The sequence below is a fragment of the Sparus aurata genome, chromosome 11 (genome assembly GCF_900880675.1).
Source record: "Sparus aurata chromosome 11, fSpaAur1.1, whole genome shotgun sequence".
NCBI lineage: Eukaryota > Metazoa > Chordata > Actinopteri > Spariformes > Sparidae > Sparus > Sparus aurata.
The window spans coordinates 21,356,579-21,641,599 of record NC_044197.1 but is presented as its reverse complement, the minus strand read 5'-3'; the positions used below and the strand labels follow the sequence as shown (position 1 = coordinate 21,641,599).

Genomic DNA, 285,021 nt, shown 5'->3' with positions numbered 1-285,021 from the left:
TACAAAGCTGAGATAGAATTGATCCTTAAAGAATAAGTTACCCCCCAAAATGAAAATTCAGTCTTTATCTACTCACCCCCATACAGATGGAGAGATAGGTAAAGCTTCGTAGCCGACAAAACATATCTGGAGCTTCACTGCAAGACAAAATGGCAGTATTCTCCTAAACTACCGATTAAAACTACATCAAATAAGAGGTACTGCGGCAAAAGTGTGTATAATAAATTCAAAAGGAATTTTAATAGCGGTTACAATTAATTATGACTTTTAAGGCTATAATAAATGTACAGAATTACATAAAAGGCCTGATAAAAAAGGACAGTAAAATGGAACAGCTGTAATACTGAAAGGGAAAAAGTTATTTTCAAGTCAGGCCGGTCAGTTAACAGACAGTGGATAAGAAAACTGCATTTTTATTGTTAAGATTATGGACACATTTACATTTTAGTGCATATACATTTACATACAGCACATGTGGCCCACAGTAAAGGAAAATGGAGAGGTTTCATTAAAATATTCTTTTAACAGAAGAGACGTAGAGTTCATTAAGTGACAGCCATCATTTTGATTTGTTTGTTGAATGCAGCTGAATTCTGATTGCTGCACAAGAAAATAAAAGGATGTTTAAGCAAGATGATATGTGAGGTTTGAGGGCCAAATGGGACCCTTAAATGGTGACACACAGGTGACATGTCACAGAAAGAACATTTTCTCTCCCATAAGTGAGGGCTGTCCGTCATGTTGAAGAGAACAAGACAACAAATATCCAGCAAAGACAGTGGTGTTGGTACAGTTTCCGCTCAGCGAAAAAGGGGCAAAATGTAACAACTTCAGTAAGACAAAATAAATACAGCGATTCATAAATTCCTGTACAGCCAGGAGGAGATTTACGGTGTGGGGTCTGAAGGAAAATGGAGCATAATTACAGTTAAAAAGGCCAAAAGAACGGCAAAGTCGTATTAAGGAGAAGTTTGTAGCATCCATCTTTGACAGCTGACATCCTGGTGGTGGAGGTCCAGTCGGCCCACAAACATTGATCATGATCCAAACAATCTGAGATCAGAGACATTAGGAAGCCAGTTAGAAAACAGATGTTACAGCCTGCTCACCATCACATCCAACCATTACATGTCAACAGCTACATTACTATTAAAAGCATCGAGACGTTTACTCACACGACCATACAAAACATGATGAAGATGTTCCACAGCGCGATGAAGATCCGAAAGTACCGCAGGCTGAGCAGAAATTCTCTGATGTTGTCACCTGAAAGACAGACGCCTCATTAATGTGGTACTTTGATAACTACAGATATCTTAGTCACTCATTTATTCACTTTTTTCTGGCTACCAAGTCTTTGTTTTTCGAAGACACACCTGTTGTTGGTGCACTGGACTCATCTCCAAACCCGTGGGACTCCTTCCTTTTGCTGCTAATCACATACAGGCAATTGTTTATTTCGTGATATCAGGTTTAAATGATCAGTGTTGGCCATAACTGCGACAATGGCATTAATACTCACAGCTTGAAATTCAGCACAGCCCCTGCATTCACCAGTAAGGTCCTAGAGAGAACAGAGACACAAACTGTTTGTTTACAGGTAGCAGTGTTTTGTACCAGCTGTGCTAACGCTAGCTGGTGAGCTGGCATTAGCGCAGAGCTAGCTTGTTATTAAGCTTGGTGCGCGGCTTTCTAACTAACAAGACACTGCTCATTAACACGCACCGAGAGATGATTTCGACTGAAAGAAATGTGCGTACGTAGTGAAATGTGACAGAAACGAGCAAATTACCCGAATATCAACAGATCTCCGATCATTTTGATCACATCACATCAGAGAGACGCCTCACTTCCGTGTTCGTCACGCAATCAGGAATGTGACCAATAGCGTTCCTGACGGCTGCTACTGGGTTTTATTCCCTGTACGCAGACTATCAGGTTCTTCCAGTGACGCTCTGCGCCTCCGACTTTCTCCGCCAATCAATTCGATACATTTGATTTAAATAATAGCAGCAATAGATGGTAATTGATCACGGTCATACGGGTAGGTGCGTGGTTGGGGTGAATGACAGAGGTGCTATACATCAACCAAGAAGTTTTACCTGAAAGACCAAAATTAGGGAATTTTTACAAGTCATTCCCATGCCATACCTGGGCAACGTGCGCCACCTGTAGACAAGAAACGTGATAGCAGCGGCAGGTTTATTCAGATGTATTTGTATTTTTTTTTTTAAATCTTATTTTTTAAAATTTCTATTTCAGTTATTTTGTTTTATTTAATATATATACAAATAAAAAATGTTTTTACTTGCTCAGTATATGCACTTTATCATGTAAATATGTATATACGTCGATTCGATTCTATTTTCTTTCCTTTTTAATTATATTGTCTATTATCTATTGTCTATTTTGCTATTGCTCTTGTTCTTGCAATATTCTGCTGCTGCGACAAACAAATTTCCCCGTCTGCGGGACATTAAAGGATTTCTGATTCTGATTCTGTATGACATCATTGCATCATCTTATAAACACTAAGAGTCTCCAGTACTTGGAGATTTTAGGGTATTGTGTGAAAAATGTTTTACTTTAATTTCCATTTTTGTCTAGATTATTTTGTGCTCTCATGAAATGATTACATAATAATAATAAAACATTCACCCTCTGTTTCATTTTTTAATATGTCATTTTGGATTGTACTTTCGTAAATATAAACAAATATATACATATTTGAATAGTATAGATATATGGTCCCAGAGAGCTGAGTGCTGTTGGCAGAATTGCCAAATAAATAAATAAAACATCAATAGGGTAAAAAAAAATCATTTAATTATGTCAAGTGGACACCTAATAAAACAAGTTTGGGGGATTTTCTTGCTTTTAATTGAATTATTGTCGTATATACTCTTACCTACAGCATCTATATGAGGGTAAAGTCTCAAAATATGGATGTATGGGCTGTGAATGTACACTAGGTAGAAGACAAAGACATGTCTACGATGTCAAACAAGGACGCCCCCCTTCCCATTTCTTCAGTTTCAATGTTGTGGCTGTATGGCCCCCTGGTGGCGGATGGGGTCATTGCTATTATTATTATTCTAAAAAAAAAAAAAAAGAAAAAAAAAATTGAAAAAAATATTAAATTAATGCATTAAATCATATAAAGAATTAATAAAATCGTTTTGCTGTGCGTTAGTGTAGGTCTGGTGTCACCGCGCCTTTAATCACAACATGTGTGCAGCATGCGGGACAATGTAAACAGCCGGTGATATCACCGAATGTGGCCGCGCTGCCTGAGGATTAGAGCCGATCATCTGGCTGTGAGTCAGCCCTGGCGCAGGATCCGATCCGGGAGCTGTTGTTTATGAGCGTCTGAATGAATCTTTGTCCGTTATTAATCCCGGACACTTGTCTCGGATCTCCGCTGCTGCGTTTCCCAGGATCCCCTCTCTTAAACGAATGAATGAATGCAGGAGGACAACCAGCTTTTTTGTTTTCACGTCTCAAGCAGCAGCTGACATGTAAAACCTGTCGTCTGAAAACAAGCGGAGCAGCTGGCACGGAGCGCAGATGCTGCTGCTGCCGAGGAGGATGGTGATGATGATGATGATGATGAAGATGATGCTGAGAGGCTGCTGGAGATGAGCGGTATTAATAGGAAGGCTTGAGTGTCATAGTCCTCTCACTGTCGAGACCGGGGGGCTTGGTGGAGAGTCGGTGGACCGGGTTTTTTGGGGGGGCTTTTTTTCTGATCCAGACTGCAGCAGTTGGACTAAAGAAGAAGAAAACACAGACCGACAAACGGGGGATTCAGTCGTCTACAGAAAAAAGGCAACATGGAGGTGCTTTCAGCTCTTAATTTGGGCGATTTCCCCCAAACTTTCTCCAAACTGGGAATGTTTCCTGTGTTTGATCTCGCTTATTACATCGTGTCCATCCTCTACCTCAAATATGAGCCAGGTGAGTGCGTATCACACTTTCTGTTCCGCTTCTGGCCAGCTTTGTTTTTCACATTAAAAGCATTGTTTACGACCTGATGAATGTGATTATCCACAGTGCTGTACTGCTTGTTATTTAAGGCGCCACCACTCTTCACCGTAACCTGTGTCTAAACGTGCATTTATTCACATCAGCACAAGGAAAAATACATCTAAAATGACACATATCTCACACGCGAATTCAACATTAAACCCTTAAAAAACTTAGAAGCAATTTCTGAGGCGAGAAAGACAGTAAATTGAAAGTGCATGAGGCCAAATCTAATGCTGTTTTTTGTGTGTTTTAACCTCACATTGCTGTAATAACCCTATAGGGACTTTTCTGTTTGCTGTTATCTGTGTAGCGCCCTATCCTTATAAAGCATGACCTGTTACATAAGCTGCAGCAGGAGCACTTTGCAGCTCTGCTTGCTCACTTGCTGTAGGGGAATGTCTGTTGCTGCAGCAGCCTGGCCTCATTCAGGGTAGATTAAACCCACTCAGCTTTGGATAAAACAAAAAAAGAAAGAAAAAAGTCGGATAATTCCAGAGATTGAACACCTTTGAGCAACAGAGCCCGAGCAGGGTGAAACCCGAGAGAAGGCCTGTGCATACCAGAGACTTAGGCAATAAATAGAAGAGCCTGAAATAGACAGTGTGAGTGGGTCTCTGAAGCCCCTCCGCTGCACATGTATTTACACTAAACATGAAATAAGCTGTAGAGCTAACAGCCCAGCGCAACCTTAATGTTCCCGGGAGTGTGTAGCTTTGAAAACATCGCATTCCCCTCAGCCTGAAGAAGAAGTTCACTCTTCACTCAGTCAGTGAAGAAAAGAAACTTCAGAGCTTCACAGATCAACATGTGTGTTTTTTGTTGCCGAACAATGAATCTTTTTAGACAGACAAATACTTCATTGATCCCGAGGGAAACGCAGACATCCAGTCGCTTATACCACACACACAAAACACAAATGCAGAGATATGGTAAGTGGATGAAGAAGAGAAAAGCGTACAATAATTTAAGACGATGAACAGAGTAAAAGGATAAGAAATACACACAGCATTGAAGCGACAGTCACGCTACAGTATGTGCAAACTGAGGTAGTTTAACTGTAAAGGGGCTCAGCAGTGCACATATTGGCGATTAACGTGAGTAAAAGAAGACATTTCCCTCGACAGTGAGGCTCCATGCAGTCAATCCAGGAAAATAGCAGAGCCACTAGAGACCTGAACTTGGCTCGAGTTACTGTTTCGATGTCCTGTGTCTTGACTGGACAGAAAATAAAGGACTTGAGACTCGACCTCGACTTGGAAGTTAAAGACTTGTGACCTGACTTGACTTGAGACATAACAAGTCGAATGACGTGTCTGTAGTCTGTAGTGATGATGGGGAGGAACTTTTTGAACAGTTAGATACATTGTCCTTGTGTTCTCTCCTCATGAAGACTGGATCCTGCTGGTAAGACTGCAGCGCTTTGGGGGGAATAAGTGACTCGACTCGACTTGACGGAGAAGAAGAAATGACTTGGGACTTGCTGGAGACTTGACTCACATGTCTGGATCAACTGATCTGGAAAAAATTTAAAGATTTTATTTGTTTTTGCCATGACATCCATATGATTCTGTTATATATCTACAACTGCCCACATTAGTTTGTCAATTAGGGCCGGTTGTGTGTGAACTGAACTCAGTCTATTTGGTGTCCTGACAGGTGAAATTTCCGTAAGTTTTCTCTCTTAAATAAACTATTAATCTAATCTAGAGTTTACAGTTTGGCCTTAAAGGAAAGTGACACTAATTTTAGGCTGCACATCGAAGACTGTTTGCATGTAGTCTGATTACAACCGCCTCGTGTGATGTCACTTGAGTCAGCCTCATCTGAGTCTTGAGATTACGTGATAAAATAAAATCTTGGGCTATGGAGTCAGAAGGAAACGATCTGTCCAGACCTCCGAAGCTCCTCTTAAACAAATCATCCACCGGCTTGTACAGACAACCGGATTTTTCACGACACGTTAAAAGTCCCTCACTTATGACAAATAAAACAGTGATTATTACATATACATTGTCACATAAAGCCCCTTTAACAATCAGGGCTGTGATAATTTGCCCTTTTGATTGATCACATGCATAAAGTTATCCAATATATAAACAGTCAAGAAGAAACTCTCATATTCCCAGTAGTAGTCAGGGTGAAGGTGATTAGCTCACTCTCCATTTGTTGTATTTTGTATTAAATGAGAAGAAAACACTGACACTTGTATTTCATGTTAACAATCCTCACTTATGTGCGTCCATTACTTCATCAGAGCTCAGGCTCACTGTGACAGCTGACATCATGACTATAACTGCTCACCCGTGTCTTCATATCTCACAATATTTTACAGTCAAATGTCGCACCGCTCCCACATGTGTCTGAGAGGAGAGTCCCCGATTACAGTACATGTTGGAACAGTTGGCGCATGAATGAGTTGGGGGGGGAGGGACGGACAAGTGTTGGGGTCAGAGGTTAAGACAGGCCTGTCCGATGGAGGGCAGGAGAAGCAGTTGAGCAGAATGTATTTATAGGGCGGCATTTCTCAGGATCAGATTGCGCTCAAACTGAGCGCCTGTCGCACCACGACACCCTCACCCACCTGTTGTTGGAGATTTGTGCGGCGGGGCAGCCGCACTCTGTTCACGTCTCCGCTTACCGAGCTCGTTTAATCAAGTGCTGCTCGAAAGTACAAATTTGAGGTGCTTGTGCTTCAAATACATGTTTCATTTTTATTCTAAGTGCCTTTCTTTGTTTTTTTTTTTTTACCTTTAACTCACTACATTTCATAGTGAAACAATAAACTTTTTACTTAACTATATTTATGCTACAGCTGTGGTTTAATTAATGGTTATCAACAGTATGACACCCTCTATTCTTAGACACAAGATTATTATAAGGAAACTCCTCCCCCACAATAAAACACCCTGTAATGAGGTAAAGTTAAGATACTTCATCTCCACTACGGGAACCTGGAAAGACAACAAAATTGCTTTATTTATGCAGCACCTTTCAAACAAACATGCAGCCCAACGCGCCACGCATAATAAAGTCTAATCAACACAGGCCCAAACTAGAACGACACTCATTATTCCTAGAGAAATGTACGAAAATTGTTAGAAAAACGCAGTGTTAGCGTACGTGAGAAACCAAAGAAAAAAATGCTGGATCATTCCCTTCAACCGGATCCTCATCCAAAAGTTAACAGGTACTATTCTGGGCCGTCCTCCATTAAGTGTCATGAAAATGTGTCCAGTAGTTTTTGTGCAAATATGCTGACAAAACCAACCAACGAACAAATGGAAATGGAAACATTACCTCCTTGGCTGAGGTGATACCGAACAATTACAATAACTAAACAAGATGTGAGAGATCAGTAAATAAAAGTCAATTTTTGGGAAAGTCACTTTGTCAGGTTTTTACAGGGCAGTGAGAGACGTCCCAGGATGGCTGATGTTCCAGTACAGAGAGGTGAAAAGGGGACAAGCAGGATAAAATAGGGAAATGAGAACAAGACAGCTTGTAGGACAACAAACAGCCTGGCTGAGAGAGATGCAGTCATTTTTATAAAGTTTCCCGTCCTCTTGCTAGCAGGACGAACATGGACTATACGTGTGAGGCGTGATAGATTCATTGAGACTGAAACCAACCTGCCAAACAGACGGGGGTCATAGATACAAGGCCTGACTTAATTAAACAGTAAGCACCTTGTATATACGTCTTTGACCGATGAATGAATACTGTCAACTCACAAACGCCTGTTGAAGTCCCGAGTCAATATTAGGTCATGATAAAAAAGGTGGATTATCAGGGCGTGAGCTGAAATAGTCGTCTGGGCGTGGACAAAGATACAGCACGAAGACACACAAGGGATCCACTGATAATGACTTCTGAAGCTCATTTCTAACTGCTTTTCTCTGCAGGAACCCGGAGAAAGTTTTGAAAATGAACATTTGTGACTTTATGACTCTTAATAAAGAACATTGCAAACTTCAGAAGTTTCTGTGTAGAAGTTCAGAGGATCAGAGGCATTTCTATCAAAAATAGTTTTGAAATAAATGAACATCAAACATTTACATTTACTAACCAATTTATCAGCTTTATTCATTCATTCATTCATTTTTATTTTCTTTGTTCAAATGATTTACCTTTAATTAATCACATTTTATTAATTGTTCTGTAGTGTTGTGCTACTCGAGACTTGTCATGGTCTCAAGACCACTTTTTAAGGGTCTCGTCTCAGAATCGCCCGCAGTTTTACTTGGTCTCGTCTCAGTGTCGGACAAGGAGGACTCTGGATTTTATTTCAAAGACCCGACAAGACCATGACTGCAGAGATATATCGCTGGATTATAAAACTGTTTGATACCTTCTGTGCTTGTCAATGTTTCTATTGGAAGACAAGAGTCACCCAGAAACAATGATACCTGCACAAAAACAGCACTGCGTCAGGCAGATGGTCACACATGACAGAGGAGGGTTGTTTTGGACTCAGTGAGTAACTGTTTATGATAAATGACTGAAAGCCTAATCAGTGATGCACTGCAGCTTGTTATGGCTGTGAAAACACGAGCATAGAAACTAAGATGTTCAGGTGTTCGTGTTGTCCCTGATGGCTCCTCCTCTGTGTTGCAGGCTCGGTGGAGGTTTCTCGCAGGAGTCCCGTGGCCTCCTGGCTCTGTGCCATGCTCTACTGCTTTGGTAGTTACATCCTGGCAGACATCATGCTTGGAAGCAGCCCCGTCGACTATTTCCAACACAACAGCCACATCCTGCTGGCCTCAGCTGTCTGGTGAGAAAATCCTCAGCAGGATGTTACCCTTCTGTTTGAAGGTCAAATGGATGAAACATCAAATCTAATTTTTTGATTAATGCTTTCTTGTTATTCTTATCAAACTTCGAGGACTGTATGTGGTCAAATGATCTTTTGCCTGCCACTGTTTGGAGGTCCCCACAGAATGTATTTTCTGGCTTTTAAAGGGAAAAGAAACAACTCCTTAAATGATCAGTTCATCCAATTACCCAAAAAACTTTTCCCCCACATATCAGCAGCTGTATTTGAAGGTTTTAAATATCATTCAAAATTACTTTTGAATGCAACATATATTTAGAGAAACAAAGACAAAGACATCTATAGAGGTAACATTTATACCAAAAACTAAAATGAATAAGAAAAATGTCTACAGCAACGATTGTGGAGCATTTCTTATAATTATTATTAACACACACCCTATACCCACATCACCAGAGTAACCGCTATCGGCTGCTTACTGTAGCTGCCATTAGCTAGGTAGCTCAATTAGCCATGCAGTTAGCAGTGTGACGGGGCTGGGTCTAGAATGCTATCTTCAGTTAATATCTTTGCAACAATACATACACGTCATGACATAAATAATTAATATACTAATGGAAACTTTAAGTCATTTCTTCAAATTCTGGTGATTCATTTAGTTTAATTTTGGATGTTTTCAGCTACAGCGCTCACATATTGCACCTTTAAAGATTTAATAAGTCATATTTCTGCACGATTTCCTGGATTATCCCAAAGGTTTCCAATGATGTCAAGAGAAATCTGCAATTTCATTTTCAAGTTAATGACGTATTTCATCTGGTCGCCTGGTGCTAAAACTCCCAGGACAAAGTCAGAGATTAAGGAAGGAAGTTGCCGAACATGACTGAACATAACATGAACAAAACTTTCAGACATGACCTCGGCTGTGGACACTTCAAGCTTAATCACGTAGATAGATTTTCCCTAGAGATGCAGACAACAACCCCTGGAAGTGATTCTATTAATAAATGTGCTACAACTAAATTTAAAAAACACAGTAAACAGAAAAATACGACCAAATATCAATTTGAATCAGTCAGTATCAATCGATTTATTTAATTTTAGGTGACCATCAAAGCAAATTCCTGGTGTTTACCCGTCCCGTCTAACTCTCCACCATGTGTTTCTCTGTCGAACCCAAACTCAGGTACCTCATCTTTTACTGCCCACTGAACCTCTTCTATAAATGTGTGGCTTTCCTGCCTGTCAAGCTGGTGTTGGTCGCCCTGAAGGAGGTCGTCCGCACTCGTAAGATCGCCGCCGGTGTTCACCACGCCCACCACGCCTACCACCACGGCTTCTTCATCATGGTCATCGTTGGATACGTCAAAGGTCAGCGTCTCAATCGCTGAGATTTGCCTTCCATTCACTGCTGTATATGTGTTGACACGCAGAGGTGGGAATTGAGTACATAAGTAGATTTTAAAGGTATCTGTGAGAGCACTTTTTACTTTTACTTTTTTGTAAGAAAATGTGAGGTTTAAAGTTTGAGTCTGCTCAGCAAAAAGAGGAGAGAAAGAAAATATGTGGATTTATGCTTGATCTGTCGTCTTAAAATCCAGCCATTGTTGCACATTTAAATATACATTGTTCGTGCACTTTTCACCTGTACTGTCCAATCATAGAGAACTGTCCATAGAAACATATAAAAAGGGTTGTCCTGGTCTTGCCCCCTACTGTTTCTGCTTCAGTAGTGAAACCCTGCAGGCGCCCATGACTAAAAATGAGAGGAAAGCTGAAGCCAAATAAGAGCAGTCACACGAGACACAGACTTTTTTTGTCCTCATTTTTTTTTCCCTTTGTCTATTTTTATCTGCGCAGGATCTGGAGTGGCTCTCATTTCCAATTTTGAGCAGCTGCTGCGCGGTGTGTGGAGGCCCGAAACCAACGAGATCCTCAACATGTCATTGTAAGTCTGGGTTTCCTGCTGTGGACGAGAAAATACATATAAATCATCATCACTGCCTCCCCAAGTATGTCGTTGTTTCCCACCAAACCCCAGAGAGCAAACTAGGACTTTAAGGAAGCTGCTGTGACTAAGATTTGACAGGAAACACATCCATCCTTTCTGAGAAACAGCAGGTTTGTTTAAGTCACATAGTGAAGAATCTGAAATTGTCTGACTTTGCCGCCCCCTGGTGGTCATATCAAAAAAGACACTGCATTGCACCAGACTTGCATAATGTCAGTCGGATAAAAAGTCTTTTATCCCCCAAAATAAAAGGTTGTGTCTTCTGATAAGCAGAAGATTTACTCAGCCTACAGAGGGACGCTCAGGCTTCGTTCAAAACATTCGACCAAACAATCAAATCAAATGGAAGTGCAAAAATCACAACCGTGTTTTTGGTTTTAATGTTCATCAGTCAGCTCAGATGGTTCGACTCACAGTTTTGTCTTTTGTCTGTGCAGCCCAACCAAAGCCAGTCTGTACGGAGCCATCCTCTTCACCATGCAGGAGGCCCACTGGCTGCCAGTGTCCAAGAGCACCCTCATCCTCGCCTTCACCATCTTCATGGCCACGAGCAAGGTGAGGTCAGCGCTGCTGTGTGAAGCGTTGTTAACAACATTACTTATCTGTCACATGTTAAGAGCAGTTAGTGGCTACGTGTAGGAGAGAAAAGTAAAAGATATAAGTCATATCATTTGGTAAATATGACACTATTGTCTCTATGGAGCCTTGTTTTGTTTGTGTCTTGCGCTCGACGATAATCTGCCCTCATCTCTGATTTGTTGAGTGATTCAAAAAGGTTTTTGCTTTGCTAATCTCCAGCTGTCTCTGCCAGTTAAGAGGAACAGTCGACCAATCAGAGCTTTGAAGGGGGGGATTAGGAATGTCAATATCATTTTCTTGCATAGCGACAGAGAGAACAGATCCACTTTTGTGGCTCAGTTTTTTGATTCAGCAGCTTATAAAAAGTCCACTCTGGGTTCTTTACCCTGTTGGTAGCATCCAACCACACAGCAGCCTTTGGTCATTTCTATGTTTCATGGTACTGAGGTTCATGAAATGCCCCTTTAGTGTCACAGACTCTGATCTCCTCTGGCTGACCCCTCTTTCCTTCAGGTGGTGATGACTGCCCGACACTCTCACGGCTCCCCCTTCGCCCTCATCGAGTCCTGGGTTTGCCACCTGCTTTTCGGCTCCCCTCTGGGTGGATCTGAGGAAGACCACCATCACGCTCCCGCTGCTGCCCCATCTTCACCTCTGAAAAGCAAGGAGGAGCTGAGCGAAGGCTCTCGCAAGAGGAAGGTCAAGAAAGCCGAGTAGGACGTCGCGCTGCTCTGGTGTAAACTGCATCCGACTCGCCCCCATCATGGCCTCCACATGACGGGACTTCCCATTCCTTTCCAGGGAAAGGGGCAGTTCGATGTTTTACCAAATGAGACCCTCTCTATTAGAGTAAATGGTGCTTTCTGCATTTTACACACCATGAGGACTCTGTAAATACCACAGCAAATGTTTCACACTTCAACCCAACCTGGACATTTGAAACCAATTTATTTATGTGTTTGTGAACATCTGTGCTCAACATCTGTGTGGTGATCCACGTGTAGGAGCTGCATGGGCCTCTGTTCCACATCAGTAGTTGTGTTACCGGGTGTCAGTGGTTTCCTTTAAACTGAGTTCAGTTCATAAAGATAATAGAAAACATAAATTCACCTGACTCTCAATCAGAAATCCACATGTGAATAAAGCATTATTGCTGCTTTTTACATTGAGATGAGACGACTTGTCTCTAAATAAAATCAAGAGAAACATTTTGTCTGGATGCTTTTTTATTTTCATCTTCATTTATTGAGCTCTGAAACATTACAACAGCACATCAGCAGCTTTTAGACGTTTAATCAGAGTGAAATAACTGGATAACAAACAAAACGTAAGCTCCTACACATCTCTGCCTTTAAGTAGCTTCTGTGTTTATGTTCAGCTGGTGTGAATAGTATGTGCAGCACTTAACTATTCAGAATCAGACGAATATTCTTACTGAGTGTGAAGCCTCTGTCTCTGAGCTGTAACGCAGCCGTCTGTAGCCATCGCTGGTATATAAACTATTAATCTGAAGCCCTTTTAAGCCATTTTGCAGCTGAGACCAGCTGTCTAACACTAAGCAGTGTTGATGTGTTGCACTTATTCTTTAAAAAAACTCCACCATTCAAGACCTGTTTCAGACCTGGTCCTGGTCCTGGTTCAGGACTCTGGACGCAAGCAGTCAGGACTACATATGTCTCCATAAACCCTCTGTTATGTAACTCTGAGGCTGTTAGGAGGTGAAAGGAAAGGTCTGAGGTCAACATGAGGTCACGTCCTGAGAAACTTGGACGCCCCCTGCCGAGCTCTTGTACAAACAAGACAAACTCTTGTAGCACAAGCAATAAAGCATCACTAATGAACTTAGCAGGAGGTTGTTACACTCGACCTTTGACCTTAACATTCCTCACAGCAGCGCAGGAGATCAGGGAGGCAAAGGATGTGTTGGTTACGTTTGTCGCACTGTTGGAGCTCACAAACAGAAAGCATCTCTGAAGCATCAGTTCAGCGGAGTGAAGGACCCAGTCCAAAGTTTTCATTTATTCCCTTCCGATTCAGTTTTCTGTGTGACATAAACTTTACTGATTTTTGTAAGAAAACTGGGTAATTTCTGCTGAAGACGCAGATGAGAGACGACTAAAAGCCAAGCTCAAGATGATAAATCACAACAAAGAAGTAGTATAGTGAGGATCTAAAAACTGGTCAAACTTTGAACATTTTTACTGACACATTTCCCTGGCGACCAACATTTAAAGGTGCCATTTGTAAGAAAAGTTGATATTTGAGTCTCATTCCCTGTTTGTCAAATAATCCCGCTGCGTCAGTTTTTGACGAGTTTGGAATAAGACTCCGTTTGCATTGAGTACATTACATTAATTCTAATAATTGTTTTCTTAACATGACCTTTACATTTGCCATGTTTCAGCATCATATGTAGGCAACTGCTGTACCATTATAGCCTGTTATTGGAATTGGTGCTTTCATCTGTGATTCAGTCAGAAAGCTATCAAATGTTTGTGCTCTCTATGCTTTGTTTGTATTTCAGAGTGACAGATGATGACGTGTCCTCCGCTGCGCAGGGAATTGTGGGTGAGATAATTTATTTTCATCCTGGTATTATTTTATTAACTGCGTAATGGGAGAAACTAAATCTTTCTCTGGCATACGGAATAATGTGTAGAATGTGTGTCGGAACGTATTTGTGAATTATATTACATGTTGCCACTGCTCTTCCCTGTCACTCAAATACCCGAGACAGCTGTCAATGTGTTGCTTAAACACTCTGAGCGATAAAACACCAAACAACTTATTTTTGTCGTCCACGTAACTCCGTTACACGGAGTTATACGAGCAGGGCTAATGTAGCCTCAAAGCTGCTAGCCTCAAACTTGTAGTTTAAAAGCTAAAATTCCCGCCTTCTACAGGCTTTTGCTCCACACTTTCTATATGCGGTAGTACTCCCCAAGACGTGGATAAAAAGGGTGGTCCAGCCTGGCAGATGGGACCGTCAGTACAAACTCTGTACAAACTCTGTTTGAACTTATTTCAAGTTGTAGTGGACAGTTTCCAGACATGCCAAATGTGTCAGGCTGAATTTTATAATGATGCAAAAAGAGAAAACTATTAATTTTGATTAAAGTATGCAGCTGAAAAAATAAGGAGTCTTGGATTCAAACATAAACATCAAGCTTCAACGATGAGCTGGAATGAGGCGACGAAGGAATACTACGCACAGTGTAAACGATACTTACAGACCGCCTGGAATAAGATCGTTTTCACTGATAAAACAATGAATTTACAGACTTAACATTCCTGAAAACATTAATTTCCTGCTGTTTTAAGATGAGAAGAAAGATCTCGTAGAGATATTTGATTTCTTCCACTTCAGAGTGAGGCGTCCAGGTCTGCAGCTTGACGGCAGAAACGAGCTGCTGGTGTGTTTGTTTTTCCAGAAGAGGCCTAGAGTGAGACGTCCCTCTTTTGGGCAAAGCAGCGAGCGGAGAGAGGAGGTGGTGAGAGCTTATCAAGGTGATCTGGACCAAAAACTTCACTGCCAGGAATGTAACTGACATCTGCTGATGCCATTTACACACACACACACACACACACACACACACACTAGAGTCTAATGCATTTGTAATCATGAAGCAGTAAACTTGGGAATGTTGTAAAATCTGAACTGGATCTGAAGAATATTTACTGATATCATCTAAAAACAACAAAGATAACAAAATGTCAAAAAATGAAATACTCTTAAGTCTTGAGAGGAGCTTAATTGCCTCGTTAACTCACTGTAAAACACACTTCATTCAAACTCAACATAGACAAAAGATAACTCACCAGCACAGGCGCTGGATTGTCTTGGTTGGTTGAAAGTTTCCTTAATTCACAGCGTAAGATGTAAATATTCAGCTGCTGCTGATGTACGACTCTGTGTTGCTTCGCTCCTACTTCACGCCTCTCCTGTCCCTGCCTGCCGTGTCTTGTCACACCCGAAGTAATCCTGGTCAGAGCCTCTGTAAATCACCTCTGTACTGTGTCCCCTGTCGGTCTTGGAGGCTGCGTTCAGTCTCAGTTCGGTTTCCAGCCGTATTCTCTCTCGCATCATGCTGCCAAATCCAGTTGAGCTGAAGCCTATAACACAATCAACCGATCAATAAATTTAAAACTAAAAATACTAAACTGACCACGAACCTCCCACTTTGTCATAAATTAAGGATTATGATATGAACACAAATCAACTCGGCGAAAAAACAAACCATATTGTCTTTTTGGTCCACAATGGAGCAGTATGACAAAAACAGATGTTTTTGCATGTATCATATGCGGGGGTGTTAATGTGTTGAGCAATCAATCCTCTTCCCGGTTCTCGGCCTTCCAGAGGTAGTGGTTTGTAGGGGAGTTTAAGGGGAAAGGACGGGGATGAAAGCCAGGTTGGGGGAGGTGGAGCGGGGTATAAAAGCCAAAGCGAGGGGAGAAAGGAGAACTGAAAGTGGGTCTGCAGGAGGAGCGCTGACTCCGAGCTGAAGGCAGAAGAGAGGACAGCAGCATCTGCAGCACAGATTCAACCATGCTGTGGTTTCTGGTGCTGAGCTGTGCGCTCCACATGGGAGGACACGCTGCAGCAGGACAGAGAGGTGAGAAGAACATGTTTAACATTTATTAAAGACATTATTTTTGGTTTGCCAGAAAAACTTATAAAATAAAGTTGCCACTGGCTTTTGACAACTCCTTAAACAGCTGCATGTGTATTGACTATCAATGTTCAATATATCAGAAATCAGAAATACCTTTATTATTCCCGCAAACAGGGACATTTGTGCGTCTCAACAGCCATGGGACAGTTCAATATAACAATGAACATAGTTAAAATAGTAAATAATAACCAAAATAATATTATAGTTTATATAATACCAGTGATGGAATGCAACTAATTACATTCATTTAAGAACTTGAGGTAGTTTGACTTTACCTGAGTGGTTTCATTTTCTGCCACTATATACTTTCACTGTACTACGCTTTGGAGCCAAATAAATGTAGTGCAGTAAAAGTACAATATTTGCTTCCAAAATGTAGTGGAGTGGAAGCAAAAAGTAGCAGAAAATTGGAAATACTCAAGTAAAAATGCTCAAAATTGCACTTTAAAAGAGTACTTGACTAAATTTTCTTGGTTACTTTCCATCACTGTTGACCAAATTTCGGATCCAATGTCTTCGGATCGTTTAAAAAATACAAAACAAAACAAAACAAAAAACAACTAAAAAATATCAGATCTCATAAATGGACAACGGTGACGGAAAATAACTCAGAATGTTCACCGGAGTATTCTACCTAAGTGCAATTTTGTTTGACTTCTACTTTGCTTGACGGTTTCCCTGTTCTGCTACTTTATACCTCCACTACATTTTGAAGACAAACATTGTACATCATCAGAGCAAAAGTAGCACATTTTAAATTAATGTATTTGATTGCAAATCAGATTTGAGAAACAAAACGATTCCAATAATCAGAAAAATACTGAATATTGGATTTCATTGTCTCCTAATGGAAATAAGTATTTGCCTGATGTTCAGAGTTTGTGTTTTCTGTGCCTGCGCTTGCACACAATGAGGAAAAACAATCAGCGAGCTTTCTGTTGTCTTTACCTTTCTATTAGCAGTGAGAGAGATTTATCTCCTCTATCTTCTCTTTCTTCTGTGGAATCCATTGAGTAAACAGAGTTGCTGCTAATGAGAAGACCACATTTCCTGCGCTTCATGCTCAGGGAGATTTCTGCCCTTGTACGGCTCCTCTGGGGGAAGGGACGGTGTTTGGGGAGGACGATGGGGGTCTTTGGGTCACTTAGGACAAACAGCATGTTACGTCAGGATCCGACCACACCTGAACATCCCAAAGGATCGGATCCTGTGTTGAGACAAGCTTTGTGAATCTGACATCCAGAGAATCTGTAATCTTATTATCATCACAAAAAGAAGTCAAAGCGGCTAACGATAAAAGATGTCGCTCATAAAGGGAATTATCACCCAAATCGGAGCTTCATAGTGAGTTTCAATGCAGCAAACAGCAAACATATACATTTAAGAGACTAGCTGGTGGACATAGTTGGGTATATATTTGATAACTGTCCTGATATGTCAATATTGGGTTCAAAACTGGTTTCTGCTTTCACCAAGGGACCAATCAGACCAGACCAAATCAGATTTAAAATGAGTTTTTTTGGATTTTTATATTTGGTTTGCACAAACGAAGTGATTTATTCTTCGAAGAGAGCTTCAGTGGCTTGCAAACCACCTTTTTATGCCGACAAAAATGTTTTATTTTTCATGTTACCTTATTGTTTCCTCGTTAATCGCACTGCAGATATTTGTTGCTGTCTGGTGTCACCAGAGTTTGGACGGCTTTAGCAAATAAACCAAATTAAAGCAGGTCACTCAAGGGTCAAATAACTACTCTTGGTGCAAATGTGCCCTAACTGTGCTTTGCTTGTGTCAGTTTTACTTGTGTTTCAAAACTACTTAAAGATCTTTTCAACATTTCTGCACTGTCAGACACAGTAGTTTAGTGATTAACAATCTCCATCAAAACCCCAGACAAAGACTTAACTGTACTACACTGTACAAACTCAAAGACGCCCGCAGAGTTTCTTTCCTGTAAGCTTGAAAAATGTATCCGCCAGAAAATCTTGTATCTTTCCGTATCTGGAAAATCAATCATGCGGCTGCAATCAAAACATCTCTGACTCCAGTGAATGCGTGGGCAGTGGAGGATACAAATGAGGCCTGTGGTGACTGAGCAGCCTCAGGTATTAGATTCTGGTATTTGACAGGCAGTGGATCATGTTGTGTGTTGTGCCCCCTCTCTGTATGACCGTATTTTCTGCCCGCTGAGCTTCTGGTCGTGGATGTTCAGCCAACAGGAAGACTGATGTCCTCATCAAGACTACACACTGTTGTTATTATATTATCTTGATCTTTGTCGGTGCCTCTGTTGTGTTTCTGGTCGGCTCTTGATGATGTTATTTTATTTGGAGCAGGTCATATCCTCTCCAAGATTAATTTCTTTATTTGTTATCCAGAACAAAATCTTACTTTTTTTTATTGAATTATTTAAAAATGAAACCAATAGCCACATGAGGATGCAGTTAAAGGCATTGGTGGAAAGTAACAAAGTACATCTACTCTAGTATTGTACTAAAGTACCATTTTGAGATACTTTACTGAAGTGCTTTAATTATCGTCTAATTGATACTTATTCCCTCTAAAGAATATTGTAATTTTTACTACACTACATTTATGTTATACCTTTAGAAACTCTTTACTTTGCAGATTAAGTTATGATTACACAATGTAATCAACCAATAAAATATAATGTATTTTTATCGATATATCAGAGTCCCACCTTCATCAGCTGCAACATTAAAGTAAAACACATGAAAAAAAATCAATAATCACTATACAGCAATATTTTTTTAATTTGAAATGAGCAATTCAGAAAAAAAATATGATAATATCTTTCTACTTTTACCTCAGAAAGATATCTGAATACTTCAAATTAAGATTTGTTAATGAAGTACCAAACAAAATTCAAAAAACAAAACAAAACAAAAATACAAAATCTAAATAAATGGTGAAGGAAAATAAAAGTATGACCTTCATCACATTATGGATTCATAAAGTAAAATCTACCCCCAAGTCCACAGTACAACATTGTATGTGTGGACAGGTTCCCTCGGAAGTTAATCTGCTTGAAATAGACATTGTTGTGTTTTTATCTTTATTAATATAATTTTCTTTTTTCAGATGGAGAAATCATCAGTCAGATTAAAATGACGAACCTTGCACTGGCTGAGATTAAAGAGCTTCTGAAACAACAGGTAAAAAGTTTTTAATATGTTTTTAAAACATATTAAATCAACATTATGTAACTTTTTGACCTTATATTAGAAGCTTTAAAATCAGTAGCCCCATCACTTGTCTCTGCTCTATGTAACTTCAAGGAGAGGGTAAGATCACAGTGTTACATACGTGTTTAGTTTAACATACAAGTTTTCAACACATAACACTGTAATGAAGTAATGAGTTTTGTTTGAAGTTAGCAGAAACTGTACAGAGCTGAATTTGCACTCAGAAACTACAGGGGGCGCAAAATTGCACAAAATGACGTTTTCTACGTATTGTTGCTTTAAACATTTAGACAGCAAACAGGAAGCTAACAGATGATGCTACTGTCTACTTTTGGTGTAAATCCTAATAAGCTTTGGACTGACTGTGTTTTCCAGATAAAAGAGATAGTATTCCTGAAGAACACTGTGATGGAGTGTGAAGCCTGCGGTGAGTCGATCAGCTGAGCAAAACACATTGTTATTTTAATAGTTAAGATTTTCACAACACTTGTACTTTTCAGTTGAATTTGAGGCTTTGGTTTTTGTTGAGATAACTTTGTGCTCAAGATGACAATTTTTTTTGTATTGCTCAGACTGGATCTGTATACAATAATTTTTTGAAACAAGGGAATGATATTTATGTCCGTTGGGAGGTTCATATCATCATATGAAGCAAATATACTACGGAAAACATCAGGGCAGATGAGATGAGATAAATAAATCAGAAGAACAAACTGTGTCAAAAGATGCTTCAATGAGCTGAAAACAGAGGAAAGTTGACCTCCTCTCTCCTCAGGGATGGGAGGAATGCAGCCTCGTCCCTCCTGTGTGCCCAACCCCTGTCACCCAGGAGTGAAGTGCATGGACACCCCTCATGGAATCAAGTGCGGACCCTGCCCCAACGGCATGGAGGGCAACGGTACCCACTGCACTGATGTGGACGAGGTGCGCAGAGATTGGTTTATAGGTTTTGCATAGGTTTGGTTTTAGTTTCATCTAGAGTCTATAGGATGTTTTTTGACTACTGAACCCAAATGAACATTTTGAGACATCCAGCTGCTATTTGTTTGGTGCACTCTCCGAGTGAAGTCTATCTGACTGCAGTCGTTTGGTGACACTGCTATATATATTTGCATGTCATCAGCTGCATATGATAAGAAACCTCAACATTCTGGATAACCTTAGTGGCAGGATGTAAAGATTAAATAACAGATATCCAACAATTGAACCTTGAGGGACCTCACGCATTGTCAGAGACAATGTAGTGTGACATATATCCGCTTTACGCACTGAATGGTGCCAACTGTACAGTATACATCTAAACTTATCTCAACTTTTTCATCCCTAACTAGACTCTAGACTCTGATTTGTGATTTGAGGTTGGAGCTTTACTGCTTACTTTCAGAAGACAGCATAAGTCAGTCTCTTATTTTCATTTTTGGCAGCATTTCAAAATGCGGGAAAAAGGGCCATTGCAACCTCATGTTAGCGTTTGGCTTGCTAATGTTGCTCGCTAAAAGATAAAAAATGTGTTAAACCTATAAACAAAAACAAACAGGAACTATTAACAATATGTACAAAGTGAACTGTGAAAAGTGTTTAACTAAATTACAGATGAAAAAGCACTGAGATCACTACAGATGTATACTGTAGAGCTGGCACAGAAAGCAAAAGGACATGCAGTTCGTAAAGTGGACATAGGTCACACTACATTGTACACGTGGAGAATTAGGGAAAGATGGGAGAGTTTCATCTCTTTCCCGTTTATTGGTTCATATACTTTGGTGACAAATTAACCAGCAAAGCTCTGAGTCCTGACTAAGTGAAACATCTGTGTGGTTGTACAGTGTCTTTAATATTAAAACTTGTTAAATTGTCCTTGATTATCTCCCACATGTCTCAAGACACAGTTGAAAGTAATCATCTAAGTAAACATGTTTTATAATATTTGGATTTGTCTTGTTGTTTGTTTCTGTGTTGTCGTCGTCGTCGGCAGTGTATCGTGAAGCCGTGTCACATGGGTGTGCGCTGCATAAACACCTCCCCGGGTTTCCGCTGTGGTTCCTGTCCTGCTGGATACACCGGCCCTCAGGTCCAGGGCGTCGGACTCGCCTACGCCACCGCCAACAAACAGGTCAGAATCAGAGAAGATCAGCACCTCTTCACTACTCTCAGTTAATACTTCTGCAATTAATATTACAACAGGAGAAGAAAACGTGGGGAATTCAATCTTCATACATCTGTGATAAAACATTCTCATCTCAAGGTTCACTTATTTTTTTCTCATGAGTGAACCTTAAGTGTCAGTTGTACAGAGGTAGAAATGGAGGTCTTCTGTCACTGAAAATTAAAGATTACGACTGCATAAATACTTAAGTCATCTAAAGCATTTGCCAGGTAACCTATCTTACTGAAAGGTTTAGGGTTAACTTATCCCCTTCATGAAACTGTTGACAGTTTTTGATGAAACTTTGGAGAAGAAACTTTCCCCTGTGAACCTCACCATGTCTGTCTTTGCTTCTCACCACCTCATCCTCTCTTTATCCTTCAGCAACACCTCCTCACTCTTTACTGTACATACATAGTATGTCAAACAGTGTGCACCGGTCTGTTTCAGAACCAGCTTAACCCTTAACATACGGCTGGCTTCGCTGTGCTTTGTTTCCGCCTCTTTTTTCAGTCTTTATATCAAAACCTGTTTAAGTTTGGGGATTTTCTTTCTGTTTCTTTGTCCTATCAAGGTCTGCAAAGATATCAATGAATGTAGCACCAGTAATGGAGGCTGTGTGGAGAACTCTGTCTGCATGAACACCCCTGTGAGTATAAACACTATTTAAGAAAAAAATACTGTCTGCTGCTAAAATAGTGTCCTATAGTCCATAAAAAAGACTTTAGCACACTTCAGTTAGCTTTAGAGTTGTCTAAAATGACTCTTATGATGGCTCTGTTTCCTCTGTGTGTCATCAGGGCTCTTTCAGGTGTGGTCCATGTAAGACTGGCTACGTTGGCGATCAGCGACGTGGCTGTAAGCCAGAGAGAGCCTGTGGGAACGGCCAACCCAACCCCTGCCACGCCAGCGCTGAGTGCATCGTCCATCGGGAGGGCAAGATCGAGTGTCAGGTGAATAAATGTAGCTTTCTGCCTCCTGTTCTTTTGCAGCCCAGGAGATTTTTCATGAAAATCTTCATCATCCATTTACTGAAGTTGTGATTGAGCAGTTTTTCTGTAATGAGGAAATCTCCCAACAGGGGACTTGTATGGAAGCATCAAACTGTCATGGGCTGAACTCATTATTTCCTCCATTTTCCCATAATAACATGTTAAATCTATTTCTAAGGATGAAATGATAATTTGTTTGAGAAAATTAGCTTTGTTATCCAGAGATAATGAGATAAAAGAATCCATTATCACAAGAAAATAAAAGGTTTTCCCCTCATAGTTTCATGTTTATTGGATGCAAGCATGCATACACAGCCTCTTGACAAGTGTAGAAACTGATTCAAGATGACCAATTCATAAAAAGTTGGCATGGTTTGCTTTGACACACACAAGACTGTGTATGTATTTGTCCAGTTGTATGAACCTTATGACCTCATTTTCTCATGATCTCATCATCTCAGGAAAACAACTGTGTGATAATGACATAAACTTCATTTTCTTGAGATCTCAAGAAAGTTATCTCGTTAACTTGGTAAACATTTGTTCCCCATGACAATGACACAAATAACTTGTGAAGAAAACTATTAAAATTTAACTTGGAACTAGGAATCATGGGGAAAACAGAGGACATAATCTGTTTGACTCAGTGCTTCCTTGGATTAGAGACAACGGTAGCTGATAAGGGCTAATATGAAGTTGTGTTGTGGTGTGTTTGTTGTGTACTTTCACATCAAAATCTCAGGAAAATAGCTTTTAAAAAGTTCTTCTCCATCAGCAGCTTTTTCTTCTGTAAAATCTACAAAATCAAACTTAATAATGCTCCTACTTACTACCACATTTGTTTTATGTTCCTCTAAAATGAGACATTCAGGTACAGCTAAAAATAAAGGTTTGTACACAGCTGCTAAACAAATCACAAAGTCGTGTAAGTATATTTGACCCAGCTCTGTGAAATACATACCTCTGAGGCAGAATTGTAAAATGTCTGTTTGAGCAATTTAGCTCATGGTACTGTGTGCTACACAAACGGGGCCGATGAAAACAGGCTGTACAGTACATAAAACATTATCCATCCTCACAGTGTGGAGTTGGATGGGCTGGCAACGGCTACCTCTGTGGGCCTGACAGCGACATCGACGGTTTCCCTGATGAGAAACTGGCCTGTCCTGATACAAACTGTAACAAGGTAAGTCTCTTGAATACCATGAAGACATGTTTGCATATTACTGACATAAATCCTTAAAAATAAAAATTCACATAAATGATTTAGTCATCTGCAAAGAATAAAATATTCACAGGTGTTAGAGAGATGTGGTAAAATGTGAACTGTATGCTGTGGTGCTTGTTCAGAAATTGTACCTGTGTTTAGTAGGGATGGTGAGATTCACCGATTCGTATCGGTACATTCGTATGAACATTTACGATGTGGTTGCATCGATGACAGAAGTGTGCATCGGTTAAAAAATCCGGATGAACTCGAGATGTATCGTGTATAAAATCTCTGCATCGATAAAATCCGACTCATATCTATACTTAAAATAAACTAATTTAGAAGTAGGACCAAGTGCTTGTTTCCGTTCTCATCTCCACGCCCGCGATCGGCCAATTCAGCCAGAGTTTCGTCTCACGCGAGTTGGAGGTGGGGTCAGCAGAGCACCAAACAGCAGGCTGGAAATCTGAGCCAATCAGAGACAAAGTCAGCATGGATGAAGAAGAGATCGCCCGTCACTTACAAGTCTGGTGTTTGTGGACACTTCGGCTTTTATAAAGAGATGGTCAGCTTGAGAAATGCCATCTGTAAAATGTGCCGTGCCGCGATTAAACACACAGGGAGCACAACCAATCTAAGCTCTCACCTGAAGCGGCGACATGGCGTTAATGTGACAGAGAGGTCTCCTTCGGCTCCAGTGGTTAGCACCAGCGGAGGTACTGCTAACACAATGTTAGTGTTTGTCTCGCAGCGTGGTTACACTTGAGTTGTCCTCGTACTGAAAACGTGACTTTTCGCATACATGACGTCACTCACCGAGACGCAAAAAAAAAGCCAAAATATCATTTTTTTTCGAAGGAAAGTGACAAAAATAATAGTAAGGCAAAGTGACTTGAATAAGTACTTCAATCTGATTACTAGTTTGGAAATATTAATGCGTTAGATTACTCGTAGTGGTCAGATTAAGGTAACACGTTACTGGCATCACTGATTGTGTAGCTTATGTGCAACATGGAGCTTAAAGATGTAAAGAAAAAAAGGAGGAGGAAAGTTGGAGCTATGGACCCATTTCAAACAAGTCGTGGGCAGTGACAACATGTGTGTCAATCTGTACAACTTTTGCATTCATTCGTATCGTATCGTATCTTATCGGTGGTTGTTTTATATGAATCTTTAATTTATCGTATCGTTGGCAGTGTATATAGATGCATATCGTATCGCAGCAGTGTTGAAGATGCACATCCCTAGTGTTTAGTAGTTAAGGTTAGATTGCCTTAAAACTGTTCCAGACCTGCAATAGAAACAACAATGTGACCATCATGGGTCACCAAAAACTCAAAACTTGCGTTTTTAGTTTGAACGATTTTTGAATTAAAGCATGTTCTCCACAGTAAGAGATAGATTGTAAACCACAAATTCTTACAGTCACTATGTGATATGATATTATTTTTCCCTCTTGTCGTTTACTTTAATAATGAGTATTTCTCCTTTCAGGACAATTGTCTCACTGTGCCCAACTCTGGTCAAGAAGATGCCGACGGTGATGGAATTGGTGACGCCTGTGATGAAGATGCAGATGGGGATGGGATCCTCAACATGCAGGTTCATGCATAAAACATATTGATGGGATATACAAAGATACTTAAAAGCCAGTGGGAATCTACGTTTCTCATTTCACTTTATCAAACTTAAGGACTGAAACAATTTCTGTACAGGACAACTGTGTGCTGGTGCCTAACGTGGACCAGAAGAACACTGATGAGGATGATTTTGGCGATGCGTGCGACAACTGTCGTGCCGTCAAAAACAATGACCAAAAAGACACAGATGTGGATAAATTTGGTGATGAGTGTGATGAAGACATTGATGGGGATGGTCAGTATTCCTTGTGTTTTTAAATGGTTTAACACCAATTTTTATAAAAAACTGCACTGTCATGTGTGTTGATGTTTTGACACGTTTGCTGATGCCCACTTTAATCCCAGGAATCCCCAATCACCTGGATAACTGCAAAAGGGTTCCCAACACTGACCAGAAAGATCGGGATGGAGACAAAGTGGGAGACGCCTGCGACAGCTGTCCTTATGTTAAAAACCCTGAACAGGTCGGGAAGCTCCGTTTGTTTTGGTTACAGACTAATCATCAGCACATCTTGTTAGCTGATTCTTCAAGCAAAAATCTTCGCCTATAGATGACGCATTTGGATTTGAGTTAGTTAGATTGATTATTGTCGTGAGCCTAAGTACATAACGCTTCACCTCTTAAACCAATATCCATGACTTACACACAACATTCAAAGATAAATTTAACAAAAAATAGGGTTTATCATAGATTATTGTAGTTTGGCAGTCAAAAACCTCAACTATTCTGGACCGTGTAAATGAGGTGTGATCAAACTACATTGTTGTGAGCAGCACAGATGAATGATTTTTATTCCATGGCTCTAATTAGTTTTGTGTTAAAACTCTTACTGGCTGTAATTTCATAATTGTCCAATACGCTGTACTATAAATTTCCCATCATTGAGCTTACCATTTATTGGTGCGATACAATACAATTCTTCAGGCTCCCAAACAATAAAATTAGCCTGAAGGACGTAAACCATCATCTCGCATTCCCCTCTTTGTTTTTATACTCGCCACTGTAGTCTATTGGGAATCAGAAGAACCTCTCTGTCCAGAATTTGTCACACAGACGTTGATCAGCTTTACAATGTCATCTTTCTTAGACGGATGTGGACAACGACTTGATTGGAGACCCCTGTGACACCAACAAGGACAGGTATCGTGTGACCTCATCAATTACATTCACTTTTAATTATCTGTATAATAAGGCTGCTGGAAAGCAAAATGTGCACGTGCCAGTGAAAGACTCTCTTTTCCAGTGACGGCGACGGTCACCAAGACTCTCGGGACAACTGTCCAGCCGTTATCAACAGTTCCCAGCTGGACACCGACAAGGACGGCAAAGGAGACGAGTGTGATGATGACGATGACAACGATGGCATCCCGGACCTGCTGCCACCTGGTCCCGATAACTGCCGGCTGATTCCCAACCCTCTGCAGGAGGACACTAACGGTGTGTGATCACCCTCCGTTTTCTTACGCCTAGCAATAAAGAAAAAATTTTCCTCTTACCACAGTCTAAATCTATTTACCCCATCAGGTGATGGTGTTGGTGATATATGTGAGAAGGATTTTGACAACGACACCATCATTGACACCATTGACGTTTGTCCAGAAAACGCTGAGGTCACCCTCACCGACTTCAGGGAGTACCAGACCGTCGTTTTAGATCCGGAGGGAGATGCACAGATTGACCCCAACTGGGTGGTGTTGAACCAGGTTCAATGACATGTTTGTTAGTCTGTGTCCCAAAATACTTAACATCATCTCAGATTAAATTAAATCTTAAATCTACTTTTTTGTTTGTACAGGGAAGAGAGATTGTCCAGACTATGAACAGTGATCCTGGGCTGGCTGTTGGTAAGATCATTGTACCTGCTTTTTAAAGGAATAGTTGGCATAGTTGGCAAAAGTGGCATTGGTTGATTTGCATGAGCTAGATACAAATTAAACAAGTAAATTGCAATCCAAAGAGCACATGCACATTGGATTCACAGCTTCATTTGAACCAAAATAAAACATTCAGTTCCCATCAGTTATACAGTATATTGTACTTTATAACAGCACTTCTGTGACACCTGTCTCTCCACCAGGCTACACCGCCTTCAGCGGTGTAGACTTTGAAGGGACGTTTCATGTGAACACGGTAACGGACGACGACTACGCAGGGTTTATCTTCGGGTACCAGGACAGCTCCAGTTTCTACGTGGTGATGTGGAAGCAGGTGGAACAGATCTACTGGCAGGCAAATCCGTTCAGAGCCGTGGCAGAACCAGGCATCCAACTGAAGGTAGCCTATACGACTACTAATGAAAAAATAATAATGCTTTGATATAATTACATTTGAGATTGTTCAGCTTCAGTGGATAAGGAAGGACTGGTTTACTCAAGGGTGCCTTCAACTGCAAACATGGTTGTTACTGAACTCTGCAGTTACAGATATTACATTTGACACTTTTCTAGTAGATCAGTTTGAAAATATAACGGTACCATAAGGCAATATTCAGTTTTTTCCCCGAAGCATTCCAATATTAGAGAGTTGCGACGACATGCTACCTGACACACTGCAATCAAAGGTTGGTCCAGATTTCTTGTCATTTGTGGTTTTGAAAAGGCCGTCAAGTCGAACACGGGTCCAGGTGAGAACCTGAGGAACGCCCTGTGGCACACCGGCGACACCAGTGAGCAGGTCAAACTGCTGTGGAAAGACGCTCGCAATGTTGGCTGGAAGGACAAGACCTCTTACCGCTGGTTCCTCCAACACCGACCCGCTGACGGCTACATCAGGTACCGACAGAGATGGAGGTCACATTCGTCTCTGTGCCTTTTTAAATTGTACATTTATTGTATTTTTTATTTTTAGAATTTTTTAATTAGCTACATAGAACATTGCCCCGTCGCCTAACTGTTTTGTATCTCGACACCATTGTAAATGGGGATCCGACTTGGTGTTTCGAGGTTAAATTAATGAACAACATGGAAATCTCTGTGCGCTCACTTCTGTCCTGGTCATGTTTAGCCTAGCTCAGCATACAGACAGGACTAGTGTTCCTGTGATAACAGGCTAGTTTGTCTAGTGATCTCTGGAAAACAGAAGGCTGATTCCTCAAGATTACAAATAATTCATCACAACGCTCAGTAGAGTGCATACCTCCGCCAAGGCCCAACAGTCTCCTTTAATTCAATCAAATCTGATCCAATATAAAGCACATTTGAATCTGCTCGATCAAGATTTGAATTTGGATCTGCATCAAACTGTACTAACTCACAGATTACAGCCACCTGAATATGTACATACCATTCACTGAGAAATGAACGAAAAATAAAAAAAAATAAAAATCACTTAATTTTAACGAAAAAAACTCCTGGATCTGTCACTTCATCTGGATCCACACCAAAAGTAAATGGGCTGTATTCTGGGCTGAGACCCATCCTCTATCATGGTTTTTGTGTGATAAGGCTGCGGAGGGTGATAACAGGAAATGTTCCTTTTGTTTTCTCGTGATAGCAGGTTGGTTATCTTGTGATCTTGAGATCACAAAGCTCATTTTTCGCAAGTAACCAAATAATCAACTTGCTATCTCCAGATAACGACACTGAAATATAATTGCAAACATGGCTGTTCTCGACTAGAACCGCTTCTAGATTCTGTATGCACAGACCTACACATCAAGAATCCATTTGCTTCCTTGTGATGTTTTTACCTGCTCTTTGTTTGCCTGCAGAGTTCGTTTCTACGAGGGTCCTCAGATGGTAGCGGACACGGGCGTCATCATAGACGCCACAATGAGAGGAGGCCGACTAGGAGTCTTCTGCTTCTCCCAGGAGAACATCATCTGGGCCAACCTGCGTTATCGCTGCAACGGTCAGTCCAGTTCATGAACGGGCTTATTGTCACTCTGCTTTGGTTTTGCACATTTCACCCCTATTAGTAGTCTCCTTTACAGTCTGAAGCTTATAAATAAAACAAGTCGATATTAATTAAGCATGAGCATATATAGTTGTAAATACAATATGACAATATGAATTTTCCTTTTCCACTGGTTAAACAGTTCTTTCACCTCCTGCTGTTTCCCACTGCAGACACGCTTCCTGAGGACTTTGACACCTACAGAGCCCAGCAGGTCCAGCTGGTGGCCTGATGACAACAAATGAGCTCAGGGAATTCTGGGAACACTTTCCAACGCACAACTGGGATCAGACATAGAATAATCAGCATTATTTCATTCACATTTAACAAAAAAGTAAAAAAAAAAAAAAAATCTCCAACAGACCGCGAAAGGTTTAAACTCCTGACAGTTAATACACAAATTGTTTGAATTTTATTGTTGTTACCAACACAGAAATTCCTGTCATATATGTTTTCCCTATACTGTCTACTGTATATTTACATTACAATGTATAGTTTTGACAGAATTATTGCAAAGATTTTGCTGTCATTAATGAATAAATGTGAATTTTGGTAAATCAGGTGCAGTTACTGGATGCTTTTAAGCTTTGCTAAGTGTGAAGTGACCATTATTAAGTCATAATAAGAGAATATTAGGCCATCAGCATTGATGAAATATTAAATCTAAGAGGTATTTTTAAATTGTAGAGAAATGCAGAGGATTTACCTTCTAGTTTAGTCAAAAAAAGAGCCCGGGAATAATATTTTTTGTCATGCAAAGCTTATCTAAATATATACATAACTGTTCTATAAATGAAATGTATGAATGGTGAAATAAATAATAATGCTGTAGCTACACTACAAATGGTCAAACATTTGATTTTAAGTACCAGACGTGACTTATTTCAAACTCAACAGCTTTTAGTGGAAATCAACATTCTGAACATTACACAAGCATGCACATATCCAAAATAATCTTTTAAATTTTGCATTTGGAAATACAGATTACAAAATAGAAACGATAGCAAAGACAATATACAACAGGATTGAAACACCATGCATGTCCACAGCAACACGCTGTGATGTTGTAAAATGACATCGGACAGTTTTTTTTTTTTTTTTTCTTCTAAGTCAGCATATTCTGCAAATCAAGACTATGTGCAGAGAAAAATCTGTCTTCCACATTCAATTTAATTGACATTTTTCTTTCATCTTATAAACAAATATGGTCACATAAGGAGAATCACATGGCAACAAATAAATAGCTACAGATCTTTTACTACGACTTACAGGACAACAGTGATATAATGCTATTCTCACTATAAGCTTAAGGTGGAACTTAAACTGGTTTTCCAGAGAGAGCTGTAGAGTCGTTTAGAAAACCCCGTATTATTAAAGGGAGATTTTATTCAGACCTAAAACACTCTGGGAACGAGCAGTAAGGGCCGAGCAGGAACTCTTTCCTTTCATCCTGGGACTTAAAGGGAAGAATTCACCACATTTTATGTGGATGTCCAATCAGTGTTGCTGATACATGTAATCAAGTGAAGCCATAAATTCTGCAGTGTGTGACATACTGACCAAGAGCAGAACATCCTCTGCACTTTAGATTGACAGTTGAAATGTAGCTCACTTACAAGCAAGAGGACAACTTCTATTTATGAGTGGACCAGAAGCTAAATCCAAGATGAAACAACTCGTAGTCCTTCATTGACAACAACATAACTGACAACCAAAGAAGAGAGTTTGCAGCATTTGACCCTCCCTAAGTCCTACCCATTTTCACTCTTTGCTCCAATAACAGTTGAGCAAGCTTGGTACCCAACAGAGCCCTTGAGTAGAGATCAATCATGTAATGACTGCAAACTGCCAAACACTGTACTTCTGTCTCTCTGTATTAATACATTTAAATTGCCCCCTTAGAACTTCCTGGAACTATCTGAAGTCGCTGTGAATCACGTGACGATCAGCATTTCGAACATCCGTTTTCTCGACTCTCAAGGGCTCTGGTTCCCAAGTCACACATCACACTGTATATAGCACACTCCCAGGACGAGCGCCAGGCTTTGAAGACAGTTTTCATAGTGGCCAATTACATCGTCACGTGATTCATTGTGGTCCCAAAAGACTTCTTCCAATAAGCTTCTATTGTGAAAGAAGCGTCTATAAAGCGGTGGATACATTTTGTTGAGCATCACTTCCCCTGCGAATGACCCGTTTGACTTTCATTCGATGACCTGTTTTTAAGATGACGTGAATTAGCATTAGCCATTAAAGAGCGAGGATACTCTTGTTCTGTTGTGATGACTTTGCCTCAACTTGTTAATATAACTTAACGTTGTGAACATTCACTTTCATCATGTATGGGGGGCCTCACTGAGCTTCGCTGCCCAGCTCCCAAAAATCTAATAAACATTGCAGCACACAGCTAACCAGAACCGGCACCGCCATGTTTCTTGTTGTCAATCTTGTCCAACCTAGCAACAGTAACTAAGGGGGGGCTCGGCTGTCTCTGTGAATGCATGCTCTGACAACTGACTACATTCACCATCAATACTGATTGGACATTTTGACATAAAGCGTGACAAACTTTCCCTTTAAGAGACACCTTCAAAGCACGGGACTCCTGTTTGAGCTTCACTCGTCCGCCTCTTCAGTTTGCGACATGATTTAGCTTCAGCGCCCTTTAAGAAACGCAGGTCATGCTGACAAGTAATGCGACCGGACGGAGTCTCAGACTGACACAAGCGGACGAGTCAAAACTAAATAGCTTACAAGACGTAGAAAATATATTTTGAGGTGATTCGTTTATCTTGTCTGATTGGGAAATGGAGTTTGGCGTCCAACGTTTCAATGTTTGCGAAGTCAGTGTGAGGTCGCAAAATGTCAATTCATGTTCTACAGAAGCGAACGTTTTCCTGCTGAACCGCGATCAGGCAAACTCTGCTGAACAATGTTGACTTTAACACCTTCATAAATTCCCTTCTGCAATTTGCTAACTTTGATTAGAGTTGTATTAGCTGCCATACTCTCGAATTTCCGCTAGGGTTGCCTTTGTTAGCAAATCTGACACGATGGAAAAGCGCATCGAATACCTTTGTAATGTTATTTAACTTTGAATTATATTCTAACTTGGAGACAGTGCGACAGACCACCGTCTACTAAATGCTTCTACTGTTGCGACTGCAGGTAAACGGAAGCATTTCTTACATTAATCATGTTGAACTGGAGAAGAAATGTTTGACATGTTTTAATTTTTCATATTTCAAACGCGTAACCTGCATTTCAGAGTGTTCATCTAGTGTCACTGTGATAACTTGCTCAAACTCGAAGCGATTTTCGTGTGTGTGGGGGGGGAGAGATGATCGACAAAGAAGTACATTCGGAGTGCCGTTCCTTTCCAACATGAGAGAACAAGCTGCACTGGAGTAAGCCCTTTCTAGTTTTGCATCCCCTAAAATCTTCACTGATAAAAAAAAAAACACAAGACAAGCCAAAATATAGTTCACAAAGGAAAATAGAGAATTCATCTTTTCTTTGACATGAAAATATCTCCAGAGTCTACATCTGGAGCGAAACAGTCAGCATTCACCTCGGGCAGAGCAGTCCCTGCTCAAAGGTCACAAATAAAGTGCGAAGCAACTAGTGGACTAAACATTGCACGAAAACAGAAAAAAAAAATAATAATAATAAAAATAAAAAACAAAAAAAAACAGCATTACACTTTACCCAGTCCAAAACCTGACATGATAGGCAACAGCAACATAGAACAATCATATCTCGTGTCACAGCTCAGTCAAACTCCTGCCCTGCACCGAACGCGGGATGAGATTCAGCTCGATGCGCCTATCATGCCATGCAGTCGACCGTGTCACGCAGAAGCGCCAGAAGATCCAAGCACGCATAATGCAAACGATCAGTGCACGTGCCAAATCCGCAATCCCTGCATTTCTTACTCGAGAAAGTCAACAAAAAGGTTGCGCTGATGGAGGCGAAGGGCCCGGTCGACCGCAGGCTTCTTTTGCGTTGCGAGAATCGACTGTTTAGACTCGTACGCGGTGAGATGCTACAGTAGGAAGTAAGAGAGAAAGAGAGAGAGATGGAACAAGCAACAGTCCAATTCATCAGAGGAGGAGACGGTGAAGAGCAGAGAGAGAGAGAGAGAGAGAGAGACAGAGAGAGAGACTCTGGTCCGACTGTGATGGGACCATAAAACTCCCCAACGTTTGGCAAGAAAACTAGTACGCTGCCACAGAAAATACATTCTCTTATCATTCATGAAGTAGCATTATACAGAGATGGAGGTAACAAAGTCACTGAACAGGAAAACCGAGTTAACTGTTGCACTGGAGAAACCCACACATGCATCCCTTTAGACTTTGTGACAGCGTTATGTTACACAAATCAAACCTGCGGAGCTATAGAAGGCCTTCACGTAGAGGTTCTGACTGTCGTGTTTTAGTCATGCATTTTGTTTCAGCGATAGCGTTTATGTACAAGGTCAGTGTGAAGGACTAGGATTCAGCAGGATGACAGGAAAGCTCAACATCACCGGTGTTACAACAGTGACGTTTGGCTCAAATACATTGCTATTTTTTTTTCTTTTTCAGGAATAAATATACATTTGTTTCAGTGACTTAAAGGAAAAATCCAGCTCGAGATAAATTAAAAAAAATGCTTCTGGTAAAGGGTCATTTCAAGGCCTTTTCTTTTTAGTGGTTTATTTGTCTTCTTCCTATGGATTACTGGCTCATGACAACTGAGATATTTCAAGCAACTGCAGCAGAATGCTCCATTGATCTGAATTATAAAAACAGTGGCGTTTGTTCCTAAAGGGTTGGAGGGAAAGGTTTCTTTATAGACAACAGTCGCACCGGAAGATATGTGAGAGGAATTCTGTGATTTGGAACGTCATTTTTATTCAAAAGTTAAGCTGGATTTTTGTTTCTCCGTCGAGACACTCAGAGCTCAGCGCACGATTTCACTCGTTGATTGTCAAAGCACCACCGCAACACTCGATGACCTGCACTCAAACTAGCCCAGATTATAGTTTATTTTCTTACACGCAAAAAGACAACGGAAAGCTTTGTCTTACATTACAAACTGCTCCATCTTTTGGGACTCTTGTTTTACCGAGACAATCACAATATAACATTTTTAGGGAGGCGTGATATATTTTTGCCAGCATGTTGATATCTTCAAACTACTTCTCTCCGATTGCGGATACCAATATAAGCAAAAACATTTTTAGTACCTAATTGCTTACTGTGATGGGTCAGGCAGATGCAGACGTCCAAAACTTTTCAAAATGTACATAATCACTGGGCAGAATAAGACAACTACTCGGCTGAACTGAACTGTCTATTTTGGGCTGATGCAGATATTTAATTTTCAAGTATTTATTATCAGCTGATACCAAAGATATATATATATATATATACACACCGATATAATTGTGCATCTATAATAGATTTGTCTAATGTTTATAGTTGTCTTTTCAAATGACTCAAAGCTGACTTTATCATCGATGATCTCTACCAGCATCAATAAGAGAAAACAGCCCAGTTGACCATTTACACTGCTTCTTTCTGTATCTCAGACGCTCTTGTTCGTACTTTTTTTTTTTCCTGGCAGTACAAAGCCTCCATAATCACAACACTTCAGAAGAACAAATCCAGCTTAACTCCTGTTTAAAAAAGAAAAAAAAGAAACAGAGGTGGATTTTTCCTTTCAGGGTCGTTATTTTGTCTTATTTGCATAGGAATCACAGATCTGTTGAAGGCAAACAAAACATTTGATGGGAAGATTTACAGCGGACAAATAAACACTGGAACTGAAACAAATCGTACAGCTGTGGAGGTGTGCAGTAAACCAAACGTGATTCCTTTATGGGAGGGGAGGGGAGGGGGGGGGGGGGGGGGGGTTGGAAAATCTTCCCAACAGCGCTTTAGGTGAGTAAATGATTTAGCACGTCTGTACATGAACATTACAATATACCAAACATGATCCCACAGACCTACAAACACCTCTCAGGGAAACTCTGACAAAAGGCCAACGCAGATTGAACTCTGACGATTCAAAATTTGACAATTTGTTGCACATGTTTTGGCAAAAGGGACCGTGTCATGGATGTAGCTGGAGACGATATCAATATGTACATTTTTCAGATGAAAGCTTGTGTAAACATTTTTCGTTTTGAAAAGGTGGCGTAAACAACTCTAGACTCCACTACATCCCTGATTGCTATTGTGACCATTTTTGTTTGGCTTGTGACACTGAACAGATCAGGATCGATCTCTGAGAAAACTGCATACAATAACAAAAATAGAAAATACAATTATATCCTTTCTTAAACCTTTATGTACTTCATCCAGTTTACTTAATGGGGTAAACAAACCTTCTACGATAAAAAATACTCTGAATCTGTTTGCATCTCATCAAAACATCCATTTGGAGGCTTCCATACTGTTAATATCCAACGAACGACTATTAAAATCTGTATATTTTGTATGGTATTTTGTCATTGATGACCTGTGTGGCAAAGCTCAATAGCATTTTTGTAAGAGCTTCCCTGTTAAGGAGCAAAAAGCCTCCCCATAATTGCGCTCCTTCTAAAAACACCTCACACCCGTCCGTTCGATTTTTTTGTTTTGTTTTTAAGCCCCACTTTAAAAACATCAACAATTTGGCTATAAACTGTACCGATACAAAATACAGTACATTGATTTGTCAAACCTTACACAACATAACCACAAATATCACTGACCAAAAGTTAAGTTCCTCTGAAATACAAGAAAATGTTACAATAAGTTACGAAAATACGTTGTCACGTTAGACACTTAAGTAGAACAGTAGAATACTCATGTAAGGCAAAATCAGGTGATTTCACAGTGACGACTTAAAAAGATTTAAGATTTTAGTGTTTAAAAACAGACGGCTTCCTTCACTGAAAAGAAGCTCAGTCTGGATATATATATATATATATATATATATATATATATATATATATATATATATATATATATATATATATATATATATATATATATATATATATATATATATATATATATATATATATATATATATATATATATATACATATATATACATATATATATGCGCTTTTCACTGGCAGAAAATCAATTTGGACGTGTTTTGTCTCGCTTTCTACTTTAATAGAAATACCTGATGATTTTCTCAGAAAAAGTTAATTCAAGTGGCGTAAAACCAACCCATTTCTGGAGCATGCAGCATTTCCTGGAGCTGTGCTAAAAACTAGGATATTTTTGATTTGACTGCTGGGCTGCAGCATGGCAACGTCTACCACGTCCTACGTCAGAAAATGGCACATCGAACACACACAAGAGCAACTATGGGGAGGTTTTGCACTCCTTCATTAACCAAGTAGCTTAACAAACACATATATAAATATGTTAGTAATCAATAAATAGACACAAATTACATCAGTGCAATTTTACACTATGCCTACAGACAGCATTTTGGCATCAAATTTAAATTATGAAATGGAATATAAAATCTTGAACTAAATAAATAAATAGAACATATAAATACATAAAGCATTAACACATACAGTACATGATGAAAAGAACATTTGGTTGTCAAAAATAAAGCTTTGAGTGTTAAATAGAAAGCCGTTACGGCATGATGGGAAAACCGATCATTTGATTGCAGGGTACAAGCAAACCGGCTGTGATGTATTTTTCTTTTTCTGTTGTTTTTTTTTTTTTTAAGCACAGCCGTGTTAATGGGAACGGTTTAGCCCAATGTCCTAGCAGCTTCCTGCTACGAGCAAATATCAACAAAACAAATATTAAAGTGGATATGAAAAGAAAAAAAAAAGTCAAATGTGCGTTTTTTGGAATATAAGTGGCATGTAATGGTACACTGTAAACACAGCAGGCTAGCGAAAGCGCTGAGCGACCAATCTCATTCAAAACGACAGCAAGGCCATTCCCCTGCAAGCCACTGGATGTCTTTTTCCCTGTTGTCTTTTGGTGGCGCATCATTTCAAAGGGCTTCACGGAGTCGAGGGCGAGGTCGGACAGCTGGACAGCCATGCAACGAGGGAGAGGGTTCATCCTGCCCTTTGATTCTCTCCATTCACAAGTTAGTGTGTTTTTTTTCTTCTTGTTCTCAGCCATAGTCAGCTTCTCGCATTACAGCCTGTCCATCCTGAACGTGTCCTCGGTGGCAGGGTCTGCCAGCACCATGTCGGGGTCGTTGAGCATGTGCAGTCCGTCCAGCGTGAGCGGGTCGATCTTCAGCTCATCCAGAGGGAACTGAGAGTCTGCATCGAAGCTGACATCACCGACACCCGCCAGAGAGTTGGTCAGCTCTTTGGAGAGGCTTGGCGGAGACTCCCCTGTGACTGTGATACGTGACATCAGAGAAACAAGTGAGCATATTTATCACGATATGCACAATTGTACATTAGACTACCAGGGCACCTGTAGGGCTATGGCACAGGAGGACAGCCAAAAACTCAGCCGATCTCCCTCTCTTGTTGGACCAGTACCACAAAAATCTCTGTCAGTGTAACTGACATGGTATTATTTCCTGATAATTCAGTGGTTGTCTGGTGTCAGTGAGTTTAAGTCGTGTTTTTCATGTAGACGGGGTGATGCAGCAGATTGTGATAGGTAGTTTCCCTGCTGGTAAACACACCGACTGGCTGTAACAGCTTTAGTGTCTCTGGGCTCATTAGGTGAAGCAGCCCGCCATGCGGACAGCTTGCCTGTTTGTTCCATCTGAGGAGTCCAGAGACACTACACAAGTGGCTCCGGAGGATGAGTGACCCTGACATGAGCAGGAGAGAAGCCTGATAGGCTGGTGTAAAGAGGCCAGAGTGTCACTACAGTCCAAACTCTGACGAAAACAGACATTACCAGAACTACTGTGTGAGTGGGGGTGGACCAAGTGCGGGTCCAGCATAGAGAACACAATCAATGAACCCAACCAATCAGAGGTGGAGTAGGGCGGGTCTTATGAGAACTCAGGTGTCTTCTTAAGCAGTATGCACCCTCTGCTGATTAAACAGAACAATACAACGACAAGGAGAGGGAGCAGAGTGCATTTATACACATCCCCCCCCTTAGATCTACAGACTTAACAAGCAAAATATCCGATGATAGATTTTCACAGTCCCACGATGGCATCACAGCATTTTTTTTTTTTGCGATATCACAAAACTGCGCACATTGTTACATCCCTACTTTCTAGCATTGTATATACTGCAGGGTTCTTGCAGGTTTCAGTAAGTCAAATTTAAGACTTTTTTAAGACGTTTTAAGACCATAAAAATTAAAGACCTTCATGACGAATTACCAAAAAAACAAACTTGTCTTCAAATAGAATATATTTAATTTCATATTAATTAAAAAGCGCACTGCAACTTACAAATGCAAGAAAAAGAATCTCTCTCTCTCCCTCTCCCTCTCTCCCTCTCTCTCTCTCCCTCTCTCCCTCTCCCTCTCCCTCCCTCAGACTGGCAGCTGTCTGGTCTCAAATCCACCTGTGGCGTCCGCTCCTGCCTGCCCCAGCCAGCCCCAACACACACCAGCCTGCCGCCTGCGCAGCCGCGCGAGCGGGGACGGGAACTCTTTAAGACGTCGCGGGAACCCTGATACTGGTTATGTTTGGTACTGATGAATACTTGATACTTTGTTATCTCGAGATGAAATAATTTGGTAATTAGCTAACAAAATTTCAAGCACGTTCTCCACTCCTGTCAAAGCAGTTAAGCTCAATAATATCTGCATATCATTAGCAAAAAACAACTAAACAATAATGTGTACGATGCAGCTAAAAGCCGAGATATGTGGAACTTAACTTGATGTAAACATGCTACAACCAAACGAGTGTAACACCATAAAAGTGTATCTGACGGACGCTGGTGTGGCTACCTGTTAGGATGATGTTGGGGATGTTGCCATGGTTACTGTAGCCAAGCTGCTGCGAGTCCTGTAGGCTGCTCCCGGTGAGGCCCATCATGGCTGCCTGTGTGTAGTTGAGGGTGGAGCACTGGTTGTAAAGGCTGGTGGAGCTGATGGGGCTCTCAATCATGTTGAACTGCTCCAGCTAAAAATGTACAGAGATGTAACCCAGCATGAAGTCAGGGACTGTCTGAGGAAAACATTTCTGTCATTTCTGCGCGCACGTGTGTGTGTGTTCACCTGGTGAGAAAGGGCATTGGTCTGCCTCAATGCCAACTGCTGATCGTAGAAGGAGTCCCCGAATATGCTGCCCACCACAGGGATGTGCTGGAGGAAGAAAAAGAAGCCATAAAAAAGTCAAAGCACATGTAAAGGTAGCAGAAACACTTAGAAGAACCAAAATTAGCCAGAAGGTAAGTTATCCGCGCCCACAAGCAGACATTTCAGCAATGGAATAACAAAAAAACACAAGCAAAACACAAAACCACACAGCTATGGGTCGGAGCGGTGACCAAAGCAAATGGTTCTCATGACGAGGGCTGTGGCAGGTCAGAGTCATGAAAGAGGAAAGGAAAAGGATTATGTTGTAATTCAATTTGGCAGACATCTAATTCATTTTGTCATGACAAAAAAATAAATAGAAATCCAAAAAACTAAGATAGGAAATAACAGTATGGATGTGACGCGGTTGCAGTGATGTGCTGACCGCAGCAGCCCTGTTCACTATGACACAAACAGAGAAAGCAGACTTCTGGTTTTCATCAGCATGACGTGATACACGGATACTTTGGTCCATTACGACTTCTGAGAAAGGAAACTCTTAACCCACGTGGACTCCAGCATGAGCAAACAGCTTCAATTACACAGAAATCATCAACACGTTTCTAAGTTACTGCCTGCTGTATTGGATCTAGAGATGCATATTTTTTGAGCAATTTCTTTCATTGATAGTTTGCGGCCCCAACAATAGATTGGTGGTTTATCGTTTAGAATAAATGAAGTATGTCAGATGTTTTTCCATTCACAAACTGTCAGCCAAAAGCAAGTAGGAGGGCATCACAGGAACTCGATGGTTTCTTTTATTAACTACTTTTTCTAAATGCTTTCCATTTAAAGTGATTACATTCATTTATGTTACACAAAATGTTTTTTGGCAATAAAACTTTCCTCTCATTGAGTATGATGTTTTATCGCAGGCTAAAAATGAAGCAGTTATTTTCTCTGTTTTCATGGAAACAGATTATCTTGAATCTTTTTGGGGAATGGCTTTAAAACAGTTCAGTTAATCAAGACAAATAAAATAATGATATAATTAAATAAATTTTCTCATGCCAGCATTCATACTTTATTGTGATACATCAGATAAGAAAGTTAATGTTATTTCAAACAAGAGACTTTTTGATGTACAGTGGGGCAAAAAAGTATTTAGTCAGCCACCAATTGTGCAAGTTCTCCCACTTAAAAAGATGAGAGAGGCCTGTAATTTTCATCATAGGTACACTTCAACTATGAGAGACAGAATGGGGGGAAATAATCCAGGAAATCACATTGTAGGATTTTTAAAGAATTAATTGGTAAATTCCTCGGTAAAATAAGTATTTGGTCACCTACAAACAAGCAAGATTTCTGGCTCTCACAGACCTGTAACTTCTTTAAGAGGCTCCTCTGTCCTCCTCTCGTTACCTGTATTAATAACACCTGTTTGAACTCGTTATCAGTATAAAAGACACCTGTCCACAACCTCAAACAGTCACACTCCAAACTCCACTATGGCCAAGACCAAAGAGCTGTCAAAGGATACCAGAAACAAAATTGTAGACCTGCACTAGGCTGGGAAAACTGAATCTGCAATAGGTAAGCAGCTTGGTGTGAAGAAATCAACTGTGGGGGCAATTATTAGAAAATGGAAGACATACAAGACCACTGATAATCTCCCTCGATCTGGGGCTCCACACAACATCTCACCCCGTGGGGTCAAAATGATCACAAGAACGGCGAGCAAAAATCCCAGAACCACACGGGGGGACCTAGTGAATGACCTGCAGAGAGCTGGGACCAAAGTAACAAAGGCTACCATCATTAACACACTACGCCGCCAGGGACTCAAATCCTGCAGTGCCAGATGCGTCCCCCTGCTTAAGCCAGTACATGTCCAGACCCGTCTGAAGTTTGCTACAGAGTATTTGGATGATCCAGAAGAGGTTTGGGAGAATGTCATATGGTCAGATAAACCAAAATAGAACTTTTTTGGTAAAAACTCAACTTGTCGTGTTTGGATGAGAAAGAATGCTGAGTTGCATCCAAAGAACACCATACCTACTGTGAAGCATGGGTGTGGAAACATCATGCTTCGGGGCTGTTTTTCTGCAAAAGGACCAGGACGACTGATCCGTGCAAAGGAAAGAATGAATGGGGCCATGTATCGTGAGCTTTTGAGTGAAAACCCCCTTCCATCAGCAAGGGCATTGAAGATGAAACGTTGCTGGGTCTTTCAGCATGACAATGATCCCAAACACACCGCCCGGGCAACGAAGGAGTGGCTTCGTAAGAAGCATTTCAAGGTCCTGGAGTGGCCTAGCCAGTCTCCAGATCTCAACCCCATAGAAAATCTTTGGAGGGAGTTGAAAGTCCGTGTTGCCCAGCGACAGCCCCAAAACATCACTGCACTAGAGGAGATCTGCATGGAGGAATGGGCCAAAATACCAGCAACAGTGTGTGAAAACCTTATGAAGACTTACAGAAAACATTACACCTCTGTCATTGCCAATTAAGGGTATATAACAAAGTATTGCAATGAACTTTTGTTATTGACCAAATACTTATTTTCCACCATAATTTGCAAATAAATTCTTTAAAAATCAATGTGATTTTCTGGATTTTTAAAAATTTATTTATTTTCCCTCATTCTGTCTCTCATAGTTGAGGTATACCTATGATGAAAATTACAGGCCTCTCTCATCTTTTTTTTTTAATTTATTTTTATATTTTTTTGGCCTTTTATGGCTTTATTGATGGTACAGTTGAAGATATGACAGGAAACAGGGGGAGAGAGGGGGGGAGTGACACGCAGCAAAGGGACCTGGGCTGGGAGTCGAACCTGGGTCCGCTGCAGAGCCTCAGCACATGGGACGCGTGCTCTACCAACTGAGCTAAACGGCGCCCCCTCTCATCTTTTTAAGTGGGAGAACTTGCACAATTGGTGGCTGACTAAATATTTTTTTTCCGCACTGTATTTGTGCCATCTCCAATTGTCTACTCGGAACGTCGTTACTTGAGTCATTGACGCAGCAGAGAAGACTTTTTCAGTTTAAGAAAGCCCAGAATTTAGATTTATACTTGACCGGTGTCTTTAAAATCTACTTTCTCCATTTATGATTTCCTTTTTATAGACCATATACTTAGCTCATTCTCATCTTAAAAAGTTCCCTGTAGAGTGTATGACCTCTAGTAGAGCTATGAAATTTTCATTTTTCAGTTTCTGACAAAGTAATTGCTTCTGGCCTTTTTCACATGAAGTGTCCTTGAAAAACACAAAGTTCTCGCAGCTGACTTTGCCTTTCTGCCAAATATTTGACTGAAAACATGATCAAGCCTGATGAGTTTTCCACAGCAGAGAGAGCGATATGTTGTGTTTGTGTATAAATGAATAGCAGATGTAAACGGAGGCAGCATTTAGCTCTAGAGTTCTCTACTCACAAACGACAAAATGTCATTAAAAAATCTGACTGACGATAATTAAGTCTCACAGTAGCCCTAAAGAGGCATGAGCGTTATGCCCATTTGTCAAAAGATGTCCTGTCAAATGGCATCTGTACTCTAGTATGCGAGTAGTCTATTTGGACGCAAGTATTAGTTTAGTCAATTGTGCGGTACAAGCATGAAATGTGATACTATGTGTGCATTTAGGCAGGTTATCTCGAACTCAAACCCACGTTTCCACATTGGTGTTAATTGTGGGCTCTATTCTTAAATAAGATCTTTTTTGGCAAATACTGTATTCAATAATATTTCTATGCAAATAATCAATCATGAAAATGACTTAAAACGTATTGTATAATATTGCTTTTCTGTTATAACCTGAGAGGACATTACTCGTCTGTTTTTCTATTCATGTGAGCTTGAAACAGGAGCAAACAACCAGAGTCCTCTTCATGAAAGTGCAGCTCATTTGCAACAGAAAAGTGTCTGTTTGTTGCATTCTAAAAAGATGTTATAGATATTTTAAGACAACAATCAGTTGGGCCCTCCCATCAGCAAACTATCGGCGCGTTGTCATGCACACAGTGAACATTGACAGGGTGATGAAGAAATGAGTTATGCAGCTGTTGACACCATGAGTGGTTAACTGCTGATACAGAGAATGACAAGCAGCCTATCTCATCTGCAATTAGCTTTGCCCCAGGCGCAAAGCCCTTCCCCAAACAGCAGCTAGCTTGGTGGGTGGGCCCTTACTTGAGGCGAGCCGCCGGGGGAGAAGCCTTGATTGGAGACTGGGGAGGTTGGAGACTGAGTGGCTGGTGAGCCAGTCTGATTGCGGTACTGTTGGAGGGAAGAGGGTTAGCTAGCACTAAGCTTCATGCCTGTCACACACAAATCTCAAAGGAAGGGATGTATGATGAGCCTTCGATCTGGTCATTGGGTTTCATGTGTACAGGACGGAAATATCACCAATTAACACCCAATAAACTGTTGCTGGCTGGTTCGTCTACAATACCGGAAAATGTCATTTTTCTGGACAAGTGACATCTGGCACTACTTGAGTAAAATATTTAAGCACTTGCTGGTTCATAGAGAACAGTCTAAGGTGTATTTCTTATAAGCTTACATCAACCAATTTCTCGCTTTAAATGTGCACACAAATTCAACCAACTACATCCAAAAAAATGCCCTTACCCTCACTAAAAAAAGTGCTAAATAGTGGGAAGATTTTTTTCAATTTTAAAAGAACCTGCAAGCAAAAAACTGAATATATCAAAAGTAATACATTTCAGGCATAATTGTCTGGTAGTACAGAAATGTTCTTCCTAATAAAGTGGGTTATTCTACATAGTGGCTTATCAGTGTCATAGCCAAGTAGTAAGCCAGTGAAAAGATGTGAAGATATTGACTGGGATGTATTCTAGGCAGTTGAAGAACTTTCAGCACAATCAGGTAGAAAAATGGCACTTCAGAATAAGTAAAAGGGTCGCTGTCATGTCACCAAATCAACTGTTATCGCTGTGTCTGCCTTTCTGTTCGCTTACCGAGCTGATGCTGATGCTGGCGGTGGTCTGGCTCTGGCTGTCTGGGGAAGGGCTGCTGGCAGTGGCTGTACCAGGGGAGGCCAGAGTTGGCAAGGTGATGAGCTGGATGCCCTGCGACAGGGCCTGCTGCTGCTTCTGGAGGTCACTGAGCAGCTGAGCCTGGGCCTGGGCCGTCAGCTGGTTGAACAGGGGGTACTGGGCGAGCTGCTGCTCCAGCGTCAGGGTTTCTGTTGTCAAGGCCTGAGAAAAGACGAACACGGACTCTGTTTAGGCTAGTTACCTGTGAAAAAAAGGGGGGTTTGTTTATTAGTCTCTCTTGCATTGGTTAAACAGAGCAGAGCCTTACCTGTGTGATGTTAACAGGTGAGGAGAGGGTGGGTGAAAGTTGCTGCGGAGACTGTTGGAGATGGAGGTCAGAGGTGAGTGTGAGCGGCACCACGGGTGGTTGCCGGCGCTGTGCCGTTACAGTCATGGTTGGCTGAGAGGAAGTGGAGATCCCTAGCGAGGAAAGCAAATAAGACGACACATGAAAGCTCTCCAACTTTCACTTGATGTGCATTTAGTCTCAGTGCTTTCAAACAGTATCATTACCATGGCTGGCAGCACTGATGCCCAGGTGGGTGAGGTTAGTGGTCAGGCTGCCCGTGCTGTTGGACGAGCTGAGGGAGGGGAAGGCCACGGTGTCCTCGGGGTCCAGCGGAGTGGAGAGGGGAGGAGGGAACTGGATGTTGGTCAGATCAGGTAGTGAACCACCGGTGTTGTGTGCCGCTGGGAGCAGGGACGGGTTCAACTCCTGGTCTGGTGATGGGAATATACTAAAAGACAAAATCTTGATCAGGCGAGAGGAAAGCTTCTGTCATATCACCTTGCAGTTGAGTTGTTCCTATGACATAATGTGATCATTAAGTTCCAACCTATCAAACCAGTTTTCAATACTTTCCAAGTGCGGGGAAGCTAAAGGATGGAAGTGGCTAATAAGTGAAACACCTCTCTTTTTTTCTAATCTTTGTTGAGGGTTTTACATGTGCAGTACTGATCAGGCAGCTGGCAAGGATTGGGAAGTGACATAGGTGCCAGTGATGAGGCAACACGGTTTGGTTTTCATCTTTAACCGCGGTCTATCTTTCAAACTCAATGCAGACTGAACGATTTTCGAGCACGGCGTCCTTGACTTCAACCTGTGTCACAGCAAAAGGGGCAAAAATGTTGTGATGTTGTGTGTTCCTGTCACTGCCGATCAGAACTGAAGCCAATAAACTTCCGGGGGCAGAGTCGCTTGACCCAGGACTGGATGCTAATTGTTCACTTTCCCATTGAAGGCTTTGTGGGTTAGATGATGTCGATTTTTAGTCCGGTGTGAAATCTGTCACCATCATAATAACGATTTCCTGTAGGACTTGTTTTTCTGCCCTTCTTTTCCAGTGCACCTAGACCAGCTGTCTTGCCTCTTGCACTTAAAACACGACACATTTGTGTGACTAACAGGCTGCGATACTCCTGTAGTGTTTCACTGTAAATACCACAACCACTACTTATAATAAATTAATATACTAAAATGACTCACTTGATTCCAGGGACATCACATGCCTTGGATGAATCATCCTAATGAGAAAACATTTTCATGAGACACAACTCAGAAGTGCTTCAGATGTATCACAACAATGAGTATATAAGTGTCGCCCTTCCCTTTTCCCAAAAGTACCTTCTTGTCATCCCACAACTGATCCTGCGCATCCTTGTTGTCCGCATTCGACTCTGAATTCTCCGTCCCAGGCACTGTTAGCAGCAGTACTAATTAGTGAAACAGCAAGACACAGTTGCTTGCCATGACAAAATAAATAACAATTCAAATCAGTGCAAGAAATGAGTCATCAATATCCGAGCCAGTCAAGCAGGATATAGTGCTGTGTGCACCAGATTCCTGGGAGTCTAAAAATAGCAAGGCGACCAGCAGACCGACAGACTGAGGGGATGCCAGCCAATGTTGGCTTCATTATATCACAGCCTCACACATAAAAAGACATAATCCATGGATAATCAGTGAGTTATTGATCCTTCTCTCTAGATCATCCTGACTCAGCTCCGTTCCGAGATGTTACTTCTCCACAGTCGACTGAGCACTGCATCACCATGCTGAGGAGGCCCTCTGCCAGGGATCAGTATCCATTTACTCCATAAATATTTCATCAACAGTCTACATCTTCCTTCTTTGTGACATCGACCCTTTTATGTCATTTAAGGTTTGCCGCCTGCATTAGTACACTGCGCATTAATAAATAAAAGTGCCTCTGTGTCTTTGTTACCGGATCTTTCATTACCTCGTTTAGGCTGCAGCTCCTGCGATCCCCCCGCGAACACCTCCTGGGGCTTCGGATTCATGGCGCTCTGGTGTAAGGCAGAGTCCGAATTTGTCCTGTATGTGTTAGAAAGATGAGATGTCAGCAAAACAGCTGCCAAATCCCCAAAACTGGTAGAGAGCCAAATGTATAGCGTTACATCCGTCGGGAATCACATTCAGTAACAGACCTTTATTTGCCTTCCTAAAGCCCAATACACGGCCTTCTTTGTTTTGGCTGAGTTTGGCAACTTTGCACCAAGAGTGAGTCATGTAATTGAATTTATTTGGGTTCACTGTCTTACTCATTGTTTTGGCAAATTTACAAGGGGTGGTGGCTTACCTTCTCCAGCTAGTGTCTGGCGGTGGGGAGAGGTAAACTGAGCTGTAGGGACAGCTGTCAATGTGAATCTAGTTAAGGCTAATAAAGCACAGGGGATGAAAAATAGATCTCAGCTAATCCATAGTTTCAAGCCTGTTGGCTGATTCAACCTAATAGACCCGGTACATAATAAATGACCGCACACAAGTGTTATTAGGATCCAGCTACTTTGAAAAGGGCTTCAGTCAGTGTCTCGTTATTGAATGGCAAGAAACGGTTCTAAGAATAATCTCAACAGCAGTGTAATAATAGAGTCTATTGCTTTGTATGATTCAGTATCAGGCTTACCGTACATGTCGTGAAACAAACAATTTACTGTTCAAAATATGCTGAACAATGCAGTGCTTATTTAGGCTACATATAAGCTGAAGAAACCAGAGTATATGAGTCAGGCAAATCTAAATGCTGTTTTCTTATTCATTTCTTAAAAATGCATCTGCGACATGACTTGTGTATTTAGTGTCATCCCTATGAACATATATCTGCATTTGAATGAAGAATCTGGAGGCAAGGGAATAAGATTTGGATTTTGGAAGCGTTGGTTTCCATTTGTAGTCAGTTTGCTGTCCCAGTAGTATTGGCTAACCTCGTTTTAGCAGTCTTTGGTTGCATGCAAGTAAACAGTTCGTGTGAAGTGCAAAAGAGGCAGATCACACTGGGCGACATGTAGCTGGAACCAATCGGCTAGCTTTCGCTGACGACGTCAACAGTTCATCTCACACCTCATGTTGCAAATGGGGTTGTAAACGATGACCGGTACAGGGAAGACTAAGTTTTGGTCTGGATATCTGTTGGCTACACCAGCACTGACAGTGGCCAAATTGTCGTCAGACGGGTCCAGAGATTGTACTTCGTGACATATGTGCTAATTACAGACTATGTTTCAACTCATAAAAGTGTAAGTTTCTCATGGAAAGCTCTGGCAGTTTGTTGGCTACCGACAGGTAGCTTAGACATCCAAGTACAAATTAGTGCGTCTTTATAGTTTTGTACTTCGGTCTAGAGCATTTAGGGTTCCCAGTCAATTATAGTAACACTCGAGGAGCAGTAAATCAAATGAAAACTTTGTTGACTCTGTTCATATCTACTCAGTGTTACATCTCTAAACAATTAATTACAAGAACAGACTAAGGTGGAGTTGTCAGAATAATGTTCAAGCAGCCTCTTAAGCCTCCAAAGCTACAATGAACGCAGCCAAAACATCCTCAACATAACATGCTTCTGTGACCAAAAAAAGGATATCTGGCGTCCGTGTTTGTCGACTGACAGCAGCCGGCGGTGAGGAGACGTAATGCGGTTCCTGTCACGGTAAACTCGCTCCACCAACCCGTGGTGCCTGGTTGTCCGACTGGTATCCAGCGCCGAGTTCTGGAGTGAACACATCGGGTCAATGAGGCCAGCAAAAACATCATACTTGCACAGCAAAACTAAAATGTCTTAGGATTAATGGTGCAAATGTGTTCATTTCAAAATGAGTCAAGCTATGGGCCCCCCATACTGATGCTCGAGTTGGCAAATGTATTTTAAGATGGAAAGCCATGACAAGCAATGATATAGTTTAGAATTTAGGAACCAAATTACACTGCAGGGTAGAACTGGTACATCTTGTATTACACACTTCTGGCTTCCTTTCGCTCATGAACCATGATGAACCTGGTTGGACTGTGCAGCTCTGACCAGCAGGTCATTTTTCAGCGTTCATAGCATGAACTAAGCCTGCAGACTTTCTTAAATTCTTTTTTAAAAGTGGAATTATCTGTTTTTGAGCCAATCTTTCACCAGTACAACAGATAACTGCAACCTTTGTAGGTCCAATAACATCACAAACAGCTAAGAAAGGTACACCGGTCGAGCACAAACCATTGATTTACCAGCCGAGAGAGGCTAAGGGCTCACCTGAAAAGGCAGGTCAATGTTGCCATTTCCAATCTGATTGACATTGGGCAGTGAGCCTCCATAGTACTGTCCACGATTCTGCCCTAGTTGCAAATACTGGGTCTTCTGTAACTGCAACTGTGCAAAGTAAAATTGCATGAAAGCATGAGTGAATGATTGATCTGATTCACAAAAAAAGTGATGCTAAAAGTGAATGATGCCTGCCAGTCCACAGTGGTGACATGAAAGATGGATGAATCCATTAAGTGACAGATGACACATGATGAGACAGGCAGATTGTCTGCTTCATGAACAATTAGGAGGCAGACGACATCTCTCACAGCAAAGAAAAATCACATCAGCTGACACCTGATGGACAGCTGGTGTAATTAGAGTCTTTACATGTAACGCACCTTGTGATTACATTAGCCACGTGTCTTCACACAAAACCAGTCACAAAACCAATGCATGTTATTACAAAAACACTGTGATGCAAGTCCTCAAAACACTAGGAATGAACATAAGTCAGACTGATGATGATCGGAACAGATGCAATGGATTGATGGCAACAAAAAGAAATCTGGCAGAGACCACAAGACTGACCAATTAATTATATTTCCCTGCAGTAAATGACAGTACAGCTCGGGTTTACACTGATGCAGCGTGTGGGCATCATTTCCGGCAATACAGCCAACAATTAGACCAAATGATTCCTGGCAATAAAACTCTTCCTCTTTTCCTTTTTTTAGGGTTATTATAGCTGAAACGATGTGTTGATTAGTTGATAACCAGAAAATTAATTGGCAACATTTATTTATTTTTTATTTTTTTTACAATTGATTAACTGTTTCAGTCATGTTTCAAGTAAAAACTTGTCGTTGTAATGGGCATTTTTGTTTTTTTCTGATATTTTACAGAGTAAACTTTGGCTGAACTATATCATTTTCATCATCGTTAAATCAATTGATCATTTTACGTTTTTATTGAAGAATGCTTGTCATGATGTCTCAAATCCCACAGTAAAGTCGTGACATTGCTTGTTTTGTCTGTCGGGTAGTCACAAAACCACTTTGTGGACCCACTACTGCTGTAACAAAATAATTTCCCTGTCTGGGATCATTAAAGTAATTCTATCCATCTAACCAAAGTAATGGACATTTTAGGGAATTTCTTTATATGACAGTCAGCTGCCTGAACAATCAATAATCGGTATATGTGTGCGGGAAAAAGTGTTGGCCGCATAATTTTCGCTATTCACCAACAAAATCAGAACAATACTGATGCTACTACATGGCTGAAATGTGATAATGTCAGTTTGTATAGAATGTCTTTTAGTGTCTTTTCAAATCATAACTGACTTGTGTTTTCATTCAATGCATTTCTCATATCAGCACTTCGTTTTTCTATTTCGATGTATTTGATGTAAGTATTTGTAATTCTTAACAAGACGCTTTTATACATTTTTTAGCCCGTTTTAGTTCAACGATCATTCGACTAAGGATTAATTGTTAAAATCCCTAATTCAGAGATATTAATTCATAAACACAACGAAAGAAAAAGCTCATTCTTGGAGACTGATGCCAAAATGTTTGCCACTTTAGAGCAATAACTAACATGACTTCAATAACTAATCAGTTATCAAAACCCTCCATTATTTTCAATCAATTAACTAATCAGCTCTAAACCAAACAGCAGATTAATCGATTATTAACGCTCGTTTTTGAGGTAACTTTTTACAGTGTTGTCAAGTTGTCAAAGTGATCCTGAATTAACGACAACTGAATTAAACTGTTAGAAATGAGAGCCGATAAGAGACATGTGGGATTTTTTTTAGAGCTGAATTTGTTTTTCCATCAGTCCGATGTTTGCTTTCTGTAACATGTGAAACTAGTCAGCTGATGTGCTGCCGAGCTAAAATAACGGGTCTCGTTTAGCTAGTGCTGAATGGGTAAACGAGTTAAAGACGAACACAGCTGGAAGGCTGGTTAACATCTGATTGGCTAGCAAATGCTAACTTAGCCCCCTCAGAAGGTATACCTATTCAGTTTTTAGTTTAAAGCGTCCGACTTGCCGAACATGTTGTTACACGGTGATTAAGCGACATGTCAGACGATTTGTTTGCTAGTGCGATGACAGCAGTGACTCCTCACGGCAGCCTCAGACAGAGCACAGGTGCACATTATTCACATCCTCAGCAGCCTAGCTAAGACACTTAACGCAGCACACGAGCGGCTTGATGTCCCTGACTAGCGCGTCTGACAGGCAGACTGGAAACATCACTCGGCGGTGTTGGACTGATGCAGCTACGGACGACCACATTAACTTTAGCTCACTTAGCATCCCAACGTTCAGATTTATATCCGCAGCGTTCGTTAGCTGCCAAACAGCGATGCAACACAATGTAAACAGCCGCGGCGAGCAGGTCTTACCCGTGCGGCTCTGGTGATGTTCAGGTCTTTCATCACTTCTTCGAACGCAGCAGTCTCCTCCGCCTGTTTCTGATTATGCAAAGCGATTTTTTCGCTAAATTTGCGAGGATTATTAGAGGACGCCATCTTTCCCTCTTCTTCTCAATGGAATGTTACGTTACACACTACGCTAGGGCCTTCTGGTGTCGTCATGACGCACGATCAGCGGCGCGACGTCGGTGTGTGGATGAGCTTGCTTTTTGCTTCAACTGCGGGCAACAACAACCATGGTGAACAGTGATTTTGAACCGAGGCAAGATTATACTTTTAAAAAGAAAAATAGTATTCTTCTAATATTTTATGATACATGTATGCAAATGTTTTGTTGTGAAAACCTACTTGGCAATAACAGTTGAGCAGAACTCCACTAATTTGACACATTTAAGTGTGTTTACTAGTCTTTGAAGAGTACTGTCTATTTGTGAAAAAGCAGTTTAACGGGGACCCCACAGGAAAAAAAAAAGTATTGTAGTGAATGGAGTCAAGAAAATACTTTTCGATCTCGCGTTAATAGTGCCATGAATCACACATATGTTTTTCCATTTAAAAGATACATTTTCAAGTCAAGAAAGTCGCTGTTTGTTGTTATCAAAGTAAAATATCATCTAGTTTTGTGTTAAACCACTCAGTGAACTCCATCGCCTTGCTCAACATACAGTATGTAACCAACACCAATATGGCCGCCAACTGGGCACGGAAAAGGTACTATAGAATATGGAAATCACAATAAAGTTGGTCATATTGACAACTGCAGTTATGTAAAAAGAGAGTCTGTTAGTTCTATGAGCTGCTAATAAACAGGACCGGCTCTACAATTTTTAAGTTACTGGTTTCGGTGACCATTCAACGAGACAGCATCACTAACGCGACTGTTGGCAGTGTGGTCTTTGTAATCTTTTATTTTCTAAGATTCTATTAGTTTTATTAATAAAACTGGGACTTTGTTGACTTAAAATATTATGTTTTAAATTGACAATCTGTGTAATTCATGACAAAAAAATGATTTGTCTTCCTCCATTCACTAAAATACAAAGTTTTTCTGAAATAAGGTCCGCTGGAAGGTGTGTGACTTCAGCACTCTACTAGTCACCAGTGATGTCACTCAATAGCTATATGGCATTGTTGGTAATGTAGGCTCCAGGTTTTGAAAGGAGTCTGGTCTGCATAAAACTCCTTAAACCAATGTTGGACTCATTAAAGATGATTAAAGAATCTTTTTTATTCCAGACATTCTTTTCCTTTTCAAAAACTGGCACCTACATTTCCCATAATGCACTGAGTGACATCACGAGAGGCAATAGAATGGTGTAGCCATGACATATTTTTTGTAGGCTAACCTGAAAAATATCATCGCCCTGGGTCCCTCGACAAAAAGCCTAAGGGGTTTTTTAATTGGATTTTGGAATATCACCAGAAATAAGCTCCGTGACAAACACAAGTTTATGACACTTACACGTTTTGTTCAGCAAGATAATCTTCACAGATCAACACCACTTTTGTGATTTTTTGAACCTAAATTAAATTTCTAGAACTAAAAAGCTAACGTTTTGCTTTAAACAGACTATATTGAGGTCACATTATTTAAACGTCATCATCAGTAAGCATCTTATTACATAATTATTATGCATGTTTCCTGTATATTTATCAGTCTACAAGTTGTAAAGTTAGAGTGAGAATTATTTACAACTACAATTCTGCCTGTAACGACGGGACTGTGTTTGGTGTGATGATGTTTAATGTCCCTGACAACTTCTGTTTTCTCATACAGCCATTTGTTATCAGACACTGCTTTGAAGACATGCGAGTGACTTATTATTAAATTGTGGGGCATTTAATAGTGTATTTTATGTCATAGAACAAAATGTATAAATATCTTAAACTTGTGGAGACCACAGACTTTTTTTCAGGCATATGCACGAAAATCTACTCAAAAACCTTGTAGACTTTGAGATGAGGGAACTGGATGTGCAAAAATGCTAACAAACTTCACCACTCTATTATGGACAGTTAAAAAACAAAATCGAAACAGCAGAACCAGAAAATTACCTTTTGTAATCCAGGCATTCTTCTTTGTTTTCAAAAAGTTGTGCAAAATGTATATAACACTGATCAAGAGAAAGCAATGATTTGAAAAATGTCAGACAGCTGTAAATACTTAATGTTGCCTTTTGAAAAAAACAGCATGTTGAAACTCGTGGCACTGATCAAATTCCTCAGGGACATATTTTATTTAGAGGAGTTAAATAATATAATAATAATAGTGGTTAAGGCACAAACCAGATAACCACAGACCCCTCAGTTCAGTTCTGTTGCACATCAAACCCCTTTTCTCTCCCCTTGTTTCCCTTTTGTCCCTCACATTATCACTGATAAAAGCAACACCTAACTAAACAAATCATTTCAAATTCATTACAGAGTCTGAATGTCTATGCAGGTTCTGGTGTATCTAAAGGCTACGTTTAGGGGATTGCAGGAGCTTCACTTTTCATCCATTAGATAATAATCTAGATGTTAAAGGTAAATGAATCTTATAACAGAAGGTGAGTGGCAATTTGGACAACTATTACTGGATTGTACTTCCGAAAGGTTTATAGCTGAACTTTGACAATTAATACATGTGTAAGAAGAACACTAATTGTCTGAACTGAGATACTGGTTGAAAGCTGGACTCACTCAGAACATAGCCCACACTTTATTTATGAAGCAGAACAAAAAAGACACGAGGTCTGCATGATAAATTGTATGTTAGAGGTAAACATTTGCTTATTGGTCGAAGTTAATGGATTGGTCATAGACAGTCCAGTACCTATGATCTATCATCTCCACTTTACTTTAAATATGAGGTAATTATTGCACTTTATTTATCATTGATGATTTGTGATTCATTATTCGAAAAGTACTCTGATATTTTATTGTCATTCATCACCATGGAGGAGAGGAGGTGGTGTGGCTTGAACATCACTGCTCTGGCCTGCTCTGTCGTCCTCGTGGAGCCGCATTTTTATATATAGTTTATATACATACATACATACATCTGTACATCTATTGCATGTCTGTGTGTCCTAGGAGAGGGATTCCTCCACTGTGACTCTTCCTGTAGTTTATTTTTTATTTATTTATTATTATTATTTTTTTATTTGGTTGGAAATAAGACATTTTATGGCATCAATTTGTTTATTAATTTTGACACACACTTTCATTACTTGAACACATTTTGAAGACCAAATAATTAATTGATCAGATTGATAATAAAATCATTGTCAGTTACAGCCCCAAGGAAATACTAGAGTTCTTATCGAGTGCTGAAGTCACGCCCCTTCTGGTGGACACCATGGGACTGTATATCCTCCTTGAATTTTGCAATGAACTGCACATATGATGTTTATCAATTTAAAAGATAATGTTAAAGTAAGAAAGTCAAAGTTTGTTTGCAAATCCCTAAAAAACTGGCCACATTGATTATTGCAGTTATAAAGCTATAATACAGGAGCAGCTCTACAATGTTTAAATTACAAGTTTTGGTAATTGTTCAACAGGACGTCACTAATGCAACCACTGGCTGTTTAGTCTTTATAATTACATATTTCCACAGTCTGAGTTTTATGACAAACTTTCTCTAGATAAAAAACGATCTTTTAAATTGACAAACATCACATATCTGTAGTTCATGTCACAATTCAGACAGCAACAATACATTATTTTGTCTCTCTCCATTCACTACCATACATATTTCTTCTGAAATAAAGTCCCTGGTAGAGGCGTGACTTCAGTGCTCTATTAGATAAAACTACACAGTAATTCTCCTTTGAAGTGCCTGTGAAGCTGATCAAAACATCAAAATAAAAACATAAAAAGCACCTGAAGGGTATTTTTAAAACATGATACACCTTTAATAAAGGATGCACATAATGATACACAAATGTCTACATTCCCCTTTGACAACGGCAGTTTACTTCATATTGCACTTTAACGAGATATGTGCTTTTACTGGTACAGGTAAAACAATACAGACACACTAAGGCAAACAGGAGACAGTTTTAAAACAGACACTCCTCAGATGGTGACATTTAAAAGGAAGAACAAGAACTTTAAGCCTGCTTCTTCCTTATACACATATTAAGTACATCAGCAGCAGAATCAGATGTCTGACAAATACTGCTTTGAAAAGTGCAGTAATGCATTTAAAATAAAAACACGAGATGGTGTCAAACATGGCAAATGGCCAGTTTAAGCATTTTCAGGGGAGATTAGGTTTTTTGGAGGATTTCAGTAATAGTTTCAACATTATCTGTGCATTAATAAATATTCCCTTAATGTGTGTGAACAAGGTGTAGCACTTCATTAAGATAACGAGCAGCACACACACATCGTTCCAACGGACACGCAAGGATTTATGTAGCTGCCATAAGAGATCCACATGGGTTTGTTATGTTGACTCAGAACACAATTAGTGTGTCAGTGGGGGCGTCAGCTTAGGAAACACAAGGGCAGTCACAATAATAAAAAAATCGTTAACAGCCACATGCTCACTGATTCAAGTTGAATCACAAACACTACTCGTGTCCATTTGTGCCATCATTACTGTGTATTGATTTGTGGTTTGTTAACTGGATGAGATGTACAACATCTTCCGTAAGCTTGGCTGTTCGAATAATAAAATAACAAACAAATTATTAATGGATAAAAAGAAGCAAACAAATAAAAATACAACTTTCACAACTGTACAATCAAAAGGTCTTACATTATAAAAGGTTGAGTCTGTTTACACCTTTGCAAACACAAAAATTATAAACTAAGATTTTGAAGAGACAGTTTTTGCTGTCTGTAACTTAAGCCCTTGACTGGTAAAACTACAACATAAATTAGAGAAGGATCAATACTACATTTTTGGGGCTGCGTCCGATACTGACATTACGGAGTCACAAATTATGATATCGGCCAATATAAATATATATTTTATGGTCCTTCACAACACTGATTAATGTAATGGAAGCGAGATATTTTACAGTGTAACAGTAAACCCCATGTCTAAAATGACATCAGTGCACTGAAACAGTGAACTTATTAAACCAATAATATCTTATTAATATATCGGACAACATATACACTGATATCAATATATATGTTACAGGCCAATATAGCCCAATAATATTGGGCAACAGATGTATTGGTCAGGCTCTACTTCAAGGTGTGTTTTATATTTAGGTAATTATATTCGTCAGGAAGAGAATTAGATCTTTACCAGGCATTTAGGGATTAAAAATCATTGAATCAGAGAATTTCAACAGGAAATAACTCATACTCAACCTGTAAAATTGTGTTGGTCGAATACTTACAATCTGTCATTTAAAAGCTTGAATCAGTATCAAAGAAATGGGACAATATCAATAGTTTGTACATGAAATTAAAAATTGATGAAGGTTTGCCTGTTAAATAAACACGTCTTCCCAAAAACAAGACAAGGATAGAAAATAATACTTCTAAGTCGCTTTTCAGGTCATTTCCTCAAACACACACACACACACACACACAGTCAGTCAGTAGCTTACATAATATTCACACCTTGTGTTGACTCAGTGGTCTGCACAAAGCACAAATGGAATAAAATCTTCACAGTCACAGGTCAGATGGCTAGGGTTGTGTGGTGTTTTGTGGAATTATAATTGGTGTACAAGCGATGCCAGCAAAGGATTCTGGGAAGTGCAAATCCCTCTCCCACTCATCTGTCTCTGTGTTGTACACCTGTACAATGCTTGTGACATTGTTCAGGTGCCAGTTGTAGCCCCCTACAATGTAAATCTTCCTGTCCAGTAGACAGCAGCCGGCCTCGGACTGCCCTGCTCTCATGGGACTGACGGTGGTCCACTGGTCGTTCTCTGGAATGTAATACTCGACAGCAAGCACGTCAAAACAACGGTCCACGTGGTCCATGCGACCGCCCAGAGCATAAACTCGATCCCTGGTGCTGATCATAGCATGCAAAACTCTGGGTTCATTCATTGGAGCTCTGAAGTCCCACTGGTCTGAAGCTGGGTCATAGCAGTGGAGAGTTTTCTTGTCATCCAACGAGACGCCATAACCCCCTGAGATGTACAACTTTTCTCCACAGGGAGCTCCTGCATGACCCCAAATTCTGCGTTTTAATGGTTCAACATTAGTCCACTCGTTCTTCTTTGGGCAGTAACACTCTACAGATGACAAACTACCAGATCGATTTCGCCCTCCTGTGGCGTACAATTGTCCATCCAGCACGTTGAGCTGAAACTGGATACGAGCCTCCTGCAGGGCCTGGATCCGCAGCCACTGGCTCAGATGTGGGTCATAGCGATAACAGCTGTCTACTGCTCCCTCGCCACTGCGGTACTGTAAGTGCTGTCCACCCACTATGTACACAAAGTTATCAAGTACAGCAACACAAGCGTGGCTGCACCCTGCCTCCATCTCCGTCAGCTCTTTGAACTGGCGGGAAGCAATGTCAGGGAGATGGTACACTTTGGTGCTCACTGTGCGGTCGTTGTCAGTGTAGGGCGTCCCGCCAAAGGTGATGAGTGACATGACGTCAGAACGTATTAGTGTCCGGGAAGACTGCATCTCGTGTTGGCGGAAGGGAAGAATCTGGTAATTAAAGGCCTCGAGAAGATACTGGCGGCACAGCACATCCTCCACCATGATGTCCACCGTCTGGACACTGTCCACCAGCTCCGAGGAGCGCATGAGCGGGAAGCGCACATGGCACAGGACACTGCTGGCTTGAGCCCGTCGAGAGTCGTCATACTGGAGCCATCTGATTGCGGCGTGGAAGAGGTCGATCTCGCTACAGTTCTTGAGTTTGTTGCTCTGGAGAAAGAAAACGAGGCGCTCCATGGGGATGTGCAGAAAGTCCTCCTCCTCTGCAATCTGGAGGAAGTGACGGAAGGTGAAGGCATCCACTGATTCTTTGAGGGAAGACAGGCTGAAGGTGGTGGCCATCTGGCCAATGTGCAGGCAGGTCTCCACACTCATTGCTGACTTGAGGAACTCCTCACAGAGCTCCACGACTGGGACCATCTGCAGAAATACAGCTGCCCCAAGAACATCCTGAATACAGTCCAGGTCTAAAGTGACTTCAGCACTATAGGCAAAGTCAATAATGTGTTTTAGCCCACGGGCAGACAAACCCTTCAGCTCAATGGTATCTTGATTAGACTCCCTCATGCCTCCGGTAAACATTGCTCTGTAACACAAGAACAAGCCAGTGAATCACGTGATGTTGTCAGTCTCTTTAAATGAAAGGCATCGATTTACGATTGCATGAATTTAATTTGACTTTCATAAAATAAGTCAGAGCACTTGTAACTGTGATTAATGTTTTGGTTAAAGGTCTGGCGCCCATGGTATGATGAACTGCAAACTACCATTTCATGAGAATAGTGTGCAAAAAAGTATATTTGACCACATTTTTATGTCATTTATTTGTACATTTATCCAATTTCTATTCCATGATTTATCATTTTAAAACGTCCTCACTTTCCATCTATACAAATGTCCTTCCCCTTTTAGTAAATAAGTAAGTTTGGTAAGAGCTCTGTAAATGTAAATTCAATGAAGTACAATGGCTCAGATCAAAGACAAAATGAAAGAAGTGAGTGCATCACTTTGCATTTGGTTTAATATTTCTCACTGCTTTATCTTCCTCTCCCAACCAAATTGTTCTGAAAGTAGTTGATCTGTGACCTGCAGCTTACTAGCAGTGCACTCAGTGTAAATTGCTCTGGGTAAAACTGTCAGCTAAGTGCTTCCAATTTAAAATGTAAATAGCAGTGAGAAGTCTTGTGATTTAGACTAACCTGAAGTAATCACTACAGGCGGCCAGCACAGCTTTGTGGACTTGGAAGCGCTCTTCATTGATGGCCAGCACGACGTCGAGTAGTTGACCCTGAGCCCGCAAGACCGACAAGCCCTGGAGGAGGGTGGCACTGTGACTTGGGGCCGAGAATGTACAGCGCAGGGTGCTATTCTTGTTAGCCATACTGGAAAGAGAAACAAGGCCTTGTCACAGGCAGTGAATCAAGGATCCTACACTTCGCTCAAATAAAACTCACTGTTTTTTTTCCCTGTGCTATTTTTAATATTATGTATACGGCAGGAGGCTCTAGTATTCTGGCAAAGCAGGCTGTAGCTGAAGAATATTAAAATGTGATATAATGTCTGGTGTAGATGCGCACAGGAATACTGTAATGGAAATGTAATCTTATCTGCTACAGTCCGAGGGGGGATGCAGTCTGTAGTGTACAGGGTCTGCGCATTAGTGAGAGTGCATTTTTGCACAGGAAAGAAACAACAGTGCAATTAGAAGTTGACTGATAATGGATTTTTATAAAGGCCACTATAATAAGGATAATAGTTTTAAAGAGGAAAAATACAAAAGCTGACTGTGATAAATGTGCATGCATGCTTGCATGGATGGAGGGGAGGTGGTGAGACAAACAGCCGGGACTCAGTAGTACCACACACAAACAGCAGGCTGCCATCTTGAGAATAAATTAACAACCTGCCTAATTAGAAAACTGGATAACTGGAGAACTGAACCTGTGAGTCATAATAATATGCCTAAATGAATATATGAATCCCTTGGCTTCTAGGGATGGGACAATATATTTGGTAAAAGATCATATAATTTCCATCTTGCGAGATTTATTCTAAAAAATATTAACACGCTCTGGACGGGTTCCCCTAAAAATTTGATTTACACAGGTTACATTTTTACAGATTTTAAGGTGCGATAGTTGCATCCTTCCCTTAAATATTTTATATCCAGAACTACAGAAATACATTATGATGATGACACACATGGACAAGATGCAGTCTGTGCATAATGTAGAATTATTACTGGCAGTTTTCATAATTATCTATACCTTCAAGACCCAGTTTGGGTACAAACTTTGTTACCTTATATAGGGTTAGGGTTGACTTGCACAATTCAACTCATTGACTAATATTATAGGACATGTTTTTTTAGCCAAAACTAACCGATGTCACAAAAGATCTTGGCGAGGAGCTCCAAAAAGAGTGGTCATCTCATATACCGGCCAATATGATGATCTGTCCACAAGAAAGCCACAGAAGTTGTCCCGCTCGCTACATCTCCTGGTTACAGTCGTCTTTCTTTACTGTGGACATTTTGACCATAGAAGGAAAATGCCACAGGTGTAGCTAGTAATATTTAAGATGGCTCTTCAATTGCCACGTGGAATCCAGTCATCATTCATTCATTTAAGTAGAGCCCGACCAATATATTGATTTGGCCTGATATCAGCATATCACAGACAATTCTGATGTTTTTTTTGTTTGTTTGTTTTTTTACTTTAACTTAATACAAAAAGAGCAAGAGCTTGGAGTAATATAGTAACTGAATTCTCAGTGGAGTTTTACAGTTCAACTGATGTCACTTTGGATATTTAAATTTATTGCTAATTTTGCCTTCATTACATGTTTGATATGTGAGGAATTATTAACAAACCTGTACATGCAGTTTACATTCTGCAATTCTTATCGCTGTATATACACTACTTAAAGTAAGTTAAGGATATTGGGATATGGGTGCATATATGCCTGTGCACTGATATGCAATGAAAGTCAAATTAAATGTGTTGCATCTTTTTTGGGAAACAAAATGTAGTGTAGTACATGTGGATATCTGCTGATATAGCTATTTTATAATTATTTATGCCCTTATTTTTGTTTTGCCCCAAAAATCAGTCAGGCTTTACATTTAACTACTTTATTCTAACTACTTTTAATTTTCTGTCACATGTGTACTGTGGAAACAGCCTAATTGTTTTATATCAGGCCTTCAAGCTAAAAAAACAAACAAAAACAACTATCAGTGGTTCTGTTAACAGAGCTGTCATCAGTCAGCGCTGTATCAGACCTCATTCAAAATATGGCACAATTATATAGTCAATTTACAACTTTATTTAGAAAAGTGTTGTTTTGTGGACACAACTTTTAATGTGTTCTGTTGGTTTACTGCTGCAGAGAAGGCCTTGTAATCATTAACAGGGACATTATGTGGGGCAGCTTTACTGCGGCAGCCAACAAGTATTGTAAATACTGACTTAGCGTTTAAATACTGAAAGAAAGCTTTACCAAACCGTCAACATATGTATTAAACTTCACCTGCTACATGACAGCAGACCTAGTACGGTGCGTTTACTTCTCCGAATGGACAATTGTTACACACTGACTTTATTTACACCGCTGCCCATCGATTTTTAAACTCAGAGTCTGTATGCCTGGAGGCCCTGACAACTCCCCGGTGTTTCCTGCAGCCAAGCCGCCACGCCGGGACCTTTCGGCGGACTCGACCTGGGCTGCAGTCCTTAGCCGAGCAGGCTTCCTATTAGATAACACCGAGGGAGCAGCCCAACGCCGTGGTCACCCCGCGTCCTCACCCAGCTTCACTCACCTGCTCTGCGGATGTTTCGAAGCAAAATCCCCTCCATCCGACTCCGCCATCTTCTAGCACAGAGCAACACACATATGGCATTTTCATGAATGTTACCAGAAGGTCAACGGCACGACTGGCCTGTTCATGGTGTGTTAGAGGTACGAGGAGGGCCTGTTGTTTCAGGCACGGACGGAGAGCAGCCGTCTGTCTGGAGCTGCACGGTGTACACGGTGATGATGACCTCTCCCACCGGCTGCTTGTTACACCTCTGTACTCTGTACTGACCGCTCGTGGCCACTGGGAGGCGCCACTGCAACATCTTCAGCTGTGGGCCACTGGTTGCTGTGGTCCTTAAAGGGTAACTCATCCTGACAACTGCAGTTAACTGAAAGGACAATTTGTCAGTGAAGTCTTTATAATTACATATTTTGACACACACACACACACATAAATATATATATATACATATATATATATATATATATACACACACACACACATCAGTGGCGAACCGTGGCCCTGGACCCTGGGCCTTCACTAGGACCATCGGGCCACAATTTGCAATAAACAATCAAACAAAGCAATAAAAATAATAGCCAGAGCCCTACATCTGACATGCAAGGTCAGCATATCCTCCTGAGACCAGAAAGAAAAACATTTTTTTATACATAATTTAATTAATTGGGATGTAATAAACATATCACCAAGATGATTTTCAAAAATGTTATTGATTTATTGTTTATAACCTGTCCCTTGTAGTGGACATCAGGGTCATTCTTTTCCACAAAAAGTACATTACAAGGCACGATTTGGTAATGATAAAATAATGCATTTTCCTTTTAATTCTTTCTCATTTGATGAATATTGGAAACAAATAAACTGCTCTACTGCCTTGCTCTCTTCCTCCTCATCTCCTGACAGCGCAATGTCTTACTCTCCCTAAATAATCTTAAACAAAATCTTTCCTGCCTCCGTTTCCTGAACTATGGAAAATGGTTAGAAATGAGAAGAAGCAAGTCCCACTGTCCCCCACAAAGGACATGGGTTAAAATGTGTATTTTGAGTGGCTTAACATTAACATACACTTCTAATCTTCTATCTTAATATAATATAGTTAAGACTCTCATAAATAAAGATCAACATCCTCAGGATAAACAGAAACAATATTTCTTTATAAATTTGATCACTTAACACCCCATTGTGTGTTACATCACTAGAAAGCCCAGGATGTGCTTTACACAGGACAATAGGACTCAAATAAACAGCATGCATGGTTTTTGAAATAAAGACCTCAGTGTCATGTTAACCACAGTGGACAAAAATTAATTGCCAGGTCTTAAAAAGGTTTCTTTGCCCTAAATGGCTTCACAACACACAAAGGCCATTCAGTAAAACAAGGCACACAAAGCTGGCTGTAAACAAAAAAGTGTTAAAAAAAACAGAATATGTTTTATATTTTAGTAGTCACCTGGAATGGTTTTTAATTAACAGGTGTGTCTTGCCAAGAGTTAATTTGTGTTATTTCTTGCCTTCTTAATGTGTTTGAGACCATCAGTTGTGTTGTGCAGAGGTAGTGTTGGTACTCAGTTCTATACAGTGAACCATTTAGCCATGAATGCATTAAGAAGGCAAGAAATTCCACAAATTACTCGACAAGGCTTACCTGTAAATTGAAAACCATTCCAGGTGACTACCTCTTGAAGCTGACTGAGAGAATACCGAGTGTGCAAAGCTGTCATCAAAGCAAAAGGTGGCTACTTTGAAGAATCTAAAATATAAAACATATTCTGGTTTGTTGAACACTTTATTGTTTACTACATAATTCCATATGTGTTCCTTCATAGTTTTGATGTCTTCAATATTAAACTACAATGTAGAAAATAATAAAAATAAAGAAAAAACATTGAATGAGAAGGTGTGTCCAAACTTTTGACTTGTACTGTATGTTTAGCTGGAATAAAAGTAAAATGTCTAGAATATTCATCTATTCCCTTAAAATATATACCATCTGAACACATCAGTGAAAAGAGTAACTCTCAGTTGTTTATCAGTAGTTTCATCCAGTGGAGGCATCGCTGCAGCTTGTACAAGACATTACTGTTTTATTCTGAAATCAAGTACTCTGTGTGTGTGTGGTGATAAGGTTAAGGGTGCAAATGGGTGGTAGCAGACAGCTGATTGACACCAGTCATGTGTCTGTCATAAACCACATGTAGGGCCCTGAGGTGACACAGAGTCGCAGCAGTAGAGCTCTGTGTTCCGGGCTGTTTGTGGTGCAGCATCACTGGGCCTCCTACCCCACCTGTGTCGGCCTCTTGCTCAACATGTGGCGGCTGAGGTTCTGGTTTGGGCTCAGGCAGCTGTGCGATGTAAATCACAAGGCCGATGTGCAGATCAAACTTTCTTAGAACAGCCCGGTGCTCAGGGATCAGGTCGAACTGCATGATCTCACACAGCAGAGGGTAGTATCTGGACACATGAGCTTTGACCTGAAAGTAGAGGTGAGATGAGACAGAGAGAGAGAGAGTGAGACAAAAAAAACACTTTTAGGCACTTAAATCTCATTTATATCAGTCATTGTCTGTGGGCAGATTGTGGTACAGTCACAGGGGGTCTGAAAGTTAACTGCAATGATGAGTGTCAGAACAATACGAGAAGAGTGTTGCATCTACTTAGAAATCGTATTAGATATCAATGGAGGTAGCTGAATAGGTGCAATTCTCATATACACTTACTACCAATCCGCTACCACTTAAGGGTCAACAGTCGCAGTGATGGTGCAGTGGGATATGAACGTATCACGTTTGTTCCTTACTTGAGCAGTCATCTCTGGCGTTCTGGCGAATCTTGTTTGTGTTCATACGTCAGACTGCTGGTCTCCTGCTTCGACAGGTTGGGCTTCGACTTTCCTTTGAAACCTTGACCACTCACACATACAGATGCACACAGTTACAGTCACAGCCATTTTATTTTTTCTATTATGATACATTATCTCCAAACTGCTTCAAGAAGCAACACAGCCTGAAGAGCTATTCACAGTCTAACTAAGAGTCCATTTCCTTTGACCTGGCAACTGAACACATGCAAAGCAACAAGGTGCAGACAGTGATTTCTTCCCTACCTGCTTTCCACAGTAAGGTCCTCTGCTGGTCTTCAAACATCACATTCAGCCCTCTGGGAAATGCACACACACAAATTCATCCTGCTCGGTACAGCTTATGCCTCTAAGCACAACATGCTTATATTCTGTCAAACTTAAAATGTTAGTAAGAGGTACATGTATATTGAATATTTTGAATATAAAATTTTTTGCTGCTTCAACAAACCAATAATATTCATGGTCTATCTAATTTGATGCACAGTTGTGGCACCTTTACAGTAAGAAATAAATGTATGTATAAAGCAGGGCCTATTATTATTATTATGGTTATTGGAAAAAAATGAAGATCGCTTAAAAATGAAGTCCATCCTGCGATCCTTTTTAACAAAGTGTGCAATGGCTGGGTCATACAGCCCAGCTGGGATGTTTTTGAGCTGCTTTGGTTAAGCAACTCAAATTATTGAATCCCGCGCTGTTAGCCACGGTAGCGGTTGTAACGTTAGCTGCTAGCTTGAAAATGCCTCTGGTAGCTCTTGCTAGATTGCACCAATCCTGGCAAGGCGGGTGATGGTCGACCTTTCCGGACAATTTCAAGTTCATCCTGAAAAGGCAATCTTGAAAATGGAGTTTCAATAAATCCAGTAATCATACAGCTTTCTTCACTACTAACTGCCGCCATTTCATATGCTCTATTTGTCTCCTGTTCGTTCTTCTCCTCACTTTGTCGCTGAAATCTTTCGCGGGTCGCCTTCCTTAAATCAGAGACGTTCTAAAGCCCCTGTACAGACTTTTCATTTAGTGTTGATTTTGGCGGCCCCGCTGGACGAAAGCGGTAGTGTTTTGCCGGAATGAAGACTGCATTTCCCATGAGCTCTAGCGCCCACTGTCGTGAAGACGTTTGTCTGGACGGCGCGTGTAGATTTGTTTTGGATTTTGTTTTTAGCAGCTATCTACAGCGTGCATATGGACGAGGTAATGTGTCTATTTGTATTTCTACTTAATATAATATTACCCGCGACCCGCATGGATAAAGCGGAAGAAAACGAAACGAAACTTAATATAATATGCCGCCGGTGAAACAAAGTAATGCTGCTGTTGCGCTGCAATTTCCCAGCTATATATATTACCCACGGTGCTACAGAGCTAGCGTTACAGCAAAGTCACAGTGATTGTGATGGATGTTTTGTTCTAAGTAAGAAACTGAATCATTTATAATGACAGAGGATATTACCGATGCATCGTTGCATTCGGCTGGGCTAAAGCATACACACAGCTGAAATGGATGCGTGATCTAAGACGTTTGTTGTCGTTTTCACGAGTGTAGTATCTAGAGCTAATCTAGTGGTAACGTTAGCCAGCTTTGTTGTAACAACATAAATTCATGTATTGCTGTAAACTACGCCCCGCATTACATTTCATAAATGAAATAACATTTACAAACCTGTCTAGGAGGAATCGGGCAAATTCTGGATCCGACCCTCCCTTCAAGCAGTGGCGGTTCTAGACCAGTTTTAATAGGGGGGCCAGGTTGGGGCCGGCTTTTTTGTTAGGGGGCACATACAACCCGTAAAAAAGGATAAATCCCTCATTCAGACAAAGCAGTGTTTACAATTTCAGCAATTTTGATTGGGTAGTAAACTGCTGAGACACTTTATTTCTGCCTTTCCCTTCAGAACAAAATCATAGCAAGAAATCTGTCATTGTATTATTAATGCAGACTCACTGTCAGGGGGCCACAGGGGGGTCCAGACTCAGAGTTACGGGGGCACTGGCCCCTGTTGGCCCCCCCCCTAGAACCGCCCCTGCCTTCAAGCCCCGCAACTCTCTCCATCTCTGGAAGGAATCGCCAATGTTTATCCGTGTTTTAGCCCTAGCTCGATCGGATTCCCTCTTGGCCTTTCGTTGGTCTTCGGTTCGAATTCTTTTTCTTTTCTTTGTCTCATTATCAGCCATGACAAAAGTTTTAGCTCGGTTAGCACTGGCTAGCGTAGCAACAAAACAGCTATGCCGTATCCTGAATGTCGTCAGTTCCGGTCTGACTGCCGTAAATCGTTTCGTCAGTGGTCCGACCCGACCAATGCCTTTCAGAGGTATAGAATTAGACTACTTAGAAAAAGCGTATCTTCACGCTGATGGGCTCATTTGCTGTTGTAGGTAACAGAGACACATCAGCAGAAACCAGAGACTTTTCTATATCCAGTTAAAAACTCCGTACAGGGGCTTTAATGCTAGGTATTCGCGAATGCCCGGAAGATGCCGTGAAATGATCCCGCCCCCAACTCAGCGAAATATGATTGGCTAAGACACCTGTCAATGTCAAATTCATGCCACATTCACTTGAATTACACGGGCCTTCGTTGCTGCTACCGAAGGCCCTGCGAGGGGAGTAATTTACCCAGATACCAACAGAAGAAAAATTGTGATTGGTCCATTTCTCGTTCCGTTATTTTAACCCACTGTGTGCCAAGACAAGTGAGTCCAAGTTTGTAATCGCCTAATCTACAAATTATTAATATTATTTTAGTGAATAAAAACAAATAAATAAGTAAATAATATATAATTCAATACATTTATTTGGAGTACACAAAATTATTTCAATATTTTTTCTTGGGCCTTCACTGAATACCTAGAAGGCCCAGAGGGTTCCCCTCTGCTAAAATGTTTTTACATCAAGCAGTGTCACAAAAAACAGAGAATCAGTGTACAAACAGTCGCACTGCACGTTACGTTAATTTACCCTTAACTTTCCCCTTAAGTGCCGAATCGGAAGCTGGCGAATCGGAGGCTAACTTCAGCGTCGTACTGCACCAAGGGGGTAAACGCTCCAGGGTTCGATTCAACCGAATTAAACAAGGCAGGTGTGAAAACGCCCTTAATGTTGTGGCTGATTGCTGTATATTTTATCCATTCAGTTTTCTCCTCTTAAAGTGAAAGTCCCACCAACTGATGACACAACAGTAACTGTCATTTTCCAAACTTCAGCAGAATCACATCAAGCTGGGGACAGCAAAGAGGATCATGGACGAGTACATGAACAGAGTGGTCAACATTAGAAAAGAAAGTAAGATGTACTTTGTCCAGAATAGCTGTGCTCTTTCTTGCATTCTTGTTAAAGCTGCTGATCGAGGCAGAGATGGGGAACAACCTTCTGACTATTATGGATGAGTATTTGAACACCAATGACTCAGAGCTGAACAGCATCTCTGCCTTCCACATTTCTAACAAGATCGGCCCTACCCTAACCCTACAGTAAGACCTATCTGTAGCCAAAAGAAAATGACTGAGAGATAAAGAAGCGATCACAAATCCAGCTGCTGCTTCAGAACCACGGACAGCGCAATGGAGTTATCAATACAGGGCAGTTACTTAATACAGCCACAGATTCTCACTTGCACAAACATCAGTCAGATAAAGAAACAATGAACCAGGCAGACTAGACTAACGTATTGAACTGAACGACCCATCAGCCCCTGCACTCTCCTTCTCTGCAAAGAGAGGATGGCAGGTTAAAAAAGGGGGGAGGGGTACATGCAAATCCGTTACTCCTCCTCCTCTTCACTGCTCCTCTTGCACATGAGATGAGAAGTAACCTCTTAAAAATGAAAGAGCAAGTGATTCGGTGTGAAACTTGTAGAAATGGGAAATGGGAAAAGAATGAGGATGTAAGAGGAGGAGCAGTTGCAGGAGAATGGTCTGTGGTCTCTCAGGACTATGAGAGCTTTATTACCATCAACATGGGCACCATTGTTTATTTTGAGTCAGTACTTGGTGAAGCGTCAAATGTGTATTAAACCAACGCTGAAAATAGTCCCAGACAAATACTGTATAGTCTGTATTCCTTCAAACAAGCGAAAGACAAAAAGTTGCTTGCCGCGGGCGTAAGTGAAAAGACCAATAATATCCTAATATGCTCAAAATAGAGACAACAAAGAGGGTTAAAGTGTACAATATGTCCCTTCTGCCACAAGGGTGCCCTGCAACTTTTGATTCTGCTCTGATCCTGAGCCATTTACAGACGGGAGGAGAGCTCAGACATTACCTTGTAACTTTGGGATTAAGAAGTGTATCTTTCTTTACTCCTGTTTATCAGCCTGACATCCGTTTTCAGGTGTTGGTCCTGCAGGGGAAATGTACTTTACTCCATGCTCGCTAACATGAGCTTAAAGCTAATGTACAGTAAAATCATCAAGCTGTTTGCAGTCGATACCTGAATAAATGATCATATGTGATATGACTCAGGCACAAATGTTCACAGAGGTAATGTTTGAACGTTTTCATCCTGTAAAGTTTAGTCTCTTTCGCCAATTTTCCTATCCAGGAAGTAGGATGACTGGGTGACTAATAATGAAATGACTTAACTTGAGTAAACTTCTCTGGGTTTGAACATTTGGGATGATTTAAGTAAACAACTCAACAAAATACGGTATATAGCAAAGATTTTTAGACATTTAAATGTAGGATTTCTACGAAATATGTCTTCAAAATGTCCTCACCAAATTAAATAGTCCAAACTAAAGTTCAACTGACTGAGATGATGGTGGACATAGAAACACAAGACAGGCGTAGGTGTCTGTGCTGTTACTGTAGTTTCCACAGTCAGTTATTTTTGAATGTCAGCCTGATAGAACAAAGACAGTTGTAGGGAAACTGACTTAAAAAAAAAGAAAGAAATCAACAAAATGACTTCAAAGAAGCCACTTTCGGAATAGCTGTTGTGTCTGCATGCAGTGCGTCGACGCAGCCTCCCCCCACCCCTGACACTCTGTGGTTTACTGCAGCTCATTTAACCTGAGAGACATGAAACTTCTGTGACATTTCTGAGAAAAGACGACTGAGTTACATGAAGGCAGGTCGAATACATGGACTCTCACACGCTAAAGAATGATCTTTCGAGACTTTGCACTAAACCTCATGGAAACTGTGACATGCCGGCGTTCACTACATCTGTGTATCGTCGTGTTTATGTTCCTCATGACACTTGGCACAGGTAAATACAAATTAAACTCCTTTATCTTTTCTCTTTTTACTTAACTTAGGTGATCTTTTGACTAGTGACATTACTGTTAACCTTGATCTGATCGTAACACTACACTGTGAAGAATATCAAAGGTGCAATAAGTGATTCTAGAGAAACGTAGTTGATCAATTCCAGGTCGCTTTGGGTTGGCGGGCCTGCCTGGCCACCAAGCTGCTGTCGCTATTTGACAACCTGTTACATATCGTGCCTTCAGTCAGACATGTGAAAGTGAGAATTCTATTGCAGTAAAAGTAAAACAGCCACAACATGTTGGTTAGCTTATCAGCATCATGTGGTTTCCACCAAGATGGCTATCGCACCGAGTGGCTCTGTGTACCCTTACTTGAAGTGCCTCGATAGTTTTGTCTAGACCGATATTTCACACTTTGGCCTTGTTATCTCAGTTTTGAGCTTGAGTCAAGGTTCAGTGCCTGGATTGATAGACTAAAACTCCTATGTGATTCACAGTAGAGCTAAAATGAAATGAGGAAATACAAAAAAATCTTTATCCATAGGTCACTTCTATAGTAGATCAACAATTACAAAAGGTGAGAGGCTGAAGTAGTTTATTTATGGAACAACTCAGTAAAATACATGTTAAAAGTAATACATTTTTGTTTATTGAAATGTGTTTCCTCTAAGGATCAACATGTGAGGCTCCTTCCACTCTGCAGTGCTTCAGAAGAAGCTCTGTTGAGGTCATTTACGTGTGTGAATGGACGATGAATACGACTGAGAGCGATGTCTCATATGACCTTTACATTGAGTGAGTAGTGTTCAGTGTTTGAGCTGCAATATTTCATGGATTAATTCAATATTTAATGGTGATTATCTTCTCTTTACTATTTTGTGAATGTGTATTGCTGTAACAGATACGAGGCACAAGGGATACTATCAGCCCTATTAGGCCCTGTCCGCACGTACGCAAGTATTCTTTAAACATTTTCTTTTTGACTTTGACCTTTCATACAATCACAAGTGGTAGGGGTGTAAAGATCTACCAATATGAACCAGAAATCGCTTTTTTAAGATTCGAGATACGAGCCATCGATATAAATGTACTAGGAACTGCCCAGTTCTGAAGCTAACAATTGGTTGACTGACGCTTAGCTTTGCTGCTAATTCTGCGCAGAGTCTCCAAATTTGTTGAAGGTCAAAGTTCAGAGCGAGACTCTCTCGTTACTTTAATGAGAGTTAAGTAAGCGCACCACCTCAGTTGCTGTTGGATCTATGCCTGTGAGGGATAAACAAAAACAACATGTGCAACAATGCTGACATGGTTCACAGTGTGCCGACAAGGGAAAACAGCTGGATTTTAAAAGAAAGAAGGAAAACTGGTCGTTTGCAGGGTCTCTAGAACAGTCAGGAAGTTTTGTATGAGATCGTCTTATGAGGGAGCGATGCACATCCCTAATAACTGGCCTGAAAATTTTGGAATTGATTGGCGTATCTGAGTTATGGTACTCTGGGACTGCAGAGCTGTGGAGGGGAACTTTGGTTGTCTATAACCAAAGTGAGAGCTGTGTCGGTATCAAGAGCCGAACTGAGAGCATTTAAGTATCATCACAAGTGATCGGAAAAAGGAGAGTGAGACGTACAGGTGTTTGAGTGCTGCAGGCATTGTGTAACACTGGAGGCGTTGTGCAACACTGGACTGTCGAGGTGAAGAGGAAGCTGAGTTTTCGGGCTCAGCCTTAAAGCTAGGGGTGAAGAGGTCAGACATCTGCAGGGAGCTTGGATTTGGAGGCTAGTTCTTGGCGGTGATGCCGGGCAGACCCAGAACTTGTCAGAGGGATTACATGTCACAACTGATGGGTGGGTGGATGGATTGTATCGTTATTACAGATTGTGTCGTAGCAGGATGGATGTTATATTGTCTGCACTTAGAGACAGACAACTTGACAGTGAAACACAATCATGGGAAAGAGACAAAAAACAGCTGTTGAATGTCTTTTTTGAAAGAAGCATTATCCAGGAGGATTCTGTGAGGTGCAGTCACGTTTCACTGCCTCATCATTTCTGTCCTTGTTTTTTAAAAAAAGTTTCCTCGTTATCAGCCCTGGCTTCCGTAACATTCAGAAAAACAACTAAAATTAAATAAATAAGTCAACAGTAAGTAAAAGTAGTCCATGTATTTTTTGCAACTAAGCAACAAACCACGTATTATACAATCTGCTTCCTGTGTATACTGGCACATGCATGCCAAGCGCAGAAGCTCATCTAGACAGACATCCTCTTTGTATTGTAACCCTGTTCAGAAGAATACTCATGTACGTGTGGACTAGCCCTTAGTGTTCAAATATAGAGATTGTCTCTGAAGTGAACCCCTCAGCCAGGCTGTTGGCTGCCACTGAGACAGTCATTAAAAACTAATGTTGTTTTTCCCAAACATTGTTCTGACCCTCAAGACTTTATTCTCATTTCTAGAGGAGAACCCAAAGTTTCCAAAGATAACCAGTTTTGTAGTAATTGTTGAGTCATGTGTCTAAAATGATGCATAAGGTATCTAGAATATTTGCAGTCTCTCGTTGTTTTTGTTTTACTCATAACAAATGTTTAAGGAAGAGTTGGAACCGCCGTCTCCATGATGAGATGGTCTCAGTTTCTGCTGCCTTCACTTCGCTCATAGCTCTGTGTTTTCATCCGTAGGGAAATTGTCAAAGACTGTCGCCGCGTTAAGGAGACCACATGTTCGATGCATGAGGATGCTCTTATCACAAAGCGTCCAGTTGAAATTTGGGTGGCAGCTCATGTCGGGAACTCCAGCTGCACGTCACCCAGGAGGTCTGTGGAACTACAGCAAAAAGGTACTGGATGCTCCTCTCATTTCACTCAACAACGTGTGAGGTTAAAACACAGCATTGTTCTTTCCGAGCAACAAGTTAACTGAGCACAAATTGACAGCTGGATCAGTTTTGTAGTGTAAAGACACTACAAAAAGTAGAGAAATGTAAAAAAGCATACATAAAATAATTTGCTTTTTCTCAACAGTAAAGCATGACGTACCAAAAGACATCTCTATGTCCTGGTTAAAAAACAACCTCAGTTTGAGTTGGACAGCAGTGGAGGAGTATCCAGCTTTAGCCGAGGTCCGGTTCAGACGTCTTGAGCACCCGACCGATTCCTGGGAGACAGTAAGGCAAATTTCTCTCTTAAAATTTCGAAGGTGTTTTTTTTTTTCTTCACATCAAATTACATTTAAACTTTCATCGCTCTTGCTGTTACAGAGAATGACAAATACCACACATGAGCCCTCTAAATGTGAGTAGTGTCATGTTTCATATTTTTAGAATGTTTTTTTTTTTATTATCCCTGAAAAGTGAATTCAGCCTCGTTCTGTGTTCGCTCTATTCGTCATGTGCTTCTTGGGGATCTATCTCTGAGACACAGTCAAAGGTCAGATCAATGTTTTAGTTTTAGCCTGCTGATTTCGGTTCTCATATTTAGGTTTCTGCCATCCATTTTCTACAAAGCACAATTAGTTTTTTTGGACTGCTGTACTGTATTTGTCATGTGGACACAGAAGTGGCTCACCACTATATAGGGCTCCTATCAAAAGACCAAGACCAGCAGTGTGTTAGTCCACAAAGTCTTATCTGTCAGTGGCCTTCAACTCTAAGCCCTCAGTCCTGTTGAAGATGGTCAATAGTCGGGGAGCCTAAGTCTCAAAAATTGGTTGAACCTGACATGGTCTGCCATACTTTCTATTTGTGTTTTTTCTTTTAACTTTGACCCTTAGAACCAATAATTGGAGGGTCTGCTCTTTTAAGAGTAATTTTTTCAGTGGATGTTAACAACACATGTGTTCTGTGTATCTGGAATCCATTTATTGACAGCCTAACCAACCCACTGAGGAGTTAAGGGAAAAAATCATATTTCACATTTTTCTGATAAAAAATATAGGATACATACACTAAAATGGCCACATTTTTCTTTCGCGATATTTCCGGCAGAGCAGACCCTCCAACTATTGGTTCTTAGGGTCAAAGTTAACAGAAAAAACACAAATAAAAAGTATGGCAGACCATGTCAGGTTCAACCCATTTTATTGAGCTTTTGAGACTTTGGCTCCCCAACTACAAAGAAATAGTTTCATGTAAATGTTAAAAGGATGGGTAGTGTACTCTTTTGGTACAATACCCAATACTGCATTTGCTGAAGACTATTTGTTGCAGTGTCCTACAGGTGTTGCGATATTCCAGTCCATTCTCGCTCCCAACACATCAGATACAGCAGGCTGGTCAATGGCCTCAGACTTTTGACACTGTTGACAATTTGACGCTGTACCCCTCTATCGTCACTTCCTGAAGCGCCTCCCTAGTGGACTCCCAAGTGTAAAGAGCAAGAAAAGTCAGAATTGGGGGGTGCTTGGGGTGGTTACAATTGACTTTCCCTCCGGAGACTGGGGTTCACGTCCCATTTTTTCACATCCCCACAAGGGTGTGATTTGTTATGTAACGTGACCTAATTGACACAAGTTATTTCTCATGAGTGATGGACGTAGGTCACTTGCGTAAGGCTATGTGACGTGAGTTACCGCACTTACCTAAATGTTGTTATTTTAACACAAGTTTGACCTCATCCTTTAGACCCATTACATCACTGTGGCTTTGGTCTTATATATAATTGGAAAAACTAATTGTTGCCAGCTTGATAGCAATAACTGACATGTCAAATTAATTTGATGTCTTTTTTTTCCTTTTTATTTGAACAGGGTCGGTCATTGTTGTGAATCTGTTGAAGTTTACACCTTACCAGGTTCAGATCAGACAGAGGTCCAGTCACGTCCGTAATCCCCTGTGGAGCGACTGGTCTCCAGTTGTGACGGTTCCTGCAGGTGACACCACAGATTTCATATTGTACTGGCACTTTGGACTTTCAATCCATAGTTCTAATTGAATTGACCAAATCAAAACCATCAGACAGAAGTTAAAGCTGCTCTAGACATAATGTAAACGTCTGATTAATTTACAAACCTGAACCATTTAGAGTCTCGTCAAATCCCCGCTGACTGATATCTGTAACCTGTACTCTCGTCTTAAAACTGTTGCTTCAGGTATGAATAATGGGCTGAAATCATTGTTGCACACTGGATACCATAAGTCCAAACTCTAATATGAAACATAACAGCTGGCATTATTACTATTTCTGTGATTTTAATTTAGCAAAATGTGTACAGGTGCCTCTTTTGGAGATTTACTGAAATGTTTAAGATCTTTCCCTCTCTAAATCACTTGTCTTTTGTGGTAAAGGTGAGACACAGAGGCTCAAACTAGGTTTAAATGTGTCTCCTCACCAATATTTTGTGTTTTAACTGCAGAGCTGGAACAAAAGCCTGAAGTCTCCATGACAACAAGACTTTTAAACGGCACTCGAAAGGTGACTCTAACGTGGAAGGTAAGAAGAGGAAAAGACGCCAAAACATTCACACCTGTGGGTTTAAAAGTTGTCACTTTTCACTGACGTGTGCTGACTTTGTCCTTTATTGTATGATAATGTGCTGTGCTTCACACAAAGGGAACAGATCTGACTCAGTGTATATTCAGAAAATCTGTCATTATGATTACACATGAACTGGTGCCTCGATTGTTGTGCTGGCTTGCACCTCGCATGGCAGCCACTACCATCAGTGCATGAATGTATGTATGAGCGTCTGCTAAATGTAAATGTCTCGCAACCTCCCTACACTTGTAGTGTGAGTGTAATCCAATTGCTAAAAGAGAGACATAGATATTATTTTTGCACATTTTCTCTAAATGTTGTGAATCCTTTTGGGAATGACATGTGACAGCCCTCGTCCAAACAATGAGACTTCATGTGCGTTCTTGAGAGCCTCGTCTCAGTATATAAGTGTAGAAATGGAGCCTGTTAACATAACCCAGTGACGTATTTTTAGCAGAACACCTAAGTTCCACAAAGAACATTTACATTTAAACTTAAAATCCAGGAGAGTGTTTCTGATACAGTCTATCATCTTAACTGCACATTCCTTCTGTGCACAATAAAACAGACAAAGCTGTTCCATTAAATACAATATAAATTACAAATTGCTATGATACAAAATCTGGTGTTTATGAATCAGAAATTTTCACATTTAACGTCCACTTTATACCAGTAAACGCACATTTTAGCTCATGGTTTCCTTGTAGTTCTTGTAGTTTTTTTGTTGAAGAGTCACTTGGCTGTAGAGGACAACAAGACTTTATACCTGAAGAGTTAAAAATAAGACACATAGGCCTATTCTCATGTAATAGTTTTAAATCAAATGTTATAATTTGCCTCAGGATCTGCTGTCAACACAGAGCACAACAGGTCAGAGGTGCATGATTTCTCACGGTTGTAACAGTTTCTTGTTGAGTCATTTTTAACAAGATCTAATAAAGTATACCAAATCTTCTACACCTCACAACACCACAATTAATTCAAATGTAAAAATTCAGGCATGCTCCCCGCTGCTACGCACTGCTAAAACATTGTCCTAAACGATTTGTGTAATCATAACACAAGAAAACAACTAGGACCTACAGGTGTGTTAGAATAACTTAAAAAATGCCCGATTATGCAAGTAAATGAGAATTTTACACTTTGAATCAAATACTTTGATGAGAAAAATAGAATTGCACTAGAGGCAGCATGAATCACTTTTGTTTCTTTCTTGTTTTTTTTTTCCATTTCGCTGATCAACCTACATCATCACTGGGCACTTTCTGCTCCTCAGCCGATGCCACATGCAGCAGCAGTCACTGGAGTGATGTACAAAGTGATGGACACACAGTCATCTCAAAGATGTCCCTGTGTGGTAAAGAGACCCGACATCAAATCAAGTGAATACCAAACTTATGTCTCGTACTCTGCGGTCAACATCTCTGTAATGGCCATGAACGCAGCAGGGTCTTCTCCTCCAGCAATCATACAAGTCCCGGCCCAACCTGCTGCAGATTTAAAAAGTATGTGAGAGTGTGTGTGTGTTTGTGTGTCCATATCATGTGTACTAATCCTTAAGTAGACTTTTAAGGCTGTTATTTCTTCTCCCCCCTTGCAGTTTGTAATGAAACGTTGATGAACAAAAAGATCAAAAAGAAAACTTGCCGCGAGTTTTATGAGCTTCGAGATGGAGATTCAAGGCCAGAAAATATCATCACAGTAACAGCAGACAAGAGGAGGAATATGAAGGGTAAGTTGAGTGTTGTGTTTTACCACACAACCTGTCTGCTCTACAGAAAGAAAAACTAGTCCCTGACCTCACCTTGCACCAGATTTATCTGATGGTTTTTCAGACAGGTGCAAAACATTATTGATAATATTACACAGATAATAAAATAGGTCACAATGCAAACAAAAAGTCTGGAGCGGAAATTCCACTGCTTGTCAGTTGTTTGCGTCATTTACTCCTGTTGTTGTACTGGTATGACTATTTTCTGTGCGCTGCACAACTACAAATCAATTTGATTGTCTTTTCTGTTTCTCTTACAGACATTCAGGAATTTGTCTGCTACCTTTACTTTGAGCACAGATGTAAACGCGGGAAACCACACACAATTGAAATGTGCCTCTTTTATAAAAAACAGGGTGGTAAGTGTCTTTAAAGCGACATTATCTATGAAATAACAGCCAGAAATCATGTTGATGGTACGGTGTCTTGTGATAGGGTAAATAGTGTCTCAGCCACTCCTACTTTTCTTTTTTCGTCTTCAGCTCCACGTATAAAACCTCAGAACTTCACTCATTCCAGTGAAACAGACAATTCCGTCAACCTGTCATGGAAAGCTATCCCCCCTGCGGACCAGCGAGGTTTCCTCACACACTACAGCCTCTGCAGCGTGAAAATTAGTTCACCGGAGGTGCGGAAAGGTGTGATGTCACTTTTCTTTTTATACCCCTTTGTCGCATTTAGCAGAAGAACTATTGCAAGACGACATGTTCGATTTGATGTGCAATTAAACATAACTGTGACAAAAACTTTCTCTGATCTCATCTCTCCTCAGAGTGCCTTAACATATCAGCCTCTGTGATAAACTACCGTCTAGAAAACTTGACACCGGGAGCGCAATACAACATCAGCCTGGCCGGAGTGACACCAGGCGGAGAGGGGCCGAATGCCCAAACAACTGTCAACACACTGCCGGAGAAGCCTGTGAATGGTATCAGACTTACAGAATCGGCTCGTGGCTTTGAAAACCAATCAACGGAGCAGTTTTTCCACATTTGGACGCTAACACATTTTTCCTGTCTTCCTCCTGTCGTTGAAATTAGTGCTGTGGAGTCTCAGCTTGCTGTTTGTGTTCTTTTTCATCTCCACAACGTGCACCTGTATCTTGAAGAGGTAGGTGACCCAACCCCCACTGTAAATGCTCTGAATGTCAAGGCTGGTGCAAGCAGGGTAACAGGGCAAGGGGTCCAAATGAGGACCTGAGGTGCTGGGCGAAACAACAAAGACACAGAGGGCTTACAGGATTGTGAGGCTAAACCAGAGAGCAAATGGTAGATAATCATGTTAGATAATGTCTGAATATTCTTTATTTTTTTTTTACTTATCCTTTAAATCTCACAGCTTACTTGTTGCTTATATTCAGTTTTACGGATACTTGAATAGCAGCTTGAATGAGATTGTCTTGTCGGTTTTCAGCCAGCTGTTCAATCTGGATGGCTCCTTTTTTTTTTTTTTTAAGTTTCCACTCTCTTCTTCTTTTACTCAGAATCAAAAACAAGATCTTCCCCCCTGTGCCAACACCTGTTATTCCAAATTTCACCCCCTATCAAGCGGAGAGTCAGGTAAGACGTCACCATAGACTCACAGCTGTGAAGGCAGTGTGAAGTTCTTGCTCTGTCTGAAACCTTTAGTCATTTAATGAAATCTCTGGGGCAATGTTTGGGGTTTTAACCATTTTGCTAATGACTTGCTCTCTTTCACACTGATCTACAGTACAATCGTATTATCCACCGTGGTGGGAGTTTCTTTTACTCACCCTCCAGCTTGTCAGTAAGTTACAGCATAAAACATCCTGGAGAATGTAAAACACTAAAGTGGGTCAAATGTAAAGCTTTCAGTGCAATAAAAAAAAAAAATCTCTGGTTTCGCCTGATAAATAGCGAGGACGCTTCACAGATAAATGCATTTTTGTGGGGGTTTGCTGGCATTTTGATTCACTCATCCTCTCCCACGCACCCGTCTTATGAAATAAATGTGCACATTATTTTTCGTTTAGATGAAATAAAAAAAACTCTACAATCTCAAGATTTCACTCGTAGTTAGAATAAAGAAAATGTGTGAAAATCAGTTAACATGTACCATTTCAGAGGGCGAATCTTAACACCCATGCAGGATAACAGCAAACAAACAGTAGTAGTTTCAGAGACCGAGATTTGGAAGATTTGACTCAGTTCGCTCTGGAAGATTAACATATTTGCACAGTTTTGTGCCGCAAAGCTCCAGTCTAGAGATTCCACAAGAGTTTCGGTGGCCTTGTTTTTATTTTCAGATATTTGTGCAAACGTCTTCATCTTCACATCAGTCATACAGCAATGATTTATTCATGTCTGAATGATTCTTAGCGGACCTCGAACAGCAGAGAGGTTATAGAAACGAAAGATGCGGATAGTTTTTCTTTTCTAGGGAAGTGCATGAAATGGAGGAAAGTCCCCAGTGAATCTGCAGAAAGACGATGTGAGAAAACCACAAACGTTTGATTTAACCACAAAGCAGAACACAGCAGGAGCAGAGCTTAAAGATATTCTTAGAGATGCATGGAGACTTCATATATATTCACTCTGATGTGTTGATATAATTGCCAAAATCAATTTTTACTTGGGAAGCCACTATATAGAGAGTAAAGCATCAAATAAAGATATCTCCAAAAATGTGGCTACAACGGATCATTAGATTTTTTTTTTTTAATGTGTATTTGTTTAATTAGTCTGAGTAAATGTACTAAGCGTCTCCTCAAACTTCAATGTTTTTCCCATAATAGTCATCACCAGGTTATTAACAACACTGAATGTTGTGGAAAGTTTGAGTGATTCTTTTCAGTAACTGTCCCTTAGAACCCCTCAGCTCTCAAATGTGAGTAATTACATCAGTGTGAGATTTCTTTAGAACCAGTTTGATTATTCAAAATATCCAGTCCTTTATTTCAGTCACATTTGGGGCTTGGAGCAAGTGATTTCAGCACTTTTTAGAATGATTGGTTTCAGAGATGCTGGTAGCTTTTTCTGATAAGCGTACAATGTGAAGGGGATACATTTTTTGAAAACGTTTCACTTGACCCGTAGAAAACTAAAGGTTTGATGGATAATAATATCATAAGCAAACAAGTCTACAGGCTTGGCAAGCTATTAGGAAGCTAGAAAGCCATTCAAAAACCCTGTCTTCCTTGGCTTCTATACACCACAACATAGCCCCAGCATGCTCGGATGGAAGATTTAGGATATGGGAGTATAGGGGGATTTTAATTTGATATTATTTGATAAAGGAGTGATGCTAACATTTGGACAGCTCTGCTTATGTGCACTGTATGTGGAATATTGAGGAATATTGTCACAAAATTGTTAATAGGTCTAGCCTGATTTTGGGTGTCAAGGTTAGTTCTGAACTCCAGGTTGTGCTCCTTGGTTTGCCTGGTCCTTACATTTACATTTACATTCAGGGCATTTCAGCAGATGCTTTTGTCCAAAGCGACCTATAATAAGTACATTTGTCACAAGAAAGAAACCACAACATATCACCGTTGATAAAGTAAGAATAAAGAATAGAACAATCTTCAAGCCCTTGTCTGAGCATAGTTGCTGCTATTTATCAGCTGTCAGCTATAACGAGACTGAACCTTTCTTTTTGTGTATATGCATATATGTCTGTACATGGAGACTGTGGTCATGTGGCCATTGTTGTTATTTACAAAATTAACATTTATTTATAAAAAAAAAACATTTCACTCATCCATTCAGTCTGATAACATCTGGAAAGTCTAGAATCTGGTTTACAGTTTTTATTGATTGCTTTGACCTGCTTAAACAAACTGGGATCCACTCGGTTTTCATCATCACTGTCTCAGCAGAGCACAAGACACCTCTTGCAAATGTGTTAACCCTTTCTCATTGGATTGACACATTTTCCCCACCCTTTTGCAGAACAGTTAACACGGATGTCATTCAAGCAGTCCAAACTCCATTGTTTTAGCTATGGTAACCAAACAGAAACCATCTGTTCCTAACTATTAGAAACTACCTACATCAGTATGAAATCACTAAAGCACCTGTTTGACACGCCTAAACACAAATCTTCAATGAGCAATCAGTCTGCAGGCCTTAAAAAGTGCAGCGGCTGTGTTGTTCTTTGCCAACATGGATGGAAGAGGTCTAAGGCAGATGAGAGTGAGAAATAGGTGCAGAGGAATGTCAAGGTTGGATGGCATGCAAGAAGATTTTTCCCTTGGTTCATTGCAAAAGAGGATAATGAATGTGATGTGGATGAGGCCATGTGGCCCCATCATCAAGACAGAAGAGACTGAGTATCAATAGTGGCTATTTCTTATACTCTACAGTAATAGATTGTTATACTTTACTGTAATATTTTATATCTTTACAGTTTTTATTGATTGCTTTGATGCAGCAGTCAACTCAAACTCCACATTTTCAAAACAGTTAACACACAGGCCGAAACAGTGGCACTCATGGTCAAAATGACTCATTTTGTTTGCAAAAGGCTCTAACCGTGCCAAAACATTTAAAATATGCAACAAAAGCTAATTTTGCCTTCAAACAACACAACTTCCAAACAAGTGTATGAGCTCTTCCAATCAACCATTACACAGTGGACAACAAAATACAGCGTAACTTTCATGCCAGTGCCATTTGTTGTCAAATTTGCCTTCTTGCAAAGAATTGAATCCAGAATCAGAAATGCTTTGATGCATTTTTTGATTCCATTGATTCTTTTTTTTCGAACTGTGGCTGAAAACTGAAATACTGTAAATATTACACAAAATATAAGAAAATAAGAAAGCTGGTAGTCTCATAGTTCACAAAACATTTCTGCAGCTTCACAGCAAGCATTTTCCTGAACAACTGACCTGTTTTAAAACATAGAAAAGAAGTTAAAGATATAAAATATTACAGTAAAGTATAACAATCTATTACTGTAGAGTATGTGAAATAGCCACTATTGATACTCAGGCTCTTCTGTCTTGACGATGGGGCCACATGGCCTCATCCACATCACATTCATTATCCTCTCTTGCAATGAACCAAGGGAAAAATCTTCTTGCATGCCATCCAACCTTGACATTCCTCGGCACCTATTTCTCACTCTCATCTGCTTTAGACCTCTTCAATCCAGGTTGGCAAAGAACAACACAGCCGCTGTACTTTTTAAGGCCAGCAGACTGATTGCTCATTGAAGATTTGTGTTTAGGCGTGTCAAACAGGTGCTTTAGTGATTTCATACTGATGTAGGTAGTTTCTAATAGTTAGGAACAGATGGTTACTGTTTGGTTACCATAGCTAAAACAATGGAGTCTGGACTGCTTGAATGACATCTGTGTTAACTGTTCTGCAAAAGGGTGGGGAAAATGTGTCAATCCAATGAGAAAGGGTTAACACATTTGCAAGAGGTGTCTTGTGCTCTGCTGAGACAGTGATGATGAAAACCGAGTGGATTCAAGTTTGTTTAAACAGGTCAAAGCAATCAATAAAAACTGTAACTTCTTTTCTATGTTTTAAAAAAGGTTAGTTGTTCAGGAAAATGCTTGCTGTGAAGCTGCAGAAATGTTTTGTGGACTATGAGACTACCAGCTTTCTTATTTTCTTATACTCTAATAGATTCTGTTTTGGTATCCATGTATTTTGTGTTATATTTACAGTATTTCAGTTTTCAGCCACAGTTCGAAAAAAAGAATCAATGGAATCAAAAAAATGCGTCAAAGCATTTCTGATTCTGGATTCAATTCTTTGCAATAAGGCAAATTTGACAACAAATGGCACTGGCATGAAAGCTACGTAGAGTAATAGGCCACAATGACAAGCAATGGTGGACCGATTTGCACTGAGTGCTGTATTTTGTATTTTGTTGTCCACTGTGTAATGGTTGATTGGAAGAGCTCATACACTTGTTTGCAAGTTGTGTTGTTCGAAAGCAAAATTAGCTTTTGTTGCATATTTTAAATGTTTTGGCACGGTTAGAGCCTTTTGCAAACAAAATGAGTAATTTCGACCATGAGTGCTACTGTCTCGGCCTGTGTGTTAACTGTTTTGAAAATGTGGACTTTGGGTTGACTGTTGCATCAAGGCAATCAATAAAAACTGTAAACTGAACTAAACTGGACGTTTACAGTGGACACACTCGATGAGGAAGCCTTGTGGAAGATCAGTAGCCCAGGTTGTCAGACTCTTTCAGCTTCGTAGGAATGAACGGGGCATTGCCGCCGCGATCACCCCAATGTGAAAACAATATAAGCCTCAGTTCACTTCCATATATTGCATCCGAAGGGGCTTAAAAACCCCATTCACACCAAGTGGTGAAGCAAGTGCACATCGCGACTTTGCACGCACTTCGACTGGCTGAGGCTCAGCCACAACAGATGGCTAAAACGTGAATGTGGTTCCTCAAAAGGACTACAAGGCGACAAACTGCTTTCTATGTGTGTCACATCCTGCACTGCCCACGCTCAGCGCCGGCAGGCCATTCTGATTTTTTGACTGGTCTGCATTTATGTATGTGTGACTTCCTTTTATAGATCAGTTTACATTTTCAGTGGGTCTCATAGTGAGGAATTGTCAGTGGACTGAATTGGCGCCACCATCTTAGGTTTCGATATCTTGTTCCATTATGCAGCTTTGGAAATGTCTCATTGTAGTTCTCTCCTTCTGTTTTTGTTCTATTTCATCTAACCTCGTTAGTTTTAACTTTTAAATTCTTCTATAACTATAGAAGGACCAAAAGGGACAACAAGCTATGAACATCACTGTTTAATGCAGTTTGTTCATATGACAATAAAGATTGATATCTTTATAAATCTTGCTGCCCTCTGCTAATGTGACCTACAACAGGAGATGCTGGAGAGAAAGGAGGAGGTCCATGAGCTGACGCTGCTCCAGCTGCATCCAGAGGTAAAGTCCGTCCACGAGGACGAAGAGGAGTCCACCATCCTCAGAAGAGACTGGGACGATGACGCTGACAAGGACGTGGAGAGCGAGAGGGGGGATTCAAGTCTGTCAGGCGGAACCAGTGATGAGTGTTTAGGTCCCGGCTCTACAGATCAGGTGCTGAGGAGATCCAAAGAAGGGGAGGCGACAGATCTGGAACAGCTGGATAACGAGATCGCCATGCTGATATACAGGAATGGTTTGGTCTTTGATGTGAAGACAGAATCTCCTTGAAGTGGGTTTGACCGCTGCACAGCACAGAACTGCACTAACAAATCATGGGCTGATGTTATTTGTCAAGCGGCAACCATTGTGGCAGGAAAATGAAGCCAACGTGGAAGCGTGGATGGCCACTCGAGGCTGGCTCCAAAATCGACTCAATACCCACAAGGCCTCATGTTAAAATGAACAACTTTACACCCAATGTACTTGTTTCCGTGTCTTTGTTTACAGCCTGGTGCAAAAAATGATTATAGTTTCTACCGCTAATTTTCCTGTTCATGACAACAGTGATTTTATACAACTCAGAGACTACCTCCATGTTTCTTACAGTCTATGGTTCTAATATTTTTTTTGTTTGCATTTGTGTTGCTGGATAAAAAGAAAAGAAAGTCAGCGAAATGATCTTGCGTGTTGAATTTTGCTGGTGACATTTTTACATGCGGTTGTGAAAGCAGGAGGGTTAATCTCTCAGTCTTTGTCAATGCATGTTGTCAATAAACTGTATCAGTATCAGTCCCTCCACATCTTTGGTCCAGACTGAAATATATCTCACCAACTGTTTAATGGATTTCTTTTGGTACCATAAGCGTCACAGACTGGCAGAGCTGCAGGTGTCGCTGTAGACTCTTGGTCTTATTACAGTTTTTCTCGATTGTTTACACACATTTTCTGAAAGCATGCCTCATACTCTCAGAACTCTACACACAAATCAAAAATCACACACACTATGAGCAAAACCCCTCAATTTTCCTGCAAAATGAAACTTGACATTCAAAACAATGTTATTTCTTCTCAAAATGGTATTTTGTTTTCAAATGACACACACAAACCATCAAATGAATAGACATTTATAAGAACCAGTTAAACACTGATGTGCTCAGTGTAAAACACTATGATGAATGGAAAACACTTCTTCATTCATCATAATGACTTAGGCCTTTTTTGTTCAGTTACACTTACTACAGTCAGTACATACATAAGTGTGTGTAAATATTTGAGAATATTGTTTTTATACTCAGAACACACAAATACACGGTAACAGATATATTTTATTTTTCCCACAAAACAATGTACACAGTGTACATCCCAACCAACACAAAGTTGCATATACAACAATATACGGTCTACATAGAAAACAACAGAAAAATGTACTGAACACAGTTACAGTAAAAAAAAACAAAAAAAAAACTGTGCAGCATGCTCTCCTCTGTTTCGGTCTGGCCACAGCACCTCATCCACATCACAAGCAATGTTTTCCCTGGCCAAGCAGCAAGAGAAACATCGCTTAGCATGGCGAATCCAGCCATGAAAAGCACCAACTGCTATATATCCACATGCGTCTTCCATAGCTTGGAGAAGGGGTATACGCATTTGTGGATTTCGGTCATACACTTTCCATCTCCAGACAGAAAAAAATTTCTCAATAGGACTGAGGGATGGAGAATATGGAGGGAGATAAACAACTATAAAGCGTGGTTGGGCAGTAAACCAGTTACAAACCAGAGCAGCCCAGTGGAAACTTACGTTGTCCCAAATGACAACGTACCTGAGCTGATCTGGTAGAATGAGTGTGTTGTGTAGGGTGTCCAGGTGTTTGCCCATGTGATGAGTCAGTACGCAAAGCAGGACAATTAACTTTAGAATTTTGAATGACAGTGTGTTCCTTGTGAAAACAAGAGATTTTCTTTATGAAAATTGTGCCAAATGCAGAGAATTGTGTGTAGTGTTTTGAAAAAAGTGTGTTTTAGAACTGCAATTTGAGTGTAAAGCAGGAATTGTGCTTGTAGTTTAGCATAATTGGTTCAGGGGGTTGGTGCATGAGTTATATGTTGTGGTCATTGTGTCTCAAGTACCAGTTTATGTGTAAACAATTGAGAAAAACGGTAACAGCCACATCTACATCAGGCTCAATAAAATAGATGATAAAAGAAAGTTTACACTTAATGTGTGCACGTTTACTGATAAACCATCAGTTTACTGTAAAGGGTTGGGCTTACTCTGGTCAGTGTAAAATGAAACCTCAAGACTGCAGAAACAAAGAACCAACCTATGTGATGCCTGAGCAGTGCAGCCTGAGCCTGTCAGGGGGTGAGCATGTGACAGGAAGTGGTCGCAAAAAAACAGTGACCTTAAAAAAAGGTGACTCATGCAAGGTGAAACGCTGGATTACTCATAACCAAAGAGATGTCTGTGGTGTTTCGAGCTTCATTGTTCAAACTGGAACTAAGGTGTCGCTTTGTGCAAAAGTGATGACTGACTTACGACACTTTCCACCACACTGCACTTTAATTTCTCGGCAGAAAAAAAGGTATTTTTCCCAGTTCCTGCATTGTTTGGTTGTGGCCTGCATGCGGACAATAAAATCGGCGACATCGTCACTCTATTGTCTTCCATAAAGTCTTACCTGTCACCACACTGAGATTCAAATCATCTTTGTGACCACAGACTGCAGATAAGCGTCTGATAAACGTGACGTGTGGAGAAGAATATACGATGAACAGATACTACACTGTTCTGTCAGCGTGTATGTTAAGTATAGGGTTTTTACAGGACAATATGGATTTAGGTTTCCTGAGTTTATTTCATCAACATTCTTGGTGTAGCTGTACTAACAGTAAAGAGGCAGTTAGATATGGCCAGAGTTTGAGATTAAAACAATCAAAAAGTGAATCATTATCATCAGACTGTATAAAACTCAGGCACGTATCTAGTCCAGTTTCATAATACCACTTTGTAGTGCAAGAGGCAATGGTACCCAGAAAGTTATTATTAGATTTGTTAATTGAAAGGGCTAACTTCAGTCTCAGCAAGGAGATTTGGACCAATGCTTATTATTCTGCTGTCTTTCACAGTATTTGATTTCAGAAAGTTTTCACATAATTTCTTATAGTCTTGTAAGAAGTCTTATATGACCTCAGTGCAACATTTAATGTTAGAACAGAACAGAACCTGCAGGACTGAAACCTCCTGTTGATGCATATCTGTCAGAAGCTGAACCTGAGAGGTCAGCCAACAGCATTAACCATCAACCACCACATTAGAATGTCCACAGAGCGGATTTTATTTATTGACATTTTTATTTATCGTGTATATTGTACAGTGGCCAAAAAAATTCACGATAACGATACTATTCCGATACCCATAGAAAACGAGTTTGAAAAAATGCTGTCAGTCAATTTTATCCTTAACCGCTAGATGTGTTTTGTCACCTTTTATGGTGAATAAATTATATTCGAGTTAAGGAGAGTCTGTACACATAACTGTAAAAGGAACAGCTTCACTGAATGATTGGTGAAAAGACTGTCAGAGGAACTGATGAACAAAAAGATCTTATGTGTACTACTGACACATTTTGTATTATCATGGTGCCTGTTAGTAGATCAATACACTGTAATACTTCAGTGGTTCACTCTGTTTCATGTAGTAACACAGAGTGTCCAACAGATGGCAGGATAGACGCTTCTGCTGATTCGTTTTATCTGAGGCAGAATTATTATTATCAGTCATATAATAATTATCATTAATAATTATTATATATCTGATATCTGAAAACAGGGGCTTTAAAAAAAAACTTGGTGACATCCCTGTATTTACCATGTAGTTTTTGAAGAAGAAATATCAATGAGGTAACAATACAAATTCAGAGAGATTTGTCTTTTCCATGACTGACTAAACAAGCTGTCGTTCTCGGAGGAAAATAAGGTCCTCAGAACCGTTTGAAGCTAGAAGAGGTGGCAGGGTCTGCCACGTATAAACAAAGTAAGGCAGTAGGAAACTGTGTTGTCCTTTTAAGGCTTGTTTGTTTCTTCAGTCATGAAAACAAAGAGAGTCTGCTCTTCTTGATCTTTCTCTTCTTATCACAATGTTTCCCCCAAAACTACATAGTGCAACTTTAAGTCAACATGAGAAGTTCTTTCTATTTTTCTTTCTATTCTATTTTAAGATATCTTACAAACTGTCTTCAAACTGTTTTTTGTTGTTGTTTCTTTTTTTATGTATGCTGCCTCTGGATTAATGCCACTGTTGAACACACTCTTAACTGCAGAACTTATATTGCTTCAAGCCTTATCTCAACCTAATCTTAATTTTTCTCTCATGCAAAGTAAAACACAGCTTTGTTTATCATGGGCTATCGAGATTAAAATTTAGCCTTCTACTGGGGGGTTGGTTCTGGGAGAAGGAGCCCTCCTCTGTGGCTTTACATGAGGTTTCTTTCATTTAAAAAAAAAAAAATGAGGTAATGGTATTTTTGATTTGGGGATACATAACCAAACTGACTTGAGCTGGATGAAAAACAGATTAAAAATCTGTGGAAGTTAACCATCTGCACTGTGACTCATTGCCACCAGAGGGCAGTGTTAGCCACAGTCTCGTCCAATGAGTTCATGCTCTTGATCAGAGAACAAAATATTTTTCCTCAGATTTAGTAAAAACAATGTGTGGTTGGGTTGCTTTTGCTCTCCAACAGCAGCGGTCCTGAGGCTGATGAGAAAGCAGTTGTGCAGAAGTTAACTGTAAATAGCGATGACGGGGTAATTAGGTGGAGATGTGTGAAAAGAAAAATGTCTTATATGGTCTGAATGATCCAGATATTTTACAGACAGCTTAACATCGTTTGAAGCTGAGGTCGGCCGAGCCCAGTTTGTCACAGTCTGAGGGTTTCAAGCTGAAAAGGAAGTTTCAAGGATGCATTCAGTTCACAATGAAGGCTGCAGGGAAGGAGTTATTATTGGTTTCTGACTGACCTGCAGCAACACCAGAATGACCAAAGCATCTTGGAGGGGAAGACAGAAGTAGAGAGCAGCAGCATTTAGTATCAAGAAATTGAGTTTCTACTACAAAATGATGGAGGAGTTGGCCTCAAGCAGGGATGTAACTGAAAAGGAAAAAGGTTAGCGTGACTATCAGGCTGAATTATCATGTTGTTTGCACGTTATTTTCCCTTTTTTTTAAGCGTGGGCAGCAGATACAGAGGTGTGAAATGTAGATATGCAGGGGAAAAGTATGATATGTATATCAAAACAGGATTGGGTTGAAAGGCAGGAAAAACACTTAATCGACACCTGCTGCTCTTCATTTGCACGATAAAGAGCATCACATCAAACAAAGCTGGCATTTTATCTGTAAAGGTTCATACGCCTCACGGAAAATGACTCAGTGTCCAATCATATACCGGATACCCAACCTACCATGCAGCAAAATTTAAGGTCATCGGTGAGTTTTATTAGTGTCACAGAGACTCTGACTGCACTGCACAGTGCACAGGCATCATTTCTGTTATATGTTGCACTTGTGCTTATCCAGCTGTCACAAGTTTAAAAATGTCAGTGAAGGGATTCTCATGATAAATAATTGACATTGCTTAGATGACGCCATGATTCATGTATAAGCAAGATTTACAGCAAAGCAAAAAGTAAGAGTTGGACAATATGAAGATTATGGAGTGCTATCTTGCTCTCGACCTCTCTGTCAGATTAGCGGTGTAATCCTGTGTTTGGGTGTTAAATTAAAACAGATTTTGTTATGTTTTAAAGTGTCTCTGGTTCTGGAAAGACAATACAGGCGCAAAGTTTGAGAGCTAGCTCTGAAGGTACAATGAGAACATTTGGTGAAAATGAGGGAAAAGTCAAATCGAACAAATGATAGGAATTTTCCTCACTGACTTCTGACATGAGTAGCGATTTCTGCTCTTTCTGCTGATGTCAAGCGGAAAACAATGTCAAACTCACACCCACAGGTTGTGAGCGCTGCGGTATGTGATTATTAACACACACGCGCGCGCGCGCGCACACACACACACACACACGCAAATGGGTTTCAATTCCAAAACCATCTTCAAAAGCTTTGAGGAAATGTGGTTTGTTTCAACTGTTGATTCACTATTAATATACTATCATCAAATGGCAGCTAATGGCCATGTAGCAACAATCTATGTAGTGATCTTTTTGGTGAACAACCATGTGCGATATAAAAACACAAATTAATTTCATGAATTGTACCAGATTTAGTTTAAATGGGATTTTCGGAAGGTCACAACTGAAACGTGCAGTGGCAGAGCAGCATTTAGACTAAACAAACAGAACACACACATTTACACACAGCTGTATACTACACAACTCAGCAGCAAGACATGTCGTACAATTAAAATATATTTGCACAAAAAGCTAAGCCAACAGGCCTGTGCTGCAAAAACTTTTTGTGTGATACTATTGGATAATTTCAAGGATAATTTCCAGCCATGCTTGTGTTGACCAAAAGCTGATAATTTTCAAGGTAGGCAGGACATCTTCAGCTGTGTTTGTGGTCCCTAAACAGGTATTTCTAAGATGAACCTTGATGTTTTTTTTTTAACCATAACCAAGTGGGTTTTGTTCCTAAAAGTGGCCACATAATAAGCACAGTATTGTCACGAAAGAGAAATAGAAAACTTAAAGGGATATTCCGGTGTAAGTTTAATCCAAAGTCTAACACACCGTGAAACTGTGTTAGACTCCCTCTCGAGAGATAAAGTTTGCAGACCGCTAGCTAACGTAGTTTTAGCATCCTCAGAAACGACCGCACGACAACATTACATTGCAGTAAATGGGTCCAAATATAAAACCGCCATCAAAAAGCCACAAATAATGCTCAGCAACATTAGAAATAGGGTTCTAATGATGGTTCAGCGCAATGATGATCATTACTGCGGGACTCTACTGCACTCGGTAATCGACTCACAGGGCTTCCCCACAGCAAGAAAGGCTTCTCGGGCGGTGAGTTTCGTTTATATTTTCCAACAAATCTGGCAATGATATCAAATGTTTGATGCCTCGAAATATGTGCTGGAACCCTATTTCTAATGTTGCTTAAGTTTGGTGCTGTTCTGAGCATTATTTGTGGCTTTTTGATGGCAGTTTTATATTTGGACCCATTTACTGCAATGTAAGGTTGTCGTGCAGTCGTTTCTGAGGATGCTAAAACTATGTTAAGGCAGGAACACACCGGCCCAACCGTTGGACGTCTGAAGCGTTTGGAGAGGCTCGGACGAGGTCGGGAGCAAATATGTTTGGTGTGTTCAGCTGCGTCGGAAGCTTTCGGAGCCGCGCGGACGTTGTCGGATCCGACTGAGCATGCGAAGTCTGAGGAGGAGGGCCGTCGGACGTCTGAGCCATTGGATTCTCTGATTGGTTGTGTGCCAGCTGAATAGCCGTTCTGATTGGCGTTGTGCTAGCGAATCAGCGCGGTGTGTGGGAGGGACGGAATACTGTGTGCGCTTTGTTTTTCTATGCACTCCGTTCCGTCATTCCCCGTTTTCATGTTTTGCAGTACTGGCACAGACTAGTTGTTCTGTCCGTTCAGGACGAATTAATTCTTGTTCGTCTGGTAATGCCTCGCTGCATGTTTAGTATGCAGCTGTTTTTATCGGAAATAGTTAAGTTTCGTTTTGATCGAAAGTAAAGAGAGTTGCGTGCATAAGGTTCTCGTTTACAACTCACAACACAAGCGCCACCCGCTTATTGCATCTCGCGCAAGCGCAGAACGTACACGCTACTGTGGAGTAGGCAGCACGTCGAAGCGGTGTGTTCAATGCAACTTTTCTGCCGAACAGGTCAGACAAGAGGCAACGGAGTGGTCGGATAAGGCAGTTGGACGTCTGGGCGGTGTGTGGGGGCCTTTTAGTTAGCGGTCTGCAAACTTCTCTCGAAGTTCTCTCGAGAGGGAGTCTAACACAGTTTCATGGTGTGTTAGACCATGGATTAAAATACAAAACTACAATGTTTTAAATGATCTGTAGTTTTGCAGAGACGTGCTCAGTTAACATTCATTCTTGTGATTCGGTTAAAGATGCTTGCTATGCAAGATCACTGGAAGCTAATAGATGCAGAGTCGGAAGTTACAGAGTAGCTTTTAGCAAACTTTTCATTTTGTCATCTGGTATCTACCTCAGACTGAGATAGATAGAATTACTTTAATGATCCCAGACTGGGAAATTATTTATTAGATAATCATTATACTAATAACAGTGATACACATTTAGGGATTAAACTCTCTATGTATTGTCAGATATAGAATATGTGCAAAATGCAGCCTCAAACAATTGTACTTAAAGACACAGTGAAAAAGCTTGCATGTAAATCCAGAGGGGCAAAGCAGGCAGGAGGAAGAGGGCTGTAAGAGCTCTAAAAGCAAAACTATTGTCTACCTATCTATAACATACCCTATTTACATGATGGATGTATTGGGATGACTGTATGATTGATTGTATGTATTTGTATGTTTGCTTGTCCGCTTTGTAATGTCTAATGTTTACACACAGTACCACATTGTGCATCGTAGATTTAATTTTCCTTTCATTAACTTTGGGCCCCCCCTAAAAGCTTTCAATAGCTTACTTTGGGGGACCCATTCATACATGCCAAAGGACCATTACAGAAGTCTAATTGGTCTTGTATATGTTTATCTTTTTGGGTATGTATGAATGAATAAACTGAAAACAAGTGCTAAGACCCATGTTCAGGGTCAAAAGATCATCAAATGTAAAGGAGAAAAAACATATGCATTTTTGTTTCTTTTTTCATCTATTTTTCCAGTCTAACATTGATTGATTGTTGTCACCATCCCAATGCCTTACAGTTTTTATTGATTGCTTTGATGCAGCAGTCAACTCAAAGTCCACATTTTCAAAACAGTTAACACACAGGCCAAAACAGTGGCACTCATGGTCAAAATTACTCATTTTGTTTGCAAAAGGCTCTAACCGTGCCAAAACATTTAAAATATGCAACAAAAGCTAATTTTGCCTTCAAACAAAACAACTTGCAAACAAGTGTATGAGCTCTTCCAATCAACCATTACACAGTGGACAACAAAATACAAAATACAGCACCCAGTGCGAATCGGTGCACCATTGCTTGTCATTACTCTACGTAGCTTTCATGCCAGTGCCATTTGTTGTCAAATTTGCCTTCTTGCAAATAATTGAATCCAGAATCAGAAATTCTTTGACGCATTTTTTGATTCCATTGATTCTTTTTTTCGAACTGTGGCTGAAAACTGAAATACTGTAAATATTGCACAAAATACATGGAAACCAAAATAAAATCTATTAAGTATAAGAAGAGTATAAGAAAATAAGAAAGCTGGTAGTCTCATAGTTCACAAAACATTTCTGCAGCTTCACAGCAAGCATTTTCCTGAACAACTGACCTGTTTTAAAAAATAGAAAAGAAGTTAAAGGTATAAAATATTACAGTAAAGTATAAAAATCTATTACTGTAGAGTATGTGAAATAGCCACTATTGATACTCAGTCTCTTCTGTCTTGACGATGGGGCCACATGGCCTCATCCACATCACATTCATTATCCTCTCTTGCAATGCACCGAGGGAAAAATCTTCTTGCATGCCAACCAACCTTGACATTCCTCTGCACCTATTTCTCACTCTCATCTGCCTTAGACCTCTTCAAACCATGTTGGCAAAGAACAACACAGCCGCTGCACTTTTTAAGGCCTGCAGACTGATTGCTCATTGAAGATTTGTGTTTAGGAGTGTCAAACAGGTGCTTCAGTGATTTCATACTGATGTAGGTAGTTTCTAATAGTTAGGAACAGATGGTTTCTGTTTGGTTACCATAGCTAAAACAATGGAGTTTGGACTGCTTGAATGACATCCGTGTTAACTGTTCTGCAAAAGGGTGGGGAAAATGTGTCAATCCAATGAGAAAGGGTTAACACATTTGCAAGAGGTGTCTTGTGCTCTGCTGAGACAGTGATGATGAAAACCAAGTGGATCCCAGTTTGTTTAAGCAGGTCAAAGCAATCAATAAAAACTGTAATAAGGAAACAAAGCGAGGAGGGAAAACCTCACTCATTAGTTGAACTTTGTCTGCCAATGAGTGCATTGCTGTTAGAAGATGCAACAGCTCACAGCAGAGTTATGGAAAAGCGAGGTTTGTTTATGAGAAACCTCGGTACAGTAGAGGTGGGTGTTATGTTGTGCAAAGTGCAGATAGCAGCAAACATGCACACACAGAGAAAAGCAATGAAGTCCAGCTTCACCTCAAAGACAGCAACAGTTCACTCAAGTGGTTATCCTCACGGTCCTTTTCAAATATCGATATATATGTGTTACAGAAATCAATTTTCCCCTTCCACTCAAAAGTTGTTTTTTTGTTTGTCTGTTTGTTCATGATTGTTTTTTATCTATAATCACATCACTAGGATGTTTGACTTCCACTTCCCAGATTGATATGTGCAGAGGTTTACATTAAGAAGAGCCTGCCAGAGCCTGAATCCCACAGTTTTAGGCTACTTAACATCGTGTGTTCACATGGAAGGATGAAAGAAAAACAGTTAGACCCCAGGCCTGAAAACCTCTTTCTTCCAGCAGTCCAAAGCTCCTGTGTAGGTGGTGTAAACACCAACATTAACCTGGTAGTCAGGTTAGCTTCAGGGCTAGCTGAGTTAACAAACTAATAGTAGCTACATTCATCGATGTATTAGCAATATACAGCTAGCAGCATTTAGCAGTAACTCTGCGGATATGCTGCCCCTGTTATTTTTGAGTATGAATTCAAGGTGACTAATTCTTACATATTGCATCTTTAAGGAGGTTTTGCCGTGCCACTTTCTTCCTCTACACAACAGCAGAATTTTGTATTCTTCTTCTTCTTGTATATTTCTCTCTGTGATCAGGTCTGGAGTTGGGCAAAAATGAGACGTCAGCTCTTTGACAGCTTCATCATATTTTGCCTTGTGACAAATAAACTCTGCGGTATTTCCTTTGTCCTTTGTACAACCTAGGCCCAGTTTGCTGTGTGTCAGTTATTTGTAAGTGCTGTATAAAAGGCCACTGCACTTGGTGCAATTTCTTGAACACGTTTCAACTCTCATCAAAGAGGCTTCCTCAGTTCTGACTAACGGGGGGGAGATGCAGGCTTTGTCACAGAGTTTAAAACTTTTAAAAACTGTTTAAAAGTTTAACACTGACTGTGTGTCAGCAAGTTTGCGTAATTTGATTACAGGGAAATGTGTTAATAACTAATTGTTTCAGTTAATATTACATAGTACTGTAGTTGTGTATGTCACGTAAGTACGTGCGTAAGATGTTGTGAACGACATGACCTTTTGTTTCCATCAACAAGTGAAGGAAACGGATTAATTTTCCGGGGTTTAACCACTTCTGAAAGCCTCGGCTGTGGGAGAAAATGGTCGGACGCGCATTTCATTATCTCGCTCTTTCTAATTTTTCTTATGTGGGTTGCTTATTCAGTTTTATCAGGATATGAAACTGACTTTCTCAGCTGTATTTGTTGAATCACCAACCCAAAAACTAATAAGTAAGGCTGATGAACCCTGCAAGCTACCACAGGCCACAGGCCTGACTTCAGCATTTCTGGGGGATCTACGTCAAATGAAAAGTAGGTCTTCTTATTGTACAGACTATGCAGTTTTCGTATAGGTTTCAGTGTCATAAATGCTGAATTAGCACCTGTACCTGGGACCCTGTATGCAGCTTCAGAGAGAAAACACCATGTAGGCTAGACAGGGAAGAATAAAAACGCTGAAATATTTTCAAAGATTTAGGTTCTACGGGGAGCTGATGCTGCAGTGAGCGTTTACACATGTACGCTGCCGTGCCAGCGCTGTTGAGCAGTTTGCCAGCTGTACTTTACCCTTTAAACACAGTGACCCATTTGGCTCACAGTTGTGTCTCTGGGCTAGAGAGAGCAGACAAGCAGAGTGACTGAGGGGAGTGGACTGCCTCTCCATACAAACTTGAAGGCTTGAACAACTTGGTTTCGGCAAGCCAGATTTTGCAACTGGGCTGCTCGCTGAGAGGCAGCCTGCGCTTCGAACATCCAACCTGTCCGCCCTCTCTCACCAACAGACCCTCAAGCAGCGAAAAACAGCTCATGAGAATAAGAATAACCCAAGATCAGCAGCTGCCGGTCAATAGGGACTGCAGCAGCCAAAGAGTGTGGTGTGTTTACTTCGGGAATTACAGGTCACAATGCCCCATAATTAGCACTGCCCTGGTTCCCTGGACAAGCAGGTTGTAGGATTTTTCAATTGGAGTTCGGATTATTGCAAAAAAACAAACTCTGTGGCAAATACAAATATATCTTACTTACTTTTGTCCAGCAAAATAACTTAACTTTAAAATAAACTAATCAATATACAAGTCCGAAATAAAGATGGACTAGTGAGTATATTAGCATCTGTGTTCACTGTGATGATGTTTAATGTGACCGACACCTCAGTGGTTTCATTTAGCCACTTTAGTAACATTTCAAAATTCACAATGTGGGTATTAACTGACTTATTATATGTTGTAGAACAAAACTTGACAATCTCTTATGCTTGTGTGAACCACAGACATTATATCAGGCATTTAATCAAAGACCCATTTAAAAACCCTTATAGAGATGAGGGGACTCTCCTCGAGGGTACATTTAGAAGGTAGTTAATTCATTGATAAAGAGTAGGGCGTTGAAATAAGGTCAGAGTGTCAGTCAAAATCAGTCCTTCATTCAACATCAATTCAATGTCAACGCATGATGTTAGGTTCCACATGTTGAAAGGTGGAATGTTGTAACAACGTCGCTGATTCAATTTGCAAAATCTAAACCAACTCAAAACCAAACCACAATGTTGAAATGCTGGATGGGTTTTATCCAATGGCTGATTTTGTCCCCATCACTTTTGATGACTGTACTTTCCACAGATTGATTAAAATCTGGCCTAAAGCTAAGAATCAATCATGAAGGCTCAACTTGACTTGTGAATTCTTGGGAGCTCTTTTCACTACACTTCTACTTCTTGCAACATTTTATGCTCATTTTCTAGTAGTTTCAACTCCAGACTATGCCGTACTGATGTCATGGTTTGGGCACTGTTTTTATTTTTAATTGTTCATCCTCACTCTTCCTGTCTTGTCTTCTTTGTCCCTCCCTTGTGATACTTCCGATTAGTTGCAGCTGTCCATTATAATCCTCCTGCGTATTTCATCATGTGTTCATGCGTTTTTCTCTTCCTTTTCGTGTTAAAGCTGCCATTTAGCTTATCCATCTGTGGTCAATTGGTTAAAACTGTGTATTTAAGTTCTTGTCTTCCTCTCTCTCTCTGTCAGTTCATCTGTTAGCTTTTCCCCACTTTAGTCCTGTGTTTCTTGTGTTCGTCATGTTCCATGTGTTCCTTGTGGTTTCCTGCCTGTGTTCCCATTGCTTCTTCGGTTTGTACTTAATTTAGTTTTTGTATTTTTGTACTTTTTGTGCATTTGCCACCTGCCTTTTTAGGTCTTGTGTTTGGACTGTGTAACTTTTGGATTGAAGCTGGTCTGCGTAAAGTTCACCTTCTGTTGTGTTACCTGCCTAGTTTTGTGTGTTGCATTTTGGTTTACCTTCTCTGCTCCAGTGGGACAATTGATGCACTGTTATGCACAAGTTAACCTGTTGTAATCATCTCTCTGATCACTCTGACCTGATACCGATACTCCTATTACATTGCTTGAAATCACATATGTTCTGGACCATTTAAATGTCTTTTAATCTGAGCCCTTACTGTTTGTACCGACCACTTGACACTTATATATCCAACACTGATGAACAAAGAACACAAAAAATAAAGTTTATTGCTGTATTTTGACATTCATTTCTAAAATAATGTGCGCATTTCAAGAAACAGTTCAATAGCAACACCTGACAGGACAAGAATCTTGATAACTTGGTTCAAAAACAATTTCTGCTATTTAAAAAAAAACAAGGTTTTCAGAGCAGAGAACAAACTTCCATCGGTGTGTGGCTGAGTGCCGTGGACAACTATTTTTAAAACAACATATCGTCATTTACAACTTGGCTGATTAACATCATGAGTAACAACCAACATCCGGGCTGAAAAATCAACCTGTTTATGTGCCCTGGTGAACATAATATATACTGTAAGTTTAACTGTATACAACACATTAGTAACGCACATTAATAGTGAGAACATAAATCAATAGTTTGTCGGACAAATCTATCAAAACATCGAAAAGCACCCGCCAGAAGAGAACCTGAGGAGGAAACAGGCAGTGAGATAGTGTCAGATAGCTGCTGTTTGTGTTAAACTGGTGTGACAGAGTCAAACTGTCGCCATTGAGTGAATGGAAATTCACACCTGTGTTCTGTGAATATACAGTACTGTTGAGCTGTTGACAGATCTCTAATCTACAAATAGATTGTCACCATTTCCAGAGACTGTTTCATTTCACTAATGATTCTAAGTTTTGTTTATTTTAACAAAGGAAACGCCATGAGTCAAACGCTTGAAAAACCCAGAGATGAACAACACCGACAGAAAGGATATAAAATTACTAAACCTGAAACTAAAAAGGAACATGTAGAGATCTCACACCTCCTCGGTGAGATAAAGAATATTAAAAAGCAAGTCATTGACGTCACAACGGCAAAGTTCAAAGTCCAAATTTAGTTTGGAGATGAAAGTCAAAGCAAAAACGGACATTTAACTTCTTTGGAAATAAATGTCAGAGAGCTTTAAAGACTAATGGTCTCTGAATAAATATCTACCTCCAAGCCCTCAAAAATATATTAATACATTTGGAGACAATGTAAGCTCCAGGTACCTTGACTTTACTGGATAAGGCTGGCCTGTTTTTTTTTTTTCGTCATGTTCAACAAATCCCATGAAAAGACCAAAACCATCAATGTGTTCTTCCATCTCTCCACACTTTCTCACTGAAACATGTATTGAAATTTACCTCTACATTTTGCCATTGTAGTTTTCCGAAAATGTGACTCAAATAGGATTTTTTGTTTGTTTGCATTTTGGGGGGCAGTGATGTAATGTTACTCTAGTACTGTACTTTGTAGCCTACTTGTGCTTTACTCCACTTTCCCTTTTCCATTTTCTGCTACTTTATACATTCATGGCACTAGATTTTGGAGGCATACTGTATACTGTACTTTTTACTCCTCCTCTTAACAAATCTGATAATGGGTCAGGACGATATTCAGGGGACCTTTAGGGTACAGTATATGTATAGATGTAAATATATGTTTAATTCATTTCTACTTTTGATAGTAAAGAACTTTTATTGCCTGAAAATTTGTCAGACCCTTTGATATTTGAGTACTTCAATTAGTGTCTGATGCTTTAAGACTTTTACTCAAGTATTATCCATATGAGGGTTACCTTTACCTATGCAATATTTTAATGACATCTACTTTTACTAGAGTATAATTTTTGGGTACTTTTCAAAACACTGTTTTTGGGGGAGTACTTTTAGCCTAGTATTTGAACATCATAATGAAGAAACATGTCCCACAGTAAAACATTGTGTTGGCTCATTTGGTCACAACAATGGAGGCCTGTGGCACAGATGAATAACATACTTCAGACTATAGATACATACACATTGAAATGTGAGTAAGATCAGTTGGTTGGCTTTAGTCCTTTTTTTGGGCATTTTGTCTAAAACAACAACAGTACAGAATCTGACCATGTTTTAGCTTTAAGGGTTAACGACCAGATGATTCTGAAACGCACAGAGAGCAAACAAAAACCAAAACAAATCAAAATGTTCCAACTGTATCATGCTGGTTTGCGGTTTGCCACAGCATCTGTCTCAACATTTCAATCTCAAGACCACCAAGAACAAAGAGACACCCACACACTTAACGACTGATGCACGACAGTAACTCTTCCCCTCCAAACTCTTTTACTTATTATTGCAGGTTGCAAGTATCTCACTTACTGGAAAAACATTTTTAAATTAGGTCATCTCGCATATTTCTACTTAAATCGAGGAAGACCAGTTGCCTTACATCCATCTGTTCGTCCCACTCTTCTATTTTCTGTGATATAACTGACAGCAGCGTACTCTGTATCACTTGGATTTATCTCCAAAACTGCAGAGGGTCTCTTGGGAAAGTCCAGGACGCTGTAGACCAGCGAGGATGCAGGCACATTCTTGGAATCATCAAATATTTCCTGCAAAGATGATCAGAGTCACACCGAGGACTTTCTGCAGATGATTTAAATATGTAGTTTAACATTTTCATCAGTACAGGATGATGCAAGATGGCGGTGTTCTTACTTGTACAGTGGAGTTGGAGCCGTGTCCTGGTGGCAGTGATGGTGGTTCTTGTTTGTCTGTGTGAGACGTAAAACAGGTGAAATCAGGCAAATAATATGTTTAAAGGAGCGATATGTAAGACATTTTGTTTAACAGATCTAAAAAAAAAAATAACAATCATATAATGTTTTTTTATTTTTCATGAAACATTTATGTCAAAGACATTTATGTATTGTGTTGCAGAGCTATGTGCTGAAGTTAGCATGCTAATCAGCTAGCCCTGATCTTGAAAACCTCTTCCTCCCTGTGGTACAGAGCTGTTGAGCTAGCAGTCTAAACACTAAAATTCCCCTGGTAGTCTAACCAGCCACACAGCTTCAGTCATGGATGCATAAGCAGATTACAGTCACCAGTTCTCTGGTGATGAGAATTGAACGGGTGGCCAGCACTTAAAAACTGCACCTTAAATCAGTATAAGATGTCGATTTTAATTTGTAGCTTACCTTTGTTTAAGGTCAGAAAATGTTAAGTTAGTCAAAGGGAAGGAAATCTGAATAGAGCTGAAATGGAAGAATTTTTTCTTAAATTTGCCCCTGCATGCTCCTTTTGTTACGGTTGCCTTTTGTTCAAAGCTTTTTTTTGACTTTTGTTGACTGTTGTATTTGCATTTTGGCTTTGTGGACATCATCTTGTATAGTGTTTTGCATTTTGGCCCTCATCATCTATCCAAATTGTGACACAGGCATATGTTTTCTTTTTCAATTTTTCAATGGATATTATGGTAATATTTTGAATTCTTTATTCTACAGCAATTGTGTGATGCAAATCTGATGCTGTGACAGCCCTTCTTTGGACAATTTCCTCTTCCTTCCAGTCTTAATGCTCAGCTAAGACAACAGACATCCTTTTCCCTCTGGTGTTTCCAAGTGGTATTATTGTTTAAAGCCACTGTTGCAGTGGTTTCATTATTCTACATATTTTGCAATGTGCAATCAACATTTACTTCCTGATGATACACTGAAGCAGAAAACGTGTCTATTGCCAATTTAACACACAGACATGAGAGTTATATTCATCCTCCTATCTAGCTCTCAGCAAAAATCACAATACCAGTATGCTTATTAATACATTATCAGTTCAGGTTGAAGGCCATAGGCAGTGCAAAAACTGTTTTGAGTTGAATTATACAAGTTTATGAAAGAAAGCCCGTAGTTAATTAGGGGTCTTACTTCAATAAAACATATATTTGTTCTGGTACAGTTTGATGAAATCTGTCTGTATCCTCGTCTCTTAGCTCTATTCTGTATCATTATTATTATCGTTATGACTTGGCATTGCAGATGAGCTACGTGAGATGCAGAAGAGACCATCTGTCAGGTTGCTAAGCTGTTCAAAGCCGTGTTTGAGCAGCACTATCTGTGGACAACGGTTGGACTGAGGTTAGCATGACACAAGCGCACAGTCAGCAAATGCCTGCATTTGTATACACGTACGGGAATTCATCAAGTGTGGCTTCTGAGGTCACGGGGATGTCACAATATTTCAAAGAGACGATGTTCCTACTCAAAGTAGGCCAGAGGGGTTCGTCTCTGAAGTGAAAGCGCATCGGTAATAGTGAACAAATAATGCAAGTGTTTTTTTTTTTCCACCCACCCCTCTGTGGTAGTAGGCACACTCACATTTGCATGCATTGATGGAAGACTTTTCAAAAGCTGTGAATCATCACATGTATCAAAAGGATGTGAAACTGCAATCTGGTTTGCATTTTTTGAGCATGTAACCACACGACTGCACATTTTTTCCCCCAACAGAATAACAATTATTTTTCTCACCTTCACTGTTGTTTAGCATGAAAAATTTGAAAATTTAACTGACAAAACAGATAATTTGACAATGGACTGTCTCCGGTTCAAGTAATTCCCAGTGATAACTGACATTGAATAATGGAGTAAAGTTTCCTGGTGAATAAGGGGACACATTATATTTTAGATATCAATAATTCAGCTGAGTACAGCATTAAAAATAAGTCTACATTTCCATTAAAGCTTCATTATCATCAACCATGGGTCAGGTTAAGTCACCTTAAGTAAAGTAAACAAATACAAAGAAGAAGAGTATTTCTGTGACCGATAGTTTCCCTACCTTTGGTTCTCACGAGACACCAGATCAGGCATGGGAGTACTGCAGCCAGAAGCACTACAGGTGAAACCACAAGGGCAGTGACGAAGTGAGAGCTACTACGGCTGCCCGTAGTCGTTGGGATGTCACTCGGCATTGGAGAAACTGTAGGAGTTTCAGGGAAATCAGAAAACATACACTCACTCTGGTGTCATTGATCAAAAGATACCGAATTACTGTTTGTCTCAATGGAAACTTTCAACAACATTTTTCCTGGACAAGTACAAAAATACAGATAATTATATTTCATGACATGATGTGATACCAGTATCCTGTTTTAGATTCTATATTTTGGGGTTAAACTCAAGCTGTCACTTTCTCTAGTCTGTGGCCTAATAGGTAAATTAGGTGTCCAATCTAATATTGGTCAAATTGTTATTAATGAGACATAAAAGCAAACATTCCTTTTAGATAGATTAGATAGAATTGAATTGTATGTAAGCTAGTATGCAATGCAGTGGTATTATACAGTAATATCCTAAATCAGGTGGGTAGCTGAGTAATTCATCACGCTGGCACTCTGCTCCACACTGAAACTGGAATGTCTCGACTAATATTAGATTTATTGCCATGAAATTGAGACATCCATAATGCCAAGAGGACGAATCCTGACTGACTTTAGTGATCCCCTGACTTTTCCTGCAGTGCCGCCATGAAGTTGAAATTTGTGGTTTTGAGTGTAACGTCTCAGACTTATGACCAAAAGCCTGCAAAACTAATGACATTTCCATCATCTTCAGCTGTACTTTTGTTTTTGTGCTAAGTAGCAAATGACAGCATGCTAACATGCTAACCTAAACTGGTGAACATGATAAACAGTCCATCTGCTTAAAGGGGCTCTAGGTAGATTTAGAGAAGAGTTTTAAACTCTGAATTGTAATATTTAAGTAATGATGTAATATTACAAACTCAGAAATATTCATTTTTTCCATAACTGAATAAACCAGTTGCTCTCAGAGGCAAATAAGGTCCCAAGAACACTGTTTGGAGCTAGAACAGGTGGCAGGGTCCGCCAAATCAATCAATGAATATCTTTCTGATTTAAAAGTTCAAAACTACGTAGTGCAGTTTTATTATCAGAGTTACAACAGCAGGATGTTGTTTTGGGGACAATATACTGAATGTTGAGTGTCCTTCACCATCATTATATGTGAGTGTGTGTATGAATGGGTGAATGATCTCCTTATCCAGCCTTATATAAGGTAGAGAAACCCTTTGATTGCTGTCAGTTGACAATATCATGATCTATACTGCATTCATTTTAGAATCAGGATCAGCTTAAAGCGAAACTCTCGCCAAAAAGCAACCAAGGCTTTATTTGGGATTGAATATGAGTCAAACCTTCGTGTGAAAGCATAATTACGACAAAAGAGGCACTTTTAAGATTTACCGTAGTTTCTGTTTTGGGCATGTCAATTTTGAACGGGAGAGCATGGGGCAAGACATGCTAGCATCAAAATCGATATTTTTAGAACACTAAGAAGGCTCGACACAACATGAAACTTTGCTCGTAGCATCACCAGGGTCTCTACTCATGAACAAGAGCATTGAGAACATTGTTTGTGTACACAGAGTTTATGAAAAAGAAGGTTTTTGAACTACTCACGTTAGCTGCTGCGCTCCTGCGCGTCGCCGTCATGCCAGACAAAAAGTGTTGATCCCCGAGTGCGACTTGACAGGCAGGAGAGTAATGGTGAACCGCTCCTCAAGCGTGCCTGTCAGGTCGCACTCGGGGATCGACACTTTTAGCCTGCCATGACGGCAACGCGCAGGAGGTGCAGCAGCTAACGTGAGTAGTTCAACAAGTTTCATTTTGTGTCGAGCCTTCTTAGTGTTCTAAAAATAGCGATTTTGATGCTAGCATGTCTTGCCCCATGCACTCCCGTTCAAAATTAACATGCCCAAAACCGAAACTATGGTAAATCTTAAAAGTGCCTCTTTCGTCGTAATTATGCTTTCACACGAAGGTTTGACTCATATTCAATCCCAAATAAAGCCTCGGTTGCTTTTTGGCGAGAGTTTCGCTTTAATTGGCCAAGTGTGTGTACTAGAAATTTGACCCCGGTTTGGCATTTAGATCAGTGTACTTACACAGAAATAGACATACTGTAGACGATGATGGTACAATTTTGAGGTTCTTAAGTATTTCCATGTTCTGCTACTTTATATTTCCATAACACTAGATTTTGGGGGCAAACATTGTACATTTTACTTAGTGTTGTACCCAAAAGGCATACTTTTATAATAATTACTTGAGTAACAGTGTTAAACTTATTGATATTAAATGTACTTAAGTGTCAAAAGTCATTTTCTAGCGAAAACACTTCAAAAATACAAAAAAACAAAAACAAAAACATGCAAAACATTTGGCTCTGATGCAGGATATATTTCAAAAAGTGGCTAGTAGCCAAAGTTAGTGAGTTAATTAAGTGAGTAAAAAGTAAAACTACCTCAAAACAGTACAGTACTGGAATAAATGTACTTAGTTGCACTCTATTACTGTTTTTACATTACATTTATTTGATAAGTTAAGTAACTAATTACTTTGCAGATTAAATGCTGCATCGGAACCAAAGTTAAGCATCTTTTAAATGATTTTGTGGAAAATCTTTTATTATTATTGATAACAATAATAATAATAAGAAGAAGAATAAAAGATGATTCCAATGATCGGAAAAATGAGTATTGATTCATATCATCAGCCAGGCCAATTATCAGTCGATAACCAGCACATAATGTAAATATATGTGTAATATACTTTTAATGTACTTGTGTAATTCATTGTAGGAATGGAACATTTAGACAATTAATGCAGGAAGTAGAGGTGGTGGGTGACGTGTAACTGTGTGCTTGGCAGTAAACGAGAACATTGTTTATCTGCAAAAATGATCTGCAAAACATTTAATTTTTAGTGTCTATGACTCAACACTAGATGTCTTTACAGTATCAAAAGATCCTATATCTTATTAGTGTTCTGATGCTGCACAGCTCACAGAGTGTAGTCACAGCGAGTAGAGTTTGACCTTACCTGTGCTGCTTGTGTTCTCCTCTCGAACGATCAGCTTCACCTTATCGCTCTCTGTGGTTCCTTCAGTGATAACTGTGGCCCAGTAAACTCCACTCTGATTTAGTGTGAGATTTGTAAGGTGCCAAAATACGGTATAATTATCAGGGTCAAAACTAAAATGATGCTTCGTTTTGACCTTTTCGGGGTTATATTCATCTATCTTTTGTTGGCCGTTTGGGTCTATATATTTATTAACAATTATTATCTGATTGTTTTTTGTGATACTGACATTAAATTTGAATTGAAGGTCGATGTTGGTGCCAGGGATCCTGGTGAACTCTTCTTGGCTGGAGACTGCATGGACACAAAATAAGAGATGTGTATGATTAAGAGGACACAATCATTAGTACTCCGCCCTCTGGCTAAAAGCAAATCTCAGTAACCACAAAGCAGAACTAAAAAAAACAATCTAAACCAAGCTGACTGCACCCTGGTTGTGTTATCGCTGAATTTAACTCTGACTTTGTCTTCCTGCTCAGGTGGAAGTTACTGCACTTTACAACCCCTCATAGCACTCAGTGTAAAACCCGCCTTAGAGACAAGCTAATGTTATTTCAAGTGAAAGCTAGCTGGCAAGATAGCCACTCACTATGAGCTTCAGCTAAGGCTACAACTAAAACACTGGTTTCAAGTTGTTAGCTGTGGTTGAAAATATCCTTTTTCATGAAAACAGTTTGGTGCCAGTAGCCAAACTGACATCTCAGCTTTTGAATTTTGTACGCAGTATTAGTGTGATTTTGTGTGATTGCGTAACCTTTAAATGGCATATTAAGCGTATTAGGTACAATAATTGCATATGCAATTTGTAATGTATGATTTTCTTGTCCTGCTCTGTACATGCAATGCTACATCAAGCATATGTCTGTCCATCCTGGGAGAGGGACCCCTCCTCTGTGGCTCTTCCTGAGCTTTCTTGCATCTTTTTCTCCCTCTGTTAAAAGGGTTTTTTTTTCTCAAGATGCCAAATTTTTCTTCCTTGAATCAAGGGTATAAGGACAGAGGCTGTTGTTCGCTATACAGATGATACATACATGTACATGATGATACATACATGTACATGATGATTGATTTGATTTGAATAATTACAACTACATTACATTTAAATGGTGTACATGTGTATTTCAGAAGCCAATAAACATTAATAGTAGCCACGATGTACAGTAGCGAGGCCATAGACCTGTGCTGTAGCTAAACAGTTACATTAAAATCCTATTAAATGTGAACTGGAAATAATCAAATTAAAGTTTTTTTTTAGCCTACCCTAAGGCTGCCTAAGGTGAAGTGCAGTAGCCTCTCTGCATGTTAAAAGTGGGCTAATGCAGATTCTGAGGCAATGATTTTTGAGGGGCAAACTAATCAGCCCAAATCAAGCACAATATTAAGGCTCCACAGCCTCTCTGTTCACAAGTTAGTAATACCAACACTTTTGGGCGCTCATGCACTCTACAGAAGTAGGTGCAATGACTTATCTTACGAGAATGTATAAAACTGCTCCTATCAGAATGTTATGAATCTTTTTGTTAGCAGCACACAGACTATTTAGTTCCATATTTATGATAATTTATATGAAAAAATTATATTCTATGAAATGATTTCTTTGTGTAGTCCACATTTCACCTGCTAGTGCAATCTGACTTTGGAGAAATACCCTGTTGTTAATGACTACCGCCTCTCTTCCAACCGACAAATGAACAAATTATTCAACTAGCGTGTTGTGACACAATGATACTGTAACCACATTTCAAGCGGCTGAAACGTCAAGGAAGGAAGGTCTGAGACGTTCAGACTGGAAATCATGTGATCACCCAGAAGTCAATGTTTATTCCTGGTTTGTGCCCACTGGACATGGTCAGACAGGGGTTTTAATGTTAAGGTTGGGGTTAGTGCCAGAGTAGATCTAGGTATCTGTTGAAATTAAGTGCCTGAATAGATTTTACTTCATTACATTACATTACATTATATTACATTACTACTAAACTCTATTCCCCTTGTTTCTTTCTCACTTGCAGTTATTGAGTTATGGTTAGAGTAAATCTAGATCTAAGTTATATTTGTCAAGGACAAAATTTAACCTTGTGGACTATTTGCACCACCTTTTCCAAAATGTTCCTGTAAAAACAGTCAGTTTATTTGTATTGCCTGATTTCACATGCAATGTCTTGGTGAGCTTTAATGTAAATATTTTATTGAATTTATCATTGCCACGCTCTTATTATCTCAAACCAGAGCATCCATTCTTGACATTTATTAAGCACACTGTCCCCATTTTAGTTTCCTCTTCAAAACAACAGCAGACACCAAGCCAGAATGAGAACACATAACCTCAGAAACAGGGTTTGTGGTCAACTACAGAATACCACTCAGTACATGAGTTTCATTGGGGAAAATGAATTATTTTTACAAGCCAAATAGGCTAAATATGATTCTAAAGAAATAAAGTAAAAAATGTATCTTTAGCTGGTGAAACCCACCACACCTCAGATGAGTGTAAAACATCAAAAGAACACGGCTTACCTTTGGATACCATGTGAGCTGCGATGATCAAAACTAACCCGAGAGGCACTTTGACAATGTTGTCGGCCATGATAGAAGAAATATGTCGCTTGTGGGCCTGCTGAGATGGCCCCTCAAGGCTCCGAGCGTAATGACTCCTTTGCGCTGCCTTGGTGCGTTGAATCCTCTGGTTTTGTTACCTCTACTGAAGTAGCAGTCTGGGTGCCTGAGAGGAAGAAACTGTAGGCAGGAACTGGTACAAACACCGATTTATCTACCTACAGCATCACAAGCACCTCCTGTAACGGAAGACTTCAAAGAGTTTCATGGACATGTGGTACAGGCTGAGGAGCTCAGACGAAGAGGCTGTCAGTCACATGAGGCGTGTAAATTTAGAAACAGCTTCCCTATTTTACAGAAAGGAACACAGTCAGAAATCTTGCACTCAGAAGACAGCCTCAGAGGTCACTAAGTCGTGGAAGTCAGATCGAAACGGTAAAGTTGAAGTCAGTGAAGCAAGAGTTTATCGTGTTGTTTAACCGATAGACTCTCTGTTTTTTCATAGAGGTTTCATTTATACGAACTAAAAAACCCCGTATTTTCCCTCAACTATACTTAGACTTGTATATAGTTTCAGTTTTGTCTGCATAGGGTTTTGAGAGATCGGTCTCGGATTTTATGACAACCCTAGCGCGAAATGAACAGAACTCTACGTGAGCTGCTGAAAGTCACTTCAGGGTTCGCCGTTATCGACCAATACAGAAATCTCCTCAGTGGAAATGCATAAATATTCACAAACACAGAGGTGACATGGTGAGAGAAAAGATGATAAAGAGCCACACTGGCTGCCCCACGCCTGACATAGTTAGTAGTATGTACTGAATTGTGTAAATCTGAATAAAAACAACATTCATCTTAACCAAGGTGGTTTTAATATAGGATGAACCTCAATCCAAGCGTACGGTACACGTACGGTGAAAAATACAAGTGTTTTATAAAGATGGTGGCCTGCTGGCATTAGAGCTGAGTCAGAGGGAAGTCCAGGGGGAGCGCAGGGATAAGTAGGCACATCATCAAACCATGAATGACACAAGGATCCGGGGAGGACTGGCTGTTGGGGTGACAGACAAAACCAAAACACCACTCACGCACCACTCGTACTCGAAAACTGAAAGTAACTACAAACACACAACAGCCAGACATGTGTCACAGGCTGACATAGAGGAGGAGGAGGAGGAGGAGGAGGAGGACGGGTTTTGAGCAGTTTCACCCTAAACGAATCTAATGACCTTTAATAAACCACTGCCCCGCCGCATGCAGCTGGTGTTTTTATTCTTTGAAGCCCTGCGGTCCAATATAGGAGGCTGCTGTGCTGCTGCTGCGCGTTCTTCTAGTTGTGGTTTTGTCGTGCTTGTCTTCTTTCATTTCAGTGTTTTATGTGATTTCCATGTTTTTGTGGTGCCTTTCGCTCTGTTTCCCTCCTGTTTTCTTGTGCCCCCCCCCCCCCCGTCTGCTTTCCTCCACACTTGCATTAGGCCTTTCCTGCTCCTAATCTTTTACCACTCATTACCCTCACCTGTGTTTCTCTGCCCCGCCTCACCTGCGCCTCATTCCCCCATTTAGTTTGTATGTCCAGTCTTTGTCGAGTCATCTGTTGTGTTTCCCTGATCCTCCTGTGTTTGCCTGTTCCTGCTGTTGATACTAAATAAACTACCAATTATCTCCATTGATAGCTCTGTCGTCTTGTGTAGCAATGGACATGTAGACAAGTAACCCTGACAAGAATTAAAGTATGAACCTAAAAATGACTGAATAAACAAGAGAGACAAGTTGAGTCAGCACAAATCAGACACATGCATGCGCGCACGCGTGCACACACACACACACACACACACACACACACACAGAGTTAACACATTAACCACAGCAGAGGAAGTTGGGGGCTTTTAAGTCACAATTTGACTGTCAGACAAAATCTGACATTCGGAGACTCGTATCTGATGAATTGGAGGAGCACTGAAAGAATCTGTTGCCTGCAGCTCTTCATCTAACCAGCTGACTATGACTGCTATATTGCAATATTAAAAAACTGATTCGACAACAAAATAAAGCAGGAAAAGTTTGGTTTGCGTTATCAGGAGCTTAACAGAGAATTTAAACACACACACACTCTCACATACTTTTTAAATCTGCAGCAGGTTGGGCCGGGACTGCTGCGTTCATGGCCATTACAGAGATGTTGGCTGCAGCGTACGAGACATAAGTTTGGTGTTCACTTGATTTGGTGTCGGGTCTCTTTACCACACAGGGACATCTTTGAGATGACTGTGTGTTCATCACTTTGTACGTCACTCCAGTGACTGCTGCTGCATGTGGCATCGGCTGAGGAGCAGAAAGAGCCCAGTGATGATGTAGGTTGATCAGCGAAATGGAAAAAAAAAACAAGAAAGAAACAAAAGTGATGCATGCTGCCTCTAGTGCAATTCTATTTTTCTCATCAAAGTATTTGATTCAAAGTGTAAAATTCTCATTTACTTGCATAATCGGGCATTTTTTAAGTTATTCTAACTCACCTGTAGGTCCTAGTTGTTTTCTTGTGTTATGATTACACAAATCGTTTAGGACAATGTTTTAGCAGTGCGTAGCAGCAGGGAGCATGCCTGAATTTTTACATTTGTATTAATTGTGGTGTTGTGAGGTGTAGAAGATTTGGTATACTTTATTAGATCTTGTTAAAAATGACTCAACAAGAAACTATTACAACCGTGAGAAATCATGCACCTCTCTGACCTGTTTTGCTCTGTGTTGACAGCAGATCCTGAAGCAAATTATAACATTTGATTTAAAACTATTACATGAGAATAGGCCTATGTGTCTTATTTTTAACTCTTCAGGTATAAAGTCTTGTTGTCCTCTACAGCCAAGTGACTCTTCAACAAAAAAACTACAAGAACTACAAGGAAACCATGAGCTAAAATGTGTGTTTACTGGTATAAAGTGGACATTAAATGTTAAAATTTCTGATTCATAAACACCAGATTTTGTATCATAGCAATTTGTAATTTATATTGTATTTAATGGAACAGCTTTGTCTGTTTTATTGTGCACAGAAGGAATGTGCAGTTAAGATGATAGACTGTATCAGAAACACTCTCCGGGATTTTAAGTTTAAATGTAAATGTTCTTTGTGGAACTTAGGTGTTCTGCTAAAAATACGTCACTGGGTTATGTTAACAGGCTCCATTTCTACACTTATATACTGAGACGAGGCTCTCAAGAACGCACATGAAGTCTCATTGTTTGGACGAGGGCTGTCACATGTCATGGCCAAAAGGATTCACAACATTTAGAGAACATTTACAAAAAACAATGCAAAAACATGATTTATGTCTCTATTTTGGCAATTGGATTACACTCACACTACAAGTATAGGGAGGTGGAGAGACATTTGCATTTTGCAGACGCTTGAGTCCAAAGCGAGTTATTCATACACTGATGGTCATGGCTGCTATGAAAGGTGCCGACCAGCTCATCAGGAGCAGTTTGGGGTTCAGTATCTTTGTTGACAAGGAGACCAGGGGAATCGAACCAGCGACCTACCCATAACAAGATGCTGGCTTTACCCCTGAACCACAGCCTCCCAGAAACAGTTAGTAACCGTAACTTTATAAATAGAACAATTATATTTCATAGTTTCATGTCAGGTGGCTCTCGCCGTTAAAGTGCGCCACCATAACCAACAGTCACAAAGCAGAAAATATCAGAGAAAAGCCGTCTTATTTACACAATGTCATCTTGTGTGTATCATTAGCACAATATCAACAATTCATTTCTGTTAATATCACAATTATCATGAATATTGGTGTATTGTGACACGGTTAGTTTGGACTCTCCAGGAAAATGTGAGCTGAGTCCTTCACAAAGAAATCCAGAGTCCAGCAGCAGTAAACATCAAGTCTTCCACATTTTTCATGTCACAACACAATCGAGGCACCAGTTCATCTGTAATCATAATGACTGATTTTCTGAACATACACTGAGTCAGATCTGTCCCCTTTGAGTGAGGCACAGCACATTATCATACAATATGGGACAAAGTCAGCACGCGTCGGTGAAAAGTGACAACTTTTAAACCCACAGGTGTGAGTGTTTTGGCGTCTTTTTCCCTCTTCTTACCTTCCACGTTAGAGTCACCTTTCGAGTGTCGTTTAGAAGTCTTGTTGTCATGGAGACTTCTGGCTTTTGTTCCAGCTCTGCAGTTAAAACACAAAATATTGGTGAGAAGACACATTTTAAACCTAGTTTGAGCCTCTGTGTCTCACCTTTACCACAAAAGACAAGTGATTTAGAGAGGGAAAGATCTTAAACATTTCAGTAAATCTCCAAAAGAGGCACCTGTACACATTTTGCTAAATTAAAATCACAGAAATAGTAATAATGCCAGTTGTTATGTTTCATATTAGAGTTTGGACTTATGGTATCCAGTGTGCAACAATGATTTCAGCCCATTGTTCATACCTGAAGCAACAGTTTTAAGATGAGAGTACAGGTTACAGATATCAGTCAGCGGGGATTTGACGAGACTCTAAATGGTTCAGGTTTGTAAATTAATCAGACGTTTACATTATGTCTAGAGCAGCTTTAACTTCTGTGTGCCTGATGGTTTTGATTTGGTCAATTCAATTAGAACTATGGATTTAAAGTCCAAAGTGCCAGTACAATATGAAATCTGTGGTGTCACCTGCAGGAACCGTCACAACTGGAGACCAGTCGCTCCACAGGGGATTACGGACGTGACTGGACCTCTGTCTGATCTGAACCTGGTAAGGTGTAAACTTCAACAGATTCACAACAATGACCGACCCTGTTCAAATAAAAAGGAAAAAAAAGACATCAAATTAATTTGACATGTCAGTTATTGCTATCAGGCTGGCAACAATTAGTTTTTCCAATTATATATAAGACCAAAGCCACAGTGTTGTAATTGGTCTAAAGGATGAGATCAAACTTGTGTTAAAATAACAACATTTAGGTAAGTGCTGTAACTCACGTCACATAGCCTTACGCAAGTGACCTACGTCCGTCACTCATGAGAAATAACTTGTGTCAATTAGGTCACGTTACATAACAAATCACACCCTTGGTCAAAAAATGGGATGTGAACCCCAGTCTCCAGAGGGAAAGTCAATTGTAACCACCCCAAGCACCCCCCAATTCTGACTTTTCTTGCTCTTTACACTTGGGAGTCCACTAGGGAGGCGCTTCAGGAAGTGACGATAAAGGGGTAACTACAGCGTCAAATTGTCAACAGTGTCAAAAGTCTGAGGCCATTGACCAGCCTTCTGTATCTGATGTGTTGGGAGCGAGAATGGACTGGAATATCGCAACACCTGTAGGACACAGCAACAAATAGTCTTCAGCAAATGCAGTATTGGGTACTGTACCAAAAGAGTACACTACCCATCCTTTTAACATTTACATGAAACTATTTCTTTGACCATCTTCAATAGGACTGAGGGCTTAGAGCTGAAGGCCACTGACAGATAAGACTTTGTGGACTAACACACTGCTGGTCTTGGTCTTTTGATAGGAGCCCTATATAGTGGTGAGCCACTTCTGTGTCCACATGACAAATACAGTACAGCAGTCCAAAAAAACTAATTGTGCTTTGTAGATGGCAGAAACGTAAATATGAGAACCGAAATCAGCGGGCTAAAACTAAAACATTGATCTGACCTTCGACTGTGTCTCAGAGATAGATCCCCAAGAAGCACAGGACGAATAGAGCGAACACAGGACGAGGCTGAATTCACTTTTCATGAATTAAAAAAAAAACAATTCTAAAAATATGAAACATGACACTACTCACATTTAGAGGGCTCATGTGTGGTATTTGTCATTCTCTGTAACAGCAAGAGCGATGAAAGTTTAAATGTAATTTAAAATGAAGAAAAAAAAAACACCTTTGAAAGCTTAAGAGAGAAATTTGCCTTACTGTCTCCCAGGAATCGGTCGGGTGCTCAAGATGTCTGAACCAGACCTCGGCTAAAGCTGGATACTCCTCCACTGCTGTCCAACTCAAACTGAGGTTGTTTTTTAACCAGGACATAGAGATGTCTTTTGTTACGTCATGCTTTACTGTTGAGAAAAAGCAAATTATTTTATGTGTGCTTTTTTACATTTCTTTACTTTTTGTAGTGTCTTTACACTACAAAACTGATCCAGCTGTCAATTTGTGCTCAGTTAACAATGCTGTGTTTTAACCTCACACGTTGTTGAGTGAAATGAGAGGAGCATCCAGTACCTTTTTGCTGTAGTTCCACAGACCTCTTGGGTGACGTGCAGCTGGATTTCCCAACGTGAGCTGCCACCCAAATTTCGACTGGTCGCTGTCTGATAAGAGCATCCTCATGCATCGAACATGTGGTCTTCTTAACGCTGCAGCATTCTTTGACAGTTTCCCTACGGATGAAAACACAGAGCTGTGAGCGAAGTGAAGGCAGCAGAAACTTAGACCATCTCATCATGGAGACGGCGGTTCCAACTCTTCCTTAAACATTTGTTATGAGTAAAACAAAAACAACGAGAGACTGCAAATATTCTAGATACCTTATGCATCATTTAAGACACATGACTCAACAATTACTACAAAACTTATGGAGCCAGAATGGTGACTTTAAAATTTGGCATCCAAAAAAAAAATTGGCATTGAAAACAAAACCAGTACTGAAAAAAGAAACATTGTCATTGAAACATTTGTATTGAAAACAGTTGTATTGGCATTGAAACAAGTATTGGCACTGAAAAAGACAGTCATTCAAATAATTCAAATCCGAAAATCTTATCATTTTATTTTATTTTGATTTTTTTGTATTTTTCAATGACAATCTTCAGATCTTTTCTTCATGTCACTTTTTTTTCAGTGACAGATCTTTTTTACAATGTCAGTTTTTTTTCAGTGTCACTGATTTTCAGTTTCAACTTTCTGTCACTGTTTTGGCATCGAGAGGGAGGGGCCTGAGGGGAGGGGCAAGTAGAGCGTGGTTTGCATATCATTTGAGAAGGTAATGGCAGCAGCCTGCGGGAAGGCGGGGCTGGACGGTCCAGCCACAATACCGTTGTACCCGGCAGTCTCTGGGCAACACAGAGTCCAACTACCTCGCTGACTTTTCTTCAAGCTCTCTCCTGATGTGTCCAAGTCTCTGTGTATCTGGTTCTGTCCCGGAGCTCTTGAGCTTCGGTCTCTATATGCGTATGGAGTGTGGTGGTAGTACCGGGGCGCCGAGCACGGTGCATTAGCCACAGTTAGCACAACAGTAGAACAGCCTGTTGCTCCGAGCCAGGGCTGCAGTGCCGATAGCAGCGCTCTGGTCTGCTCTCCGAGCTCTGTGCCACCGCACCACTACCGGAGACCGGAGCTCCCGAGCTCCGGTATCTATATGCGTATGGAGTGCGGTAGTAGTACGGAGCTAACGAGCATTAGCCCCAGTTGTGTTGTTCCGAGGCCGTGCTGCAGCGCCAACTGCATCGCTCCGTCTGCTCCCCGAGCTTTGTGCCACTGCACCGCTGTACACGCATACAGAGACCGGACAATAAAGGAGAGTGCTTGGAGAAAAGTCAGTCAGTTATGAAAATATGTGTCTGTTACTTGATTACAGCCGTCTGTTGTACTTTACTATGAACCACAGTAGCACAATCACAGCTGACTTTCCCCGCACACTGACTTGTTGAGTTTATTCGCTTCAACTCAAAGGAGTCATTGTAGGAATAGTGATATTATTCACATGAACTGAGTTTATAGGGGAGCTCTGGTCTCTGGTCTCTGGTCTCCGGTAGCGGTGCGGTATTACAGAGCTCGGGGAGCAGACCAGAGCGCTGCTGTCGGCGTTGCAGCCCCGGCTCGGAGCAACAGGCTGTTCTACTGTTGTGCTAACTGTGGCTAATGCTCTGTGCTCGGTGCCCCGGTACTACCACCACACTCCATACGCATAGAGACCGGAGCTCGGGAGCTCCGGGACAGAACCAGATACACAGAGACTTGGACACATCAGGAGAGAGCTTGAAGAAAAGTCCGCGAGGTAGTTGGACTCTGTGTTGCCCAGAGACGGCCGGCACACGGGCCCTAACATGGAGTATTGTGGCTGGACCGTCCAGCCCCACCCTCCCGCAGGCTGCTGCCATTACCTTCTCAAATGATATGCAAACCACGCTCTACTTGCCCCTCCCCTCAGGCCCCTCCCTCTCGACGCCAAAACAGTGACAGAAAGTTGAAACTGAAAATCAGTGACACTGAAAAAAAAGTGACATTGTAAAAAAATCTGTCACTGAAAAAAAAGTGACATGAGGAAAAAATCTGAAGATTGTCATTGAAAAATACAAAAAAATCCAAATAAAATAAAATTATAAGATTTTCGGATTTGAATTATTTGAATTACTTTCTTTTTTCAGTGCCAATACTTGTTTCAATGCCAATACAACTGTTTTCAATACAAATGTTTCAATGACAATGTTTCTTTTTTCAGTACTGGTTTTGTTTTCAATGCCAATTTTTTTTTTGGATGCCAAATTTTAAAGTCACCGTTCTGGCTCCATACAGACCACAGCCTGGAGTATTGTTTGTCTGTAGTCCGACCTGATTGGTCCACGTGGGTCAACCAGCATATTTAAGATGGTCTCCTAATGTCTTGATAACCGGATGGAGGTCTTTGTCCAGAAATGTTATCAAGATTCATTCTTGATTGCAAGTAGGGTGAACAGCGTGTGGGAGTTTTTTGCGCCGAGTTTCAGAAGTGACATTTTGGTGAGGGTTCACTTAGTTTTGTGGAGAATTTTATGAGGTGAATTTAGTTTGCCTTCTTTTCTTTGACACTAAGAAAAGACCAAACTTTGTCTTGTTTTGTGCAGTAATTATTACCTCGTGCTTCTTCATGGGCAAACTCGTTCAGTTCATATCGTCTTCTTCCAAGATGTTGTGGTCCACATTGTCCCTAGTCTCTCAAGGCCATTTTGAGGGGTGTTGCTTTTAAAGCAACAAATTCACTCAACACATTACAAAAAAAGCATCAAACTCAAAAAGTAAAATGGATTCACTTACCACCCTTTAATGACTCACGTGGAGGTCAAAGTGCAGTTTACCTGTTTAGATTTGCTACTGAGGGCCCCAGATTAGGCTCCAACATCTGTCAAAATGTGCCCGTTACGGCCAGCATGAGCAAAAAGAGCATCTTCTTTCCGCTCATGTTATATTTAATTGGAATTATCCCTAACAAGATAACCCAAAGCCTGGAGGTTAAGACACTAATGTGAGCACTCTGCTGTTGTTACTGTGTTCCTACGCCATCTTGTGGCCTGACTGGCATGATGTAAACCACTTGCGGCGCCCTGGAAACGTGTTCAAACACACCTCCCTTTTCTGTCTCCCACCCACAAACACACATGCATAGACCTACAGCTACCCGCTTCCCCTGCGGTGTTATTTTCTCATTTCCTGCATCACAGCATATTGAAATGACTTCCTTTTTATGGTGCAGTAAGAGATGTAGTTCGTACACCGCTTCACTGCCATTTGTGTCTACTGTATCTAGTTGTTATTATTTTGCAAGTGAATTAAACCATGAAACTCACTCTTTAGTTTATAAGAAGCTAATACGCAACAGAATTGGTTTCAGTGGTTCTATAATCGTTTCAGCGAAGACATAAATCGAGGCCTCGGGTTATGTGCCTACAGTGCCTCAGCTGCAGGCAGGGTGCGTGTATGTGTGTGTGTGTGTGTGTGAGAGAGAGTGTGTGTGTGTTCATATTTCTGTATGATTGGATGTGTGTTTTGCAATTAAATCTGATTGATGATGTGTACTCGGGCTGTTATTGTGCTTTGTTTAACATAAACTATCTGCATAATGTTTATATACCTCATCATCTGAGGTGTGCATGAGGTATTAGTCATGACCAGAGCATCAATCTCCAGCAGTACAGTCTCCCTCTTTTCCTCTCCTCACATGCAGCCACACTGAAGACAATGCCTCACCTCACGTTTCTCAGGTTTTGGTGCACACTGATTCCTGCCTCTCGCTTTTTAGCCTTCAGTATCTGTGGGTGAGATGTTGGATGTGTGTGGGCCTAAATGTGTAAAACAAAACCAAAAAAACCCTATTTTGAGTTTCTGAGGAAACACGTTTTAAAGAGGAGACCCGCACCATTTTCTGCGCGGTACACACCTTAATCACAAAGATTCCTGATGGCATATGATGTTCAAAGCTAAGTTCACCCAAAAATGAGATTTCGGTCATAATCGACTCAGCCGATGCCTAATATTTCTGGAGCTTCGTAGCAAAACAAACTCCTAAACAACTGAAGTAGATGGAGGCTTGTTTTAAAAGAATATAAAAAACCCTGAAAACAAACATAACATTCCTCCATACACCTCTGGCATAGAAAACTGAGTCTCCTGAAGTCCAGAGATCCAATATTGATTTGAAAAGATAGTATCTTCACCCTTTGAAAAGCTGCATGAATGATATTTGCACCCTTAATGTGCGATCAAGCTCCAACACTTTTAGCCCAGCAGCTACTGAAGAAATAAGCATTTCATGTTATTTTTCCAGCTGTATTTTAATAATTAAATGAAGTCCTCATCTACTTAAGCTGTTTAGGAGAACATTGCAACACTGTTCTGCCGTGAAGCTCCAGAAATGTTTTGCGGACTGAACTGACGGTCTGACAGTATCTCCCAGACGGTCAGCTTTGATTACCAGCTCTGCATCCGTGTCAATGCTTTGCTAGATGGTGGTCAGGTGGTGTCCTCTGACCCCCCTGCGACACACACCATGTAAACATGAAGGCTTCCTTTCCGCAGCGTTCCCTCCCTCACTTCTCTGTAGCTTTTTAGAATACAGCAGGAGGAGGATCCCAGCAGAATTTGAGGATGTATTGAAAATGTTTAATGATGTAACATTGCTCCACAGCTATGTAGTATTAGAAATATGTCATATATTATACTAACTTGTACTCCACAATCATTTACTGTTTCCTCTGCAGTCACTCTGTATATTTACATGGGGGGTTTAGCAGAAAGGACATGTTAAACATGATGTAACTGTCCAGTTCACTGGCATCGGATTAAAGCGTCTTCAACCCCAAATCTGACTTGGCTGCCATTTCCTGGGGGACATTTGTTGAACCAGCGTTTAGCTAAGCCTCATCTCACACGGCAGAGATGGGAGGAAGCACACAGACTGATGGGAAGGGAAGAGCAGGAAAGCCCTTATCGCCATGGTAACTGGGAAACCGGCTCTCCTATGAAATGCTGCTCTAACAAAACAATTACCAAGCAATCCGAATGGGAAGCCCCCACCATACCACCCAACAGCATGCACACACGCGCACACACACGCACAGCAGGCTGTTTTTCTGCTCATTAGGTTCAACAGGTGGGTTCAGACACGAAGGCAAAGCCATCCCACAATCTTTATTTTTCTTGTTGTGAACCAGCAACTCTTGCTTGAGACGGATGCCATCAAATTATTTTCCATTCCGTCACGACAGCAACTGAAGCTGTCCAGCTAAAACCTTACGACCTTCCTTGACAAATGAATGTTGGGAGTGTGCATTTCTGTGAACCAAGGATATGTTGAAACTTCGCATTTCTTCACTTGGCCCTGGGGTCTTGTCAGAAACGCATGGTGTCAACTCTCCTGATCTTCCCAGGAGACTCACACAATTCACTTGTATTTCTCTCGATTTATAACAAATTTTCACACCTCCCCCCCCCCAACCACAACCTGTGTGCACTGTCACAGCTCGTCCTGCTCGGTCGGTGAGTGACAGATAGAGAAATAGAAAAAGAAGAAAAGAGGAGAATGTGTTTTGTTGAATCTGCTGCTTCTGTGGCTTTCATTCAGGAGACCGCTTTTCCTGTCCACTGTGAAACCAGAGGTCAAACGTTAGTTCTTTTAAATGGGCACTACGCACTTTTGGAGATATGCAAACTCAATTGTTATTCGTAATTGTAATATTCACAATATCAATGAGGTGATAATACAATCTAGGAAATATCTGTTTTGCCTGTAACTAAATATACAAGCTGCCCTCAGAGGAAAATAAGGTCCCCAGAGCACTGAAGCTAGAAAGGTGGCAGGGTCCGTCATTTATAAACAAGTTAAAACAGTATGAAATTGTGTCATCCTTTCAGGTCAGTGTGTTTATTCAGCTCATTCAGTCATGATAAGGGAGACAGTTTGTTTATCCAGTTTAGAGCTGGTCAGAGAAGCTCTTTCTCTTCTGATTACAATGTCTTCCCCTGAACCAAGGAATATTGATTTGCTGCAGTGGCCGTTAAGGATTTATAGATCCCAACAGTGAACAAGCAGCATAATGGTCAATCCTACGAGTAAACAACGCTGGATCACCTCGAGTCACTCTGTACTTGGGTGAAGCCGGTGTCCTAGCGACCAGGCAAACCATCACCAGCTCCCTAGCAACCAGGAAGACACTGCTGTCGTTGCCGTTGGAGATGAAGGCACTGAGCAGCAGCCAGGCTGAGGTGCAAAAAGTGACACTTCACACACGCACGCACGCACACACACACTCACATACACACACACACACACACACAACGGCACGCACGCACGCACACAGGCGCGCGCCCACCTGCAAGAGAATTGACTTTCACGCACGCTGCAAAAACGTGTCAAAACCTCCTGCCCGCACGTGCTCTGACGAACTGCAGATAAATAAATAAATGTGGTGTGGTTGCACGTGCACACGCACACACACAGACAGACAGACAGACGCACACGCGCTCACACAGAGTGAGAAACGCATCCTCCCGTGTGGCAGCTGTCACGGTTTCCAGCGGAGGTATTCCCCAGCCTCATCACGACCAGCAGCCCGCCAGCGTTCACGGCTCTGCCTCATCTGGTCTCTCACACATCTCATCAAACAAACACGGGGAGGTAAACTTTGATTCTGGCGTCACGTCACTGTGGTTCAACAGCCGGAAAAAGATGAGGCTGCATCACAAAAACACATTAAACACACACAATATATATGAATATATACTGCCCCCTCTTCTTTTTCTTCTTCTTCTTCTTCTTCTTCTTCGACAGTAACATCCAAGCCCCGACGCCAACTTTCCCTCCGTCCTCACCCACATCCACCTCCCTCTTGTTGACAAGCGCCCAAATTGATTTGGCCACCCCCAGCCAATAGACTCCCCCTTTCCTCTCCCTCCCTCCCTCCCTCCCCACCAGTCACATGGAGGTAAGCGGTGACCCGTCGCTCCCTTCGGTTGTGTGGCAGTCGCTCTCCGGTGCGCCTTGGAGACAGACAAGGAGCGAGACGCGCGGTTTGCTTTTGTCCAACACGTCCCTGCGTTCGACTGTGAAAGGAAAAACCTTCCCCCGGAATCCGTCGGAGCCGCCGGTAAACGATACTCCGGCTAAGCGGGGTTATTTTTAGTCTCCCGCCGCAGCGATGAGTGTCTGGAAGCCGGCTGTGAGCTCCAGTGTTGCGGCGCTGTGGTAAATGAAGCCCCCGCGCTCTGCTGTCCAGCAACAATGAAGTCGAGGCGAGACAAACTGAAGATCCCCTCTCTGACTCTGGAGTAAGTTTTTAAAAAAAATGTTTTGTATGTTTTTAAAATCTGTCTTTATCCTCTGGTGCATGTGTGACAGCTGCCATGAGAAACTGCTGCGTCTGTAAGTAGACTGACAATGTTTGTGTGTTCATGTCAAGTCACAAGTGTCAACATACTTTTTTTTTGTGTGGTTGTTCAAACTTGACTACCTCTGAAGCTGTGAGACCCAGACAGCCACATAGGAAATAATCCTCATTGCTTTCTCTCCTCCTCTCAAGCATGACATCTGCTTGAGGCTTCAGTTTTAGTTGTTTGTGTTTTGGATTTCGAGGAGTTACAGGTGTCTCAACGCTCCCCAGTTGCCTATTTCTTAGTAAAAATTGCACTTTTTAAACAATTTAACCTCGCCGGCTGTAGAGAGATCCAGCCGTCCAAACTGTGGCTGTGTTTGCGCACGTCACAGCCGGGTAAACTTGTCAAACCAAACTACAGAAACAACAGGAAACTTGTGCAGACGAGGAGGTTTTTCAGCATTTCAAGCACCTGTTCGGTTTCACAGATCTTTTCTCTCGCTGTGTGAATTCCGTGCTCATGATGTTTTGCCTTTTTCTCCAGCTCTATTGTCTCATCTTTCTTCTTCTTCTTCCCTCACTCCACCGTTCCTGCATGAATCACTTGCTTGCTCCCCCTCACAGCAGACAAATGGCTCTCGCTCTTCGGGAGAAGGTTTTATTTTATTTTATTTTTCTGTGTGTAATTGCTAACCTGTGAATCCCATCTCCCATCAAAGGACACGGCTGCAGTCTCATATCCGCCCACTCTTCCTCCAGAGTGAATGTAGCCATTTCTTTCTTTTCTTTTCTTTTCTTTTTTTTTTTTGTTTTGTTTTTGTTGGGAGGGAGGTGGGGAAGAGTACCTGCTGCCCATTAGATGCTGATCTATAAAGCGTAGGAGCTCCCCGCTCACATGCCCATTCTCTGATCCATCCATCTGCCCCCTCAGTGGATCATCTCGGCAAAGCATGTGCTGTTTTTGTTTCATTTTTAGGCCCTTATCTGATCCTGCGCAGAGAAACAGAGCAGGTTTCACACTGGCTGAGCAGGGAGGGGTTCAGACACAGTTTCCAGAAACAAAGCTATGACATGTGTTTGGGGTCTTTGGTTAAGATATTTGCATCAAGGTGAACAGCTTTTTAAGAAGAAACTTTTTTCCCAGTAGATGACGTTACCCATGTCCAGATTTAGGTCCTTGTTTTGTGACGATGTCAATCTTAAAATCTGCGAGTGAGGTGCAACAGTTTGACTTAAATATCTTGGATTCTTCTGCATTCATTTCTAAATTTGCTCGGCATGATTGCTAGTTTTGCTTTGGAGACACTCCTGCTGCTGTCTTGTCACTGAAAGGTTGTAGCCGCCAGAATCTCCCTCAAAGAAAACATCTGAAAAATACAACAACAACAACAACAAAAAAAAATAATCAGAAATTCAGTGTGAATGTCGCCAGTGACTCAGTCTGAGAATTTCTACTCAGTTTACACTCTGGACAAGAGTGTCGATGAAGAGCCAACCAAATGAAAAAGCAAAATGGAAATGACGGACTATTACTCACTCAATCACCGTCGAGAGCTTTGGCTCAGGGGTCTGAAGGAGAAGATGTGTAAAGACGAAATACGGCGTAACGAGTTGCATGTGCTGTGTAATTATGAGCCGACACTACAGGATGAGGAGTGTGTGTGCAAGGAGTTGTTTTTCCTGCCATCCTCCCTGCATTACTATGACAACACGTTCATTAGTGCTTTGGTAGCCAGTGCTGTGTTTAGCACGGAGAAGCCTCTGCAGCACTGAGACAATAGCAGCACTGTGGAGCCTACGAGGCAGAGCTCACATCTGAGCAGGGAAATCAATAGAGAACATCTACGGCGCTGGGTCAGCATCAGGGAGCTGTAGACCTTAGGACGGCTGAGCGTGCACATTCTCATGCAAAAATAGTACGTTAAGGTGTTGAAATGGGAGAAGACATTTTGAAATTGTACAGTCTGAGGGTTTGTTTGTGTAGGGTGCCCAGGAAGCCGACGTCACATGTAGTATATAGTTAGATTTACCAGGTGTTAGTCACTCCCTAACACTGCTTAGGGCTTCAGGGTGAAAATCTGTCAAGGGTAACTTAAAATGTCTCTCTGCCACTGCAAAACCTCCATATTTAAGAGCCCGCTCATGGTTTAAACTTTTCTAACAGTCAGTGTCTTTTATAACACCCAATTAAAGCCACATTATGTATAAATCGGCATTTTGATGCGATTTGGCGCCCCCCGCAGTTTCCGAGTGCAACAACACTGTCGTAAATAGGCACCCCAGGACAGACGTGACTACAAACAAAAGCCATTACGTCATGACAGTGTTGTGTTGAAAACATGTGTGTTGAAATAAACATGTATGTAACGTTGTGACTCCATTCACCCTATTACAGGACACTGCACCATCAACATGATTATGAAGCTGTGATTCTAAGGTTAAAAAGTTACACAGCGTTGCTTTAGATATCAGCACTTTGCAACTGAGGTCTCACAACTTCCTGTCGTGTGTGCTGTGATTTTAAAGAAAAAGCATTTATCTTCACCTTTATTCCCGTTTACACTCACTCACATGATTTGTTGTGAGATTGAATTCATATCTGGCGGAAGGAAAAAAAAGAAAAGTTAGGTGCACCAGTGAAACCAGTGTGAAGAGTGAGTCTGAAGCCCTGCTGTTGAACGTTGCATTGGGTGCAAAGTAAATATGTGTTGGACCATGAAACTTCCGTTAGGGTTTGTTGACACGCAGCTGCTAACTTCCTGTGGTGTAACCAGCTAATCGAATGCAGCCAGTGTTGCATTCAGCCACCATGCAACAGACTGTGTCGTGTCAGCCAGTGACATGCGGACATCAATCTCTCACCCTCGACCTGAGCTCCCCTGCTGACAGTTGACAGGCACCGGCGCGCTGAGGTGCTGAGTCAGCGCACTAATCCATGCCAACATGTCTTGCCTTACAGTTTGTCGCCCACTTGCCAGAGCCCCACACTCCTGAGCCCATGCAGCCCCTGCAGCCCCTGCAGCCCCTTACAAACACTTCATCCCTGGAGGTAAGACAGCTCACACCCACACTGTTTCTACAGACTGAACATGTCGAAAAAGTTTCTGATCAGTTTACCACAACACAGAAAATAGTCTTATTAAAGCTGGACTGTGGAACTTTTAGGTCTTTTACATTCAAGCCAAACGAGTTCACGCCTCCACCTTCCAGATAAATCTCTCTCTCTGTATTTTGCAGTCCACCAGAGTTTTGAAATGAGGTGTCTGTTGAGACACCCTGCGCTGGCAAACGCATGGTGTGGGGAGCAACCGTTGTTAAGGAGTTGCCACAGCAACTCTGGCAGAGAAACCTAACTGCCACAGGGGGGAGACAAAAGTTTCACACTGCAGGTTCAAGCTGCTGACCAAAAACTGTTAAAAATACCTAAAAGAGCCATACTTGTGCACTGCTTTGAACGTCTTTTTAGTAACATAAATGAATACTGGTAATATAATTTTATTTTATTCAATCCCACGCACACCTCACTATAGAGAACCAAGTGTGTATTAATCCACTGTCGAATATAGTCCTCAACAAACAAACCATTTACATCCTGTTTGCTAAAAACTACTGTGCCCACTGTGATTTTTACAAAGCTCTCCAAAAATAAAACTATATTTTTGACTCATTTTTAAAGATTTACATTTTCAGCAGTGACAAATGGGCTGAGATTTATAGACAGGGTGGTTTAAAAAAAAAAGTTAGTCCACAATGTAACACTTTTTGGTGTAATATAATATAATCATACATGTGTTTCAGATTGTTATACAATTTTGATTTAATTGGTTATTTGGTAAAACGACTGAGAGTAAATGACTGAGCTTTGAAACAGCAAACAATCTTTGCACAAGTCCATCTAGTTTTAGCAGCTATCCTGCTGCTTTCAGTCGTATGACTCCATCTTTTCATTTGGACATCAGCAGTTATATGACACCTGCTGCTTAATTTGCAGAAGAAGATGGCGTGATATGATTGAAAGCTCCAGAACAGCTGCTAAATGGACCTGGTGGTGTTTTTGCTCATTATTTTAGGACCTGTATTTAAAAAGATGATAAATTCACAAAGATGTCATGAAAGAGAAATTATTTGGCTTAGAGATGGCAGACAATAGATTGATGTGTATGATAAATGAGATGTGCATGACAGATCGGATCAGTATGACATAAAGATCATGTTATGCTGTTGAAGTGTTTGCTGAGAGCTTTTCAAATTGCAAATGAAGTAAAATGAACAGCTAATTCAAATGTTTTCTGATGTGTGGTTTTCCAGTTGACCGATTAACACTTGAAAAAGCGTAAAATATAAATGGTAATAAGCAATAAGTCTGAGTTGTTTTTTTGTTTTGTTTTTTACATATAAAGTGCTTCAGTTTCAACAGAGGAGACCTATCATTTACTAGTTGTCTCTAAGTCTAGGTGGGTTGCTTGGCAACCGTGCTGGGTGCTGTGGAGGAAGGCAACACTGCAAACAGAGGCGGCTGCATCCAGCATGTTTCTGTGAGCTGTGCTAGGCTGTCACACCACACACACCAAGCGGCAATGAATCCCATTTTTTTTCTGTCGAAAAATGAGCAATTGTTTGTGGGGATGCAAAAAATCTCTGATGCGATAAACCTGTGCTCCTTCGCACGAGACGAGTTTTCACACAGTATAAATAATCTGGTTCCACAGTTTGGCAGATTGCAGACCGTTGGCATCGTTTTTCACAGCATTTTGCATTAGCGATCCCCGTGTTTGTTTCACCATCCAGACATGTGTTCATCCTCTTGCAACAAATTCTGTACTTGTATGCAAGAAAATGCTTCCCCACGACCACCTTTGATTCTGATGCACTGAATATGTTACGGTTATCTGGATGGCAGTGGTGACGTGGACTATGAACTTTGTGTCGTTTTATAGAAAAAAACATGAAATGTAGTAAAGCAAAACGAAAATGTAGTCAAATCAATTCTTAAATTAGGATTCATACATACATCCTATATTGTGTAAACCCTAAAGGTACAACATGCAGTGGGATGTACCATTGTTTAAAACTTGTGCAAGGATCCTTCCTCTGCCAAACTACTCATGGTTTAACCCAACAACATCTTGCGCTGCTTTTAGGTTCCGTAGGAAATTGCTGCAACAGTATGAGTGAGTACAGAGGTGAATATGACAAGAGTGTTTCTATAGCAATGCTTCTGACTATTGTTAACGTTGACAAAATAGTCTGCAGTTAACCGCACATCATACCAGGGGTTATACCTTTAATGTCTCAAAACAGGCAGGCAAGACTGATGTCAAGAAGTCAAAAGTAACTCATACGTTGAGATTCAAACCTATTGCTTACCCATTTTTCCATTTCCAAGGTTAACTCTTTCACAGTGGCGTGAGTGCATTTCCACTGTACCCTGTTAGAAGGGGGTAACTGTACTAATAAATAATGGTGCGGAGCAGACCTCTTATCATATCTACCCCTCAGCTGTTGGGTAATATATAAATAGTCGAGATGTTGACTAGAGAAAAAGTTCTGTTCAGCTTTGAGTTGTTTTGCAGCACTTGTGCAATGTAGGAGTCAACACGCTGTGGAGCTTAGTTTTACTCCTACAATCTTTAGCAGCCTCAGTTCTTTGGTCTGCTCTCCTTCACAGTGTGATCTATTTCAGCAAGCCTCTAGTAAAATCTGTCCAGGGACAACAAAGGCTAACTCTTGCCCATTTAGCATTGTCCCGATAAAGACAGATACAGTCAACTGGGCACCTTATTACACTGTGACCAATGTGTCTACAGGTTAACAGTACAACCTACATATTAAAAAAATGCAATATTAGAAATATCCTGCAATATCCTGCTTAAAAAGTATTTTTCTTTGTGGTCAAATTTATTTATACAGCACATTTCATACCCAAAGGAAACCAAAAGTTTTCTTTTTCTTTGTTGAGATAAGATAATCCTTTATTAGTCCCACAATGGGGAAATGTGCATTGTTACAGCAAAATATGAACAAGATAAAACACACACAAGAGTTAAAAAGTGTTTACGCCATTGCACAGTGGTATTGCAGATAGGGATATTGAAATTTCACAGTTGAACCTCAGTTACATAATACAAAAAAGCCAGATATTGCAAGCTCTTTCAATGGTGCAAAGTGTAACATTTAACCAATAATAACGATGCACTTTAATATAGAGTTCAAATTACTACTGCGTGCTGTTGGTAAAGGGTTGATAACTAGTTGAAATGGTGCTATCGAAGTACAACAGTAATGAATGGATGTTGACTGAACAAGATGAAGCTGTTCAACTCCTGGTATGGGAACAGTTTCATCTCTTTCAGTCGACCAATTTTAAAATGAAGATTTCCCGCTTTGCTTGCTTGTATAGCATTATAAATACCATACCATCATGTATTTTTTTTGGCCAGTGGTTAGGTTTTGTGAAACTGAAGACAAAATGCAATTCTGCACTTTGTTTTTTCAGGTTATTTTCTATTCTTGGGTTAGATGGCTATCATGATGTATCGTCAGATAGTTGTCTTGCAGTGACACTTGTAGACTAAATGGTTCATGCAGCATTGAGGAGCCAGAGGTAACGAGCAGCACTTGAACGCAGCATCAGGCTCACGTTAGCTCACACGGATTCACACACACACACACACACACACGCAGCCAGCAGCAGCGTCTGTGTTCGAACTAAAGTGTGCCCCCGCCGTTTGAACGCGATTCCACACCGGATAACCTGACATGGAGGTGATGTTACGGGGACAAGACGGCGGCCAGAGAGCCGACCGCAGGATGTGAAGGCAGCTCGGGAGCCGCTGGGTCTAACACGAGGCAGACGGTGTGAATACAAAAGGAACCGCCGAGGAGAGGAGACGATGGTGGGGAGAGCAGCGGCAGCAGCAGCGGCAGCAGCAGCGGGAGCGGGCTTCTCAGCGTCCTCAGCCTCAGCTTTCTGAAACCACCATTAACTTGAAATACAAGAATATCCTCCAGCATGTCGGATCCGAGCCACTGGACCGCGGTGCCGAACCAGAACAAGTCGCATTATGTTCCGGGAGCGTTGCTGAAGCGTTCGAAAAGGTAGTTATCACGAGTTGGGATGTGGAGCATCAGGCTAGTTCGGTTCGTTTTGGCTTTCGCTGTGTTGAAATGCTAGCAAATACGTTTTATCCACCACAGCTGGTCTTTACAGGTCTTCATTCATGTGAACGTTATTTGGAAACAAACACAATTTTAAGCTATCTCCGTGTGCGCCACCGTTAATCCTGTGTGTGTTCAGTTTAACGCTTCAGTTTGTGTCGCTTTGTTCATAAAATAACACTTCTGAGGAGAGCCAACACAGTTTACAGACAGCACCGGCTCCTAACATTCACATCACATCACATTCTCCAAGGTAGTGACACACACATAGTTGTCTTTGTTGTCTGTTATGTCCCATTCACTGTAACTATGAGCTGAGTTTGTTCGACAACTCAAAGTTGGGTAACGTTAAAGACAATAGAAGGTCTTTTTATATGGAGACAAGTCTGCTTTTACACTGTTTCTGTTTGTATTGGCATCTACTGGTGTGATGATGATTACTGTCTGGAGGTCAGAGTTAACTGTTTGTCATGTTTACTCTCAGATGACTGGAGATAAAACCTGCAGCTGTTCACTGTCTGATAAGAGGCCATGTCACTGACTGAACTGACACGTCTGTGGCATGTTTACTGTTGACTAAAGCGGATTTTAGTGTTTCATCTGTCAAATATCCCATTGATTTTTTTCTTATTTTATTTCTTTAGAATGTCAGAAGTGAGTGAAATATGCGCAGTATAATCTTCCAGAGTCAAAAGTTCTGCCATCAAAGAGCCTGTTCACAATTTGCAATCGTATAAAACAGAGAAAATCTGCACATCCTCAAATTTGAGAAGCTGGAAACTGCAAATACTTTTTGTGGCTGCAAATCAACCATTATTTTGTCAGTTGATCTGCAGATTTGATCTCTAATTTAGAGGGGCTCTATGTCACAATTTATAAAAATGTGCACATACTAATCTTTTTTTTTTTTTTTTGTCAAATGGGGCTGATTGTAAGGTGACGTAAAAAATGAGACCTCCCTCATCTCTCTCGCTTGCTTATACCAAGCCTGTGGACGATACGTTGAAGTTCTTTATTGCTGCTGGACTCCAGATTTCTTTGAGAAAGACTCGGGTTAGAGATTCTGAGACAAGTCCAAAGAATGAGACGGTGTGCACGTTCTCATGTGCCTCGTCTCACTGCATCTCTCCGCTCCTCTAACAGAGAGCAACAGCAGCATTAACTAACGACTGGCTTCCAGCACTACACAGAAGGTCCACAGAGCCCCTTGAATCTTGTGATCTATAAGATGTCTCCTGGAGTCAAAGGTCTTCAAATTCCTGGTTTTAGCAGTCCAAACATCATATATACTCAATTTTGACGCTTAATGCCAAGCTGGAGCCACACAATGTTTGGCATCTTTACTTTATTTTATTTTAATTTTATTTATTGAGTTATCATTATAGCACTACTGAACTGTGCACCCTTGGGTCACAAAAAACCTGCTCAGTTGATTGTCACTGGTCAAATTTTGCCCTTTCTTTTGAGAACCAGAGGATTTAGCACTCCCTCCCTCCTTCCGTTTATATATACACACACACACACACACACACACACACACACACACAGCGTCCTGGACATCTGTGGCTCAAGCTGGACCTGCTGCTGTTGTCTGTGCACACAGTCCCTTCAGCCTCCAGTCTGTTGACAGGAGGTTTCCTCTTTGTGTTTTGGCTCTCATCAGTTTTCCCTCTTGGGCTGACACGGCCATGCTGGTGTGTCACGCATCTGCCTGCAGATTAGAGTTGTAGTTACATAAACATTTCTCAAGGCAGAGCAGCTCTGAAGGCGGAAATAATCTCATCGGTTAAGGTAAATCTCAGTGGGCAGAGACAAAGAAATCTCACTTCTTACAGCTAAGTATCATAAGCCATCAGCTGTACCACCTCACCATGAATTGTGTATTTTTGGTAACTGCAGAAACTGCGAGTGTTGAAAGGATTTTCAGAAACTTTAGTTCTGCTTGCGGTTAACAGCATCCTGTCCATCTCACGAGTGCATTGCTCTTCAGAGCTTAGAATACAAATACGGTAACTTTCTTTTTATGAATTTTGTATGGCCACCAGAGATGGGTGGTGGATATTCAGGTAGGAAATACAAAAGGTGCAAGCTGATATGATGAGGCCAAACTCTCAGCTACTGTGTGAACAAACCTTCCAGTATCATTAATTGTGTATATCTTGAATGATGAGTCTGCAGCTATTTGGATAAAGCAGTTTCGGAAAAATACTCCACATTGTCAGGTCTCAAACATCTCTAATGGCAGTCAGTCAAACAGAATATCTTTTAGGTCTTGGTTGGTCAGACAATATTTGAAGATGTCACCTTGTTGTAATCTGCATTTTTTTCACAATGTTTCGACAATTTATAGGCTAATTGTTTAAACAGAATAACAATCATTGATGAAACCAATTGCTAGTTGTAGGGATAGGACACAATATCGATACAGCAATATATTGCGTTGTCTTGCAATATGATTATCGATACACTGGCACCACTGTTGAAACATTCAGTGGCTCTAAACAGATTCCCCTGACAATATGACTTACCTGTGTCACTACTCTATAACTCCTTCTAGTTTAAACTTACTTTACACATATTGAAAATTGCTGCTATAAAACTATTCTAAAAAATGGAACTAAAAAAACGTCGAAATGTTTTATGGGAACATCTGTATGATTTAAAAATAAAAAATAAAAAAAAAAAACATCCTCGAGAGAGGATAACAAATTGTATAACAAAGAAACTGGACTTCCTTGCACATTTTCACCACTCATAGTTTAAACCCAGCCTACCAATTTGCATACAAACACAGAAATGTCTTGACGTTATTCAGGCTTAGTCACTGTGTTAGAATAGTTCCAGCTTAGTGGATCACAGTCTGCTACTTTGGAGGTCAAGTGTCTTCTTAATCTGCCCAATGTTAGTCTCCCATACAGTGTCTCTGTGTCCACAAGCTGCTGCTCAATGCACTCACTAACATACACTTAAATATAAATACATGCTGAAAATTGCATGAGTCAAACGTGTAATTATGGGGTGGATAAAACCAAGGGATGAAATGATTACACCCAGCTAAAAAGGAATATACCAAGTTATTTTCCATCTAGATTTCATTATTATTCAGCTTAGCTGCTCAGTGATAAAAAGAAACACCAGAATCATCCATGTTTTTCCTCCAGTGCTGCATGCCAACATCATAACAGTTTTTTTGTTTTTGACATTAATTTCAAGGTGAGGAAAAATTAAACTTTTAGAAGTAACTTGCTGGAAAATTAATGACAAGAAATACGGAAACATTATGCACAAGTTATGGCAGAAGAATGTAATGCCGCTTTTCCGGTTGCGCTTTTGGCTTGAGCCAAACTGAGTGTTGGGCTGCAGTGCCGAGTCAAACCGAGGAAAGCAAGGCCCCTAGATGTAATCGAAAAATTGCATAACGGACACAAAATAGCCCAACACACCTGCCTAGCATAGTTTACCCATGTGACAAATGGGAGTCTTTTCATCTTGATTCCTTATATTGTTCCTTTTTGTTTTTCATATTTCAAACCCACATGCTACTCAATGAAAACTACTAACAACCTTTAATTGCTGTGAATGTTAAGAATTAAAACACATCATTTCACTCAATAAGCTAACTACCACCATAACTTTTCCATTCAAATTGTGATGACAGATAGAGATGAGTGATTTGTGTTGATCTTGGCAGTCAGTTGACTTTCTCTCTTTGTCTTTCAGCTGTCGCAGCAGCAACAGGAAGAGCCTCGGTGTTGGGACGCCATCGCCCACGCTGTCCCGGCCGCTCTCTCCGCTCTCACTCCACACCGGTAGGATTTAATGCAACGTTTGGTAACCTTTAATCCCAGCAAGTCCTAGCAGGAGCACTGCAAAAAAAAAAAAAACATATTGATATTGCCGTCGGCCCTGGCTCGGTATCCTCGAGCAAGTCACTGCATTGGCCAATCAAATGGATGCACGTGCACAGAGCAGATAAAATGCTGTGTTGTAATGTACTCATTTACATTTGATCTCACAAGCACAGAGTCGAATGAGAAAACTATTGAAGTCTTGATAACCAGACATTGGTTTTAACAACTTTGCCTGAAAAAAGTTTGAAGTGCAGTTAGATGTCCTTGAAGTATTTGTCTTTAAACTCACTTTTCTGTTTTTTAATCCAGCTGTGCACTGCAGCCCATTGCATTGTTTCTCCATCCCAGTTCTAATGATTTAAACTCAGCTGGATGGACTCTAGCTGTGCTGTTCTGCATGTCCATGCTGAGACTGAGTTATTGCTAAATAACAGTCGAAATGACTCCCAAGTTTAAATTGTATTGTTCTCACTTGACCACTGGAGATGAAATAATGAGCATCAAACAGGCTTGGTGTGAACACAGTACCAGACCTTCTCAGAAATCACATTTTTCACATTTTAACTGTATGAAAACATTCAGTTTCACTGTGTTTGGTTAATGACATCTCATGAAATTGCAAATGAACACATCGCTGTCTGTCATGTAGCCTGCTGCCAGCGTATCTGCTCTGCTAACATTAGTGTTGGTAAGATGGAGGGCACCTTGGCAAGGCCACACGATCACTAATACAAGATTAAGCTTGTTCAACTACAACTTGTAATCCGCACCACAGACAGTATCTGGATGACACGGCATAATATTCGGATGACCTGCAGTACACTTGCTATCGAATGTTATTATATTATTTTGACAGACTAAGTATGTTAAAGAAAGTAATTACTAATGTAATTTCATTGCTGATTTGTGTGGTGTTAATAGGCCATGGTTAGAGCAGAACAGAATGAAAGAGGTGACTTGCAGATTAGAAAATGACTAACGAAAGAAAGAGATGACCCACCCATTTTCATTATTCAACAAGACGAACCCTTTTTCCACTTTTTGTACTTACACAAAACAGCTAGAGGATTCCAATTAGATGATTAAGACCAATGACTGAAAGTCATTCATGTGATTATAGCCTGACTGAGACTGTATTTTTGAGGCTGTAACTGATAATAATGATTATGTATTGGCTGATTATTTATTTTTTTAACATGAGCACAAAACATATGGATCTTTTCCAGGTGTATATCCCAAGTTTTGAATTTAATTTAGTTTGTTTTAAATTGCATTCACATTTCCCTCACCTGCGTGTTTTCCTTGTGTCTTTGTCCCTCCCACTGATGATTATTTGAGAGACACAAGTACTGTAAACCATGCGGGGAGAGCTGGAACAAGGAAATATTTTTACAGAATTAATAAGATAGATAAGATATCATTTCTTCTTATCGCAAGTGACATCTGCCATCTTGTTAAAATATGGCAGAAGTGGGGCTAGAATCAGAGTATTCAATGCATCATGGTGTTCAGCTGAAACTTTTACGGGAAGGGTACTGTTGTGTATCCTTGCTCATGACTCCTCAGAGATCCCGTCTCACTCCTCGGGGGAGCAATAAGAGCTTTTCGACAGCCTGTAAGATCCATGATCAGAATTACTTCTGGATCAAACAAGTATCGAGGAACTCAGAAATATCAAATTGGAGACTTGGGATATGTACCCCTAGATTCATCTTTTGTACTCCCTGGTGGACAAACTATGTAAGGGAGACAGTAGCTGTGTGTCCCAATTCAGGGGCTGCAACCTTCAAAGGATGCATTTGAAGGCCAGTTACGTCGCAATGCTGCACAAAGGCTGTCCCAATTCGAAGGCTCCTTGAAATTCACCCTACGAATGCAGCCTTCTTTTCCCTCTTTTTGAAGGATACACTGCTACTATCCTTCGCGGCCTCCCATATCCCAAGATTTTTGCGTAATCCCTTATCTGCTATTTCTGTACATTAATTTAGTTTTAATTATTGGAGGGCATGTACACCAACACAATATATCTGAAATCATTTATTGTCAGCCGGGCAGATGTACTTGTTGAGCTCTGATTATTATCAGAATATTGAAAATAAGGTGTGGTCTATCATCATCACTCAGTTCTGGTTCAGCCTCTGCAAAACATATAGACCTCCCATTTGCAGTTTTTCATGTTGCTGAAGGAAGTGGTGTTTTAAACAAGAATGTTTTGGGTCATTCATTTTGACTTTGTATTGTCTGAATTGGTATCAGCTTGAAGAAAGTGTTAAGATAATTGAATGAAAGGTAATTTCTAAATAGTTGCTCTGTGAATCAACAATAGTACAGACAGTGTACAGCCCCTTGAAGCCATGAAGCAGCTGCACTCTATGAAAAGAGTTTTGGTCGAGAGCTCTTCATACCAGCAGTATGTGGACATGCTCCCTTTTGAACTCAATTATTCCGAGGATTATCTAATCAATGAGTGCAGTGAGGCTCTAATTTGGTCTCTCTCTTGTGTCCTAATTGATGCTCAACCGCTTGCATGTAAACGAACCACAGACTCCAGTGTAACCCAGACCTCCAGACTCTAGTGAGACCAAATTGCCTGAGGCTTCCCCCAGGAATTAAGAATGTCCCCAGATAAGTGCTGTAATGTTTGTAAAAGTAATACCAAGATGATATATTGGACCTGTTTGAGGTGCCGGTTAATGCTGCTGGGTTTTGCAGTGATTGAGGGTTCCTGCATAGCCATGATGTCACCCTTTTGGAACATTTCCACTTAAATGCAACCATGTGGTTGTCTCTGTTCTATTTTCATGTGTGTATTATTACAGTTGTGAATGGTTCCCTATAGTAACTTTGTCTTTTCTCTGTCAGCTGCGAGCAGCCCTCTGGACAGCCCTCGAAATGTGTCGACCAGTGCCTGCCTCAACTTTCCATTTGCCCGAAGGTACGTCAACACTATTGCAAGTCTTTTTCCACTTAGATGGATACATTTTCTTTGTCAAATCGGAAGGACCTCAAATTACCATGATTGTACTGTACGTCAACAGTTTATGATAAGGGTAACTTTTAAGTTTACAGGGCTGTAATTTTACATTTTCTAAATACCTTTGGATAGTTTCTTGGAAATAGAATTTCCATTAAAGAAGAAGTCTAAGAGGAAGATAGTAGTCATGCATACATTCATATATTATTGGAAACTGTTTACCTGTGAACCTTCTGCACTGACAAAAAGACCTCTAGCCTACATTTCATTGGTGTGACTCAGCAAATGTAGACTGATTTAAGCCTGATATTGACCAAACATTTAATGCAGCATTCTCCTCCCTTTACTCTATCTGTGTGCCAGTATTCTTAAAATCCCTACGGGAAAAAAACAACAACATCCTCCAAGCTAGCGGTCTTCATGCTCGAAGTTACCCTAACCTGGTCCCTAACAGAGCAAACATGAACAAGCTATCAGTCGTAATCGGGGATTTAGCCATTTTAATGTCAAGGCTTGCCTCCTGACTTGCAGCCAGTCTTTTCTCCAGCACTGACGCAGCGCTGTGGAGATACAGTAGATGTGGCAATGAGAGACTATCAATGCAGCAGCAATTATATGGAATTATTTTTTGGGAAATGTAATAATGAAACAGTGACTGTAGTTTTCCTAAAATGAATTTGTATTTGCACTATAAATAAAATAAACCACTTTTAAATAACGCCAAGTGGTACAAAGTCTTCTACAAAGGCATTTTATTCAAAGACTTTCAAGAAGTTTTAAGTATGGTTTTCAACCTACAGCAGCACGTTTTTTTTACTGCTCTTGAAGAAAGCAAGTGAATATGGAGAGACTCGAGCCAATGTCTGCCTTTTATTAATTTATTTGTGGGCACTATACAAAATGTAGGGATTTTATCAATAAAATCCTGTTGAGCTTTGCAGAAGTATTTGATCCATGCATCATGACCACTTAAAATTACAGGACTCACAGTCAGTTTTGATTCGCGTAGCTCCTGTTTACAAGTCCTAGAGCTGTGTAATTTGACAGCGTGAACCCAAGTGAACCAAATACAAATTTGCATTCTAAAGAATTAAATAAATCTAATGCGTGATCACACACTGAGGGTTTCCTGTGAGACGCAGCATCTGTGTGAGTGTGCTGGGACAGAGGCAGGCACTCTGGAAGCTGTGGAGAAGCAATAGCAAGGTGATTGAGTCTGACTCAGCCTGGAGCGTTCGCACCTCAGCCAGCCGACTCCTGCTCAGCAGGATGAGTGCAGTTAGGTAGAGGGTACCCTCGAAGCCCACTCACACATCATTCAACCTGGTTCCCATGGCAACATGCTTGTATCGCTTCAGGCATGTGTAGCCTAAGTGACTAAAGCGGCACCTTGAAGAAACCCAAGAACACTCGTTAAAAACTTGTGATCAATTCAGGTGCTTTGTCCTAAAATACGACGGGAGCGAGACAGAAAAATACACCTCCTCAGAGAAAATCAGTGTAAAGCCCTTTAAATAGTATAATACTATCTGGATGAAACTTTATAATTGAGAAAAGTAATCAGTTGCCTCACTATCAGCACCAAGTTATAGACAAACTTGGGGACAAGTTCAACCTCCTCAGGCATCCAACACAGCCTGTGCAGGATGGACCCAACACCTTGCAGGACGATCAGTGGGCCTGTACATGTAGAAGTAGAACTAAGGTTACATCCAGTAACTACTCTTTTCCTCACTAATGCTAACTTCAGTGACACAGATTTGTGGAAGCTAAACAAAGCATGCCAATTTATCTGTTGTTATCTGCTAGAACCAACAAATGTCTTTATCTACTCTCACCATCTGAGGAAGTGAATACACAGTAGATTAACTGTATTTTGTCATTTTGTCCTGCAACAACTGAAAAACACTTACAGGCTAATGAATATGCTAACCATTTTACCTCGGACTGCTCTCTCAATGAGAGCCAGCAATGTGAAACACAAGCTGTCCTTTAAAACTCAAACTCAAGGATGAATCGTTGGTAGTGTCATAGCTGGAGCAATGTTGGAGTATATACTGTAGTATTAAGGGACAGTTGGGACAATTTGTTGGTAGATGTTGATGTTTTTTAGGTTGCTATTAATGCTAGCCGATTTCATAATGCAACGCAAGCTCAGCTGGCTCTGTAACGTTATACAATAGCTCCTTCAGCTCCATAATGGTCCTCACTGTGTTTGTCTGTTGCTGCTGCATGTAAAAGTACTTTGTAGAGTAGCCACTGATTATTGTACTTTGGATTTTTTACACACGGATGCTGTTGAGCTGCCTCATCCTAGCCCTCTGAAAAAGAATCACATTACATTTACTAATTAACCTACATTACTGGGCAGGCTGTGTCCTCGCTTCTCAGAACACATTTAGATCAATACAGTGTTTTTATTCCTATTTGAATCCAGTAATCACATACAATAATATTTATGTTTATCTTTTTCTTTGTACAGATATGTTCCCTTACATTCTCAATAGAGTGAGCAGAGGTAGCATCATGTCTTAGTGGAATATCCCTTTTATTTTATAATACTGTGATATCATACCATCACCCCAAAAACAAATGAAATACAGTGATATAAATTTTAAGTCAAATCGCCCCCTGCTAGAATGCTTTTTGAGCCCATATCAAGGCGTTAATCCACTGAAGTTGTCTTTAAATCAATATTTTGAAGTCATCTGGTCTATTTAAAATCACTCTTTCAGATCTTACTCATTCAGCCTTCTACAACAAATAGATTAAAATCTGTATGTTTTGGCACTGTTGGAGCTTTCTTTTAACCTTTAAGTTTATGTGGGAACTTCATTGCATAATAACTTCACTGTTTCCTCTGCTTGCAAGCAACATGCCAAATATTATAACACATAACCTTTTCGAGTTTTTATTTTTTTTCTCTCAGTTCAGTTTTGGTGCGTGTGTTTTTTTTTTTTCTCTTTGGAGACAAGATAGCCGGTCAGGCTTTGAAGTGGAGATTTGTTTCTGTTATGTAAAGTATATCCTCAAATTAATTTAGGTTGCGCACTAGTCCTTATATCTGGACAAATGAAAACTGGCAAGGAAGGCAACATTGTCAGAACTAATCCCTCAGCTGAATGCCAGGGGTCACAGGATCATTTGGCGCAAAAAATCCCAAAACTCACTGAAACCTCTTTCTTTTTGGTTTTGTCTTTCTCTCTGCTGCTGTCGTGATCTCAGTCACCTGGCCCGCGCTGACAGGTAGCTTCTTTCAGAATTCTTGCATCATGTCTGTTGGCTATTGTTTTATTTTTTTTCATCCTATGAAGGTTTATAGCTAGATTTGTAGAGAGCAAAATACTAAAGAGCGGCTCTGATTCAAATAACGACATAGAACCTTGTTATTTATATGATTTAGAAAAAGGAAATTAATTTCATGCTCTCGTAGTCACAGGCCTCCTCCATCGCCTGTTATGTAAGGAGTTTCGCATATGAAATGCTAACTAATGCCAATGCTGCTGCAGCTTACATAAGATACATGTCTGTTTCTCTCAGAGCTGAGGGCCGGAGATGGTCCCTGGCATCCCTCCCCTCATCTGGCTATGGCACCAACCCACCGAGCTCCACTGTCTCGGTAAGTCATCCCAAAACATGGCACCATCCTCCCCGGCCGATAAACGGCAGCCAGGCACTTCTAACACCTCGCTCAGCCCAAATAGCACATTCATGCTAATGCGTACGGATGCCAAGCCTGAGATGACAAACTGTTAATTGTTTTCCTCCATCATCTGCTTGAATTAGTCATTCTCCCAGTCTGTGGAACTCTGTGTTAGAAGTAGTCCACACAGTCTGTGTACAGGCATGTTAATGAGGAGATGATGTAATGTGTGTGTGTTTGTGTGTGTATGTGTGTGTGTGTACTCTCATAGTTTTAGTTATTAGATTACATACAGTAAGTGACAATATTTTATGACAGCTTTTCAACAAAACATCACATATTTGTCACATCATCACAATTTATGGATGGCTTCTTGTTTAATATTTCTTATTAACATCAGCTGTGGTTATTATGTTAACTTAGCTGAAAATCACATGTTTTTAGTTGTTGTTTTGTGTTTTACTGAATCATGTCTGAATTGGTGTTCAAGATATTTTGGAGGATAAATGTCAAAATATTCAGAAAATGTTTTTCACACCAACACACAAGAGTTTTTATATTATTTATAAAATATTCTCATAAACCTCTTTTTAAGATCACAGCATTACATAGAATAAAGCTGTGATTGTATTCATTTACAGCATGACGTAATGAGTTTGAACTCAGATGAACAGTTTGTAGCCGAGGAGTGTGTGCTCAGTCTATGGTGAAAGTCGGCCATGTGCAGCTATTATAAGGAAGTTTATTGGGCAGAACCCGGCAAAGGCCCAGAGGTCAGTGGAGACAATAAGGCTCTTCAGTGGCCCTCACTGCCCTCTTTATACTGAGGCATTAGAAAAAGACTTCACAGATGCTGTCCCTGTGGCCTTCTTCTGTTCAGGACACATGGGCTGTGAAATTAAACAGATTGCCGGCAACGTACAGCGCGTCTTGCTTAGTTTGAAAAGACTTCACTTCTTTCCTCGGTAAATATGAAACTTATTGGTGTGAATAAAGATGCCTCTGTTGGCTTCATTACTGTTCACACCCTCCCCAGAAGAAATTCTTCTTGTAATTGTTAGTTTATTGGGTCCATTTTCACTCTCTGACTACTATTCTATAGTCACACACCAGTTAAACTTGTGTGCCTCATTTAAATCCTCCACAGGTGTATTAACAGTTGGTTGGGCTTAAGTTGGCTTCTTGTCAGCAGAGAGTGCACTATGCTGCTGTCGTCATGAACTAGAAAGTAAATATGAAGTGAGTGGAAAATTCCTAACAGCAAAATGCTGATTTAACGGTGCTGGATGTAGTCATTTAACATAAATAAATGATTACCTCATTTATGATTACCTAATTTATTTTGGTCATTGAGACCATTAGTGAGAAAACAGTCAGCTTCTTCATTTTGACAGGCTCACATTTGAAGGAAACTTTGTTGCTGTTGCAGGACTGAAAAGTAGCAACGCCCTCTTTATAAAAGGAAGTAGCAGGATTTACTGGAACTGTGAATTTGAGTTTGACAAGCACAAAAGGCTACATTTAGCACCTTTTGCATCAGTCTTGACTTAAGTCGTTCCTATTTATCTCCACCTTGGCAACCAAGGCTGGATTAGTTCAGTTTGGAAAGTCTTTTGGGAAGTTTTTTGAACATGTTTTCTTTGCCAGCTGACTTTTGATGTGTCTCGTCAAGACCTTTCGAGTCTTAGTTTTTTAAGGACTCCACAAATAAATGTTGTTTGAATATAGCTGTCCAAACGTCACTATTCAATAATTTGTACTTTTATGTTGTTTTCTAACCATCTTAACCCAGTTAGCAGCTGCACAGTATTAAACTGACTACACAAGAGGGAAAAGTCCAGTACTAACATTTTAGTGTGCCGTTTTTGTTTCACGTCCTTCAGAATTTGAGTCATTATTCACAATTATCATACACTTTCGAATGATCTCAGGACTGTTGAAGAGATTGTGAATGTGATTTATATTTTGGCCTAATACCCAACAGATTTGAACCTGTTTAAGATAAAGAAAATTGCTTTTAAATTGGAGAAAATGATGAATCCCTCTTTGTGTCTGCAGTCTTCTTCGTCCTCCCAGGAGCGCCTTCACCAGCTTCCTTACCAGCCGACACAAGATGAGCTGCACTTCCTCTTCAAACACTTCCGCAGCACAGACAGCATGACCGACGAGGATGGGCGGCCCTCAACGGTCGTACGCCCTCGGTCTCGCAGCCTCAGGTAGCCAATCCTGAATTAATCTCCTTCTCATATAGGTTTTTTTCTTTCTGTATATTCATTTTAGGGAAATGGTGATCACATCTTCAGTATGAAGTGTGGGTTGGCCTCTTTTCTTGACTCTGATTTTAGTTTACGCAGCTAGTAAGAATACAGAAAGACATGGACTCACACTTAGACATTTTTTTTAAGCCTGTTTAACTGAAACAGATGTGACAATGATTTGCCCCCTCTAAGTGTCTGCTCCTGTGCCACAGATCATGTCTGAGATGAGTGAAAATGGCAACACTTGTGTTCACCACTTATATAGTCTGAACAAAACACTTATTTTACTGTCCAGGCTTAAGCAAGTGTTTTATGTTGTTTCCTGGCCTGTGATTAAATTAATGAAAATAATATTTTATACAAATTAAATGCAGAGTAATCCTTCCAAAAGGGATTAACTATCTGTTAATAGCGATAGTGTGTTTTGCACGATTCATGTTCCTTAGTCATTATGTCCTGGACGACTGTCAGATGTCATGATGTTGATATGACCAAGACAAATTCACAAGCACACAGCTTTTGGCGTCTCAAGTGCCTCGGATCGATTACACATGCCTGTTGGCTGGCGGGCAGGTGGAGCTCTGACTGCAGAGCTGTGTGGTTCTGACAACTTTTGTCTGTTGGCTCTGCTCTGCGCTGTTTGTGCGATGCCTCAGTGCTCTGTGTTCTGGCACCATGTTGTGCCGTGCGTGGGCATGCGAGCTAACAGAGCGCCTCAGGGATCTAGCTGCTGAACTGTAGTCGAGGGTGGGGGTGATTTAGGGGGGATGGGGGGGCCTGATGCAGAGAGTCATGGTGAGCTGCAGCAGTGTGTGTTGGGCAACAGCCATCCAGTCCAACAGAGGCGTCTTTCATGACAAAAAAAATGGCTTAGGGAGCCTGTTTGCATGTGATAGGTTTTCCCTCCATCTGTTCTATTTGAAGCTTCATCAAGCAAGCAAAATACGCCCGTCTTACAGCCTGAATACTTAAGCGGTGTTGCCGTAAATGACTAATTGAGCGATGCTGATGATTCACTTGGTTTGGACAGCGGTGTTGAAACATGTAAAGGAGAAACATCAAAACCTGACGGTGAAATCCACTCTGGTTGTAGATCTACCAGCGCAAGAGCCACTGAAATCGAATGTTGGCTCACAATATTGGTTTTCTGCAGGTTGTGATCAAAAGTACAACTGTAGATGTTGACCTCAAAAAACCTCTTTTTGTGTTTGTTTGGATGGGCTGAACTGTATCGACTGATACTGTATCGCTTCGATGACATAACCACTTTCAGCTTACTGGCTCAGTGGAGAGTATTGGATTGTGTATTGGTAAATGTTGAAATAAATTTTTTGATAAATTACAAAGTACTAATCTGTTGTTTTGTTTCTGTTGCAGCCCCGGGCGATCGAGTGTCTCCTTTGATAATGAGATTGTGATGATGAACCATGTTTACAGAGAACGTTTCCCAAAGGTACGCACAAGAAAAGTGCAGCAAAAAACAGCGCATTGCTTTTTTCCATTTCCATGTTGGGCATCCCTAAAGTTAGATTTAGAGATGCCCAATATAGGTTTTCTTCAGCGGATACCAATAACCAATAAATGCCTGCTTCTTATGCTGATAAAATTGCAAATAATTTCACATTTTTGTATTTTAATCATAACCTGTAGTTTATGCACACCTGAATGAGCTATGAACTTTAGCAGTGCATATCACAGCTCACTGTGTCTGAGTGCTTAAATGCTGAGCTTGTTAAGTCAATTTAAACAATTAAGCTTCATATTATTTTAATTTGACTATTTCCAATGAATATCAGATAATGTATTGAACCTATATTTATTGTGCATCCCTAGTTTGAATCTTAATCCACGCATACTACAGACACATACTATAGAAATACTGAAATGTAAAGTGTCTCGAAACTCAGGGAGTAGGAGTTTTGCTATTTAAAAACAGAGTATAGAAGTTTCAGATCCAAAAAACTCAGCAGGTGGCTCAGTGATCACTGGGTCAACAACATATGAATCCACCCACAGAAATGTTATGGACATTTGGTGCAGAGAGTGAATAAACATAATTACTGTCTCCCTTAAATGTCTTAACTGTGTGTTTATGTGCTTGCCCTCCCTGCAGGCCACAGCCCAGATGGAGGAGCGCTTGTTGGAGATTATCACCCACTGCTCTCCAGACAGCTCCCTCCCGTTGGCTGACGGGGTGCTGGGCTTTATCCAACACCAGTTAGTGGAGCTGGTCAGAGACTGCCTGGACAAGTCCCAGAAAGGCCTGGTTACTTCACGCTACTTTGCTGAGCTGCAGGAGAAGCTGGACAAGCTGCTTCACGAGGTGAGGAAACAGCTGATTTTGTGGTTTCAAAACATGATTGACAATTAAGTTTTTCCATCAGCCGATGAGCCACTTCATGTGTGCTCTTCATCTGGACACTTGGATGTGATGAAATTATGAAAGCAGATTGATCGAGCCCGGTTGAAATGAAACAGATCTTATCTGTGTTGTGATAAAATGTTAGTTTCTATAGCAACCTCCTCCTGTGTTCCTCTGCATGCTGTCAGGCAGAAGGCACGGCCAACTAGGTTTACCTCCAGCTGAACTGATAAGTCTGTTCCCATACAGTGGAACAAATGCTGACACACACACACACACACACACACACACACACACCCCTAAATACTAACTCTGTGTGCCAAGGTCGCTTTGTTAAAAAGTTTGAGGGGTAAAATTACATTTTCACTCATCTAAATTCTTAGTTTGTGATTTGTTGATCCAAATTACTTTCAGTTTTTAAAAACTGAAATGTTTTTGAAATCTTTTTATTTGGTAGGTTTTGTATCAAGGAAAAAAGAAAACTTGTGTACAGCCTCCAGATCTTTTCAACGAAGAAGAATAATTTGACAGCCTACAGAAGTGTTTTATTTCCTATTTGTCAACCCCCACTCATTGTCTACGTGCCTGTTACCTCGGGTGCCCTTCTCAAGTGTGCAACAACTCTGCAGTTTTTAGTACAAACTTTCTGATGTAAAAGGTCAGAGGAGCAGTGAAAGTCAACGAGCACCACCCACAGACAGATCATCAAGAGAAAAGCCAAAATTGAAAATGATCTCTGGGAGTTGAAGCACAGTGACAATGAACGCTGCTTAACGCATGATTTACCATGTAAGCAAGATTCTCCCAACTGACTGAACACTTTACATCATGTGAGAATTCTGTGTTTTTCATAGTATAATACACAGTTGTTTGAGTAATTGACCTTATGTCACTCTAGGAACAAGACTGTCTTTCTTGCTCTTATACATTGTGACATTCAGATTGGATTATGGGTCTGCATGACCAGAGGTTAACACCAATAAATAGATAGATATCTAGATAGATAGATAGATAGATAGATAGATAGATAGATAGATAGATATCTGCAATGTGAATGTTGATAGATATCAATCAATCTAATGTCACATTCAGAATTCCATTACAATATACATTCTAGCAGGGTATGCAAAGTTTACATGCTTCAGCACCATATTTGGTCAGATGTGTAATAACATATATTCACAAAATATTTACACAAACATAACCCATTCCCACCATCTGCTTGTTTTCTCAATTTGAAAGTATTATTTTTAATCGTTGTTGACATGTTATCACAGTCGGTTAAGAGCACTGCATGAATAAACATGACATTTTGTTGCTGTTCTGTTCTGTTTGCTAGGCCTACGAGCGTTCTGAAAGCGAGGAGGTTGCCATCATCATCCAGCTGGTCAGGAAGATCCTCATCATAATCTCTCGGCCCGCTCGCCTCCTGGAGTGTCTGGTAAGCTGCAGAGGAGAAAATCTCTTCTTAATTGAAAATGAGATTACTTCGATTTAAACAAGTAGAAGTTCACGTTTAAGAAGAACTAAAATTAAATTCTGAACTTTATTCTTTCTTAGAAAGTGGATTTGTGTCACCAGAGCAAGAAGCTGATGAACTTTGAATGAAGACAGTATTACTTAACTTTCACTTTATCTACCCTTGACTAGATAAAGTTTCAGATATTTCAATACCTGAACAGATGAAGCCATAATTATCTACATGGCTAAATGCCACATGAGTCTAATTCTTTTGTGATATAGGTGTATTAACTGGACTTGAAAAAACTTTCAGGAGAAGCTTAAATTTTACTATGCAACCCACCCATTACTTTGCCTCGGATGTGCTTATCCTAACAAATCTCACTTTTCATGCCTAAACTTAAACAATCCAACTAAGAAAGTCAACCAATCAGGAGCAGAGAAGGGCAGGTCTTGCAAAAAGAACAACAGTGGGCTCCATAAAAGCATGCTGAACATTTTAAAGATTGCAGGTGCCTTTGACTCAAACCTGTGCTTTACAATAAAAACTTGCCTTGGCTGGCAGTCTGACAGGATTTTGTCTTCTGTCAGTCCTCATTTATGAGACTTGGATTCTGTTCACAGGAGTTTGACCCAGAAGAGTTTTATCACTTACTTGAGGCAGCAGAGGGTCATGCCAAAGTTGGCCAGGGAATCAAGACGGACATCCCACGGTACATCATCAGCCAGCTGGGTCTGACACGGGACCCATTAGAAGGTACAACTAAAGAAAGAAGCACACTCACCCACACATGTGGCTCAGAGCGGAGTGAAGAAACTAAAAGAGATGTGTTTAAAACTGGCTGGACAGGTTTTTATGACTGTTACTCTGTGTGTCATCTGATGTCACTTTAATTTGGTAGAGGATTAAATTTACTATGAACAGTCTTGGAAAACCATAGATAAGTGCATCAGATCTGACTTGGGGGAAGAATTCCTGCAATGTGAATGTAGCATGAAAGTCAGGTTTAGTCGGCTTAAAAACATCATAAATGTGTCACTGCCACGTAAACATGCTGTAGTGAAACCAGTTCCTGAACAGCACAGTAACATTTACACCATGTGACAACCCTGAGATGGTCTAACACAATGCCAATCATACTGTAAAATGAGTTTAAGGAGGGAGGGTTGAATTGAAGACTGTTTCTCTCTTTCTATTTATTTCAGACATGGTACAGCTTGAACAGTATGATGTCGGTCCTTCTGTGTCAGTGGAACCCGATGCTAATGTGGAGGTTAACTTTTACTTTAATTCATATTACTACTTATGAGTGTGCATTGTATTTGATAATAAATAGGATGTGGTTGAAAATTAAAGATTTGGATTATGTGCACTATAAACACGATTTCTTCAAATGTTCCTTGTTTTCAATAGTTTCTTAGCTACATCTGAGTGTGTGTCTAAATGTGTCTTCAGATGATCAGGACATTTGTTTTGTTTTTTTGTGGTTTCCTGTGACGCATTTTAATGTGAAAGGAAACCAGACATATTTTGCATCCTAAAGTTTAATTTTCATGAAAGCTACAACTACATGTAGCTAAGACAAGATGAAGATACATTTAAATTTCAGATTTATTTTAATCTGTTACTGCAAAGCAAAAGAAAACATTTTTTAGTTTAGTATCATAACGAGTGTTGAATCCAAGTGGAGTCGGTTTTGTTTGTATTGCCCCAAATTCAGATATGGTATATGGACAAAATGTGAACTACAAGTTGGTCCACACTATACTTAATGTAGCGAACTGCAGAACAGGCCCTGGAAACCTAATCACACTGTAAATGATTAAATAAACTGGAATAATAAAGTAATAGTCTTGAATCTACTTTTGTTTCTGTATTTTTAACTTGCCCATCGACAGCCACTAACTTCATGTTTCTTCCACTCCATAGAATAAGGCCCCACAGACGTTGACACCAACTCGAAGGAAGCCTTTTGAGAGTGACTTTGAAACAATCAAACTGATCAGTAATGGAGCTTACGGGTAAGAGGAAAGGACCGTTGTTTTAGGTGTTTGTTTTTTTTTGCTTCTTTGCTTTACTTGGCATTGTTTATTGATTTTCCAAAAAGATTTTAGCAATTTTTTATTCTTTTAAACCAAGAGCTACAAAGCCGTTGAATTTTGAAAGGAACAATAGAACTATATAATACTGAAGTTCTTCTATATCTCCTGCATTTCGGCCTAACACTGTGTTTCATTATCAAAAATCACTATATGTAATTATCTAATCTCCTTTTGAGGAAACAGCAGTGAAACATGGCCAGTCTTGAACCTCGTGTCTTTGCCATTGTTTCCCATAAGAACGGATTTCTTGAATGCTTTTTTCTGTCTATAATATGTCTAATGTGGCTCCTTGTGGTTTTTGACAGGGCTGTGTACCTGGTCCGCCACAAGGAGACACGCCAACGGTTTGCCATGAAAAAGATAAATCGCCAGAACCTCGTCCTCAGGAACCAGATCCAACAGGCATTTGTGGAGCGAGACATCCTCACTTTTGCTGAGAACCCTTTTGTCGTCTCCATGTTCTGCTCGTTTGAGACAAGACGACACCTGTGCATGGTCATGGAGTATGTGGAAGGTAAAGTAGAGAGACCGTGTGTGTTTGTGATTTAGACCTGTGGCTCTATATAATCTAGAACAACTTACTATAAGTCATAATGTAGAAACCTAAAAACAAGAAATAATTAATAATTGGTCCAGGGAACAGAAATTGAAACAAACACAATGCTTACGGGCTTCTGTTTTTCTGATTCATTAAGGTGGAGATTGTGCCAACCTACTCAAGAACATGGGCCCGCTGCCTGTAGAGATGACAAGGATGTACTTTGCCGAAACAGTCCTAGCCCTGGAGTACCTTCACAACTATGGTATCGTGCATCGGGATCTGAAACCTGATAAGTAAGAACACAAACAAACTCCCCCTGTTGTACTCCATGTGCTGAATATGACTCAAAGTACTCTAGATGTTCCCTAGGATTCATTTGATTAAACATCATTTAAATAGATAAACATTATCTGCTCTCTGGTTTGACACACGGTGAATCCAGATGTATCTTTTCAGTCTTGCAATCTGGGTTTTGCATTTTTCTTTTTTTTTTCCTTTTTACTGAATTTGGTAAAAGTATTGACAATTCAAAAGTAAAATACAACTGCTTGTATCATGTTTTTTTTTTCACCTGACAGCTTGTTGATTACATCCATGGGCCACATCAAGTTGACAGACTTCGGCCTGTCTAAAATTGGCCTGATGAACATGACCACCAACCTGTACGAGGGTCACATGGAGAAAGACACAAGAGAGTTCATTGACAAGCAGGTGAGCCTGTTTTTGAATGTGACACTAAGCATCTTTTCCACGTTAATAAAAAAACATGACAGACATCACTGCTGCTCGAAACTCACCTATGTTGGTTTGCTCTTGCAGGTGTGTGGCACTCCAGAGTACATTGCCCCTGAGGTGATCCTCAGGCAGGGCTATGGGAAGCCAGTGGACTGGTGGGCGATGGGGATCATCCTCTATGAATTCCTGGTCGGTTGTGTCCCCTTCTTTGGAGACACGCCTGAAGAGCTTTTTGGACAAGTCGTCAGTGGTGAGCACTGAAATAATCTAAAGCGTTGAGTAGTGGGGAAGATATTTTCTAATGTTGCTAATATTAATTTGCAACTTCATTGCATTTGTTGCCAAACTTAACCACACTTGAGAGTAGGGCTGGGCGATATGGACTAATAGTCATATCCCGATATATTTAGGCTGAATATCGATATACGATATATATCCCGATATTTTTATGCAAAGTGAGACTAAATGTTCAGTCAAAGTCAAAGCCAAATATGACATGCGGGTGGGAATTTCGTCATTTTAGGGGCAAGTCCATTTGGCCTTCACTTTGTTTTTGGTCAGGGGCACGAAGGCCACTGAATAAAATTTGTTGATTTACCTTTCAGACTGATACCATAACATCCTAATTTATAATAAGACATGGATTATGTATTTAAACATATCAAGTTAATGTTACATTACAAAACAGTTTTTTTTTAAGTAGGGTTAGGGTGAGGTGAGTTTTGTGACACTACACTGAATATTAGTGTTATCGAATATTTCTCCCAAATAGAAATTCCTCAAAATTATGGAAAAGCAAATTTTTTCCAAACAAAAACAATTGTAGAATAACCAGCAGGAGACCACTGATGTGTGGAGTGATTTTGGTGACACTACACCCTGAATAATAATGAAGTTATTGAATATTTTTTGTAGTTTCTCTTTTCAGTGTTGCACTTTGTAGACGGTCCCTGCGCCAACGTCTCACAGACGGCTGACCATACAGACCAGAGTTAATGTCCAGACGCTCGTTTTGATTAACATACGATTGTAGCTCGTTGTCTTCCTCACTACGGTAGGAAAGAGCCGTCAGTTGTGTTTTAACAAGGTTTCACTTATGAGTTATTGACTGGGAAGTTCGAATCTGTGAATATATTTCCAACTTTACCGGACTAAATCCTACCACATAAGTCAGTTACGTATCATGTCAAAACCGGCTGAGCTCACTCGCTGTGCTGTAAGTTTCGTTCTTCTGTTTTGAGACGCTGCTGCTGTCTGAGAGGCTTTCACGTGAGATCATCGTGATGATGAGACTTCACCTGCGCGAACCGCGAACTCACTGAAGTTACTGTGAGTGACTACTGTGCACTCAGGTGGCTGTAATTAAAGGCAAGCCCGCTACGCTGTCCGGTGGCCGTGCAATGATTTTTTTTCACGGGGTATCAAGCCAAAAGTGTGGGGCAACGGCGGCCATCAAAGTGTTTGTTGAAGAGTGCCGGAGTGTCTGTTCCAGCCCCTCCCCTCTCTGTGCATGAAGGAGAAGGGGCCAGGGGAGCAGTGCAGAGAGCTCCGGGTCAGCGGCTTGCCTGGAGCAAGGATCACAGCGCAAATATGAACTATATCGATGTATGCAATATGGTCTAATTCCATATCACATTTAAAAAATATATTGATATAAGTTTTATATCGATATATCGCCCAGCCCTACTTGAGAGATCTCTATAAGTAATCAGATCACCTTTTTTTTTTATACCAGCACAGATTATATCTAAAGCAAAAAAATTCACATTGATATTTGAACAGTTACTCATTATTTTATGATTTTATTTGTTATAATTGTAATTGTATATGTTTCTCTGTTTCTTGTCAGATGAAATCATTTGGCCTGATGGAGATGATGCTTTACCTGCTGATGCCCAGGACCTGATCACCCGCTTGCTCAGCCAAAGTCCTTTAGACCGACTAGGAACTGGTACTGCCCAGTTTACTGTTGATTCATGCATGAGACAGCATCAGATGGTGTTTGAAGCAAAGTGATAATAATAAAAAAAAAAAGGTGTTTTCTCTCTCTCCATAAAATCTCTGCAAGATTTTGTAGCAGCCACAATAGGGAAAAAGGAATGCTGACTTATTCTGAACATTAATTATCACATTAACATCTAAATATATTTAGAAACATTTGTAAATCCATAACTTTAAAATGAAATAAGAAAAGTAAAATTTTGAAGACAAAGTTAGATATTTGAATAAGAAGGGCTTGTTTATTGAAATGACATGGTTTCAAAACTTGTGAACTGCTACAGGCGGAGCCTCTGAGGTCAAACAGCACCCTTTCTTCCTGGGCTTCGACTGGAATGGACTCTTGAGACAGAAAGCTGAATTCATCCCTCAGCTGGAGGCGGAGGATGACACCAGCTACTTTGACAGTAGGTTTCATTTATGAGTCCTCCCACATTTAAAACCCTTTATCTCGCAATCTAACAGCAACAAACGGTATTTGTTGTGGCTCTCTCAAACTGAGTGCCTGACCTTTCTTCCTGTTTGCAGCTCGTTCAGAGCGTTATCATCATTTGGCATCGGACGAGGATGAAGAAACTAATGATGAAGAGTCTTCCTTGGAAATTCGACAGTTTTCTTCCTGGTCGCATCGCTTCAGCAAGGTACGGTTGACTTGTGTAGAGCTTTGGATGTCCAAAGAGTGAGCCTTCAAAAAATTGGTGCAAACGAAACTTGCAACGTTATTTCTTTGGCTATTTACAAATGTTGCTTTACAAAGGAGAACTATGTCATCCTAATTGAATACCTGATATTGTAATTGAGTAAAATTTAACGATAGCCAGGCTTCTTCACTGTGTTGTGCACTATTAGCCCAGTCTTTCTACAAGGCAAAGCATCAAGTGATCAGGTCGCAGATTTAAACATGACCGAAAATACTTTTTCTTTTTCATTGTGTTGAGATAAAAAGTCATTTGTTTATCAAAAGGATAAAAAGAGTGCCTCTAGTATAGCTGCTAGACTGTGCATTACATCAGTGCTCAGCTCAGCTCTCTTTGTCACACCAACTCTCCTCTTCAACCTTTCAGGTTTATAGCAGCACAGAACATCTGGCGACGCCATCCAACCTGAGCTTCTCCTCTGACCGCAGCCACAGTGAGGAGAAGGAGGATCGTGGAGACATTGGAGGACTTAGTCCCTCCCTGAGCCCAGCAGAGAGTTGCGTGGAGCGAAGACATGCCGGACGCATGGCCAGGTACGGACAGTTGTATTGTGTCTGTATCATAAGCTGCTTTTACTCCGGTCGTAGTTTTTAGTAGCACTTTGAACTCTTCTTTTTGTTTAAAGGAGTCATCACCCGGAAATCGCAATTTCTCTCGTTAAAACATGCATATTGGTGTTGGACCTCTGTTGAAACTTGCCTGAAAAGCTGGAGTTTGAAAGTGGCTTATTTTTTTCGCTTTGGCTCTTTTTCCGAACAGGAATAGTGCACAATAGTGCGCGTTCCTAAAGCACGAGATTTTGACTCTGCTCCTGTGGTGACGTTACCACAGTAGGCTACTTGCATAATGCATCGGCTCACAGCCGTCCTCAGCCAGAGTGAGCACGCCGAATCTGCTTATTTCTCTGTCATTTTCACACCATACATCGTGACCGCCAGCATTAAAACTCAGGTCTTACATGTAAAACATGTGTGAAAAGTAAGACGGGAAAAAAAAAGAATTTACCATTCAGAGACATCCTGCTGTAAATGTGTCTCTTCACCGTCTCTGCCTCTTCACTCTCCCGTTCGGTTTCCGACTCCGGCTCGTACATAAATGCCTGAATTCCGTAAGGTTCGTCATTTAGTGTGTGCGCCATGACAGGGGGCTGTTTATGTTTTGGAGTCCGTGTGTGCATGCAGGCTCGCCCCCCATTCCGGCTCTGTCCTTCCTGCAGCCAATCAACGCGTGCCTCATTACATATTAATACAATGCACATCCGGACCGGTCAAAACCTCGCGCATAATCTCGCGTGAGAAAGTTGCGGTATGAGAAAGTGTCAGAACAAGCTCTGTTTGATTTTTAAAAAAAAAAAAATTTCTAATAAGTTTTAAGAATTGATCCAAAGCGATCCAAGAGGGACTGGATATGTAAAAAACCAGGTGATGACTCCTTTAATTAAAAGTGTTGAACTTTGTTGCTAGGTTACGTGTAAAACTGCTGCCAAAAAACAGTATGAAACAAATGTTTGACCTGCTCTAAAAAAAATTCTATGTTACCTTTAGAAGGAATTACCTAACGAAACAGTGTTGTTGTTTGATCACCTGTTGATTTACCTGTCAAACTTGTCTTTGGCTGCTTGTAGCCTTCGCCCTCGGGCGTCCTCCAGCTCCTCCCAGTCTGAGAGGAGCACCAGTCCTCTGGTGATGAGCAGCACCCACAGCCTAGAGACAATGCCTCGCTTTGCCCTCTCCACAGATGATGAAGGTAAATGATGAAGATGATGTTTAAGACATTTGTATCCGTACCAGAGTCCTGCACGGGTTCGGGTACCCGCGGGTACCCGACGGGTGACCCGCACAATTTGGATGAAACGGGTGAAAAATAATGTCCTGTGTCGGACACGGGTGCGGATCGGGTCGGACGCCTAGAGAGCGCGGGTCGGGTTTTGCGATTGTCATTTTCATGGCGAGGTGCAAAAAAAAAAAATCATTAGCGACGCATCTACAAAAATATGCCTGCATTTCAAAAATGATAAGCATGTACTGTATTGACCCGAATATAGGACAAGGGTTTTTTCGATGAAAATTATGTGTAAAAGTGGGGTCGTCTTATAATCGGGGTCTAACCGTTGACATATGCTGATAGTTGTCTGGGTCGCTACACGACCGCAACAGCAGAGGGCGCCAGCTTATTAGAGACGTCACTTACACTGTGGCTGGGGTTATCTGTCAATCACAGCGGAGAAGAAGTGACAGGAGATGAAAAATGGAGAGACGCGGTGATTTTACGGAGCAAAGTGGATCAAGTGGGGCAAGTTAACAAGACATCTGAGGCGGAGCTATGATGCTGATTTAAGATAATGGTGATCAATGCAGCGGAGGTGCCAAACAACTGTCAGCCAGCCAAGAAATATGGAGTTATGGAGTGTAACGTCCGAAGATGGCGGGTCCAAAAAGATCGTCTGAAGACGCTAACAGTAAGAGAAAAGCTTATCGTGGTCCTCTAAGCGGCCGCTTCCAAGAGATTGACAGGAGAGTATGTGAATTTGTTATTGAGAAACGAATTTTGGTCATCAGAGTCTTTTTCTGAAGATTAATCTTGAAAAGAGGGGTCGTCTTATAATCAGGGTCGTCCTATATTAGGGTCAATACGGTATATTTCATATGAGCTCATTCATGCGTGCTTGCGCAGTCCCAGAACTCCCATTCCCCACGCTGGCTTACTTTCATTTTTAAAAATTGCGTCAGTCTAATTTTGCTTCGGGTGCGGGTCGGGCGTCGGTATCAATTTATAGCGGGTCGGCTCGGGTGCGGAATGTAATTTGTGCTACTGTCGGGAAACGGTTCGGATGCGGTTTTAAGTACGACGGGTACGGGCGGGTGCGGGTTTGCAAAATAAGACCCGTGCAGGACTCTGATCCGTACCTCTAACAGAGGCACGGACAGTGAGCATATTTCCATCTGTTTTTTAAAAACTTTTTTAACCTACGTTTCTTGCAGCAGAGGTAGTTGTGTCAAACCTCCGGAGGATCAGGATTCGCAGCAACAGCACAGGGGGCAAACACTCATCCCCCAAGGAGCCTGCTGTACCTCGACGCTTCGGTAACCAGCTGGAGACACCAGACAGACAGAGGCTGCCCTGTGGAGGGAAGGTCCCCAAGTCGGCCTCAGTCTCAGCGCTGTCTCTCATCATCACTACAGGTACAGAAGTTTATCATCAAGTCCTCAGAGTCAAGCAGAAGACACAGTGCAATTTAAGTGGTCGAAACATTAAGTTAGGTGAAGATCCAGAGCAGGGTGTCACTCTGGTATTAGTTGGCAGGTTTCTATATGGCAAAAAACAACCTAAGCTTGTTTATTTGTTATCAGGGAAGTAAAACAGGCCAATATCTCAAACATAATGATGAAAGTAACTGAACTGTAACTGAATCTGGGGCAGGTAGCTGTGGATTGTTCTGTCGACATTTTCAGAGGGAAACGTTCTTGTGTTTGCTTCAGATGACTCCTCCGGCTGCCTCCAGCCCAGTCCCATCTCTCCGCGCTCCCTGTCCTCCAACCCTTCGTCCCGTGACTCCTCCCCCAATCGGGACCTTTCATTCAGCCCCAGCAGCCTGAAGCCTCCCATTGTTATCCACACCTCAGGGAAGAAGTACGGCTTCACCCTGCAGGCCATCCGGGTCTACATGGGCGACAGTGATGTCTACACGGTGCATCACATGGTCTCGGTGGGTGTCATCACACGACTAACAGAACAAACAACTTTAATGAGCCCTTGATTGTTTTACATGTCATGTGTCCACGTTGATGATTGTGCTTCACTCCGATGACAATAAAACAGAAGAGAGAGGTTCAACAGTAGTTATGTAATGCTCAAATAAAACTCTTCTACTCACTCTCTCTGTGTTTCTGTTTTATAGAGTGTGGAGGAGGGCAGCCCCGCTCATCAGGCAGGTCTTTGCACTGGAGACCTCATCACCCACGTGAACGGAGAGTCTGTCCAAGGCCTGGTCCACCCTGAGATGATAGAACTGCTTCTAAAGGTACAGCACCTGCTTTGGACTGCTGTGACCTAGGTTTGATATCAAGTTTAGGTTTTTTTATTTAATTTTTTATGCTTAACACAAATGAATCATTCTTTGCTCCCCAGAGTGGCAGCAAGGTGGCACTTCAGACCATAGCACTCGAGAACACGTCAATCAAAGTGGGTCCGGCTAGAAAGACCAAACACAAAGGCAAGATGGCTCGTCGCAGCAAGAAGAGCAAGAGGAGAGATAATTACGACAGGTGAGAATCTGTAGTTTGGCTTTCTGTCCTGCCTCTGCAGCGCTGCAGTGTTACTCATTCTCCAGAAAAACTAACCTGCTACAGTCCGTGCTCTGTCTCCCTCTGGTGTGCACAGAGATTGTGCACACCAGAGGTCAATCAAATGACTTATATTTATTCTTTAATACAGCAAACAATAACATTTTGTTGATAACAAAAGAAATTAACATCCTAAAAATTTGCAGGGACCTTAAAACTCTTTTGAACCTGTGTCAGTGCCGTAGTTCGACACACTAAACAACACAGTATCACAAATCTGACTCCTTGTCCCCTCTTCCTTCAGACGACGAAGCATCTTGAAGAAGCTTTCCAAGCAGAGCACAGTGATGCACAGCAGTCGCAGCTTCTCCTCAGGTCTCCACCACTCAGTTTCCTCCAGTGAGAGTCTCCCAGGCTCCCCCACACACAGCCTCTCCCCCGGCCCCTCCACGCCCTGCCGAAGCCCAGCGCCAGACCATCAGACCTTCGGTGAGTCTTTTTACGTATCTATTGACTTGAACATCTGAAAACAAGGAGGCTTTTTGGTTTTGTTCATCGTAAATGTGGTAAAATATTGAGGTTTCGGTACCTTTTCTGATGTGTGATATTTGAAACAGTTTTTCTTCTACTTCCTAGAAAATAACTCCCCTCAGAGCACGTCTCCCTGCTCCAGTTCTCCCAGTTCTCCAGCTGCACACATCCGGCCCAGCTCTCTCCACGGCCTGGGCTCCAAACTCAGCACCCAGCGCTACACCAAGGTGGGCCGCCGGAAGTCGACCAGCAACATCCCCCCCTCGCCACTGGCCTGCACTTCCTCCTCAACATCTGCGCAGCAGCTTTCTCCACAGCGCTCTCCCTCTCCACTCTCAGGCTTCGCAAAATCCCTTCACACCTACCATGGCAAAACCTTGTCACCACCTACCATCGTTAGACACATCGTCCGGCCCCGCAGCGCTGAGCCACCTCGGTCTCCTCTGTTGAAGAGGGTTCAGTCGGCTGAGAAGCTGTCTGGTGTGTATCATGGTGATAAAAAGTCATATGCTCCCCGCAGGCACACGCTGGAAGTTCCGTTTTATGGTGAAGGGGACCTGCTCGGTGACTCAGAGGCAGAGGGTGCCTGTGGAGTTGCTTACATCGGGGCTGATCACAGTAGGCTGGGGGGATACATCGGGAGCCAGAGGATGCGGGACTGTGTGATTGAACGGTCAGAACAGCTGGTTGTGATGCGAAAGCTCAACCTATCAGAACGGCGGGACTCCTTTAAGAAACAGGAGGCAGTGCAGGAGGTGAGCTTTGACGAGCCAGAGGAGAAAACCAACACCACAGTTACAGTGACAACCACAACTCCGAAAGCGCAAACACAACAGCAGCAGCACAGGATGGCCTGGGTGCTCACTCAACCCCAAACCAGCGAGGAGGTGGAGCTGGAGGTGCCAGTGGTCAGGAGGTTCACACTGGTGCCTCAGATTGCCGTGCAGGGTTCGACCGAGAGCGAGCAGGATGAGTGGGAGCCGTGTTCAGATGGAGAGGAAACCAATGAGAACCCTGAGCTGGAGGCAGCCGTCACTTCATCTCAGCCAATAGAGGCAGGACGTCCTCTTGTTGACGGCAGCGGTCTGAAAACAGAAACCACCCCTGCTTGTCCTCAGGACGGACTATCAACAGGGAAGATTGAGTGCAGAGAGGAAGGTCCACAAAAAGGGCATCTGAGAAAGTGATGCACTCGTTTCAATCACTCATATCTTTCCCTTCATAAGTTGTGAACTGATTTAAAAACTCTTTGGGCTGGGAGGGAGTGGAAGATTTTACTTGAATTTTGTAATTGTAAATATTTGCCTCAAGGCATTGCATATGTTCTGGTCTTATTTATTACATTTGTAAACTATGATGCGTTAGTAACAGGGAAAGAGGGAAGTTCTCATCGGTTGAATAGCCAAGGCTCAACATTTTGTATCCATAAAATTTGGTTTTATGTCTTTCAGATGGATTGTGGATGGATTTTTTTGAAAACAAATGTCTATTTTTTAAATAGATCGTCTCAGTACAGAGTAGTTTGATATTGCTGGGCATAATTGTTGAAGGACCAAAAGGTACGAGTAGTTTTTTCTTTTCTATGTCAGTTTAGATCTCAACAGTGCAGCTTCCAATAGTGTAATACTGCTGTTATCTGGATCTCCATGAACCTAAGAATGACCTCTCGTTCACACTGTTAGCAGCATGGTTGATGTGTCATTTTCTGATGGATTCAGCCAAACTCTTCAGCTGTATCTAAAGTTTCCAATGACAGATCTGATGCATTGGCTGCTTTGCCTCAGAATTCAATAGCACTACATCCTAGACGGAAACAGCAAAGCTATCAAGCACTCATTAGCATGTTAGAAAAAAAATGCTCAAGTTTGAAAGTTTCTTAAAAAAGTGGGAATTTTTTTTTCTCAGCTGGAATTATTTTATTTTGCTAAACAATTATTCATGAAACAATCAGATTAGTAGGGAGAGAAGAACGAGTCTGACAGAAGACTGAGAGGAAAACATCAGTTGTGTGGCCCGTGTTTCTCTGACAACTGTCACATTTGTTAGAATTGAAAGTACAACCATGGATTTGTTGATCTTGTTCCTTGCAGTGGGAATTTTTAAGCCTACCGCATCATTATTCTTGAATGTGGGTGTCAGTGCAGGGTAATATTGCACTCGTGATTTAAAAGTACAATCTGTAATAGAGCCAATTCAAAAAGGGTATTATTATGTGCCATGATATCAGTGCAGTGTCCTCTAAGCCATATCTTTGAAGACAACAACATGAAGATGTTTCTACGTGGTTTTTTTTCCACTGGTATCTCAACACCTCATGAGGTTGAGGATAAAGTTCTGGATGTCGCAGAACATGACACTCTGCTTTGTGGCTGCTCGATATAAACTTTGCGTGAATAAATCTCAGATTAGTTGTGATTTGAATTTCCTGCTCTCATCTGTAAACACTGGTTCGGCAGCATGGCTCGGCGTCTTGCTGTGATGACTTCTACTCAAACTCAAAGCATGCGAAATTGCAGGAAAAACACTGAGCCCCTAAATGGAAGTCTGCGTCTTCTTCGGAGTCTGGGAGGGAATATCTTTTTGTTTTAAACGTTTTGGTATTTATTGTTTTGGTCTTTAGTAACAAGACATTTTGTACCTGGAAATGTGCTGGATCCTTGTGTAATTTTTCCTGAAACTGTAGCTTTTGTCTTTGCTTTTGTTCTACATGAGCATGTAAGAGACACCATGCCTAACAGACCTGTTCCTACCTAATTTACTGTGTAGTGATGTTTACATGGAGGGGGAAAGTGCACTAATGTATTTTGACATGATTTTTGTAAGTGAATGTTAAATGGCAGAAGGAAACCCTTACATCAAATCCAAACCCAGGGCTTCTTTGAACAAATGTTTGATGTCTTTGTATTGTACAAATATTGGTGTATATTTTGATAACATGGTTGTGTAATTCCAAATGTGTTAAAGGACATGATATTGTCTTATTTGTCAGTGGCCGTTGCTGGCTTTTGTACCAACTTTCTCTTGAGTCTTCTGTTCTCTTCTTAAAGTCCTTTTGCAGTCCGACAGAATTGTTTACAATGAACCAACATGCTATGTACTGTACAGACATTTTATATTCTGTGGCTGTATATGATGAGACTACTCTCTTTGATACCTTGAAAGAACCCTCAAAAACGTATCATATCTGTTCGTGTTTGGCTCTTTTGAAACTGTTCATTAAGAGTGATTTAGCATCAAGCTGAGACGCATTTGGGGTTTTTACATACACTTCAGTAACTAGCTTAAAAATCCCTGTTTTCATAGATTGAATTAAAGCAACCCAGTTTTTTAACAGAGCTACAGTCGTGTTCAAAAGTTAAAGTACACTTGTAAAGAAAATGTACATCATTGTAGTCTTCACTTCTGCCGCTCTCATTTTTGTGTGATGGAGTGAGTGAGTTTTTTTTTTTTAACATGTGCGCATTTGAAAGAAAAAGATATAAGGCAGGGGAAAAGTAGAGGGATGAATGATATCACTAGAGGCACGTTCATGTAAGCAAAAAACGATTGCTAGCTAACAGTCAATTCAACACTATTTGTAAGCGTCACACATATTTGCAGAGTAAGGGGCAACCTGCACTCTAAACTGTTGTGTAAGAAGTCTTCGTGGTTAAAGATAAGATCACTAACACATAAAATATGGTAGTCTTATTTCCAAAATGACATGACAGAACTCTTGGGAGAAACCTCTTTACGGTGCACGTTTACCCGATTTCTCCAAATAACCTGGCTTCTTATTTGAATGTAAATGTAGTCGCTGCTTTATTGATCTCTACTGGTTGAATGCTTCAGATCTGTTTCACACCTGTGTTACCACACAGAACAGCGATGTAACTGTGACAGAAGTGTACAGTAAAAAAAACTTCAACCACTGGAAGACAGCAAAAATGAGATTCTCAGCTGGTGTTAAACTAAACTCATACAGAATGGACTTGCAGGTGTAAACTGTTGTACATGTGCATGTGTTCTCCTGTGGACTCTTCTGTTCAGTGCATGCTGCATGAGACAAGCACACATTTGTGATACTTGATTGCATGGTATACCGGCCTCGTCGCCCCTGTACTGTGTTTTCTTGTGAAACAAATAAAATTTGTATTTCTCTTTGCCTCATACTAACTCAGGGAATTTTTGTTTAGTCACCTTTTAGTGTACGCACACAGCTCTGATGTGCTTTAATGAGGTATATATAGTTATTTGTCTATATCTTTATAATATAAAAATGTAGGGTTACTTGCCCACACAGTTAGACTTCGTTCTTGAGCAGAACTGATGCTCAATATTAGGATATAATATGGATATATCCACTGATACACATGTTTACGGCAGTCATCCCGCAAATGTGGCTATCAAACACTTTGGACAAAGATATGTAACAAGACATTTTGAGTGGTTGTATATCAGCCAACTGATCAATGAGTCGGGCTCTACTTTTATCTCATTTTAATTTTCTATGAATTCATCTGACAAAGAAGTATATTTAATGTTGCCAATATATGATATAATTTATAGACATTACAGTAAATTATATATGCAATACATATAAACCCAGACAAACCAAATGTTAATCAGTGGTTCAGGGACCTGTCTAATTGCCTTTCTTTGGAGAAGACTTTCAAGGAAAACCTGAGGTCTTTCAAGAAATATGGGGACATATCTTCTATTTTATGGAAAATTATTCGTTCCCTGTGTAACTGAACAAATCTTCAGATATATTGTTGGAACATAATACTTGTACTTTTCTGTCATGTATAATGTTTTTATAACATTTTGTTTTTGACTGTCCTTTACATCGTGACCTCTGTTGTTTAAACTAAAGTACCAGGAAATATATATATATATATATTTTTAAAAAGAAACAGGGCCAGAGCTATGATCTTGGCACAGTGAGTAATTTTAATGTTTGCCATCTGAGAAAACATTAATACAATTGCAGTAATCGAATGGAAAAATACCATAAACGCCCAGTTTTTGCCAGAAAATTGCTAAATACTGACCACACAATAACAATTCACTTCATTATTCACTAGCACTGTACATGCTGTTTAAAATGAAAGGAAATGAGTATTGAAACTCAAAAGCGCGCATGTCAAAGGCTGAGTATTTGACTTGTTTATTATTGCTGCAGTTCTGTCTCCTGGCCAGCAGGTGTCAGTGACGTGCGGCTGAGAAACGACATTTCCCAGAAGAAGTCCTCCTGTGTCCTTCACAACAGCAAACATGGCGACTGCGACCAAAATCATCCAGAGGCTGCGAAATTTTTTATCTGGGGTAAGACAACACGACCACTGACAAACTTTACATCAGAGCCAACACGTACTGTGAAAGAAATACGAGTTTATCTCTCCGGGGGAGTTCTTTTGATGAACTTGCTAATGTTACGGGCAGGAGAGCTAGCTGGGTGACAGCTAGCTAAACGTGAAGGAAGGTAGCGCTAATACTTTGCATGTTTTGATACCGTGTGTGTGTTATGAGGCAAAAGAAAGTAAGAGTAGTTAATACAATCGTGTTTCTTTTTCAGCACGACCTGCAAGCCAAACTGCAGATAAGATATGAGGAGATTTCAAAGAGGTAAGACTAAATGCGTTAGAGTTAGCCTGTTTGCTAAGTGAACTGAGCCTTCCCACAGTGTTTACACAGGTCATGTAGGATCACAGGTGATGATGGCAGCTCATCGGGGGTTGTACCTGAAGCACTAGTCTGCAACAGATTTATCACTAGTCCCATGAGTGTTGGGGGCGGAATATTAAGTTGATAACATTTTTGCTATCCCCAAAGTAGAGTAGTTCTAGTGTTAATGTCTCTTGAAGTTGGCCCCTCAATCACAGTTTACTACCAGACCACAAAAACCACATGGTAAGGGTCAGGAAAAGATCATGTTTTGGCTTTAAATACCTGTTTTGGTCACCACAAGCACGGCTGGAGAAGTCCCAAGGTCTCATTAAAAACGATAGTTTTGTCACCATAAGTACAGGTGATACAGAGATGGCCCATCTTCCCATAAAAATTATCCATTTCTTGTCCTCCAACACATGGAAATTGTCTCAAACTGCAGTCACTGACTTAGCAACCTTCTTACTTGTAACTCCACCACCATCCCCTCCATCTCCCCATATGAAATTCAGATCATAAACCTGTGATGGGCATGTGTTATGACACGTTGTGTAGATATGTCAGTATTGTGTGTAACCTATGAAATGCACAAATGTGAACCTATCAGTGGTTAGCAGAAACGTTAATTGTCAATATTTGATTGTGGCGACTGGGGAGCACACAAATGCTAAACAAAGGAAAAGGGTCTGTGATCCCAGCATACATTCTGTTCACAATGTTTTCTTTTTCTATAGGACTCAGCCACCACCCAAACTGCCAGTAGGCCCGAGCCACAAGTATGCCAGCAACTACTACTTCACCAGAGATGGACGCAGGGAGGCTCTACCCCCTACTGTAATCATGTCTTCACAGAAGGCTCTCACCGCTGGCAGGTAGATACCTCAATAAGTGCATTTTCATGTTCAGTAATAATTTGATTATTACTAGACAAGGACGTTACATCTGTTTTATCAATTACCTCTGATAAATTAAGATTTAAAAAAGCAGAGCAAGCAAACCTTTTAAGCTCCTACAATGCTCTGATGTTTTGATCTGATTTCTTCTAATGTGAGCCTAAACCTCTTTCTGTGGAAGTGAGAAGTTAATAAAACGGCAATTGATATTTTCAAATTAAAATGTAAGAATCTTTTGAATATTCTTTTGATCTCTTGTAGTCAAATCGCTGAGGCCCCAAAGCCTCCAGTGACGCCAGGAGCTGTATATAAAGAGCCATCGCTCTCCACAGACCAGCCGTACCTCTGAGCAGCAGGATTAACCCCCTTCAGCACCAACAACCTCATTTCTTCATCCAGATCTGCTGCCGAGGCCTGCCCAGTGCGTGTGAAGGTCGTGTCCTGTACAATAGACAGTGTGAATAAAAATGTGTTCTATTTAAGTTTTTTTGTCCATCTGGTTTTTGTGGTTGTATAATGAACTGAACAGGTGTGAAATGGGTTTAGACTGGCTGCAACCACCTTGGTCATGCTCCCTAATGGGAAGTCTGCTTTCCAAAAATCAAAAGAAGGAAAATTAGATGGAAAGAGGAGAGAAAACAAAAGGGGCAACACCCAGTACACCCAGCTTTTCTTGAAGAAGGATGGGTGTAGTCTGTGAGTGTTTGAAATGAATTTCTTAGCATCATGTTCAAAGTGAAAAAAGCTACATTACACAGTTGAATTTCACTCTTTACCAACCTACACTTAATCGGTGGAGGTCAAGCTAATTATAGTAAATGAGTTGTCCCTGCCTCTCCTACCAGACTCCACAGAGTCATCAGCAGCCCTGTTTCCTCCCTCCCCAGCCCAACAAACCATCTCAAGAAGGTGAGCAACATTGTGTTGAGTGACATGTCACTCCGGGGCTCTGTGGGAATGTATCTCTCTTTATTTTTACTACTACTAAATCTTTTACAATCAAACACTGCAATTAGTTTTCCACATACTGACAATTGTAAAAAACATAAAGAGCCTATATTCTGTATTTGGTTCTGGACAGTTTGAAGCATTGAGTGACTTAGTCTGTATTAAAGTTACAGCCAATGCTAAAATAATACCTTCAAGTCTCGATGAACACTGAATTATGGCCGTTTAGTGACATCTACAGATGAAGACCAGAGATGGACAGAGTACTCGACCCCAGTACTTGAGTAAGAGTACAAATACTACTGGTCAAAATTTACTCCGTTACAAGTAAAAGTAGCTCAGTCGACATGTTACTCGAGTAAGAGTAAAAAAGTACTTGCTTTTAAAGATACTTAAGTATCCAAAAGTAAATGCTTTTAAATTTACTTTAAGTAAAAGTAAGAGTAAGAGTAAATTTCTTATTTTTCACATCAATTAATTACTATAATTTTTTCTAAATGAATTTAAGGACCTTTTAACTCTTGTTTCTGAGAATTAACTCTTTGAAACCACCTGCACTGATGTGCTTGCTTTTAGGACCACAATGTTATATAAAGCCTGCAGAAACACCTATAAAAACAAATCAAATGAATGGGATCACAGGAGGACAGCAGATGTTGCAGATGCAGATGTTTATTAACAATCATTAAAACTGTAACCAAATGAACCTGCACCGTCCAACTAACTCTCTATCATTTAGCTAAGTTGGGAACTGGAACCCCCTCAAAGACCAATGTTGTCCCCAGACCACTGGTTGGGAATCACTGCTTTACAAAAAACTACATCTGATGCAGCCATTGTCGAAGTTTTGTGTTGACAAACGCAGTCACGTGCGTGGCTACTTTGGTGGTATCCTTATGGGGAGGGATGACATATTTCCGCTTTTACGTAGATCCCAGTGGAGAGCGTGCACTGTGATAGGTTTCCTTCTTTGACAAACACAGCTTGTGTCCAATAGTATTTTAGAAAAAAAAAAAAAAGAGCAGACCTGAAAGTAATGAGTACTTTTCAGCCTTCCTAGAAATTAACTCGAGTAAAAGTAAAAATATTTGTCTTGGAAATGTATTCAAGTAAGAGTAATAAGTACCAAAGAAATCTAATACTCAAGTAAAATACAAATCCTCTGGATATGTACTTAAGTACAGTACTCAAGTAAATTTACTCCATTACTGTCCACCACTGATGAAGACTTTATTAATCCCACCAGAGAAAACTTGTTTGAGTAGTATGTTGATCACAAAACCTAACAAGTTGTCATTTGAGAAAAAAGTGAGGGGATTCCAAGAATCTTTATAAGTTACCCTACATCTTAATATGATGTTACTGATTCATGTTGTATATTATTTGTTTGTTTGTTTTGGTTGGACTTCAGCACATTTCCTTCAGGGTGTATTAGCCTTTCATCAAGCACTGAATTCCACTGCATGCAGGCTGTTGCATGTATGTCTGCACAGTGTTATATTTTCACAGCTCACGGTAAAACATACGTAAACACCATATAAGCAGAGTTATTTAAAGTTTTGAATGGGTCGATTGGGTCCTGGAGATGTGTTTACGGCAGTAGCGCAGGGTTCACGTGGCCTGTGGTGATGAGGCCCAATGTGATATTTTCATGGGGCCCAAAATCCACAGGCCACACAAATGTAAGAAGGAGAAAGTGGAGGGATTTAGTTTAATCGGTACAGTAACTAGTGACCAAAGTTATCAAGTAAAAATAACAACAAACTACAAAAGTATAAATCCTACATATTATAACTTTTAATGTGTAGTGGAGTATAAAGTAGCAGAAAATGGAGTAAAGTTAACAAACATGTTGCCACGTCTTCAGTACTGTATCATTTATCATCAGTTTAATGGATTGATGGATTTCTTGTACAGGTAAACGGTCCCGCTGATGTATTGCTTCTCCTGCTCGCCCTTCCCTCCTTTCTCATTATTCAGATGTGGGTTTTCCATGTATCTCTCCGTCCGTTTGATTCCCACCAGGCTCCACAGTCCCCCCTCCTCCATCAGCTGCAGCTCTTTCTCCAGATCCCTCTTGTATCTCTCTGATGGTGTTTGAGTATGGTCGCCTCTCGCCATACAGATGAGACCTCCTGCAGAAGACAGGTGTGTTCACATTGCAGTAGAAATATCCACAAACATGTTCCAAAAGAAAATGCAACTTCTCAATATGTTTCTTTTCAAATGCTCATATTTAATCTTAAAAAATCAAGTCCTTTTCAGTCCAAGCCAAGTCAAGTCTCAGGTAATGATCAAGTCAAGTGTTTTATCAGTGTGAGTCAAGCAGTGGGCGGCTACCTCTCCTCGTAAGTATCATGGATGGATTACTCAACGCTGGAATATTACACTGGAATATTACTGACGATACTTCCGTGGCAGCTACAGTCAGAGTGACCTGCTGAATGTGAAGACACATAACAGGTATTAGCTGATTACCTGGTTTGGCGGCGTGGCAGAGCTCCCTGACAACGCTAACCGGTACAAAACCAGCATCCAGAGCGCCGACAATGATCACCACATCGAACATACCTGAAACCATCACCAGAAGAGGAAGAGGAACCAGTGGCATTACAATTATAACTCCTTTATACACTGTCCTCCAATTTATTGTGAAAGAAATGTTTCTGAAATATCAAGATGAAATAAAAAAAAAAACCCTCCTATTGAAAGATAAGCTGTGAGTGAATCAGTGTGTGTGTGTGTGTGTGTGTGTGTGTGTGTGTGTGTGTATGTGTGTGTGTGTGTGAGTTTGTGGTGTACCAGTCTGTGTGGGCAGTCGTTCTGTTCCCAGTAAGGCAGGTCTGAGGTCCTGATAGAGGCCGGTCTCAGCAGCTTGCTGTAGCATTCCTTTACTGCCATCCACTCCAACAAAGTGCCTGAAGCCCAGTTCAAACATCTGAACACAAGAGAGACTCACATCAGAGCTGACATTATAAGACTCAGTAGCTCTGCGTAAACGTCATGACGTCAGTGTGCAATGCTGACGGGCCTTAACGACAGAGCGCCACACGAAAGCTTTGTTCGAGTTCAATATTTGCCATCACTGGTACGATGCAAACAGGCCCATTTTGCATCATTCCTGCCTGTGTGCGCAAATAAATGTAACTTTGTGTCTTTTCACTAACTTTGTGTGTAGTATACAAGCTCGCTGCTCGACGGACTCGCCTCATGTTGATCGAATGAAACTCAATCTGCTCTTTTCCATTTTAATGTATCTATTTGACTCCTCGTTAACTCGAGTTATTGCAACATTACATATACACTGAGTGTAAGAATAACTAAAATTATCAACAGAATATGTATAAAAAGAACCTTTGACATTTTAATGGATATGTATTGTGTTCCAGAGATATTTACTGAAGGTAGCTTGCTAATGAACAAGTCCTATGCCCATAAGCTCACCCCTATTTGTTTTGAGTTTGAATTTTACAGGTGGACAATTTTCTAGGTATTGCACCTTTTAAGTGGAGTTTGAAGTTAGTAGTCTCACCAGTTTAGCGACCCATCCTGACCCACAGGCCACGTCCAGAACCAGAGCACCCTCAGGACTCCCAGAGAAGTTCTCAGACAGGAAGTTTACTGCCAGGTCAGGTCCTTTAAAGCTCATCAGGCGGTGATCCTATTTTTAAAAAAGACCAGGTACTCTTTCTTCAGCAGAGTTCAGTTCAAACATAAAAACTGTAATGTCTGTTGTCACAGCCCTGTAAAGAATCTTCAGCGCCAAATAGTTTGTCAGGCCTTGTTGGACTAAAGCGTGTCTAAGTCTCCACTGGACAGACGGTTAGTTTCTCAAAGCTCCGATGATCTTATATGTTACGTTGTTCTTTCTCCTCAGTGTCAGGAACTTTATTGTTTGTTTTTTTGGGGCCATTTTGGGCGAGAAAAACGGCAGCAAAACACAACTGACGTAAGCAGTTGTGGCTAACATGTCGGCATCCTTCTACATCATGTAGACATGAGGCAGGTCTAAGGCCTGTGTCCACATAGTTTGTTGTTATCAGGACCATCTATGTCCATGCTTGGCAGAACTGAGAGCCTTAACAGAAGCTCGCAAATCAGCCAGAAAACAGGATCGCCAATGCGTACACTGGCTCAGCCTTTGTGCACGAATGTGTCATTTGTGGGGTGCGGTGTGGCGGTAAAGAGGGCTGAAAAAATGTTTTTAAAAAAATCAAATTAATGATTTTATCTCAGCACTGATGCGACCGACCTAGAAAACTTGCCAATATCAAATGTTCGAGCACATGCAGCAGATGGGGCAGCAAAACTCTCATCCAAATGGCTGTTTTTGGATGCCGCTAGTGTCATTGGAGCCAGTCACCACCCCGGAAGACATAACTCTAACGCAGAAAGAGGCTGGTCCACATGAGCATAGCATCTGGCAACACATGACGAACAGACGAACTGACGAGAGCGAACACCAGGATATACAGGAGATAACAAAACCACAAACTCAAACTTTGAAAGTCAGATTAGTGGAGGGTCTTTAAACTGACCTCTTCATAGTCTTCTGCCCAGCTGTCGTAGAAGTCCATGCGATCTTTTGGATCAGGACTTTTACAGGACTGAAATGCCGCCTTTGCATCGTCCTCAGTTCTGTGGGAGACTGACATGATGAGGGGACAACTACAGCTGCTGGAAGATGAAGAAGAGGAACAAAAAGAAGAACTGTAGTTTTTTTTCACTCTGTTGCTATTTCCTTTACAGACACCAAAACAATAATAAACGTTGATTAAAGCTGCAAGCAGCAATGAATGGGCCAGCGCAGTCCGTGCGCGTTGGGGCATGCTGCTGTCAGGGCATGCCGTGTACCCGGCCCCATTGCCTGATTATTGTGTACGCATCTCTTAAATGTCCGTGTTTCGGACAGTGCAGGAAGGGGTTAAATGTCATTTCCTATGTCCAACATGTGGCACTGTGACTATGAATGTATATTGGCCTATGTGTTTAGGGCTGGACTCTTATCAAACATGTGAAGTTTGGTCCAGATAGGAATGAGGAAGTTGTTCCATTATGATCTGATGGCCTGCTCCTGCCGGTATTTAGTAAAGAACGCTCAAGTCAGAAGAACTCTCTGCAATCTACATAAAAACAAAATGGACTACAGGTGAAACATCCCTGAAAGGCAACGCTGTCGAAGTGTGTGCCCACCTTTTAATTGCATGTCATCTTGTAGTGTATGACATGGAGGAAAAAAACTATAAATGTCAAGTAAATAGGATGTTTGTCTGAATTCCTGTGTCCAGTAGGCAGCACTATGGATATGACACAGTACTGATGCATGGAGGTATTCAGGGCGACATTGTATACATGTGTGATGAATTTGGTGTACATGGGAAATTGTATGTTGAAGTTATAAGGACTTGATGCTTTATGGCGAAGCATGATAATGGACTGCACCATGACACCCTTCATATTTGAGGTAGGCGAAAGCTTTTGATAACTTTTCAACTTCAAGGTCTGAATGTGAAGTCTGTGGTGTTGAATCTGTAGGAGGACTTCGTTAAAGTACAGAATGAAATCTGCAGGAAGTTGTAATTTAATAACTTGAGTATTGTTTGAAACGTGAAAATTCTTTGAATAACTTTTTGTCAGGAGAGTCCACATATCCTGTGTGCAAAGTTTCGAGCAAATTGGTGATATTGCCTGGGAGGAGTTCGAAAAAGTAGGTTGGTGACATTTCACGAATGAAAAAAAAAAAATGGAGGCGGAAATGGGCGAGACCGATATCACGAGACTCAACACAATTCACTGAACGCATAGATATAAGGTTTTTAACCTTAAACGAAAACGCACTTTCCTTGATTATACCGCCACCTAGTAGTGGAACTTAACAACAACAATAGATTATAAGATTTTTCGGCAGGTCTGAGCTATATTCCAAGTTTGGTGAGTTTTGGGGTATGTTCAGGCAGTGAAAAATGCGATCATTTGAGACAAAAAAGTCGACACTGCAAAAACAATAGGGACCTTGCAGGTATAGTCCTGCTCAGGCCCTAAATATTGCACCTAATGTCATGCTACCAATCAGCGAAAAGTGACATCATTCAAGTTCTGGTCTGGTTTTAGAGAGCATCATAGCACAGTGATTTACTACTTGAGCAGACGGTGAGGCCTGTGCGATTTCACCTTTATAATGTCAGCGTGGCATTTCATACAGTGATCATAAACTTCCTATCAGCAGACTGAACACTGGGTCGGGATACAGGGAACAGAAGAAGCTTACTCTGTCAGTTTGCATCCTTTGTACTGCTCAGATAGAAAGGGAGTCTCGACAGTCATTGTCTCTGTGGAGCATTCAGCTCGGACAAATCTTACCTATTCTGCCTTTACGTTTACCGGTCTTTGAGTTCTATTAGTATGACGTGAGCTTCAGTTAGCTTTTTACCAGAAATGTCCAAGGGTAGAAATGTCCTCCAGAGAGATACTTTTTACTTTTATCTTTTATACAAGCCTACAAGTGAGGTTGGCTGAGTCTTCTCAGGTCTTTTAAATCTTATTTTCATGTCGCTACGCCTGCCGAGCGGGATACGCACTGATATGTTAAAGTGAGTCTTGTGATGTTGGAAAGGCGCCAAATAAAATAAATCCATAAATCCCCTCAAATGCATTCAAACAAAATTAACGAGCCTGCTTTAAAAATGCGAGGAGGAGAAAGTACCGATATTTGTGTTAAGATGTATGGAAGAAAAGAAATACTCAAGTAAAGGCCAGATACCAAAAACATCTGCTTAGGTGCAGTAACCAAGTATTTTTGCTTTGTAAGTTTCACCTCTGCACATTAATAAGATGAGAAAATAGTTGCCCATTATAGCCTGGTTGTGATCAAAGTATGAAAGCAGTGTGAACTCACCTGTGTGTCAGGCAGAGAAGCAGGTGTGAGGGTAGTCACAGAGGCAGCTTCATCAGAGCGCGACTGATCAACGTGATCAGAGGGGTTGAAGTCAAACCTGTTGTTGCCTTACACATAAAGACTGATCCCAATCTGTTTACAGAGTGTGTTAGACAGAGTGATCAAAAGTAATACACCTATATGAATTGTACTCAAATAAAAGTCGTAACGCATCTGATGTTAAATGTACTTTATTATTAAGTGAAGTATAAATATAAGTGTGTAGTAAGTATTGGTAATGTGTACAGTACTTGAATAAATATCCAGAAAACTCAACATACAGGTTCTCTTTGTATCTTGAGATTAAAGGATTAAAGACACTCCCTCAACTCTGTGAGGACACTCCTCTCCAGTCAGTTAGAACTAAAGAAGCCTCTCGGATGAGAAGTGAAACTTCTTTAATAAACTGAAACACTTCCAGTTGGCTACGATAAAACACTAAGAACTACCATGAGCTGATTGTTACATGTCAAAATCTAAGCTCACTTTACTTTAGTGCAAGTTCTTTCACAGGAATGTGGATTTATATTCCTGTTTTCCTTTCAGGTCAATTACAATGTTCAGATGTAAGACTGATTAATTTCATGTGATTCATTTTCCTCCTAATAAATTCATCAGTCAATGATCTATGAATGGAGGGAGTGCCCCCTTTAATGAGCGCTTTTTATTAATGCAAATATGTTGCGAATGCTGAAGAACCTCTGAGCCTAAAACTACAAACAGAGGACTTCCTGCACTGTTCAGAATACAATCTCTTCCTCATATTTCTTACTGCAAATCATTTATGAGGGATCATGTTACTCAGGAGTGGGTCATTTTAGGTCACTGTTCTTCCACCACATTATCTATAAGGTGTGGCAGGTGACTCACACAAAAAACAAAAACCTGTTTCTCCAGAGTCAGCCACAGCACCAAGAAGGTAAACTTTTCTGTGAGGAGTTTTTGCAGTTGATGCCATCAACATCTGCAGGAGCCTCGCTGCAGTGGAGGAAGAAGAACTCATATCTTTGACTGAAGTGGAAGCTCCAAAACTGTATCGTAAAATACGCACAACTAAAAGTCCTGCATTAAGAGCATGCGCCCCATCTACAGAGGCTGTGTCCTCACTGCAGCGGCCCAGCCCAGAGGAAAATTTTACTGCTCAAAGCTTGCTCCTTTATGGCTATGGAGCCGTAAAGGAGCTCAATGAGAGTTCTCATTTCAGTCTCGTTGTAGTCTTTTTTGGTCTCAAACATTTCTCATTTGTTTCTCCTGAAATTCCTTAGGAGCAATAGGTGAGACTTGAGACTTTACCGCTCAAACCTAGCTCCTTTCCAGCACTGAGGAGACATTCTGAAACTTCATTGAGAGCTTGATGAGATCTCCTTTGAAACTGACAGGGAGCCCAAGTTGAGATTTTTTGCACCTGTTTCTCAGGAGAAACAGGAGAAATCAGCCACAGCCTCACTTTGGTCTCATAGAGATCTCATAGTTGTCTAGGAGAAATGAATGAGACACTACTGAGATCTCTTTTCCAATATTCGTTTCCTCTGGGAGGGTTCCCATTTCCTGTTATATCTCCAGCTGTCATTGTAGTGGCAAATAAGAAAACTGGGTCATGATCATGCATGTAAATAGATTCGAGAATACCCCTTGCAGTCCCACCTGTATGCTAACAGTGAATTTGAGCCTGATAAAAGGCCAATGTTAAGAACACAGTCAAAAATGAGAATAGTAAAATGACGGGCCCCGCGTGATCATGACAAAGGGGGGATGGTCCAAGAGGGCGTTTGCCACCTTGACCACAGGTATAAAAGGGGGAGAATCGGGGAGAAATCTCAGTTGCCCCGGGGTACCTCATGGATGTATGTTTTCTTCTCTTGGAATAAACACCTTTTTGGACTGAAGACCTGCTGCTTCGCCTCTGATGTTTGGACTTTAACTTTGAGCACATTTTCAGAGTCAGATAGTGAAATAATTGGACAGATAAGAAAGGTAGTCTCCCACTACATCATATCAAATACGCCATAAAAAAGGCCCAAAAAAGTTTTAATTTCATTAGATATTACATGTTTTTAAGTATCATAAGTACAAGTAAGAGTAAATTGATCATCGACCTGTCAAGATACAATCTGTGTATTCATTGACCGGCTGTCAATGAAATAATAGGAAAGTAAACTGATTTAAAAATGTGTTGCTTTGGCTCTGATACAGCATGCAATCTGCAGAGTAACTAGTTACTAAAGTAATCAAATAAATGTAGTGGATTAAAAAGTACCATATTTGCCTCCCAAATGTAATGTAGTGGAAGTATAAAGTAGCAAAAATGGAAATACTCAAGTAAAGTACAAGTTTACCAAATTAAATGAGTAAATGCAATTAGTTACATTACGCAAGTGGAAACAGAAAACTCAAAAAAGCAAGTTCTTCGATTACAAAAGGCTTCATCATTTTCTTTTCTAGACAACATCATCATCATGTGTAGTGTTTTTAACCTGAAAAATAACTAAGTAAATTAGTTAAACTTAAATTCAAGGTGCTTTACTTGAATATTTCGATTTTATGTAACTTTATACTTCTACTGCACTGCAGCTCAGAGGGGAATATTGTACTTTTTACTCTACTACATTTGTCTGACAGCTTCAGTTACTAGTCACTTTGTTAGATTACAGTTTTTCATGCCTTTCCTGTCCACTGGAGTGGAAGTATAAACTAGCAGAACAGAACATTCAGATACTCAATACTCACTCCAAATTGTGCTCAAGAACAGTACTTGAGTAAATGTACTTAGTTACATTCCATCATTGATTAATCCTGAAACTTTCATTAATGTTACAGGAGGTGGAGCACATTTTAAAAACCTCATACACTGTTGGTTTAATCTACGTCAGCATCATGTTTAATAATACATTTATGTTTTTTAAAAGGTGTGCAGACAATAGTTTGTATGTCTAAAAAGTTAGTAGTGTAACTTATACTCAGTTATACAGAGTGTGTGTTATTTCAAAGGGAGTTCATTTTAAGGTCGTATGGAGCAGTGGTGCTTAATATGTTATTTGTGCCATTAAAAAAACAAAAAAAATCAAAAAAAAAATCAACGGCCGGAAACGTCATGATTTGACAAAGGACGCGTTGTATCCTAGCAACACGACAGCGAACATATTCTACGTCACACAAGCAAATAACCGAATTAAAAGAAATGTGGAGACGATGACTATGATTGATGACGGATAATTTATCTATTGATGAAACTATAACAATAACCGATTAAAAGTTCAAACTGACAAAGCTGCCGTTCGTCAGAATCAACGCTTACGTCATATTTCCGCGCCGCATGCCACAGGCAACCGTGGAGGACATCGAGCATGGGAGACCTTGGAGGTTTATTTCTTCTTATCTTGCCTCTAACCTGCTGTCACGTCTGGGGTAAGATGCGTGGCTTGCTGGTGCATGTGCGAGAAATGAAAGAGCTGCTTGTGTTTGAGGTTATTTAACGGCCCGTGGGTTTACAGTCGAGCAGAGCCTGTCACTTTGAATGGAGTCTGTTTAAAAAGCAAGCTACAGTGAAGTCGATCTGGACTTGTAACGAATTCAAGCATAACGTCACAGGAAGCCAAGTTGTTACAGTCTGAGCACAGTAAGAGGAAATATTCATGTTTGGACAGAAAAGTGCGAAATTGGTCGGTAGACCGTTAACAAGATGGAAACATTTGACCCCTCCCCTGCAGTGAAGTGATGCATGTTTGTTAAAAATGTAACATAACACAAAAATAAAAGTCTTTTTTTTTTAACTAGAATTGTGCAAGTGCAGAAAATAAAAGACGTGTGTCATGCGATGTCAGTGTAGCTCTGTCAGCCCAGTGAGTCCAAATGTGATCCTTATCTCTGAGAGAAAAGACTGAAGTGCAAGTAATTTATGAATAATTCTGCTCAGTATGCCTTCAGAGAGAGGCACTTGGATTTGATAGGCTTGAAATTTCGTTTTGGTTATTCATTTTGGAGATTCTATGATACAAAAAACACACGATGGGAGACAAGTGAAATGTGCAAAACTGCAGAGAAAAGGATTATTTTGCTCATTTATTGAATCCTACTTGCCTTACCCTGTTGACTTTCTGCAATAATTAGGATGTGTCTCACACAACTGAAAAGGAAAATAATGTAATGACACAGCTTGTCATGGTTTTTGTGTCTTCCCCTTGTCTATTGTGTAATTTTTATTGTCCTTTGTGGTGTCCTGCACTACAAAAGACGATCTAAAAGACATCCGATGTTGCACAAACTTGTGGAGTCCACGCCAGCTCAATACTTCGGGTCAGCAAAGGGGGAATACCAAATATAAAGATACTATGAAATGCATGCACATTGTTGTTAAGCTGATATTATGTTTTGTAATGAAAATTGAAGTATTAAATTCCCAACAACTGCAAAATAGAAGTATTTGGGCTGGTTGTCTCAGACTCTGACTGTGTGTTTGCATATGCCTCAGGAGCTGCAGGTCACTCTCTACCTCCCTGCCACGAGCAGCTGGAGTTCAAGTGTAACGATGGCTCGTGCGTCAAGAAACTGAGTGTGTGCGATGGACACAGAGACTGTGAGGACGGATCAGATGAACACCGCTGTGGTGAGAACAATGTCAACAAATACGATCCCATCCCGAACAATGCACACACACATGCACGCCGATTCAGGTTTCAAAAGCTCTTTTTTCTCTTGGCAGCGTGAACCAATCAAATCAAAACAAAAATCTCTATTTTCTGACAAGGAAAGATTACGTTTATTTATATTGTGCATTTCAACATCAAGACAATTCAAAGTGCAGACGAGAACTGCAAGAAGCACAAGGCAGATCGCAAAGATATTAAATAGGATGGACAAAGAGTGATTAAAAAAAAATAGCAACAGAAGAATAAACATGTCAGTGTGACACGGTGATGCATGTCAGTTTTAGTCCCATATTTAAATAGATATTAAATAATAATAATAATAATCTATCTATCTATCTATCTATCTATCTATCTATCTATCTATCTATCTATCCAGCTATCTATCTATCTAAATAATTGAATATTAAAAATGTATTCAAAATATTGCTAAAAGGAAGTGGCAAACAGTTTGAGCCATTCATTTAAAAGAACTGAACTTCTCCATGCAAACTTATAAGAACCTAACAAATAATCATGTATATCTGAGCTCCATGGCTCTGCGCAGACAGAATGTTGATCTACTTTCTTCAGTTTCCTAGCACTGTGTGGGAACATACCACTGCAGATTTCAGTTTTATAATCCTGTGGAGGCCATTAGAGACTGTAATATTGGATTACGGGTCTATTTGGTGTTCAGCGTGAACTCGACGCTGCATAACGCTCGCAAAGAGAAAACCTGCAAGAGAAAGTGTTGTGAAAGGATTTCATGTGCGTTAAACTTAAACAGTGTTGGTGTGCGTGGTGGCAGAATGGATGGATGTTGGCAGTGTTGCTTAGAGATTAGAAAGACTTTGAGCTGAATGTTGCTGGTTCTGATGTCGGCCAGGAAAACGTAGAAAGTGAGCGAGATACTAAGTAAGTCACTGTAGGTAAGTTTGTTTCTCACACATGCAAGACTCCCACCTCCTCCAACTCAATAAAGATAAATGCAAATTTAATCAGGTTAGACAGGTTAGCCCACCATTCAATTTTTTTTGTTTGTTATCACACCACGTTTTTTTAATGTACAGCTGTAAAAGGCCTTCCGTTACAGATTCAGATTAAACTGTCAATCATTTTTTTTTCTATAAAGTGATTTTTCCAAAACCCAAGATGACGTCCTCAAATGTCTTGGTTTTGTCCACAACCCATAGATATTCAGTTTACTGTCATAGAGGAGTGAAGAAACCAGAAAATATTCACATTTTAGAAGCTGGAATCAAAGAAAATTAAAAAAAAATTCTCGTTTGACTCAACCCAAAGTAAAATAAATGAGTCCTGAGTCCTAAATCCTAAGATGTGGGAAACTCTCCTGTAAATGTTTAGAAAAAATGTAATATGTCACTAACTCCATACTGTGAAGATGATGTTAGCAGAGACTCTTAAGTGCTGCAAGACTTAATTACTGCTGCATTTGTAACTGTGCCTCTCACTCCTCACAGGTCACCTGTGGTGTAAGAAAGATGAGTTTGCCTGCAGCAACGGAGGCTGCATGTCTCTACATCTCCTCTGCGATGGCGTGGACAACTGTGGTGACGGGAGCGACGAGGCTACCTGCCACAACTGTACCACCGCTGGCTTCTTCTCCTGCGGGCCGTCTGACACCTGCCTGCCTGGAAACAAGCTGTGTGACGGCCGGTCTGACTGCAGAAATGGGCGGGACGAGTCTAAGGAGTTGTGTGGTTTGTCTCGACCACGTCCCCAGACTTCCCCCGCATGTACGACGTCTGAGTTTCAGTGTGGAGATGGGCGGTGCATCCGCCAGAGCTGGAGGTGTGACCACTCAGCAGACTGCTCTGATGGCAGCGACGAGGCCGACTGTGGTGAGTGAGACGGCTTCATAAACAAAGGGAATGTAGACCGCTCTGTCCACATACTTATGTTCAGTTTTCACCTGAGGCTGTTTCACCTTGTTTAGGGTGTCACTCCTGACACGGCCCCAGCTCAGAGGTTATGGCGGCTGAGAGGGGTTCCAGATGCTGCTTGACCATCAGACAAGCACTTCTGTTGAAGTATAATGACATGAAATGAAATTTGAACCCAACACATACTTTAGTTGAGTGCACTCATGCTGTATACTGTAGTACCTTGTTGCTAAAGTGTCTAACCAGCCAGGAGAGGGCAGCGTGGGACTGCTCCTTACTGCATTAAAGTATGTCCTCTTTCAGTGTCCTGCAGGACATGCAGCCAACAACTGAACTGAATCTTTATGCCCAGAATTACTCATTCAAGGAAGTTAATCTGAAAAATCAGCAGTTCAATTGTGACAATGAAGCACAGCAATTTGGGACCCCCTCGAAAACGAGATGGTACATCTCAAGGGGTTTTATCCTAATAAACAAACTTAAAACAGTCTTGCTAATACAGCTGCACTAGAGCCGAAATGATCAATCGATTGGCTGGTTTGTCAATCAGTAGAAACAACTGTTGTTTTTGATAATTTAATAATTGTTCCGGTCATTTTTGAAGCAAAACAATGAAAAAAAAAAACAAAATTCTAGGTGATGATTTTCTGTGTTTGTCTGTTTGACATCATGCTCAGGGGATTATTTTTTTTAAGCTTTTGGACTGTTGGTTGGACAAAATAAGCCATTTGAAGATTAGCAGACTGTGTTTTTGTACACTTCCACTGACATCGTCTAATGCGAATTAAGCCCAGATTTTGCCCTCTGACACCTAAAACTCAAAGGTAAATGGATAGACTTCATATATTCTGCACCATATCATTCTAACAAAAGGGTTTTGCAGCAGCCAAACTTTCCCAGCCCGATTACGATAAACCAGATTTTCAGCTATATACTTCCTTGTATGACACCACTTATGATGTAATGTTTCTTTTATGCAGATCAGGACGAGTGTAAGGTCAATAATGGAGGCTGCTCCCATAGCTGTGTGGACCAGCCGATGGGTTTCTTCTGCGACTGCCCCGACAACATGAGGCTGGTTGGGGACAGCCAGTGTGAAGGTGAGGAGCAGCTTGACGCGTGCTAACAGCTTCTAACTTTGTTTTTTATTCCATCACCAGTTTTACAAAATTTATCCTGACCCATCACACAAAATAGTCACTGACTTAAGTGTAGACTGTTTAAACACGTTCCAGTGCTTCGTCGCTGAAACTCCTTTTAACTATGTGGTTCTTTTATCTAGAGGTCGACACGTGCCTGCAGAACGACGTGTGTGATCAGCTGTGTGTGAACGGCAGCCTCGCCTGTGACTGTCACGAGGACTACCTGATGAATCCAGCAACCAGAGAGTGTAAGGCCAAAGGTGAGGAACAGGTGATCTGCGCTCCTGGTAACCAGCCACTGACAACTATAAAGGTTGAAGTTGGTTTTGGACCGCACGAACGGGGAAGGTTTTTCATCTATGCAAACTTCTGCTGACCAGTATACTGTAATGTTCAGGCTGTCCATTTATCCCAAACACCAACCTCGTGTTTGTCTCCATGCAAATTATATTGTTTGACGGATCTGTTCAGCTGATGATCAACAAACTTTGAGCTGCTGTCAGACCAGAAAAGCAGCTGAGAGTTTTACCCATCACATCCACACCTGACTGTGACTGAGTCCGCCTTTTGTCTCCCCTTCTTCCCCTGACTTGTAAGGACCTCAGAGAGTTTTTTTTTGTGATGGGATTAAACTGAGTCAGATTTAACCATAAAACCTGCAAACCAGTGGTGGAACACAAAGCTACAGTCTGTATCCGTTTGTCATTAAAATATCTGCATTTGAATTAGTTTTTTGGTCACATCTGACATTTGAATAAAAAACAAGCATCTGTTACGAACGTGCACAACGCGGGTTAAAGAAAACGTATATTTTTTCAATTGGTGTTGTTTTGTTAACTTTTATTTATTCACACTTCAGCGACATTTAAAATATGATTCAGTTGTTGAAAAGTATGATTGACAGTTTCAGATGACACCTATAGGCAAAATATTTTTGGACATATTTTTACCCAACAAGACTAAAATTGTTTTCTTACTAGACTGGTCAGCTAGCAAAAGTTAAAATTCTTTCCTTTTCCTTTTTAAATATCAGGAAAATCCGGCGTCAGGAACATCCTTTGTTTAATCACAGCAAAGAATTTTTACACTGTTGAACTCATTTTGACTGCGCAGGTCTCTAATGTCCCTCAGAACGCGACGAATGGTTTCCTGTTGCTGCTTGCCCTTTTAGAAACACACGTGTTCGTGGCATTTGCATAAGAACCCACTGGAAAGCATGTTTGCATGCGATATTTGTATGATAGCAGTGGCAGATTTGCAAACTCTCTTACTGTGTGAAGCTCACACTGGGCCCTCCTCAATACACTTTGACTCATTTCAGCTGTAAAGGTGAGTATGGCTGAACAAACACATTAACTAACATCCATTAGTGCTCTGAAAACCTATTGAACCGGCCCCTAGATAGTCCTGACGAGTGTTTCTTTTGTGCTCTGCTATTGTGTGACGTCCTGACCATTGTTCTGACAAGTAATCACAGTTGGGTTGGGTGTTGTTGTGTTTTCCTGATACTCTTCTGATATGATACCTGAGGTTGATTTGGTACAGTTGCCAAAACGTGAGCCTGAAATGTTTCCCAATTCTACTGATAACCTCCCGTGAGCCTTTTATTGATCTACACTGATAGGTTTGGCTGCTTTCATTGTCGGGTTCAAAAGAATTCCAAATGCTTTAGTGCCACTTGTCATATGAAATGGCACAAAGCAATCAAGACTTGTAATTGCACTGTTTGTGTGTGTGTGTGTCTTTCCAGGAGAAGCGGCTCAGCTGATCTTCGCCTCCTCCAAAGGAATGAGGCGGTTAACCGTCACTGGCGCTGAGTACAGGGAATTGGCTCCACATTTACCAGGAGTGGGGCCAGTGGCGGCCTTGGTCTCTAACCGAACACTGTACTGGGCACGGCCAGGACGAGGCTCCATATACAGGTAACAGAGAGTAGCTGCTGCGACCACCACACACCACTCTGTATTAGCTGTATACGGAGTAAAAGGATAACCCCATCCATTCATTTTCCTACACTTTTCTGGGTCTCTGTGGCAGCAGGAAAAGCAAAAGCCAACCCAAATGCTCTTTTGCCATACACTATCCAGCCGCTCCTGGTACATCTTAAAACCTTTCCTGGGCAGATGGGGTGTATAAATCCCTCCAGAGCCTTTTTATAGCTAGAATATGACTGGATTACCTCCACAGGTAAGATTGGAATCTTGGTTTAAAGCAAAACATTTGTCCACACACACACACACACACACACACACACACACAAAGACGCATAGCTGTGATGGTGCAAACAAAGAAATTGTTGTCATCTGCCGGTGTCCTGGATGAGCCACGCAGACTTCTACAATGCAGATTGTGTTTGAGCTTGTGCAAACATCCACTGCAGTATGAATAGATCCTTGTGCACGTCTCCTGTCCATGTCTGTGTCTGTTTTGTTGTATATCATGGTTCTAAACTAGTACTCCATACCAGTATCATTTCTGCGTATAATTCCAAAAATTAGCCCAGTACATTTTTCTTTGTTTTGTTGTTTTTTTAAAGATGAAAATCGATCCAGGAGAACCAGAAATATTGTCTTGTTATTGTGTACATTCCTCTGCCTTGTCAATACCTGACACCTTTGTTTACCCCACATTGAAACACAACCACGGAAACGGCATTTCCAGGCATTTATGCAGTTATTTCCTGTAAGTTCCAAAATCCTCTGATCTTTTGCCAAAATTTGGCTGGAGACACTGATTTCGTCTCAGTGCCCCACATAACCCTGGTGAACTCGGTAAAACGTGACTGCGGTGGTTTGTACACATTGAAACAACGCCTTCATGCTCATTTCTGGAGAAAAAGGTTTAACAGAGAAGCACAATGGATCCATTGACGATCTTATGATGAGGTCACCAGCACAGCCTTTGAATTTGCTGTTGCTTCAATTTTCATTGAGTAACATCTTAAAGCACAAACAAACATGTCCCTCCCTGTTATTTCCTGTTACAAAGAAAGGAAACTCCCACTTCCTTTGTGTTTTATTGTTCCCTTTTTACACATGAGTGCCTACTGTTTAGTGATTTAAAGGGTGAATGGTGATATTTAATCCTGCTAACGTTCTGTACTGTACTACTGCTCTGTTCTCTGTTTGGTGTTCGCTTGAAACATTGCTCTCATTGTGTCTGCAGACAGATTTTCCTCCTAACTTGAAGGGTTTAAACATCTTACTCAGGAGAGATTCGGAGAGATTCACTCGCAAGTTGTAGTTTAACAACTTCAAGTTTAACACTTGTATTATAAACTCTGACGTTCAACACAAAGTAACGCAATATTAGATAATAGGGAAATTAAATTGCAGAGGAAGTTTTGGTTGAAAGAGGAACAACTTAGGAGCATAACATGACTCAACGGAAAACTGCGACACTTAGACATCACTAAGGCTCTCCTTTGTCCTAATGTTGAATTTTATGCATTATACCATGTGAGACAAGAAAATATGAAGTTCAACTAAAGATAAAAAGAGCATCATTAAAGAGAGTATTGGACAGTATGCAAAATTGTGACCTGATAATTCCGCTTGATGAAAAGTCAGAGGAACGCCAAAGTAACGACAGCTCAGCCTGAGGGGGACACGAACGTAGAGACATTTGACTTACACACACGGCTACACACATCCTGCTTCAGTACAACTGTTTTGATGTCTGATACAAAAGGAAAACTTGCACTGTTTGCATAGGTAATCTTCAAGAGACAGCAGTTAGAGTAGATTAAAGTAGATTATTCCACACTGTATAAACAGTGAACCACCCATAATGGTCACAAGAGATGTTCACACAGACAGTACTTCTTCATTACGATTGAAGATTTCAGGCCAACTGTTGACATGGGACGGGATAATTTAGGTTCTGGTGTTTACATGCAGTGATGACCTTAATAGGAAGAGTTATTGGATATGTGCAAAAGTGATGTTAGATCATGTAATCCTCTCCCTGGTTGGATATTTTGTTTGTTTTGGTGCTTATTTGATCACCTCCCTGTCCTGAAGGTGGATATCTAATATTTTCAGATAGACATGAGTTTTAATTTTGATTGTTTTCTGAAAAGGTTTTAAACTGCACTTCTGCAACTGGTTGAAATTTCGTCCAGTTTGGGCCTGTGTCTTCTGATTGAGGTTTTGACATGGAGCAATTTGATTCTGTTTGGATTATATCAGGCTTCATGCAAACACAGCTACAGTTCAAATCAATACGAGGCAGGCCCTGCTCTGGCTCTTTCATTTAAGAAAAATCACCCCATTCATTGTTGAATCGTTGATTTCAAATACAGCTTTTCAAGTGTGCTTGTGAAAGTTCCTGTTTTATTATGGTTTTTTTTGCTTTGTCGTCATATATCTCGCAGAAAACTAAAAATATCGCAGTTTTTTTCCCAATATTGTACAATCCTGCTCAAAAAACAGATATGTGAATTTCATGGTGACACTAAAGGAAAAAGTCAGAGGATCACCAAAGTCGTTAGGCTGCATCTTCTGGGGACCACGACTACCTGCACAAAACCCAGTCGATCCAGTTATTGATGAGGTGTTTCAGTCTGGACCAAAGCAGTGGACTGACCACAGTTTTTGGGTATTTTCCTCTAAAGTTTTAGAGATTGGTGATTCCACTGAAGGATTGTAGAGCGGAACTTTTTCATACACACCATGTTTTCATTGATTACAAAAATGTTCCTTTCTCCACCTGGGTGTTTTTCAGGGTCTCCATGGATGGAAAGCCGCAGGATTCAGTGTTGCTGCTGAAGGTTCAAGGTTCAGTCTCAGGCCTGGCTGTGGACTGGATCCACCAGCTCCTTTACTGGACCAATCTGGAGAGCGGTTCTGTCAGTGTCGGTGTGCTGGATGGTTCGACTCAGCGTCCACTTATAACAGGACTGTACAAACCCTCTGCAGTGGCTGTGGATCCTCTCCAACGGTAGGAGACATTTTCTGGCTGTCAAGGAAGTGTACTGTGTTCACTAGATTAGATTGGATTAGACAAGATGTACTGTCCTTCACATATACTCGTGCAAAGAAAGACAACACACCAACGGTGCAGTAAGAGTTGGACTAAAACAAATCATATATTTGCTCAGGGAGGGCCGTATTGTATTAAACTCAGATACTTTTTCTGTCTGGTTTTTATAAAGTGGAGCTTCTGCTATCCTTTAATAATAATCATAATGTGATCAATTTGACAGATGTAAGGATTTGAGCTTTAACCGTTTACAATCGATTAATTGATCAGTTGTCAATTATGAAAAAAATGCCTGCCCTTTATTTTGATAAACAATTATAAAATGTATTAAAGAAAAAATTCCTGATCCCAGCCTCTTAAATGTAAATGTTTCCTGTAGTCTTTGCTCCTCAACGACATTAAACTGAATATCGCTGGGATTTAGACAAAAACTAGTCTCTGGCATTTGGAAACACTGATTGACATTTTGCACCTTTTTTAGACATTTTATAAACAAAAAATTATCGATTAACCGACAAAACAATTGACAATAAAACTACAATAAAATACGAGTTAGTTGCAGCCTAGTGGCGAAGCACTGTTTAGGCACTGTTGCCTCACAGCAAGACAGAAAGGTTTGATTCCTGGCTGTGACATGGCCTTTCAGTGGGGAGTTTACATAGTCTCTCTGGCTTACTCCAGTTTCCCCCACCAACAAAACATGTATTTAGGCTAATTTGTCCTTGACCAAGGCAAGTTTTCAAAGTTTAAGGAGTTTTCATGCACTTTTAGCCTCCCAAAATGAGTCAAGCAAATCATTATAAGACAAAAAGATAATGATTTAGAATAGTTAAATAAGTAAGGAAATATAATAATAATAATTATAATGATGATGATGATGATGATGATGATGATAATAATCTTTTGGAATACATTGTGCGGTGCTCGGGGCCTATCAATGTCTTTGATATAGCAAATTTCCTAGAAATGGGTGAAATAATGCACATTAAAAACTACACATAAAAGAAAGATTCAAGAAATTGGAAACAATTGAAGAACACTTAAAAATGGGATAAAGCAGGAATCTTATCCCAGAACTCATCTGTGATTTTCATTTTCTTCCGTTTCCTCAGGCTGCTCTTCTGGGCTCAGAGTGGCAGCTCACCAAAGATTGAGAGATCTCGTTTGGACGGTCGGGACAGGATGACTCTGGTCACCTACTCAATACGCCACCCAGTCGCTCTTTCTCTGGGTTCGTTCTGAAATGTTACTGAGCTAATTGTACAATGAGTTTTAGATTTGTAGATGGTCATAGTCAAATTTATGTAAATTGGTTAGAAAAGCACAGCTACCGCAGCGAAACAGAAACAATATGTTCTTTATTTTTTAATCAGAGGGCTGATGCTACCACAGTTTAATTCGATGTGTCTCAGTTTTACACTTCATGGTGCATATCACGTCTTCATGTGATTTTAATACGTGAACCATCATCTAGATATGCCTCGCCAGCTGCTGTACTGGGTCGACCAGGGAACAAAAAGCATCTCCAGAGTGAATATAGACGGCCGTCACCGTAAAACTGTGGTGGAGTCTAACGGTTATCTGGACCGCCCCTTCGGACTGGCTGTGTTTGAGGTAAACAAACCCCTTACAGCCCTTCGTTTTACCCATGTCTTTAACTCAGTGAAAATAAATCTGGAAATAATTAATAATTGTTGAATATTGTTGAATAAAGCAAAGATGTCACGATAGTTGTATATATGTCCCATTAGGTCACTTTTGTAGAGAAAAAAGAGTTTTTCGACATCCATCCTCTAATACATTCAAATTGTTTTTGTTGCCTCCCACTAAAGTGTAGATAGTTGACAGAAATTGTGGGGTATGGAACCCAAACTCTTTTGAGACTTATCAGATTAATCATCCATCCATCCATCCATTTTCATCCGCTTATCCGGGGCCGGGTCGCGGGGGCAGCTGCCTGAGCAGGGACACCCAGACTTCCCTCTCCCCGGATACTGCCTCCAGCTCTTCCGGGAGGACCCCAAGGCGTTCCCAGGCCAGCTGGGCGACATAGTCACACCAGCGTGTCCTGGGTCTTCCTCGGGGTCTCCTCCCGGAGGGACATGCCAGGAACACCTCCCGAGGGAGGCGTCCCGGGGGCATCCGAAACAGATGCCCGAGCCACCTCAGCTGGCTCCTCTCGATGTGGAGGAGCAGCGGCTCTACTCTGAGCTCCTCCCGGGTGACAGAGCTCTTCACCCTATCTCTAAGGGAGCGCCCTGCCACCCTGCGGAGGAAACTCATTTCGGCCGCTTGTATCCGGGATCTTATTCTTTCGGTCATGACCCAAAGTTCATGGCCATAGGTGAGGGTCGGAACGTAGATTGACTGGTAAATCGAGAGCTTCGCCTTTCGGCTCAGCTCTCTCTTCACCACGACGGACCGATACAAAGACCGCATTACTGCGGCCGCTGCACCGATCCGTCTGTCAATCTCACGCTCCATCCTTCCCTCACTCGTGAACAAGACCCCAAGATACTTAAACTCCTCCACTTGAGGCAGGAACTCTCCTCCCACCTGGAGGGAGCAGGCCACCTTTTTCCGGTCGAGAACCATGGCCTCGGATTTGGAGGTGCTGATTCTCATCCCAGCCGCTTCGCACTCGGCTGCAAACCGCCCCAGGACATGCTGGAGGTCCCGGCTCGAAGGAGCCAACAAGACCACATCATCCGCGAAAAGCAGAGATGAGATCCATTGGCTCCCGAACCAGATCCCCTCCGGCCCGTGGCTGCGCCTAGAAATTCTGTCCATAAAAGTAATGAACAGAACCGGTGACAAAGGGCAGCCCTGCCGGAGTCCAACATGTACTGGGAACAGGTCTGACTTACTGCCGGCAATGCGAACCAAGCTCCTGCTCCGGCAGTACAGGGACCGTACGGCCCTTAACAGAGGGCCCCCGACCCCGTACTCCCGGAGCACCCCCCACAGTATGCCACGAGGGACACGGTCGAATGCCTTCTCCAAGTCCACAAAACACATGTGGACTGGTTGGGCAAACTCCCATGAACCCTCGAGCACCCTGCGGAGGGTATAGAGCTGGTCCAGTGTTCCACGGCCAGGACGGAAACCGCATTGTTCCTCCTGGATCCGAGGTTCGACTATCGGCCGAATTCTCCTCTCCAGTACCCTGGAATAGACTTTCCCGGGGAGGCTGAGGAGTGTGATCCCCCGATAGTTGGAACACACCCTCCGGTCCCCCTTTTTAAATAGGGGGACCACCACCCCGGTCTGCCAGTCCAGAGGCACTGTCCCCGACTGCCACGCGATGCTGCAGAGACGTGTCAGCCAAGACAGCCCCACAACATCCAGAGACTTGAGGTACTCAGGGCGGATCTCATCCACCCCCGGTGCTTTGCCACTGAGGAGCTTACGGACTACCTCAGTGACTTCGGCTTGGGTGATGGATGGGTCAACCTCTGAGTCCCCAGCCTCTGCTTCCTCTATGGAAGGCGTGTCAGCGGGATTGAGGAGATCCTCGAAGTATTCCTTCCACCGCCCGACGATGTCCCCAGTCGAGGTCAACAGCTCCCCACCTCCACTGTAAACAGTGTTGGTGGAGGACTGCTTCCCCCTCCTGAGGCGCCGGATGGTTTGCCAGAATTTCTTCGAGGCCGACCGGTAGTCCTCCTCCATGGCCTCCCCGAACTCTTCCCAGACCCGAGTTTTTGCTTCCGAGACTGCCCGTGCTGCCGCACGCTTGGCCTGCCGGTACCCGTCAGCTGCCTCAGGAGTCCCCCGGGCCAGCCAGGCCCGGTAGGACTCCTTCTTCAGCTTGACAGCAACCCTTACTTCCGGGGTCCACCACCGGGTTCGGGGATTGCCGCCGCGACAGGCACCGGAGACCTTACGGCCACAGCTCCGGACAGCCGCGTCAACAATGGAGGTGGAGAACATGGTCCATTCGGACTCAATGTCCCCAGCCTCCCTCGGGATCTGGTCAAAGCTCTCCCGGAGGTGGGAGTTAAAGATCTCCCTGGCAGAGGGTTCTGCGAGACGTTCCCAGCAGACCCTCACGATACGTTTGGGTCTGCCAGGTCTGTCCAGCTTCCTCCCCTGCCAGCGGATCCAACTCACCACCAGGTGGTGATCAGTTGACAGCTCAGCCCCTCTCTTCACCCGAGTGTCCAAGACATACGGCCGGAGGTCAGATGACACGACCACAAAGTCGATCATTGATCTCCGGCCTAGGGTGTCCTGGTGCCACGTGCACATATGGACACCCTTATGCTTGAACATGGTGTTTGTTATGGACAAACTGTGACTAGCACAGAAGTCCAGTAACAAAACACCACTCGGGTTCAGATCGGGGAGGCCGTTCCTCCCAATCACACCCCTCCAGGTAACACTGTCATCGCCCACGTGGGCGTTGAAGTCCCCCAGGAGAACGACGGAGTCCCCGGTTGGAGCACTCTCCAGTACCCCTCCCAGGGACTCCAAGAAGGCCGGGTACTCTGCACCGCTGTTCGGCCCATAAGCCGAGACAACGGTGAGAGCCCTATCCCCGACCCGAAGGCGCAGGGAAACGACCCTCTCGTTCACCGGGGAGAACTCCAACACATGGCGGCTGAGCTGGGGGGCTATAAGCAAGCCCACACCAGCTCGCCGCCTCTCGCCGCGGGCAACTCCAGAGTAGAAGAGAGTCCAGCCTCTCTCAAGGAGTTGGGTTCCAGAGCCCAGGCTGTGTGTGGAGGTGAGCCCGACTATTTCTAGCCGGTACCGCTCAACCTCCCGCACCAGCTCAGGCTCTTTCCCCCCCAGTGAGGTGACATTCCATGTCCCCATGGCTAGAGTCACCATCCGGGGATTGGGCCGCCGGGGCCCCCGCCCACGACCGCCACCCATATCCCTCTGCACCGGCCCCGTCTGAACCCTCCCGCGAGTGGTGAGCCCACGGGAGGGCGGGCCCACGTTGCTCGTTCGGGCTGCGCCCGGCCGGGTCCCGTGGGCAGAGACCCGGCCACCAGGCGCTCGCCTGCGAGCCCCAACCCCAGGCCTGGCTCCAGGGTGGGGCCCCGGTGACGCCGATCCGGGCGACGTGCACGTCCTTGGTCTTGTTTTATTCATCAGGGGCGAGTGAACCGATCTTAGTCTGACCCGTCACCTAGGACCTGTTTGCCTTGGGAGACCCTACCAGGGGCATTAAGCCCCGGACAACATAGCTCCTAGGATCATTCGGGTGCTCAAACCCCTCCACCACGATAAGGTGCCGGTTCAAGGAGGAGGATTAATCAGAATCAGAATAAGATACTTTATTGATCCCCGGGGGGAAATTGTTCAAACAGATGTTTAAACATTGTTTATGAACTAGAAGAAGATGTCAAAAAATCAGCAACACTAAGTGGCTTCAAAAAAAAGTATGTACATTCAATCGTTGATCAGTACAGATCAATACTAGAGGGTTGATAAAGGTCAGAGGCACGAATCAACAGACACTGGGCAGACACTTTGTTGAGACGGCATGTGAGCATAACAAATACCATTCTGTACCCAAACAATAAGTTGAACCTGAGAAAATTATATGGTCCAAGGCCAATGCCAGTTGTACATGGCAGGATGTTGTTATAATCGGTATCAACAATGTGAGACAACTTAGGTACGAACACTGTGCCACTATTGTGAGTTATCACAAGTTCTTCTGAGCTGTGAAGGACTCAGCCCTGTTAATCGGCACACAACAGTCATTCGATTGAGATTCGTCTAATATTGTCCAACTACGTTCTTAACCAATCAACCAATCGATCAATCCACGATGGAGTTGCTGAGCTGGTCAATGAATGCCATCGACAGAGTGTTCTCAACACGGCGTGCGGGTCCTGGTGAACCGACATGCCCGGACCTTTATGTCCGGCTACGTTATGGATGGTTGGGAAAATTGGAGAGTCCTCTGCCTTGCCGCACTGGATGTGGAAGATGTCGAGGACGTGTACATGTTCACGTTCATGACAATTGGAACGATCGCTTTGGGATTTGGAATCTTTATGCAATATTGGAAAATGAGAAAGATCGCTACTGAGCAGACCAGTGCGAGGGCGGACAACGCCAATACTCGGAGTGCTGTGGTCGGGATACGCTCTGACATCTCAACAATCCGCGACTTCGTGATACAGATGCGAGTTGATGTAGCCACCAATCGGGAGGACATGGCGAAGCTAGCAGCGATAAAAGCTGCAGAGGAGACTGATGAAATAATATAAAAATGCATTAAAGGGCTCTTACACCATCCCAAGACCATCTCAACGAATAATAAATACACTGGACTTTTGCTCTCTCTCAATTGGACATTCTGACTTTGTGGCAAGCCTGGCTATAAGATGAGGCCATAAGATGAGACTGTTGTTCACTCATGATGGACTAATATGGACACATGTGCAGACACACATGTAATCTGTATGTACTGTCTAGAGCTTGAATTCAGCTCTGTATGCTACTGCTGTAATATGTTTTGTCAAAGGTCATAACAAAAGAAAAAAAGAGAAGAAAAGAAAAAAGTAAATTGCAAAAGACAAGAAAAGATCAGGATGAAGATTTTATCCTGTGGGTAATGGGGGCGGGACTTGATAAGCTTTGGCTTCTCCCGCTTTTCCCTTTCGGCCATGTGTGTTGTATTATTTGAACAATGATGAAATGTGATGCTTATGAATTGACATGCCCGAAATAAACAACATAAAAAAAAAATGTAAAAAAGAACAGGTACATGCTAGAAAAAGTGTGAGCACCACTGTGCGAGATACAGAAAGTGATACAAGAACCTACCATGAATTCACATGCAAGAAATTCATCACTTTAAGGCAAGAAATCAGATATTAGCCTTTAGTGAGTTGCAGTAGTGTAGCTAATCTTAAATCCCAATATGTCTACAGTGTAATCCCTTAACCTTACTGTAGAACAGTAGAGAAACAAGCTCTTATTGCTTCCTTTTATATCTAATTTATTGAAATCCTTGAGTGCAGTTTGCATTTTTCTCATGTATAATGTTTTGTGTTATATAAAGTATTAAATGATTGGTACACTACACACATGGGCATTTATCATTAAACATGTGCAGGGGACTAAAGGTAAGCATTTAACGTGAGTGCTCACCTTACATGTGAGTTGCATAATCTTAGACCGTGGGGTTTGTGGTGCCAATAAATCTGACTGATATCAGGATTTTCTTACTTTTTTAATTTTTTCATTTCATGATTCAAGATTACTTTATTTGCAGGGAGATTAGTCTTGGACATGAATACACATACAATGAATAACAGACACAAGGTGCTAAGCAGAGATCAAAGAGGACAATATGACATCCCTGTGGTTCACACTTTTCTACCGACTGACTGGTTGCGATGGTAGAATCTAGAAAATAAAACGTGTTTACCAAACGACACCTTTAACACAGCCTTCAGCTGATGATAACAGTTAACTGTGTTTCCAATCTGACTCAGGGTTTTGTGTATTGGAGTGATGACATTACGAGCTCCATCTGCCGAGCTGACAAACACGACGGCAGAAACCTTCAAATACTGCTGCCAAACGCCACCTCACCAGGCGGTGTGGTCATCATTCAGCCTGTTCTTCAACCAAACGGTACGACCAGTCAGATGAATTCAACATGTACTGTGTGTCTCAGACTTTGTGCTGAGCTCTGTGTTCTAGCACTCACCGTCTGCACCGAAATCATTAAATATGCATTCTGTTATGTCATGTAAACAAACGGGGTATCAGCTGTGTGCTACTGATCCAATTAGAGACGTAACAACTGAAGTAAAAGATCAGTGAGTTTGCTAAGATAGCTGTTCTTCCTGTGTTTGTACTTTTTAAACAAGAAAAGACACATTGTGACATTTAGACGCTCCTCGAATAGGAATGTCTTGGCCAACAGCAAAAAGAGATGGTGTCTTTCAACTCACCGGCGATCTTCCTTCAGTCAGTTTTTGTCTTTGTTTAGGTTTTTGTAGTACTAGGACTCAGTATTGTATAGATAACTCCTCATTTCAGCCTCATAACTCAACCATTCTTTAACCCATCTCGCACTTTCAATGCCAGTGACGGGCTGAAAATCGAAACAGGGTGTCGGGCTCAAAACCGCACTCTGCTTTGCTTTGTACCAGTAAGGCCATTCCAATAGGAAACAATAAAATCAGGCTGATTCTTGTCACTGACACTCGCTTGCATTGCATGCAGTTAGGATACAGTGTAAAGAGTGAAATGTTTTTTTGTAATAAGGTCAGGGGTTCAGATGAACTCTATTGGTGCCTATGACCTTAATGTAGCCATGCCAACTTGCTGTCATTGATTCCTCTCATTTTCCTGTCGCTTAGGGCCATCTGTATGCGGACATACCCAGGTGCTGTGCCAGCACGAGTGTGTTATCGACCTGATGTCTGAGAGTCTGGAGCTGAGCTGCACTCCTCCAGAACCAGGACAAAATAAATCCCAAGAAATTCCTGCCATTTCTCGCACAGTTCCTGCGCCGACTTTATCTGAGCCTACGTTTGCTGGAATCCTCTCTCTTATCAGTAAGAAACTCAAACAAATCATGTCCAGGTCGGGTGCCATAGAACATGCGCACTTGAGACCTGAGATTAATGTGTGGGAAACACTGTTGCGCACATCCTTTACAGGGATGCACCTGTGCCAAAAGATAAAATGGTCAAACAGAAATGTTCATAATTAAATATTGACTGTAGAAGATAAACATTGATGCCATTTTATTCCTCCGTTTCCCATAAGTTACCATTTACCAGCTGCTTCCCAGCGTGAGTTTATGATTTTCTACTGCAAGGTTGTGGATCTAAATGTGATATCACTGCACACTGAGGTCGTCATGGCCACTCCCATCTGAGTCATGAACATGTAACAGGCAGCATCTGTCACTGTGCATTCACGCTGCCAGACAGCTTTGAAGTGACTGGTTCCACATAGAGATTTATTAAGAGCTGAGACTCCTAAAGGCAAAAATGGAAAGAAGCAAACTGGAGCTCTGCTTTCTATGTTGCCAAATTTAGCAGTTTGCTAAATATGACATGTAAATATTTGCACAACACATTCTTTAGACTTTCAGTTTTGAGCTACATGCTGTATTTGCTTGTTTATCATGTAAAGTGAGTGTGTAAAGAAACACTCTCCAAACAAATGCATTATTGTTATTATACATATATTTCCTTTTTCCTCTTGCTGTTTGGGCTTCTTGTCCAGTCATAACAGACACCTGTTTGTTTGTCCACTCAGAGGAGGAGAAGGGGGTGGAAGAACTCTGATGTCAACCCCTGAACCTCCGTCATGTCTGGAGAGGCCAAAGAAAGTGATTCATTTCTCGTGTGTGCGTGTGTGTCTCTCTCAGTGTTTCTCAGTGTGCTCCTGGTGGGAATGGCTCTGTGGTGGTGGAGAGAGGAGTTCAGGCCGTCCACGTCTCTCACCGAGCAGAGTTTCTCCCTCAAAGAGTCCCAGGACCCGCTCATCATCCCAGCTCCGAACACATGTCGGGTCAAGGCAAGAAAAATTTATGCACACGCACACACACACACACACACACACACACACACACACACACACACACATAAAAATAGCTTACACAGGCACCTTCATTCAACTTGAGAGAGGAGATACCATTCATTCAGCAGCACATGTGTAAATTCAAGATAAATATATATATATATATATATATATATATATATATATATATATATATATATATATATATATATATATATATTATATATATATATATATATATATTATATATATATTATATATATATTATCAGTTTTAAAGAGGTGTTGATTTTCCACCTCGTGGTTATTTTGGAAGCTGCGTTTATGATCTTGAAGAATCTCACATAACGGGCACATCTGACATTGAAAGAAGATGATATTTAAAGGTGCACACAGGATGTAAGGATCTCTGAAGAAGAAAATATGCCCCAAACCTGAGTTACCTGTGTAACTAGTCAGTTGACTGTCTTTGTGCAAGGTAACACCTTGTTCCAAGATGTTGTAGTGGAGACAGGTCTCCTTAGGCACAGCAGTCTCTGATTTCACGTTGTCTGGCCAGCCTGTGTCCCATTTTGTTAATTGAATTTTGATTGAATAGTAGGCATACAAATCGAGGGTCTAAGGACAGAGGATGTGGGCTGTGGGATGAGGCTATGTTATGTGATTATTGGCTATATAAATAAGATTGATTTGTTTATTTGATTTGATACACATAGTATACACACAGTGTAAAAGGAAACCAGAGGAAGTCAAGTAGCTGTTAAATGTTATGTGTCCTATAGTTTTAACAGTGACATGATGCGTGTCTGGCAAAAATGTTACATTGCCTCTGATTCACAGTCAGTCTGGAAAAAACCTCGCCTCATCCTGAACCCAACAAAATCCCTACAACAGATGCACCTCCAGCACAAAAGTCTTCAGCATTTTGAATACATTTATTGAATTCTTAGTGTGAAAAAAATGTAAACCAAATGGAAAGTTCCATCCTGTAAAAGTAAAATATTAAACATAACAGAGAAGTCAGCATGTCGCATGTGCTAAAACAGAACTGGCTTATTCGACTAATGACCTGTGATTTAGTGACAAACAAGAAAAGAGAAGTGTTCACATTTGGACACATTCCCATTATAAAGCACTTTGTAAATGTTTCAAAGCCAGCAATATTTTTAGTGTAACTTGATGACATTTGAGTCCAAGACATGTTCCCCACAGGGACGATGAAATATATCATATCAAATAGTATCGTAACGTAAACACAAATGCTGTTCTGGTCTTGATAATGCTTCTTGTGATTGAAATGTCTCTCAGGTTATCCTTGAAACCACTTAGCTAGCGTCCCAGATAAACACACCCTCACCAGCTCTCTTTAGGTTAAAGGCTTATGGCGTGCAGTATGTCAACTAAGCCGTGTTTTGTCTTCACCGCCAGGAAACTCTTCTTAAGCTGGACTTGGACGGTGAATCAAGAAAGTGCGACACAGATTGCCAGTAGACCGGGATTCACCTGACGTCTCAGATGACCCCGCAGTGACCTCAGAGTTGTCAGGACAATTTTCAGCTGATCAGCCTGGTGGTTCCCAACTTCCTCTGGAGGTTAATACCACTTAAGTTATGACTGGGAGGTAAATATCTATGGTCAGATGGGGGCGAGGCTTTCAAACAGTTGCTTCAGTTTTGAAGACATGGTGCTTTCAGCCCTGAGGGCTCCAACATTGTTCTTGTTTGTTGATAAGAATGTTTGCAGCTGAGAGTTCATCAGTGACTATCAGCACTGATTAACTCTGATGTTTGTTTTGCCTTGTTTTTTAAACCCTGCCATCAAGCATTATCCTCAACAGGTCACCAGTTTTGTTGCGACTCCAAGACGCTCAGTGGAATGTGTTCTGTTTAAATTAAGAGTTGAAACATTTGTTCATTAATCAGTAAGTCAATTAACTGCTTGTCTTGTCTTTTGTGACATGAAGCTGAATATTTTTGAGTTTCAGACTGTTGATCAGACTGAATTTATTTTATTTGATGAGCTTTCACAGACAAAGCGCTTAAAAAGTTGATTATAAATAATAACAATAAGCAGCCCTAAAGTCAGTTTTTATTTCAATGTTCAATTGCACTTTCTCTCCCAATTGATTCAATATTTATATCATCCTATTATTATTCCCTGAACTTTACTTTAGCTGTATTTCGGATGGTTTTTACTTTCAGACATCAAACAGGGATATAAGGAATAACTTGACTGCATTTTATTCATGAATAAAGTGATCTTCCACTGGTGTGTTCATGACCTTCTAGATTTTCACGCTCGTTGCCAGTGAGAGAGATGCATTATTGCCCTTTGAATGTACGCTGCCTTTTTGTTCAATGAACAGTCTGATCGAATTGTGTACTTGAAAAATTGAGTGTCCACCTTTGGATTATTTAAATAATTCACTTGGGGAAATTTAGTTATCGCGTCTTTGCTAATAGTTTGATGAGAAGATCAATAGCACTCATTTTAACACAGATTAAATGAACGCGAAACATTGCGTTTTTGCTGTTTCCAGTCTTTATGCTAAGCTAAGCAAAGCTAACTGGCTGCTGGCTGTAGCTACATTCACAGACGAGATATGGTATTGATCATGTTATCCAACTGCAAGAAAGCATATTTCCCAAAATGTTCCAAACTATTCCTTTTAACAGAGATCTGTGGGTACGAATGCTAGAGGAAAAACTCGAAAAAAATGAAGCCAAGCTTGCCCAATAGCATTTATACTGTAGCACTCTAGTTGCAGTTTTGTTGTTTTGATGCCTTTTGATCACTGGTGCTACACTGGGAACAAAGATGTGTTTGTTTAGTTGATGGACCTACTTTGTTTGAATTCAGTCTTTTTGTGTTGTTTTTTGTCTCAAAGAAATGTTTAAATCTGGAGTGATTTAAAAACCCATCAGCATCAATTGAGAGAAAATCCTGTTAGTGTGCTCAAACTGCTGGGTTGTGTGGCTGGTATTTATTTTCAAGGATCGGTTTTATTTATATTTAGGGCAGAATTGCAGTCATTTTCGTACTGTATTTGCACCATGGATGACACTGTTAGATGCTGTAAATGAAACGAATAAAGTATTTTTTCTTTGTTTTTCTCTCACATATGTGTCCAGTATTCACTGTTGTATCCTGTCCTCTCTGCCTGTGAGACCATTAAATTGCAGTGCGTCACGCTAACATATGTCTTGGTTGATTAACCATCATGTAAACATGAATTACCTGAGTCTGGTCTTAAAGTGTGTATCCCAAAGCAAACATTGTACGTCAGTCTCAGAACAGGAAATGTATCGGTCTACATCGTTTTTCTTTTCCTCTCTAGATAACTGTCAGTGTTTGATTAGTGGTTATAAAAGTGGCACAAGCAGTCATTAAAATAATGAATCATCGTCCTCTATTCTCTGCTCTTTCTACTGTCAGAGAGAACAAAAAGTTGGCAGGTTGGTACATCCCGTGTTGGGTCATCAACCACAGCCCTGTTGACCTTTAAAGTTTCATTAAGTAAACGTTAATCCATACTCTAAGTTATCCTCAAGGAATTTACCACCAGACCCTTATCTCTATACCTGAACAAGTATTACACAGTTTATAATCTGTGTTAAAAAAATGAATTCATAAACCTGCATTTTTCAGTCAGTTTACGCAGGAGAGTACAGACCGGCTGTCTCTGGTGCAACAGTAACACGTGCTGCTGCTTCCTTTTTCTCAGCGAGTTACTGTTTGCCTTTCCTGCTGATATTAGCAGACAATAACACTGCCAGATTTCATCATATTTTCACTTTCAGCTGTTCCAAACAGTTTAACGAACTGGATTTGAGTCAAAACTATAATAAAAAGAAGTTAAGTCTCAGGTCTCAAAAGAGTGTGGAAAAGTTATGATAAAATGAAGTAACAAATAGATCGTTGTTGCTGCTTTTCAGCCACCTACAAACACACATTTTCAGCATTGTGATATATTTAGCAAAGGCAAGCCAATCAGGAGCAATACAGTGGAAGCACGTCGCACTTCACAATCCCAAATCTTTGGCGATAAGGAGCAAAACGCTTCCCGAAAGAGGGATACATTCACAGTTTGTAAGCACAATGTGCTTTTAGGATAAAGAGAAGCTGAATTGATGATTGCTGTCATTTCTTAATGCTCAACAACTGAACAGAAACATAAACTGTTTTATACCAGCTGGTGCCTCTTGTGGTATAAATGAAAGCGAGGGATGAAGATGATGACCAACAGTGTACATAATGAGTCTTTATTGTAACTGGAATTCAGATTTGTTATCAGAAGAATCTGACGTCAAACATTTTATGTTTCTTGGTGCAGCTTTATCATCTTCACACAATAAAATTACCGTTGATAAATATAGTGGATGTAGCTTTACAGCACCCGTTTTATATCCTTGAGACTCAAGTCAAATTTGTAAATCGTAAAAAGTCCAATTTAACAGAAGAACATTCCTTAGTGAAAAGAGTGTCCTTTAAGCCTGTGGCAGACAGAAGCATGTTTGATATGTATATACCTGATCAGGTATAGAAATATTATTTTTTTCCAAAACTGAATAGATAAGCTGTTCTCAGATGAAAAAAAGGTCCCCACAACAAAATGAAAAAATGCAAACAAAGTTGTGTTGTCCTTTAAGGTCAGTTTGTTATTTCAGTTTATTCAGTCATGAAAACAAAGACAATTTGATAATCCGGTTTATTAAGGCATAAAAAGATAGTCATTGAAGATGTATCTCTTCTGATTAAAATTTCTTCCCCAGAACTACAGAGTGCACCTTTAAGTTTTAGGTCATAGTTTTTTATGTTATGGTTTAGGACGGCTGTTTTGTTGTTGTAAGTTGCAATTTACATAGATTTTAGGAAGAAATATGTCCCATGATTGTTATAGAAAATGTTATTGATGATTTTCTAATTGAATTTCTGTTTATGTTGACATGCAAAGACATCAACACTTATTGAATAGTGTCCATTTAGATTTTGTCATACCTTTTGATGACTTAATGTAGTTTTATATAACTACTAAAATTACGTCTGTTTAAATTCTAACTCTTAAAAAGCATACCGTATGTCAGTATGTCGGCCAAATGTGTCCCTGCTCCAACATAATACTTGGTTCAATGAAAAGTCTGACGCAAACCTTTTACATACTTTTTCACCTATCAACTGTAGATAAAAACATAAATACATTACTCATGTAAATCCAACTAAACCTGACGCTCTATTTTGAATTATTATCAGTTCTCACTGTGGACAGTGCATAATGACATATGCAAACTATGGTGACAATTCAGCACATGGTGCTCAAGTGCATTCTAATAACCCTATGGAATAAATAAAGTAGATCACTTGATTTACATGTGCAGCATAGCTCTATGAACGGCAATGTCAGTCAGTCAGCTGGTCCTCCACACTGAAATATCTTTGTCTGGTTGTGATAAAATCTGTTACCCAGAGAATGAATTCTAACTTGATCTCCTGACTTTTTCATGCAAATTGTTATTTGCCCAATACCTTGGTTAAAGACCAGACACCCACACAGCTAACATCCTTGCTCAAAGTCTCAGCTCTACTTGTGTTTTGTGCTAATTAGCTAATATAAGCATGCAAACACAAAAAAGGTCAAATGTGTACATATAGGCAATATCGCAGCTAAATATTGGAATATGTTAGCATTGCAAATTAGTTATGCGGCTCCAGGGGAAACTGCATGTCACTAAATAAATTGCCTCCAGTGATGTCACTCAGTAGCTTAACTGCATTGTAGGTAATTTAAGGCCCAAGGTTTTTAGTAGAATTAAAAGGGAGATATCTCTGGTTCTGCTGTATTAATTTTGATGCAAATTTTCATAATAAGTCAAACAGCGTCAGAGAAGTGCAATGGTAGACGAGTGGACTGCTTTTCAAAACCTGCCTCCTACATTACCCACAATGCAACTTAGCCACTGAATGAAATGACTGGAGACAGTTTATCAGATAACATGCATCTTCCTCCGGAGCCACGGAAAGGCTGTATACTACTTATTTCACATATGCAGTAGTACTCCTGTAGACCTGTTAACACACTTTAGCGAAAAAATATGGCGGAGTTACCCTTTAAACATTTTACACTAACAGGAAATGATGTAATACTTCCGCCGTTCAATCTAGAGCTGCAACTTTAACCTGCAACTGTCAATTCAATTTAAAGACATTGAATATCTTTTCAAAAATGTCTTTGGAGTCATTTGACCAGCATCCAGAATTTGTTTTGTTTAAGGTTTTTTTTTCCATCTGCTTTTCAGCCCTGTTCATTGTATTGCCATCTGTTACTTTTCAACCTCAGAACATACAATACACTCAAACCCTGGTTGTAATTATCAATAAGAGCTAAATCTATTGAATAAAACTTTTTCCACAGCAACAACATAGGAGTTAGTGCTTCTATAGGGTATCTTTTTAGTCCACTGTGGAACTGAAGGGTCACTCAGCTCAGTCCAACAAGCCTGCAAGTTTCATTATGAAACTTTTCTCTTCTTGGCTGATGGCACTATAAGAAGTCAGGGGGTGGGGCGCCCATCAGCTCAGTTGGTAGATTGGGCGTCCCATGCACAGAGGCTTTGTCCTCGCCGGCTTTAAGTCCTGGCCTTTGGGGCCCTTTGCTGCGTGTCACCTTCCCCTCTCTGTCATCCTGTTTCCTGTCATCTCTGAAGCTGTCCTATCAATAAAGCCATACAAAGGCCAAAAAAAAAAAAAAAGAAGTCTTCTTTAAGCAGCTGGAGTTCATGGCATAATTCCAATAAAACTTTAAGTGTCAACCTGTTAATTTCATAGTTTTTGTTTTTTAAAGCACTCTGTGGATTGTCTCCCTCTTATTTATCTGACATTTTAATTCCCTGCACCTCATCGAGACCACTCATGGCCCTCTGACCAGTCATTTCTGGTCACCCCTCGGATTCAATGAAAGCTCAAGCGTGTCCTCGATTTCTCTGTTGTGGGTCCCAGCCTGTGGAACAAACCACCCCATCACATCAGATCTGCCACAGCTCAGCTCAGGACCTCCCTTCTTTGGCTTTTAATTATTCTTAAACTGCTACTTAATGCGCTCTCATAATAGCTGTTTTTGCTTGTTTTTAAAGGGATTTTATCCTGAACGTATGCCCAATCCTCTATTGTCTGCTCTGTTGACCTTATTTTCTTTTGTTTCTGTTTGTAAAGCACTTAAGTCAACTCATGTTGTTTTAAAGGTGCTGTAGAAATATACTTGACTTGACTGGACAGAGTTTCATCTCAATCAGGTAGTAACTTGAGTAGATCATAAGTTTGGTGTGCAAAGTTGAACAAAAGGTAATCATGTGTATGTTTTATCTCCCTTTAGAGTTTGGGATTGTATTAATGTTTTGATTTTTGTTGTGAAATGTTTTCTACATTTATTCTCATCATCACACCCTGAACCCTGGTCGTAGCCTTTTCTTATCTGATCATGACTCATTTTGTTGCAAGCTGCTACCACTCCCTGTTCATCCCGTCTGTTTTGTAGCCAACGTTGCCGTTTCATGATATTTCCTTGTTTCCTTTTCTGACATCTCAAGGTCACTTCATTTCACTTCATAGAACAACCCTTAAATGAGCTTTGCTTTGTGTCACTTTCTTTTCTCAGAAACCAAAACCAATAACTGATGAGGAAATCAACAACTTTTTGTCCAATGTAAACAGCAATTTTTTGCAAAAAAATCTATGAGTTTGTAAACACATGTACTTTTAGGATATAGAGAAGTTGAATTGATGATTGCTGTCACTTCTTAATGCTTAAACAACTGAACAGAAACAAAATAAACAGTTTTATACCAGCTGGTGCCTCTTGTGGTATAAATGAAAGCGAGGGATGAAGATGATGACCAACAGTGTACATAATGGGTCTTTATTGTTACTGGGATTTGTTATCAGAAGAATCTGACGTCAAACATTTTATGTTTCTTGGTGCAGCTTTATCATAATCACACATTGAAAATACAGTTGATAAATATAGTGGATGTAGCTTTACAGCACCCGTTTTATATTCTTGAGACTCAAGTCAAATTTGTAGATCGTAAAAAGTCCAATTTAACAGAAGAACATTCCTTAGTGAAACAAGAGTGTCCTTTAAGCCTGTGGCAGACAGAAGCATGTTTGATATGTGTCTGATCAGGTCAGAGCTGTCATCTGATATTGACAATATTAATGAGTTCATAATACAAACTCAGAAATAATTTATTTTTTCCAAAACTGAATAGACACGCTGTTCTCAGAGGAAAATAAGGTCCCCACAACGAAATTAAAAAATGCAAACAAAGTTGTGTTTTCCTTTAAGGTCAGTTTGTTTATTCAGTTTATTCAGTCATGAAATCAAAGACAATTTGTTAATCCGGTTTATTAAGGCATAAAAAGATAGTCAATGTTTGATTTCATGCAAATTGTTATTTGCCCAATACTTTGGTTAAAGTATAAACACCCACACAACTAACAACCTTCCTAAAGGATCAGCTCTACTTGTGTTTAGTGCTAATTAGCAAATATAAGCATGCAAACACAAAAAAAGGTCAAATGTGTACATATAGGCAATATCACAGCTATCGGAATATGTTAGCATTGCAAATTAGTTTACAGTCAAATAATGGTCATCCACCCTCAGATAAGAACCAGTTTTAGAGCACTTGAAGGATACCGCCATCAAATTAAGACATTTAAGTGTGTTCACAGGTCTTTGGGAGAACTGCTCTATACAACATGTGAAAATAGTAGTATAAAGCATTATGAGGCTCCAGGGGAAACTGTATGTCGCGAAATAAATTGCCTCCAGTGATGCCACATAGTAGCCTAACTGCATTGTGGGTAATGTAGGCACAAGGTTTTGAAAAGTGAGTTGCTATGACGACCAGTACTACTAAGCGAGGAGAGGCTGCGCTGAGCCGCCGGTACCGGTCCTTCACGGCATGGCATCAACACAAACCATTCATCTGGTTCAGAAACAGGAAAAGAGAAACTAGAAGAAGACAGGCGCTCATAGGATGAAGTTAAGGTTTGTTATCATGATGTGGGAGGAGGAGGAGCTTTAATGATGAATCTTTAGCTATCTTAAGTGTTTGCTTTAGGAAAGGGCTCAAATAAAATGTATATATCACATGTGAAGTCATCAGATTGATTGACTGAAGTGACACCCGTTCTGGTGAATTAAAGTAGGTCCAGTTTGTTGGCATTATATTTGGGAGGGAGGGTGTGTTGTTAGGCAGATGTCTGACATGTCTGCTGTATCCTCATCCAGTGGGAGCTGCTGTTCCGTCATAGACCTCCTATGCTGCTAAATACTTGCTACGTAACATTACTTTAGGATTATTTTAGTGTGTCCTCAGTTTATAGGTCTGTAATGTGAAGTGTGCTAAACAACACTAATACATATTAGGCCTATTGTGGATTACTATGGACTATTGTGGCAGTGGATTATTGCTCTGAGTGGATTATTGTTAACTCTACTGAGTTAGTTGCGTCTTTATACCACGTTTATTAGAATATTTAATGTGACAATGTAATTTGAACAAATTTGTCTACATGCCTACAGTTTAGTTATGGTTTTTATGTATTATTTTGTTTTATTCAAAAGAATCATAATAACACAAATTAAAGTAAATTTAAAGTAAACTGTACTATATATGACCATTAGTTCTGCCCACAGAAGATAGGTTAAGACCATATCATCAGTTAGGCACAAGTAGTCTACTTTGTAATACCCTGCGAAATATACACAGAAATATTCCTTCAATATCACATAATGCTCATAAGTCATTTATCTTTTTTTATTACTCTAACAAGTGCAATGTGTTGAAAACTGCTTAAAAGTCAGAACTTTGAAATTGGGTGCTTTAAAGGGACACTGTGCTGAATATTACAATGTTTAATAGAAAAACAGATCATGAATTTCTGCATTAGTGTAACATAACTCAGTTATATAGTATGGATATTTGCTTAGGATCTATTTTGCTTGGTAACCTCAGGAGTTTCGTCTTTGCAGGAGCAGTTCTGAAATATTCTGGAGCCGCGGACCAGGAAGCAGCACAGCTGCCTCCAGCACCGCCGGACCAGGATGTTTAAGTTTAAAAATGTCTACAATTTAAAATAAACATTTTTGAGAAACACTGCATCATTTTGAGCTGTATTGAACTGTATTATCATGTATTCACCTGTAGAGGATCCACATTGTTTACCTTGTATTATCATGTTCTATCAGTTCAACTTGCTCGGGTGGGTCAATTTAAGATGTTTGATTTTAATTTGAGAGGTTTTCACTCTCTCTAGCCTGTTTTCCTCTTAAAATGTTTGTGGATGTCTTTGTGTATCACTAAAAGGGTTAGGAATCTATCTGTTACGACCCCCTAATGTAGCTCGTCCCCCAGAGGGCCCAACATAATCGAGTAGACAATACAGTCACGATAATCAGTCCATTTATTGAGCACAGACACTTTTAGTAACCCAAGAGGTTGGTGAGCCGGCCAAAAGGAAAAAACAAAAACGGAAGGGGAGCCACCCAGGTCAACCCAAAAAGGGTCGTAGGACCTGGGCTCTCCCCTCTAACCTAGGGTCACCCAAACTACCACTAAAGAAACAAAGCCGCGAAAACAGGGGCTGCCGGGCCCACCAAAACACACCGTAAGCTGAGGACACAAAACTGATACATTTTAGATCAGACAGCCGAAACTCAAGTTTCAGCTCAGGCTGGCAGCAGGAGAAGTGAGAGAGAGTCTGCCACCTTTCTCTCCCTCTTAATAGGTCCTCCCCCTGAATCAAATTAGGGCCACCTGGGAGGGAGCACAAAACAAAGGAACATTAGACCCTGGTCATATATATCACCTCCAGCAGGGGGGGAGCATGTAACACTATCCATCGTAGTTTGACAAAATAGGGGCCCCCAAACACCATCTTGCATAGGGCCCCCAAAAAGACAGAAACGGCCCTACCTGTAGACCTGTTAACACACTTTAATGAATAAAATATGGTGGAGTTACCCTTTCGACATTTTACACCAACAGGAAATGATGTAATACTTCCGCTGTTCATCTAGAGCTGCAACTTTAACCTGCAACTGTCAATTCAATTTAAAGACATTGAATATCTTTTCCAAAAATGTCTTTGGAGTCATTTGACCAGCATCCAGAATTAGTTTTGTTTAAGTTTTTTTCCAGCTGCTTTTCAGCCCTGTTCACTGTATTGCCGTCTGTTACTTTTCCATCTCTGAACATACAACACACTCAAACCCTGGTTGTAATTATCATTAAGAGCTGAATCTATTGAATAAAAACATTTTTCACAGCAACAAAATAGGAGTTCAATGCTTCTAACTACCTCCATAGGGTATCTTTTTAGTCCACTGTGTGCTTTGAACCATCCAAATCATTTGATGTGGAGCCCCAAAGGAAGTTGGAACTGAAGGATGGAGTAGACATGTCCCAAACCTCCCCCTGTCACTTCCACTACACCCTCCTTCAAGGCACACTTCACTTAGAGTTCAGGGGGAACACAAAGAGAAGTATAACCAAAAAAATACAAAAAAATAGGTAGGGGCTAATGTTTCATTAAAAATGACAATATCATGGACGACCACACAGAAATTTTACAAAAACATGTAACCATCAACCTACAGTTCTTAATTGTAATGTTGACTCACCCTTTTACATTGTCAACAACAATTTCCAATTAAATAATAAGCTGTAATATCAATTAACTAAAGTTAATCAAATTAAATTATCAAAAAATGTGTCAATATAGACTCTCAGTACTTTCTAGATCCCACAGTGATTCCTTCAAAGTGTGTGTTTTGACAGACCAACTGTCCAAAACCAAAAAGAAACAGTTTGCTGTGATAATCTCTCTATAAAAGCAAGAAAACTCTGTCTGTCTGTGTGTGTGTGTGTGTGTGTGTGTGTGTGTGTGTGTGTGTGTTCCTCAAATATCTCTGCGGATCAGGATCAGACTGACCTGAGACTTTCAACATGGCTGCTGCGTGGTTCAGTGGTGTGCAACTAAGCATTTGCTTGGACTGCAATGATAATGTGAATAAATTATTTCATAAATGCTTTACAAATTCTGCAAGCATTGTCCACCGGAGCCACCACAGTCACGTGCGCACCAGAGCCAATCACTGCACACCGTGGCCACGTGCGCACCAGAGCCAATCATCAATCAATCATGCAGAGCTCAAGCCCACAACATACCTGAAGAAACAAGCGGATTTATACCTGCAGCGGCGCGAGCTGGACCGGGATTTTGCCGGCGGTTTGGTCCTTTCTGTTCTGTTCTGTGCATCTAAATTGACTGTTGTGGATTAATGAGATTAAACGAGTCCGGACCGAGTCTGTTCGGGTCTGAGGAGATCCGGAGACGCGCGGACAACAAAGTGGAATCGGAATCTGTGGATGTTCATGTGTAGCTAGCCGCTAGCTAGCTGCTAGCGGCTAGCTACATGGCCCACCGCCCGAGGCGACGGACCGGACGCATCGGCATGTCAAAAACCGGACCTAGGGTAAATAATGTCCGCCACGCTTTTTCGCGAACATTGCCGTCACATTTGCTTTGTGTCTGGTGCAGGAAGAAACGATAAAAACGGGCTTTTGTCACGAAAGAGTCCATCAGCAAGTTTGGTTGTTGAGGAACAGGAAGTTGTGGGAGGGACCTAGGCGGATGATTGACAGGCAACGACGGTCGGTGTGTAGACAGCGATATTGAGAGTTGAGAGATTTGTGACATTTAGTGTGTTTGGAGTGTATAGTTAGTGTGTTATGTAGTGTTTGGTGTAGTGTGTTTAGTGTGTAGTAGAGTCGGTTTTTTGTTTAATAAGTCAGAATAATGAGGAGAAGCTGAATGTGGAGCAGGCAGTCCAGCTATTTATTCAGCTGGAAGGAGCTCAGGCAGACCTGAGCATTGCCTGCATTTAAATGTAAATAGTTACATATAACTTTGTACATTTTTTAAATGTATGCACAAATTTAGCAAACAACAATTTATATTTGCATTATAAGTAAAAAAAAAATGGTTTGTTAAACATATTTGTGGTTTTCACAGTAAAAAAATCTAACTTTTTCTACTCAGATTTTATGTTTTTTTGTGATTTTAGGTCCATTGTGTTAATACAGTATGTCGAAATGAAAAAAGAACTGTACTGTCACACATGTGAGGTTGTGCTGAAAATAATGACACCAAAAATAGTCAAAAACAGCCAATTATACCCTGGAATATCGGATTTCACAACAAACCTAAATATCCCTGACGTCCCACCTTCAAACACAGCCTCATTTGGCCATCCATGAAAAAGCTGCTTAACCTCCCACTTTTTTATAGGAATACACTTTTCTTACGGGCACTGCACTAGTATGGTTAAGTTACAATAGTTTGGTGTCAGCCAGAGCAATAATCCACTAAATATCATTATGGCCCGATCTGGCTCTCATGACAGCTTTAGGCTGCTACCTCAGTTGCCTCATCATGTGTTCTTTCTGCAAGTGTATTCTGCAACTCTGAGCAGTTTTACTTCCCCTTTAGGACTCAGAAGTATGAATGTAGAATCTATTTACAATAAGAGGTTACAGGAGTTATGAGGAAATGAAAGAAGATAAGAGTGGGAAAAAAACATAGCAAAGAGGAACAAGAACAATACTTCAGTTGGCCTTTTGTTTCGTCACTTCAAAATCCTTAAATCAACTTTATTTTCTAATCCCTCTTGCTCACCTATATTTACTACTACTTAAAGAAACTTGGAAAGGCACCAATGGGATTAAAGGGTTGATTTACCCTGCTGCTTGCCCTTGATCTCATCCTGCAGTCTGATTAATCAAATGCCTGTGCGTTGTCTGTTAGTGAGGGGAATCTCTTCCTCTCTCCATGACTCTCTGGACTACAATATCAGCCAGACCTGGGCCAGAAAAACAGGAAGAGCTGCTATTCATCGGGATAATAGTTCCTGCAGGACCAGACACACACTTTCTGGGCATACCATGTGACACTAGAATCATTTTCCTGGAGCATTTCCTGTTGGTGCTTTTTTTCTTTTTCTTCTATTTCATCGGCTTCCTGCCTTGAACTGCAGTTGCTATGGATTTAGAGAATGAGGAACTACTGAGATGTTTGCAAAACCGCCGCTCAACTGTTAACTGTCTGTCAAAAGGTGTAAAGGACAACAAAACTTTCCCATTTTCCCAGGAGAAATCAGTCAAAGCATGGAGATCTCTGGAGAATTTGGACAGTCCTGTCCCCAGAACAGAGGGCCCTAAAGCTGGATATGGAGCTGAAAGGCAACATCAGCACATCAATGTTAATATTGGGGGTAAGTTATTTCATATACCCAAACGGTGTGCCTTAAAATATCCTCAAACCCGAATAGGCTCATTAGCCCTCTGCAGTGACAAAACAAAACTCCTCATGCTGTGCGACGACTACTCAGTGCGAAAGAATGAGTTCTTCTTTGACCGTGACCCTTACTTCTTCCACCACATCTTCAACTTCTACACAACTGGGGTGCTGTGGATCATACGGGAAATGTGCCCCATCAACTTCGAGGAGGAGATCGCATACTGGGGCCTGAACTTAAAGGACACACCACTCTGCTGCTGGATGGTGTTCCAGGAGAAGGTCGATGAGCTGAGGGACAACCTGAAAGTGGAGAGGGAGCTGTTGGCTGAGATCGAGACGAAGTATGACAACGCACGTTTCAAGGACATGATGTTTGGAAATATGCGGAAAAATCTGTGGAACATTGTGGAGAATCCGTATTCGTCAATTCTAGCAAAGGCTTTCTGTGTGGTCTCCAACCTTTTTGTGCTCTTCTCCATCCTCGCAATGACTCTCAACACGGTCGAGGAACTCCAGGAGTATAGAATTAACAACAGGACCCACATGGAGTGGGTGGAGATGATCACCATTGTGTTCTTCACCTTTGAATATGTAATTCGCCTTGTCACCACTCCTAACATCGACATGTTTTTGAAGAGTGGACTCAATTTTGTGGACATGGTGGCAGTCATGCCTTATTTTGTCCAGATGGTCTTTGAAGTCTTTGGTGACACTGAGGAAACGAATGCACAGGAAGACCTCAGGGCCATGGCTCGGGTCAGCCAGGTCCTCAAAGTCATCAAGCTGCTGCGGATCTTTCGGATTTTGAAGCTGGCTCGACACTCAACAGGCATGAGAGCGTTTGGGTTCACTCTGCGGCAGTGTTACCAGCAGGCCTCTTGCATTCTCCTTTTCATTGCCATGGGAATCTTCACTTTCTCTGCTCTTCTTCACTCAGCCGAGCGGGAAACTGAGGGATCTCCTATCAGCAGTATCCCATATGCCTGGTGGTGGGCTGCGGTGAGTATCACTGGCTGAATGAGTCATTGTCTTGCTCTAGTGTCTTGACCTCAGGTTTAACCCTAATCCACAAACATCTGTCCCCTCACCTGTCTTCTACCTCTGCGTCATTCAAGTCATCACATCTCAAGTCAAGTCCCAGTTTTGCCTCAAGTCATTTCTGTCAAGTCAAGTCACGAGTCACATCAAAACAGACACTTGAGTCAACTCGAGTCCAGGTCACAAAGACTTGATTCAACATGTTTGTCATTACAGACAGCAACATTAAGCAACATTATCTTTGCCTAAAAATAACAGCTTGAAGATCATGTCGATGGTTCAGTGCCTTGTAATAGGTTGATAGTGTGTCTGTGTCAGTTTGCATCTACATTACGTTTGATAAGTTGTCAGTGGCTTTGCACTGTGGGGAGTGCCAAATGACACAAAACACATTCCTACAGTGCTTTTAGGACAACGTTAATAACTTGGTAAGAGAAGACAGACAGTTTAAAAGAATGCATGTCAAACTGGAGCGACCAGCTTTAAACATGGAAGGTTGCCTAAGACACTCCTTAGCACCCACTTACAATGCAGTATTGTCAGTTTAAGGACCATTCACACCTTCGCTCACTTTAGTCCCACACAGAGTTTAAAAGCCTGCAACTCCCCTCCAGTTAGTTAGAACTGAAGAAGCCTCCTGGATGAGAGGTGAAGCGTCTTCAAGCTACATGAATCACCTGCTGGGATTTTAACCCCAAGTGACAACATTTTATGACTCAATAGCGCTGAATTGGGCCACAACAACAAAAAATAAAAACCACGAGTCGCCCATTTTGAAAATTGCGGCTGCATGGGACTGCCTCATCTGCTTCAACCCGGTCTCAGAAAGTTCTCATCTTTGAATATTTCACATAGACAGCTGTTGTCCTTTGCTGATACTGATGCCTCAATATGACCTACAAATGCAAACGAGATCACGGGCAAGGAGATGAGTTAGTTATCCTTAATGCCTGTCATCAGGTCGAAATTGCTATTACCTAGCAACTGGATCGTTAAGCTGTGGACACATGTAAGCTAATATTGTGGTAAGAACTTCAAACTCAGAATGTCTATATTTACAACATGAATTAGGCAACAATATAAACCCAGAAATAAAAAAGAAATTCCACAACTGAATAAACAAGCTTTTCTCAGAGGAAAATAAGGTCCCAAGATCACTGTTTGAAGCTAGAAAGGTGGCAGGGTCCGCCACTTATAAACAAAGTAAAACAGTATGAATTGTGTTGTCCTTTAAGGTTTTTTTTTTATTCAGTTTATTTTGTCATGAAAACAAAGAGAGTTTGTTTCTCTGTTTTGTTCAGGCATAAAACTCCTCCATCTTTAAGTAATCAAAGGAAATGAAAGTAAATGGAACTCAAATCCTTCCAGTTATGCCAGTTTTACTGCATGTTATCTGGAAAGAGACAACTTATCTTGTGTTTGTAATCAGTATGAAGAATCTTCTCATGAATAAGACGCACTGATATCAGCACTGATAACACACTGAATAATATGGGACTGTTGACTTTTCTTTCTTAGGTCAGCATCTCCACTGTGGGCTACGGGGATGTGGTTCCCGTCACTATGCTAGGTCGCTTTGTGGCCTTCGGCTGTATCTCATTTGGAATCATCCTCAACGGCATGCCGATCTCTTTCCTCTTCAACAAGTTCTCTGATTACTACTCCAAGCTAAAAGCCCAGGAGTACAACACCATCTTACTGAAGCGGCGCTTTCTGCTAAACAAGCGCCTTCGCCGCAAACTGGACATATGTTTTCATCCCTCTGAGGAAGACAATAACACAGAGAGCGGCAGCCACTGTGAGCGCCCACACTTAAGTGAATATTAAAATGACTTATGATAATGTGTAGCTTGTCTTCAGCGTGAATGAGCTGCTCGGTAAACTTTCAACTGAGTTTTCACACATGACAATGTGTTTGCTTGACACACTGAATAGAAGTATGAGGAGGTTGTGAGATGAAAAACAGACAGGAAGAAGACACGGAGGGTATCTTTGCACAGATACGGTTACCATCACTCCTTTGTCTTCACCATGAATATGCTGCTCGGCAAAGTCTTCATGCATGACAATGTGTTTGCTTGACACACTGAATAGAAGTATGAGAAGGATGTGGAATAAAAAATAGACAGGAAGAAGCAGTGGAGGGTTAATTTGCACAGATACTGTTTCCATCACTGCTTTGTCTTCAGCGTGAATATGATGCTCTGTAAATTTTACACCTCTTCATGTGTGACAGTGTGTTTCCTTCACACATCAAATACAAGTACAAAGAGGATGTGGGGTAGAAAGGAAGAGGAAGTGGAGGGTTTCTTTGCACAGATACTGTTACCAGCACTCCTTCGCAGTGACCCCATCCATGACAGTAATGATAGTAAACGGCTGTGTGTGTTTATATATCAAACATTCACTTAGGGTCCATTTTGTTTACAGGCACTAATCGTTTAAGACCGCCAAGCATTAAGTTCAAGTGACCCTAAGAGACAGGGTGGATGCAATGTGAGTGTTTGGGCCTTATTCCTGACATCAGCATCGGTGCCTCCAAAGCTTTCGTCTGGGGTTTAACTGTCTGTCTGTTGGTGGGTCATGAAGGGTATAGGGTTAGGGTTAGTGTGTGTAAAGCCCCCGAAAAGTCAGTCAACATGTGGAAACAGCTGGACATTGAAAAGACATTTTGGTTGAAAGAAAAACCACAGGAGTTTGTCACATGGTGGGCGGTGATGAGGAACACCCCTTTTTGTTTTGTCAACATGTTTTCCTTTTGCATTGAATTGTTTTTATAAGTTATTTAAGTTAGCTTAACTCACTTGCCCTGTTATAACTGCTCTGTTTGAATATTTTGTCATGTTCTACATTGAGATGAATTAAACCTGAGCCCTGGACATCATCCCCTGACATCTGATGATTCATTCGTTATGCTGTGGGAGGAAACGCCCTGCTTGAGGTTTCCTCTGCACACTGTGTAAATACCATTTCCTGTGTTCTAAACTTTGCGTACTGGATGTTGCTGAAGAGGAGAACATCAATACCATTCTCACATCTTTGCATTGAGAATAAAGACACAACCCGCAGCCTGTTAGCTTAGCCAGCTAGCCTCTCCCTGTGATATAGTCTTGCCTTTGCATCTACACCCGCTATTTTTAATGCAATCGGGATCCTGAGGAATTTGAGGCAGCTCCAGATCAGCCCCAGACTCCCTTAGAAAAATAACAGTTTTGTGTGTTTCATAAACTTTAGTTGTTTAGGAGAATGCTGCAACACTGCTGTGAAGCTCCAGAAATGTTTTGTGGGCCCCGACTTTTCATGGGCGTGAGGGTGAATAAATAATAGCCGAGTATTCATTTTTGGGTGTATTTAACCTAAAGGTTAGATTTAATAAGTCCACATCCTTATCACATAATGTCATCATTTCAGCTGGAAGACTTCTGACCCAAGTCACATCACTCAAAGGACTGCAAAATGAAATATGGCTCAAGCCTACCTATGACACTAATAGAAAAATGGTGCAAACCAGAATAATAGAATTAAGACATACAAAAGTGTCTGAGCCATTATGCTGCAGCGCTCCTCTGGGAGCCATTCTCCAACTCTGTTAAACTGGAGGGTTAAAGCCCCTGTACGGAGTTTTTAACTGGATATAGAAAAGTCTCTGGTTTCTGCTGATGTGTCTCTGTTACCTACAACAGCAAATGAGCCCATCAGTGTGAAGATACGCTATTTCTAAGTAGTCTAATTCTATACCTCTGAAAGGCCTTGGTCGGGTCGGACCACTGACGAAATGATTTACGGCAGTCAGACCGGAACTGACGACACTCAGCATAGCTGTTTTGTTGCTACGCTAGCCAGTGCTAACCGAGCTAAAACTTTTGTCATGGCTGATAATGAGACAAGAAAAGAAAAAGAAATCGAACCGAAGACCAACGAAAGGCCAAGAGGGAATCCGATCGAGCTAGGGCTAAAACACGGATAAACATTGGCGATTCCTTCCAGAGATGGAGAGAGTTGCGGGGCTTGAAGGGAGGGTCGGATCCAGAATTCGCCCGATTCCTCCTAGACAGGTTTGTAAATTTTATTTCATTTCTGAAATGTAATGCGGGACGTAGTTTACAGCAATACATGTATTTATGTTGTTACAACAAAGCTGGCTAACGTTACCACTAGATTAGCTCTAGATACTACACTCGTGAAAACGACAACAAACGTCTTAGATCACGCATCCATTTCAGCTGTGTGCATCAGCCCAACCGACCTGCAACGATGCATCGGTAATATCCTCTGTCATTATAAATGATTCAGTTTCTTACTTAGAACAAAACATCCATCACAATCACTGTGACTTTGCTGTAACGCTAGCTCTGTAGCACCGTGGGTAATATATATAGCTGGGAAATTGCAGTGTAACAGCAGCATTACTTTGTTTCACCGGCGGCATATTATATTAAGTAGAAATACAAATAGACACATTACCTCGTCCATATGCAAGCTGCAGATAGCTGCTAAGAAAAAAAAAAAAAATAATTTCAAAACAAATCTACACGCGCTGGCCAGACAAACGTCTTCACGACAGTGGGCGCTAGAGCTCATGGGAAATGCAGTCTTCATTCCGGCAAAACACTACCGCTTTCGTCCAGCGGGGCCGCCAAAATCAACACTAAATGAAAAGTCTGTACAGGGGCTTTAAGTGACAATGACCTGAGAACCTGCTCTGATGCTTGACCCAAAATATCACAAGAACCGAGCATCACGGAGCCAAGTCCAATTTCTTTGTATAGCCTCAATCAGAAAAGCTTTAAGCGCCAACACACCAATTGTTCCAGCACCAAACAAACTCCGGGGAAGCCATGTCTATCCCTTGTCTCCATCTTATTACAGTCATTTCTTTGTGTGAACTTGCCTCTTTTCCACTTTTATTTCAAATTTGAATTTGAGGTGCAAATGCATGTGTTTGGTGAGGCGATAAAAAGAAAGTAGCAACACAACAAAGACTATTTTTGAACAGGCGGCACCAGGCGTGGTGCTGCTGGGTGTAAGATCAGACTGTGGATGGGACATGGCTTTAAAGCTGAAACAAGATTCTACAGTCATTTCTTTTTCAACCAGGCTTTACTTTTTAAGAGTACAACATGCAAGCACAAAGGTGATAAAGTTTGTTCATGCTGTAAGATGTTTGAAATGTCTCCGCTACGCCCTAAAGGTGCAATATACATCTGCCAAATTCAAACTCTAAATAGGGGGCAGCATGAAACAATAGCATTATATCTAATAGCCATTTTATTTCATAACTGCCATTTTCACTATAAATTATCTATATTTTACATGTATTTTACATTGCTATTTGTCAAAAAACTTACTTTAGTATACAATAATGGCAATAAGATTGGCCCAGATGTTGAACCTGCGTTAGATGTCTGCAAGACATCAAGATATTTAGCTGCCCTGCACATACATAAACATCCAAAAGAGTCCTAGCTTGACATTTAGATATTTAACATGTTTTGCACATAAGCAGACCTCCAAAAGGTTCCTCAGTCAGAAGTTCAAACATGTAACCGTGTTGCATGTCCACAGACGTCCAAGAGCTGTCCAAATCAGACGTTGCAATATTAAATCTGTTTTGACGTCCAGGTGGTTCATTAGCCAGATGTTTCAGTGTTTAACCTATGTTGTACTTCTATAGTCATCCAAGGCAGGTCCCAGTTAGACCTTCATATACCAAACCTGTTTTGAATGTCCACAGACATTTGCTGCGACCCCAGAGGTTGTATAAACATTTCTGTTGTATGTGCTTTAATTGCCTCTGCTTAAATACCCTGCTGTGACAGGGGTGTGTGCGTGTGATTGGTTGCAGGTGTGTTTGATTGGAGGTTGTCCAGGGAGCTCATTAGCTCCAGCCTCGAAGCCAGAAGTTTAATGGCCAGCTCTTCCCACTTTCTGTGGGCTCTCCTCTCTCAGCCAGGTGGCCAACTTGACTGTTTGTGTTCTAAAATAAAACCTTTAAAGGAGTCATCACCCGGAAATCGCAATTTCTCTCGTTAAATCATGCATATTGGTGTTGGACCTCTGTTGAAACTTGCCTGAAAAGCTGGAGTTTGAAAGTGGCTTATTTTTTTCGCTTTGGCTCTTTTTCCGAACAGGAATAGTGCACAATAGTGCGCGTTCCTAAAGCACGAGATTTTGACTCTGCTCCTGTGCTGACGTTACCACAGGAGGCTACTTGCATATGCATCGGCTCACAGCCGTCCTCAGCCAGAGTGAGCACGCCGAATCTGCTTATTTCTCTGTCATTTTCACGCCATACATCGTGACTGCCAGCATTAAAACTCAGGTCTTACATGTAAAACACGAGTGTGAAAAGTAAGAAGGAAAAAAAAAGAATTTACCATTCAGAGACATCGTGCTGTAAACGTGTCTCTTCCACCGTCTCTGCCTCTTCACTCTCCCGTTCGGTTTCCGACTCCGGTTCGTACATAAATGCCTGAATTCCGTAAGGTTCGTCATTTAGTGTGTGCGCCATGACAGGGGGCTGTTTATGTTTTGGAGTCTGTGTGCATGCAGGCTCGCCCCGCATTCCGTTTCTGTCCTTCCTGCAGCCAATCAACGCGCTCCTCATTACATATTAATACAATGCACATCCGGACCGGTCAAAACCTTGCGCATAATCTCGCGTGAGAAAGTCGCGGTATGAAAAAGGGTCAGAACAAGCACTATGTTTGATTTTCTTTTTTTTTTTCCTCTAATAAGTTTTAAGAATTGATCCAAAGCGATCCAAGAGGGACTGGATATGTAAAAAACCAGGTGATGACTCCTTTAAAAATGCTTCGCTGCTGCTGGTGGTGCTTGGGAGATGGGAAGAGGGGAGTCTCATCTGGGATCTGAGTGTCCATGAGGTGAGGTAGATGTGGTTCTAAAGCCTGGTCGTTTTACTGAAGTGTAATTCAACGCATACCCCCCAGTCTGATTTTACATGTATACATGTTTCCTCTTTTGTCTACAGTGTTCGTCAGCTGCAATGTGGCTCCAGTGCTACTTTGGTCTTCAGGTTTATAGCAGCTAAGCATACGTGTCTTTGTCCTCTTGTGAAATGTGGAAACACCAGATTTTCTACTGAGCCCTGAAGTGACAACAAAATGTGCAGTTTGTATCAGCAGCGTGGCTGATGACCCAGCGGAAAGCAAGAGAATGGTAGAACTGAATATTTACTTTTTTGCCCCAGCGGTACAGCATCTCACAATGACTCCCATGTTAACTGAACAGCGTGTAATAAACAGTGACGTAGGTTTCATTTTGTATCAAGGTCAAGCTTGAAATGAGTCAACAAATTATCTCGTGGAAAAAGATAAGACATTTTTCTCTCTCCACTATAAAGAACCGACATTTGGAAATGGGCATATGAAAAATAAAGAACATATAAGAGTCCTTTCTTTGTACCCAGCAGATCTTGTGCGTTTTTGGCTTTTGAAAAAACTTCCCCTGTGTCTATTTGTGTTGGACAATGCACCCTCTTGGCACCTCTTGCCACCTCCAGGTGTGTTTGTAGTGGCCAAAGCAGGTATTTCACCAAACCTCTGCCTCAGACTCCTGCTCCGACTATCCAGCTGTCACATAGACATCTTAACAGGTATAAACAGCTGGTCTATTGAAGGAAGTGATTGAATGATTGCTAACAATATTTATACAGACGTGAATATAAAATATATTTGTAGGTATCACACAAACAAAAATCATTTGAAGAGCTAGACTTGGATGGATATATGGGTAGATGGATAGATGGATGGGTGGATAAATGGATAGGTGGATGACGCGCTCCGCTGAACGCAGCAGCGGCAGAGACAGGCACCGCCCAGCAGAGCAGCGGGGCTCAGTCATGCCGCTACTCACTGGATTTACTTGTAATAACCTGTTCTGCTCCTCAGACTGGCGACAGGATCGATCTCTTCGACAGGTGAGCAGGCTTCACTCCGGCTGTCGAGCTTTATTTGATGCTGTTCATCCACTGCCGCTCACGCTTGACCTCCCGTTTTTAAAAGTCACAGGAAATATCCCAGACAACGGCGCATTTGACCGCGTTCATCCTTAGCCGAGGCTTGATCGATTGACTTAATTGGGATACCTGATTGAACAACGTAGAGACAGGGGGTCGCGTCAAACGATCGGATCGAAAAAAACAAAAAAAAACAAGGCGTCACCAAAAGGGAAGTTATTTGTCTCTTATTTGTCTCTTTATTTCACTTATTTATTTAAAACAACCTTTTCTGCTGGAGAAGAGTCTATGACACTGTACATCACTGCGCAAAGTCTGTAAGGTGAGTTAAATATAAATGTCACTTGATCTTTTTAAAGCGACCACTTCCTTGCACACCAGCAGCCAGAGAGGAGTGCATGGCCGCATGGTGAACCTGAGGGGGGGTTAGTTTGCGGGGGTCGCTTTTTTAGCCCGTTTTTATTAATAACGGCATCAGATGGTCGTCTGTATCGTTTAATTTCGACCCTCACGCGCTTTTTTTAACGTGTCTTAAAATACCACACTCTTTCATTTCTGTAGAAAACAGAGATCTCACGTGTCTTGTTACCTCTGTGATCACAGCTGCCGTGTTGGAGATCCAAGTAAACCTCCCCCGAAAATGTTCTCTGATAGACTAAAGTTTATTATCAGTCTAAAATGTGTTTTGTGAGATTACTAGCAAGCTGTCCAATAGCATTTAGTCCATTCATCATTTCTATTTGCTCATATATGGGTCGTTCTAGAATTGGAGATACATTTGCCGTCTCCCCAATAAACCTTTAGTTTTGTTTAAAAAGAAAAAAGACTTTATTGAATCAGATTTTAACAATTATAATACTTATTTTAAACTCCTACTAAAAATAATGCTGAATGTGTATTTTAAGCACTATTTATACATAAAATATTAAGTAAATGAATATGAACCCACCGGTGACTGTCTGTCTTCGGCTCCTGATTCATACTTTCAGCTTGAATTAACATGAAATAATTAAGTGTAATTTTCTTTTCAACTTTCAACTTTTTTTTGTGCTTAATCTATTCACAGTTATACAATGAATTACAGAAAATATCTGTTCTTTTGTATTATAGTTAATTTCAGTGATAAATAAAAACACATTTTGTGTTTGTCTCTATGTTTTGGTCAACTCTGTTATGGAATTAGATTTGTGCCAAAAGAAACAAACAAAACTTCTTAAATGTTCTTCTCTCCGTTTTAAAGCCGGGGTCGTTTAGTGCGCTAGCTATCTACACATAGGTACTGAGCTGTGTCAGCCAACAACTAATTAGCCAATGGGGACGCTCTGCTGAAAAGGCCCGCCCACCCGAGAGGTTTGTGCCAAAACTGCAAACAAAAAGTCAGGGAGCGCAAAAGAGAGAGAACTGCAGAGAGACCGCAAAGCTGAGAGTCAGCGCAAAAGTCTGAGTGGAGAGAGACCAGCAGAGGGAACCGTAAACAAAATAATGCATTATTAGAAGAGTAAAACACCAATATTTTACACTATTTGACAAATTATTTGATTGCAGTTCTAAGTCCTATTTTTGAAATGAGTTTTATGTTCTCTCAAATTCCTGTTTTTGTTTGACATTTAAGAAGTTTTGTTTGTTTCTTTTGGCACAAATCTAATTTCATACTCTGTTACCTCTGTTATAAAACTGCAAAAAAATATCTCCAAAGCCTTCAAATAAAAAGCATGTGACCTGCTCCCTGTGATGTCACTTCCTCTTGCTGGAAACATGCTAAAGCAGTGAGGTTTGTTATGCTTCTTCTCTTATTATTTTGTATAAAATGTTCATGATACACTAACAGTAGATTAATTATCTGTCAAAGCTGTTGCTGTGATATTGCAGTGAATCTCTCATTCAATAAAAAAAAACAAAGATATGATGAAAATCCATAAAATTCTGTTTTTAGACATGATATATATGATAGCTGGTTTCAGATTAGCACATGGAGTTAAGGCACAAAATGGTGGAAAACGTAGCAGAGTTGATGGTGAATAACAGAACCAAATGTTCTGAATCACATTTAAGTATTTTGCATTATATTACATTTATTATGGATTTTGGGTCATTTTACTGTAAAGGTACATTTATGGTGACCATTACTGTTTAAGGAAATTGGATAATTTCTGTTTCACATGAAGTTTTCAACAGCAGAAAGGCAACAACAATACAGGATATGGCGAGATGCCGACCCTGTAAGGAAGACAGAAAATTTGCAAAAAAACAGAAATAGATGCCACAGTGGCTGATCAGGATGAAAGGGAGAAAATGTACAAGTGCAGGTATTTGAGAGAGGCCAAGTAGAGCTGCAGAGCAAGAAGGAAGAGACTAGTAGAGATAGAGACACCACCACAAAGTCCTGAACCAGACCCTGAATCACGTAAAAAAATGTGCATAGTTCACATTTAATTATAAATACCCATTTGTTGAAAAGATATAACTTACTGTTAAAAACAGAGGAGTGTACCTTTAAGTTAGCTGCCCACCTTCTAAGTAAGCTAAATAATATGAATTGCAACAGGCTTCTGTAAATAGATGATAGAGATGTCAGCTGTCTCTGCTCAGCGAGGCAGACTCTTCAGTGTTCATGTCACAACACACAAAGCTTTGAATTTGATGTTGAGCTATCCTTTCTAACACCAAAGTGCTCCAAACGCAGACCACAAATGAAATCAAGTGGGAAAGCAAGGATATCATTGGGCAGTGTGTCATCAAATATAATGATGACATTTATCCTGGGACTGTTGTCGAGGTCAATGAGACTTATGCAAACGTCACATGCATGCACAGAGTGGGGATAAATAGCTTCTTTTGGCCAATCCATGAAGATATGTAGTGGTATCTCTTTGATGGTGTCCTCAGAGTTATCACACAACCAGCCTCAGTGACGGCACGTCATGTAAGAATAGACAAAGAAATATGGGCAGAATTTGCTAATGACTGCTTTGACATACCCAGGGCGTGAGGGAGTTAGTGTGGTGAGGTTGTCAATGGCTGTTTGACTGGTTAGTGTGCTTGCCTATGGTCTGGGTAAGTTGGGATTTATTCCTAGCTATCAGTCAGAAGCATTTTGAAAGCTGTTTTACTTTCCAGATCAGTAATACATGAGATCTATGCAGTTATTATTCAAGTTCTGCATCAATAATACAATGACAGATTTCTTGCAATGATGTGGTTTTGAAGGGATCCGCAGAAATAAAGTGTCTCAACAGTTTACTACCCAATCAAAATTGCTGAAATTGTAAACACTGTTTTGTCTGAATGAGGGATTTATCTTTTTTTCCGGGTTGTATGTGCCCCCTAACAAAAAAGCCGGCCCCAACCTGGCCCCCCTATTAAAACTGGTCTAGAACCACCACTGCTCTGCAGTGAAATGTCCCCTGTGACTCTAAAATTTAACCTAAATTCATATGTTCTTTCATTTCTGTAGTAAATAGAGATCTCATATGTCTTGTTATTTCAGGAATCATAGCTGGTGTGTTGGAGATCTTAATAAACAAAACTGTAAACTAAAGTTTATTTTCTATCAGTCTAAAATCTATTTTGTGAGTCTACTAACAAACGTTCCAATAAGATTTAGCCCATTCCTCCATTTTCTCCTGTCATACATGCTTTTCCCCACAGCTTCACTTAGTTTTTGCATGTAGATTGTAATCATTTCTAGTTTTTCTTGTCTAATTTTGACTGAAACAGGGGTGGAATAAGTACTCTGATTCAGTACTTATGTAAAAGTACAAGTTAAGGTAAAAGTGCAGAGGTATTTTTAATTAAACGTGTGTGAAAGTACACAACGCTGCAGTAAAATGTCTGCTGTGACTGATATATAATGCATTAATATACAGAATGTTACTGTAGCTGGTAGAGGCAGAGCTGCTCATCTGCTTTGGGAGTTGCTCCCAAACTAAATGCCAAACAAAAATGTTATCAGAGCATTTCTTAACTGTAGGTTTAAAAAGCATTAAAACATGACAACTGGAGTTATTGAGTGAATCTACTTGATTTCTTCCCACCCCTGTTGATCAGTGAGAGAGATTGTTTTTTTCTTTTCCTTTTACATGGTAGATGTTGTGAGTACAAGACCTCTTTGTCTCACAGATTCATGTGCTGTATCTTGTTTGAATCTGTATAAGAGCAGAGGAACATTGTGTAGTTGTAGTGGGAGTTACTGGCTCTGTTTTCTGCATTGTATCATTGTCTTCATTTGGTGCCTCAGTCTAATTTTACTTCTCTTTATTTTCTCTGTTTTAACTCAACCAATGTAATTATTATCTGCTAAATTAAACGTTGTAGTTTAATTTCAACCTCAAATCTGGAGAAAAGAATGTGTATCACCAGCTCAGTTTAAGAGCTACAGCAGGAAAATTGTGTGTCATTCTCATTTAGAAATAATTTAGGTAAACAAGTTTAATAACAGAAAAACAACAAAAAACAAAAGAGCCTACTTATACAGTGTATACTGAAGGCTAAGACCTGGTAAGAAAGGCAGATATTCAGCTTCATTACAGTTCCAGTTCCTGAGCAAATTCTGGAGAACTGAAAGTAAAATAAAATCCAAAACGTTTCACATGAATTCAGACTTAAGACATATATCCCATTAAAGGTGCAGTATGTAGCAAATAGGAAGAGAAAAGAAAAATCATTGACTGAATTGACAGTTTGTCACTGAATAAACTAGCCTTAAAGGACTACACAGTTTACTTACAAGACCCTTTCCAGTAGCCACCTTTAGGCTTCAAACACTCTTCTGGGGACTTTATGTCCCTCAGAGGACTGCATATTTGTGCAGTTATTTAATGAAAGATGTTCATCAAATACATATTTCTGAGTTTGTATTACTACCCTGGAAAATGTACTGCCCTTGTTTCGATGTACTTTTATCTCGAGTGTGATTCATTTCACTTCACAGAACATTGTTCCACTGACCTTTGCTTTGGGTCACTTTGTACTCAGTGGCACTTACTGCTTCCAGAAACTTCCAGAAACTGGAACTGACTATAAAAAAATCATTAATAATTAATGGTCCCTCTCACTTAAAGTGCATTTTTCCCTCACAAAAATAGAAAACAGCACGAACAGCGATTTCTATTAGAACCTTACTGACATACCGATTTTGCCAGTCACAGATATATCGGTGTTGGCTTGTATGCTGCCAGATTTTTTTTTTTTTTTTAAAGAGAGAGATACTTGGGATAATGTATGATCATCATATCCCAGTAAGTTGACTGTTCACTGTTCCACTTTGTCAAACTGTAATATATGCTCGCTACATTACTTATCTTAGTCACAAGAGTTTGATAAACACATTTGAAGAACAGTTGCAAAAAATCTTGGAATCTTTTACTAAAGAAATCAAGTATCACTCGGGTTCTAGTTTCAATTTTTAGATTATCTTTTTGCTTGAAGCATCTGAACCTCATGGCGGGCCATGTAGGCCAGAGTCCTGCACGGGCGGGTACCCGACGGGTGACCCGCACAATTTGGATGAAACGGGTGAAAAATAATGTCCTGTGTCGGACACGGGTGCGGATCGGGTCGGACGCCTAGAGAGCGCGGGTCGGGTTTTGCGATTGTCATTTTCATGGCGTCAGGTGCAAAAAAAAAAAAAAAAAATCATTAGCGACACATCTACAAAAATATGCCTGCATTTCAATATGATAAGCATGTACCGTATTGACTCGAATATAGGACGAGGTTTTTTTGGATGAAAATTATGTGGAAAAAGTGGGGTCATATTGTAATCGGGGTCTAACCGTTGACACATGCTGATAGTTGTCTGGGTCGCTACACGACCGCAACAGCAGAGGGCGCCAGCTTATTGTAGAGAGGTCACTGACACTGTGGCTGGGGTTATCTGTCAATCACAGCGGAGAAGAAGTGACAGGAGATGAAAAATAGAGAGACGCGGTGATTTTACGGAGCAAAGTGGATCAAGTGTGGCAAGTTAACAGACATCTGAGGCGGAGCTATGATGCTGATTTAAGATAATGGTGGTCAATGAAGCGGAGGCGTCAAACAACTGTCAGCCAGCAAAGAAATATGGAGTTATGGAGTGTAACGTCCGAAGATGGCGGGTCCAAAAAGATCGTCTGAAAACGCTAACAGTAAGAGAAAAGCTTATCGTGGTCCTCTAAGCGGCCGCTTCCAAGAGACTGACAGGAGGGTATGTGAGTTTGTTATTGAGAAACGAATTTTGGTTATCAGAGTCTTTTTCTGAAGTCTTGAAAAGAGGGGTCGTCTTATAATCAGGGTCGTCCTATATTCGGGACAATACGGTATATTTCATATGAGCTCATTCATGCGTGCTTGCGCCCTCCCAGAACTCCCATTCCCCACGCTGGCTTCTTTCATTTTTAAAAATTGAGTCAGTCTAATTTTGCTTCGGGTGCGGGTCGGGCGTCGGTATCAATTTATAGCGGGTCGGCTCGGGTGCGGAATGTAATTTGTGCTACTGTCGGGAAACGGGTCGGATGCGGTTTTAAGTACGACGGGTACGGGCGGGTGCGGGTTTGCAAAATAAGACCCGTGCAGGACTCTGATGTAGGCCCCCCTTTCCTGTAAATGAAATGAGCGTCTGTTTGTGACCCTCTTACCTCTAATCACACTTTAATTACAGAACTTTTATTTCAACATACAGCGAAACCAGATAACCATGGCCTGAACTGCAGATGCATCATTTAGAAGCTCTGCAAAGTTGAGAAGTCTGAAAAGATCTGTTGACATTATGCAAAACGCTGGCAAAAATGCAGCAGAAAACAAGCAGTATTTACTACAGTTGTACCATAATATATAGGTAGTAGATGATCTGCCATTGACTTTGTGAAGAAAACACCAACACTTATTGACTGTCAGATGCTGGATTCGAAGGTTTCATGGCATCAGTCAGCTGTTTCTTTTTCTGCATGATTTCATGTGCTGAGTGAAGCTAGTTTCTTGTCTAGGCGGGTCATTTTTCTATAATTTTTCCCTAAGTGTCAATACTCTGTTGGGAGTGTCACTTTTTTTTCACGTTTCACTAAATGAGTATTCAGTTTGTACTCATGGCTAAATCTCCTACGTCAACTCTATGTAACATATTCCACCCTTTTGAGGAGACATGACAGCATTTGATTTGTTGCCACCCCACACCCCATGTAATAGTCGGCATGTGCAGTTGGACTCTGCAGGCAGATGCCAAGCCACCTCATGTCTGCTCCGACACCCAATCTGCTCACTCCCGTTGGCTTAGTGTTCAGAGCAGTGACGGGAAATGTTTTAAAACTTTGATTTTTAGGCCTCAAAGTATGTGAGTCATACTGTGGATGATCTATATTTCTCAGAAACAGTTGTGAATGATTTTGAATTTTGGATACATTTAAAACCACATTCAGACCAGCCGTTGTTTCTTTGTTTCGTTGTTTCACCACTGAATCATTCCTTGGTTGAAACACGACCTGAGAAAGTCTCCGTTATGATTAACGTCAAGTCACTCTCTTTTACCGCCGCTAACTTCCTTGTTTTAAACACAGCTGCAAATAAATATTCTCTTCCTGTTCTATCCTTCTTTACGTATAGTTCCTATTTCGGCCAGGTTTGTAGTGTTTTTCAACCTTTCATTTTACCTCCGCACAGTGTGAGTTGTAACTCATCATGGATGACATAAATTTGAGCATAAATGTGACTACATAGCAGGCCGAACATGACATTTCAGTGAGGTATGCTAGTGAGCTAGCGTACCACAGTTTGAGGGGAGTGGTTTTAGTGGCTCAGCACAGTCTGTTACACACTTTGGCGCGACAGTTCAAAGACTGTGAGCACAATCATTAAAGAGTCACACAACACATACAGGCACATGATCATAAAGGGACAAAGGAGAAATCGCCTTCCATCAAGTTCATGATCAAATATTGTCGTCACCATCAGCCCAAGAGGTTAATATTTCATCTCTGATTATTAATTGATACTTCTGAGACCTCGGTGCCCATCCCTTCCTGCCAATTCACAGACTCAGGAATTTGTTATCATGTGTCAGTTATTAACAGTAACTCAATGAGCCTAAGACTGAATACATGGTAAATATTTAATTTCTCACAAGCGTTTAACTTTTCTGCTATTCACTTTGCTTTTCGTCAAACCATTCACAGATGAAGCATAGTTTATGTATGGAGGGTCATGTGCCATGCAACGGGAGACTCGGGACTTGTCAGATCATACTGGACGTTAATAATAGCTTGAAAAAAGCACAAACACAAGCAGGTGAATTTCCATGAAGCACATTGCTACTAATAACAATACAAACAACTGTCACAGAGTTACAACCTGTCAAGTGAATTAGTTTATTGTTTTTTCCACAATTATCAACCTCTTTCATATCATTGTGTGTATTATTTTTATTGGCCTCAAGCTACTGATGTGGTGAAAATATTGCCCATAGTAGTGCCAGCTCCCACTTTCAGCGTTTCAGTGCCACTGTTTTCCCTTTCAGACATTTTAATGACCTTGGTTGATCATTTCATTTAGATATATAATATGAAGGAAATCTGCATTAACATGTCTAAAAACAACTAGACCTTTTTTATATCATTTGTTGTTTACTTACATTATCACAAATGTTTCCAACAATGTTAAAACCCAAAGAAAACCACAAATACTCAAGGAAACAGTGCTTTCTCTACGTTGCCCGTTGCTACTTCCTTGTAAGGGAAGTCAGTTCTTTAATGGTGTGTTCACCACAAGCCAAGTGATCGTTCGTTTTTATTTGGGTTGACCGCGCAGTGTTTATACGCCGCAAATAGCCAGATCACTTCAATGTAAATTAGCCATAAGGTAACGTTAGCAAGCAATGGCACAGACCACTTCAGCACTCACCAGACACATTTTCTCTCTTCCTTCGCCCTCTCCTTTCTGTTACTTTGTAAGTACATTTCCCCTACAGCTCCAGTACAGCAGTCAACATTACAGTACATAATCAACTGACAATGGAGGTCAGCTCCTTGGATAACTGCTGCAGTCAGGTTGATAAACAGGAGTGAATATAAATCAAAAGTTAAGGCAGGAACACACCAGCCCAACCGTTGGACGTCTGAAGCGTTTGGAGAGGCTCGGACGAGGTCGGGAACACATATGTTTGGTGTGTTCAGCTGCGTCGGAAGCTTTCGGAGCCGCGCGGACGTTGTCGGATCCGACTGAGCATGCGAAGTCTGAGGAGGAGGGCCGTCGGACGTCTGAGCCGTTGGATCCTCTGATTGGTTGTGTGCCAGCTGAATGGCCGTTCTGATTGGCGGTGTGCTGGCGAATCAGCGCGGTGTGTGGGAGGGACGGAATACTGTGTGCGCTTTGTTTTTCTATGCACTCCGTTCCGTCATTCCCCGTTTTCATGTTTTGCAGTAGTGGCACCAGACTAGTTGTTACGTCCGTTCAGGACGAATTAATTCTTGTTCGTCGGATAATGCCTCGCTGCATGTTTAGTATGCAGCTGTTTTTTATCGGAAATAGTTAAGTTTCGTTTTGATCGAAAGTAAAGAGAGTTGCGTGCATAAGGTTCTCGTTTACAACTCACAACACAAGCGCCACCCGCTTATTGCATCTCGCGCAAGCGCAGAACGTACACGCTACTGTGGAGTAGGCAGCACGTCGAAGCGGTGTGTTCAATGCAACTTTTCTGCCGAACGGGTCAGACAAGAGGCAACGGAGTGGTCGGAGAGTGGTCGGATAAGGCAGTTGGACGTCTGGGCGGTGTGTGGGGGCCTTTAGAAAGTAATCTTTGAGCTCTCCTCCAGTCAGGAAACTGTTGTACCTTTGGGTGTTTTTTCCACCTTAAGGTCTCGCTCTGAACCCAACTCTCTAGCCAGCTCTGACCAGCTGATGAGCGGCTCTTCCTCTTGCTCTTCTAAGTCCTGCACTGCACACAAGTCTTGGAAAATGACTTTTGTTTTGTCCTGATAGAGAACCCCCTAAAAACAAACAACAATAACGTAATGATGCTACATCACCTTAATCATTTCTGACTGATGTGTGAGCTAAATTGCGGGAAGTGTTCAAATCTCTGAGGCTGTGGCTCCCCACGTCTTCCTGTAGAACATGGTGTGGTGTGAAGGCACAAATCGTTAACCTTGAAGGGAAAGTTTTTTTTTTTTTTTTAAGTGGGCTTGTACTCATCCATAGTCAGTGTACTACCTAGTACAGGCATGTTAGCTGAACAGTGTACTATTGTGGTGGCAGGAAATTGTTCTAACAGCCTCAAAAAAGGCCTGGCTAAAATAGAAATATTTTTACCTTTCTGAACATGAGGAGTTGCTAGTTAACCTCTTCCTCTTTCTATTAGTTTGTGTTATTGCGTGCCTTCAGAGTTTTAACAACACCAACCAAACCAATAAAGAAAGTGGTAGACCAGCAACTTCTGTGTTTCACAAGGTAAAATGACTATTTTCTGATGTCTAGTAACTTTGGAGAGCGCAATGTAATGGTTTGGTAACATGTCAGAAAGGGCCGTCTGACAACAAGATATAGCTGTAAGAATATTTAAAATAAAGTGTGCAGTTGAACTGATTTAACTGCCTTTTTTAGGTGACAAAATTTTAGCAGCTGCTTTTTCTACTGTATGTTATATACTGTCTGTGGATAAGTAACTCATACAACCCCAGTTCTAAAGACCTGAACTACCCCTCTTATTTATATATGTAAATAATACCCAATTTGTCTTATCAGTTTTATGTCATACTCACATGTTTTAACAAGAAAACTGTGTTTTCTTTTCTCTCTGCAGAGTTTCAAGGATGAGAAAGTTCAAAGCAAAAACTTTGTTGCTGGCAGCAGCTGTTGGTCTGTTGATCCTCCATCTCTTTAAAGATTTTAGTGATAGCAAAACCCTCCAACACAATTTTGATGTGAGAGAGGATCAAGTTCAATTGAGACAACCCATCACCAAAAGCAGCTCCTATGTGTACTCCTGGACAAGATGTCAACAAAACACATCTGCTTCCAACATCACAGGCTTCAGCTCTCTTCCTGGTAATATAAAAGACTTTCTGTACTATCGACACTGTCGCCATTTCCCCATGCTTTTGGATGTTCCTGAAAAATGTGGAGGAGCTGAGAAATCAGCAGAAGTCTTCCTTCTTCTGGTCATTAAGAGTTCTCCTGTGAACTACGACCGCAGAGAGGTGCTGCGCAAAACCTGGGCTAAAGAGAGGTTACACAATGGTGTGTGGATCCGGAGGATCTTCATCTCAGGAACAATGGATTCTGGTTTTGAGAAAGAAAGACTGAACAAACTACTAGAGTATGAGAAAAGTGAGTACAATGATATCCTCCAATGGGACTTCAGTGACACATTCTACAACCTCACCTTGAAGCAGATACTCTTCCTGGAATGGATGGAGAGAAACTGCCCAAAGGCTCGCTTCTTGTTCAACGGGGATGATGACGTGTTTGCCAACACAGACAACATGGTCGAGTATCTCCAAAACCTCAAGGACAATAATGGAAATAAACACCTCTTTACTGGCCATCTCATCCATTATGTGGGGCCAATTAGAGATCCAGGGAGCAAGTATTTTATCCCAGTTCAGGTATATGAGTCAGACTCATATCCCCCCTACTGTGGTGGGGGGGGCTTCCTCTTGTCTGGTTATACAGCTTTGGTCATATACAACATGTCCCAGTCCATTACCATTCTACCCATTGATGATGTTTACATGGGGATGTGTATGGCCAAAGCAGGACTCGGTCCTGTGGCCCATATTGCTGTGCGGACGGCAGGACTGCACCTTCCCTCCAAAACACTGGATGCATATGACCCTTGCTATTATAGAGACATTTTACTGGTACACAGGTTCCTTCCAATCCAGATATATCAGATGTGGCACAGAATACATGATCCAAATCTGATCTGTACCAAACAACCTGCAGATGGATGACTTCCTGCTCTCAGGATATGAGTTCAGGTATAGACTTTTTCATTCTGTCACAAGAAAAGGTTTGGACTGTTTTCCACCAGTGTTTAACTGTGCAATGGAACTGTTTTTAATTTTCTAACTTAATGTGGATACAAAAAGGAGCCAGTGAGGGAGCTTGTTTTGGAACGATTGGCCTGACATGTTTGTTTACATCATGCATTGTTTTGTTGACTAAAATGGGGATGCAAAGCTTGCTTTGTAGACACATAGCACCAACAAATGATTACCTATACATTTGTTATTTTATACAAACCTCCTTACTTACCCATCCAGCAGACAATGGGCAATTTCTTATATTTATCAGATCATGCTACACTTTCTATTCCCAGTGTGTCTGATGTTTGTTGCTGTGCAGGTACCATATTTTTATAGCTGAAAACAGCTGCTGGAAACAGGGCTGATCAGAGCCATGAGATCCAATCTTAGAGTAGATTTTCAGGCCAAAACACATCAACAACACATCAACAATCAAAAGAAACTCAAAGCTCCACAGTACTGCTCAGTTCACATTCAATTAAGAAATTGATTGTTGGCATGTTAAATGTGCAATACAAAATAATTTTAGTAGAAAACACAAAAAAATTTACTATAATCATCAACAAAATGTGAAAAACTAAAGTTCTGGTGCTGTGACATATATGTATATGTACATGTTTTGTAAAGATATGTACTAAATAGCATGCTAAGCACCAAAGCCCCTGTGTCCAACGGTGTAAATACCACATTGCAGTTACTCTGCTGATATGTTTGGAGTATGAATTTGACAAGTGGCCAATTCTTACATATTGTGACCTTAGCATTGGCGAAGCCAAACTATGCACAAATCAAGCTTACTAACATCTACAAAATGAGCAATGAGCTAGTCTATGAAGGAAAAATCCGCCCAATTAGAAACCAGACCAGTAATAGTTTAGCACCAAAGGCACACCAGGCGTGTCAAGTGTTTACCAATACACTGTGCATACGTCCGTGTTTTCCAGTGACAGTCAGCGTTGTTGGCGGCTCTTCCCCGGCTATAGCTGTTCCCAGAAATGTCCCCGGTTTTAACAATGAATCATCACAAATCTAAAAAGAGGGCTGTTTTTTCTAATACCATGCAATTTGACTTTTTAGAGATACATGGCTCTCACAGGGAGGCCACACATCAAATGCATGATAATGTCTTATTAGAATTAAACTACCCAATGGTGTATGAAGTAGTTAGAATTAGCTCAACTTTGACCATCTTTTATCAGTTGGCCTACTTACAGTTTATTACAGCACCAGTAACAGTACCATGATCAAAATACTTGAAAGTGGCATTGGATGTTTTTATGAAATAATGACTGCCGAACCAGAAATGTTCCCGGGTTTCCTTTCAGAAACCCGGTCACTTTATTGTATTTAAGACTCCTTATTGTGCCTTATTCGAGCCTTTCCGGAGCCAACAAAGTGAAATCGATTGAACAGTGTGTTTTTTCTGCATTACATTGGCATGTCCATCTAACTAGCTAACTCAGTGTGGTTATGTATTTAAAATCACCTCCAAGGCCAAAGAGCATGTCAATCGTTTGTTTGATTACAGGGTTGTTTACGTGATAAAAAGCTCTCTCCATAAAAGTTTAGGGTAGGGAATAGAAGCTTCTGTTCTTTATTCGGTTCTTTATTGGACATTTAGCTTTGGCCTCAGTCTTCAAGCACAATATATGGAGCTGTAAAGGCCAAATGAAACTCTTCCACAGAGTTCTCACTTTAAAACGAATCACTGAAAAGAAACATTTAGAAGACAGTCTGTGACGGGGTTTGAATCGACTGGTAGAGCTTACATTAGCTTAATGATCTAGGTCCATGTAACTACAGCTGAACGTTTCTAAAATGAAGTGGTATTGAGATAAATGGCAGGTGTAGCGAGAGTAATAAAGGGGTTGAGACCAAGTGAGTAAAAACCAGTAACCAGTAAAAATAAAGAGATTATGTATAGCTAACACTGTGTAAAGCAAACAAGAAATGTAGTATTTGACATCAACATTTTCAGAAATTCTTTCTAAAGTGAGATCAATTCATATTTACCTTGTGGTATGTGGAAAGCTATGCTGGGTGGTTTTAGTTGTTCTGGCCGATTGGAGGTTCACTCTGGACACTGGACGGAGCGGTATGCTCGGTCTTTAAACATCTGTAATACTAAGCCTGTGTAGTGTAGATTGTAACCCACCTGTTTTGGGGCCTAAATTGTTGAGAGACAATCCGGTCATAACTGTCGAAAATTTCTGGCACAATACTTGTTGTCTTTTTAGATGAGTTTGCTTGTATTTAGGTAAACCTCTTATATAGATGAACACTGGCATCAAAATTGTTGCAGGGCTATAAGGTCGGCTGAGACTGTGGTGTCCAAAGTCTTCTAAAAAAAAGAAAAAGGAAAGAAAAATATAATTCAAAAATAATTCCTCAGGGTTTCTCAAAAATAAAGATGTAAGTTAATAAGTTCACAGTTTTCTTTAATTTAAATGTTTGTTTTCTTATAACCTATATATTTGTGTTAGAGCAATTTCTTCATATGTTTTGTGCCGTACAGAAGTGCTTCTAATAAAGGATACCAATGTTAGGATTGCAAAAAGATGTTTTCGTCATCGGAAAGTATTTATGTACTGTCAATAATTAAAAATGCTCATTAGGAAGGGGTCTCCAGTAAGAATTCATATGTATATTTACTCTATGGTGTTAGGACTTTGTAAATTGAAAAGAGTTGATTCCTTTTTTAGAGGTATTGTATATATAATTTCTAAATCAATTTTATTTCCATACTGCAAAGATGTGAGTTTGTTTTGTTTTATAATCAATAGTTTTGAAAGAAAGGATGTACTGCATGTAATAAACATGTATTTACTATGAACCAAAACACTAAATGTCGCCTTTCTTATTACACACATATTTCTAGGACAAGCCGCATCAGGCCAAGTCAAAGAAAAAAGTAAAATAAAGCTGCAAGCAGTGACGGGCAAGACTCTCTACATGTTTGAGCAATTTGGAGTAGATGGCAAATTGTATGTGGAAGTTATAATGAGTTGATGGTTGCGGTGAGGTTTTGTCTTGTCTTGGGTTTTTGTCTCGTGAACTTCCTGTTTTATTTTGAAAGTCTAACTCTCCTCTCGTTTCAGGTCACTTGCCCTTCCTCATGTGTTCCCAGTCTGCCGTCTCCCCTTATCCCTGATTGTTTCCACCTGTTCCCCATTACCCGTGTGTGTATATAAGTCAGCGTCTCCCTTTGTCTTGTGCCTAAGTGTTTCGTTCTGCCATGCACCCAAGCCCTTCGTCCTTGCCACAGTCTAAGTATTGAGTTCATGTTGGTTTTTCTTTCTGTTTATTCATAGCCTCGAGAAGAGTGAATTTTTGTTCGTTAACTTTTTCAAGCGTAGTTTAGTCTTGCAGTTTTTGTAGCCTTTTGTTTCCTCTGTTAAGAGTGATTTTGATTTGTTAATATTTAACAGCTTAGTATGCTAGAGTAGTTTTGTTTCATAGCCTTGTGCCATCCTCATTTTGAGTGATTTTCTGTTGTACCTTTTTTTTACCTAGTATTTTTCAGTGTAGTTTATTGCAGTCTTTTATTTTGCCTTGTAGAGAGTGATTTTGTTTTCTCCAGCTGTGGAGTTCCCGCCGTTGGCGTGGTTTTCTTTTGTGTGTTTTCTGTTTCCTTATTTAGATAGACTATTATCAGGTTATCTTGTTTCACAGCCTATTTCTTTGTCACTCCTTTTTGACGCTGGGATTTCCAGAATAAAAGCCTGTGAATCTTTACTTGCTCTGCATCTGAGTCCTCTTTCTAGCCCAGGTCTGACAATGGTTTTATGGCGAAGCATCAAAATGGACCGCGCCACCAAGAGTGACGTAGGTGAAAACTTTTGATAAGTTTTGTCCACAGATGCTACTTGCAAAGTTTGTTGCAAATGGGTCAAATGGCCTAGGAGGAGTTGAAAAAAGTAAGTTTATAATCTTTTCACAAAGCCTTAGTGGCTCATGGGGAAGTAGTGACCTAGGTTTCATGTCATTCAGACAGACCAATGTGGATATATGCAACACTTTGTGTTTTGAGCAAGGAAGTTATTTAATAACTTGAGTATTATTATGAATATCAAAATTCTTTTAATAACTTTTTGTTAGGAGAGTCCACAGATGCTGTGTGCAAAGTTTGGTGCAAATTGGTGAAATCGCCTGGAAGAAGTTCGAAAAAGTAGGTTTGCGACATTACGCCTGGCCTATATAGCGAGATTCAGCAGAATTCAGTGAACTCGTGGATATAAGGTTTTTGAATGTGCAACAAAGTATATGTTATAAGCCAAAACTCACTTCCCTTAATTCTAGCGCCACCTATTGGTGGAAATTCCAGACAACAATACATTCTGAAATTTTTCGGCAGGTGTGACGTATATTCCAAGTTTGAGTTTTGGGGTATGTTCAGGCAGTGAAAAAATGCGATCATTTGGGACAGGTGTATTGGGGATGCATTGCATTTCTAGCCTGATGGTAGGAATGTGTATGAAGTAATGCGGAACTGTGCTGCCCTCTTTTATCCTAATTCATAGGGGTGGCATAGACTGGCCCCTATACCCACACACCAAAAATGACATGCAGGTGGCGCTATTATCAACACAAAAGCATTTTTGCCAAATAACTCCCACATATTTCACACATTTTTAAACCTTATATCTAAGTGTTCCCTACATTGAGCTGAATTGTGTGATGTAGGCCACGCCCATTTTCGTGGTAAATTTCCATTTGCAAAATCGCAAAAAAATGAAAAACTTTTTTGAACTCCTCCTAGGCCATTTGACTGATTTGCACCAAACTTTGCATGTAGCATCTGTGGACCCTCCTGACAAAGTTATCAAAAGAATTCTAATATTCCAAAGAATACTAAAGTTATTAAATAACAACTTTCTGTAGATTTGGATCAAAACAGGAAGTGTTGCATATCTTGACGAAACACAATCCCACTAACAGAACACTTGCCAATTGTGTTTCATGGCATGATAGTTTGTGCCAAATTTGTTGCAAATCAGCGAATAGGTGGCGCTTTTATTGCTGAATGATGAAAGAACAGCTTAAATGGCTTGCTTTTGATAGGACAGACTTTCTCCACCAGAGGGCAGTGCTGCCTTGCTAATGGATACAAACCTCTGTAGGGTCACACAGTGTAGTCCTCTCATTATTTGTTCTTTATGTAGATTGCGGGGAGTTCTTCTGACTTCAGCGTATATTATTATTGGCAGGAGCAAGCCACCAAATTATAAAGAAAGAACTTCCTCAACAGAAGGTGCTGCATGCCTCAACAGCAGCATGCCCCGATGTGTGTGTGAACTGCGAGGGCCCATTCATCGCTGCTTGCAGCTTTAATTAGCAGGTCTCGACCTGCGAGGTCCCTATTGTTTTTGTTGACAACTTTTGGGTCTCAAATGATCGCATTTTTCACTGCCTGAACATACCCCAAAACTCACCAAACTTGGAACATAAATTACACCTGCTGAAAAATGTTAATCTATTGTCGTTGTGAATTTCCACCACTAGGTGGGGCTATAATCAAGGAAAGTGTGTTTTGGCTCATAACTCCAATATACTTTGTCGCACATTCAAAAACCTTATATCCATGCGTTCACTGGATTTTGCTGAATCTTGAGATATAGGCCACGCCCATTTCCGCCTACCATCTTTTTACGCAAATTCGCAAAATGTTGCAAACATACCTTTTCGAACTCCTCCTAGGCGATTTCACCGATTTGCACCAAACTTTGCACAGAGCATCTATGGACCCTACTGACAAAAAGTTATTAAAAATTATTTTCATATTCCAAACAATACTAAAGTTATTAAATAACAACTTCCTGTACATTTTGCTCAAACACGAAGTGTTGCATATCTCCACATTGGTCTGTCTCAATGACATGGAACTCAGGTGACTACTTCCCCATGAGCCACTAAGGCTCTGTGCAACATTTTCGCTCTTTAAATTGAAGTATTTTATATCTCAACATCAGTTGGTCGGATTAAGACAAAACTTGGTAAAATTTTTGCTAATGCCCTCCTGAGGACAGCTGACGAAACTGTTACCAATCCACCTCTAGGTGGCGCTCTGGTGGCAGTCTAAGTATTTGGCACTGTGCCCACACCATAACTATTATGTCAATGAAATTCATAGGTGTGGTATAGACTGGCCCCTGTAACTCACACACCAAAAATGACCAGCAGGTGGTGCCAAATGACCCCCACATAATATGGCCCACATTTTTAAACCTTATATCTACGTGATCACTAAATTCAGCTGAATTGTGTGACGTAGGCTACGCCAACTTTCGGGAGCTTTTTTTGGAAAGATGAGCTTGACATGTTTGTTTACATCATGCATCTTTTTGTTGACTAAAAATGGGGATGCAAAACTTGCTTTGTAGACACAAAATACAGACAATGGGCAATTTCTTATGTTTATCAGATCATGCTACACTTTCTATTCCCAGTGTGTCTGATGTTTGTTGCTGTGCAGGTACCATACTGTCACAGCTGAAAACAGCTGCTGGAAACAGGGCTGATCAGAGCCATTAGATCCAATCATGGAGTAGAATTCAGGCCAGAAAATGAACAACACAACAACAATCAAAATAAACTCAAAGCTCCACAGCACTGCTCAGTTCACATTCAATTAATACATTGATTATTAGCATGTTAAATGTGCAATACGAAATCATTTTAGTAGAAAACACACAAGTTCTGATGCAGTGACATATATCTATTTTTCTAAAGATATCTACTGAATAGCATGCTAAGCCCCAAAGCCCCTGTGTCCAGCGGTGTAAATACCACGTTGTGGTTGCTCTGGTGATATGTTTGGAGTATGAATTTGACAGGTGGCCTATTCTTACATATTGCAACTTTAGTATTGGTGAAGCCAAACTATGCACAAATCTAGCTAAATAACTACACAATGAGCAATGAGCTAGCCGATGAAGGAGAAATCCACCCAATTAGAAACCAGACCAGTAATAGTTTAGCACCAAAGGCACACCAGGCTTGTCAAGTGTTTACCAATACACTGTGCGGACGTCCCGGTTTTCCAGTGACAGTCAGTGTTGTTGGTGGCCCTTCCCTGGCTAAAGCTGTTCCCAGAAATGTCCCCGGTTTTAACAATGAATCATCACAAATCGAAAAAGAGGGCTGTTTTTTCTAATGCCATGCAATTTGACTTTTTAGAGATACATGGCTCTCACAGGGAGGCCACACATCAAATGCATGATAATGTCTTATTAGAATTAAACTACCCAATGGTGTATGAAGTATTAGCTCAACTTTGAACATCTACAGTCAGTAAAAACTTTTATCAGTTGGCCTACTAACCGTTTATCACAGCACAGTACCATATTCATAACACTTGAAAGTGGCATTGAATGTTTTTATGAAATAATGACTGCCGAACTGGAAATGTTCCCGGGTTTCCTTTCAGAAACCCGGTCACTTTATTGTATTTAAGACTCCTTATTGTGCCTTATTCGAGCCTTTCCAGAGCCAACAAAGTGAAATCGATTGAACAGTGTGTTTTTTCTGCATTACATTGGCATGTCCATCTAACTAGCTAACTCAGTGTGGTTATTCATTTAAAATCACCTCCAAGGCCAAAGAGCATGTCAATCGTTTGTTGGGTTACAGGGTTGTTTACGTGATAAAAAGCTCTCTCCATAAAAGTTTAGGGTAGGTAATAGAGGCTTATATTCTTTATTCTGTTCTTTATTGGACATTTAGCTTTGGCCTCAGTCTTCGAGCACAATATATGGAGCTGTAAAGGCCAAATAAAACTCTTCCACAGAGTTCTCACTCTAAAACAATTAATCAAAAGAATACATTTAGAAGACAGTCTGTGACGGGGTTTGAATCGACTGGTAGAGCTTACATTAGCTTACCCTTTAAGCCCAAAGCCAGTTTTCTAGGCCTCTGCTTGAAAATTGCATATCCATAATAAAATGAGTATATCTCTGCAACCACAAGGTTTATTTGAATACTTCGAAGTTTGATGTTTAGTTGTTTATGAGTAGTGTTTGGGCTGTGTTTGGGTCATATAAACATGTTTTTTACACGTTGTAGCCCAGCCTCTGCTTGATATAAAATATGACTATATTCTTTCATAATTAGTGCAGTAGTGGCTCTGTGGTTGTTCTGCATGTCTCAAAGTCCCCCAATTGGGGGACCTTTGGGTTTGAACAGTTAATGATCTAGTTCCATGTAACTACAGCTGAACATTTCTAAAATGAAGTGGTATTGAGTGATAAATGGCAGGTGTAGCGAGAGTAATAAAGGGGTAGAGACCAAGTGAGTAAAAACCAGTAACCAGTAAAAATAAAGAGTAAGTATAGCTAACACTGTGTAAAGCAAGCAAGAAATGTAGTATTTGATATCAACATTTTCGGAAATTCTTTCTAAAGTTAGATCAATTCATATTTACCTTGTGGTATATGGAAAGCTATGCTGGGTGGTTTTAATTGTTCTGGCCAATTGGATGTTCACTCTGGTTGACACTGGACGGAGCGTAATACAAAGCATGTGTAGTTTAGATTGTAACCCACCTGTTTTGTGGCCTAAATTGTTCACAGACAATCTGGTCATAACTGTCGAAAGTCTCTGGCACAATATGTGTTGAACATCAACTCACGAAGGTTCGCACCAAATGCTTTTAAGATGACTTTGCTTGTATTTAGTTATTTAACCTCCTGTATAGATGAACACTGGCATCAAAACTGTTGCGGAGCTATAAGGTCGGCGGAGACTGTGGTGTCCAAAGTCTTCCAAAAAGAAAAAGAAAAATATAATTCAAAGATAATTCCTCAGGGTTTCTCAAACATAAAGATGTAAGTTAATAAGTTTACAGTTTTATTCAATTTAAATGTTTGTTTTCTTAAAACCTGTATATTTGTATTTGAGCAATATCTTAGTATGTTTTTGTGCCTTATTTAAGTGCGTCTATTAAAGGATACCACTGTTAGGATTTTTTACAGGTATTCTATATATAATTTCCAAATCAATTTTATTACCATACTGCAAAGATTTGAGTTTGTTTTGTTTTATAATCAACGGTTTTAAAAGAAAGGGTGTACTGCATGTAATAAACATGTATTTACTATGAACCAAAAAACTAAATGTCATTGTACCTATTACACACATATTTCCAGGACAAGCAGCATCAGGCCAATTCAAAGAATAAAGTAAATGAAAGTGTATTGGGGATGCATTGCATTTCTAGCCTGACGGTAGGAATATGTATGAAGTGTGTATGAGGGAATACAGAACTGTGCTGTCCTCTTGTATCCCAAATATGTCACTGCAATTCTAAATGACTTCATACAGGAAGGCATGGTCCATATTAATGTCTTTCTAAGGATGACAATTCCCAGTCTTCTGAGATGTTACACAATCCTCACACAGTACATTCATGTGCAACATACTGCCAACAGGGACAGCACCTTTTACAACAAAATATAGTTGAATTAAAAACACTTACTACAACAATAAAAGCACCCAGCGAACATTTCAGATGACTATATATATATATATATATATATATATATATATATATATATATATATATATATATTATAATAATAATAATAATAGAAGTCTGGGGTTAGGTGAGTGATGGGAAGCAAGCAATTATTTGAAGGTAGGTGCATTGTGTGCAGCAATAAAAAGTGTTTAATTCTACTGTGGTCAGCTGACAGTCAGATCGTGAATTGAAATGCAGAGTCTATTTAGTTAGAAAAAAACAAACAAACTTACAAATATGCAATAGTCTCAAGCAGTAGGCTATCATGTGACTGTTAGGAACAGTACTTGAAGCATTTTCCTGGTGCAGCTAATGAAATGACATTCTTTTCTATATTGTATTCCTGCTAATGAGGACATTCATGCACATGAAGAAAAACCAACACGATATGAAAGAAGGACACATGTATATATGAAATGTATCCATCAAAGGTAACAGTGACCTCACTCCGTCAATCATTTATTTTATTTATTATTTGTATTTTTTATTATGATTTTTTTGTGTGTAAAATGTAACCTGTAGTACACACTCCGGTACAGTAGTTAGCAGCATGCACCTTTTACATGTTGGTTTGCCATCCTCCACTTAATTAGAGAAGAAGAAGAAACTTTTTGTCTCAGCCCACCTGATGCTGTTACCTGCCCTCCAGGTTCATCTTGACCAAACCCCTGCCAGGTGACCATCAACGCAAATATGTGCAGGTATTTACTGCTGAATTTTATTGTGTGTTTCATATTTTTGTGAACCTCCCTGTGAAATAGATCATAATTCTATATGTGGCACAGATCAATGAGTACACACTGATTGTAGACCGAATTAGTTTCGTTGCTTTCAGCTGCAAGTCTGTGAATGTTGCTGTGCAGCAAAAGAGAAAAAGTGATGGAATCAAGACAATTGTTGAGGCAGCTGTAGAGACCCTGGGGTTTAAAGAAATTACAGCTGAACTGATGTATGCAATGTTTAACCAGACTAACTATGATGGACTGTCTCAGGGTAATTAGTGTTGTCCTTATGGTAATCCATATCCTACAATGGGATTCCAGAAGCTTAATTGCCAAAGTGTAAAAGAAAATTGGGGCTGATCTGAAAGTAGTACCTGATGTTATTTGCATACAAGAAACGTGGTTAAGACCACACTTGGATTTAGGTGGAGGATGTGTAACACAGTGTGACACTATTTAGCCTATAGAAGAATTAATGTATCAAATGAGTATGAATGCACAGTGGCAGAAATGTGTAGTCCCAGAGGAGATGTTCAAGTCATCTATTTTAAAAACTTTTCAAGAACCTAACAATGCAAATATTTCAATGCCCACAATGTTCTTTGGGGAAGTGATCATACAGATACTGATGGTGTAGAAGATAGTGAGAAGTGGTGGAAGAATTAATCATTGAGGAGAGAGCTCTTGTCTGTCTTAATGATGGAAACCACGGTGGATATTATGAGAAATAGAGCCTCGTGTTTAAATCTTACTCTAGTGTCAGGGAATATGAGTAACCTATGTGAATGGAATATAATAACTGATAGCAACTTAGGGGGTAACCATTTTCCGATTTTGTGTTCTATTAATTTTTATATGCATGTACATGAAGGATGCACAGTAGAAAGATGGTGTTTTCCTAAAGCTGACTGGGGAGAATTTAGAGCATGCAGCACTGAGTCTAATGAAAATAATTAAGTCATCCAAAAAGAATGCTTGTAGACATTTCAGCTCCTCCACAGGCAGAGAAATTAAACTTAATGATATTTGGTCAATGGTTAAAAAGATGAGTTGAAAAAAGGAAATCTTTTAAAATTCCAGTGCTGGTGGATGGAGATTACCTGGCAATTACAAACAAGCTAAAAGCAGATGTATTGGGTAAAAAAATTTTAAGTATAAATCCATAAACAATGAAGGGGTGACATTTGAAGAGCAAAGAATGATGTAAGAAGAAGGATGGTAATGGATCCTCTCTTGATACAGACATTACATGAGTTTAAGATGGCATTAGAGGGAAGTGGATGTACGGCTCCAGGACAAGATCAACTACGCTATGCTATCTTCAGACAACGCCCAGATGAAGTGCTGAAAATGATATTAAACCTGTTTTTAATAAGATATGGAGGGAAGGTGTAATGCCTAACAGCTGGAACAATGCTCTGGTACTGCCGTTTGGTAAGCCTGTCAAAAACCCAGCTATTGCACGAAACTACACACCTATATTATCTACGTCTTGCATGTGTAAATGAAGTGGAAAAGGTCGGTTTATAGACTGACATACCATTTAGAACAAAGAGGTCTGCTAAGCAAATGTCAAAGTGGTTTTCATAAAGGAAGATCTTTGGTAGGACTCCTGATTAAAATGCATGAAATGGGCGTTGGTGGTAGACTGTAACTGGGTTCTTGATTTCTTATCTAACAGACATTCTGCGTTTAAGTTGGAGATGCTGTTTCAGAAGAGTTTGATATAGTTAATGGTATTCCTCAGGATAGTGCTAAAAGCCATATTCTGTCTAACATTATGATAAATAAAATTTTTATGAATGTTGGTGGAAATATTGGGTCATCACTGTATGCGGGTGATGTGGCTTTATGAAAAAGAGGGAATAACACCAGATTGCCAGTTGCATTCAGTAAAACTATTCTAAAACATTTTAAATGGTCATATGACTGGGGATTTAAGATGTCAGCTACAAAGTCATGTTACATGATCTTTACCACAAAGACTGTCATGATTCCATCGTGGCAGCCCTGCGTTTTCCTTGTGTGTTTTTGTGTCTCGGTCTGTATTCCTCCTGTGTCTCTCCCCCTGTCTGTGCTGTGTGTGTGCATGTGGGCGGGGCTCCTTCTCCACAGGCAGCGCCAGGTGAACTCACTCTACAATCAAGTCTCCCATAAAGCCACTGGTTTCTCTCCTGCTCATCGCCAGATCGTATCGTCAGTCTACGTGGTTGTTTTGATCCTGGCTTCTTTGTATTTTTGCCCTGTGCGCTGTGCTTAGCTTGTGAAGCTAATTCCCTTGTGTTTTTGCTACCTCTTTAGATTACTGTGCTTGCTGTGCAGTCTCAAGCGTTGCTTCCTCCCTGCCTGCCTGTGGACCTACCTGCCTGCTACCAGCTCCCCGGAGCTCTCACACTGCATCGCCATTGCCCTACAGCGGACCTCACGTCATGCCACCTTCATCCACGCACTCCCCGGTGACTTCACCACCCACATCAGGATCCTGGGACCTCGCACCACCCCTCCACCTCGCACCTATTCTTGCACCTTTTGAACATTAAAGACTGTTTGTTGCACTTTGAACCAGAGTCGAGTCGTGCATTTGGGTCCTGATCCAACACAAATCCATAACAAAGACAATGTTAACGACTCAAGAACTCCTTTGTCCCTCATGCCATCATACTTTACAACTCCTCACTCGGGGAGGAGGAAATGGAGTAAAGAGGACGGAAGGGAAGGACTGGTAGCACTGTGCAATTAATAAATCTACCCATACATACCTGGACACTCTTCTTTGTGCAATAACTTGATATTTCCACCACTTAAGTGCAATAATTTAATTTAACTGGTAATTTCTTGCTAATGTCATTTATTCACTGTAAAAAAAAACACTGCCATATAGTCCATATTTTATCCTATTTATCCTCTATACAGTTCTCTACAGTTAGCCTACATTTCTTATTTGATCTTGTTTTCTGTGAATTCTATTTTATTTACTTTTATTCTTATCTCTACTTTATATATTGTATATGTTTATATAGCTAAGAGTTTGTCTATTTATACTGTATTTTTATACCTCTTTCTTCTACTTGTAAGCTGCTGGAAATTCAATTTCCTGGTGGGAGTCATCCCCAAAGGATCAATAAAGAGAAGTCCAAGTCTGGCTTAAATCATATGGGCAAAATATGTGTTACAACCCTGGCTCTCAGGTTGAAACAAAGGAGAGAAAACACACAGAGCTCTGAGAATATTTCGGTGTTTATTTAACCAAACAACCCAAAAGGAACATAATGTGGGTGTGTGTTGCAACAAATGTAGTGTGTGTGTGCGCATGTGTATATGTATATAAGGGAACAAACACCAAACTACAGCAGGTTGTAGGCCATAGCAGCAGTCAGCTGCTCAGCCACCAGAGAGAGAGCGCATACTGACTGAGGCGGCCTTTTATCAATGAAGCCATACCCTAAGGTCTGCTTAGGACGGCCCACTGCTTCGTGGTACTCCTGGAAGGCACGGAGAAGAGAAGCAGACAGAACAGGGACGTCACATCCCCCCATAAAGACGAGGACCCAAAGGGTAACCAAGACACTAGAGGGAGTCCTGTCCTGCAAAACACAGAGGTTACAACATAGTCATTTAACACAGTAATACAAGTACACTCCCAACTGCTCCCTCGATCCCCTCCAACTCAGCAACTTTGGTACCTAAGAAGCAAATTAAGAGTGGGGAGAGAGGCTCAGCTGAAAGAATAAATGGACACTGTCCACTTAAGACAGAGCACGTGACAGGGCATCAGCAACAATATTCTCTGACCCTTTGATATAACGAATATCAAGGTTAAAGGGCTGTAAAAACAAGCACCAACTCATCAGATGCTGATTTGGATTTTGTAATGAGTGCAGGAACGTTAGCGGGTTATGATCAGTATAAACTACTAGGGTTCTACCTCCACCAACATACACTTCAAAATGTTGCAGGGCCCAAATAAGGGGCCAGGGTCTCTTTTTCAACAATAGAGTAATTCAACTGATAAGAATTGAATTTTCTGGAGAAAAACCTGACTGGATGGTCAATACCATCAGGACCAGCCTGCAGAAGTGCTGCTCCAGCCCCCAAATTACTGGCATCGACCTGAAGGTGGAAGGGATCACCTAAACGAGGAGCTGCCAAGAGAGGAGCAGAGGAAATAAGATTTTTAACATTCACAAAAGCAAGTTGACACTGAGAGGACCAGTCAAATTTAACCTTCGAACTCAGGAGCTTAGTAAGAGGTGCAACTACCGTGGAGAAATTCTTACAAAATCCTCGGTAGTGTTGGGAATCGTTATTGATTATTGATTATTAATTAATATGCTGTTATTAATTAATCACATTTATTATAGTTGATTAATGAAACCTAGGTAACTATGAGTCATTAATGAACACGGGGCACCACCCTGAAATCAGGGATCAATAATCAAATGATTTACCTTTGAGTCTCATAGCCGGAAAATTAGTCAACATGTCAATATCATGAAATTATCAATAATTAGACAAGAGGGAAGGCGTGAATCCGAGCACTGGCCATCTCAACCAGCAGTTATTACAATATGGGATTGTGCAAAATAATCACAGATGCTGCTCAGTCAAAGTCAGCAGTGTTTATTAAAGCTTTCTCCACAGAACAAACCACTTACTTTAACAAACAACAATTTCCTTCACAAAGCTAGCAACATCAAAACATAAGCAAGCCAAACAGGTACCTGGGTGGAAGCGTGTGTGTGTGTGTGTGTGTGTGTGTGTGTGTGTGTGTGTGACAGGAATTGGTGGGCGTGACTTGGGAAGTCTCGTCGGAGAGACTACAGGGAAACACTGGACGTGACTTAGTGTCACGCGAGAGCGCGAATTTTGAGATGATGAATTCAGATTCACTGATTCATATACCTGGAACTCAAAAATGGCGGCTGTGACTGTATCGACCAAAGGTGATCACTACACGTGCGTGCGAGGTTTGAACAAAGGCAGCGGTTGCGCCGTCTTTGATCTCGTGTGCGGTTTGGTCACACGAGGGGTGAATTTACAGGGATGATAGCCACAGTCCCAAAAAGGTAGCCGTGCTACCGGGGAAGTCCATCTTTACAGTCAATAAAGGGAATATGCTGGGCACACGTCTTATGTTATAGCGGGTTGTTAACTATAAGTTCACAACAGATCGCCAAAGAGTACGTGTATCTCGGTGTGTGTGTGTGTGTGTGTTAGTAAAAGAGGGAAGAAACTGAGCGGGGCTTAGCAGACGACAAAGAAACAAACACAACAACCATGTGGCGCACAGCGGTCGTCTCTCCCTCGAACAGTGGCCGGCAAGCGAATCGTGGTTCGTTTGTCGTCCGCTGATCGAGCCGGAATACACGTCTTGTGGTCACACACGGTGGCAAGACCGTACAGGCTGGATTAGCCTAAATGAGCTCCTAGTGAGCGTAGCAAACACAGTTAGCACACAGTACGGGTAACCATAAATCGGACTCGGCGGTCCTTTCACAACAGAATAAAAGCACAACAAAGAAAAACACGCTATATACTATCTGTTTCTGCCCAAACAAAAGCCTCTTACTTTGGATGCCGCTTGTTGCGGTAGCGTGGTGTCCGTCTGACCCGAAGCTCCAACTCGTTCGGGAGCGCGGGCGCGGAATCAGCTTTAGCGTCCTAACAACTGATGGCGGGCTGTCCACAGCGATATGTCGACTCGATGAAAGGGACGGTTTCGTCCCCTCTGAAGATTTTTTTCTTCCTTCTGCAGGCAGTGAGGAAACGGCTGGGTTGTACAGCGTTCCTCTCGGGACCCAAAACAATTATGACGAACGTCCGAACAAAAATGAAAGTGAAACAAAAACAGTCTCTGTCTCGTCCAGCGAGGAGGGAACTGAAATTAGCTCAAGCAAAAAGGGAAAATGAAAGACGTCTCTCGGAGTTGTACCCTTATGGCAGCAGTTGCGTGAAACCGAAGTCTCTTCACAACGGACGCTGCCAGAGTAGAAAGAGCAGGAGGGGTGCGTGACCTTTTAACGTGGGAGTGACGTCATTGTGATCCTGGCGGAGCTTCCGGGCTCACAGCCAATAGGGACCGGGTGACGTCTTGGGGGCAGGTCAAGCTGATCACGTTTTTCACACCTGGTCGGCATTTTTCCCTGTCCTTTGTTTGGTAGTTCCTCGTGTGAGGCCCTAGTAGTTAGGCTTCTGGCTTCAACAACAGGCCTCTCTTGGTCTCTTTGTTTGAGACATGTGCATGAGGGCACGAGGCCCAACAGTAGCGACCTACCATACCCAGAAACCACATCAGCTCTTTCTTAGTGGTGGGAGTTGGAAACTGATCAATGGCCTTGACTTTAGCTCTTACAAGACGCACCTGACCCTGGCCAACGACCTTTCCCAAATAAGTCACTGTACCTTGGGCAAACTCACACTTTGCTAGGTTAATGGTCAGGTTGGCCCAAGCCAGCCGCTCAAACAAAGCACGGATCTGATCAACATGCTCCGCCCAGGTTTCACTGTAGATGACAACATCTAAGTATACTGCACACCCCTTTAAACCTGCTAACCACTTGGTTCATTAGCCGCTGAAAGGTGGCAGGGGCATTTCTTAAGCCAAACGGCATGACAGTGTAGGAGTAAAGGCCTGAGGGTGTTATGAACGCAGCAATTTCTTGAGCACGTTTTGACAATGGCACGTGCCAATATCCCTTTAAAAGATCAAATTTGCTGACATATTTTGCAGTGCCCACCTGATCTACACAATCCTCCATGCGAGGAAGTGGATAAGAGTCTGGCTTTGTGATGTTATTTACTTTGCGAAAATCAGTGCAGGGTCTGAAAGTTTTATCAGGTTTACTAACCAGCACACACGGGGAAGCCCAGCTAGAGCAGGACGGCTCAGCAATCTTGTGCTCTAACATGTATTTCACCTCCGCCTCCAGCTGAGTTCGTTTCTCCTGAGGGAACCGGTAAAACCTCTGACGAATCGGTGCAGCATCGCCCACCTCAATATCGTGCTCTATGAGGTGGGTCCTTGTGGGACTGTCTGAGAACAAAATGGGAAATGACAAAATGAGGTCAGACAGCTCCTTCCCCTGTGCTGCCGGCAAATGTCCCAACAATCTATCCAAATTTCTCAGGGACTCTGAATTTTTAAGCCTGCCCTGCAACACACCAACATCTGGATTCTCAATCTTCTCCTCTCCACCATCCAAAGATGGAGAGACCACACCCCCCACTGAAGACACTGTCAGGAGTGGAAATCAGATAATTTAAATCTGTAACCTGTTGAACAACAGAATAAGGCCCCCAAACCTAGCCTGAAAAGGAGATCCCACCACTGGGAGGTTGGCCAGGACCTGATCCCCAGGGCAAGAGACATACACTTCAACCCGGCGATTATACAGTCGCTTCATCTTACCTTGAGCCTTTTCTAAGTTTAGTTTTGCCATCTTTACTGACTCATACAACCGTCTCTTGAACCCATTTACATAATCTGTTAGTTCTTCCGGAGGAGGAGGAGATTTCTTCCAATCAGACTGTAACACAGCCAAAGGACCACGAACTGTGTGACCAAACACAAGGTCATTTGGGCTAAAACCAGTGCTCTCTTGTGTGACATCACGAGCTGCCAGCATTAGCCATGGCAGTCCTTCCTCCAAATCACGACCCAACTCAGTACAATATGAGCGCAAAAGTGACTTGAGAGTTTGATGAAAGCCTTCGATGGCCCCCTGACTGCCCCCAGTTGACTGGATGTGTTTAATATGAAGCTTTCCCAGCATATCTGCAAACATCCCTGATGTAAAATTGGTTCCCTGATCGCTTTGAACAACCTTGGGAATACCAAAAACAGACATGAACTGTGTCAAAGCTTTCAACACTGACTTGGTTATGTTGTGCAGGGGAAAAGCAGCCGGATAACGAGTTGTCTGACACAGCACTGTAAAAAGATACAAACTTCCACACTTAGACTTAGGTAGTGGGCCAACACAATCAATTAACACATGTTCAAATGGTTGATTTGCAACTGCTATAGGATGCAAAGGAGTTGGCTTAATGCACTGGTTTGGTTTACCTGTGAGCTGACAAGTATGGCATGTTTTGATATAGGCATAGATGTCTTTCTTTTGCCGAGGCCAATAAAAATACCGCAAAACTTTGTCATAGGTCTTTTTAACCCCCACATGTCCCGCACCCATATCATGAGCAGTTTTCAATATGCCAGCCCTCAGTCCAGACGGAACCACAATCTGGAAAATGGCGTCACCGACAAACCTTTCGCCCTGGGGCAATCATTTCCTCACCAACATGCCATCTTCCAAGAAATACCCCTGCGCCACACTCTCCATCTCCTCCACTGGACACACCTGCTGGAACAGCTCGGTCAGAGCAGGATATCTCTGCTGCTCCTGTACTAGCTCAGCTTTTGAGACAGAGAATGGAAAGGCAGGTAAAGGAAATTGGACATGTGGAACATTCTTTTCTTTAACCACCAAGTCATTTTTGTTTAGTGTCTGTGACCTTGTGACCACACACACTGGAAAAATCTGTTTGTAGTCATCACACTCAACCTCCACCTGGCCAACAGCTGGAGAAGAGGTGACAACTAGTGAGGGAGGAGACTCAGGAAATGGACCATCGATCAGATCATTCCCCAAAATCACCTGCACCCCTTGAACTGGAAGAGCCGGCCGCACTGCCAAAGACACCTCCCCTTTAACCAGATCTGAACAGAGGACAACCCTATGCAAAGGCACTGGAAACACATTCAACCCCAAACCTTTCACCAGCACAGAGTCTCCAGTGGCAGTGTCTGTTGAAAATGGCAACACAGAGGCTACAATGAAAGAGTCCAGAGCACCAGAATCTCTCAGGATTTTGACTGGAACTTTTTCCTCACTCCCTACCAATGAAACAACCCCCTCACTCACATTTTTTCGATAACCAGGATCAATATCTTCAACCTTGTCAATGTTGTGTTTTTTCTCTGAAGTGTTCAGGATTTCTCAGGGGGACACAACGGCTCCTCAAATGAGAGGCTGGAAACCAGTGCAACAGGCTTAGTGTGCTGCTGTACTGCAGCGATGGCTTCAGCCTTCTCACGTAGCATGTTCACTGTCCCTCCCACAGGAGCAACTAAGGTTGCGGGTTTAACAGGACGGAAACCTGCGTGGGACTTATGCTTGGACCTTAAAACAGGACAGTCAGCTTTCCAGTGACCTTTGCCCAAACAATAGTTACAAGTTCGACTAGAATCCCATTTGCCAACATTGCTAGCTGTTTTGAAAGCAGGAGAGTCACTCCCTGAACTCCTGGGATAACCACTAGCTCCGCCCTTACGTCCATTTTCCCCCTGGACTTTATGAGTCAGAGCATATTCATCAGCTAAAACAGCAGCCACAGCTAAAGTTTCAGCTCTCCTCCCACTCAGATAATTGGTCAGGTTCTCAGGAAGAGTTTCTCTGAATTGTTCCACCAAAACTAGTTCACACAATTGTTCAAAGGTCTTAACCTCAGAGGCCAGCCGCCAACGGCCAAAAAGAGTGGACAGTTCACGTGCAAATTCGACGCATGTTTCCCGGTCCTGCCTCCAGACGCCCCTGAACTTCTGCCGATATGCCTCCGGTACCAGTTCATAAGCCTTTAACACGGCCTGTTTGACCATCAGATAGTTTTCACTGTCTGACATCGATAAAGCAGAATAGGCTTCCTGGGCCTTCCCCGTTAACACACACTGGAGCAGCAAGGTCTGCTCTGAATCACTCCAATTCCTGTTTCTGGCTAACCGCTCAAAGAGTAAGAAAAAAGTGTCGGGGTCCCGTTCTGAGAATTTTGGCACCAACCGTAAACATATAGACACATCAAAATATAGGGACCCACCAGCTCCATGGACCCCCATTTTACCCAACGCTGGATTAACCATCTTACCCTCCTTTAACAAATCCAGCTTGTAACGTTCAACTTGCTGCTGTTCCCTCTGCTGAACTAATTCAGCCTCAAGTATCTTGCCGGTGCATTTCAGTTTCTCCAGTTCAACAGCGTGTGCCTGAGCACGAAGAACCTGGGCCCTCTCCTGAGCCTTTTCCTCACGCTCCATTTCCAATTTATGCTGCAGGGTCAACAACTCTTTTTGTTGCTCAAAAGTCAAAGACATGCCAACCACAGGCCGCACAAATTTCAAAGACTGTTCTGGGGGACTGACCTGGGGATAAACTGCAGGTAAGGCAGGAGTTGATGCACTTACGGCATCACAGCCTTCAACAGCAGCAGGCAACACCCCCAACTGCACCAAACAGTCCTTAATCGTACTCAAGATACAGTCTTTGAGGGCCTTACTAGGGATTTCTACGTCAAAATAGTCAGCTACCTTAAATAGCTGCTCCTTAGTGAAGATGTTTAACAGATCCTCCCTGGGATTCTACAAAAACTCATCAACAGCAGACATGGTCCACCCCACAGCAACCAACCCACACCAACCAGACTCAGAAGGGAAAAACCAAAAAAATAATTTTGCTCCCTGGCAAAACTCAAGTTAGACTAACCTGCACAGCACAACAACCGGACAAATTCCCCTTAACCCAGTGCAACAGCCACAGTGTGGAACATCCTTTCCCCTAGCTGACTACCTAACCAGAAAACTAGCTGACTCTCTCAACCCTAGTCTTCATGCACTAGCATTGGTGTTAAATTGAAACACAGAGCCCAATGACTCGGCCGGGCAACTATCGAAATAGCGACCCACCTGGACAGTCATGGAGGTGTACCCAAAGCAAAACTTGCCGTGGCCGCGCTAGTGCACAAAAATAACAAACTAAAACAATAAACAATGAGCTCACAGGTGGAGGTCGTTCTTATGCTTACCGGGAAAGTAGTTCCACTGACTTATGCTATTTCATAGCACCAAAGTGATTAAGGGCAACAAAATGCAGGCAGGTTAGCAACACCAACTCCTGAGCCAACAACCTCATCACACACTGACCCAACACACATTTCCCCAGAGATGTGAAAGCCTCTCCCCAAACAAATGCTTTCCTCAGGCTGCAGCAACAACATCAGCTTTTGGCACTCACCACAACAGACCACTGATGAAGCCAACAATACAACACTACAGCTGAAACTTACCAAGCAACCATACTATCCAGGATTCTGGAGTATCCCGGACGAGCCCCCATTTGTTACAACCTTGGCTCTCAGGTTGAAACAAAGGAGAGAAGACACACAGAGCTCTGAGAATATTTTGGTTTTTATTTAACTAAACAATCCAAAAGGAACATAACGTGGGTGTGTGTTGCATCAAATGTAGTGTGTGTGTGTGTGTGTGCATGTGTATATGTATATAAGGGAACAAACACCAAACTACAGCAGGTTGTAGGCCATAGCAGCAGTCAGCTGCTCAGCCACCAGAGAGAGAGAGAGAACAGACTGACTGAGGCGGCCTTTTATCAGTGAAGCCTCACCCTAAGGTGTGGTCTGCTTAGGACGGCCCACTGCTTCGTGGTTCTCCTGGAAGGCACTGAGAAGAGAAGCAGACAGATCAACAGGGACGTCACATATGGAAAGGGTAAGTGAGTTTAAATATTTAGGATTGTGGTTTAATGAGAAATGTATATGGAGGAACCATGTTAAGCAGGTTGAGACAATGTGCAAAACAATACTGAGATCGCTCGAAAAATGACATCGGAGCTATGCAGCCTGCTTTCAAAAGAAAACTTCCTGTTTCCACTAAACAATTTCACCTTAGATTGATGGTAGACAACCTTATATGAGACGACTCAGATCTGTCATTTTCGAGTGATTTAAAGCTGATATATGAGATTTTAGAGAGCTGATTTGATTTATTTCACACCAGAATGCTCTGAAATGATTTGAGGTACATTAGAGGTTATCTACTGCTTAAACTACTAAACATCAAATCAACAGGAGCAGAAAATTAATTGGATTAAACACTAAGATACACAGAGATGGATAAAATTAAAATTGGCTAAAACATCTAGTGACCATGACAACCTCGGTGTGCAGTGACATCACATTTAGATCCACAGCCTTGCAGTAGAAAATCATAAACTCACGCTCGGAAGGGAAATGAAGGGATGACATGGCATCATCAACGTTTATCTTCTACAGTCAATATTTGACTATGAAGATTTCTGTTTGACCATTTTATCTTTCGGCACAGGTGCATCCCTGTAAAGCAGGGGTGGGGAACCTCCGGCCTCCGGGCTGTATACGGCCCGTGAGACTGTTTGGTCCGGCCTGTGAGGCAATCCATAAGTACACCCACAAAAAATTAATTCAGGAAAGATTATTTCAAATATGCAATTAAATGCCCCAGGGGCGAGTGTCTGTCTTTCCAGGCCATGATCAAGGCCATTGAACACAACATTAGCGTAACTGTCATCATGTGTCATCCCATCGCGTCGTGTTCTTTGTGGAAGTGAAAGACAAGTCCATATGCCTGGTTTGTGGGGACACTCTGGCAGTAATGAAAAAGGCAAACCTTGAGCGTCATTACAGCGCAAAACTGGATGCATTGAAAGGACAAGTGCGCGTGGATAAAGTTGCCACTCTTCGACGGAGTTTGATTGGCCAGCAAGAAGTTTTATCCAAACCGCGAGCGGACCAGGACAATGTGACGCAGGCTAGCTTTGTTGTGGTGAGTGAGCTAATTGCTAAGAAGCTGAAACCTCATGCCATTGAGAAATCATTGAAGGATACTGCAAGAGATTTCCAGTTTTACTTTTCAAAACTGAGTCTTGCAAAGACTCAGCTCTGCTCAATACTGACTGACCCAAACCTGGAAAACCAGCTGAGGGTAGCATCGTCACCACTGCCTCCTGACAACAGACGTCTCACCAAGGAGAAGCAGTTCCAGCCAAGCCGAGCTGGAACTAAATGTGGTTTACAAAATAAAAACTCTGCTAAAGTATCTCTTCATTTTCGTTGACCAAAACGAGACGAGACGAAATGTAATAACGTTATTCCGTCTCGCTATTATTATTATTTTGCAATATTTCTGTTTCCTGAGTCTCAGTTCAGGTGCTGCATCAGGTCGCACTGCACAGACGCAGGCGACGTCTCTTCCTTAATCCCCACCTCCGCGGCATTATTAAGAAGATGCAGCTGCGGTGGCTTAACGTTAACGATAACTCAAGACACAGAGTTAAGTCTGGCACAAAGAAAGGGAACGATGGCCGGCCAGCCGGGGTTCGGTGTTCCCTCCGGTGACCTCTGTCAGTCTAAACCCGCAGACAGTTTATAATCATATGGATGCTGTTATAATGTGTAGTGATTGACATACTGACCCACCAAACATCCTGGAAAGTGACAAAGTTACGTTTTTCGCTCTAAATTACATAATTATATGATTGTCATCAGTAAACTGGATGCTGTCTGACTCACTCGCGGGGACGGAGGCTGATTTCTGGGGGAATGTTCACCGAAGTCTCGGTCTGGAGGGCTGATTTATTTTCATCACAAACACCCGGTGAGTTAACGTTTTTTGCCCATGACAGGCGCTGTTTTTAGGGCAGAAATGTGAGGAAGAGTCGGGAGGACGGACGCTTCTCCATGAACCTGACAGTCGGCAAGCTGTGTGTGTGTGCATGTGTGTGTGAAAACAAAACAAGGAATACATAAAAAACACAAACAAAAAAGAAAATAAATAGAAAAAAGAATAAGGATGTGAATAATGTGTGTGTGTGTGTGTGTTGCTGTTACCAAATGACATTGGCCTATGAGGGGAGAAGGGTACGACATAGCAAATTCAAGACAAGTACACAGATAGAAATTGCATTACTAAAAAGAGACTTAAGTACAATTTTCATTGACTAAAACTAGACTAAAATGTCATCAGTTTTCGTCGACTAAAACTAGATGAAAATAGTCATGGATAATTCTGACTAAAATAAGACTAAAATGCTCAGACTTTTAGTCGGCCTTCTAAAAACTAAAATGACAGTTTTACACAAAGACTAGACTAAAACTAAAATTAAAACAGGCTGCCAAAAACAAAACTGGGGTGGGGCAATGGGTGTGGTTTCAGAAGATCCGGCACTTGGGAACCTAAAAGGTTGTGTGCTGATCTCTCTCTCTCACTTTCTCCTTTGTACAGTACAGAGCGATAAACAGCAGACTAGTAGTACCTCATTGATGTCCAACTGACACAAAGCACAAATATCCCAATCCATTTGTGATTTGGGTTTCTTGGGCAAAGGACATTTGTCTAAATCTACTAGCACATGGCGTTTAGCCATGATTAGTACCTCAACACTACAGGCAACAACACACACCTCACACTCCAGCTAACCCTAACACACAACCTATCACACCCATAACACACACGTAACACAGCTGACACACTGCTCACACATAGCTAACACTCCAGGAAAGAAAGGTTAGCAAATGTATTTTAGATGGGCTTCAAGAAAAGAATCAATGGCACAATTATACTACTGAGGCTGCTGTTTACAGGCTACAACACACGTCACACTCTAGCCCTAACAAACACGTAACATACATACTGTGGGAAAATAATATCCCGTTTACACGAAGGGAAAATGCAGATATTACTACGTGGTTTGGCCTCTCATTTACACGAAAAACCCGGATTTTATCATGGAAAACGATTATTTCTAAAAACTTTGGCTAGTGACGGTATTTACAGGATAACAGAAGTAGATGTTCATAAACCCCTCTGTTTATTATTTTCCCATCTAATATGACAACAAAATGACAGAAACATTTTTTGCCTAGCTTTATCACACAATCTGATTTCGTTTTTAAAATGTATGCAAATTAGCGCATTTTTAACAAGATAAGGCCTCATTTGCATATTTAAACATTAAAATACAAAAAAACTTGCAGTAAATTTTTTTCTAAGCTTAACATGAGTAATCAGCTGATAAAGTTGTGATATCTGGTATTTAATTTTTTTTACCCTATTATAGTGTCTCGCCTTAAGCCACTCACATTCCTATTAACCTTCACTGCACTTAATGATGTTGACCTAAGGTACTACTCAACCATTTGGTAGACCACACTTTAAGTCACTATATTTCATTGATAAATGCATCAAGCTTAACTCAACCTGAATGAGCCATCTCTACCATTTGGCGTAGTTGTGCAATGCTAAAAAAATCCACTAGATGGCACTGTGGCTGTGAGCAGTATGCCTTTTCAGCATTCCTTCAAACATGTAGTGAAACAGCGAAAATTCACTCGTCCTTTGATGAGGCATATCGGCGGGACTTTTAAATCTAAGACTATTTTGTTGACATATTATCATTTCAGATGAGTTGTTAAACAGAATTATGTAACTTAATTCAACAAAAATAAGTCCCATAAGGGTCAAATAATTTTTTCAAAACGTGCTCTACCAAACGGTTGAGTTGTCACTTTATGGTAAAGGTAGAGAAGCTAGCTAATTAGCTAGCTAGCTATAATAAATTAGCTATTTACAATGAACAAAAGGGTTAGTGTTGTTAAAATTAAAAAGTTAATTTAATGTTATTCAGTTACATATTTGATGAAAAATATTTTATCAATATCATTTTTTTCACCATTTATGTACTGTATATGGTAAATATCAAGAATAAATTTGAGGTCTGGGGTATAATTGGCCGTTTTTGACTATTTTTGATTTTACCATTATATTTAACCGTAAAAACTATTTACCTTGCCTTGTTTGGTGTCATTATTTTCAGCACAACCTCACATGTGTGACTGTACAGTTATTTTTTCATTTTGACATTCTGTATTAAGACAATGGACCTAAAATCACAAAAATACATAAAATCCGAGTAGGAAAATGTTAGTTTTTTCACTGTGAAAACCACAAATATGCTTAACGAACCAGTTTTATTACTTATAATGCAAATATAAATTGTTGTTTGCTAAATTTGTGCATAAGTTTTTGAAATTTACAAAGTTATATGTAACTATTTACATTTAAATGCAGGCAATGCCTCAGGCTCAGGTCTGCCTGAACTCCTCCAGCTCAATGAAGAGCTGCACTGCCTGCTCCACATTCAGCAGTCTCCTCATTGTTTTGACTCATTACACAAAAAACACTCCACTACACACTAAATGCTATGTTACACACTAACTATACACTCCAAACACGTCAAGAAATTGCACTTAATGTGACTTGTTCTGAATGTCGTTCTTTTATTATGAACAGACGTCTCAACCGTTTGGTAGAGGACGTCTTTTATTATGAACAGACGTCTCAACCGTTTGGTAGAGGACTGTATCTGAAATACTCTAGGGTCTAATTAAAAAAAAACTATTGATTGTTGTTATTGTTATCATAATTGAATAAGAAATGCGAAGAAATAATTTTTCCTTTGCTTTTTTCTTGGTGAGTACCTTAAAGGGTTAAGAGTGCTATCAATTGCATAAATTAGTTCCTCATGCCCAGAAGCTTAGAAATACATATTTGGTTTACATTTCTATCACAGGGGGCAGTGTTGATTTTCCCAAAGATCTGCACATACATATATGCATACATACTGTACTTAATCTATATGGTCTATTATTACCGGGACAAGCACAAATTTCACTTCATATGCACATGAAAACCAGTTGTACAACCAACAGCAATCACAATATCACACCCCCTTTAAATAAATATCTTCTCTACTCACCACTTAGTAGAGCTGCAGTCGGAGTCTCCCAGAGTTGAACCTCTTCATTACTGCTTCCTTCCATTCAGTAGCAAATCTTTTAGTTAAGTCTCTTTCAAAGGCCAGCTGGACTAAATGTGCTTTTCGTTGGTGCAGCATGCTGAGTCTATTGTCTGTGAGAACACTTTTTAAAGTAGAAAAAGAATTCTCACACATGGCTGTTGATGCTCCAAACGTCAGAGCATGTTTAAAGGCCATCATCATACTTGGCATAGCCTCCAGTGCGCTGTGGAATGTCTTGATAATACGTGATATTGTCCAGGTATCATCGTCGGCGGTCATGTTTGTTTTGAGGAAGTGGCGAGCCACCACAAACTCTGCTTCATTGATTTCAGTGCTTGATAAAGTCAGAATGGGCTTTACATGTTTGACATCAAGGAAAGTTTCACTGTTTGGGTCCAGAGATTGAAGTGCAGTCATTAGCTCACTGTTGCATTCACTGAAACGCTTGCTTATTTCTTACCCCACCTCATTCCAGGGTGCTGTAGAATAATCTCCGCAGTTCAGTGTCACCCTCGTCAGTATCACCCTGCTGCTGGCCAACAGTCTCTTCAACGACATATCCTTGGAGACTTTTGTTAACCGTCCTCTTCCTCTTTTGCGGCCTTTCTGTCTCTTTACACTGTCCCATGATGTTGTTAAACTCACTTTCTGAGCACAGTTGTGCAACACATTCAGATGCACTTTTCACTAACCGCATCCCAAAGAGCAAATCCATTTGTTCTAACTGAAGCATTTTGTTGTGGGCATCAAGCAGCTGCAAGATCTTCTGCACAAAGCGTCCAATGAATTCAAAGCTTGGCTCTGAAACAGCCCGAATCAGACCTGCTGCCTCAATTCGTAACTCAGTTCCAAAGGCACGATTGCTGTCAATCTCTGACAACAGAGAGAAAATGTCATTAAATGACTTGAGCACAACTGTGACAGTAGCTAGATGGCCAGTCCAGCGCTGTTCGAGCAGACGTTTTAGTGTGTCTCCTTTATAGTGGACTGCAACAGTGGGTTTCTTAATGAATTTGTAGAGAGACCCACAAACTCCAAAAAAGTCCTCTATTGCTCCCTCGCTCGACATTGCATTTATCACCACTAGGTGGAGCTGATGATTGAAACAATGGACGTAGGGGATCTCTCTGGCGAGCCTGTCCTGCAGTATCTTCTGAACCCCACCATGCTTCCCGGACATGAAAGATGCTCCGTCATACACCTGACTCAGACTTTTAGATGTACTTAAACCAACTCTGCGCAGCTCTGTGATTATAGTGTTTGCAAGTTTTGGCATCTCCCACATTTGCAGTAGCAATAGTTAGTAAACGCTCCCTAACTTCCAAATCTTCTGCTACAAAGCTGATCACGATGGAAATGTTTTCACAGCCTGTGGGGTCTCGGGTGCCATCAACTTTAATGGTAAACCATGAATCACTGACTTCATGTACAATTTCTTCAGTTGAAATATCACTCATTATCTTAATTAGTTCATTTTGTATGTCATCTGATGTATATCTGGCATTTTGTGGGATTGTTTGCAGTATCTTCTCAAGCTCTGGGTCTTTTCTCACAGAGTACTCAAACAATGACAAAAACAGTCCACAGCTTACATCACCTTGAGAATTAAATGCTTCCACACTCCCTCTGAGAGGCAACAGCGAGATCCTCCCAGTGGCACTGGCAGGTAGTGGCACCGCAGTGGCAGTCAGTGGCAGTCAGCGGCAACCTGTGGCCTGTCCGTGGCATTTCCTGACACCCACTCGGTGTCCAGAAACGCCTCCCTTGACTCGCTGCCAATAAGGGCGGGGCAACATTTCCTGGGATAACCCGTGTTTGTTGTTACGACAATCACTTCCGCCATGGAGTCATGATGATTTCAAAATAAAAGCATAAGGGGAAAATCCGCTGCTTGTTTACTTATTTTAGTGTACAACGTTTTGCACAATTTCTCTCTGTTTTGTACTTCTTGATATTATCTAAATATATATTAATATCTGTTTCATAGCGTAAATGTGAATGTAAAATAGTGTACATATTGTACTATTTGTAATCTTATATTTAATATTTCCCTGTGTTTATATTATTCTTATCCTTTCTTATCTTAAGCAGCGACACAGTAACAATAGACACTGCCAGTGTTGGAAATATTCCTAATATGAAATACAATTTCAATAATATATTAATTAACAGTTGCTATGCAGTTCCACAACATGCCATGGAATGCCACAGAATGCCATAGCCTGCCAGAGCCTGCCAGAACATGCCACAGAATACCACAGCCTGCCACAGAATGCCACAACATGCCACAGAATGCCAGAGCCTGCCACAACATGCCACAGAATGCCACAGAATGCCACTACATGCCACAGCCTGCCACAGAATGCCACAACATGCCACAGAATGCCAGAGCCTGCCACAACATGCCACAGAATGCCACTACATGCCACAGAATGCCAGAGCCTGCCACAACATGCCACAGAATGCCACAGCCTGCCACAGAATGCCACAGAATGCCAGAGCCTGCCACAACATGCCACAGAATGCGAGAGCCTGCCACAACATGCCACAGAATGCCAGAGCCTGCCACAACATGCCACAGAATGCCACAGAATGCCACTACATGCCACAGCCTGCCACAGAATGCCACAACATGCCACAGAATGCCAGAGCCTGCCACAACATGCCACAGAATGCCACTACATGCCACTACATGCCACTACATGCCACAGAATGCCAGAGCCTGCTACAACATGCCACAGAATGCCACAGAATGCCACTACATGCCACAGCCTGCCACAGAATGCCACAGAATGCCAGAGCCTGCCACAACATGCCACTACATGCCACTACATGCCACAGAATGCCAGAGCCTGCTACAACATGCCACAGCCTGCCACAGAATGCCACAGAATGCCAGAGCCTGCCACAACATGCCACAGAATGCCACTACATGCCACAGAATGCCAGAGCCTGCCACAACATGCCACAGAATGCCACAGAATGCCACAAGATGCCACAGCCTGCCACAGAATGCCACAGAATGCCACAACATTCCACAGCCTGCCACGGAATGCCACATAACGCCACAGCCTGCCACAGAATGCCACAGAATGCCACAACATGCCACAGAATGCCACAGAATGCCAGAGCCCGCCACAGAATGCCACAACATGTCACAGAATGCCACAGCCTGCCACAAGGTGTCTTTGTAAAAGCTGGACTTCCTCCAACCTACATAACGTACTGTTGAATACCATGTTATCTCAAGTGCTATTTTCCTCTTTATGTTCATTGAATATCATCTGTATTATCATTAATAATACTATTAAATGCAAAACTTGTATTAATCTTGTTTATCAGCTTCTCCTTATATTAGTAGTGGTATGATGAGTGTAATTAGCATAGTTGTTTATTGTAGGTGTAAGGAGATTCCTTGCATCAGAGTATTACTAAACACAGTAAATGACATTCAGCGTTAACATGGCTTTTAACTTAATGTATTTGCTCATATTTTTAAATATGTAGCTACATTTTGAGAATCCACACTCTCACTCTCATTTGCCCAATTTATATTGTCTGTAAATGCCTTTAAAAGAAAATCTGTCTGTTGTAGATCTGCTTCATAAAAACAACTGCATTTGATCCAAAGGGTATAACTATAAATATACATTCACACGCACTTAAAGTTCAACCCCCCCCTCCCCCGCCCGCCCGTCCAAACGTACAACCTGGAGTAGAAATAAAGGGGGTTCTTGACACCGTTCAATTGACACTGCGTGCCCAATGCAAAGGAGGAGGGGCAAGACAGGTATATTCTCTGAAGTTTAATAAGTATTAAGCAGGGTCTGGCATTCTGTGGCATGTAGTGGCATGTAGTGGCATTCTGTGGCAGGCTGTGGCATTCTGTGGCATGTAGTGGCATTCTGTGGCAGGCTGTGGCATGTTGTGGCATTCTGTGGCATGTAGTGGCATTCTGTGGCATGTAGTGGCATTCTGTGGCATTCTGTGGCATTATGAGGCATGTAGTGGCATTCTGTGGCATGTTGTGGCAGGCTCTGGCATTCTGTGGCATGTAGTGGCATGTAGTGGCATTCTGTGGCATGTTGTGGCAGGCTCTGGCATTCTGTGGCATGTTGTGGCATTCTGTGGCAGGCTGTGTCATTCTGTGGCATGTTGTGGCAGGCTCTGGCATTCTGTGGCATGTTGTGGCATTCTGTGGCAGGCTGTGGCATGTTGTGGCAGGCTCTGGCAGGCTCCGGCATTCTGTGGCATTCCATGGCATGTTGTGGAACTGCATAGCAACTGTTAATTAATATATTTTTGAAATTGTATTTCATATTAGGAATATTTCCAACACTGGCAGTGTCTATTGTCACTGTGTCGCTGCTTAAGATAAGAAAGGATAAGAATAATATAAACACAGGGAAATATTAAATATAAGATTACGAATAGTACAATATGTACACTATTTTACATTCACATTTACGCTATGAAACGGATATTAATATATATTTAGATAATATCAAGAAGTACAAAACAGAGAGAAATTGTGCGAAACTTTGTACACTAAAATAAGTAAACAAGCAGCGGATTTTCCCATTATGCTTTTATTTTGAAATCATCATGACTCCATGGCGGAAGTGATTGTTGTAACAACAAACACAGTTATCCCAGGAAATGTTGCCCCGCCCTTATTGGCAGCGAGTCAAGGGAGGCGTTTCTGGACACCGAGCGGGTGCCAGGAAAGGCCACGGACAGGCCACAGGTTGCCGCTGACTGCCACTGCGGTGCCACTACCTGCCAGTGCCGCTGGGAGGATCTCGGTGCTGCTGACTGGTTTATGGCCAGGAACTGTAACATGTCGATAATAGCACCAATGTAGTACCGATTTCTGGCTAGTTGGCCTTCATTCACAAGGGTAGAAATCTCCTGTCCTCGGGCGCCATCTAGCTCAGTTGTTAGAGCACGCGTCCCATGTGCTGAGGCTCTGCAGCGGACCCGGGTTCGACTCCCGGCCTGGGTCCCTTTGCTGCGTGTCACTCCCCCTCTCTCTCTCCCTGTTTCCTGTCATATCTTCAGCTGCTCTATCAATAAAGCCTTAAAAAGGCCAAAAAAATATATAAAAAAAAAAAAAAAAAAAAAAAAAGAAATCTCCTGTCCTGAATCAGCCCTCTTCACTCTCTCTCGCCACTTTGCCACACTTTCCATGTGTTCTTTACACTCTTCATGCTTGCGCAATCCTCTCTCTGCTGCGTGTTTCCAGTCACAGTAGCCAGTTTTCGTGAACACAGAATCTACAGTCCCAAACTTTCGACATGCAAAACAAAATGCAGCGTCAGCTTTAACACTGTATTCTAACCAGTCTCTATGGTTGTACCACAGGGCAACAAATGAGCGTTTCTGACCATTGAAAAGGCGAGAGGGAAACTTCTTTAAAATGATCTGAGCGGGCTTGTCCTCACCTAAATCATCCAGAGGACCACTGTGACCATGGTCTTTGGTTTGGGAGAGCCCACTGCAGCTGGGATTGGTGCTATAATCGGCATGCTCCAGCTCCGCTGGGGGGACTTGTGCCTCTGCGTTGCTACCGCTAGCTAGCTGCGGCCGCTCACTAGTTTTTGGCTCCTCCAGCTCCTTCTCCGCCGCAGGGATATGGTTCTCCTGCTCAGCTGGTGCTCGTGCAGTTTTAGTGTTAGTTTGTGGTGGCTGTGGTCGGAAGAATTTCTTTACATCCATTGTTTGTGATATTAGTTTTTTCATGATATCCATTTCCTAATGTAAACAGACGTCGGCGCGTCACTTGCGGCAGCACGCACGCGTCACGTGACACAAGCCGAGACGTATATCAAAATATTTCTTTTGTATTTAAATTTTATTGATTTCAGTTAACTGAATATGAATTACCGTACTGACCTGAATATAGGACAAGGTTTTTTTTTTATGAAAATTATGTGAAAAAGTGGGGTCGTCTTATAATCGGGGTCTAACCGTTGGCACATGCAGATAGTTGTCTGGGTCGCTACACGACCGCAACGGCAGAGGGCGCCAGCTTATTGTAGAGAAGTCACTGACACCGTGGCTGGGGTTATATGTCGATCACAGCGGAGAAGAAGTGACAGGAGATGAAAAATGGAGAGACGCGGTGATTTTACGGAGCAAAATGGATCAAAAGTGGGGCAAGTTAACAGACATCTGAGGCGGAGCTATGATGCTAATTTTAAGATAATGGTGATCAATGCAGCGGAGGCGCCAAACAACTGTCAGCCAGCCAAGAATAATGGAGTTACGGAGTGTAACGTCCGAAGATGGCAGGTCCAAAAAGACCGTCTGAAAACGTTAACAGTAAGAGAAAAGCTTATCGTGGTCCTCTAAGTGGCCACTTCCAAGAGATTGACAGGAGGGTAAGTGAGTTTGTTATTGAGAAACGAATTTTGGTTATCAGAATCTTTTTCTGAAGATTAGTCTTGAAAAGAGGGGTCGTCTTATAATCAGGATCGTCCTATATTCGGGTCAATACGGTAATACAGTGTGACACACAAAACAAATTATGCCTCTTCCCAAAAAAAATTTGACTGACAGCCAATGGGGGGGTAAGGAGGCACGGGTGGGGGGGCATTGCCCCCCTAATTGACCCCCTGACGCCGGGGCTGGCTCTTCCTCCAGAAATACGCAAATTTCTTCTAGTAGCTCAAACACTCGCAAAAACACTACCCTGCGAGAGCCACCGGGCTTCGCTGTGTAACAACACAGCTGAGTGTTGCGTTCCCATCTCTTCACATAGCGCAGAGAACAATTACACTTTCAGAGGTCTTGTCTTGATGAAATTGATCATGTTGATAACATCATTCAAAACAGTGTTCAGTTCAGGGCTCGTCTGTCTCACGGCCAACGCCTCCCTGTGTATAAAACACTGCGTCCAGTGAGCTTTTGGCGAGACCCTCACGATGAGTGCCCTCAGCCCCTTCTTCTTTCCTGCCATGGACGGTGCAAACACCCAAACAGTTTTTCCAATCCGTATTCTGCCAGGTAACTGTCAGTAAAGTTGAAGAGCTCGTCAGCTGTAGCTCTCTTCACCACATATTTACAAAACAGCAAATCTTCACCAAGTGACTCAGATAGGAGGAATCGAATATAAGCAATAAGCAGGCAGTCTTTATTGCTGTTAGTGGCCTCATCCACTTGTATGGCGAAACGGGCGCCTTTCAGTTTTTCCACCAGTTGATCTTCCAGGTCATTGGAAATGTCAAATATGTGCCTTGGAACAGTGTTGTTAGACAGGGGGACAGCAGCGACCATCCAACATCGCTGCGAGCCGGGGAGACCACAGCAGCAGAGGAGAGCGACAAAGGAGCTAGGCGGCGAATAACCCTGAGGATGTGGTGGAGGGAGGACCAACGGAGCAAAGATGGACAGTCCACAGAGTATTGAGTATATCGGCTTATAAGTTAGCTTTGCTGTGCTAACAGCTGATCAGCAGGGCTAACAGCTAATCAGCGGAGAAAGGTGAGTCAATGGAGCCAATTCTTCAGGTGTGCAGTCTTCAAAGGTAGTAGCACAGCTTCAGAGCTTGTAAAGACAACTTGGCTAAAATTCTTTCAACAGAAAAAAGCAGTTTAGTCACGGATCGTCAGCTGCCACAGTTTTCAGGCACAAAACACAAATGGTCTCTTCTCCTCTCCTACCACATTTACTGTGAATCCAAGGGAAAGATATGCACCGTCATACTTTATGGATTTTGGGTTTGGCAGTTGGTCATCATCACCGTTGCCCGACTTGTCGGGTGATTTTCTTTTCACTGTTGAAAAGTATCTGTCCATTTTGCCTATTTTCTTCTGTCCCTCTCTCTGTCTCTCTGTCGCCACGCCCCCACACAGTTTGAGAATCACTGTCTTAAGGGGTTCTGCAAGGTTTAATACTGGGTCCTTTCAAATTCACAATCTATATGAACAGTATAACATCCTCAAATGTGAAAAATGACAAATTGTAACTAAAATCTAAAATGAACTTTGTCAACACTGGGTGGAGTGACTCAGCTCTGTGGATAGGTGTGTCTGCAATTTTAGTACAGTAGTAAAAAAGGACCAAAGGGTGTGTGATGTTGATTTAAATTAAAATAAGTGTAGTGATAATTCACTTGTCAAAAAATTCCCTTGTGGTAACCATGGCAACACATCTGTAACCATGGAGACATGCCTGTAACCATGGAGACACACCTGTAACCGTGGCAACATGTCTGTAACCATGAAGTCACACATGTATCTATGCAAACACTCAATCAGCTATACATTTTCAAAAATAATAAAGACATGAAGTGATTCTTCTCTCCCTCAGTTTGTCTTAGGGAAACTATTGCATTCTTTTTTTGAGGCATACCCGCCAACTGTAACTCACTGCACCTGTTTCCAATTACAATATCTTTCAATCTTTTATCAATTGCAGAGCTTTAGTGCTTATGCTGCACAGTGGGACACAAATATATTCATATACCAGATTTAATGCTTCTCTCTGTATTCAGGCTTTTGTTATTTAGTAGGGGTGGGAATCTCTTGGCACCTCACGATTCGATTCGATTCCGATTCAGAGGTCAACGATTTGATTCTAAATCGATTCTCGATGCATCTCGATGCAGCACGATCCATGCACGATTTAAAAAAAATTATAAATTAAATCTGAGTTTGCTAATCACTTCCTACTTTTTTCTCACTGTGTGACTACTTGGTATTTTCAAAGCAAAGTATTTGTAATGATCCATATTTAATTTACTTCCAATATATTTAATTAATAAAACAAATGAAAGAAATGTGGTAAGTCAACTGGAAGGTTACATTTGCTAGCAAACATCCAGCTTTGCAAAGAACCAAAAGGAAAAGAAAAGTGTTCCTGTAGCAGCATACATATTGTACATTAATACAGCTGCAGCTTGTCGACGGTCGATACAGGTGGTTGTATCACAGGTTGATCTGGACGTCTCACACTTTGCCACAGCTGACTGACCTCACGCTGAGTTCGGGCTGGATTTCAACATATTGTGCGGGCTGTTTGACAGTGTACAGTTTTCACATCGACTTGGATTCAGCTTAATAACGATGTATGCGGCTGGGAACGATGGCTTTAAGTAACCATTTGAACGCACGGCGGAATGACAGAAATACCCAATAGTTAGTTACAGGTGTTGCAAGGTAACCAGGACGCTGCACACTCAACGCCACAGCTAACAGCTAACTGCCAACAGCTAACAGCGGTCTCCACGCTGCTCTCGAGCCGCTCGGCGTGAACAAATGCCTTAGACGTTTCACCCATGAATTGTTTGTGAGTACAGACATTCAAGACACATCCCATGTTTTGTGTTGTGTGCACGCCGTCAACTGTCCGGGCGCTGCACTTCCGCACTTCTGAGTTCCGCCTCTTGCGTTCCGTCAACATTACGTTGTCAATTAACATGTAGAAAATCGATTTTTGACATTTATGAATCGATTCAGAATCATCCACGTCCGAATCACGATTCATCTAAGAATCGATTATTTTTCCCACCCCTATTATTTAGTATCAAATATCTGCCGTTCTTGAAAACTTTGGCCTCTCAACTAGATTTTAAAATGACCACAGTTTATGTTTGAAGAAGCTCGTCAGAAAGCCAGATGCACGTAAATGTCTAAATTTAAAGGTCCCATATTATACTGTTTTTCATCAATTTGACACAGCTGTCAGAGGTCCAACAACACTGTATTTGATATGCATTGCCCCAAACCCATCCCTGGTCCTGAATTTCAGCCCTCTAAAAGTGGCTCAAGTGAGCTCTGCTGAGGTTTCCTGAGAGCAGGTTGTTTCTGTGCTTGCACCTTTAAATGCCAATGAGCTCCTTCTGTCAACGCCTACTTGGAGTGCCTTGCCTGCTACACGCCACTCTCAGGAGGACGATGCCTCTTATGCTAGCAGTAGCATGCGCTAATGTTATGGTGGATTTATATATATATGTATCACTATGGCTCGTGGAGATGCTTTCGTTCAACTGAACGTTTGAAAGTTTGACCCAGAATCAGACCCAGAAGGAGAGGCTCCTGAAGAAATTCAGACTCTGCGGCTGCAGCAGGACGTTTCAGAATGGTAAGTGTGTCTGAATAATGTTAGTTTGTTCGTATGTGTTGTTACAGTTACTACTGTAACCCCAGTCCCATGTAGCTAGTAAATATTGATTGACAAATAATGAGGGTGTTATAGTACTGTTGAAGAAAATCATTCAAGTCCTGTTGAGCAGTTTGCTGTGGTGATGTGTTTATTCAAAGAATACCGGTAAACTGGTGAACCGACAGGCACAGAGCGGGTCTGAGCCGGTGAGTCGACCCAGAGCAAATGAAACTACAGCATTTTATACAGTAAGAACAAAGGAGACAAAGAGGCATGTTCAATCAATGGGAATACAAAAGAAAGGAAGGGGAGGGGGGGGGCGCACTGTAGGGAGTGTGATTAGCTCATCACAGCTGATCACATTAATTTGATCGCATTTAACATAGTGATCAAATTGGCCCTGGATGTCTTTTGATTAAGGGATAGGAGACGGACAGGAATCACCATTTAAGGTCTGGAGGTCAAAGGGCCCCGTCACTCCAAATGTGTATTTTCTTCCTCAATCCACCCTTTTTTTTTTCTTTTTTTTTTTTTTTTTAAATACACGCAAGGTCACAGTCAATTTGTATTTCAAACGGAGAATTGAGATTTTCTTCCTCTATTGGTGGAGCAGGTTGGGTCACAGTGGAGCACATGATTTTAGTAGTGGTTTGGGTGATAAGGGATTTGCACATAGATTTGAGACAAGTGATCAGGGGAGTGATAACAGTCAAGGCTCCAAATGTAAACAAAGCAAATTCAAAACTTAAATAACCAAAAGACCCTAGCTTTTCTTTAAACCAGTCCAACAAACAAGGGCTAACAAGGTTATGAAATGTCTTGGCAAAGTTATGCAAGTGGTTCGTTATTTCTTGTAAGGTGGCATTGTGGTAGGGTATGAACGTACAGCATCCAGTTCCAATTACAGCACAAGTTCCTCCTTGGGAGGCCAATAAGTAGTCCAGTGCCGCTCGAATTTGTAACGTCATCATTCTTCCTGTGGTCATTTCTTGTGAGAGCATGGACATGTCTTTTGCAGTGGAGTTTGCAAAATCTTCCACTGCATGGGAAAGGTCTCTTATTTGGTCCAAGGATGCCATGAATCCATAACTTGGAATGAGAGCACCAAAAATCTTGTCCATGGGGTTTGTGTGTGTGAATATAAGTCTCTCTTTACCATGTGAAGCTCCGGTAGCCCGGTATGGACTCTGATAGCTGGTATCACATGACCCAGACCACATACTCCAGACCATCCTTTTGGTAAGTATTCGTAAGCCTTTGTGCTGCAAATCCAGTACACACCATTCTCTGCTCTGTGGATGTGCTGGTGGGTGTTCCACAGCTTCTTCTGGGCCTCCGGTGCCAGCGTTGGTCCTCTGCTCCTCTGGAAGCCAGCGTACATCTTCTTCTGGGTCTCTGGCGTTGTCCGTTGCGGGGGGGGGGAATCCTTCCCAGGGCCCAACACTTTATGGCTCCATAGGCCATAAGGAAGATGGTCCACTGGATGTAGAGGGACCCTGCGGATTTCTTATGCATGGAGTGTCTTCTTACAGTGTGATGCTTGGATCCAAGAGGAACGACCCTCACGCTTGACTGCTATGTTGGTGGTAAGCAGGACGTGTTGTGTTTTCGACCAGCGGGGTGTTTTTCCTCTGGAACTTTCTGATGCAGACCCAATCTCCTGGTTGTAGCACTGCTGGCTGCTAGGAGGTGACTGGACAGTTTTTACTTGTCTGTGGAGTAGCTGAATAGCAGAGCACATTGTTCGCATAGACTCATCCATGGCATGGAGGTTCATCTTCTTCATCCTTGTTGCTTGGCAAGCATTTCGCTAAAGAAACAAAATAAGCCTTCTTACAGGCCCAGGCTTCAGCCCGGTTGGACAACGTGTCTATACATACAACAATATTGTCAGAATCAGCCTTCTTGTAGGCCCAGGCTTCGGGCTGGTTGGAGAACGTCTCTATACATAAAAGAATATTATCATATCCATTACATTTCTAAGTACAAGAAAGCTGGTGCCACAACGCGGCCGTCGTTGTGGACCCACACATTATTTACATTTTTACAAACATGGGAAAGCCACAATGTATGCTCCTTCACATCACAGGATCACGTCATTATGAGAAGCAAGATTGTTAGCGGGTAGGGAGGGACAGAGCTTTACAAGGACAGGAATGTCAAGTTTTGCGGCTACTTTTGGCTGCATGATCAGCTAGAGCACAGCCTCTTGAACCAGCGTTCTTGGATTTGGTGTAAGCTTCCCAATTAACAACAGCAAATAGATGAAGGAAATCATGTAAACATCCAAAAGCACGTTTGGAGTCTGTGTAAATGGTGACAATTTTACCTTTTGCAAGATGACATGGTCTCTTCAGTGGAACAACTCAGCTACGTGGGCGGAACTTGAGGGTGGCAGGGCGGTGCTATCAATTATTGAAAAATTATCACAAATTGCATACCCTGCGCATGGCACTCCATTTTCTCTATAAGGAAAAATTATCAGTGTAGAAAACTAGATCAGAGTTGGAAAAAAGTTTCTGAAAGGTCCGGAAGAGGTTTAAAAGAAAATTTGAAGTGGTGCAGCAAGTGAGGCATAGTCACTTATCCATTGTCTACAATGTCATTCCTAGAGATGTCTTCATCTGTGACATATTTTTGGGTTTTGGCATTTCCACTATAGCTTTTATCCTGGACGGAGGAAGGACTCTTGTAGAACCGGATCATGTGTCTCCAAAGTATTTCTGACACAACTGATTACCTTCTTTAGTGAGGCTTTGGTGGCCCTTTGCTGCTAAAGCTTTGAGAAAGACAACTGTGTCAGCCTCACATGCAGCAGTAGAGGGAGAGGTCAAATGCAAACAGATACTGGCTATCTTTATGTAGAGGAACAGAGAAAAATGCACTGCAAAGGTTGAGATCGTATAATGAGTCGAATTGGCTGATATTGAAGATAATACAGTGGTAGGATTTGGAACTAAAAGAAAACAGGGGAGTACCACTTCATTAATAGCTCGCAGATCTTGTACAAATCTATATTTTTATCTTTTCTTTTTTTTTCTTTTTTTTTTTTGTTTTCAGGAAGTATAGGAGTGTTACATGGACTGTTCGATGACACCATTATCCCTTGGTTTAACAGAGATAGAATTATGGGACGAATGCCTTCACTCTTTTCTTGAGAGAGGGGATACTGCGAGATCCTTGACAGGGGGCATTCTGTTTTATCAAAATGTGTGCTGGCTCAGCGGTTTTAATCAAACCAATGTCATTAGAGGAAGAGGCCCATACCGAGGGGGGCACACTAGACACAACTCTATCATGGACTTTCCCTTCATCTATTGGTTGATTTTGATCTATCAGAGCATCTAACACAGTTGTTTTGTGTCCATTAGTCTCTAAAAAGATGCCATCAGGTTTGCAACAGATGGTGCCATTTAGGTCACGTAACAAATCTCGTCCTAACAGATTCACAGGTGTGGTATCTGATAGAAGAAAGGAGTGGAAGGTAGTGAAACTGGACATGCTTTTAGTGAAAGGATCTATAGATACTGGAGTAGTCTTAGATACAGGTAGGCAAATAGGAATACTTCCAACCCCCACAGCTCTTACTGTTTTCTTTAGAAACTTAAAACGAGAAGATGTAGTTGGTTTTACTTGAGAAAAAGAGATCTCCTGTATCTATCAAGAATTTTGTTAATTCACATTTATTATTTAATAAGGTTATTCTTTAGTTTTTGCTAATTTAATTAGTGGAGCTTGAGTTACCGTTTCTCCTGTTTCACTGTTGTCACTGTCCTGACAGCATTACTGGTTATACTGTTGCGTTGGTGGGTCTTCTGTTTGGTTAGTTGATGGAAATGCCATGGCAGAGTACGTGGAGCTACAATGTTTGGACAGTTTCTTACCCAATGACGTGGCTCACCACATAAGAAACACTTCTCATGGTTAGAGAAAGGTGGCCTGTGGCTTTGCTCATGGTGCGAGGGCCAGCATCTTTTGCACCCTCTCTCTTTTTGGAAGCTTCCTTTGCCACTGCGTTCTCCTCTGGTTGTTCCTGCCTGTGTAGTGAGACACTTGAGAAACCATTAGCATTTCATGCATTCTTCATATTCTTTGTTCTGTGTTATCCCAATCCCAATCGTGTGGTGCTATTTCTACCAATTCAGTCATTGGTTTTCTTGACCACCCAACTCTCAATTGTACCTTTGTCCTGATTTTTGGTTGAAGACTATTCACAAGCAAATGTTGCATGTAATCAGGTGGAATTTCAACAATTGGACTTGGTGACAGACCCTATTTTCCTTTGCAGTTGTCATCGTGCACACAAATCTCCATTCTTTTAATATTTTTTTTATGATTTGTCCTTACATCCTTGGGAAAATTTCTGACTATTGCTTTTAGCTCCCTTCAGCTCCAAGGTTTGTAGACAACATATTCTCCCATTGTAATTTGTCAAGCTAATTTTGCTGGGTTTGTTTTCTTTGGTTTTCAACTTTTTCTTGTTGGAACCCACCCTAGTTCCTCTACTTGAGTATTTATCTCAGGTCTTCGTTATTCAAAAACCCAGTCATCACCAGTGTTATCAACACTGGTTTCTTTTATCTCTCTTACAGGATAAAGGCTGTTTATTTTGATCGTATTTCTTTGTTTTAGTGTTTCTACAGGACATGTCCGTTTGACTGTCCGGCATAATCTTAGTCTGCGTTGTGTTTTTTTATTTATTTATTGTTTTCTTCTTCTTCTTCTTCTTCCTCTTCTTCTAATTGAGCTATAAGCTTTTTATTTTGATCTGTAAGAGAAACTATTTTAGATTCTGCATAACAGCAGCTACTTTTATCCGTCTAAATTTTGAGGGGGGAGAAATGCTTATTTTTATCTTATCTGGGAGAGCACTAAATATTTCTCTCATATTTTCCAATCTTAGAATTTTTACTTAACCCAATTTAAACAAATGTTGCAACACATGACAAACAAACAACAAACAAAAGCTAGCGTCACCATAATTATCATGCATGTACTTCACAGGACCAGTAAATCTCTCTCAGACCTTCTACTGAAACAACTTCCCATTTTCCTTTTGGAAATATAAAATGAAAACAAAAAGTTTCTTCATACTCTCTTACTTTAACCAACAATTCACATACAAATCTTTTCAATCAACGCTCTACTCAGAAGATACAAATCATCCCTTTTTTGTGTAACGAGAATAAATCAGATCGTTACGTAACGAGAATAAATCAGATCGTTACAGAATGAAAAATATACATCAAGTATTGGGATTTCTTATCCCTGGGATAACAAATTATCCCTACTGCTTCCTACTGGTCCTACATAGGCCTATCTTCTCAGTGGGCAAACCTCTTGTTCCCCAAATCAGCGCTCTATATCACCATGTGGACGTTAAGTAAGATGCTAATCCCTAGATGCTTGGCCTTTATGAGAGCGAATCTTCATAAGACTAGGAAAACACAAGCAATTCCACAACTAATCAAAAGCTATGAAAACAAGCATTCCTATACATCTAAAAACTAACTTCCCAATAACATCGGTTTCGAAACCATACAACACCAAAAGGAATTTCCACAAAACACACAGCAAACTTACTTGAATGTCGGATGGCGTCACCCTTCTTTAGGACTCCCTCCTCGACAGACCTCCAACAATGCACAGTAACTGTAATTCGGTTTTCAAAAGGACCTTTTACCTCTGCAATTTGGTTCTCAGGTCACTGGCATGTCCTTGGTCTGGAAGAAGGAGTATCTGTAGAAGGTTTGTTGCCATCCGGGTCACAGCACCAAATTGTTGAAGAAAATCATTCAAGTCCTGTTGAGCAGTTTGCTGTGGTGATGTGTTTATTCAAAGAATACCGGTAAACTGGTGAACCGACAGGCACAGAGCGGGTCTGAGCCGGTGAGTCGACCCAGAGCAAATGAAACTACAGCATTTTATACAGTAAGAACAAAGGAGACAAAGAGGCATGTTCAATCAATGGGAATACAAAAGAAAGGAAGGGGAGGGGGGGGCGCACTGTAGGGAGTGTGATTAGCTCATCACAGCTGATCACATTAGTTTGATCGCATTTAACATAGTGATCAAATTGGCCCTGGATGTCTTTTGATTAAGGGATAGGAGACGGACAGGAATCACCATTTAAGGTCTGGAGGTCAAAGGGCCCCGTGACTCCAAATGTGTATTTTCTTCCTCAGTACAATGGGACGGGGCCTGAGTTCGTCTGAAGATGGCTCTGTGTACCTGTGATAACTGTGATAGTGATGTAAAATAACTTGGCGGTGCCTCCAATAACTTTTAAGAAGTAAACACAAAATTTGGTACTTCCCCTTTTAATTAAAAGTTCACTTTAACCTGTTTTATCACTTATTCATCCAGAAAGTATCACCTTGGCAATTACAACACAGGATTTAGTTGAAACAACAAGTCTTATTTATTACAAAGTCACAAATTGGTCATTTGGAAATTAGTTAACTGGTTCACTGTTGACCTTTAAGTACATACTGATAACAGTATTCAAAACTCTCATACCATGCTCTGGCAGGTTTATAAATGACCCCTGATGAACCCAAAGAAGTTTCAGCGGCAAGGGAATGTGCTCTTGTTGCTTAGCTGTTCCAAAGAACTCACCCCAAGCTGAGTGGATAAAGCGTAAGCAAGTGGGATGCTACTTGGGGGTACTCCCAGTTGGTCTATGAGATGGTTAGGTAACTCGGATGATTGAGTGACACTAAATTGGGGACAGAGAGCTATAACACCTGATTGAGAGATGTGTCTCCATCCGTCGTCCTCTTCCATGGCATTCCTGGACAACCAGTCAGCATCCACGTTTTCTCTGCAAGACCTATACTTAATGTCAAAGTCATATGAACAGGGTATATACAGGAATCCTGAAGCTAATTTTAATACCTTTTTAAGACTTTTTCAAGACCATCCCAATATTTTTTAATACCTCACCGCCACTTCTATCTATATCTATATATATCTATATATATACATATATATATATATATATATATATATATATATATATATATATATATATATATATATATATAATATAATCAGTGACACTTTTAACTTAACAGTTTTAGTTTGTGATAAAGACTACAGACCACTATGACCACTATGATACAACAGAATTCAAAATAGGCTGGGAATATAACTCAAGGGCAAAGTTTATTAAAAAAAAAAAACATTGCTCCACTCTCAAAAAACAACAATCAGGACAAACATGACATGTGCCTCAGCTAATTTGATTTTGTTTCCAGCAGCTTCTCAGTTTGGACCAGTTTGTTCTGTTTTTCTTTACGTCTTCTTCTCAGGGTGTTGGACTTTGTTATCAGTTGTGCCAGTAATGTCCCAGATTTCCCCTCTGCCTGCTCTGCTAACTCAGCAGCATCTGTTTGGAGGGAGCTGCACACCTCTGGCAGAACCATTCTTTTCTTTTTCAGGTCTTCTATCTCCTCTTGCACTGCTTTTCTTTTGAGGTCCTGTGGGGCACTCTGTTTCTTCTTCCGTTCATCTTCCAGTTAAATCCTGTACCTTGACCTTGCAGAGGCCACTGAAGCCATGAGCTCCTTTGTGAGAGGTACCTTCAAAAGACAGGACCCACAGCAACCACACACGCATGTGTGCATACAAGCATAAACACAAACACACACAAATCTCAGATCCACATAACAGTAACCTTTATCACACCACTGTGTGTCACATTTATATATGTTTATCCTTACAAACAACCAATCTCTTTATCATCCACGGTTCCTCCTCCCCAATCCCTCAACCTGTTTTGAGTCACTTGCCACATCCCAGTCTCTTAATCTACACTTTAGCCACACGATTGTCCATTAGTATCAAAAATTTAAAATGAAATGCTAGTAAATTAACTTACCTTAATGTGATGTAGCGGGTCGTCAGCCTTTCCATGTCCTAAGAATTGGGAACCAAGGTACCTAGCCAGACAGACAGACAGACAGGCAGACAGAGATCTTTATCAATGTGTCACTCCTCAAGATACGCACACACACATAACAGGTTGAAAAAAATATATAGTGTATAGATTATATAATATATAGTATTAAACAGGGGTTACCTAGATTGGACACGGTCATCTTCCCAGAATCGAATGTGGACGTCAAGCTGTTCCTTTTTTGTTGATTTGTTGAGTGACTCATCAAACATTAAGACAAACTGGCCAGCCTTGTTGATTGTGTTGATGAGCTCCTGCTTGAAGTATGGTGCTAAGCCGAATCGTATAATGTAACCAGATTTGTCCTAACCACAAGCAAAAGACTTGGCTATGTCTGAATCGGGAAACATGGCCCGAAAACGTCAGCCAAGTTTTCATTACTGTGGTGTTTCTCTGCTGTGTGGAGACACCACAACACCTCCGCACGCAGTGTTGCTGTGCCGCCCAGCACCACCCTGATGTCGGCAGAAAATGAGGAGGCAGAGTGAGCCGAGGTCGTAGCCATAACATTAGGTTCAGGTGCGGCTGCCGGTGGTAGTGTGACGGCACTAGGTTGCGGTGGCGCACAGAAAGCAGAAATGGAGAGCTGCCGCTCTCGGCGGCTAGCAGCAGCTTTGTGGCTAGTGCAACACATTAGGGACCTTAATACCTTAATTCCCATAGACACGATGTTAATTCTCTTCTTGCACATTCTACAATATGCCTCCTTGGTATTCCCCTCCACTGGCTGCAGCCATTCTTTAAAGTCTGGCATGTCAAGCCAGAACTCCGCAAACTTGCACTTCCCCATGACCATTCACCAAGCCGTCTCTTCTGTTTTTTCGCGCTGAGGGAGTCATGTGACATAAGCGTAGTTTTTTATGTACCAGTTCATCTTTGTTTTTTAATGAAACAAATAAATTCTCACACGTTTACAATGTTTTTAGGACCCAAACTCTTGGACAGCGAATTCAGAAAAAATACCTTCAAAATTTAAGACTTAGTAAAGTCGTGAAAAGACTTTTTTAATACTTTTTAAGGGTCTTAATTTCCCCAAAATTGATTTATCACCTTTTAATACTTTTTAAGACACCGCGGATACCCTGATGTAGTTAAGTTAGCCAACCACCTATGGCCAGTAGCGCTCAACTTTGCAGTTGTGAGCACATAGGTGAGTGGGTTGTTGTCTGTACTCACTGTAAATCTGGCACCATAGAGATAGTTGTGGAACTCATCTACTATGGCCCACTTCAAGGCCAGAAATTCAAGCTGGTGGATAAGGTAGTTTTTCTCTGATTGGCATAACTTACGGCTAGCAAATGCCACAGGTCGCAACCCTTCAGGGTATACTTGATTGAGGACAGCTCCAAGCCCATCTAGGCTGGCATCCAGGTGTAGGATGTAGGGCTTGGTCGCATCGGCAAAAGCCAACACTGGAGCACTGGTAAGGCAGTGGATGATTTGACGAAATGTGTCTGTACATGCTGGGGTCCAGCGCTCACCAAAAGGTTCAAATGTTCAATAATAGTCAATAACATCGGATTTGGCAGGTTTCTTCCCCTTCCTTACAGGGGGGTATCCCTTTGTCAAGTCAATGAGAAGGCGAACTATGGCTGGGTAATACTTAATGAATTTGGGGTAATAACCACAGAGCCCCAGAAATGACTGCAGTAACTTCAAGTGGGTGGGTGGCTGCCACTCGGCTACTGCCTTGATTTTGTCAGGGTGAGTCGCAATGCCTGCTGCAGACACAATATGTCCCACATACTTTACTTTCGGCTGGCAAAATTGGCACTTATCAAGGGAAAATTTCAAGCCGATCTCTGCCAGGCGGTCAAGTACACGCAGAAGATGCTCTTTGTGTTCTTCCAGAGTGTGGCCAAACACGATGAGGTCGTCGAGGTAAACGAGACATTGAAGTTCATATCTCCCACTGCCTTTTCAATTGATCACTGGAACGTGGCAGGGGCCCCAGTGATGCCTTGGGGCATCCGCTCGAACTGATAAAACCCAAGCGTACAGATGAATGCTGTTTTTTCCTTGTCCTCCTCGGACATGGCGATTTCATAATAGCCAGAGTGAAGGTTGAGCACAGAAAACCATCAGCTTCCTGTGAGGCTAGCCAAAGCGTCATCAATCCAAGGAAGGGTGTATTGATCAGGTATGGTTTTCAGATTCAGGGTGCGATAGTCAATGCACATCCTTATCTTGCCATTCGTTTTCCTAGCTATCACTATGGGAGAGGCGTACGGGCTGCGGGATTCTTTGATAATCCCTGCAGCAAGGAGCTCCTGTAGCTCCTGTACATCGTCGATTTCTGCTGGGGCCAGACGCCTGACTCTCTCTCGGAAAGGGGTCTTCTAACCTAATACAGTGCTCCACCCCTCTCGCTAAACCCACATCCCACTCTGATAATGAGAAAACCTGAGGCTGACCAGCCAATTTTTGAGCCAGTCGGTTTTTCCAGTTCTCTGGAATGGGAGAGTCACCAAAATTAAAGATAGCAGGGTCAAGTGTGCTAGATGGGGTCTCTGCATGCTGGGTGACAACTTCTGCTTTACGCACATAGGCAATTACTTTGCCTTTGGGGATGGCTTTTGGCTTGGCGGACTCATTCTTGAACAACACAGAAAATCTATCAATCCATCTCTGCAGAGAGCAGAACACTGGGGCATTAACACTCCAGCTGGAAGTGCTCCATTGGAAGGAGTCTCAACCACGAGGATGCTATCTTTGAGTTTCTCGTTACCCACTATTGTGCAAATGGCTGAACGCTCACGACCAGGAGGTAACTACAGCCAGAGGATCACTACGAGGAAGTTGTGACTTAGACTGGGAAGGTAGCTGTGTACATATATGCATGGTTCAAGCTAGCTTGGGGTCACCTTGAGCTTTATCGGACTGTGGGGCATGACTGAATGCTTGTGCATTTGTACCAACAATGAGTGCCAGTTCTTCAGGACCATTACATTCTGGGCAGACAATACAAGCACCACCTTAGGCTCACACTGATCACCATCTTCAAGAAACTGTATCTCAGCTGCGATGTAGCCTTTATATGGGTAACTAGCCTGACTTAGGCACCATAGCTCCAAGCTTGAAATGGAGTGAAGCAGTAGATGAGACAAGTGCTTGTCATAGTAATCTTCAAAAACAATTTACACATTAGAGCCACCATCCATTAAGGTGTCACATGTGTGTCCTTCAATTATGACTTTCCCGATGCTTGATTCACCCACTAAGCCTTGAGGGATTTCTGCTGGCGGGCTGAGCTCTAGTGTACTGCTTTTAAGTTAGCCTACATGTTCTGTTTGCCCAGGGGAATTGGTTGGGGGAACCTTTTGGTTATGTTTGAGCTGTTGGTTGTGTCTGATTAGCTTGCTTATCACTTTAGAGGGGTTGTCAAGGCCACTGCAGTTTTTAGTGATGTGGCCATCCTCACCACAGCGGTAGCAAAATACACCCTGTCCATTTGTAGTTTTATTGCTTTTCCTAGGTTTAAATGGTTGTTTTGGTTTAAGACTTAAGGGGGTTATTTTCTGGTGTTATTGAGGTCTTTTGCCTGGCTGTTTGCTCTCTGAACTGATTCAGCAGTTGCAAACTAGCCACTTGTTCCTTGTGACTCTACTTCAGGGTCAATGTGCAACACTGGGGGTCCTTCTTTGACTGATAGCTGCTGTATTTGAGCGTTGGTTCACCGCAACGTTTTGCTGCACCCCACATTCCCCTGCCTTTGGATTCATCAGGGGTCATTTGTAAACCTGCCAGAGCATGGTATCAGAGTTTTGAATACTGTTATCAGTATGTACTTGAAGGTCAACAGTGAACCAGTTAACTAATTTCCAAATGACCAATTTGTGACTTTGTTTCTTTGTCTTATTGCTTCAACTAAATCCTGTGTTGTAATTGCCAAGGTGATACTTTCTGGATGAATAAGTGATAAAACAGGTTAAAGTGAACTTTTAATTTAAAGGGGAAGTACCAAATTGTGTGTTTACTTCTTTAAAGTTATTGGAGGCACTGCCAAGTTATTTTACATCACTATCACAGTTATCACAGGTACACAGAACAATCTTCAGACAAACTCAGGCCCCGTCTCATTGTACTATAACACCCTAATTATTTGTCAGTCAATATTTACTAGCTACTGGGGTTACACTACCATGTAGCTAATGGCTAACAGCTAGCGAGAGCTGTGTTTGTCTCCAACACAGTCTCCAAACTCTTGGACACTGTTCGCAACGTTTTCAGCTGACTTTACCATATTTGTAGGCAACTGCAAATACTATAAAACCACGGCAACACTTACCTGTGGCTCAGGTGCAGTTGCTGGGTCCGGTATGGTTGGGACTGATCCTTTTATGAGTGTCAGTGTCAAGGCAAAGCCAGCTTTGTACTGACCCTCGTTACTGAAGCAGTCTGATGTGAAGTGGTTAGCACACACACACAAACTTACACACACCATAGCCGGCACGTTGTCATTAAAAAATGAAATGCAACCACTGCCTCTTCTGTTGTTCTGTAGCTGGGACAGAATAATGGCACTTATGTTGATTTTTACAACCAACAAAAGAGTAATTTGCGTGTCTAGCTCTGAGCAATGACATTGAGAAACATTGCTAGCTTACCGCTGGACACACTGAACTTCACCTCGGGGATGAACGCCGCCCTCTTGGATATCTCCTATCACCGCGCAGAGGAGGTCGGCCTATAAATATCTCTCCTGTCGTGACGTAACGAAAGGAGCTGAATCTGAACAGCCTGTAAGAGCGCTGTTTTACCAGTGGGTGGGCTGCAGAGACCTTGAAGGAATCATTTGCTTTCCTCATTCTGGGAGTTGGCAGGCTCAGGGAGGACCAGTTTATATATGTAGACACCAGAGAAATCGTGTTTTTCACAACATGAGACCTTTAAGTGTTGGGCCGCATTCCAATTGTTTATATCTACAGTAATGTAGTATGTAACAATGGCTTTCCACTGTAGGTCTACCACTGTCACATATTATGGACTAATTCCGGATTTTCACAAGTTCACTGTCATGATTATGGATTTTCTGCAGTATTTTCTGTGTTTGGACATAAAAACTAACAGCTCAGTAGTACAAAGTTCATGTTTTACTTATCCATGTTTGTAGCACCTTTAATGCGAGATCTGCACGATATATCGAAAACATGAACTTTGTTCTTCTTACTGGCAGTTGTTCCTTTATATTGGTGTAAGTTCATAGGTAGATATTCGTACTGTGACTTCCAAGTTTTCAATCTTTGTGTGACACCTACTGAGCTGTTATTTTTAACTGGGTACAGGAAATCTGGGTGTTACAGCTTGTAGTGGTTTTAGTTTGCATACTTGATGTAGTGTTTCATGTATGGACAAAATATCAATATGGTTCTGTAACTTAATATACCAAGTATTTCACAATTTCAAGCTTATCTGTCATTTCTGACATCAGCTAGTGGCATTAGAAGACAAAGCGAGTTGCACATTAACCAGGTTGGGGCAGATTGTTGCCACATGGACTCATAATTCAGTTCATCATAGGGTTATCACTTTGATGTAACGGTGATATCGTCGAGTCCTGCTGGATTGGGAACACCTAGAGGAGAAAGCCAACTGTCATAAAGTGTACACTAATAAAAGAGTTGATTTCAAGTTTGTAATGGTGAAACGTGTCTTGAGCTTCCGAGTTAAAGTGAAATTAGCCATAAGGTAATGTTAGCCAGCAATGGCACAGACCAATTCAGCACTCACCAGACACTCTGGATTTTCTCTCTTCCTTCACTCTCTCCTTTCTGTTACTTTGTAAGTACATTTCCCCTCCAGCTCCAGTACAGCAGTCATCATTACAGTACATAATCAACCAACAATGGAGGTCAGCTCCTTGGATAACTGCTGCAGTCAGGTTGATTAACAGGAGTGAATATGAATCAAAATTTAGAAACTAATCTTTGAGCTCTCCTCCAGTCAGGAGACTGTTGTACCTTTGGGTGTTTTTTCCACCTTAAGGTCTCGCTCTGCACCCAACTCTCTAGCCAGCTCTGAACAGCTGATGAGCGGCTCTTCCTCTTGCTCTTCCAAGTCCTGCACTGCACACAAGTCTTGGAAAATGACTTTTGCTTTGTCCTGATAGAGAACCCCCTAAAAACAAACACCAATAACGTAATGATACTACATCAACTTAATCATTTCTGATTGATGTGTGAGCTAAATTGCAGGAAGTGTTCAAATCTCTGAGGCTGTGGCTCCCCACGTCTTCCTGTAGAACATGGTGTGGTGTGAAGGCACAAATAGTTAACCTTAAAGGGAAAGTTTGGGTTTTTTGAAGCGGGCCTGTACTCATCCATAGTCAGTGTACTACCTACAGTAAATGGCAGTAAGCATGCCCCCAGTTTAGAGAAACAGTACGAGTACAGGCATGGAAGCTGAACAGGCAGCAAATTGTTCTAGCCACCTCAAAAAAGGCCTGGCTAAAATAGAAATATTTTTACATTTCTGAACATGAGGAGTTGCTAGTTAACCTCTTCCTCTTTCTATTAGTTTGTGTCATTGTGTGCCTTCAGGGTTTTAACAACTTAGTTGAATTCAGCAAAGGCACACAATGACACATACAGACCAACCAATAAAGAAAGTGGTAGACCAGCAACTTCTGTGTTCCACAAGGTAAAATGACTATTTTCTGGTGTCCAGTAACTTTGGAGAGTGCGATGTAAAGGTTTGGTAACATGTCAGAAAGGGCCGTCTGACAACAAGGTGAAGCTGTAAGAATATTTAAAATAAAGTGTGCAGTTGAACTGATTTAACTGCCTTTTTAGGTGGCAAAATATGTTTTATCAGCTGCTTTGTCGACATCTGCTGTAGGTTATACACTGGCTGTGGATAAGTTACTCATACAACCCCAGTTCTACAGACCCCAACTCCCCCTCTCATTTATATATATAATTAATACCCAATTTGTCTTATCAGTTGCTTCATGTCACACTGTAATATCTTTATAAAAAAACTGTGTTTTCTTTTCTCTCTGCAGAGTTTCAAGGATGAGAAAGTTCAAAGCAAAAGCTTTGTTGCTGGCAGCAGCTGTTGGTCTGTTGATCCTCCATCTCTTTAAAAATTTTAGTGATAGCAAAACCCTCCAACACAATTTAGATGTGAGAAAGGATCAAGTTCAAATAAGACAACCCATCACCAAAAGCAGCTCCTATGTGTACTCCTGGCCAAGATGTCAACAAAACACATCTGCTGCCAACGTTACAGGCTTCAGCTCTCTTCCTGGTAATATGAAAAACTTCATGTACTATCGACACTGTCGCCATTTCCCCATGCTTTTGGATGTTCCTGACAAATGTGGAGGAGCTGAGAAATCAGCAGCAGTTTTCCTTCTTCTGGTCATCAAAAGCTCTCCTGTGAACTACGACCGCAGAGAGGTGCTGCGCAAAACCTGGGCTAAAGAGAGGTTACACAATGGTGTGCGGATCCGGAGGATCTTCATCTCAGGAACAATGGATTCTGGTTTTGAGAAAGAAAGACTGAACAAACTACTTGAGCTGGAGCAACGCGAGTACAATGATATCCTCCAATGGGACTTCAGTGACACATTCTACAACCTCACCTTGAAGCAGATACTCTTTATGGAATGGATGGAGAGAAACTGTCCAAACATTCGCTTCTTGTTCAACGGGGATGATGACGTCTTTGCCAACACAGACAACATGGTCGAGTATCTCCAAAGCCTCAAGGACAATAATGGTAGCAAGCACCTCTTTACTGGTAGTATCATGGTGGGTACAGGGCCCATTAGACATCCAGGGAGCAGGTATTTTGTCCCAGTTCAGGTACATGAGTCAGAATCATATCCTCCCTACCTGAGTGGTGGGGGCTATCTGTTGTCTGGTTATACAGCTTCGGTCATATACAATATGTCCCAGTCCATCGACATTATACCCATTGATGATGCTTACATGGGGATGTGTCTGGCCAAAGCAGGACTTGGTCCCATGTCCCATATCGGTGTGAAAGTATTCGGAGTTGACCTTCCCTCCAGCAAACTAGATAGATACGACGCTTGCTATTATAGAGACTATTTACTGGTACACAGGTTCCTTCCAATCCAGATATATCAGATGTGGCACAGAATACATGATCCAAAGTTGATCTGTACCAAACAACCTGCAGATGGATGACTGCTCTCAGGATATGAGGACAGGTATAGACTTTTTCATTCTGTCACAAGAAAAGGTTTGGACTGTTTTCCACCAGTGTTTAACTGTGCAATGGAACTGTTTTTAAATGTATTAACTTAATGTGGACACAAAAAGGAGCCAGTGAGGGAGCTTGTTTTGGAACAATGGGCCTGACATGTTTGTTTACAATATGCATTGATTTTGCTGACCAAAAATGGGGATGCAAAGCTTGCTTTGTAGACACATAGCACCAACAAATGATTACCTATACATTTATTATTTTATACAAACCTCCTTACTTACCTATCCAGCAGACAATGGGCAATTTCTTATATTTATCAGATCATGCTACACGTTCTGTTCCCAGTGTGTCTGATGTTTGTTGCTGTGCATGTACCATATTGTTATAGCTGAAAACAGTTGCTGGAAACAGGGCTGATCAGAGCCATGAGATCCAATCTTAGAGTAGATTTTCAGGCCAAAACACATCAACAACACATCAACAATCAAAATAAACTCAAAGCTGCACAGTACTGCTCAGTTCACATTCAATTAAGAAATTGATTGTTGGCATGTTAAATGTGCAATACAAAATAATTTTAGTAGGAACCACATAAAAATTAACTATAATCATCAACGAAATGTGAAAAACTAAAGTTCTGATGCTGTGTCATATATGTATTTTTGTAAAGATATCTACTAAATAGCATGCTAAGCACCAAAGCCCCTGTGTCCAACGGTGTAAATACTACGTTGTGGTTACTCTGGTGATATGTTTGGAGTATGAATTTGACAAGTGGCCAATTCTTACATATTGCAACTTTAGTATTAGCAAAGACAAACTACAAATCAAGCTCACTAACATCTACACAATAAGCAATGAGCTAGTCTATGAAGGAAAAATCCGCCCAATTAGAAACCAGACCAGTAATAGTTTAGCACCAAAGGCACACCAGGCTTGTCAAGTGTATACCAATACACTGTGCATACGTCCGTGTTTTCCAGTGACAGTCAGCATTGTTGGTGGCCCTTCCCCGGCTATAGCTGTTCCCAGAAATGTCCCCGGTTTTAACAATGCATCATCACAAATCTAAAAAGAGGGCTGTTTTTGCTAATACCATGCAATTTGACTTTTTAGAGATACATGGCTCTCACAGGGAGTCCACACCTCAAATGCATGATAATGTCTTATTAGAATTAAACTACCCAATGGTGTATGAAGTAGTTAGAATTAGCTCAACTTTGAACATCTAGAGTCAGTAAAAACTTTTATCGGTTGGCCTACTTACCGTTTGTTACAGCACAGTACCATGTTCAAAACACTTGTAAGTGGCACTGGATTTTTTAAATGAAATTGCTGCATCACATTGGCATGTCCATCTAACTAGCTAACTCAGTGTGGTTATTTATTTAAAATCACCTCCAAGGCCAAAGAGCACGTCAATCGTTTGTTAGATTATATGGTTGTTTACGTGATAAAAAGCTCTCTCCATAAAAGTTTAGGGTAGGGAATAGAGGCCTCTGTTCTTTTTTCGGTTGTTTATTGGACATTTAGATTTGGCCTCAGTCTTCGAGCACAATATATGGAGCTGTAAAGGCCAAATAAAACTCTTCCACAGAGTTCTCACTTTAAAACGATTAATTGAAAAAATACATTTAGAAGACAGTCTGTGACGGGGTTTGAATTGACTGGTAGAGCTTACATTAGCTTACCCTTTAAGCCCCAAGCCAATTTTCTAGGCCTCTGCTCGAAAATTGCATATCCATAATAAAATGAGTATATCCACAAGGTTTATTTGAATACTTTGAAGTTTGATGTTTAGTTGTTTATATGAGTAGTGTTTGGGCTGTGTTTGGGTCATAAACATGTTTTTTACACGTTGTAGCCCAGCCTCTGCTTGATATAAAATATGACTATATTCTTTCATAATTAGTGCAGTAGTGGCTCTGTGGTTGTTCTGTATGTCTCAAAGTCCCCCAATTTGGGCGACCTTGGGGTTTGAACAGTTAATGATCTAGTTTCATGTAACTACAGCTGAACATTTCTAAAATGAAGTGGTATTGAGTGATAAATGGCATGTGTAGCGAGAGTAATAAAGGGGTCGAGACCAGTAACCAGTAAAAATAAAGAGAGTAAGTATAGCTAACACTGTGTAAAGCAAACAAGAAATGTAGTAATTGATATCAACATTTTCGGAAATTCTTTCTAAAGTTAGATCAATTCATATTTACCTTGTGGTATATGGAAAGCTATGCTGGGTGGTTTTAATTGTTATAGCTGATTGGATGTTCACTCTGGTTGACATTGGACGGAGCGATATGTTTGGTCTGTAAACATCTGTAATATTAAGAATGTGTAGTTTGGATTGTAACCCATCTGTTTTGGGGACTAAATTGTTGACAGACAATCTGGTCATAACTGCCGAAGGTTTCTGGCACAATACGTGTTGAAGATCAACTCACGAAAGTTCGCACCAAATGCTTTTAAGATGAGTTTGCTTGTATTTAGTTATTTAATCTCGTGTATAGATGAACACTGGCATGAAAACTGTTGCAGGGCTATAAGGTCGGCAGAGACTGTGGTGTCCAAAGTCTCCTTAAAAATGTATCAATTTAAATGTTTGTTTTCTTATAACCTGCATTTGAGCAATATCTTCGTATGTTTTTGTGCCTTATTTACGTGCTTCTATTAAAGGATACCACTGTTAGGATTGCAAAAAGATGTTTTTCGTCATCAGAAAGTATTTCTGTACAGTCAATAATTAAAAATGCTCATTAGGAAGAGGTCTCCAGTAAGAATCCATATGTATATCTACTGTATGTGTTAGGAATTTGTAATTTGTGAAGAGTTGATTCCCTTTTCTTAAAAAGTATTGTATATATAATTTCCAGTTTTGTTTTATAATCAACGGTTTTGAAAGAAAAGGTGTACTGCATGTAATAAATATGTATTTACTATGAACCAAAAAACGAAATGTCATTGTACTTATTACACACATATTTCCATGACAGGCCGCATCAGGCCAATTCAAAGAATAAAGTAAATGAAAGTGTATTGGGGATGCATTGCATTTCTAGCCTGACGGTAGGAATATATATGTAGTGTGTATGAGGGAATACAGAACTGTGCTGCCCTCTTGTATCCCAAATATGTCACTGCAGTTCAAAATTACTTCATACAGGAAGGCATGGTCCATATTATGGCATGTCTTTCTAAGGATGACAATTCCCAGTCTTCTGAGATGTTACACAATCCTCACACAGTACATTCATGTGCAGCATACTGTCAACAGGGACAGTAAACTGCACCTTTTACAACAAAATATAGTTGAATTAAATACACTTACTACAACAATAAAAACACCAAGCGAATATTTCAGATGATAACACTAAACCTGTTACAATGGTTTATTTTATTATTATCTTTATGTCATTGTATTCCAGCAGTGATGGTATGAATGTCTCTGATCTGTGATTGAAGTTTCCAAGGGTAACAGGGGAATGGGAGCTCTCTCCTGGACAAACAATATCACTGCTGAACTAAATGACAACATTAAAAAAAAAGAATGCCAACATGAAAAATGCTAAATCAG

General features: G+C 41.1%; 15 protein-coding genes and 1 long non-coding RNA gene across 34 annotated transcripts; 10 read left to right on the top strand and 6 right to left on the bottom strand.

Annotated features, from left to right (window-relative positions):
- Positions 1–378: 378 nt before the first annotated feature.
- On the bottom strand, positions 379–1,919 carry smim7 (small integral membrane protein 7). 2 transcript variants are annotated; one of them, XM_030432266.1, is made up of 5 exons: positions 1,793–1,919; positions 1,523–1,564; positions 1,377–1,429; positions 1,176–1,266; positions 379–1,053 (listed from the first exon to the last, which is right to left on the bottom strand). In XM_030432266.1, exons 1-5 carry the CDS (start codon positions 1,816–1,818, stop codon positions 1,038–1,040), a joined length of 228 nt encoding a protein of 75 aa, XP_030288126.1. In that variant the 5' UTR covers positions 1,819–1,919; the 3' UTR covers positions 379–1,037. The 2 variants fall into 2 exon arrangements, with proteins under 2 accessions (XP_030288126.1, XP_030288125.1); XM_030432265.1 differs by having other exon boundaries at positions 1,377–1,432; positions 1,793–1,918.
- A 1,374-nt stretch (positions 1,920–3,293) lies between these two features.
- tmem38a (transmembrane protein 38A) lies at positions 3,294–12,598 on the top strand. Its single transcript, XM_030434337.1, has 6 exons — positions 3,294–3,957; positions 8,644–8,800; positions 9,987–10,171; positions 10,661–10,748; positions 11,249–11,366; positions 11,904–12,598. Exons 1-6 carry the CDS (start codon positions 3,834–3,836, stop codon positions 12,105–12,107), a joined length of 876 nt encoding a protein of 291 aa, XP_030290197.1. The 5' UTR covers positions 3,294–3,833; the 3' UTR covers positions 12,108–12,598.
- A 3,256-nt stretch (positions 12,599–15,854) lies between these two features.
- comp (cartilage oligomeric matrix protein) lies at positions 15,855–31,523 on the top strand. Its single transcript, XM_030433492.1, has 19 exons — positions 15,855–16,006; positions 19,169–19,242; positions 19,648–19,699; positions 20,048–20,196; positions 21,248–21,385; positions 21,993–22,067; positions 22,219–22,371; positions 23,492–23,596; positions 25,115–25,222; positions 25,336–25,495; positions 25,606–25,724; positions 26,349–26,401; positions 26,505–26,698; positions 26,786–26,964; positions 27,057–27,105; positions 27,339–27,535; positions 27,860–28,032; positions 28,971–29,110; positions 29,329–31,523. The coding sequence occupies exons 1-19, from the start codon at positions 15,940–15,942 to the stop codon at positions 29,385–29,387; spliced, it is 2,244 nt and encodes a 747-aa protein (XP_030289352.1). The 5' UTR covers positions 15,855–15,939; the 3' UTR covers positions 29,388–31,523.
- Positions 31,524–36,514: 4,991 nt separating this feature from the next.
- Positions 36,515–51,544, bottom strand: crtc1b (CREB regulated transcription coactivator 1b). Of its 4 annotated transcripts, none has more exons than XM_030433360.1 (14): positions 51,355–51,541; positions 48,947–49,063; positions 48,293–48,418; positions 47,012–47,073; positions 46,652–46,746; positions 46,036–46,124; positions 45,898–45,935; positions 44,925–45,148; positions 44,680–44,831; positions 44,334–44,573; positions 43,543–43,629; positions 39,331–39,417; positions 39,061–39,235; positions 36,515–37,526 (listed from the first exon to the last, which is right to left on the bottom strand). In XM_030433360.1, exons 1-14 carry the CDS (start codon positions 51,478–51,480, stop codon positions 37,315–37,317), a joined length of 1,830 nt encoding a protein of 609 aa, XP_030289220.1. In that variant the 5' UTR covers positions 51,481–51,541; the 3' UTR covers positions 36,515–37,314. The 4 variants fall into 4 exon arrangements, with proteins under 4 accessions (XP_030289220.1, XP_030289222.1, XP_030289224.1 ...); XM_030433362.1 differs by having other exon boundaries at positions 37,315–37,526; positions 46,036–46,109; XM_030433364.1 differs by lacking the exon at positions 48,947–49,063 and having other exon boundaries at positions 37,315–37,526; positions 51,355–51,544.
- Positions 51,545–54,553: 3,009 nt separating this feature from the next.
- klhl26 (kelch-like family member 26) lies at positions 54,554–62,117 on the bottom strand. Of its 2 annotated transcripts, XM_030433365.1 has the most exons (3): positions 61,841–62,117; positions 59,220–59,402; positions 54,554–58,606 (listed from the first exon to the last, which is right to left on the bottom strand). In XM_030433365.1, the coding sequence occupies exons 1-3, from the start codon at positions 61,888–61,890 to the stop codon at positions 57,025–57,027; spliced, it is 1,815 nt and encodes a 604-aa protein (XP_030289225.1). In that variant the 5' UTR covers positions 61,891–62,117; the 3' UTR covers positions 54,554–57,024. The 2 variants fall into 2 exon arrangements, with proteins under 2 accessions (XP_030289225.1, XP_030289226.1); XM_030433366.1 differs by lacking the exon at positions 59,220–59,402.
- Positions 62,118–65,846: 3,729 nt separating this feature from the next.
- LOC115590873 (interleukin-6 receptor subunit beta-like) lies at positions 65,847–84,849 on the top strand. Of its 8 annotated transcripts, none has more exons than XM_030432353.1 (18): positions 65,847–65,894; positions 67,679–67,780; positions 67,905–67,983; positions 70,582–70,705; positions 70,812–70,859; positions 72,589–72,746; positions 72,931–73,073; positions 73,167–73,200; positions 74,654–74,776; positions 75,260–75,336; positions 76,658–76,886; positions 76,982–77,113; positions 77,413–77,511; positions 77,635–77,790; positions 77,925–78,080; positions 78,193–78,262; positions 78,636–78,711; positions 83,980–84,849. In XM_030432353.1, exons 3-18 carry the CDS (start codon positions 67,941–67,943, stop codon positions 84,307–84,309), a joined length of 1,998 nt encoding a protein of 665 aa, XP_030288213.1. In that variant the 5' UTR covers positions 65,847–65,894; positions 67,679–67,780; positions 67,905–67,940; the 3' UTR covers positions 84,310–84,849. The 8 variants fall into 8 exon arrangements, with proteins under 8 accessions (XP_030288213.1, XP_030288207.1, XP_030288212.1 ...); XM_030432347.1 differs by having other exon boundaries at positions 67,905–69,909; XM_030432348.1 differs by having other exon boundaries at positions 65,849–65,894; positions 67,908–69,909.
- A 13,034-nt stretch (positions 84,850–97,883) lies between these two features.
- On the bottom strand, positions 97,884–108,419 carry LOC115591163 (uncharacterized). Its single transcript, XM_030432901.1, has 5 exons — positions 108,112–108,419; positions 105,559–105,891; positions 102,495–102,635; positions 100,374–100,429; positions 97,884–100,267 (listed from the first exon to the last, which is right to left on the bottom strand). The coding sequence occupies exons 1-5, from the start codon at positions 108,179–108,181 to the stop codon at positions 100,070–100,072; spliced, it is 798 nt and encodes a 265-aa protein (XP_030288761.1). The 5' UTR covers positions 108,182–108,419; the 3' UTR covers positions 97,884–100,069.
- Positions 108,420–108,945: 526 nt separating this feature from the next.
- LOC115591162 (uncharacterized) lies at positions 108,946–121,299 on the bottom strand. Its single transcript, XM_030432900.1, has 8 exons — positions 121,147–121,299; positions 114,395–114,552; positions 114,086–114,228; positions 113,960–113,993; positions 112,832–112,954; positions 112,267–112,343; positions 110,271–110,472; positions 108,946–109,898 (listed from the first exon to the last, which is right to left on the bottom strand). The coding sequence occupies exons 1-8, from the start codon at positions 121,197–121,199 to the stop codon at positions 109,876–109,878; spliced, it is 813 nt and encodes a 270-aa protein (XP_030288760.1). The 5' UTR covers positions 121,200–121,299; the 3' UTR covers positions 108,946–109,875.
- A 24-nt stretch (positions 121,300–121,323) lies between these two features.
- Positions 121,324–160,485, top strand: mast3b (microtubule associated serine/threonine kinase 3b). 5 transcript variants are annotated; one of them, XM_030432896.1, is made up of 28 exons: positions 121,324–121,690; positions 124,694–124,783; positions 132,613–132,701; positions 135,606–135,678; positions 138,943–138,963; positions 139,258–139,336; positions 141,419–141,576; positions 142,996–143,071; positions 143,732–143,941; positions 145,320–145,421; positions 146,066–146,198; positions 146,648–146,715; positions 147,372–147,463; positions 147,850–148,058; positions 148,240–148,378; positions 148,664–148,796; positions 148,905–149,070; positions 150,670–150,771; positions 151,103–151,225; positions 151,347–151,459; positions 151,883–152,049; positions 153,141–153,262; positions 154,501–154,698; positions 154,996–155,222; positions 155,415–155,537; positions 155,645–155,781; positions 156,104–156,288; positions 156,436–160,485. In XM_030432896.1, exons 1-28 carry the CDS (start codon positions 121,644–121,646, stop codon positions 157,515–157,517), a joined length of 4,464 nt encoding a protein of 1,487 aa, XP_030288756.1. In that variant the 5' UTR covers positions 121,324–121,643; the 3' UTR covers positions 157,518–160,485. The 5 variants fall into 5 exon arrangements, with proteins under 5 accessions (XP_030288756.1, XP_030288759.1, XP_030288755.1 ...); XM_030432895.1 differs by having other exon boundaries at positions 121,325–121,690; positions 154,498–154,698; XM_030432899.1 differs by lacking the exon at positions 138,943–138,963.
- Positions 160,486–161,510: 1,025 nt separating this feature from the next.
- ndufa7 (NADH:ubiquinone oxidoreductase subunit A7) lies at positions 161,511–163,354 on the top strand. Its single transcript, XM_030433769.1, has 4 exons — positions 161,511–161,637; positions 161,888–161,937; positions 162,714–162,851; positions 163,134–163,354. The coding sequence occupies exons 1-4, from the start codon at positions 161,587–161,589 to the stop codon at positions 163,219–163,221; spliced, it is 327 nt and encodes a 108-aa protein (XP_030289629.1). The 5' UTR covers positions 161,511–161,586; the 3' UTR covers positions 163,222–163,354.
- Positions 163,355–163,585: 231 nt separating this feature from the next.
- Positions 163,586–166,525, top strand: LOC115591626 (uncharacterized). The gene is made up of 2 exons (XR_003985986.1): positions 163,586–163,781; positions 165,801–166,525. It is a non-coding gene; the product is annotated as an uncharacterized LOC115591626 (long non-coding RNA).
- LOC115591624 (methyltransferase-like protein 27) lies at positions 165,594–170,911 on the bottom strand. 3 transcript variants are annotated; one of them, XM_030433766.1, is made up of 6 exons: positions 170,716–170,887; positions 168,359–168,497; positions 167,353–167,481; positions 166,623–166,758; positions 166,299–166,391; positions 165,594–165,955 (listed from the first exon to the last, which is right to left on the bottom strand). In XM_030433766.1, exons 2-6 carry the CDS (start codon positions 168,473–168,475, stop codon positions 165,705–165,707), a joined length of 726 nt encoding a protein of 241 aa, XP_030289626.1. In that variant the 5' UTR covers positions 168,476–168,497; positions 170,716–170,887; the 3' UTR covers positions 165,594–165,704. The 3 variants fall into 3 exon arrangements, with proteins under 3 accessions (XP_030289626.1, XP_030289627.1, XP_030289628.1); XM_030433767.1 differs by having other exon boundaries at positions 168,359–168,494; XM_030433768.1 differs by lacking the exon at positions 166,299–166,391 and having other exon boundaries at positions 170,716–170,911.
- A 3,041-nt stretch (positions 170,912–173,952) lies between these two features.
- LOC115591623 (low-density lipoprotein receptor-like) lies at positions 173,953–196,041 on the top strand. Its single transcript, XM_030433765.1, has 13 exons — positions 173,953–174,159; positions 175,223–175,357; positions 176,861–177,241; positions 178,264–178,383; positions 178,566–178,685; positions 180,176–180,347; positions 183,151–183,366; positions 184,521–184,639; positions 184,883–185,022; positions 190,875–191,016; positions 191,751–191,948; positions 192,773–192,921; positions 194,352–196,041. Exons 1-13 carry the CDS (start codon positions 174,099–174,101, stop codon positions 194,412–194,414), a joined length of 2,016 nt encoding a protein of 671 aa, XP_030289625.1. The 5' UTR covers positions 173,953–174,098; the 3' UTR covers positions 194,415–196,041.
- Positions 196,042–206,803: 10,762 nt separating this feature from the next.
- On the top strand, positions 206,804–211,214 carry LOC115591020 (potassium voltage-gated channel subfamily V member 2-like). The gene is made up of 2 exons (XM_030432596.1): positions 206,804–208,283; positions 209,841–211,214. Exons 1-2 carry the CDS (start codon positions 207,027–207,029, stop codon positions 210,147–210,149), a joined length of 1,566 nt encoding a protein of 521 aa, XP_030288456.1. The 5' UTR covers positions 206,804–207,026; the 3' UTR covers positions 210,150–211,214.
- Positions 211,215–216,130: 4,916 nt separating this feature from the next.
- Positions 216,131–232,028, top strand: LOC115591963 (N-acetyllactosaminide beta-1,3-N-acetylglucosaminyltransferase 3). The gene is made up of 2 exons (XM_030434391.1): positions 216,131–216,261; positions 227,066–232,028. Exon 2 carries the CDS (start codon positions 227,076–227,078, stop codon positions 228,216–228,218), a length of 1,143 nt encoding a protein of 380 aa, XP_030290251.1. The 5' UTR covers positions 216,131–216,261; positions 227,066–227,075; the 3' UTR covers positions 228,219–232,028.
- A 48,251-nt stretch (positions 232,029–280,279) lies between these two features.
- LOC115591014 (N-acetyllactosaminide beta-1,3-N-acetylglucosaminyltransferase 3-like) lies at positions 280,280–281,651 on the top strand. The gene has a single exon (XM_030432586.1). It carries the CDS (start codon positions 280,286–280,288, stop codon positions 281,426–281,428), a length of 1,143 nt encoding a protein of 380 aa, XP_030288446.1. The 5' UTR covers positions 280,280–280,285; the 3' UTR covers positions 281,429–281,651.
- The last annotated feature ends 3,370 nt before the right edge of the window (positions 281,652–285,021 follow it).

Coding starts and splice junctions, on each gene's coding strand:
- smim7 (XM_030432265.1), bottom strand. CDS start 1,818: ATGATCGGAGATCTGTTGATATTCGG. Junction 1,433..1,522: donor GCTGTGCTGAATTTCAAGCT/GTGAGTATTAAT, acceptor GTATGTGATTAG/CAGCAAAAGGAAGGAGTCCC. Junction 1,267..1,376: donor GTCCAGTGCACCAACAACAG/GTGTGTCTTCGA, acceptor TCTGTCTTTCAG/GTGACAACATCAGAGAATTT.
- tmem38a (XM_030434337.1), top strand. CDS start 3,834: ATGGAGGTGCTTTCAGCTCTTAATTTGGGCGATTTCCCCCAAACTTTC. Junction 3,958..8,643: donor CTACCTCAAATATGAGCCAG/GTGAGTGCGTAT, acceptor TCTGTGTTGCAG/GCTCGGTGGAGGTTTCTCGC. Junction 10,749..11,248: donor GAGATCCTCAACATGTCATT/GTAAGTCTGGGT, acceptor TTGTCTGTGCAG/CCCAACCAAAGCCAGTCTGT.
- comp (XM_030433492.1), top strand. CDS start 15,940: ATGCTGTGGTTTCTGGTGCTGAGCTGTGCGCTCCACATGGGAGGACAC. Junction 22,068..22,218: donor CTGTCTGCATGAACACCCCT/GTGAGTATAAAC, acceptor GTGTGTCATCAG/GGCTCTTTCAGGTGTGGTCC. Junction 26,699..26,785: donor TCTGCAGGAGGACACTAACG/GTGTGTGATCAC, acceptor TTACCCCATCAG/GTGATGGTGTTGGTGATATA.
- crtc1b (XM_030433360.1), bottom strand. CDS start 51,480: ATGGCGTCCTCTAATAATCCTCGCAAATTTAGCGAAAAAATCGCTTTG. Junction 46,125..46,651: donor GGAGCTGCAGCCTAAACGAG/GTAATGAAAGAT, acceptor TTCACTAATTAG/TACTGCTGCTAACAGTGCCT. Junction 44,574..44,679: donor CACCTGTTAACATCACACAG/GTAAGGCTCTGC, acceptor GTCTTTTCTCAG/GCCTTGACAACAGAAACCCT.
- klhl26 (XM_030433365.1), bottom strand. CDS start 61,890: ATGGCGGAGTCGGATGGAGGGGATTTTGCTTCGAAACATCCGCAGAGC. Junction 59,403..61,840: donor TCGAAACATCCGCAGAGCAG/GTGAGTGAAGCT, acceptor TTCTCTTTCCAG/TATGGCTAACAAGAATAGCA. Junction 58,607..59,219: donor GCCTGTAGTGATTACTTCAG/GTTAGTCTAAAT, acceptor CTTGTGTTACAG/AGCAATGTTTACCGGAGGCA.
- LOC115590873 (XM_030432347.1), top strand. CDS start 69,804: ATGATCTTTCGAGACTTTGCACTAAACCTCATGGAAACTGTGACATGC. Junction 76,887..76,981: donor ACCTGCTGCAGATTTAAAAA/GTATGTGAGAGT, acceptor CCCCCCTTGCAG/TTTGTAATGAAACGTTGATG. Junction 78,712..83,979: donor CCTATCAAGCGGAGAGTCAG/GTAAGACGTCAC, acceptor GACCTACAACAG/GAGATGCTGGAGAGAAAGGA.
- LOC115591163 (XM_030432901.1), bottom strand. CDS start 108,181: ATGGCCGACAACATTGTCAAAGTGCCTCTCGGGTTAGTTTTGATCATC. Junction 105,892..108,111: donor AGCTCACATGGTATCCAAAG/GTAAGCCGTGTT, acceptor GTGTCCATGCAG/TCTCCAGCCAAGAAGAGTTC. Junction 100,430..102,494: donor GTGTCTCGTGAGAACCAAAG/GTAGGGAAACTA, acceptor CGTCTCACACAG/ACAAACAAGAACCACCATCA.
- LOC115591162 (XM_030432900.1), bottom strand. CDS start 121,199: ATGTTACTGTCGAAGAAGAAGAAGAAGAAGAAGAAGAAAAAGAAGAGG. Junction 114,229..114,394: donor TGTGGAACTACAGCAAAAAG/GTACTGGATGCT, acceptor TTTTCTCAACAG/TAAAGCATGACGTAACAAAA. Junction 109,899..110,270: donor ACCTGCTGCAGATTTAAAAA/GTATGTGAGAGT, acceptor TTGTTTATTCAG/TCATTTTTAGGTTCATACTT.
- mast3b (XM_030432895.1), top strand. CDS start 121,644: ATGAAGTCGAGGCGAGACAAACTGAAGATCCCCTCTCTGACTCTGGA. Junction 143,072..143,731: donor ACAGAGAACGTTTCCCAAAG/GTACGCACAAGA, acceptor CCCTCCCTGCAG/GCCACAGCCCAGATGGAGGA. Junction 146,199..146,647: donor GACACGGGACCCATTAGAAG/GTACAACTAAAG, acceptor TATTTATTTCAG/ACATGGTACAGCTTGAACAG.
- ndufa7 (XM_030433769.1), top strand. CDS start 161,587: ATGGCGACTGCGACCAAAATCATCCAGAGGCTGCGAAATTTTTTATCT. Junction 161,938..162,713: donor TATGAGGAGATTTCAAAGAG/GTAAGACTAAAT, acceptor CTTTTTCTATAG/GACTCAGCCACCACCCAAAC. Junction 162,852..163,133: donor AAGGCTCTCACCGCTGGCAG/GTAGATACCTCA, acceptor GATCTCTTGTAG/TCAAATCGCTGAGGCCCCAA.
- LOC115591624 (XM_030433766.1), bottom strand. CDS start 168,475: ATGTCAGTCTCCCACAGAACTGAGGACGATGCAAAGGCGGCATTTCAG. Junction 166,392..166,622: donor ACGACTGCCCACACAGACTG/GTACACCACAAA, acceptor TGATGGTTTCAG/GTATGTTCGATGTGGTGATC. Junction 165,956..166,298: donor CTGCCACGCCGCCAAACCAG/GTAATCAGCTAA, acceptor TGTCTTCTGCAG/GAGGTCTCATCTGTATGGCG.
- LOC115591623 (XM_030433765.1), top strand. CDS start 174,099: ATGGGAGACCTTGGAGGTTTATTTCTTCTTATCTTGCCTCTAACCTGC. Junction 191,949..192,772: donor TGGAATCCTCTCTCTTATCA/GTAAGAAACTCA, acceptor TGTCTCTCTCAG/TGTTTCTCAGTGTGCTCCTG. Junction 192,922..194,351: donor CGAACACATGTCGGGTCAAG/GCAAGAAAAATT, acceptor CTTCACCGCCAG/GAAACTCTTCTTAAGCTGGA.
- LOC115591020 (XM_030432596.1), top strand. CDS start 207,027: ATGGATTTAGAGAATGAGGAACTACTGAGATGTTTGCAAAACCGCCGC. Junction 208,284..209,840: donor ATGCCTGGTGGTGGGCTGCG/GTGAGTATCACT, acceptor TTTCTTTCTTAG/GTCAGCATCTCCACTGTGGG.
- LOC115591963 (XM_030434391.1), top strand. CDS start 227,076: ATGAGAAAGTTCAAAGCAAAAACTTTGTTGCTGGCAGCAGCTGTTGGT.
- LOC115591014 (XM_030432586.1), top strand. CDS start 280,286: ATGAGAAAGTTCAAAGCAAAAGCTTTGTTGCTGGCAGCAGCTGTTGGT.